General features: G+C 39.7%; 5 protein-coding genes and 1 long non-coding RNA gene across 14 annotated transcripts; 3 read left to right on the top strand and 3 right to left on the bottom strand.

Moving 5' to 3' along the window:
* Positions 1–9891: 9891 nt before the first annotated feature.
* FBXO43 (F-box protein 43) lies at positions 9892–14350 on the bottom strand. The gene is made up of 4 exons (XM_056484589.1): positions 12744–14350; positions 11800–11902; positions 10818–11003; positions 9892–10727 (listed from the first exon to the last, which is right to left on the bottom strand). The coding sequence occupies exons 1-4, from the start codon at positions 14285–14287 to the stop codon at positions 10479–10481; spliced, it is 2082 nt and encodes a 693-aa protein (XP_056340564.1). The 5' UTR covers positions 14288–14350; the 3' UTR covers positions 9892–10478.
* A 9139-nt stretch (positions 14351–23489) lies between these two features.
* On the top strand, positions 23490–27851 carry POLR2K (RNA polymerase II, I and III subunit K). Of its 3 annotated transcripts, none has more exons than XM_056484586.1 (4): positions 23490–23648; positions 25760–25823; positions 26527–26619; positions 27045–27851. In XM_056484586.1, exons 2-4 carry the CDS (start codon positions 25763–25765, stop codon positions 27065–27067), a joined length of 177 nt encoding a protein of 58 aa, XP_056340561.1. In that variant the 5' UTR covers positions 23490–23648; positions 25760–25762; the 3' UTR covers positions 27068–27851. The 3 variants fall into 3 exon arrangements, with proteins under 3 accessions (XP_056340561.1, XP_056340563.1, XP_056340562.1); XM_056484588.1 differs by having other exon boundaries at positions 23490–23657; XM_056484587.1 differs by having other exon boundaries at positions 23491–23583.
* A 649-nt stretch (positions 27852–28500) lies between these two features.
* On the top strand, positions 28501–66293 carry SPAG1 (sperm associated antigen 1). 2 transcript variants are annotated; one of them, XM_056484585.1, is made up of 19 exons: positions 28501–28570; positions 30489–30630; positions 31153–31312; positions 31635–31760; positions 36294–36361; positions 38203–38321; positions 38782–38887; positions 40644–40774; positions 41395–41501; positions 43887–44049; positions 47903–48316; positions 48687–48786; positions 50928–51080; positions 55147–55316; positions 58270–58411; positions 59343–59469; positions 62575–62739; positions 64592–64960; positions 65120–66293. In XM_056484585.1, exons 2-19 carry the CDS (start codon positions 30491–30493, stop codon positions 65249–65251), a joined length of 2892 nt encoding a protein of 963 aa, XP_056340560.1. In that variant the 5' UTR covers positions 28501–28570; positions 30489–30490; the 3' UTR covers positions 65252–66293. The 2 variants fall into 2 exon arrangements, with proteins under 2 accessions (XP_056340560.1, XP_056340559.1); XM_056484584.1 differs by lacking the exon at positions 28501–28570 and adding an exon at positions 29274–29346.
* A 4315-nt stretch (positions 66294–70608) lies between these two features.
* RNF19A (ring finger protein 19A, RBR E3 ubiquitin protein ligase) lies at positions 70609–127332 on the bottom strand. Of its 3 annotated transcripts, none has more exons than XM_056484751.1 (12): positions 127157–127332; positions 126353–126466; positions 124203–124359; positions 91040–91790; positions 84824–85032; positions 82771–82915; positions 82051–82213; positions 77500–77614; positions 75327–75488; positions 74458–74671; positions 73195–73338; positions 70609–72832 (listed from the first exon to the last, which is right to left on the bottom strand). In XM_056484751.1, exons 4-12 carry the CDS (start codon positions 91654–91656, stop codon positions 72139–72141), a joined length of 2463 nt encoding a protein of 820 aa, XP_056340726.1. In that variant the 5' UTR covers positions 91657–91790; positions 124203–124359; positions 126353–126466; positions 127157–127332; the 3' UTR covers positions 70609–72138. The 3 variants fall into 3 exon arrangements, with proteins under 3 accessions (XP_056340726.1, XP_056340727.1, XP_056340725.1); XM_056484752.1 differs by lacking the exon at positions 126353–126466 and adding an exon at positions 114285–114367; XM_056484750.1 differs by lacking the exon at positions 126353–126466.
* Positions 127333–129173: 1841 nt separating this feature from the next.
* LOC130249281 (uncharacterized) lies at positions 129174–181542 on the top strand. 3 transcript variants are annotated; one of them, XR_008839771.1, is made up of 4 exons: positions 129174–129286; positions 133216–134292; positions 179897–180020; positions 180344–181542. It is a non-coding gene; the product is annotated as an uncharacterized LOC130249281 (long non-coding RNA). The 3 variants fall into 3 exon arrangements; XR_008839770.1 differs by having other exon boundaries at positions 179897–181542; XR_008839769.1 differs by lacking the exons at positions 179897–180020; positions 180344–181542 and having other exon boundaries at positions 133216–133421; positions 134205–136456.
* A 6652-nt stretch (positions 181543–188194) lies between these two features.
* On the bottom strand, positions 188195–207444 carry ANKRD46 (ankyrin repeat domain 46). Of its 2 annotated transcripts, none has more exons than XM_056483910.1 (4): positions 207368–207444; positions 195726–196068; positions 194292–194450; positions 188195–190234 (listed from the first exon to the last, which is right to left on the bottom strand). In XM_056483910.1, exons 2-4 carry the CDS (start codon positions 196034–196036, stop codon positions 190018–190020), a joined length of 687 nt encoding a protein of 228 aa, XP_056339885.1. In that variant the 5' UTR covers positions 196037–196068; positions 207368–207444; the 3' UTR covers positions 188195–190017. The 2 variants fall into 2 exon arrangements, with proteins under 2 accessions (XP_056339885.1, XP_056339884.1); XM_056483909.1 differs by lacking the exon at positions 207368–207444 and adding an exon at positions 207102–207286.
* Between the last annotated feature and the right edge of the window lie 28212 nt (positions 207445–235656).

Raw genomic sequence — 235656 nt, 5'->3', positions numbered from 1 at the left:
TGTTTCAATGTGCTCCATTTAGGATTAAGCTCATCAGAAATACACATTTACTCTCTCTCACTTTACACATGTATTCTCTCATGGAGAATGTATTAGCAGTCATCATGACTTTTTCATTATCTTAGTTAACAACACACATTTAGGTCAAATACCTTGTGTGTGTGCATTTCAGCCCTGATTTTATATTGCCAGTTAAAAGTTCATCAGCTAGTGAAGCTGAGATATAAAGATCAAACTCATTTTCCTCCTTTTTCACGTTTCTCTTTTTCCCTGCTCTTATTTTATTTTAACTTTTTATTATTATTTAGCTTAGCAGACCTGCAGGCCTACAAGATGTTTCATAAATATAGTTATAGTGATCTATCTCAAAAAGCATCTTACCCTGTAGTAAAGATGAACAGCTAGACAGGGGAATAAGTTCTAAAAAAGGATATATCCATAAAATATTAGACAAAAGAAAGAAAAAACACTAAAAGTAGGCTTAAAATTGTTAGAAATTTTAGAAAATGGTAATCATAATGGTAATCTATCAGAAGGCCATCATAGAAAGAGGCTGCACTGCAAGACAAATGGAAGGAAAACATTGATTGGTCCACTTCATACCTGCTGGCATTTCCCTCCTCTGCTTACTTATGAAGAACTATTTGCAGAGGTGAACTTCCAGTCAAGACTTTAATCTGTCCTCCACAAATCTCTGGAATTTATGCTTTCAGCCATTTGTCAGGGTAAGGATTTCAAAGTATTACCCAGGCAAAGCAGATCAAAACTGCTGAGACAACTTTGCCCACAAGAACCACACATATAAGCTATTCCAGCTTGCTGGATGAACAAGTTTCCTTGGGACTCAGGTACAGACAAAACATAAACTGGATTGCTTTACTAAATCCAAATGCACACTTGTGTTTGTAGGTGCTAACCTGTGCTTGATTCCTGGCAATGGTCATAGTGATGTCATGAATTTTCACATAATTAATTACGTGTTCAAAAGATAGCAAATACTCATAACAAAAATGCAGGTACAGCTCTAGAGAGATACTCAGGAACACCTATTGATTTTCCATAGAAACATCTCATCTCAGGAATAAGTGGGCATTTCTTGCTGTGATACCTTTAATACCTAAATATTTTTACAGAAATCTGACTTCAGTTGAGTATAACTACAGTTTCTTTTTCAGATGATTACCACAGAGATTTTAGTTTTGCATCTGGTAGCTGCAATCACATACACTGAAAACAGGTGCTAGGAAACCTATTTAAATATTGACTGCAGAAGTGCCAAAGTGGGAGTCAGATTGCAAGAGGGAAGCACAAGTCCAGTGTCAGATAGCTGGCCCTTAAATGTCTTAAATTATTCTGTTGGCAAAAACACAAAGGCTGCCTGTGGTGATGGTGTGGCCTCTGTGTTGAATCTGATAGTCCCAGTTTATAGGCACAGTTTAATGCAATTCTGTGGCTGTCAGAAAAAAAATAGTGCAAACACCTGAGGAAACTGTTATTGGGAATATGAGCAGTCAAAATAGTTTGAAAAGGAGAGAAATAATATTCCTGAAGATAGTCTGGGTTAAAAGCAAAAAAGTAAATGTTTAAAAATAAAATAAGAGAGGCCAATAGCATCTTGGCCTGTATCAGTAATAGTGTGGCCAGCAGGAGCAGGGCAGTGGTTGTCCCACTGTACTTGGCTCTGGTGAGGCCACACCTCAAGTGCTGTGTCCAGTCTGGGCCCCTCAGTACAAGGACACTGAACTGCTGGAAAGTGTTCAGGGAAGGGCAGTGGAGGGAATGGTTTAGAGCACATACCCTGTGAGGAGCAGCTGAGGGTGCTGGAGTTGTTTAGCCTGGAGCAAAGCAGGCTCAGGGGAAACCTTATCACTCTCTACAGCTCCCTGAAAGGAGGCTGTATGTAGTGAGTTGGGGTTTGGTCTCTTCTCGCAGGTATCAGGCAATAGGGCAAGAGGAAATGGCCTTAAGTTGTGCCAGAGGAGTTTTAGATTGGCTATTAGAAAAAAATTCTTCATCAAAAGGATTGCCGAGCACTACAACAGGCCACACAGAGAAGTAGTTGAGTCACTATCCCTGAAGGTATTTAAGGGACTTGTGGATGTGGCACTTAGGGACATGGTTTAGTGGTGGACTTTGCAGTGCCAGGTTAATGGCTGGACTCAATGATCTTAGTGGGCTTTTTCAACCTAAACAATTCTATGATTCCAGAAACAGTAAAGGAAGAAATGGGACTTAGCTTTGGGCTATCAACGTTAGAAACCTTTAACTGCAGGAAACTTTCAGAGGGAAGTCCAAAGAGCTTTACCTCTACAGAAGTCTTTATTCGGATAGTCACTGGAGAATACTTCTTGACTTGTCCATGTTGCCAATGGCCCTAGGATTCCTATAACAATCTTGTTCTATCAGGACAGTGTAGAGGTGTCTTATCAAATTTAAAGGCTTTAAGTAAGGTTTTTTTTCCATGTGTTTAATATGGATCTTGAAAAACATTAGGGAAATACAGAGACATACCTGGAAGATGAAGCAGAATTTGGAAGGACCACTGAGCAATTTAAGGTATACATTTGTACTCTTACTACTTCCTACATGCCAAGCAGTGTGTATGCCTCCTGCATACACACCTGCAGCCATCTGTTTCCTTCATAAATTTCTGTTAGTGTCTTCAGGCATTACTCCTAGAGCTTTAGGAGAATTTCACACTACCTTTGCTTATTTTGGAAAGGAGCAGTAATGCTTAATTGAAAAACTATTTAGCAAGATTATGAAATAAAATTATTAGAAATAATAATAGAGAAATTATTTAGAAATTATTATTAGAAATAAAGTAATTCTGCAAAGACAGAATGAAACAGCTATCAAACCACCGTACAAGATAAAAATATTGGCACAATGCATAAGTCTACAGCAAGGCAGAGAACTTTTTGCTAGAGGCCCTACTACAGTTAATGTAGCATACCTTTCAGCTAAAACATAGATACAGATCAGAAGAAGCTGTGACAGTTATTTCTCGCAGAGATTTGTCACGGGATGTATCCGAAGTTTTGGCACTACCTACAAAAGATTGCATTGTTTTTGTCTATTATCTATTTTCCATGTAGATAAACTGGAGTCATGGTTTGTAATACATTTTGACTGTCCTAATTTAAGCTTTTCAAATATAGTGCCACTTCCTACTTCTAGTTGTGCAGTAGATTTCATTACTTTTTTTTCTGGGGTTACTCACAGCTTGGTTTATGTGAGGTCATTTTCTTGATCATGGCCTAATAACTGTTCCAGACCACCAAAGGTCCGATGCAAGAGGCGTAATGAAGAAGCTCCAGCAGATAGCAATAGCATATGCCAATAATACCAAATGTCCTTTAGCAGATCATCTCATGGCAGTAGGTGTCAAATACCAGCAGGAAACACTAAACACATGCATGCCTTCCCTTTCTTGCTATCAAGCAGCTGTCAAGAGCAGACCCCAAACCCAGGATTCCCCAGCTGAGTTATCCAAGTAAAATATCACTGATGCATCAAATCTGCATAGCAGCAATGCTGTTTGAGACAAAACATCTCACTGACCACATTTTTGTTACACTGCTGTGGCTGCTGTAGAGTTCTATAATGAAATAGGTTGGGAGAGTGATCAAGAAGAAAAAAATAAATCAAGAGGAAAAAAAAACCTTCATGTTCCTCCACTGCAAGAACACAGTAGTGTATACTCAACAAGTGCTGAGAATTGTATGAGAATCCATAATTAAAAGGTGGTCCTTAAGATTCCAATAATGCTTCAGAAAAGCATCCAAAAATTACAGCCATCTTATTGTGTAGGTATTTTACTTTCATAACTACCTACTTTTTTCCTAGACTCCAGGAGTATCTTGTTAAAAAATAAAGAACGCTTTAAGTCACCAAATCCTCATCTAGTCTTCATTAAACATACAAAAAAAAAAAGTTGTCATTCTGACATTGTTTCAAATATGTTGTGTGGGAATACTTAGACTTTTCCAATCTGAGTTTTAAAAAGTTAATATTTTCCCTTTCTTGTTTACTAAAGCTTTCAGAGCATCAATTAAATATTAATAAAATGCATACAATGTTTTTTATTTGGTCATTTTAAAATCATGATAGAGGAGAGGAGGCACTTGCACAGTATTCATACTTCATAAAACCATATTGGATTTTATTATCAAATATATTTTCTGTACTTGGGGAATAAAGTCCAGAGCTTGCAGCTTCTGAAACTACAAATTCTCAAATGCTTTAACAGCAACTTGTGTGAAAGAGTTATGTATTGTACTCTAGACTGGCATGGAGACTGCTGGATAATCCAAGTCTGTGGCTGCGAGAGGAACGGAGCCAGGAGGCACTGTTCAGGCCAGTCTATAATTCTACAATCTTGCTGGGTTGCTGTAGGACCTGGCTGTGGACCACACAGCTTCACCTTGTAAAGGAGGCCCCAGAGAGGTAATACCATTGGAATTGCTTCCCAGGATGCCCACTCCTCTTGTAGGCTTCAGTATGCAGCTCCCAGGGGCAGGAATTATGGCCACCACTGCTTTAAGCCACTCTAAATATTTTGTATTTGTAACATTGAGTTAATGTGTATTGATTAAAAAGGGAAGAAATCTAGAGTTCTCTTCTGTAAGAAAAACCTTTGGTGCCCCCTTGTGATATTTTATTTTCAGCATTTGAAATTAAGGGCTATTTTCAGGGAGGAAAGCAGTTCAACATTAAGACAGTTTCATATTTAAGTAAGTTAATTGAGCAAAGCATTTTAAGAATTAGTTTGTTTTATTAGTAACCATTCTGTGTTGTATGACATTCTCCCCAGACTACTTTGAGAACTATTTAAGCCAAGGAAAAAGTCCAGAACAGGAATTTAAACAGTGTCCCAGTGAGCATTTCTGTTTGGAGCAGAAAATGGGACCCATTATGCCTATTTGAGATACAGAGTCTCGAACATTTTCTTAAGTGAAATACTTCCAGCAGAAATGCTGAAAAGTAACTGCATCCCAGTAATAGTTTTTGTACATCACAACAGAGTACACAAGGGCAAAAGGATAAGAAAAATGAAGACTAAAACTGCAGTATTCATAGGGGTGCTGTTTTTGTGCATGTTTTCAAAGGAGGAGTGAATATTTGCAACACAAGCAGAACTCATTTTTAATAGCCAAAAATGTTGCTGTGGCCACCATCCCCAGTGCATCTAATCTACTAAAATGTGCACCAGGAACATGTGATATATTCAAACTAGAGGAAAATTTCATTTTGTAGCCCAGTGGTCTAAATATAGGCTGGGTACTGTGGTATTGAATCCTGGCAGAACAAAGCACTTGGAGAAGTTGTGTTCTTCAGGCCTCAATAATGTATCACACCAGTTCAGGAATTTAGGAACTTTAGTGTCTGCTCAGTGAACATGAGATAGGACTCCTCCATTTAGGCACCAGCAGCACTTCAGGATGATAATATTTTTGCTAAGGTGCAAGACTACTGCACAACTGCTGAGTAATTCAGCAATAATCTTGCAGCTTCAACAACTTCTACCAAACATCACTATGTTTATCTTCTGCTTCCCAACTAGCTGTCCCTCTTTTCCCAGTTACCATCCTTCTACCACTTCAGCTGGTTCTAGTCATGACACAGTATCTAAGTTTAAGTAGTTTATAGAAACAGGTTTTTCACTATGAGTCCAGAGTGAAAAGCAGCAGCTGAATTACATGCACAGTTTCCACATCCCATTTGCCTACAGAGATTAAATGTGCCTACAGAATTAAGACATAAGCACTGTTACAGAATTGCTTTCACAATGAGTGTTAAAGCACAGAGGGGGAAAATTAGAGGGGCTTTTAACACTTGAACTCCAGTCTTCAAGTTAGAAGTCTACTTTTATATGAAACTCTGAGTGTTTGACAGTGCTTATAAGTTCATTAAAAATGTCATGCCATCAATATTTCCTGCTGAAGAGTTGGTTTCATTACTACTCATCCATTAGCACCCAGCGCAATAAGGTCTGACAAGTTTGGGTAAGTTCTAACACTCTCCAGAAGCTTGTCAAAGAGAAAAAATGTGTTAAGTCTTTTTGTAATGGATATTTCAACTAATCAGAGCTCAGAAAGTAAGAAAGTGAAAACAAACTTTATTTCTGTTTAACTAAAAATAAACACATCATTCCCAAAAAGCCGTCAGGTTCTGCTGTGGCATCTGACAAGTGATAACAGAACCTGCTAGATATTTTGCACCAAAATATCCCATAAGATTCAGTACATACAAAAGAATTTGCACCTGTAAAAATATAATATAATCACATAAAATACTAAATCATCACAAAACTCAAGCAGAGAAACAAAGCCTGAAGCTTAGGAGAACAAAGTGTGATATTACACACTTAAAGTTCAGTAGAAATGAATGGAAAAAATTTGGACATTTTCAAAATTTTTGAGAAGAATGTGGGAATACTAGTCACCAAGTGACTGAACTGTGACTGTGCAGAAGACCTATACAAGAAATTCTGATCTTAGTATGCATTGATCAAAGTATTTCTTGCAGAGAAAAGAAAGCCATAATGTTATTCTAGTCCTTGAGGAGGTTTCACTTGGACAATTGGCTTGTTGAATTGAATCAAATAATAGATTCTGGTGGAAACAGTGAGGAGTTGTTAGACACAATATCTGTTTTTGGATTGTCTTAAGAGATGAGACTAAATTCAGAGGATTTTTGTCAGGGAAAGAACAATCATAATACTGGGGAAGAAAAGTCTAAGGGAAGGATCAGATATACAGAATAGCTATTTTAGTAGCAATGCTAAAAAAAAGGTAACAGGTTAAGTGACTACTAGAGCAATCTGGAGTAGGTCACCAACATGGTAATGGGACAGTATTCTAACCAGTTTTAAGACAGAACTCAATTAGTTGACCTAAGAGCTTGGCTTTTCTAAGAGGTTTCTAATCTGGCTCTGCTATATTTCCTCATGTTCCTATGAAAATAGAAATAAAAGAAATTGCTTCTTGTATTAAAATTAATCAGAATGGCCTCAATTGCCTAAGGTATTTCAAAGAGTAACCAATATATGGAATAAGAAAATGATCTGACATATGGTGTTGAGCTACTTAATTTAATGACCAAGATTTTTTATCATTTTTGGCTAGTTCATGATAAAACATACTAACATTCCCTAGCCTATAAACAATTCCAAAGGTTTATAACCATATTTTTGACTAAGCTCTTCCGTACTTGTCACCAAGGAAAGAATGATCAGAGACTTAAGTAATTTCAATTTCCTTCTCATAAACCACTTGAGGTTTATGGTTGCTGCTCAAAAAAAATAAAATATTTATGAAGCAAAATTCTTGCAGCAATATCTGTCAGCAGAAAAAGGTTACTTCTAATAATTCTATTTTAGAATTTAAACCCACAACTCTGGCTCAAACCATCATGGTCAGAAAACTAAATTAATTCCCTGGGCATTTGTAGGCAACGTCACTCCTCCCACTATAGATCATGTCTGTCTGAAGGAAAATGAGGATTACAAAAATAAGATTTTCAGCAGCCTAATACTAACCCAAATATTATCTTGAACATTATCCCCATGTTCCAGAGGGAAAGACAATTCACTCCTCCCTTTCCAACAATCTGTTGTCAGTTGTAAAAAGAAACATTGAGCTGGAGAATAACTGTGGGCAGAACATTTTAGAATATACTTGATCATTGTCATTTCTACTCTACTCTAGTATTTTTGCATCCTTCTCATGTGTGTTAGCACCTAACCTCAGGTCTCCAAGAATTAATTCAGACCAGCAGAAAAAGAAACATGAATCTCTAGATCCGCATATACTTGTAAACTGTTTTCTGTTTGTTTTTTGTTTTGTTGGAAGAGAGGTGGGGGGGGGGGGGGGGGTCATTTGGGGGGTTTAGGGGTGGTGTTTTTGTGCTGAGGTGGGTTGCTCATTTTTTTTTATGAAGAAATTAGGTTCTCTTTGCTGTTTTATTGAAGTCCAGACTCCTGGCTTTGTGATATGTGATGGAGACTAATTGAGAGATACAGTGTAGAGAAAGAAAGCATACTAACATGGATTATTTACTGCCACTCTCCTACCCCAAATACTTAATTTCTGTCAATAAAGTAATCATACAATGAAGATGTTTTCATTTCTTTCACTCAAATTATTAGAGACTATTAGATGGCTGTCATATACCTTGTGTTCTATAAATGTGTAGGTAAACAGATTAATGACTTTATTTATCCCTTGTGTCAAGGAATAAAGCTAATTTTATTTTAAAAGAATTTTTTAAAAAAATTATCACTGTCATAGAGAATATATTTACCCAGAGATGAGGAGTCTGGTGTTGGAGACAGTGAGGTGGGGGGTCTCTCTGAATTATTAAGAGAAAAATCAAAGCACAGGGACTAAATTAAAGCCTTTAGATGGATTGAAGTATATTAAGCTGCTCACTCATAAGGTAGAGGTGTAAGTTTAAGTTTTAGGAAAGTGAGGTAGCAAATAAATTTTAGTATGAGCTCTAGCACTTTTAGTACATGAAAGGTTTTAAATGCTTGAGTAGCACTACGAGTTTTAGTGAAGGTGAAAAAACATACTAGTGTTTTTAGTGGAAGCTTCATGAATGTAGTTTTAAACATTGTAGAGCTACAGTAAGAATATTGCTTACATTTTTCAGATAAAACAAAATAGACTATATGCATAGTTCATATGTTACTTGGTGTGTTAAGAAACTAGAATTCTAATAAGTTAAAGAGTAGTAGTCCAAGTTTGTGTCTTAACTTGTTAAGAAAATTCTATATAAAAGCATGCATTGGGGAGAAATGGTGCTTTTTTACCATGGCTTTTTACTATTGCTTTTACCACCACTTTTTGCTATTGTTTTGCCTTACTCTCTCACTGCCATCATCACCACCACCACCCCCCCCGCAAAAAAAAAAAAAAAAGAGCTGCCACAGCAACATCAGCTTCCCAGGACCTTAACAAGAACAGCTTCTGCTTCTATCTAAAACTTTATACCAAAATGAAGCATGAATTTTAATGTCTGTGACTGTTCCTTTTAAGACTGATATGCTTCTACAATAAACAATCTTTTAGCAACTATTAGCTGCTTTGCTCATTTTAAAACATAACCCAACAAAGTTGGTGCCTAAAACACCAGAGCTCTAACCTCACACTTGGTACCCCATGTTTATAAGAGCATGAAAAAAAATCCAGAATTTATAATAACTTATTTAAGGTAACTAAGTGTTAAGGTAAATTCATAGAGATGGGGGAAATATCTATTATATATATATTATATCTATAAAGAGTAGTATATTTAATATATCTATAGAGAGTAGTGGTCCAAGTTTGTGTCTTAACTTGTTAGGAAAATTCTGCATAAAAGCATGCATTGGGGAGAGCTGGTGTTTTTTTGCCATTGCTTTTTACCATTGGTTTTTGCTATTGCTTTGCTTTACTCTCTCACCACCATCATCAACATCCAAAAAGATAAATATCTTCATGGAAGTACTGTGTCCATTTCTGTCACCTGCATTTCAAGGTGTTTGTAATTGCTAGGATACAAACCAAAACCATACAAAAATTATTTGAGGTCCAAGAGGCAGATTGAATTAGTTTTCTAGAAGGGATCAGCATATTTAGTTCAAAAGTAAAATACATTAATTTCCTTTATTAAATCTAGAGATAAAGAGTAATTTCCTGCTGTATATAATCAAGTAGAAGTGTGAAGGTGACCTGGTATCTGGGAACTGATGTCAAGTCAGATTAAGCATAAAGGTAAGTTCACAATAGCAAAGGTGATGCCACACCATTTTTAGATACCTGAATATATATGGCATCACCTGAAGTTTTCAGGACAAAAATTTTGTAAAATTCAGTGCAACAGAATATGCACACAGCATCAGTTCAGTTTATAAATTACTATTCTATTGACTTCCATTACAGAGGCTAAGAGAACAACAAATTAATTATTCCAATAAAAAATTCAGACAAGTAATATATTGGTTTTGACATATGACCGTTCATATTAATAGAAGCATTTTTGCACATGTACACAGTGCCCCACTTTGAGAAATTTTTAAAACAGTTGCAGTAATTTAAAGAAAATCAATAAATAAATCTGATTTCAAAGACTTTAAGAAATAATTCTTTAATTTGTCTTTAAGACAACAATAACATTTTTAAACATCTATGAGGTGCTGTAAGCTAAATATTGAAGACTACATTTAAGACACTTTATTTAAAAATGAAGATGTAAGTTCCTACCTACTACACAACAGGTAAAATAAGACAAAATATTTTTAAATGTTCATTTTTTAAAACACAAAAATATACTACGTTAATTAAGATATATACATGAGAGGTTATCTTGGGTAAATCAGCAAGAACAAATGGGATAATACTTCAAAATGCATCCTTTTAGGAAGAACAGGAACAAGATCAGGAATTAAGGGGGAGGGTAAAAGGAATTAAATGTAAGAATGCCTTAAAAATTTAGAGTCTTTTTAAATTTCTTTTGCTTTGGGCACTTCCTGGTGGAGCATCTTTTTTATTCTTCCGTTTTGCAGATAAACTATTACATTCTTTTGACCCATGGAATGCATGCAGACATAAAATACAGAACTCAAATGCACATGCTTCCCTGCTACATAGTCCTCGTTTCTTTACCAATTGATATTTAGCAGGATATTGACATCTTGGACAAGGTTTTAGAGCTTCATCAGTGAACAGAGTTTTAGCAACCTGTAGCAAGAGGAAAGAGAAAAGAGCTATTTAGTCTTGTAAATTAAAATGTTCTAAAAACTGAAAATGAAGCATTTCTTAGATACCTACTTTCATGTATTCTTCCTGCCTACTAGATGAGTGGGGAAGAGAACTGCATCTCCTAGGTGTAAGTTCACTGTGTGAAGGTGGTGTCTGTAAAACAGGAGTTCTGGCTTGAGCTTGAACAGGCCTTAGAGCAGATCTATTGAGAATGTTAAGTCTTGTAGCAGCATCTTCAGTTTTCAATAAATATTCCTGTTAGTTTATTAAAAAAAAAAAAAAAAAAAAAAAAAAGGAGAAAAAATGAAGATTCTATTTAATCTGGGATTTGCAGCTGGATTTTTACTTGTTTGGGTTTTTTCCCTCTGCAACAACACAAGAAAAATCACAGGTATATTGCAAGTATTTACCATTAAATGTTTATATTTAGCAAGGGATCAAGAGAGAGATCATCAAAAACCAAGTCTCATGAGCAGAGTAAAAAGCCAACTGTCTTTTAGCACACTCGACTTGTGGTCATGTTTATGAATTAGGACATCTCAATAGCAGGTGTGCATGTATCATGTTGAAGAGCTATAAAAATATACTATCAATTTGCTTACTTCTCTAGATGCCCCTTAAAAACCTTCTACATATCCTTCTGATGTTCACAAATACACTGTGACACAAGCAGTCCTGAAAATAATCAGGAAGCAATCTAGAGTGGGTCCTGCACCAGACTAGAGTGAAATGGACAATGAGGAACAGCATGACACAATTGTATGAGCAGAGTTTAAAATATAAAGCTAGAATTAGCCAAGGAAGAGATCCTACAGGATTCTCAAGAAAAAGCAGAAGGGGTGAATAAGAGTCTTACATGGCTGACCAGTACTCAAACTGCAGACTACTGAAAAGCAGTGAGGGCCATTACAATTTCCTGTTAGAATCCATCACCTACTCATTTTGGAACTGCCTCTATCAGTTGCCTTTCTGTAGCTTTACAAGATGCTTCCTCTTTCCTTACATCTTTTTTTCATACTTGGAAACAAATTACCTTTGAGAACTATCTTACCCGAGCTGCTTCTTTCAGCTGTTTTGTGTACAACTTTCTCCTCTTATCTGCACTTCTGTCTTGTACAATGATTTCACGCCAGCTTTTGCTTACTTTCCAAATGCTGGAACAAATAAAAAATTTATTCAAATTTTTTCAAGTAGTGCAGAAGTCATGATAGTAAGACTACCTAGCAAAGATTTTTGCATGGTTTTATATATTCTTGGTCATTTTACAGACTGCTGCTATAGACTAGTTAATTATTTTGTTATGAAACACAGGTCTCATACTTTACATATCACTGTATAACAGAAGAGTCTAGAGAACAACAGTAACATTAATAGCATAGCATGTCTTTGACTTAAAAAATAAATTAATTTCTTCCTCCATATAAGCCACTTACCAAGAGTGTTTCTAGTCAAAATTGTGTTAAGAGTTCTGAAAACATCTGTGCCCTTATACAGTTTCATCTATTTGCCCATTCCCTTTGTTACTAACAACAAAGAAATGAAGAGCATTGTGTGAAATATAATAGTTCCAATTGATTAGAAATTAATCTAGATTACTCATGAATTAAAATTCTTTGAGCATCTTTGTGCTTAGGAATAATTCAGGAAACAAAATACACAAGAAAAATTATAGAAAATGTGGTTTTGAGTGCTATGCACTACTGGGAACTTGTAATGACAAGTTACTTTCTAGGCTTAAAGGAATTTTTAATATATTTTAAAAATTTACAAGTATTGTGATTTATTTTCACGTTTACTAATTTTCCATATTTGTTTAGCTTTTAAATGCCCCTATTTATTTTCAACACAGATCTACTTAATTAATGGTGAGAACTTTTCATTTTTTTCAGAAACAAATTTTATTGACAACATCTAGTATTCCAGAAATTATTGTAGTATTTGCAGAAGCACATCTTTTTCCCTTTTTTTTTTTGTGTGTGAAGCAATAGTACTTACCTGCATAGACTTTCCACTGTCAAAGCATCTAAAACTATAGCAAGAACATGTTTTAAATTTCTATCTTTCAATTCTGTTAAAATATCTAATTTTTCAAGGCCCATTTTCTTGCCAATAAGTCCAGGAAGAACATGATCTAATGCAAATATTTCTTTTCCATCAATATTCTCTGAGATTTGTTTTTGCTGTGATCTTTGTCTTTGCAAGCAAATTTCATGAACTATTTTCAGAGCTGGAGTTCTTGAGAGATCTCTATGACTTACAACCAGGTCTCCAGCAGGCTGTTCTTTTAGAACTAAATCATGATCTTCACTGACAAAGTTTCTTTCTTTTGTTAATATATGCATTGAAGTAGGACTGCCATGATTATCTTCTGTCTCTGACTGGGAGCCTAGTTCCCGAAGAGTAGATAACCTTCTGACTCGCTCAAGTTTTCTTGTCTTTCTTTTACTGTCTGAAGTTTTGGAATCCTCTTTGTGCTTTTGGAAGAGCTCTTGGAAAGATCCCTCATAATCAGACAGTGAGTCTCCTGATTTGTCCAAAGGAAGTGAATTATATCCGCTGTCCTCAGGCGTTGAGAGATCTGGGTAATTTGCTACCTTAACAGGGGAAGAGTTTATATCACACAGTCCAAAGTTCAAGTTCTCTACAGGACTGGCGATAGAAGTCAGGAATTTACCCTCACTGGCTTCAGGTAACACATTGTATGTAGGAGTCCTAAGCACCCTGTATCTAACACTCACAAGAACATTTGCATTACATTCGTTACTAGCAGTACTACTGTTACTAGCAGTGACATCCTTCCACTGAATTGGAGACAAATTTTCTGATTCTAACAATAAGGGGTCCTTACACTGGGACTCATCTAGAGTAGAAGTCCTTTGTTGTGAAAAGGAAAGCCTCCGTCTTGGAGAATCAGGATTAGAGTCCTCAGGTTCTGAAGTGTTAGCTGTCAGAGGTTTATAACTTTTATCTTTTGGAGAATCAGATTCTGAAGTGCTAGTTGTCAGAAGTTTGTAACCTTTATCTTTTGGAGAATCTGCAGCAGTTTGTGAAAGCTTTTCATCAGAGCTCAGAACACAAGAGAATATTTTTTTCCTGATGCTTCCTGAAGAACTAGGTTGTCTTTCACAGCATCCTACAGTTGTGCCAGCTTCACCACTCTTGGGTAAAAGAAGCCTCCTGCGCAGTGAGGAGCCTTTTCTACTTGATTTAGGAGTTTCAAAAAAATCTGCACTTCTATTTGCTTCTCTTTCTTCTGATAAGGAGATAGAATTGAATTCTTTTTCAATAGATGGTGACCTTGGAAAGAAGGCACGTGGATGGATGTGCTCAGAATGCTCCTGTAGCAATGATACACCTGTTACACTCGGTACGTCTTCATGTCCTGCATCAGGATCTTTTACCAACTCATTGCATCTCCTGTCCAAAAATGCTGAACTGCAACATGTGTCTTTAAAATTAGAGCATTTAAAGTTGCCCCTGGAAGGTGTTAATCTATTTATTTTAAGACTATTGAACCTCACTGGATTACTGTCTGACATCTTCTGCTTGACACTTCGACTTTGTAAATGAAGATACCACTGTTGTTTCTGAAACAAACAATAAAAGCAGTCACCAAAATGCCCTCAAATTAGAGAGAAAGCCTTGTGTAAGTATATCAAGATAACGGTCATAAAAGTACTGTCATTAGTCTCAGTAGAAACAAGGCTTATACATAAACACAAAAGTAGATGGTTAGAATGAGGGATTAAAATGCATATTATACTGTAAAAAAAAATAAACATATATCCAGTTAGCTAATTGAGCTGGCAATCCTCATCTGTGGAAAAGTACTTCAAATAAGCAACACAGCAATTAGAGGCTCATTGGTGCTAAAATTTGCAACAAAACTCTCCATTATTTCAGTAGAGCCAAGGTTTTTACTAGCACTGTTACTGGTTCATCCAGCAACTAACAGTTCAGTACTCAAGAGTAAGCAGAAGCTCTGGTAATAGGTGAGTTTAGACAAAAGGTTTTTTTTTTTCTCCTCAAGTAAAATAAGGGGATTAATCATGAAGTTACAAGTCTACAAGCCTCCCTATTATTTAGATCCCTAGAGTCCCCAGACAGAAAGAATTTGACTTTTAGTTACAAAGTGAAAAGTGCTTTTTATCTGCCTTAATGTTTATATATTATTTTGTAAAGAAGCTCTCTGCTTTTAGTGATCTCTGAAGGCTTACATTTTAAAGAAAATTACTGACTATACACACACTCACCAAGTACATAGAACTTAAGAGATACTATATATTTTCCTAGAAAGGTTAGAAGGGGCTGATGCACACACCTAAATAAAAGATGTGTGGAAACAGGCTTACTTTTTCCATTCACACATTGCAGAGTTTCCCCACCCTAATCCTAGTGGCACTAGGTCACTGCTTTCTATGCTCAATAACTGTACAAAAGGTGTTATGACTAATTCAGCAAAAGGCTGTTCTCAGAGACATAGTTCATATCTGTGTTTCAAGACTCAAGAGTTTGAACCAGCACCTTTTATTGTGCTGTTACTGACCTCTAGAACTGATATTCTGGAACATAAAGCCTAGAATTAGCAACTGAACTTTCAAAGTAGCAATCTTTAAAGGTGGCTTCAACACCAAATACTAAGCCATTGCTAATATCTCAACAGTCCTGTCTTAGTCTAGCCCTAAGCCACCAAATACAAGCAGTGAGAATCCAAATTGCCTGAGAGAGGTGAGGCAGAACTATTCTTTGATGATCTTGGGTCATTAATTAGCATTTTTTGACCCATATGGATAGCACTTTTTAAAATTACTGCAATATAAACAAAATGTTTAGTTTTGTTTTCTATTGTAAGATAGCAACAGTAGAAGTTCAAAAGAAAAAGGATGTTAAACAGCAGAATGACACCTTGGCATAAAGACATACACAATCTTGCTAATATCAGTATGAAATCAAACAGACTTACACAAACAAAATCCACATTCATAACTGAGAAAAACTCCTTCATCAAAGACAAGTATATGAAAATAATTCCAAGACAACAACAAACAGAAGTATGGCTTGCTTCCTTCCTTCTCTTCTCGCATTTACCTCTATAGATACCTTACCTTCCTGTTTGTTTCCTGTCTCTACATTTACCTTGTTCCCTGTTTTACACAATGAAATAAGCAGCAGGACAAATAGGAAACACAAGGGCATAGTTTTAAGCTAGTGTTTAGTGAATTAGGGATTACTTCTTTGCTACTGCAGAACCAGCTCCAAATAGCATTTCATGTTTCATCTGCAATCATTTCTCCATGTTTTAGTAGATTTGTAAGTACTGGTGTCCTACATACTCCATTTCAAAGGAGAGAATTTCCCTAGCAGACACCTTTCTTTCAAACCAAGACACACCCAACATTAATCCTGGGCCCAGTATAGTTAAAATTACCCATCAGTGACTTGGATGAAGGGGCAGATCCTCCTCAGCAAGTTCACTGGTGGCACAAAGCTGGGAGGAGCAGCTGTTACCCCAGAGGGCTGTGCAGCCCTTCAGAAGGACCTCAGCAGGCTGGAGACATGGGCAGAGCAGAACCATCTGAAACCCAAAGGCGAATGCAGGTCCTGCACCTGGGGAGGAACAGCCCCAGGGACCAGTACAGGATGGGGATGACCTGCTGGAAGCAGCTCTGCAGAGAAGGTCCTGCTGGACAACAAAATGTCCATGAGCCAGCAGTGTGCCCTTGTGGGCAAAGGTACCCTGTGTTGCATTAAGAAAAGCACTGCCAGCTGGTCAAGGGAAGTGATCCTGACCCTCTGCTCAGCCCTGTTGAGGCCTCACCTGGAGTGCTGTGTCCAGTTCTGAGCTTTCCAGTTCAAGAAAGACAAAGAAATACTGGAGAGAGTCCAGTAGAACTATGGAGAAAATTAGGGGAGTGGAACACCTCAGTTATGAGGAAAGGCTGAGGGAGCTGGGCCTGCACAGCCTGGAGAAAAGAAGACTGAGAAGGGACCTTATCATTGTCTGTGAGTATCTGAAGGGAAGGTATCAAAAGGATGCAGCCAGGCTCTTCCAGGGGGTGCCAAGTGATAGCACAAGAGGCAATGGGCAGAAACTGGTACATAGAAAGTTCCACCTTAACATAAGGAAAAAGTTCTTTACTGTGAGGATGACAAAACACTAGAAGAGAACCTGCCCAGAGAGTCCATGGGGTCTCTTTCTCTGGAGATATTCAAAAGCCATTTGGACACAATCCTGAGTAATGTGCTCTGAGGATCTTGCTCAAGCAGGAAAGCTGGACTCCAGTGGTGGCTTCCAATCTTACATGTTGTGATTCCATGGTTTTAGGCAATAGGCTGAAAAGGCTTTGTCATGAGCTAGAAAAAGAAGTTTTTCCTATATTTTTAAAGGTATGAAATCTCTGTGTAGCACACTGCTGCACTTCAGTCAGTTACTCATGCTATGAGCTAAGGACCACATAAGCAAATCTCTTCTTTTCGTAAGAAAACAAAGACCTGTAAGAAATCTGTCATAACAAGAGGGTATTATCTTTGCTAGTCAACAAGAAGACTAGAGGCTTCATTGTATGCTGAATTTTGGAAAACTACAGTTAGTAAATGTTGCCAGTAGATATTATTTCAAAAAATGTTGCTAGACGGAGATTTAAACTGAATTCTAGAGATAGCTGTTTGAAATCTCAATTACCCCCCCACAAAAATCCAAAAAACCCTCATACCCAACACTTATCTTTCAAAATATTAACATTTCCCTCAAATACAAGCAAACTAACCACACATTTAACAAAATCCAAAGGCTTCCAGGCTAAGAAAATTTATTTTCAGACAACATGCTGAAGAAACAACAAAAGGAAAGCCTCATGTTTTGCAGTTTCATTCTCAGGCATTCTGTGGGACAACTGAGAATAGAAAAAAATGTGAAATATTACAGTATAAAAGAAGTTGAGCAAACTTGTGCTTCAAGTAACAAAAATCACAGCAAAACAAGATTTTGCAGTTATAAGGGAGGTCAAAATAGCCGAGTTAAAGAAATGTTGGTAACTCAAGCAGCCGAATGTAACCCTGCAGGGAAGACAGCGTCCGGCAGGGGGAGCTCGTGAGCTCACTGCATTGATCCGTATAGGCTAGAAAACCTTACAGGATAATATAAATAAAATTGCCAATTAACACTGAGTGAACAATGGCCGTCCATTAAGCTTCATTTCACTTCTTTTCTATACTCCATTCTATACCTCTCCATTCATTCATACATTTTAATACTTATTTTTACTTCTCTACCCATGAGTCCACAACTTTGAGACCTTTCATGGAGTATTGCCTTCAGTCCTGAGGCCCCGCAAAATATGAAAGACATGGACATGTTGGAGCAAGTCCAGAAGAATACGAAATTAATCAGAGGGCTGGAGCACCTCTGCTCTGAAGACAGTCTGAGACAGTGGGGTTTGGAGAAGAGAAGCCTTCAGGGAAAAATAATTGGTAGCCTTTCAGTACCCAATGGAGCCATCAAGAAAGCCACAGAAGGACATTTAAACAGCGATTTGGTGATAAAACAAGGCAGTAAGGGCTCTAAACTGAAAGAAGGAAAGTTAGGTTGGATGTTAGGAAGAAATTCTTCACTATGAAGGCAACAAGACAGTGGAACAGGTTGCCCAGAGAAATCGTGGATGCTCCATCACTATCAGTGTTCAAGGTCATGTTGGATGTGGCTCAGAACAACCTGATACGGTAGAAGGTGCCCTTGCCCATGGAAGGGGCTCAGAACTCGATTATTTTTAACACCCCTTACAAATTGAACCATTTTATCATTTACAGCAAACACCTCAAGCTTGTAGATGACTTCTTTCCAAAATGGATTACCAGTACAAATTAAGCTTTAACACAAGGCTTCATTTTACAAATACAGAAGGAAAAGCCTTTCAGAGGTGCTGAACATTTCTCAGATTCTATTTCTATTCATGAGACATCTAATAAAACCTCTTACAACACTACTTTTTATAAGCATTTCTTTTTTATCATGAGAATTTAATCTACTAAACTTGAGCCATAACACTAAACCTTTTTCATTCGGGGATCTTTAACCACTTCCTGAAAGTTTTCTTAACCTTATCTTAGATGTCATCAAACAGACGTGCAGGGAAGAAAAGGCTGGTCACACCGTTAGTTACAGAGAAAGTAACAAAATCCATATCTACTAAGGATAGATTCATGTGTTCTGTGCATTTCTCATATCTATTATTAATTTTGCAGTTCTCAAATCAATTTACAAATCAACTGCAAACTTTCTGGGAGTTTATTGGACAAAAAAAATTCATAATCAGAGACCCAAACTAAACTTAGGTCAGTATTCACAGATTTAGACAAGGAATAATTTCTAACAAGTTTAGTCTTACCAAGCACCTTAAAGAGGTAAGAATGTTAGTTACTAGAAGGCAATGTAAATAGTGCCTCCAACTTATCTCTAAGTTCTAGGATGGAGTCACACCTGCCCCTAGCAATTTGTATTTCTCAGTAATACACACAGAATACTTATGCATTGAACAAGACATTTTCTGCCTTTTTTTAAAAAATCACTGTTCACCACTGCTAACAAAACAGATAAAGACAAAGTCTTGGTGATACAGAAATATTTTCTCTGTTTTTTAAACTGATATGGTATCTGCAGTAAAACATTCTGCTCTTTGACCCCAGAGTCACTGATTTCTTCAAAGGTAATAATATTGAAGATGACGCAGCCAAGTCCTATCTGCATGATGTGGGTCACTTACCCTATAATTCGTGAAGCAAATCAAGATCTTCCAATGCAAAGTGCTGTATTCAAAGTATTGCTTACCCCTAGTGATAACCTGAAGTGAGAAAGATGTAGACAGAAAAGAGAGAGGTGCAAGAGAAACATTACCCAGCTGAGACAATTTTCAGCCCACATATATATGTGTAAACTGCAATGCCTAATTACCCAGCGATGGCGAGAACTGAGTTTAGCTGAGGACCAGCACCCGGAGGTGCCTCAGACACCTGGGATGCCGGACACGAGCAACGCAACCGCTTCGCCCTCTCGTCTGGCAAACCGGCGGGCGCAGAGCGGAGCCTGGAGGCCGCCCTGGCACGGGTGCGGCTGAGGCGGCGGCGGGCACCCCGAGCGGGGCTGAGGGCGAGGAGCAGCAGTGAAGGCGGGCTGGAGGAGCTCCAGCGGCTCTGGCCGCCCGTCCCCAGGCCCGTTGCCCTTGGCGAGGAGCCGCTTCTCTGTCCCCACCCACACCGGCCCCTCGCGTGCGGCCGCCGCCGCTTTCCCTCGCTCGGGTTTGAACTACCCGCCCTCACCAACCGCTGCCTCCCCGCCCCCTCCGCGCTCGGCCCCGGCCGGGAGCCTGAGGGGACCGGGAGCGCCCTGCCAGCTCCTCGGGGACGTGAGGGAGCACCGGCGAGGCTTGCCCCGCTCCTCACGCTTTGTACTTCAGCCCCGCGGCCCCCGCCGCACCCAGCCCGCTGTTAAAGCGCCCCTGAATCGTTCCTGCCCCTGCCCTGCTCCTCCTCAGGCGCCCGGCGAGGTGAGGCGTTCCCGCCTCTGGCGGAGCCGCTCCGCTCCCCGCGGCGGAGGGAACGGGGGCGGACGCGCAGGGGCGCCGGCGCTGAGGGGCGGCTCAGGGGTGCCTGAGGCATTCACAGCTAACGATCCTTATCTGCAACACAGCCTTTAAACTTGGGTTATAAAGGTGCTGGTTAATTTGAGTTAATTAGCACCTCTTTACCCCACAGCCTAGGACTAAAACAGTCACAGACCGTCTGTCAAGTACATTGCCTTCAAAGCAGTCGGGTGGCGGATCCCCGATTCCAGCACCGCATAGGTTGTCCTCGAGTCTCCTCAGATACTTTTTGCCAGAGATTCCAGGAAGGACCATTCTCCCTGGCTACAGTGTAGAGCATATTTTTCATACTTTGTCTTGTTGTGATTGGCCAAAGGGCTACTCCTGTTTAATTTGTTGAAAAGCTTGTAGTTACTCAGAACCTGGCGTCTGCGTTTTGCTGTGGTTTTAGTTTTTCTGCATACACACAAAAAGCAAACAAACAAACAAAAAAACAAAAAAACAAACAAACAAAAAAAAAAAACCAAAAAAACGAAAACAAAAAAACACCCAAAACAAAACAAAAAAATCCACAAACCAAACAAACAAACCCGCCAAAAACTACGGCTACGTGGATGCCTGTTTTTCCTGGGCTCGGTAAGGATAACGTGAGGCTTCACACTGGCGGGATGGGGAATGTCAGACCTGAACTAGAGACCTAAAACCAACTCTAAAAGCAACACCTACATTTTAATAAGCAAACTCCCGGCTGAAGTAATGTAACCCCTGTTCGTGGGGTCCGGCAATTTCTCAGCTTCCCCTTTGGCAACTTCGCTCCTCCAGCCCCTCGCATCCCTCCTGAGACGAGGATGAGGAAACAAGGGTTTAAAAGTTCCCGACCCCGAGCAGGCGGAAACTGACATTTACAGGGAAAGAATATCGATTTGTTCGACAACAAGGTAACAGTTATAGCTAAAAAGGGAAAGGCTCTTGGAGTATCTCTCCCTTCGTTTTTAAAAGGAGGAAACATAAGAACATTTCTTTAAGGTAATAGAAGTTTTCTGAAAGTGCTTTCTCTAGTACAGTCTATTTCGCAAGAGCTGAGTAAAATTGTTTTTCAAATATTTTTATTTATAAAATACCTTCTCAGTAAAATTGGAAGCTTACTAGTGGGACACAGCAATTGCAAGCTCCGTCTTCGTCACTCAAAGCTGGATTTATGCGAGCTGGATCAAAACTATCCATGAAATTTAACAAGTCGTAATTGCGACATTTTATGTGACACGTAAAACGTGTCACACTAGAACGTGTGTTTTACCAAATAAAAATTCCCTCTCCCAAAAACCCACCCCAACAAAAATCAAGCAAGCAAGTAAACAAACAAATAAACAAACAAAAAAAATTAAAAAAATTTAAAAAAGAAGAAGAAAAAGAAACCAAATCAAACCAAAACCTGAGAACGCAACTTCTAAAAAGTGAAACGAAGTAAGATATTCTGCAACACTCGCACTGCTCCCCGTTAGGGCTGCATTTCCTTCTCCTGTCAAAAGTACCTGTACCCCTGTGCCTTCTCGACACACAAGCCTTTCCTCTCGTTTGCCTACCAATTCCTCAAGAACTGTTCCATTTTACGGGACAGTGGGAGTTTCCCACACAATCTCAACACTCTCTGCTTCTCTAAATTCAAAGGAGCATCTTTAGAACTAGAATTTACCAGCATGGGAATGGGACTTTCCAAAGCGCTCCTCTCGTAAGGGGAGGAGCCTATTTTTCTAAGGGAATGTCTAAAGGATGCCAATAATCAAACAATTACAGGATTGCTTTATTAATAATGGAGACATTGTTTTCACAGGATTAGCTAAATTTTTCAAGGAGATATTTTTAGTAAGTCCTTTTGTCGGCTTTGGTAGGGGGTTGTATTTGCTTTTTTAGGGGTTGGTAATTTCTTACCATGCCAGAAAAATAAGAGCTCAGGCTGTTTTTCACCTCTGTTTCAACCTCTTGACACCCACCCATACCCGCGGCTCCGTAGTGGAGGAGAGGAAGCAAATAGTAATCTATTACCTAAAAACCTCTGCCTTTTGCAAACCATTTTTCTTGCCCCTGCTTTATTCTGGCGCTCCAAAAGTTATGTTTAGTTTTATTCTTACAAAGCAGTGTGAAGAAGCAAGTCATTACTGTGATTTCATTACGTTTAATTTACACAGAAAATTAGGAAAACTATAACTATTTATTATTACCCGAGTTCATTTTAGGTAAGTTACAAGTCATATATCAAGGTGATTTGCTGGTAGGAGAACATCAATGAATTACAACTGATGAAACCTCGTCCGTATTAATTTGGATACTTAGGAAACAATTTTTATTCAGTATTCAGAAACACAAAGAGACCTTTCCTTAAAGTAGAGGACCTTGGAATGATCTAGTAGTTTAAATTGACATATTCACAATACATAGTATTCGTTAAACATTGGGGGGAAGGGGGGGGGGGGGGCGAAATAAAGCAAAGATACCTAATTCTACAAACTGTGAGCCGAAGATTCAAAATTCCTACCGCCAGCGAGGTGGAGCAAGTGACAAAGAGCAACCGGTGTCGTTTCAAATTCGCCTGCACTGTTTTAGTTCAGTGCATCGAGACAGGATTTCTTTCATAATAGAACCTTACATTTAAAATGTGCAATATATATGTTTGTAGTACGTGAGTTTGGCTTCATGTGGGTACAAATGATACCGACCACGGCATCAAAATACCAAGATGCCGGGTTTATTCACGAATTTCAGGTAAAACGCTTCTGAAAACAGAGAGAACTTGAGCTAGAACACCTCGGTGGTTTAAAACTCTGCAAAAACTCTGCAGCTTTATGACTAGACCTGGCGCGGGTCAGTGTCTATCCCCAGAATGCCGGGTACAGATAAATAAAAGAATGAAAACACCGGGTACCTTGAGGCTGATTTTACCTAACCGTGCAGATCCCTACATTCATCATTGATAACTGGCACTGCCATTCATATGGAAGCTTGCGTCTTAAAATAATCCGTGTGCCTTTTTTTTTTTTTTTTTTTTTTTTTTTTTCCCCCAGGTGGTTAACACCCAGAACTGAATATTTATGAGTTTCTCATTGCTATTCACGGCGCGGAGGCCGGAGCGGGCGAAGCGCGGCCCGCCCCCGCCGGGCGCCTGGCGCTCGTCATCAGCGTGCGCCGGGGAGGCGGCGGCGGCGCGGGGCTGTCCGGGCCTGTGCGTGCTCCCTTCGCTGCTGGGCGCTGCTGCTGTGGCCGTGGTGGGCAGGGACCGGCCGGGACCAGCCTCGTGGGCTTCGCTCCTGCGTGCCGGACCCGCGGGACGGTGCGGGCGGTCGGAATTGGGGCGGGATGGGGAGCATGGGGCCCGTGGGCTGTGAGAAGGGCTGCCTGCCCTTCTCCTTCGTGGGCTCTGCGGGACGTGCAGGAGAGGGTTGGCCTCTCCTACGGGTGCATAAGGGATGCTCGGAGAGGGGGCATCATTAATATGTAAAAATATCTGAAGCGGGGGTGCCAGGAAGATGAAGCCAGGCTCCTCTTGGTGGTGCCAAGCACTAGGACAATAGGCAGCACGCAGAAATAGAGGCACTGGAAGTTCCACCTGAATAGGAGGAAGAATTTTACTGTGCCCTCACTGGAGATACTCAGGAACCTTCTGTGTGCACTCCTGTGCCATGTGCTCTGGGATGATTAAGCAGAGAGGTTGGACCAGATGACCTGCTGTGGTCCCTTCCAGCCTTTTCCATTCTGTGATTTCGTGAGGTGCTCTGGGCACATGGTACCCCCACGTCTCTCGTGGATTCTGGCAGCACCCTAGCACGTGTTGCTCCATCACTGGGCCTCTTGGCTCTGTCAGCTTGCTGGCTCTTAGGGCTGCAGGGTATGTGAATGCCAGCTGAACTATAGCATCTCCCTGCAAAGCACAGAACTGTAGTTAACTGCTGCCTTTAGCAGAAGTATAATTTTGCTGCACAAACAGCACTAACCCAAGTTGTTTAGCTACAACTGTGATCCAGCTTAGTTTAGCTCTGTGTTTTAAAACAGTGCTGTTTTCCAGTCCTAATGCATGACTACTCATAACTTACTGCAATGTGCTGACAAAAAGAGACAATAGGATGTGTGAGTTAAGATGTCACTATGATTATGGTGTGGCATACTTGAAAGCTGTACAGTTTAATGGATTCTTTCTAGTTCTCTTAAATTGAGTGACATAGTGGGAGTTTTAACAAGATAGTTTGTCTAGTGTTGGTCAGACTCTTAAAGTATGAAATGTCGCTGTCTGGTTTTCAGGATCATAGTTTTCCCAGCTGAATTTATGCTGAAACAGATTCTGAAGATGAGGGAAACAATCTTTGCTGTAATATTAAGCAAAAGCATCTGAAAGCCATTCTCATAAGGAATCATCAAGAAGGCTATTTACTGGCATGAGGGCTTGGAATTCTTGTCTTCTGTGTCAGACAGAGCAGCAATACAGAAAACAGAGCCTCAAAAAACCTTATAGGAAATACTCATGTTCCTGTTTTGAATTGCATTGAGTGGAAAAATTAGTGTTTCATGTGCAGTAACCACCTTAAAATTCATGGTTAAAAGTACATTTATATGTTAGGATAGAGTTACTTAAAGCTTGGTAGAGTGTCTGTGGAGTATATGTAACTATTTAGTCTGAGGCCATAAAGAAATACTTCAAATAAGTCTGAACAATCAAAACCATTACAGGGCATTAAGAGGTGTTTGAAGAATAGCATTGAGTTGTCACTCTTGATTTGGTAGGATTTGAAGGGTCGAATTTAATCTCTATGGTCCCTCATTGTTTGGGGTTTTATTTTTTTTGTTTTGTTTTGCTTTGCTTTTTAATTCCTGCTACTCTTCTACCCACAATCCATTCTCAGTATTTCTAATATCTTAGAACAACGAAAAGTGTTGTATTGGGTGAGCTAGTGTGTCAGAGGGGGAGGAAAGATGACAAGGCTTACCTTCTTTGCTAGCACAATTGCTACATGAGTGATAGATAAGAAATTATTGAATTTTATATTTCCAGCAGGTAAATTCTAAAGATTGGCAGAAAGGAGGAAGAAAAATAATGCTCATTGGTCTTTCATTTTAAAAATACTGATCAATTGAAAATGTCATGCTGTCCTCATCATTGAGGTTTTCTATACCAGAATGGTAAAGCTCTGTGAAACCTGATGTTACTTGCTTTTAAGAAGTTGAACTAAGTGACTTTCTGAAGTCTCTTTTAACGTGAATTAACCCATGTCCTGTGTATCAAGTATAAATGGAATTTGTTTGTATTTACTTTTAAGGAAGTGATTTCATCTCCCTGAGATATTAAAATGATTGTGTATGCCTTGGGGGTGAAAAAAAAAACCAAAAACCAAAATAAACAAAAAACCCCAAACCCAAGCTCATGTGCATGTTGTGTATTTTTGGTTTTAGAACATGGATTCACAGAAGGACGTTCAGCCTCCAAAGCAGCAGCCAATGATTTACATCTGTGGAGGTAAAGAAAAGACATTAGTGATTTTTTTGTTACTTGCTACTGGAGATTTGGTGTTTTAATAATGAATAGTGCTTAATCGTTATACTGAAGGGTACATAGATACAAATAGTTGCAGTGTATATCCTGATGATGTTTAAAGCTTTATCTATTGATGGTAACACATATATGGGGTACATATGCAGTGTTATGCAGGTAATTCCCTAGAGCTTCTGTTGCTGTGTGGAACTCCTTGATCTTTATGTGTTTTATTGACAGTGCTGTAAGGGCACTCAGCTTTCCCACTAGTACAGCAGTCAAATTCTCTCTTATCTATAGGTAAATCAACAACTTAAAATTTTTTCAGGAATCCCTGAAATATTTTGTCTTTTAAGAAAACAGACTCTGGGCTCTGGAGGGATGAGCTGAAATTTTCATTAGTAGATGGTCTAGTATCAAATGTGGAATGTGTTCTGTGCAGTAATATTTGGGTGATAATTAGCAAGATTCTCTTTTATCTTAATATAAGTAAAGTTTGCTTTTTATTTCCTCTTTTTTGTGTTTTTCACAGTATCTTGTTATTGAGTTCTTGATACAGGTTTATTATACTTGCTATATTTGTTTGCCACAAATAGGAATTTGACTATCACAGCTTTTCAAAGTTATCTGTGCATTAACAATGCTGTTTTTCTTTGCCCGCTTCCTTTTTCTTCCTCCATAACACCAGAATGTCATACAGAAAATGAAATAAAGGCAAGAGATCCTATCAGGTGCAGAGAATGTGGCTACAGAATAATGTACAAGAAAAGGACAAAAAGATGTATCCTTTTACAAGTGCACTTGAATGCATTTAGGAAGCTGTGGATGGAGACAAAGGGAAACAGAATGTAAGGGAAACAGAATAGAAAATTCAAATAATTATATAACAAGTCTTCAGGGTCAAAAATCATATAGTAGAGCAAACTACTATAGCACAATCTCTGCAGTGTGATTTGGCACCTTGATTTTTTTTCTGGCATGTTCTCTTTTTTTTTTTTTCTGTTTTCTATGCACAATATATTAAGTTATGATAGTCTGCTGGGTAACATACTGTGAATTGTTGAAATTATTCAGCCAGCTTCTTATTTAAGATGGCTTTTGAAATATTTTATGTAGATAGTTGTGACTAGATTTAGACAGTCTCTTTTCCTCTCCTCCATCTTTTTTTCAACCACAACATATTTTTTCCTTAATGCATTACTCCAGTGGTAGTTTTTGATGCTCGATGATGTCTGCTGAAGATAGTGACTTCATGATGTAATCTTTCTGATAACTTTGTTCTGTAAAACTATCTGTGTGTAAATGCACTCTCTAACTTGTGTTTTAAGAGAATGAAATATTAAAGTTTACTGTAATACTAAATTTTGTCTATATTGTCTTCCAGCAATAGATTTCTAAAGCTGTTGTGTAAAGTGTAGTCAAAATATGCAGTATTTTTAAAGTTCAGTGATAGTTGTATGCTTTTTGAGTTAACTTTGTTTTTATTAGTCTTATCTAAACTTTATTTGCATTTTAACTTTGCTGAATGTTCTTTGGACTCCTCTGAACTCTATAAAATAACTGTGTTTTGAATAAATTCCACTGACCATAAATAGAAGGCTACAGAAGGCTGGGTTTGAAACAAATTTGGATTTCAAAAAAGAAAATCTTAAAGGACTTCAGGCCACCCAGTTCTGGCACCCAGTTGTGGACATGTCAAAAGTATGGATGTTTGGAAGTGTGAAAAAGAATCTCTCCTGAAAGAAGAGAGAGGGAGGCAAGTTAAACATTAAGAAGCAATGTGGAAACAGAAATTTCTTAAGTGCTGTTTGACTTTAGGGAAAGAATTAGATCTGTGTTGCAAAGATTATTTGGGTAGCACCCCGAAATTCAAGTGGGATCTTGTTTTGCTTTTCAGATGACTTTTCAGGGGTCTGTAATAAGTGGTGGGTTTGGGATGATGAGCCCAAACTTCTTGCATCTATCCATTTGGAATGGGTGTTATGTAATCCCACTAAAGGGTACTACACCATACTGCTGGATTGTGTGTGTCTGATCTGTTTTGATGGTTCTAATGGTGTTGATAACATGCTTAACTCATCACTGTAATAGTATTTTTAAAGTCTGTATGACTGTGTGCTGGCTTATAAGTGAACTGCAGTGGCTTGTTACAGGGGATAGAAAAAGCACTCTGGGATGCTGTTTTGGGGCTGATTGGTTAAGATTTTATTGATCTATGCTATTAAGACTAGATTTTTTCCTGGAAACCAGGTACACTCGGGTATAAATTATAACCATATTTACTACACGGTCACCTTTTGCCTGCACAGCAGAACGAAGGGGTCGGCTACTGACTCGGCTGCTCGAAGGGTGACGAGGGGGGGCAGGAGCAGCGCTGCCGAAGGTCGCGGCAAGCGGGGGCGGCCTTGGCCCCTCTGCGGGCGCGCCGGGGGCGTGGGGAAGAGCCCCCGGTGCCCTCGGGAAGGAGCACGGAGCTGCTTTGGAGCGCAGGGCTGGCGGGGAACACTGCTGTGGGGCCTGGGGAGACGGGAGAGGGCCCGCTTGCTCTTCGCGGAGAGAAATACTACGCTGACAGCACAAAAGCGATACGTACTAGAGCTGCACCCCCGGGCGCTGTGTTTCTGCCCGCCCTCGGCAGGCGCTGCCCTCAGACCCGAGCCCCGAGCCCGCGCCTGCGCGGCCGGAGCGAGGGACGGGCGGTCCCGGCCACGGAGAAGCGCGGGACGGGGCAGGTGGGTGCCGAAGGACGATGGGCCATGCCGGTGTCGCTGCTGGAGCCTGGGGGCTCTGAGAGAGCCGCGGCAGGGCATGCCTGGGGCGGCGAGACTCCCTGGGCCGGCAGGGCTCCCTGGGGCGGCGAGACTCCCTGGGGCGGCAGGGCATGCCTGGAGCGGCAGGGCTCCCTAGGGCGGCAGGGCTCCCTGGGGCGGCAGGGCTCCCTAGGGCGGCAGGGCATGCCTGGGGCGGCGAGGCTTCCTGGGCCGGCAGGGCTCCCAGGGCCGGCAGGGCATGCCTGGGGCGGCAGGGCATGCCTGGGGCGGCGAGGCTCCCTAGGGCGGCAGGGCATGCCTAGGGCGGCAGGGCATGCCTGGGGCGGCAGAGCATGCCTGGGGCGGCGAGGCTCCCAGGGCAGGCAGGGCTTCCAGGGCCGGCAGGGCTCCTTAGGACGGCAGGGCATGCCTGGGGCGGCAGGGCTCCTTGGGGCGGCGAGGCTCCCTGGGGCGGCAGGGCATGCCTGGGCAGGGGTCCCAGGGCCGGCGAGGCTCCCTGGGGCGGCAGGACTCCCTGGGGCGGCAGGGGTCCCAGGGCCGGCAGGGGTCCCAGGGCCGGCAGGGCTCCCAGGGCCGGCAGGGCTCCCTGGGGCGGCAGGGCTCCCTGGGGCGGCAGGGCTCCCTGGGGCGGCACGCCGCGTCTGCCGCCATGTTGTACATAGCAACAGTTGCCAGCCGCGGGCCGACCGCGCTGCCCGGTCCGGCGCTGCGTGAGGGGAGCTGGGGTCGGCTGGAAGGTGAATCCCTGATCCGGGCCGGGGGATGTAACACAATCCCAGGGAAGCTTTAAGGGAGAGGGGCGCCAGGGCTGTGCCCCCGGGCAGCCGCCGAGCCGTGTCACCGCTGTGCCCGAGAGCCCCACTGGGCACTTCCCTCACGCCATGGGAATAAACGGGAGAAACCGCCGGCGGTGATGAGCTTTTAATTCTTTAATTATTTCCTGCATTTGTCCCTCTTTCCTTGCCTTTTCTTCCTTTTCCAGTACTAAAACCGTGAAGTCTTGGGGCAGAATCTCTATGCAACACCTAATTATGACCAGTTATTAGTTAAGTGGTACTGTATTGTAAACATTTTTGTGTAAATACAAATTAATATGTGTAATTGTGCGAGACGTTAGAACACAATTATTTTAATTTAATTTATAACTACACATGTTTGTTTTCACGTACTAGCTAGTTGCCCTTATTTTATTTCTTAAAAATTAACTGATTGCTTTATGCACTACATAAAAGGAGTGGGGAAGAATTTCAGCTCCATAGAGCTTGTCATCAAAACAGAAGAATATGCAGATGAGCAAATCAAACGTACAGGGAGACAGAAATGTCCCATTTGAATCCCTCATTTCATCAATTACAGACTTACTGGAAAAGATTCAGATTAGTGCTGATTATATAATCACAGACCTGGAAAATGAAACTAATGAGGAAAGAAAATTGAATTTATTTTGTCACAGAGAAGCCAAAGATTTTCATTCCTTTAGATACATTGCATTGGTTAATGTCTTCCCTCTGAAAAAAGGAGTGTCCTTCACTATCTTCTCCTCTGTGCTTATCCCACTTGGTTAAAACAGATAGGTGTTAAAATAAAACAGAGAATGTGGCAGACAAAAATTGGCAATTCTTCTTTAAGCAGTCTTTCTGAATTGTTCTGACTTGCAAAAGCAGTAGAGTTGCATACTCTTGCAATTCTCATACTTCTGTCAGTAAGCCTCTTGTCAAGGACAGTTCATGTGATCAGGCCTTCAAATCTGATATTTTTTTCTATTACAGGTCTGCTTGCATTAGAGTGGAGTGTGAAGAGGTTTATTCCTTAAATGGATATTACTTCAAAATTTAACTAGAAGCTTACAGAATCATTTTTTTTTTCTTTTAATATTTAGCTATGGGTGATGAATCAGTACCATATTTACTGGGTGAAGGAACCACTAAAACATATCAAATACCTATTAGTCACCTGGACTACAAATTCATTGAAAAATGCACAGATGTTAAGCACCTGGAAAAGATTCTCAGGGTATTAAGGTAAATTGATTTTTTAACTTCATTTTATTACCTTTATTTTTTACTGTTCTGTAAAATTTGGGGAAACCCTTTTCTATTTGTCTGAATCTGTCTGTGACTTTCTTATTTAAAATTCAAATATGAAGTTAAAGTGATCATGCTAAAAGTGTCCCAGTGATAACACTAGAAATCTGAGTCATTTTTTAACCATCCAAAAGGTTAGGTCTTTTTGGAAGGCTGCCACTCTGTTTTGCCTGACTAGCAATTTCAGATATCACATCTGTTTAACTTTGGCTGTAAGTGATACAAGTTTCTTTTTTATGAGCACCGTGGTGATATTTTTGAACTGTGTATGTGGGCACAAAAAGTTGAAGATTAACTGGAATTTTCTAATAAAAATATTATTAGATGGTAGTAAAATCGGATTGTAACAGGAAAATAGTCCTCTGCAGTCACTGTACTGACTGCACATGGAGGGAAACATGGAGGATGTGGTGCAGTTTAGTTATTTTTTTTTAACATTTTAATCTTTGCATTTTAAAGGTCTGGTGAGGAGGGGTGTTACCCTGAACTTACGTTGGCTTGTGAAAAGCGCATTGAGTGTTTGGATCCAAGGAGCAGAGCTTTGAGAAAAGAGAAGCCTGCAGCCACAGCTTCTGATTTCACAGCTGAAGAATGGGAAGAAATTAATAGTGAACTGATGGTAGAAGATCTAATTTATAATGGTCCATAATATAATCACTGTGATGGATCACTCTTCTTGTGACTAAGTAGAATGTAATTATTTGATTGAAGAGGAAATGATCAAAAGATTATGTTTTAAAATTTATTTTCTTGCTTAACGTCACTGAACCTTAACTGCCCATTTTAACTCCACAGAGTTTTGGTTTTTTGTAGATCACTTTTTATTCAAAAAAGCACTATTGCTCTTTGTCTTAATTGCGTTTTCTCATTAAGAGCAGTGCTTTTTAAGGATAATTGCTCTACTGCCTTAAGGTAAAAATATATTATTTATTTATTTTCAGAGCTGGCTGACAGAAATGAATGAAGATGATAAGAAATCACAGCTCCTGAGAACAGACACACTGAATGAAAGACAAGATAACTTGCCTCCCATTCGTTGTTCCAGCAGCTGCCTTCCTACTAGTCAGGTATCTCCAGCTTTTTGTGTTAATTATAAGTGTTAATTAAAAGTTTTTCTAAAACTGGGAGATTTTATATGTATGAACTTCTAGTCATTGTGCCATTCTTACTAGATTTATTTTGTTAACCAGAAAATAAAAACCTGTAAGCTCCCTTGCAAGCAACCAGTGCTTAAAAAAATGCTTTCTTTGTACTAGCATGTGTATTGTAATAATATTTTAATTCTGATCAAGAATTCACTGCCAAAGCAGATCTGCCTTAACAACCTTTTATGTTCTTTGATTCATATTTCAAAGTACTGTTTAAGCATGTGAACTAGGCTCCTTTTGGATGAAATTATGCCACATTTTCTCCAGCTGCCAGCAGGCTTTTGTTCCGTGGGGCCAGTCAGAAGCCAGTCCAAAATAAACACCCTGGAACTCATACACTGTGGATGTTAGAGCCTCTGCAGCAATTCTTTTACTCTATAGCCACTCCTGTATTGGGTAGTGCTGGTGTATATATCACCTTTGATTGTGTTTATTTTATACCTTGTGTTGGTATTCCCACTGCACTTGTACAGCACACTTCCTAATTTAGCCTTTAAGCAGATTTAACAAATCTTCATGACTACAGAACAAATGCTTATATTTTTTCCAAGGTATTTGTTTCCTTACATTTTGGTGGATTTTTCTTTTTTTCATTTATTTATCTGCCTGAAATCAGGTTTTTTTTCTGGCCAGCTTTTCTTGCTAATACTAAATGCAGTGCTACTGAAGGGGTTGGCAGACAAGTAGGTGTGGATGGGATTTTTCTGAATTGTCAGGTATTGTCATATATGAGTTCAGTCTGATTATCAAAATTTGCTTTAAAATTCTGGGATGCTACTATAGGAAATTCATTAAGCATTGCTCTTTTTGGAGGTTTATGAGTCAGAAATGTTATGAAGGGATCCTTATAGGTCATGTGACCTTTCTTACTAATTCCTATTTTTCTTGAATAACAGTGTATTAAGAAATGCCTGATTTTTGTTCTTATGTTGTCAGCAACTACTTCTTACTGTCAGCTGGTACATAGATGTTGGACCAAGACATTTAAGATAGCTAGGCAGTCTCTGATGTGTGGTATACAAAGAAACTGGGGATTGCAGTGAATGTTTTATGAGTGGTTAGTATTGAGACTAAAGCGTGCTTTTGTTTGATTTGGTTTGTGGTTTGTTTTTTTTTAAACTCTTTCATATTTTGCAATGTATATTCCTTTTGACTGTCCTATTTTGCTGAGATGGATTGTGCCACTATAGCTTTATCCTTGATTCATGTCCTGTATAACTGCTAGAACAGAAAATGGTTTAATACCATGTGAACTCAGTGAATCCAGTTTAGAATATAAGCATAAAATGATGGAAAGTGTCTTGAAATCTAGGATGCACCATGTTACTAAAGAGGATGTTTTCCTCCATTCAAAGACAAAATATTTGCCTTTTTTCTTCTTCTTCTTTAAACCATGCAGCAGTATTCAGATAAAATTTTCTGCTTTTGTTCTTCAGCTTTGTTCTTCCTACAAGGTTTCGGTGTTAGTATTATTATCCATGAAAGCCAGATACAGCTTTATGCTTTGCCTGCGATATGTGATTTCCATTCCTTTTGTCTAAGCAGACGGCCTCTGAAGGAATTGTTACCTGTCCTGGAAGGGAGAAGGGGAGCCTGAAACATTTTATGCAGCAGTACAGTTATATCACTACTAGATCCCTACTGAATAAAAAGAAGCTGTTTCTATAGCATACACTAAATTTATACCTGTAACATGGAATCTCAAAAAAATTGAATAATGTACATAATCCGCTTTTCTTTTTTTTCTTTCTTTCTGATAAAGATATGCGTCATCTTACAGTTTTAAAAAAAGTTTGGCTAATCACTTGGGACTATAATTATTTTTCAGACTGGCATCATATAATTTTGTAAGTGGGATCAAATTTAGATTCATTGTGATAAATTTATCCTCTCTGCTAGAAAGAAATGCACAAGGCCTTCCATAATTTTATGTTATTACTTGGTTGGAGACTGTTCATCTGATCTGATGCATAAAAGTTCAGCATTTTCAAAGAATCCAGTTCTGGAAATTATTTTTGACCCTAAACCATGGGATTGCACTAATGTGTACAAATTTGGTAAATGAAAGCATCTTGTTTTGTCTGTATACAGATTTTCTTGCTGATACTATATGTAGGTGTAATTTCAATTCATTACTGATAGTTTATAACTTTATATAGTGTTTTCTTTTTATTGGTGTGAATCCATGGGGGGGATTTTCCAAAAATGGACTGAAAAAGAGTAAAATGTATGCAATATCTCCCTGTATAACACAATGTGGAAGTTTCTGTCTTACACCCCTGTTTTGCTATCACACTGCCCAGAACTGTCTTATCTGTCCACAATTATTTTTGTTGCCTCATTTTTTCCAGGAGAGAGCTAAAGCATGTGTTTAAAGATACTCATATTCAAAACACTCTATTGATGGGATTTTAGCTTAGACTCCTTTGGCAAACGTGGTTTTCTAACACATTTGCATCCTCAGATACCTCCTCATGCTACAGCCCAGGGCATGCAAAATGCATACAAGTTTTATGTTACAAACATCCACTGTGATAGGATCTAATAGCCTTTGTGTTTTGGATATTCTGAATTAAAAACTTAACACTGGTTAGCTGCCATAGAATAGTAATGTTTTAGGCCAGTATACAGGGCCCACAAGAGAGCCAAGGCCAAGTTGTCACCTGTACTGAAACCGATTTGTGTGTTCATCTTTGGTCCAGAAAATGTTCAGTGGGCTTCAAACCTGTGGGATTCATACATTATGAATTATGACAGGAAACATGACAAGCACAGAGATTTTTTTTTTTTTTTTAGTTCCATGGCATGCAAGTGTTCGTTTTCAATCAAAGCCTCTTGGATGAGATCCTCTGAAATATTACTGGTCAAGAAATTCTTGACTCTGTTGGAACCACGACTTGATTACAATTATTTCAAAAATATGAGACTTAGAATTTTTGGATTTTTGAGTCAATATTTCTTCCTCATTCCTTAAGTGTACATGCTATAGTTCTCTCCCTAAGCTGGAGTTGCATTAGTGTAAGTACATTGTGAGAGTTTCTTCTGAGAGTTGTGGTATTTTTGCTCATTTAAAAAAAAACAAAAAACAAACAACTTGATATTCATTAAATTAATGCATTTGTAATATACACTGGAATGGTTATATAATGATAACTCATATTTCAGGAAGGCATATTTAGGAGTTCCCTCCTCTAAACATGTACTGATCACTAAACATACCTGTCATTTTGTCTTGTTTCCTGAAAGACATAACATTAGTAGTAGTTCTGGAGTTATATACTACAAAAATGTGTAACCTAACATTATAGATAGTAAGAAGTGTTTACAGGAAGAGTCACATTTGCATTATGTAAATTGAGGTGTTTACATCCAGCTGCAGAAGTATGTCCTTGTTACAGTGTCACCACTGGTAAAGCAAGTCTAGGAAGCTTCTTGTCATTTCTTTGGTCCAGTTTATCACATGCTGAATTGAACTGCTACAGATATTTGGGGATTGTACTGTGATCTCTATGAGATTGCTTGTTTAAACACAGAAAATTGTACATACACAACTCTACAAAGAATTACACTGGTCTAACTCAGTGAATGCAGGATTGCAAGGTAACAGGACTGAATGGGCAGGACAGGGTAGCTGGGAATATTTTGAACAGGCTGTTCCACTGTGAAATACCCATTTGAAACCACACCTTGCTATTAAGTATTTCAAAGTCATCAAGCAGGGAGGAGCATAGAAGAAGTATAGTCTCATGACAGAGGTAGGAGAGATGCCAAAGGTGACACCTAGGCAAATAAACTCCATTAGTGTAGGAGATGGGTTGAGATACAAGGCAGTCAAATCTTGTTGTCAGAAGTTATTGTTGCAGGAAGGTCCTCAAGATAAATTTTAGGTAAGGCAAGCTTCAACGATGGAGCTTGTCTAAAATATCAAATGAATGTAAATAATCTTGGAGCTGGCTTTAGTGAAGTGAAAAGAAGTCCAGACACTACTTTGAAGTAATTCATTTGCAAATTTGTTGTGAGTGTTCTAGGGACTGCCCAAATCTGTGCATTGAATTCTCTTGGGAAAGGGAAGCCTAAAACCAGGTTACTGATTCAATCTCAGGGCCATCACAAAGCTGGGTTTTCCGAAGACTCCCTTGCTCTGTTGAAAGGGTGGTTGGGAAGATGGCATGACAAGGTACAAATTAGAAAGTTTCACTCAGTGCCTCTGTGATGTGACAGGACTGTGGACAAAAAGTGTGAGACCCAGGAGCTCCTCAAATTGAAGTGATGTATGAAATGCATCAAGATTTTCTTCAAACCAAGATTAATTAAATTTTTCAAGACTGAGCTTTGTCATGAGTAGTGTTGGTTGCTAAGAAAATATGTACTGCAGGAACAAAACAAAAAAACTCCACTGTGAATTTCACTGCAACAAATTGTCTTACAATTGGCTGTTTGTTTCTCTTTCAGAACAAAAAATTGCAAAACAAAGAAAGAAGCAAGAAAAACATACCACGGGATTACAGTGAATGGGACAAGTATGTTAAATCCCTTATACTTCAGTTTTTAATAAATCTTATTTGTTTAACTAGGGAATACAGTAGATATATTTTGCAGAAACATAGCATTAAGGTTGGCATTTTAGGGAACTATAACACTGATGAAACTTTGTTTTTTTCTTAATATTCTGTTAAAATGCAAATGACACATTATATTGCTAACAGCTGAGAACAAGTTAGTCTATACTTTTGAATAAACTGTGTGAAATATAGTATATCAGCAGAAAAAAAAATAAAAAATTGATTACTTAATTGCTGAGGTTTTTGAAAACAAATTTAGGGTTATTTAATATGGACTTATAAACATGGACTTCTCTATCTAAAGCCACAGTTCTGCATTGAAAACAAAACTGATGAATATTTACTCCTGCACTGAACCCCACTAACCTCAAAGAATGAGCTTCAGGCTCATTCACTTCAGGCAGTGCATCATTTTACTCAGATGCAATTACACTTAATAGAGGTTTAGACAATAACTATTTTAGACTAGATGGTGCTCTGATACAAAGACACTTCACATCATGTAATGGTGGCACATCACCCTCCCAAGTTACGTGACAGGTTGATGCCCAAATTTTTGAACACAGAAATCAAAAAGCACATACTTGTGTTGTACATAGTAGAAGCTTTTTTGTAGTTCCTGAAATCTGGAATATAATGCTGTAGAATCAGAGTGAGGAGGCAGAAGTTTCCAGTCAGTAGATGGGGATATTGTGGGGTTTGGGTAATGAAACTATACATCAAAGCTCCTACAAAAACCCTGTTTTGCAAATCAGTAATTTTCATGCATATATCTTTCAGAAATGGGTGCCTTCCTGCTCAAATGTGGACAAAGAAAATAGGTTCTGGAACAATTTATTCTTTCATTCATTTATTCTTTACTTTTGCAACTGTATCATTCCAAGTAATTGTATAGATTTTGTTTACATGTTTATGTGCACAATCTTTAAGTGCTTTAGCATGTTGATAATAGTACAGGTTGTGAATTTTCCCACAGAGTGTATTTATTTTGGATTATGAGTACACTGAAACAGAATTGTTTGAAAGACATTTTCCAATTTAAAGCATATCATGGTTTTAAAATGTTTTGAGGATAATTTCAAAACTTTCAAATAATTGTTTAGGCAATTTCTAAACAAAATGTTTCGCTTCTTATTTTAAAAACATTTATTTGAATGTGGTTAATTTATAATAAATAGGTAAAAGTAAACTAGCAAAAGATCAGATTCAAAATAGAGAACAATTAGCCTTACGTGAAAAGGTTTAAGTTGGATAAATTTTCAAAATAATATCTTGATTTCAGAAAGAATGAAGTTATATCATCAAGATTATTGTGAAAAGGCTGTCTTTCATTCCACCGTACACAGAAAAGCAGCAAGAATAATGTTTCTGTATAATGTAGGAATTGATTATTACTATATTTATTTTACAGTACTATGGCAGCAATATTTCTTTGATATACATTCCAATGCTGTTTTCAAAAGCTGCTTCAGAGTAGCTTTCAAAGTGTCTGAGACCACTTATCTCAAGTTTACTGTATAAATTGCTTAGAAGCTGCTTCTTAGTTATTTTGGCAGAGGTTAATAGAGATGTTTGATAGTGCTGGGATAGAGCCTGATGATACTGTTTCTTAAATTTTACCTGTCTGTTTTGGAGAAGATGGTGAGGAGGGGAGGCAGAGATTTTTCTTGGTCGCCGATAATCAAACACAGCCTGTATCTCTTTTCCTTTGATTTATAATGAAAATACAGTATGCCTTTTTATCAGCTGAGGAGTCTTGCTATGCAACATTACTAAATTTATCATTTTATTAATTAAAGGTTTGATGTGGAAAAAGAATGTTCTAAAATTGATGAAGACGGTGAAGAAAGTAACTCAAAAGCAAGATTCTTCAGTAAGACAAGTCTACCTATGATTGAAAAGAAAATTGACACAACTGGTAAGGTCTTAGAAACATAATTTTTCTTCATTTGTATTACTGTGTTGTAGAGTATGAATACGAATTAAAGAAGTGTATCAAATGCCTTTTTCAGCCCCTAGAGATGCTAAAAGTTGTTACATCATCAAGTAAGCTTGAAGCCATGTTTGAAAAAAATCTAGTCTTAATAAACAGTAAGAATGTTTTGTTTAGTTGGAGCACTAGGTAAAGAAGTAAAGCATACTTCTGGTATATAAATTAATGGTAGAGGTTATCCAACTGCTTTTTTCTTGCACATTGAATTGTATGCCTATCAGAAGAATTTAGTGTTTTATTACAGAAAATAAAATACAAATTTGTCTTGTAGTAAGCCATGTACTTTTAAAAAAATGCAGACTATGAGATTCAAAGTATTTTATCTGACTGTTTTGGCTATATCTGTGCAAGTTGCTAGTAGTTGTGTAGAAATATTTTTTGCCAGGAATGACAAAGAGAGAGAAAATTTTTATTGCTACTCGTGAAAAAGAAAAGGGCAATGAAGCCTTTGCCACTGGCGATTATGTGGAAGCAGTGACATATTACACTCGGTGAGTAAATACTACTGGGTTCTTTTATTTTAATGACTCTTACTTGTGAATATTGTTTTTAGACCAATGTAATTGAAACAGCTTCTTGCTGAAGTAACTAGTGACAATTAGATTATTTTCAGAAGTACAGAAAGATTTGACAGAAGAATATTTTAAGCACTGATCCATCCTGATATTATTTTTTATTTATCAGAAGAGAACGGACTAGATAGTGATGGAATGCAATCTGCAGGTGTCAGAAACTTCGTCAGATTTTTTAAACCATTGAAATTCAAGGGAAAGTTTATAAAAATAAAAGGATAATCACAGTATTGAGAAACTAAATAATTACAAACGCAGTTTAACTCTGTGCTTTGAAATGGTGAAAACTTAAATAAAAAGAGAAATCAGAAGTGTCAGTTATTGTTTAGAAATTTAGAGTACATGGGAATCTTGAGGTATTAATTACCAGTGTAAATGGAGGGTAATGATATGACACTACTGTGAGATGAAACATGAAGATATTTAATGAGCTATGACTTTGTAGTGGGATAACCTTGAAAAAAAAATGAGAATGTTAATACATTTGTGGTCAGTGCACATAAGTGTGGAGAAAATAATGAACAGAAATAGTATGGAACAGCAATAAAATAAATATTTAACAGATTTATGTTTAGGAAGTATCATTCACATTGTCACTGAAGGAGGCAGGCAGGTTTTTGTAGAACAGCTTATGAAAATTTATCTGGAGGTTGCTGATACAAAAAGATATGTATGTATGTATATATGTGTGTGCATACTTGTAATGATATTCATAGAGCACAAGCTGCTTAAGTGAGGCATTTCATGTGTGATGGGTTTGGTTTTTTCTGTTCTTGACTTGAAGCTTTAAGATCTTTCTTGTTTTGTTTGGGTTTTTCACACATACATAAAAAAGTCTATAGCTGTATTTCATATACAATAAATAAAATACAAATATATAATATAAAAATAAGTAAAAATATCTGCTTTTGGAACATAAATAAGGTACTAATTTGTAAGGATAGGCAGAATCCTTTCTAATGGGTTTTCCATTTTTGACCCTCTTGGGGCATTGGATGCCTTCTGAAATGTATGTTAGTGACACCATGCTGTTGTAACTGCTCAGTTTTCTAATCCTGTCTGTGATCTATTTTCTTAGAGTTACAAATATTTAAGTAAAATATTTTGAAGAGAATTATGGAATGGAAACTGTAGAGTCTGACCTTTTATTCTTACCCACTGTCTTTCTTGACTGTCACTTTCTTGCCTGTTCCTCTTGTGTGGAGACAAACCTTCACACATTGAATCACTGCTTAGACTAGAATGCATCTCCTCTTCTTCCTTACCCTCCTACCCTTTCTAAAGAGCATGCACAGATTATCCTACTGGGATCATAGCTGCATAGAGCTTTTATTCTTTTTTTGTTTCCCATGCATTGAGCATTTGTGGACAAGCATTTGAGATTGTTCTTCAACCATGTTTTTTTTCACAAGGAAAGTGACAGATGAGCCACGGTAACTCGTCTGCAACATTTCAGGTCTAAGTCCTGGCCAGCAAGAGGCCTCTGAAGACAATAAATCTAGTTGGTGGATGGTTGCCTGTGGTCTCACAGGAGGGGCTCTCTAATCACTACTGTGGTTAGAATACCAGTATTAATATTGCTGTAGTACTGTTTTCAGCTTCCAGTAGTGAAATGTTTGTAGATTCAGATTTTCTGACTATGACTCTAACATGATCAATATTCCCTTTCTTTTAGGAGTATATCAGTAATACCAACAGCAGCTGTGTATAATAACAAAGCTCTAGCAGAAATCAAACTTCAGGACTGGGACAGTGCTTTGCAGGATTGTGAGAAGGTACTAGATATGGAACCTGGCAACATAAAAGGTAAAGTAGAAAATAAAATTTCAATGTGTTATTTTACCTCTAGCAAATAAAATGGTACATGTTGTTAGTTGATTTAATTGAGCTTTAGATTAGGTCTAAGTAGAAAAAAAAGGAACAGTGTAGCTCCCCAAAGCAATTTTAATGGTACTGTGGGGGTTAGTAAAGTTTTATGCAGTTCATCCTGTTGATCTGTAATGGGAATTCTTACATGGCAGCATGTTTTTCATATGATAGCTATAAGCCCTCTTGTATTCCTGTAGTGTTTCCTTAATACCCACACTGAATTATAAATTAATTTAAAAGTGACATGAAAACAATCAAAGTTGTTTGTTTATTCCTTCTGAAGTCAAGGACTTGAATGGAGCTAACTGTATTTGCATGGGTGGAGGGGGAAAATTTGAAAACTATGGAAAAGTGCTTCACAAATCATGATTGCTGCCTCAAAAGATGTAATATGAAATTGCATCATTAAAAACCATCAAGAAAATAGTTGTTACTAATATAGAAGTAAGTGCAGAATTTTAAAAACTGTATAACTGCAATATGTCTAGAAAAAAATCGTGTATTTCTATTAACTTTATACTGTAAATACACAAATAATACACTTTGTTCTTTTGTAGCTTTGATGCGTCGTGCCACTGTACACAGTCATCTGCAGAATTACCAGGCAGCTATAGAGGATCTGAATAATGTGTTGTCTGTTGAACCAGAAAACTCTAGGGCTAAGGTAAAGATTAGTGGGTTGAATATGGCTAGAAGGAGGTTGTATGCACTTGAAGTAAGTTCACATTGTCTCATGTAACTATGAGTTTTGAGGACACACTCGATCTGCTGTGCTGTTGATCAGCTTCCCAAGCCACATGTGGTGGAAGTTAAATGTGGTCAGATCTTCTGTTCAGGACTTGATTGTGAGAAAAAGTCTTCTCTGTTAATGTAATTTTGGTGCCTAAAACATTTTCTGCTGAACACGCTTGCAGTACTAGTGTCTTGCTGATCAAAGCTATTTGGAAATTTCTCTTGAAAAGATCCATTGAACTAGGTACATTTAAGTATGAATACATAAAAAAAAGAAAAATTCAACAGAGATGCCCAGCTTTTGTTGTTACAGTGGTAAAGTTAATAACCCAAAAGGAGAAGACCTGGATTCTGTCCTTGCTTCAGTGTGGTGTTATAAATCCTAATTTCTCATTTCCAGGGTAGAATGAAAAACCTTTCATACCTTCTGATAAATCTGGACCCTTCATAAACAATTTTGGATCAAAGAAAGACAGATGCTTTCTTTGAAAATCTAGCTCAGGATAGGGTTCTTGTACCACCGTTACTTTGGCTATTTTAGGAGAGGATTGGTTTGTGTCCCTTTCTTGGTATCTTAGGGATGTTTTGCAGGTTAGAACAGTCTTTGCATTTGGACTCTACGTGTCCTGAGAATCTTCAATAATGAGCAATTCTGATAGTAAAATGCTTGTTGTATGTTAATTATGAGTCCATCATACCACTATCCTTCTAATGTTTTTACATAGAACTTCTAGATGCTGTGCAATTATCTCAACTTCTGACTTCTGTCCAGCTCTTGTTGGTGGCATATCATAAGCTGCTAGCATCTTGTTCATTGCTGCTCCTTTCCATGGAATTATTTATTACTATTGCTTGAACCAGAGAAAATGGTACAAGCTACTTGTGTCAAATTCACCACATACAGCATTTGTCCCTTTTAGGATGTTCCTGGAGCTAAGTTCCTGTCCAGAAGAGTTCCTGAGTTTCATATCAGCTAAGGAATTACATGTCTCTAGATTTGAGTTCTAGAAGAGACTTTGGTCTTTAGTGTTTCCAAGACTGAATAACTAAATAGCTTGTGAGTCTGTGATGACAAACTCTACAACAGTCCTTGTGAAAAGATGTGTCGAATAGGCTGTGCTGAGACTTCTCATAATACCAGACATAGGTAGTCACTCATTTTGAAGACACTATTCCATTACTTGCTTGGCTGAGCAGTGCTTTTGTAGCTGAAAGCAGATGTCTGTACTTTGTCCTTATCCATGCCAGCTATTATGCCTTGGCTCGCATATCTAGAAATGACAAGTGCTTGGCAGGGCATTTTTTCAAGTTTCTTATTTCTTGGAGGAGCCTCAAAACCCTACTGAGCTAAATATGATCGTATGGAACATAGGCAGAGTGCATTTTCATATCCAGAATCACTAATACAGAAGTGGATGGTTGTCAGTAACTGGAATTCTTCAAGATAGTTTGCCCATGTGGATTTTGCTTGATCTTGTTCTTACCTTTTTCTTGAGATAGGAAGTACAGAGAGCATTTTCTGGCCCAGCATTGAATTACATTCAGAATACTACATAATGCTGGGTGTGTCTTACTCTGCTCTGACAGTGTAAAGTGATTTAGAGGTTTATGGGTTACAGTGATAGTGGTTAACAGTTGGACTTGATCCTAAAGGTCTTTTCCAACCCTGATGATTCCAAGTGTGGTTAAAGGAGTTATTTTGCATAATAGAAAAATGTTATGGAATGAGAAGCTGTTTGATCTAATTGCAGTTCTTACAAGAGGAGCAAACTTTATCGTTATTCAACAGTGTTTTGCTGCACTGTTAGGACACTGTCGTCTCTGGGTTCTAGTTCTCTCAGTTGTATTTCTCCATCAGATATCCATCTGACATCAGATTCTCCATAGCATAAATTTTGATTCTGATTTTAGGCTCTTTTAGAGAGTCTCTGGAGAACCTGTTTTCCACATCTCTTCTTAGTATACCATGCCAGATCTCACAATCATAAATCTACTTTTTTCCTTTGAATTTAGGGTGTTTTTTTTAAATAAGCAGTGCACTTAAGAAAAGTATGTATTTATTTATGTGATATTATCTTCACACAAGGATGTGAAGATATCTTGTGTCTATCTTTTGTGAGAGAGACAGAAATTGACTATGATCTTGGTTTGATGCTGACTTATGGAAAATTCACATTTATTTACTGTCTTTTTATATTGGTAATTCTTCAGGATCTTATATGGATTATTTAGCAGAATGTATTTTCTGTACAGAAATTGTAATTTATATACATAATAAAAAAGACTTCTGCTATTGCTGGTTTTTTCTCTATTGTAGAAAAGTCTGCTAGAGATTGAAGAGAAACTGAAAGGTTTAAAGCCTATATCTGAGCCTCAAGGCAAAGGAAAAAAAATACTTATTGAAGAGATAGAGGATGCAAAAAGTGGTGAAGAAAGAGGGGAAGATACAGAAGAATGTGAAAGACATGGTGGAGATAAAAGTAATGTATTATAATTTCTTCTTTTATTTTAACCCAAGGAAAAAAATCATTGTCTTTAACATTGTAATGTTTATTCACACCATTCATCCATATTTTCTTGCAAAGATTTCTGCCTGTTCGAAGACTAAACTTATATTGACTACTTAAAGTAGATCTGAGTGTGAAATTTAGAATCCAGTTTTATTACACATTTTTGTAATTATTTCTAGAATGGGCATAACAGAGGCAAATGAGAAATGTTGCTATAAATCACCTACTTCCCTGTGCCCTTTGTAATTTTACACCTGTCCTTTGATGTGGACCCAGTTAAAAATTTTTTCTGGTGAGAGAACATTTTGTGTTCCTGAGATCTTTCTCTCACACAGCTTTCCTGCCTTCCTACCAGCACATTTTTCTTCTGCATTTTTTTTCCCTGCTTGCATCAAAGGGTGTTAAAATGAACAGGTAATCAAGATCAATTTTTGTTGTTGTTTGTTTTAGAAACTATCTTTTTTTTAATTGTAAGAGCTCATCTCTGCGCTGTGGAAGTTTATATTAGAGGTACACAGCATGTAGTTTACAAGCAGTTGAAGTGTATCTCCTGTTCCTGGGTTAGTGTGTTATTAACTGCAAGGCTCTTGGGATGAGGCCACTGGCATAATCAGAATCCATGGCTTGCAGGAGGAGCTGAGGCAGCAGGGGCTAGGAAGGCTTGCATTGGCAGTTGCTTTTAGATTCAGCTGCACGGCTGGCCTCCAGCCTGCAATAGAATAACATCCCTAGGCTGATTTCACCCTTCTCCTTTCTGTTAGTTGTGTTGGTTCTTTAAGGTATTGTGGCATGACAGCTGTGATTTCTATGTTTTCTGTGTTTTATCTTGAAACTACAGTCTGTGGGTTTTGCAGCTTAATCATGAATGTTGGACTGTACGTGTGATATAATAACATATTATTGGCACACAAGATTAGGGAAAATACATTTTTCCACATCAGTTGATGTCTACCAAATCTCCTGGGCTAAAACCTTGGAAGAAAGGGCACATCATGTCCCTGGCCTTAAATGTCTGTTCGTGTGGGGTTGTTTTCTACTGTGAGCATTGAGATGACTGTGTGCCTTCTAGCTCCATAGGAAGAGTTCCATTCTGTTGATGAAAGGTTAGGCCTTTAAACATAGGGAAGATTGTCAGCTGACGCCAATGGCATATGTGTTCCTGTGATATACATAAGTATTTCTGAGATTTAAGTGGCAAGCATTTTCATAGATTACTCTGTGTTTTCTTGTACAACTGGAAACAAATATGAACTCAGTTCAGTTAATGAAAAAAAATGTTCTGTGAACCTAACAGCAATAAGTAGGCTAAACATCTAGTCCTGTCATTATAGGCAGTCTTGTAGTCACATTTATTTCACATTCTAGTTGGTAAGCCTAATGCATTCCTACTAAACTTACAATTTAGAGACTGGGGAAAAAAATAAAAATATTTTTTGTTTTCTTTAGGGCTGAAGAGTTGCTTTCTGAACTTTGAACAAAACAGTCTAAATAGAGTGCAGTCTCTCTTCATCCTCTGCTTAACTGAAAGCAAAAGTAAATAGAGCCCTTTCTGTACAATGGAAATGGAAAATTGCTTGCAACCTAGAGACTATAAAAACAGTATTCAGGCACTGCAAAACCTAAAAATCATGTATGTGCTTGACAAAGCATCTGGTATTTTGACATGTTTCTAGAAGTTAAAACCTCAAGTGATAAATACAGTTTAAAGATAAATTTATATATTTTAAATAGCCCCTTTTAATTATGACAAATTTGTTGAGCTGTGTGATATTTACTTGGACTATTACAATATTAAAGAATATTATATATATTATATTATTATATATTATATAATATTAAACATTGCCCAAACTTCAAATATTCCTGTTAAAGTATTCAGTGGGATTTTTTTTTTGTTTGTTTTATGATGGTCCTTCCATTTTAAGTTTGTTGTTTTAGTAATAGCATAAATTAAAATTCTTTCTAGTGTGTATTTGTTGTCATTCTGGTCAAAATTCTGTCCAGACTTTTCAGTACCTTTCTTCAAATTCTCCTTGGAATTTATAATGTGTCTTGAACTTTTTTCCTTAAGAAAAGTTCAGAAGTAGTAGTATTTTTTTTTTAGCCCAGAATACTGCTTTCATGAATACATTTCTCGGTAGAGACCAGTCAGGAACATTGTTTTTAAAGACTGAAAGGAAAAGACAATGAGAATTATATTTGAGAAGTATAGCTATGCATTTTTTGCATGCTGTTTACTCAGACCTGAAATATTTAACCAATTAGTGTTACCCAGCAGCTGAACAAGGTAGCTATCAGCATTCCTATTGTCAGGGGGACTCCAGACTCCAGATGCTGTAAATGCTTCCTGTTTAATCCAGGACTGGTTCTGTGCACTTCATATTTAGGAAGTTTCCTCCTGTGTTCAGGAATTATACATTATTCACATTAATAACATGCACATCACATATTATGTGCCTGTCTTGGTTTTTCTTTGTCTCTAGAAGTTGGGATGGTCTTCAGCAGTGTTTAGCTGTGTTTTGTAAAAGCTCGTCCTGTCACCTGCTTGTCTGTGACATTTAATTTTTTCCTGCTTTGGTGTATGTAAAAAGTATTTTAGCATGTATGTTAAGGAAGTTGTTAAAACACTGGTGTCTTCATTCATCTGTCCAGCATGCCTTTTAGCACCATTCTCCCTAGCAAACAGACTTTAAACCTTTTTGGTATATTTGGCACCACCAGTTGGATGGATGGGTGGATGTCTCAAATACAACTAACTTAAGTTTTACAAAAATGTCTGTGTGGGTAGATTTAGCCTATCATTGTTCCCACTGTGGAGTATGAACTTATTATTAAACATGGTTTTTCAAAACAGGGAGCTCAACTAGGTAGGAGGAACTGGAGGATCTATTGTTTCTACAAATCTGGTGCTTTGCCATCCTGTTCAGTTTGATTTCAGTAACATTTGTGTGTTTAAAAAAGATTATTGCTTTCATTTTGGACTATCTGGAGTTAATCTCTATTGAGTCAGTGTCAGATGTTTTGTTAAAGTCAATTGAAAGTATTATTCCAATATGTGAAAAAATTCTGTTGGACAGGCAAATACATCAGGTTAAGGGAGGGGGAAGATAGCATCTTAATAGTACCAAAAGGCAGAGTTGTTCTGTGCTCAGTAGTATCGAGAGTCAGGCTCTGCAGAAATCTGTCTTTGAATACTGCAGTGGTAATCTGGTAGGCATTCAGCTCAACGTGGAAGATAGAGGTTTTATGATCTAATACCCTTATTCTGTGATGTTTCCTAAATAAATTTGTAATAAATAACAGTGAAAGTGTAATGATCACAAGTATGCATGAAAGAGTTTTTGTCATGTTTAAATGAAATCCTCTTGAGAAGGATTTATAAGCTTTTATCTTGCCTATTCTATGTTATATTTGAGGAGAGTTTTGTATAACGTTACTGCTTTGACAGCATGTGATCTAATTTTAATATGCAAGCATTTGATTTAGTCGTGGAAGATCAAAGCGTCCGTGTTGTAATAGGCGATATTTAAAGAGTTAATTTCAAGGTGAGCCCTGTACCATTGTGACACCTCAGGACAGGGGTTCCCTTGCACCCAGCAAGGAGAAATGAGGCTTCGTGGTAATCCCCTCTCGATAACACTGCAGGTTACTTGTGAGCAGGAGTTTGTGTGTGTCCCGGGCGGTGTTTCCGAGGCAGATAAGCCCCCCTAGCGTCGGGCTGCTGCGGGCTGTGCGCGGTGCGGCTGTGCACACCCCCGCGGCGGCGGGCCGATAGTTCGCGCTGATGATGCGGCTCTAACGCGGCTCATTAACGCCCTTGCAGCCTCCGCCGCGCCAGCGGCAGCGCGGGCGGCAGCCGGGGAGCCCGCGATGGGCAACGCGCACAGAAAGAGCCACGGCAAAGGCAAGGCGCACGACAGGGACACGCACAAACACAAGGACTGCGCTGAGAGCGGAGCCAAGAAAGGCGCGCCGGAGAAGAAGGCAGAAAAGCATCTGTCAGACCATGAAGAAGTTAATGGCTATTTACGCAGCGATGAGAACAGTGAAAGCGCCGAAGCTGAGGAGATCAAATCGCATAGAGAAGGGTCTGGGTCGGCTGCTGGTGACAGTTCCACTTCACTTCCTCCTACTGCAGCAAAACTGAAAAGTGAAGGAAACGAGTTATTTAAGAGTGGACAGTTTGGAGAAGCTGTGATCAAATACTCGGAAGCGATTGAATATGTCACTGGTCTAGGTGAGTTAATACCTTATGCTTTAAATCTAAAACTATTTAGACGATTTAAAGGAACTACAAATGAATTAATTTAGCCTGTCCCTGGATTTTTGATAAGGAGTTACCTGCATTAAATCTTTCTTCATTTCAGTAGACAGCAATTCACGTGACAAAAATATAGGAAGATTAGTGAAATAATGTTTTAATTTCCTTGGGGTAGAGCTGTTGGCATTTATTTATGTTTGAATACTTACATATTCTAGGAGACATGATAAAAGAAAGCTCTTTAATGTTTTGCGATGTCAGCAAACTGCATCACTGCAGTGCAGCTTGGAGTATGCAAATTTTTAATTTTTTAATACTATTTGATTTTAATTGTAACTTCTTTTAGGAGAACAAAATCCAGACGATTTAAGTATCTTGTACTCAAACAGAGCAGCATGTTACCTCAAAGAAGGGAACTGCAGTGACTGCATTCAGGATTGTAACAGGTAAATTGAAACCTCCCATGTAGGACAGCAACATTCCTGGTGATGATTAAACATTTTAACTGATATATTGCTAGTGCTGTTTGACTCAGAGCAGTATCAATAAAGTCTGAGTCTTTGTCTGAATGACAAATAACTTTGTTATGTAAACAATGACATGGAAACTAGGGAAGGAATAACTTCTAACTTACTGTCCTACTGTGTAAGGGCAATTTTTAAGCTTGTTGTGTTCACAGAAATGTGTAGCAGGATTAAAATTTTTAATAGAAAAGCAGGTTTACAGTGGAGTTCTGCAGTAACTTGAATGTTAAAGTTTTGTTAAGCCAGATGCTTATCACAGTATTGGAAATTGCTTTTGAGCACATGTATGGTGTGTGTGTGTGTGTGTGTGTGTGTGTGTTCTCTGTTGGTTTGTTGTTTTGGTTTGGGGTTTTTTAATATATACTTGACATAGTTATAAACAGTAATTACAGCTGTTAAGGAATTGAGCTTAAATCCTTTCTGCTTATTGTGGCTTTTAAGGATACAGGAGTTAGAGAAGATCAGGCACATTCAATAACTTGCAAACATTGTGTCCCACTAAATTCTTACTGTATATTTGATGTTTTGGGGGTTTTTAATATTTCCATAGTTTGAGTTTATAATGCTGAGGCTTAAGGTTAAAAGAATTAGAAATCATATTAATTAATCAGTGGAGTTTTTTGTACAGCAGAAATCTACTGTTAAAACCCTCCAAAATAAAAATAAAATATGCATGTACCTTTGTAGTACATAGGTACAAAACATTTAACTTACTGTATACGTTCTACCTAACAGAATAAATTCTCTGAAAAAAATTACTCACTAGCAGTATTTTGTTAAAATAGCTGCAGCATCACAGACAGCTGGCCAAGATGGTGTATTTAAGAACCATCACATTTTTCTATTCAGGAAGTTTGAAGTATGTAAGTCTTTAGCTGGCATCAGTAATACAGAGGTTTTGGTTTTGTCTTCTTACCAATTAGAAGCTTTTTATTCTTACTAGCTAATGATAGTGTCCTTAATGTCATGCATATTTCCTGGATGCACAAGGACTCATGATGCTTAGGGGTAGAAATAATACAGAGGTAGAAATAATTTAGAGACTGGGAAGCAGAACTGCAAACCTGCACACACATGTAAATTAGGCAGTGTCAAATAAATCTTCAGAAAGCTGCACAATACAATAGATGATCTACAAATAGGTTATTTGATTTCAAAGTAAAATACTGTGTAGGGTTATTTTAGGAGAAACCTTCTCCCCATGAAGTGTGCTTGGCATTGCAGCAGGTTGCCCAGAGATGCTGGGCAGAGATTCCCTTGGAGGGTTTTCAGGCCCAGCTGTATCAAGCCCTGAGCAGCCTGGTCTGATCTTGGAGCTGACTGTATCTGTAGCAGAAAGCTGGGATATCTCAGTCTGGATTGCTTTATGACTTCATGAAGTCAAATTGTCTAGACTCATCGTAATTTCACTATTTCAAAAGTTTATCTCTCTTTAGCAAGAATCATTGGAAAGAAGGTAGTCTTTGAGAAATAGAGCCTTTGTGGACCGCTTCATGTTGCTGGAAAATGTATGGTGTTGGGAAGGAGTTCTAATTGCACAATGTTGAACTTGGTGTTGACCAGGCAGACAATCACAAATGTAAGCAGGCAAAAGACAGGCAAAAACCTAAAGTCCAGAGAAAGACAGGTGTATATTCCTGTCCTAGTAAATGTGTTTTTTAAGTGCATACTTTCATTTAAAGAAGAAGAACTGAAATTCATGTAAGCAAAAGCACCATATATATGAAATCCTTGTAGATCTAGGCATGACTTAAGAAAAATAGCTTTTGCTCTTAAGCAGGTGCCATTACATTAATCATATCTTGGTGATGAGAGCAGTTTTCCAGATGGAAGATAGAGCTTTGACTAGAGTAAGCTGTAGTAAAAACACAAGCAATTTCAAAGCTGGGTGTAATTTAGCGTGTTGATATGAACCACTCAATCCCTTTTTCCTTACTTATTTTATTCTAATTGCCATCTAAAATCACAGAGTTACATATAGTTGTGTGTATCATGAAACAGTTTGATTATTCTGATTTCGGTTACTCTTTTTCAATCCTGCATTTTTCTTTTTGCTTTTCCAGAGCTCTGGAGCTTCAGCCATTTTCCCTTAAGCCTCTCCTACGGCGAGCAATGGCAAATGAGTCAATGGAGAGGTATCGACAGGCATACATTGATTATAAAACAGTCCTGCAGATAGACAGCAGCATCCAAGCAGCAAATGACAGTGCTAACAGGTAACTCCATATGGAAATTCTCTGATAACAGTCAAAACAGACAAACAGAATTCAGATTTGTCTTACATGCTCCCTCTATTCTGTACCTTCAGAGTTGTTGCACAGCTAGTTCATTATGGAGGATTGGCAGTTCTTTTAGTTGTTTTCCCATAATTTCTGCTTTCCTCTCCTAGCAGTAGCTCCCTTTCCCGTTTTTCAGATATGTAATGTTTTAAATATTTTAAGGCTGGTGTTTTTCAGTAGTGCTTCCACTTGTTTTCTGCCCTAACTTCTATTTTCTACTATATAAAATTATACTTAAGGTCCATGCCATTTCTCTGACATGCTGTTTCCTCTACATATTAACAGTCTTTATGTGGCAGTTGGAGATTTATTTTAAGTGTGAATCCTTCTGTATGCTGCAGCTGTGGAAATACTGAAGTAGCTTGATAAAGTGGTTGGCTACAAAGCTTAGAGGTGTAAAAAATATAATTGAATATTATTTTTAAGTATTAATACTTTCAACAATAATTCTTGTTGCCAAGAGAGAGGTATGAATTTCTCTAATTACACTTTAATACTATAAAGCTGGAAACAGAACAGCCATTAATCACTGAGCAGGAACCCACATGCATGTGACTTTTACAGTGGAATCTAGTATGGTTTTCTTTCTTCCTAAGGCAAGGCCATGAGCACTTGCACTATTAATTAAAAAGTCCATAGTATCTTACTTTAAATTCTCTTTATTTGACCAGAGGAAATGGTGATACTTCATAATCTCTTAGAAGTCCTATTTTTTTAATAACACAAAAATTGTTAGTGATCTTCTGTATGTGTGGGGATAATAGAGCACTTGGATTGGTGGAATAACTGCTTATCCTCATGTAATTGCTTATGTAATTATTACACTTTTAAAAAATCTTGTTGGCTTATTTTATCTGCAGATGGTCTTTTCATATTTCTCCTTGACTTGGAACTTGCTTAGTAATAAGCTTATTTCCCTTTTCCCCTTAACACTCTTCCTTTTCTCCTCTCTAGGCCTTATGTTTTTAGCTTCACTGCTCATTACTCTTTTCCTCCCTGGCAACCCATCACCTTATTTCAGCTGCTTCTTCCTTCTTCTCTTCTGCTGGTAATTCATTTTTGCTTGCGAATTATTAGTTTCTAAACCACAGAGACCTCTTGTGTTACTGAACTTTAACTATATTTTAAAAAAATTATCTTATCACTTGAAACTTCAACTGAAACTGTACTAAAGCTTTCGTTTTCATTTTCAAAGAGACCTTTCTAAAGAAATTATAAAAACATTACTCTGCTGCCTTTTAACTTAAAGAAACTACTCCAAATGTAATATTTTTTGAGTTTGTTAAATTAGGATCTTAACCTTCTTTTATTTGAGGATTTGTTGGTTTTTAATTTTTTGTGGGAGATTGGAGAGTTATACTGTAGGATCCTGACAGGAAAAATCCATCATTTTTCTTGTGTCCAAGGGTGGGTTTGATAAACCGTGTTGAAGCTTGTCTTTCTGTGCTTACATAGCTAAACAGATTTTCTGAAAACCTTGGAATCAATTGCATATTTTTAATACTCACATAAAAGACAAGGGTTTTTAATATCAAGCCTTTACCTGATCATGTTGCAATCAAATGGAAATAAGAGTTAAGGTATATAATGGAAACAAGGATAAACAGTTATTTTACTATTTATTAATTGATTAGATGATGTTAAATTGTGTCTTTTATTGGTTCCTGAGGTGATTTTTTTTTTTTAGAGAAACTAGAAGGACTAGCTCTTTTAATGGTGTGTGTCAAATAACTGGAAATTGCATTTCAAGCATGCTTTTAATTAGTGGCATTTTCCTAGCTTTGTGAACATCAGTGGATTTCCTACTTCGTGTATTTTCATTTCCTCTTGAGTGTTTCATTATTTGCTCTTCTCTGTTAGAAATACAGAAGCTCTAATGTGTGGGAATATATTTATGCATTTACTCCTACTAAATTGAAGTTTCATTCCTGTTGTCTCCATTCATTTAATATTAGTGAGCACGTTGCACGCAATAACTGGGAAGCTGTCTTTACAAAGTCCCATTTGACTACTATACTGCAGAAAGAAAATTGTGATCTCCTCCAGAACTGCAGGATTGTTAAGTCAAGTCAGGGTATTGGTGGTGGGAAATGAGTGTATTTGTCCCAGCTTTTTCCTGAGACGCCTGTGCTTTTTAAACTAAGCATGGCACACAGTTATGCATTTTTGCAAAAGACTCTGCTTTCATTATGATATTACAAGAAATCAGTTGATCATCAGATATTTTCCTCCATCTTTTAAAGTCCATTATGATAAATGGAAAAACAAATTAAATTGGAAGTCAGTATGACTCTGGTTTCCTGTAGAATTCCTCCATTACTTTGTGTGGGAAATACCTAAATTAATTGACATGTTAATATGGAGTGTACTGTTTTGCTGAGTAAATCTTGGGGTTGTTCAATTTAGGATAGTGTGCCACATTTTTTTCTTGGCAATTGAGTTCAGGCTATCATTAAAATCCAGAAGTTTTACTAAAATTAGGGGAAAGCAGTACTTTGACAAGCCACATTGGTGGTGTCTCTAAGATACTTAGGAATGGTACAGGCATGTGCAGTTAACACATATTGAAATAGTCTTTTTGATCACTTAGAAAACAGATAAAGCAACTACATTACACTGTGGAATGTGATTATGTGAATGAAGAAATTTACTTTCAAGTCAAGAACAGCAGCATAGTATAAGACATAAACTTGCTTATTATATAGCTCTACAAACAGACTTTAGTTTCTATCATTTTTTTAAATATTTTGGTAATGTCTGTTTTACATAAAGGAGATTAGAACTGGTGCTCCTTCTTGTATTAGTTTTTTGTCAGATCACAATGGGAAAAGAGTATGGTCTTGAGTGCTCTGATTTTATTGCCAAAATATTACACTGACACTTTTTTTTTTTAAATAACTCTTATTCAGATACATTAAAAGAACAAAAGTAAATAAGAAAACTCCATTGGGTAATTTATGTCCCTTCTGTGTTGTTCTTCATGTCACTTTCAAGGTTCTTAATTTTAGTTTTGGATGTGTGTTCAAGTAGTATGTTTTTCACTCCTGTATTAGATAGAGGTGCACCTTTAGTTCTGTTTCCTGTAATATCATGTGACTTGCTTTGCTACTCAAATCAGAATTTTCCTTTGTTCAGTTACAAGTTAGACTTTTTACCAGTTGAACTGGATTCTTAAGCCCTTTTAGAGATTAGGAGATGTTTATCACACTGTTGTTCTCATAATTGACTTTTTTTTTTCTAACACTACAAAATTTCCAATGGAGCCATGAATACTTAAATGGCTTCACTTACTATGTCTTCTTATGCCTTTCTCCAGAAGAGAAAAAGGCAATGGGAAAATCCCAGTTAAATAGTTTTTGGATTGAACCACACATATGTGGAAATAGTTGACATACAGATACGTGTTGATTTAAGAAAGACTAAACAGTTTTTATATGCAATTAAAATAGGGATTGAGCAATACATTTCTGACTATAGAACTATAAAATGCAACTTAATGCAGACTAATTTGTGATATGCATTAATTTTTAGACAGTTGCTGTGGAAGAGGTTTCATTTGACAATTACAAATCTAAGTATCACATTTTACCTGAGAATATTGTAATCTACAATTACCACAAATAACACCTATATGCAGCTGAGAACAGTAACCAAAATAAATACATAGTTTGGATTTTTGTTTTGTATTTCTTTACTGGATGTGGTAGGGAGTATTTAGAGCTTAATTGCAGAATCAGTCATTGGCTTAAATATTTACAGGTCATGCTGAAGTCAGCTTGTCTTCTAAATGCCAGCATAATACTCTAAAGTGGAAAAAGTCTAAATCTTAAATGAATGTGATACTGTTGACTGCTGTGATAATATTTTTCAAATTAACCTTAAAGATAATTGTTCAGGTTTTTTTTTTTTATAAATGGAACACTGCAGTATTGAATCGGTTTTAAGTTATTATGGTGTGAGTTAAATATATGAGAAATCATATTGGTGGTGTTGTTCTTTTCAGAATAACAAAGATACTAATGGATCAGGATGGTCCCAGTTGGAGGGAGAAGCTGCCACCAATTCCAGTTGTTCCAGTTGCTGCTCAGATTCACAGATGGGATGGAGGAGCCCTCACTTCAGAGAAGCCAAGTACTATAGACATCAGCAGAGAAGAACAACTGCAGATGAATCGTATGTATAGCTAATGCAAATACACATTCAGAAAATAAACCAGAAAATTGAATATATTTTAACAATGTCAAAGAAACTGCTTTAGAAAATACTAGTCAAGAGACCTTTGTGAAAAGCTAAAGTAAACTAGTGTTATTTACATGATGAAGTTTAATGTGCTTTGAGGAGCAGTTATGGCAGTTTTTTAAAATCAAGTGATGTAGTTTTCAGCATGTAATTTCTGAAATTATATAAAATCAGCAGAAATACTCATCAGGAAAATATCAGCATCACTAAAGCCCAACTGCTGGCCCTGCACAGGACACCCCAAAAGTCAGACCATGTGCCTGAGAGCATTGTCCAAGCCCTTCTTGAACTCTGTCAGCCTTGGTGCTGTGACCACTTCCCTGGGGAGCCTCTTCCCGTGCCCAACCACCCTCTGGGTGAAAACCTTTTTGTGTTATCCGACCTAAACCTCCCCTAGCTCTGCTTCTTTGAGTCTTGTCACTGGTCACAAGAGTGAAGAGATCAGTGCCTGCCATGATACCTGGAAAGGCTGACCTGGAGCAGAGACTAGACAGAGCAAAAGGGATAAAATAGTTATTTATTGAAAAGGATGCATTTTGGGCAAGAGCCCAGCTGGGGATACACCCAGATCAAATCCAAGACAGCTCCCAGTCACCAGTCTTGACACTTTTATAAGTTTAGGTTCATCTACATATTGGGGTCAATAGTCCCAGGCTATGAAGTATCAGACCCCTGGCTTGCCCCTTTCCCTTGCCATTGTTTGTGCTTTTTGGGTACCAGTTGCCCTTGATTCTCTAGCTGGGAAGGGATTGTTTTGTCTAAGTATCCTGTGAAGAGAACTTACTAACACCTAATATGAAGTTTCAGAGTCACACGCTAAGCAGCAGAGATTCTGAAAAATATAAAAGCTAAAACCCAAAGCATAATCTCCCTCTGCTTCCCCTTGAGGGGATGTTGAAGACCTCAGTGAGGTCTCCCCTCAGTTTCCTCCAGGCTGAACAGACCAAATGACCTCAGCCTCTCCTCATACAGCTTCTCCTCCAGACCCTTCACCATGCTCGTGGCCCTCCTTTGGGTGCTGTCTAAAGGTTTAGTATCTTTCTTACATTGTGGTGCCCAAAACTGCCCCCAGCACTTGAGGTGAGCCCACCCCAGTGCAGAGCAGAGCAGGACAATCTCCTCCCTTGCCTGGCTGGCAGTGCTGTGCCTGATGTCCCCCAGGACATGAACATCAGTGGTTTCCCTGACATCATTAATGCAGTTAAAATGCAGTTCTGCCTCAGAAGAACCACCACTCGAACAAATACCCAACTTTGGCAGAAGACATTTAGGTGACACCTTTCAAAGATGTCCTGGACTTGTCCATACATACACTGAGTACTGAACTCTAGGAAGCTAACTTCCTTCCTGACTTTTTTTCCCCTTCATTGCAAGTTCCACTTTTCTCCTTCAGTAAATAAGGTGAAGGAAGCTCTCTGATTCAGTTGTTACTGACATTACACTCCCTTTGCATTGGGTTAAAACCCTATGATTCCTTATTGAAGTATTAAGTTTGAGTTTATTTCAGTATAAAGTAGTATTGAAGATAATCTCCCCTTGATTAACAACAGGGGTGACTGCAATTTGTAACTGTGCTGTTGACCAAATATGTACCAGTGATGGGGTTGTCTGTGTCTAATGCATTACTGCAATACTGAGTGTCCTCCAAGTGCTCGGCAGCATTTTGATGCAAAACATGTCTTAGTCTATTTCAAGCAGAGCAAATAGGCTTTGTTTTTAGAAATATTAAACATTGATTGTGTAACTGTTCTCTTCACTGAAGGCTGACTCTTAATGTTCTAGTTGCCTTCTCAGGCCTCTGCTGCATCAGAGAGACCTGACTGATAGCTAGTACTGAAAGGCTGCCAGCAATAATGTTCAGTCAGTAGTTAAAACTTACTGTTGGCTGACACTTTTTTGCAAAAATTGTATGTTTTTCTTTGTGTCTTACAACTTGAGTTATAATTTAGTTGTGTGTTTCATGTAGTTTATTTTTTCCCCAAGTCCACATGTAGTTTTCTGGCATAGGAAACTGCCTGATTTTTATAAAAGATCTCAGTGAGTTCAATTATTGGTTAAAACTGTTGGTTCTATACAGTGTTGAAAACCTGAAGCTTGGCAGGGGGCTCATATTCTTTAGCATGGTGCAAAAAGTAGATTATTTCATTATGAATAAGTCAGAGCTATGTTGCTAATTACTGTTTGCTCACAACAGAGTCATGAAGCTGCAGTCGGGATCAATTTTTCATTACAAACACAGCTAAACACTGTAGCCTAAACTGTAGCCAAAATACTGTAGCCAAAAGTGTCTGCAGCAAATTATGTGGAATTAAGAAGGAAAGGCAATTATGGAATACCACATTATTAATTTTTTTTTAAAGTGTAGTTAGGTGTTTCCAGGTTCTTCACTGCATCTTTTAGAAATAGTTCTTAATAGAATATTACCGATGTATCCCTAACTCCATCTCATGTGATGATTTGTTTGTTATTGTCAGTTTAGCATAGTAATTGTAGTTGATTGCAGAGAGCATTTGATCAAACTATGGCCACCTTGGTGTGATGGTGCAGATCTGGAAGGCCTTTAATCCTGCTGATTAAATCTCCACCATTGTAAGTAAAAGCAGGGTCTCAGTGGACACAGTGGACACAAAGAAACTGGGGAAGCTTAGAGCTGTCTATTCCTTTCCCATTGTTTTCAGCAGAGCAGGTGGATGGGAAATACTTGTTGAGCCAATGTAGGTCTGGCCATGCCTTCGTTGGAGCAGCAGGGGAGGCTGGGGACAGGAATGGCCGAGTGCAGGGTGACGGAGGGACTCATTGCCAGGCGTTAATCCTTAGTCTGCACAGATCATTCAGCCACCCTTAATGAGCTGACCTTACGTGACGCTGTGATCCTTTCGTGCTGTAGGTGAGGAAGCTATGGAGAAGTTCAAGAGGTTGAAAAATGAAGGCAATGATCTTGTAAAAATGGGGGAATATGAAGAAGCTGCAAATAAATACAGTGAATGCATGAAGTTAAATACTGAGGAATATACTGTCTACACTAACAGGTAAAGATCCAAAAGCTAATGCTGCTTTATGGGATAACAGTAGTTATATTTTCTAATTTCAAATAAAGATTTTTGGATCCCTTCACTCGTTGTGAAAAGGGGTTTTTTTCCTACTTGGTGAATGTTTATAACAAAACAGATTTCTTGAAAAACGTTTTTCAAGGGGAACAAGTATTAATGTCACTGATATATATCTTAAAATATTCTATATAAATAGAGTAAGCAATAATAAATATATATAATTATAATTAGCATAGAATTTTTGAGATATTTTTAAGAATACTGGTATGAATTGAATTAAAAACTTAACATGCAGTAGCAATATCTCAGATATGAAGAGTAATAATTCAGAGAAAATGTACGTTCTGAGAAAACAAAAGTAAGAACACAGTATTAAATAGAAGTAAATAGTATAAAAGTAAGAACATCAGCATTATTTTAAAGGTTGACCTAATTCAGCAGTATAATTCTTTATGCTGTAATCTTATCAGCTTCTACAACCTAAGAAGGATTTGATTAGACCAGTACTTGAGTAGGAGAGTTCCAAGTAATAATTAGGCACAGAGAGCAGTGTTGTTTATTTAATCCAGAGCACTTTTTTACCCAGAATGGCTGTATAAAATCCTTATTACGTTAACCACTGTACTATTATATTGTACTAACATAGGCTCTGCTTTTAAAATACTTGCATACTTGCTTAACTTCAAGCATTAGTCGTACTTGAATTTTGACTTCTATTGCAGGAATTGGCCTTCTCCAAATCCATCCTGTGATGTTCTTGATAGTTAATGGTTTTATGTACTTAAAGAAAATCACATTGAGACTGAATTATTTGAAGTATTGTAACTAACATTTGTGACTCAGAAGATGTTGGTGCTACAGCACTGTAGAATTTGCTTAAATTGCAGTATATTCTGTTTTTCTGTGTTAGAGCTCTGTGTTACTTGAAACTGTATAAATATGAAGAGGCTAAGCGGGATTGCGATCATGTTCTTCAGATAGAAGATTCTAATATTAAAGCTTTTTATAGAAGAGCACTAGCGTACAAAGGATTACAGGTGAGGAAAAAGAACATGGCAGGTATTCTTAAGCACATCTAAACTTGCTTATCCTCTTCAAAGGCAATAAGGTAGTTGCTGTCAATGAGTGAATGCAAACTCAGTGTGATGATTTATTACTTGGTAGAGCATTAGGCATGTACATAAAATATGTACATTATATAAATATCCTTGCCACATAAAAACCTGCATATTGATGTAATAATTCGAATATTACAATAAGTAAGATTTGACTGGAGATTGGACAAACAAGTTTCAGGTCTGTTCTAATGTTCTAGTATTCTTCTTCTGGGTATCCCAGTCTGTTTTATCTGTCAAGGAGTTTACCATAACTTTGCTGATCACAAATGGATTCTCTCCAAGTCTGTCTTCATCTGTCCAAACTAAAGTCTCAAGCTGTCTTGGCATCTGCTCATGTTTAAGTGTCATATTAAACTGGGGTTTTAATTATCATTGTTTTATCTTTCTTCCCCCAAATTCATTACAACTCTTTGTCAGTACTGTACTTTGTTACTCTGCAGCAGTGTCAGTACTCAGCCTTTTCCTTTCCATCTGCATGGTGGTGGTGTCTCTACAGTGCTCATCTTATGTACAGTTTTTAGAGTATCCTTTTACCTGATCATCATAAGTGCAGACACATTGTCCATGTCCATCCTGAATGGGACTTAAAATCTCATGTTCATCACTTAAACTATGTCGTTCTGTTGGTCTCTCTCTCTGCTGGTTCCCCATCTTCAGTTATGTTGAATTAGCCTTTACACTCCATAATTCTCCCACAGCGATCCTTGCTCTACCCATCAGCTCTTACTTGGTAGTGAATGATCAGTTTCTTGATTTTGTGGGCTTGTGATGGCAGCTCTCATCACCTGCTTTTTATTAAATGTACAAGTGTCTTTAAACAAGCATCTGACGTGTTGTCTTCCCTGTTGTAGGAGTGGACTGGAGGTCCACCGAGTTTCATCATTGTCCTTCAAAGGAATGGACACTTACTCAGACCTCCATTATGTTTGATGCCTTAACACAAAATTACTGAATTATGTCTCAGCTTGCAAATCACCTGAGAACCTTAAGAAGCATACCAGCCTATGCCCATTCCATGTTATAATTCCAAATGCAAGTCCAAGGAACGTGATACATTCGTTCCTCTGTTGCAGTAGCTCTGAAATTTTAAAAGTGTGAAAAGTCCTAATTTTGTGTAACGTTTTTCTGTAACTCTGCTAAACTACCTGGTATTAATCATCTCTAACCTTATGTTGTTAAACTTGCTAAAACATCACTATAAATATGAGCACATGGTGATTCTACCAGACAGAAAAAAAGGATATTACACATCCATGAAGAAGGTGGAGAATTGGAGAAAAGACTTCTTTTTTGCATATCCTAGAAAAAAAGTGGTATTTTTGTATTGTTGAAGACAACCTGAAACAGTGTTGCTGAACTCCAGAATAGTTTCAGCTGGGGAATCCCAAAATGTATTGTTATTGTTAGATTTAATGCCTTCATTATTGCTAATTTAACTGTGATTTAACTTTAAGTGATGAAAGTGATAGGTAAAATGAGAGAAAATGATAAAATTGATCCAAAATTGACAAATAACTCTGTAACTCTGTCTTGGCAAAGACCTAGCTAAGGTGGGAAGTGTTATTAGTATGCAATTAGACACACATCTAACTACAAAAGCTGCAGTGGAATTTAATGTAGTAAATGAGGGCTTTTTTTACAGATTTACTGGGATGTAATTAAGGGAAGATCAGGAAAAACTGTTAGTGAGATGGGTTAGGTCTGTGACACAGGACACAAGACCCCAGACAGCATCTCCTGCAGCTTCTTGTACACTCCCTTGCTTTGGGTACAGTCATCTTGTAGGATTTTTGTTGGGCAGTTTTAAATTCAGTAGAGCTGTTGCTGACCCTTGTTACTGTTTCCAGAATCTCATTTCTCTATAGTTAGGAATCCTTACATCTGTAATTAAAATGCTTAATTAGTAGTGGATTTCTGATGAAGGCAGCCTGACCCCTTTGTGCATTCCTTTGTTGGGGTACATAATTCTCATTTTCTCACTCTTCTTCATGGCCTGGCAGGCTTCAGTTCATTACTGATATGGCCTGCAGCCTTCTCTGCACCTTGAATACTGGCCACCAGTATGGAACAAAATGGGGGAAAGAGTTTGAGTGACTTGGACACTGGTTCCTCTGATACAGTTGAGGTGCTGAGGATTTACCTCAGGTAGTACATGAGGATTTTTTTTTCCATGATAATACAGATGATTTAATAGTAACCTTATGATGCTGCTTGGGAACAGTGGAAATACTAGACCACTCACACAAGAAATTAGTTGATCTTTTACTGTCTGCATTGTCTTCTACTGTTTACTGCTGCATTTCATCTTTGTTTTTGATAGTCCAGCCCTTGAGATGTCTTGATTTTTCTATGTGATAGTTCTAGTCTTCCTCAATTGATGCTATTAACTTTGTCTCTCCAGAAAGTTTAGTCTAAAAAATAGTAATTATGCAGAAAAAATTTGAAATAATAACATTAAACAAATTACAACACTGGTTATTGAGGAACTGTGTCCTAATGCCACTCTGTCACTATGTTTGTCCTAATCTTGTTTAGCCCACAGGTCATAACATAATCCCAGTCCTCTCAAGTATTAGCAAAATTTCACTATAAGAGATGGTCTATTGGATTGAAGCCCAGGAAGATTAGATACATCTTCAATCAAAGCTCAGTTTAACTCTCTTACTGGCAAAGCAAGTATGCAAACTTGCTGGACTCATTTATATTAATTGCGAGGCAATGTTACACTGTAAGAAATTATGCTTAAAAGCTACAAACTTCAATAGTCTGCTCTCTTACACAGGGAATAGGTTTCTGAGAATAAATTATTTCATATTTAATTGGAAGTATTTAGTCATAGAGTATTAACTCATTTCTTTTTTCTCCTCTAATGAAATCACGCTATTAGTATTTAGATTATTTTTGTCTACTTCATGCCTAGATCCCACTATTTTGACCTTTCTTACTTGTAAAGGACAGTATGATACTTCAGATTTATTTTTCTAGTGATGTGCTTACGAGAAAAATATTTTCTTCTGCTTGCAGAATTATCAAGCCAGTGTTGACGATTTCAACAAGGTACTTGTAATAGATCCAAATGTTCTTGAAGCACAGAAGGAATTAGAGGAGGTAACCCAACTGCTTCACCTTGATAGCAGTGCTGGAGATGGCAGTCAACAAATGCAAGGGAAGAAAATAACCATACAAGAGGTGGTATACCTGTTCATTTTTTTAAAGCAAACACAACAGAACCACACATATGAAGAGACAATATTAAAGCTTTGTTTGCCTATCTTGAATCTATATCGTTGGGGGAATGGTGTTGCATCTTTCACATCATGTTGAGGGCATATTGGAGGATTTTTACATATGATAAAGCTTGGACTGCTCACAAGTATGTTCAGAACTACAGCAGGAAGGAAAATAGTCCATTTAGATGGCACTAAACTTGAAGATATGCTCCTTGTAAACAAAAGCTGCCTAAACTTAGAAATACATGTTTCACAGTGAAATAGCAGTTTTGTTTTTGAAGTCTGTGCTCCTTGGGCAGCCTTTGGGGCTGTGCTGGCAGAGGTCTGTGGTCAGCAGATGTGCTGGCTGCTTTTGTGCTGACCATAAAATTACAAGTCTGAAAAGTTAAATCCTACCGTAAAGAGCAAGAGTAAAACATCTGTATGATCTTACAAAAGAAACATGGGATGTAATGTTATGTACAGGATCAAAACGTTAGCTTGAACAGTTCTGAGTGGAATTAGGTGATGAAAGGATTTTCTCAGTCATCTGATATTTTTGGATTGTAGCTTTGGCTGGTCGTTTAAGAATTCTTTTTCCTCTTTTCATGTTAACAATCTGCATAGGGATACTGTAATTTGATACTGTAATTTCAGAATGTGGTATAATAGAAGCTGCAGTTATTAATATAGGAAAAAAAGTGTTCTTGAAGTACTTCAGGTTGTCACGAGCTCATGGGATTTTATGTAACCAGCATAAGCTGGTATAGTGTTAGTTAAGCTCTGAGCTGTGACAAAGAGACCTGGAAGGTGTTTAGAGGAGGTTTGGGAAGTGACCACATTGCTCAGAGACCAGCTAACTATGTTGCTGGCATTGGTAATTTTTCTAGGGGTGAAACAGGAAGCATTTACGTTTGCTCTCATAATTACAACTGCCCCTGTGGAGTGGCCCCCCTCTTCTACCTGCTGTAGTATAAGGTAGTTCCATGAAAACAGACTGCAAAGAAAAATGTTCTAAAAAATTTTTCATTATTCCATGCTATTCAAGCTATAATTATATAAAAGACAGTCAAGATTTCTCTCTTGATTGTAAGGATTGTTGAAAAATAGAAAAAAATGTCTATTAATCAAATGCAGTATTTTCCAAAAATTACTAATCCTCTATTCTGTGCAATACAGTATCTTCATACTTTTCAAAATACTTGGCATTGAGAGGCCCTGTTTAGTAAGTTTTAGGTTATACTAATTTCACAACTCTTGATGGCTTGAAAGAGATTTTAGCAAATGCAGTTGGCCCCATAGTTCCATAGTTAATTTTTAATGATTGATTCATGAAACTCGTTGGAGGCTGCAGTCTCAGGAGAAGTGAGTGGATAGTGAGGCAGTTTATCCATGCTGAGCTTTCTCTTTCCAAAGCAAGACTCCAAACAACAACCTGATCCATCTGCCGTGTGCCTGTGCTGCCCTGGGGGTACAGCAGAGAAGTGGAACAGTGTCTGCTGCCTTGACTCCAGTTGTCCCTGTCTTCTGGAACTTCACATATAATGTGTGTGTAGAGTCCTCCTTCCTGCCAGTGCTCTCCAGGGGTGATTCCACAGTGCAGTGCCAAGCAGCGAAAAGGAGCTGTAGAAAACACACTTTTGACTGTGAGCCTTTAAAGGGAAATTACAGAGCTCCTGTGTTGGGGCCAGTGTAAGAACATGGATCCCTTTCTTGTATGAAGAGCAGACTGCAGCTTTAATCCAGTGATGTGATGGATAAATGCAGTTTATGAATCTTCAGGTTTTCTCTGTGTCCAGGTTAAGTGATGTGTTGCCACTTTGTTTGTGAAGGTGACTGAGCCTGATGGGCAGGAAGAGAGGACACCAGAAGATGCTGAGACTCCCCAGGTTGCTGCTGAGGAGGCTGTTCCAAAGCGGGAGCCGTGGAGATGCCCCGAGAAGCTCCGTGTTTCTGCACCATCCAACGCGTACGACTTCGGTCAGATCGTAAACGCAGTGAATGCCACTAAGGATAAAGCTGCTTGTGCAGACCTTCTAACAATTACTGAGCCAAAAAGACTGCCAGTGCTGCTAAGTAACAAACTTGAAGGAGAAATCCTTCTGGTGTTTATCCAGTCTTTGGAACATTATGTAGCTGGAAAAGACCCTGGCCTTGCATATCAGCACCTTTTCTACTTAAGCAAAGCAGAAAGATTTAAGGTAAGAACGTAGACTGATTGTATCCTTAAATTGCACAGAAATCTAAAGGAAATTTTCATATCTTAAAAGGAAAAAACACACTGACTTTTGTATCTCTGTTAGATATGGTTTTCAGTCAGCCTGTGCTGTTTATGAAATTTGTTGGATTTTTTTTTTCAGGTGGTGGTGGCCCTTCTTAGCAAAAATGAAAAAGAAGAGGTACAGCAACTGTTTGATTTACTTTCAGAAAGCCAGAGTGATCAGTACTCACTGGAAGATCTTGAGAGCCTTAAAAAGGTTTATGAACTTTAGGAAGTTGAAGTTCATTGGCTGCATGCATATAGTTCATGTTAGAAGCTGAATGAATGAACTCTGCAGACTTGCCTGGATTCAAGTGGGTCTTTACCTGGACTGCTGGAATTCTACTTTGTTTTGACAGCATATACACATTTAAAACTTGCTGCTCTTTTTTTCTTGTAGTTGTATACATCTCCAGAATTTAATGCCTGTCTGTGTTCAGTAATAGAGTTCATTTCATTTGGCATACTGATTTTATTTAGACTCAGAAAAATATATTTTACATTATATATGCAATGGGAAATACCTTGATGGTACAATAGGTAAATACACTCTTAGTCATCACTTGTTACATCATTTTGTGAGTTCTGTGTTCAGGAAGTAAAGAAGTGTCTTCAAGATAAATGGGTCAGTTAGCAGTACCTTTGCTAAAATGAGTTTACAAAAGGTATTAACATTTTTCAGAGAACACCTGTGGGCCATCTGTTCACTATTCCTGGTCTGTACAAAACAGTTTTCAGTATTTTGGCTCAATAAATCTCAACAAAAAAGGTGAATGATTGATATATTAGCTTGTCATGGAAACAATTATTAAATGGTTGGGTGTGTTTCTAACAAGTGAGTAATCTTTAGTGCACAGAGAACTTTTTTCCTCTGTGTGCAGGAAGATGGCTGGTGTTCTGACTCTTTTTGGGCAGTAACAGAAGAAAAAGTGGCTGCACTTCACAGTAGAAATATTTAACTGTGAGTTTTGTATTAAGATTGTTTAAACTTCCAGCTGTTTCTATTTACAGATACATTTATAAAACTAAAAACAATTTTTTGGACCAGTATGATTATTTTTTTTAATTTCAGGCATTACTTATGTTTTATATCGGATACTGACAAAGTTCCTTTGAAGGTGAATTTTTAAATTTTTCAGATACCCTGATGCCTTCTTTGCACAGGTGATATAAATGTGTATCAGACTCACTTAGCACTGCAGAAGTATCATTAAGAATGTTGTCCTAATGAAAATTTTTCTCAGGTGTATATTAATAAAGTTTTTTTCTTGAAAAGTATAATTATGGCTTCTGTTCAGTACACTTTAGGCTTATAGTTCTGACATGTGGATTATTAGTTTCAGCTTGAAGTGCCAGGAATGAGCATTTTAATTCCTAAAGCATCATCAGTACAACTGATACTTAGCAATTAACGGGTTTTCACTTTGTGTGTGTGACCTCCTCAGATTAAGGCAGACCCTAAACTTTGCTGGTTGAGGATGTAAAACACCAGCATTGCCTGCAGTCATTTTGGTGATGGTCCTGCCTCATTGAGGTTTCACTGATTTTAGCCAGCATTTAGGAGGGCTCGACAGGCAGAACTTGTAAAAAAATTGACTCAAACACGTGTGGGACTGTACTGGCGCTTTGGTCTGAACCGCTCGAGACAAGGGCAGCATCAGAGCACTGGAAGGCAGAGTGGAGTATCTGGATGTGGATTTCACCATTTGTTTGACAGGTAAGGGCTGCCTAAGTCTGTTCCTCTTGCCTTTGTCTGGGAAACTGTGGGAGCAATCTCTGCAGCCCCCAAAAGCTGCAGCTGAACAGCAAATGTGTCAAAGACAAGGTCCTTGGCCAGGTGAGGCCGAGCGGCCTCTGCACAGAGGCAGCCACAGCATCCCAGGTGTGGCACTGGAGCAGCTGCAGAGCAAAAGTAGCTCCTTGCTCACCATGGGACCTGCTGCAAAACGCATTTTCTGACCCATCTGTGTAATGGTCAGCAGAGAAGCCAGAGCTGAATTACTGCTTTCCTCACTGCTGGGCCAGGAGCTCATCTCTCCCTGGGCAGTCCCCCTCCCTGACACTCCTGGTCTAACATTCCCCTCCTATTTTTGAACACGCCTGTATTTTAAATCTTGGTTCTGCTTTGTGCTTGGCCTTTATTTATGCTGCTTTTTTGTTTCCCTCTGCCCTCCGTAATCACAATGTGTTCTGCAGTTTGGCTGCTCTGCCAGGCACAGGTAGGGCTGTAGCTGCCACCTCAGCACTGCAGTGGGGACACAGCACCCAGAAATAACAGAGTGGGCAAAAGTGGGGAGGGAGCAAGAGAACCCCAAATATCTTACCTGGCTTTGTGGCAGGGACACCCCAATCCCAGTATGGTGTTATGTGACTGGCTTGTCACTCCCTCCCCCAGTGTCAACATCCACCTCTGTAAAAACAAACCAACCAAACCCAACAGCAGGACTAAAGGAGGAGAGCTGGTTCTGCAGACAATGAGCAGGGCAGTGAATATGACCCTGCAGTGGCAATGATGCAGCCAGACCCGGCCTGCAGAGACCCAGCTGCTCCTGGACACACATCCCTGCTTTTCACACAAAAGATGATAGATTCTTTTTACAGCCACTAAAAATATAGCCAGTGGCCAGGGAATAGCACAGGAACAGGGGGGTGGGTCACACTGTTGCTATTTTGATCCTTTCAAAGTATTTTTGAGGGCTGAGTGTCAGCATGGCAAGGTTGCTTCCCTGGCCAAAAAGTCAATGCACCACAGGGCCACCACTCTTCCCCCTCTCCCTGCGTAGTGGTGCCAGCAGTGGTGACAGCCTCAGTGGCAAACCACCCCCCCTAGCCCTTATGTGGGATGTATTTCCACTCATCAGAACCTGCTCTGCTTCACAGAATCCAGTTGCACAATACAGGGCTATTCCTGTGGCTGCCACAGAAGACTTAGACTTGTTCATTACAATAAACAAAATAACAGTTTTGAACAGCAGGGAGCAAAGCTTCTTCCCCGCTGTAAACGAGGATTTATGACCCAAGTCAGTGTAACTGCTCAGCAGAGCTGCAGCTCCCCGAGGGACAGAGGCCGGTGGCTGAGCAGGGGCTCACCCCGCTGGCCCAGGGGGATGAATTATCACCGAGCCCAGCCCCTGCTCCTCCCTGGGACTCGGGGATGGGACACATTTCAGTGCAGACCCAGCCTCCCGCTGGGGCTGTGCCATCTTCTCGCAACTTCTCGGTTGCTCCTTGCTAAATGCCACCCTCGTTAACACATTGACATGAGAGTGCTTTTCCTTGTAAGCAAGAGGATTACAAGGGGATGAAGTGCCCCTCACACAGAATGCTGTGCTCAGAAATGTCTTGAGAATGCAGCCTGTGAGTCAAGGGAAGCTCAAGCCCACGCAACCCCATCAGCACAGGTCTAAACACAACCACACCAGTTTAGGCTGTTGGGAACTTATGCCCTTACTGTTGAGATGGAATCAAAACCAGTCCTTTCATAAAGCCAGCTCACCAGGATTTGGTGCAAGGAGATCTGTACCTGGCAGCTTGCTGGGTTTGTTCCCCAAACGCTTCCTGCTGCTCCCTGCGTGCAGGCTGGAGCTGAGACTGTCACATCTCACAGACACTCAGTGACCTGGCCTGGCACACGAGGTGCCAGATTCATCTCCAGAGCCATGTGCCAACACTTGGGTTGTGTTCAGCACAGAAGTTCAGAGTCACCCATGAGGCTGGGATCAACTCCTCCTTTTCCTCCAGACCAGCTTTGATTACCAAGTACCTCACAGCCACTTTTCTCTCTTTCTTCTACTCTTTGAGACCAAAGGAAACAAAAACATTGCCACCATCTGGGATTGTGCTTCTCACCACGACCAGGCCTGGGGATTCTCCAATCCTCACAAGGAAACCATTTTGCTCCCACAGCAACACCAGATTATTCCACCTGGGAACACCATGTGTCACCTTTGGGACTGGCAGGAGCAGCCAAGTGGTAACTGTGCTCTTCAGATCTTTGCCATTTCAGAACGCAATTCTAAATAAATCTCAACATCATTCTAAAGCTTCTATTTAAGACTGCCACAATTTCACCTGAATTAGAATATTAATGGGTTTTAAGTTCATTAATTCCAGAATTTTTCAACCTTCTGCTTGATTATCCTTAAAATGCATTATTATCCATGAGAGTGGTGGTATTACTAAGTAGGCAACTATTTAAAAATCAATGTGAATGACTGGAAGAGATGTCAGTCAGTCAAAAAAATCTTTATGCAACAGTAAAAAGTAGTTAGCTCACACATGCAAAACTTTGTGACACTGAATGAAAGGATGGATGTACAAGCCTGGATGCTTCACTACAAAAAAGATGTGCAAACATCATGAGAAAAGCTTTTATGATGGCTTTTACCTAATGTTGTAACTATCTCAAATAGTCTCAGATACAGCAGATACTACAATAAATTTCCTCAAGATCCACAACCCAACATGAATTAGTCAAATTAGCCAGGAATCATGAAAAAAATTCTGAAAAAGAACCACCATACTGGGAGATCAGATGTAAGCTTGATCATTCCTGTAATTTATTTCAGTGAAAAAAAAATTATTGAATTCTTACAGTAGATTTTTAAGTAAGAGAAGCATCTTCTACATTAGTGTATTAATGGAAGTATATATTTTACTTTTTTATAGACTCAAAATTCTGCATTAAATTTATTGGTGCTGTTAAGACTACCCCACTTGTGAAATATTACTTGTAAATTAAAAAATGTTACAAAATTAATTAGCAAATCAGTTCTCTGCTAAAAACTTACCTGCATTTAACATTACCTCTTAAAGTGATGTAAAAAACGATCAGATTATTTCAGAGTGACTGAAAATAATGATATTATTTGATAATATTTATTTACAAGAGTAAACCATATTTCCAATTACCTGCACGGCAAAACTGAGGTCCTGAGAAATTAAGAGGTAGGCTGAAACCTGCTGAAATAGCTCTTCCATCTGACAGAAGTGTAACTTGCTTATGGGTTTGGGATGAGGCAATCCAGCTTGGGCTTCTGCAATGCATCCCCGTCGGTTTTAGTTTCTCACTTCCTTGGCCTCTCATGATGCAGGTGAGACAATGAGCCTGAGGAACAGGCAGGCAGCTCAGCTGAGCAAAAACCACCAGGTATTACCCAGAAAATCTGGCCAGTCTGTGGTGTTTCAGAAAGAACTCTGTGCAGGCCATGTGAGAACAGCACTGTTTTAGACAGAGAAAACAGAGTTTGAGTCGAGTCAGTGATCTGACATGCACCAAGTGGTGCAGTTTTGCTTAAAGAGCTCAGGCCAGAACTGCATCCCTCTCACAAAACATTTACTGTCTTCCGTGCCAGACAGGCAGCTCAGGTTTCTTTTCATCTTAGAGAAGGCTGAAATCTTGTACAAAATGCAACTGACTTTAGATCTTACATCTCCAAGAATCAGAACATTCAACCTCCAAAACACAGCTAATCAAATAAAAATATTTAAACACAGAAAGAGGTAAGAGCAGTCTGGAAAAAAGGCTCCCTGGGAACATACCCATTTTCATAAGGCTGATCAGCACATGAAACAACAGGCCACTAGAAGTCAGTATTTAGACATTTATTTCAGATATGCAGTTTACACGCGTATTATTGAGCAAAACCGAATTGCAAATATACAAATACTGTAACAAGCATTACCAAATAACGTAACTGGCACTAGTGTTATAAGCTATTACTGGAACTGGTGAGGATAAGTCATGGAAGGACTGTAGCTCATGGCATTCTCTTCATCCAATCAAACTTCCAGTAGCACCATAATGGCAATACATGAAACACAAGACAGAACATTGGTAACTGTTATTCTGAGATTCACGACTTTTTTTTCATTTTAGTGAATTACTTAGCAAAAAAATGTTAACAGTGCAGGCGCTTTGGCCAACTTCAGCTTGTGTGCAGCTGTACATCTTCCATAAGCAGAAGAAAAAGAAAAAAGCCAGCATATTTGGAACCCATCTTTGCACTTGGGCAGGCATTGCACTGCACTTAAGATTCTGGGACTGAAGACAGGCATGTCTTGCAAAGAGATGTCATGTCCACTAAAGCCTGAGTGAGTCTTTGGTAGGCCAATACCTCATTACTATATCTATGACAGTCGTTTTTTTCACTAGGATTTTCTTTTGTGAGCCAAGGTGGCCAAAGAGGACATTCTGGAAAACATTACAGTAAAATCCTCAAACGACCAGGCACTTCAAACCCAGTCTTTTCCAAAGGCACCAAGAATGGACGGGGCACCAATTTTCCCCCTAATGGAAGGTGACTGCATCTGCTTTCCTACAATGCTTAGAAATCACTGTATTGTTACTTTACAGTTTTTATACACTATATAGTAGCCTTATCTGCTGCATGATTGGTTGCATGAATAAATAGGTAACCCCACTGTTCTACACAGGTGATGTCTCCATTCCACCATATATTAAGTACCAACTTCTTATGTTTTGAAATTATGTAAAAGCCATAACCCTGCTCAAAGTGTACACACATACAAACACTTCTGACACAGGCTACATCCATCTGAAGATATGCAGTTCATTCTACATGCATTCTAAATACAGTGTGTGTCCAGTTATGAAATAAAATTATCATTCTGAATATTCACTGTTGAAGTATGTTTGTATAGGTCTCTGCAGGTCTCTACTTCCCTTAGATTTAAGAGTTCACACAAGAATGGTTTTAAGTCACTAATACTCAGCTAACACCCTTTATTCCAAACCCCATATTTTCCAAGTGAACAGTGCAGGACATATTATTCATTTCAGCATTTAACATATTAAGAATTTACCAATTTTTATCTAAATACACCAAGTATACGCTTTCAAGCAAAGTTGTGGCAAAAATACAAAACATGGACGTATTTGTACTGCTGTAATGCACTTGGTTAAAGCCTTCATGTCTCTTCACACAGGTGGGAGATCCATAGGAAGTATTTTGCCTTATCAGACAAGTATATAGAAAATGTAGTTCTATCAAAACCTTGCTTCTGCTGGTCACCTGAAACTTATGGAAGTCGCATGTGATTCAATCAGCTGAGACAGGGTTCTTTAGTGGCAAATATATTTTTGCAGCACTTACAGATTTACATTTCAGTCTGAACAGCAGTGCTTAATTCCACAGCCTGTTGTGAATGGTTGTTGTTTGTTTCTTTCAGTGTTTCACCAACACCCAAATCTACATCTGTCAAAGATCCATTATTAATGCTTTCCTCAGCAATGTAACTCAGCTGTGGAACATCAGCGCTCGGGGCTGTTGGAACAGGCACAGGGATTCCACTCGGCTGTGGAGAGTTTTCCAAGCGATCATTTTCCACCTCTGGGAGAACACTGACTGTGGTAAAGCGAGTGTGATAGTCGCTGGAACCATGGCTACAGGAAGTTTTCATACTTTCCATATCTGAGCAACTGAACTCAGAGAAATGGCTGGAGTGCGAATCTGCTACAGATGGAATACTATCGCTCAGAGAGGGAGAGTCAAATTCACTGGAGTTTGTGCTTTGCTGTTCCAACAGCTGAGCATCCATGTCCTCTCTGGTCTCATTAATCTTCATGCTGCTCTTCTTTCTCAGCTTACCTTTGCACTTCTTGCCCGCCGTGCTGTCCTTGGCCCACTTGGCGGCGCCGGCTCTGCCCTCGGGCGGGCCGGAGCCGCTGCCGCTGCCGCCGGAGCCGCGCCCCGCAGCGCCGCCCTCCTCCACGCTGCTGCTGCCGCTGTGGTGCCGGAACTTGGCCGGCTTGGACTCGATATCCACCTGCACCTCCAGGCTGGTGCCTTCCCTGCAACGGGGGAGAGAGAATCCGTGAGTGTGAGCGGCCATCGGAGGGTGGAACTAACTCCTGCTGCTCTCATCCCTCTCACTTTCACTGTGGATCTTGCAAGGAGACATGTTTAACCAAATAAACAGCCCCAAGGAAAACACAAAGTCTGAACGACCAAACACTTTACTGAGCTACAGCAGTGGTGCTCCTCTTTGGAAATAACCCTGGAAAATGCACTAAGCAGTCACATGCAATTCCATTAGTAACAAAATCTACAGTTTCAAAGTGTAATCTTGCATGTAGAACAGCTGAGGCATGCTTAAAATATCCTTTAATAAGCAAGGCTTATAAATACTCTATTTTCACCACATTTCTCTTACCTGTCCAAAGGGATGTAGGAGTTCAGAATGGATCCTGCCATTGCTTTGGTACTGGCATTGTCACTGACTGTTCCCAAGCTAACTGTGCCAGATTCTCCACTCAGACTGTATCGTTCTTTCTGCACATCTGCTTGTACTTCCAGCCTTTGAGAGAAAGAGAGAGTTGCATATACTACCACAGCAGTTAAAGCACACTAGCTGAAAATTAGTGTCACTTTGTAGAGGGCAGCAAGTCAGTCAGTAATGAACAGAGTTCCTGAGTCACTCCAGGACAGATGGGCTTATTTACACTACTGTCACATGTTCTCCACTCCCATTATCAAAAATTACTATTTCTTGATTAAAACCAAGCAAACAAAAACACCTCAAAGCAAAAACAGATTAATTTCCTAAAGGTGCTAACCAAAAATTCTGGATTCTTTCCCTCCTGAGATTTACAACCAGGACAACTTCCCGGTTCAGCTACAGTTCTTCTGCATATAGTACTCTAAAAACAATCAGAAGGGTACATAAATTCAAGACATGATGGTTCCCATGTATTGCCTGCTGCAGATTACTACTGATCAAATAAGAGGCAGAGAACTGTGTTCAGTATTCTGCTTTACATTGTATTGCTATCAACTGCAACAGGAATAATAGAAACCTAACCAGTCTTAAACTGGGCTCAGCAGATAAGCCAGAAATCAAATTACAAGCTTTTTTCCAAATGTCTTGTTTATCTTTGTTCTGAAGTGAAATTGAAATATTTTTTCTGTTTTAAGAAACAGCTCTTTAAGAAGAGGGTATGCATACTTCATTCAGCAGTCACAGCCTGGTACACCTGTCCCAGCAGAGGGGAATTCTTGATACTATCCCACTCTCTTTATTCTATATAGCTTGGACTGCCAAATCATTCAAAATGAGCAGGGTTGGCAGCTGATTTAAGGAGGAAATTCCACCCCAAACCCCATATGCTCCCTTTCTCTTCAGGGTGCAGGAGAGCCAACTACCAGAAAGATCAAAATTCACAGAAAGCATTGGGCATGTGACAAGAAGCTGCCACCTTGGCAAGGCCAGGTGTTCATCTACCTCCCCTCCTTCCTGAAGTCCATTTGGAGCCCACACTCCACCCAGGTGCTCTGAAGGCACAGCTTGGTGCCTGCTGACTGAAGGCTTTTGGGTGAGGTGCACCAGAGAACAAAAACTGTTAGAGATGAGCTGACTCCCTCTGAGCCCCGCCTGCAGGCCCTGTCCTGGGAAGCAGCACAAGAGGCAGCTGCCCACCTGTTGAAGCAGCTGCCCACGGCGCTCCCCGAGAGGCTGCCGGTGATGCTGGCCCCCGCCAGGGCCATGGTGCTGGCGGTCTCGCTCAGGTTGTCGCGGATGGCGCCGATGCGCTCCATGTGGCTGCCGCTGGCGCTCAGGCTGCCCGTCAGCCCGCCCACGCTGCCCTCCCCGATGCTGGGGTTGTGCCGCGCCTCCGCCACCGACGTGGTGTCTGCAACACACACACAGCCCTCGCACAGGGAGCAGCACCCAGCTGCCTCTACACTGTGACCATCACCCTGAAACTATGCTGAGAAGGAGGATTTATAAAACGTGTGGTCACAGAGAGAGAACTTTGTCAAAAAAACCCAAAAAACTACAAACAACAAGAAATAATTTAAATACACCTTTCTTGGAGCTGCTGTAACGGCTATGCCTCACATCCCAAATTTAAGATAGCAAAAAATGAATCATGGATAGGACAGGAAACATGGATAAAAGGAATGCAGACAGACCCCATCACACAGGACAGTGCCATGTAATCAAAAAATTGAAGCATCAGACCAGTCTTTAGTTGGCCCTTTTAAAAATAAAAACTCTAACCTGATTCCACAAACCAGGATTCTGAAGGAGCAACATTTAATGCTATGTTAAAACTTTTAGCTATGGAGAAGACTTGAGTTTGGCTTTGATTAAAATGGGCAAGAAAAGCTTTAATACTTGTAATATAGCCCAGCACAAAATGACACAGAGAAACAATTATCATCTGAGAGGTGCAATTTCAGCAGTGAGCAGAAGCAGCCCCAAATGCAAATAGCTACTTTAGTATATAAGATAGAAAATACAAGTCACAAAGCCCATATTTATAGAAAATTGAATTTTCTTACCTACAGCTGCATTTGTTCCACCAACGTTTATATCATTTTCATCATCAAATTCTATCCTGACACCTTTTCCATTGCCAGCTGACACACCACAGCCTCCACTTCGGCAGAGGGAAATTGGAACAACTCCATACACATAAGCCAGCATAATAGGAACACCAATACCTACAGGGGGAAGTAGAGTCTTTCATTAAAGTGACTTCTATTTTAGAGCCTTTCATAAAGGCAATTTCATTTTCCAAGATTATTTAATATTTGATTAATATTACACTAGAAAGAGATCGGGAGGGAGCAAAATTAAGAAATATTGGTAAATCATTAAGGTGAAGTGACAGGAAAGTGCTTTCAGCAGGAAGAATGTCCTCTGTCAGCACTGGTAAAAAAAAAAGCTTAATGACTGATGAATTAATACTTTCTGCATGTCCATAGCATACTTTACAAAAGAAATTAAAGTACTTTAAGAATTCACAAAAGTTCCACTGTGGACTCCACTGTTCCACCTGAGAGGCAGAAATAGCAGAGACCTATTTCAAAAGTTACTCAACTAAAAATGTTAGTACCTCTACTACTTTAATATGGGACTTCAATTTACATCCACTGAAGAGAGATGTGGCCTTGCTATCAATTTAATAGGACTTAACACTATTATTATTCTGGGATTTTTCAGTACAAGTTTTCCTTAGAGGTAAACAATTCTGCGGAGTATGGTGGCAGGAATTAAGGGAAACCAGCTAAAGGAACTGTAGACTGAAGCACACAGATACACACACATCCATCCCAGGACCCTGAGTGGATGACAGAAGTTAGTCCTTTGGCATATGAATTAAATTATCTTATGGCTTTGCTGATGAAATATATAGAAAGTACAAAAACCCTTGAAAAATGTCAAGTTGGCACATTCTGAAAATGTCAGGAGAGAAGCAGACCTAATAGAAAGGCTACTCAGTCTAATCTAAAAGAAGGGTTCCAATTATACAAAGTCTCCTTCACTAGAACTACTCACATTCAAGGAGGAACTCCATATTCTTATGGTCATTATTCTGGAAACCTCACAATGCCTTAAGACTGGAGGCCATATGTCAATGGCAATGGGGCAAGAGCAAAACTCCATAAAATAAAACCCAACTACTTTCCCTGTAAAGCCATGTTTCATCTCTGTGCAGGAATAAGAAACAGCTTGAGAGAAATGAAGTAAGGCAGAACTATAAATATAGCTATGAGACTGTGTCCCCTACCACCTGTTCAGCAGGGATCTGACACCACAGCCACACGAGAACAATGCAATGCAGACTGACACCATGGCTGGCATATCCTCATTTGCACAGTGGTCCCCCATTGATAACAAGCAGTTTAAAGCCACAGCTTCCTGGCCAGTCTGAACCACCACTGCCTGAAAGTGGCCTTGTCTTCCAGAGGTTACTTATTACTAAGTATTGCTTCTGGCACAAAGGGGAACACTGCAGACAAAACTGTGTGTACAGGGGGCTGAGCCAGCTTAAACTGGTGAGCCTTAGTGTGAGTCAGCTATCCACAGCAGCTTACTGTCCAACTGTGAAGATGCCTGTGCTGCAACAGAGGCAAGGCAGTGTCAGGCAAGTCCCTCCTTTCAAAACAAAGCTGGGTTTACAATTATCTTGAAATTACCTGGGCAGATGAGACAACTATTTTGTAAGGAACAGCAAGATTCTCGTTAAATGCTATCCTCAACAATCACCATGGTAAAGAGTGTGATACACTTTGTACTGACTCCCAGGGCAAAACAAGTGGTTTGTCAGCTACTGCAATGTTAAGTGTAAGAGACCATTTTTTCTCTACATGAAGAAAAGTTTGATATGAAGTTATTAAAATATGAATACACCTTGAGGCAACATTTTTTTTCTTGGTCATCTAAAAATCCTTTAAATACTTCAATCTTAAAAGCCAGATGTGACAATGTGGAAACTTCAGTTTTCAAGATAAAAATTAGTTTTTTATTCTTTGGGAAATGCTACATTAAAATCAAGTACTGTATTCTTGATTCTGCTCCAATAAATGTATAACCTCAGACTCCTCCTTGTCTTGGTTCCTTCACCTATAAAAGGAAACTACAGCACTTAGCTGTGTTATTCATGAATGTTTATAGAGTTCTGGTTGCTACCAGGTGCTACCAAGACACAAAATAGTAGTATTTACTTACCTACAGTTACTGCAGCTACAACTGGAGAAACAATTACAGATAAGGTTACACCACCTGCTATAGCCAAGTTTCGCTTGTGCTTTGAAATGTCTTTGCCTTCGTATCGATTGTGAATCTTGAAAGAAGAAAAGAAAGGGGGTTTAGAGTATTATCAACATCAATAATACACTTCTGCAATGATGGAATATGTGACAGATCGAAGCTATACACTGTTGTCTTCCAGAGAGACCGTATTATATGCAATGATTTATTTCTTATCTTAAAGAAAATAAAATTCATACATCCTAATTTTAGGCAATCTCTTACAAGCAAGAAGTCCTCCTATCCAGCATTAAGTATTTATTCTCAGCCTCAAGTTTGAAGAGCTAAGTAATTCAAGAGCTTTGTTTAATCATTACTCCAGCTTAGATGGCTGGGAAAAGTAGACAAAACTTTCAGGATAAAAACATTTCCACATATGATCAAAATGACACATCTTATTCCCAGTTGTCTTTTCCCTGAACAGTATGGAGTTAAAACTTTCACACATTACTGGATCTATAGAAACAGGCTGACAGCAGAGCCACAAGAGAGTCTTCACCAAACACAGACTGGAAGGAGGGGAAACAAGAACTCCATTGCTCCAGCATTCCCTCATGACAAGCTGTTGAGACAGGAAATGTTTTTGCAAACCTGAGTCTTAGCTGTGCTTCTGTTTACTGAGGAATCTGTTACCCAAACCTCTTACTGATGGTTCAAGTCTGCAGTAACTCTGAAATGTGACTACCTTAAACTTATCTGCCACAAACCCCCCATGAACCTGAAAGGCCTTTAAAGACTACTGTTCTAAAGAGATTTCCCACATCTGTGTGTTTCATTTACTCTCTCTAGGAACATGGTTTCTCAGAGGTATGCACTATACCTGTCATCATTCTTAGCTAAGATATGATTACAAAGGAACAACAGCTCTCTCAATGGCCGTCACAAAGCCAAGTTAATCCTCACTCCATCTACAGAAGAATACAAAAGATGAGTACATAAGAAGATAATGACAAAAGATGAATTGCAGGTCATGCTTCCTAAATTATCATGTTATTGAATGCAGTGCTTTCTAAAATATAATTTCAGTTAGAGATCTGGTAGGGTTGTTCTCATTTTGGAATAAACAAAGCCTTTGTATTTGTTCAGGCAAGGAAAGGGCAGAGAAGGCACTCTACTTTGTGCAAAGAGAATGCATTTACTTGCTCTGAAGTACATTATACAGAGAGGAAGCACTTGAATATTGAACATACTATGGATTAAAAAGGAAAAACTGAACATGAACACTCACAGTGTGAGTGTGTAAGAACTATAAACCCAGAAACATTAGGTTTCATGGGGCTCTGAGCAATTAGCAGGATCACCTAAGGCACTGAATTTTACTGTTATGGACAATATAACCCCTGAAACAAAAAATATAACACAACAGACATCCATAAAGGTTACTGGATTCCTTAAACACAAAGAAAGAACAAAAAAAAAAAAAAAAAAAAGGAATGGAAGGAAGAGGTTACAGAGCAGAAATTTATTTAAAACATCAAGACAGAAGGTTACACTGGCAGAAACTATTATGAAATAAGAAACTTCTGGATATTGACTAAATAAAGAATAACCAAACAAAAATACTAGGCCACATGAGAGATTTCAATAAACACAGAAACCTATTAGGTTGCAAGACTTATTTCTACAAAACCAGAACAGTAGCACTTCCTCAAGGAAACTATCAAAGCACAAGCACAAACTCTTCCAATGCAAAGGACAGACGGAATGTTGAAAAAGAACAATGAAGCTTCCTTTACCAAAGCAAGAGCAGCATTAAGGAAATAGAAAGTAGGTCAGATTACTATGAATGGGTATAAAGAACAGCATGAGGGTGTTAGGCCAAAATCAGAAAGGTTAAACTAGAGGAGACAAAAAGCAAGAGATATCAAAGTCAAGGAAAAATTATTCTACAAGTACAGTGCTAGTAAGAGGAAGACCAAATTGGATCAATTTGCTGTTTAACAAAAATGAAAGACAGCCAGCAGATGAAACTGGAGACCTGATCCTATTCTTTTCTCCCTTCAGTTGTCACTGAAGGTCAACTGTGAGCCAGACAACTGGTGACAAAGAAGTAAGATCTGTACAAATCCAGCAGATTGGAGCATACTTACATGAGCTGATCTGCAAAATATCTCAGCAGGCTAAATTTCAGAGTCACTAATAGTAATTTTTAAAAATTATTATTAGTTTGAAAAAAAAAAAAATCCAAGAAAACTGGAAATAGTTAAATGGCAATGATAATCTTAAAAAGGGTACAAACCAAGGAGCTGAGGAAGTAAAAGACCACTAAACTGAACTTTAATTTCCTGAAAATTGGGACCTTGTAAACATCAAAGCAAAGGTAGGAAAAAAAAAGGTCACACTGATTTTTTTTTTTTTCAAGTAGAAATCATGTCAATTTAATTTTTTCCTGTAACAAGATAACTCAGCCTTGAGGATGGGGAGAAACAGATGTCACACACTCACTAATTAAATTCTTACATTCTTGTATGACACTCAAGCAATTATAATGGTCCAGATTGGAAAAAAAAAAAAAAAGGATGAGAGGAATCTACTAAGTTTCATGTGAAACTACAGAAAACATGTGAATAGTCCTTTTCTGTAACTGTCCAAACTCTTCACTCAATACTTCTTCCAAGAGATGTGCCTTGGATCCAAGAGTATTGAACAATTTCATTAATGTGGAAGATGGAAGGAGAAGAATGCGTGTGTTGAAATTCAGGCCAATAAAATCTGGCATGGCTGCAAGAATGCCAGATTTCACTCCAGTCCTGAGAAGCTGAAAAATGGCCTGAAATGGCCAAGATGGAGCTGAAATGGCCATGAGGTCAAGACTACATGTAGGAAGAAGCCAATTGCCTGAATTACCAGTACATGGGAAAGGGTTTGTGTTTTAGAGTACACAAAATGAAAATAACACATTGTCAAGAAGAGGTAACTGGTAGTTACTGGCACAGAATCACCCTTTCATTTAACTCAGCAGTAGTAATGCTTCACTGCTGGATTCAAACTGGACAAAAAAGTGGCATGAAAAACTACAAGGAAATTCAGAAGAGGAGAATCAGACACCTAAACTAGAGTTTTCTCGACAGTTCATCAAGAAAAGCTGGAAGTTCTAGGTTTGTTAAGAACGGATCTAAATATCACAGAATCTGTTATGGCATACTGCAAAACAAAAGGATTCTCTGCATCAGCTGAAGAACAGGGCAGTAGGAATCAAATGTAAGTTCTCTCCCTATACCTATGTTAAAAACACTAAGTTTTTCTAAGAAAACCAAGCTTGCAGGGCCTGTGGGATCTCCACAGTCAGATGTTTTGAAGTGCAAATAATTGACAGGGGTCACAGAGAAAGGACCACTAAGCACTGGGGTACAACAGAAATTCTCATGAGGCTGCCTGCACAGACTAATGCTCTGAGAATTTAACACATGAAAGGTGCTGTGATGGGGTCCTATTCCAAAACATAATGAGAAAAGCTAATCATGCAAATGTAATTTGAAACAGGTAACTGCTGCCTTCTTCCTCTCCTCACTTAGAAGGTCCCAATGTCTGTATGGGACTAAGCAATAACAGAATAAAAGGGTCAAAACCCAACTGTAGCAGAAAATAGAGTACTTGCTATGAAGAAAAATATTAAATAACTACAGTGGAAAAGCTGCACCCCTGAATATTTTGTCTAGCAGACACACTCCTCCTCCCTCCCCGATAAATGCAAAATTGAGTCTGTGCCAGTCACTGCGAGAATCGACGCTGATAAAACCAGAAAAACAAATCTTCCAAGCCATCATTTCAAAAAGCCCATTTCCAAAAGATCTAGATAACTTATTACTACATCTTAAATTACATATAGGAGTTTGTTGATTACTATATTTTTTAAGAGGAAATATATCAACTGTCTTCTGATTAACGTGATCCTTTCTAGCTCCTTCCCAGAAGAAGTAAAATGAAGACAGACTAGCTAGCAATGAAGACTGCTCCACATTGGTGGATTGGCCCAAGACAATTAACAAGCTGCTGAGTATAAATGCTTAAATATGTGTATGCACAAACCTGAACTAGAAAAACTTTATACTACAATTATGGTAACTATCTGCTTTTAAGAAAAAAAAAATTTCTTTTTGTCTTCCTTGTGCTCTAGAGATTGTTTAATTCTAAGGGACAGAAGGGGAACCAGAAATTAAAATCAGATGCAGGAGCTTTCATGGCAGGATTTAGAAACTGGAGATTGTCCAGTGCTTTGCTCTGCATGTTTTAAGAGAATCTAAATTCTTAAAAACACTGCTTTTAGTTCCTGTACAACCGACACAAATATTCTTAATCAAAGCAAGGGTTGGTTGATTTGGTTTTTTGGTGATTGTTTGTTTTTGTTTTTTTTTTGTTTTGGGGTTTTTTTTAGAGGCCAGTTAAGATACCCAACTGAACATAGTATCACCCAAGCCATAAGACAGAAGGTAAAGCCTGAAGCATGTTGAGAGATGAAGCACTTTTTACCTTACGTCCCACATACACAGGAATTCCAATAATCATAGCAGGAATAGCAATGCCAGCTATTAAGGCAATTCCTACAGGAGCTCCAACAAGTGTCCCTAGTTGCCACAGGATTTTCTTCTTACGGCTCCATGGTTTCTTTCCCCAAAATGTGCAACCTGATGGGCTAATAGAGAGAAACAAGAAAGCTGTAAAGAAACTGTAAATCAAGCAAGGCAGCTATACACTACTGAACATTTCTCTAGTTACGAAATTATTGTCCTTAAGTTCAAGTTACAGATGTAACACATCATCAGTTATTTCTTCATTTTTTTTTTGCCTTAAGAGCATATTTTGCAATGTAACAAGAAGCATATTGTATATTGCTACACACCAATCTATGGTTCACAGTGATGTGTATAATCAGAAATTCTGTATTGCCTAATACAAAGACAATACAGCTGTATTAAGACATCACTAAAAAGAGGGTGTGTTAATCCAAAATATTTGATTTGTACTTAGAATATGTTGCATGCACAAATTTTACAAAATATTTTAAAATAAAAATAAAACACTAATTTAAATACATGTATTGAAGACTAACTTAATTCTCTGGTATGAATGCTTCAACTGTGATTCTCTACTCCAAGAGGAAGAAAGCCAGACTTACAGTACTTGGGAATCTCCTAAATACTTTAGAAAACAAATTACAAACCACATAAATTTTTTTTTTCTTAAACATACCTTAAATAATGTAAATCTGATATCTCTTTCATACAGAGCCAACAGAATTCACAGCCACAGACAGCACAAGTCATATGATTGCAGCTTCCATCATTCATTTTTATTATATAAGCAGCACAGCGTGGGCATGGCTTTATGTCATCAGCTGTAAAAAATGAATATGAAAATTCTATCAGTTCCTTAGACAAACAAATATAATCACAATACAGACATATACTTGGGAAAACTGGTTGAACCATTATCTGAAAAACTGAAGAAGTTTTTAATATGGTTGTTTTACAGATCTTCATTTGGCCATGACTTGGTATCAAATACATTTTTACAAACCTTAGACCAAGCAAAACTGATGAAAACAAGGTGTATTAGACCCCATTCAAGTAATTGAATAGTTAATGCACAGTCTGTTCAAGGATTTTCTAAGCTTAATGAAATACATATTAGAGTCTGACATTAAATATGTATGCTAACACAGGACTGGTCTCTTTAAATATAATCCTCTTTTACATTTCATGCTGTTGTGAATCTTACACAAGAATACTCAGTCTCCACTCTGTTAACATATCTTAAATCCATCTCCCCATTCACATTAATGTACTACTTTGGTATTGCTAACCTCCTCTTGACTCCTTTTCACAGCCATACTTTAGACTTACTTACTCCCTAAGAAAATATAGTATAGCAGAAGAAAACTCTGGAGAATCTCCATGCTCCCAAGACAAATGTGGAAAAATAAGGTTAAGTGACCAGCTCTGTCAACAAGGGGTCATTGAGCAATGATGAAATACATACACACCACAGTTGTGATCTTCACTCCTGTTTAGCACCTGCACTTTAGGACAAGCTATTTATTCACAGCAGCAGAAATACCTTGCAGCTCCTAGGGCAGAACTCCAAGTTTACTACCTCAGCGCTACTAGGTAGGACAAAGGGAAAGGAGAGCTCATACTTGATAGAAAGAATACCTAAAGAGGCACAGAACCAGCAGAAAACAATACCTCTACCAAACCCAGTGCACAAGAAGTAAGCAGTTGAAAGGATTAATTAGCTATTCCCATTTGGGAGCACATGCACAGCCTACAGGGCAGAAAGTAAACAGAGCAAGTTCTTCAGAACAGGAAAGGCAGGGCTACTGCTCTTCAGGCTCAGAGAAATTGAAAGGGTAAGGAAAAGAGCTGTTGTGCTAATTTATTTAGCTTACTTCCAAATTTATTTGAAAGCTAGAGCAAGATGCCAATTTTTAGGTCAAGACATGATGCATGGTTAAAATAAGCCAGTGCAAACTACAAATTAGAGACTCTCCAGTCTGGGGCTGGATTGGAGAAAAACAGCTCTAACTACAAGGTGCAAGTGAGACTCTTTACCCCAAATATCGACCTTGCTTGTTCAGGAAGAGACAAAAGCTGCCAAATGAATCAGAGCTTGGTGTAATTCAGAGCCAGCTCTTAACAACAGCAAACTGGAATCTTGATGTGCTAAACATTACTCTGAATAGTTTATCCTTTTTTCTTTGGGAGTTACAAACAAGCTCAGCTTTAAGAGAGGGAATTGTTTGCCTTCTGGTAGACAAAACAGATGAGCATTTCCTAGAAAACCAAAAATTTGTAGTAACAAAGATGCAAAACATCAGAGCTGGCATCAAGAGTAACAGTCTTTTTGGAAACAAAATCAGTGGTTATGAGTTTTAATTTTAACAGCTGGGGAATTTCACCTACAGTGGAGTAAACAAGTGTACTAAATGATACAACTAAGAAAGTCAACATGCTAAACATGGGATGCCTTGCAGCAAGTTCATTTGATTTCATGTTTTTCAACTACAAAGAACATAAAATGATGACAAGCTTTTAAGACTAAGTCAGATGTTCTGGTCAGAGTACTTCAAAGCATAAATTTAAATTTTTAATTCAAGTTTAGAATTGTTATTTTATGTTTCTGAAAGACAAAGCATCCAGTTTCTAGCTGCCATATCACTATTCCGATCTTTCTTTATCTAAGGTTAATTGTGCAAATGTGCAGAAGAGATGTTTCACAGACACAGCACCCTAATCATAAATACCTGCTGCTCCAGACTCCTGGCTGTAGCTGATAGACGAAGAACGGATTGTTCTCAGGCGCAGGCTCTGAGCTCTCTCCTGGCGAGCAGCATCGCAGGTCTGGTTGGGATGCCAGATTTGCTTACAGTGGTAGCAGAACTCAGTCCCACAGCCCTCTCGCCCACACGTCAGTTTGGGGCAGCTGGCACATCCAAATGCAATCACAGCGTATCTTTAACAATCAAGAGGGGAAACACAGAATTTTGTTAATAAAAGCAGTTCCAAGTATAGAACAAAGCTGAGCAGACAGCTGTCAGAGCAGCTGAAGCAGGTACCAAGGCAGTGGACACGAGGAGCTGACCACTTCCTTCAGGAGGTGGCCAGCACCAGTTCCATAACACCTCTTTCCACAGCTCTATGGCCATTGCATTAGATTAAGACAGTACAGAAATACTACAATCACTGCAACACTCACTCACCTTTACTCCACACAATATAGTGTATTTAAAGCTGAATGCACTATTACAGTCACCAGAAACTGCCGTTTAGAAGAGTGGGACAATAAACTCAAAAAAGGTGTTTAAGCAATTAGGTGTTGTAATTCGGTATGTGAGGTATAAGAACTGAAATCAGGATACCCTGTAACGTCCTTCCTGCAAACCCCAGTTCATGTCTTCCTTTCCGGTCCTGTGACCTTCCCCTGTGTCCTTGTACCCACCGCGGGGGTCAGGCATGCTGATCCTAGTCCCCTCTGTGTCCTCATCCCATTGGCAGCCAGCCAAAAGCCGCTCCCATTCCCTTCTCCTGAATACCTGGTGCGGGGAGAGGCTCGCCCTCTTTCCGGCCACGCCATCGCCCTGAAATAAACTGAGACTGAAAGAGCCTCTTTGTATCCTTCTCCATCCATGCTGCGATACTTTGTCTGATCTTAAGTAATTAAGAAAAGACACAGTGTAATCGCATCAATTAGGAAAAGTTAAAGTGTCCCAGTCTCTATGGGCACGTCTTAGGTTGACCCTGTCCATGAGAGAGGATCCCTGCAGTGGAACCTACAGCTCTAACAACATCTGGATTGGCACTGCAAGATATTTTAGGATTTTACTAGTTGCCTTTTATCATGAATACCACTTCTTACTTTAAACAGATGTTTGTTAACTCTTTGAATTTTAAAATATCAAAACAACAAACCAAATATTTTATAAATAGGATTTTGGTTTCTCAATAATTTAGGCATTTCAATTTACATTTCAAAGGTAAATGCAAAAATTGAAGAGTTTGGGCCTCAATGCCACCTTTACTCTGAAAAACCTCCAAGAATGTTGAGACTTACAAAACTGTTACACTACTTTGTAATCAGACACTACATGAACAGTTCCATGCAATGAGAGTTGAAGTGACAAAACTATTCCTTCATTAGACCTGCATTTCAAAGTTCACACAATAAAAATAATGCTCATATTAACCGTAAATATAAACATATGTAAGTATATATTTATTAATTCATACCCATTATAGCTTTTTTCAGTGATTTTTATGCAATAGCTTTATTTTAAATGTATACTATTAAGTCCACTGGTATGAACATTTAAAACAGATGTATGGTTTTATTCACATGAATCAGGTCCCTGAGTAGACTTCAACAGATTTTTAAATGCAACAAGACTGAGTTGCTGTCTGTTCAAATGAAGGTAATTTTGTTTTAAAAGACTGTATATAAAAAAATTTAAAATATTAAAAAACATCACTTGCCTATCTTAAAATTTAGCTATTTTATATAAGTAGCTAGATCTGAAACTCTGCAAAGTTAATGCAAATCCTATCCCTTCCATTATTGTTTTAAAACAGCATATGTGATGTTCCTCCCTAGGAAATCTTGCAAACAAATAGGACTTTCAACGTTTAACTTACAGATGATGCAGTTACAAATGAGATACATGTTTGTCTGTTTACAAATATTTCTTGCTTTCCAAGTAGAGATTTATTTCAGTAATTGCTAGACTCTTCTATATTGCTGCCAAGTTAATCAGCTTCATTTTCCCCACTTTCTGCAAACTGAAGAGATAATTGCTTTGCATGTACACAAAGAGACACTGATCCAAACACTTTTTCAACATACAGGGATACATACAAGGCTTGCTAATGTTAAGCCAAAAAAATCTCAAATCTAAGACACAGAATAAAGTATCAATTTATATTCTGCTGCCTTCCTATCACTAATAAAACACAGGCACATCCCTCAAAGCACTCCCTAATTGGGACTGATGCATTTGGCACATCTTTAGAAAGTAACTTTTTAGACCAGAGCAAATCTCAGTTCAAACTATACAGGATTATAGGTTTAATTTTAGCATTTGCATTCTTTTTAAAGGAGATGTAAAAGCCTGAAGTCCTTGTTTAGGCTGAGAGAAGGGACAACCAACCAAACTCAAAGTACTACCCAGTAAAACAAAAACCAGAGGCAGTGAGTGGTTAATTGAAGGCTGCACAGTGAAAAGATGGATGAAGAATCTGTACTCTTTTGCTTTTTGCCTGATAAAGGTATGAAGATTCAAGAATCGCTGCTCTCTTCTAATGATGTCAGCAATACAATCTCAGAGCAAAAACCATTAAATAATTCAAACAGAAGATAAGACAGAACACATTTGGAATACTGATTCAGTAATGCTTGTTAAAACTACACTGGAGAACTAGTATGAGAAACAGAATATAGGTGTAGGAGAAGGCTCATGAGGTTTCCCCAGGGAAGGATCACCCGTGTGACAGTGTCTCCTATCAGGCCACTGCTGGTAGGTTACAGCTGGCCCAGACTTTTACACTGCTTCAGGTAACAGCCACGATCAGGGCGCATTTCAGCTTGCCACAGAAGCTGCAGATGAAGCAGCCCAGGGTCAGAAGTCTGTGGTGCCAGTGGTATGGACCACTCTGGCACTGCTGTAGTGCAGGAGCCCATCCAGGGCAGGGCTGCTGTGGCAGAGGTTCTCCTCCAAACTCATCTGCAGCCCTGTTGGGAGGAGTAGTTCTCCACTGGGACAGAAGTAAGAGCAATACACTTGGTACTGTAGATAACTTTGTTTCAACATCTGTCTAGTTCATGTTTTGCTGTCCCTAGGACTTGTTTTTACCCAGAGTTGAAACAGAGAGGAAAAATAATTATTTACTTCTTAACTATTAACTGTAGTTTCCTCAGAACCCAGGAGACCATTTATGTAAAAAAATCCAAACCAAACATTTTAACAAACCGATCTAGTTTTACTCCATTTTTTCATTTCAGTTTTTATAATTATTTGCTCTTTATCTGGTCCAGATTTTTGACTTAATGTGATGCCCAAACCCTGAAACAATACTATATGGGATGTTTGATCAATGCTGAGAAAAGCTGAAGCACTGCGGTGCACCATCCAATTTTACCTATTTGTGCAGTAATTTTTGACTACCAAAATGCTCTATTTCACATCAATTTCCTATTTATTACAATACTTGTTTCTAATTTTAAAGTCAACTTCAGGAAATCATACTACCCTCTGTAGTTATTGCATCTCTCCTACTTTGGGGTTAATTGCAAATTTAGTAAATGCATTCCATCCAGCTCCTTCATGAAATATTTGATCCAAGCTAAAAGGTCATAAGCCTACTGTATTTCACCAGTACTACATTTCAAAAACTGTTCAGAAAAAGAAAACCCCCCCTCAGCTTTAACTGCATATTGTACAACTGGATTAGCTGCCAAAGCAGTTAGAAACGATGACTACTGTTGCACCACATAATTACTTAAGCAAATGTCCACTGATCTGAAGTTTGTGTGAAATGAACGTCAAAAATCATCTCTGAACAGTGTTTGCTAGCAAAGGCTCTTCTGTGGAAGTCTGAGTAGTGTTTGCTTCCCTAAACCTTACACCTGTACAGCTCCTTCCTTGATCCTCCTGTTAAGCTCCACCACAAGATCAAATCCCCATTATCACTTTCCACACCACTCCCACTTCTCCCTCCCACCTCCCTCTGTGTGGCTTCCCTCAGCTGGGCACATAGAGACTTGTCAGACAGTGCTGTGGCAGCTGCCTGAAAGCTAAACTCATATTTTTAACTGGAGGATTCATACACAGGTATTAGTCTTGCTGGAGGCATTACTGATGATCTTTCTGTTGTTCAAGTAGTATGCCCTTTCCCCTGAACTACTCAGCTTAACTTCTGCTGAACTCTCAGTCTCTGCTGCCCAACATAAAGAGTTCTGAAGGTTTCAAAACAATCCAAGAAGGATGAGAAAGATGGGGAAAAGATAAAACATGATTGCAGGAGCTCTCGTTTGTTTAGGATGACAACCAGAAACAGTGATCCTCCTGAGAAGTACCCAAGTAGCCAACTTTATACCACTTTAAACTAGTAATGAGAATTCAGTGCATTAAAAGCAGAATTCATCTATCACTGTGAAGCATTTCCCTGCCACTTTTAAGTATATTAGGGAAAAAATCATGGTATCAAAAGTACAACAAAGTTGCCCATGCAGTACTAGTTTTTTCCCTTCACTCAGACATTGGCAGAGTTTATCTGCCTGGCAACACACTGTATTTTCCACAGGACTCCTCTCCCAGAGTATGGCGCATGCAATCAGCAGTTCTGGAGCAAAGATTTAAATACTTGCTGCACAGTAAGGCATTGCTGTGGTCTCTCATGACCGCATGGAATTTTAACTTTGCTCTGAAGACCCACTTTTTATTTTTATAATGGTGTTATCCATAGCAATTATGATCAGTTTCTGACCTCTGAAAGATACTTAAGAGGTTTTTTTTTAACAGATAAAATTGAAGCATAAAAACCAAAACAGCTTAAACAAACCTGCCTTAGTCTACTTAACTAAGTGCTAAAAAAGTATCTGAACCACTGAAACATCTTTTAATAGAAAACAGTTTAACAGGTCTTAAATGCTTCTCCTCAGCTTGAATAATAACTGTTTGCAACACAGAAACTCAGGGCAAAGCATACTTCTCTCTATCAAATAATACCTTCCAGTGGTTGTTTTATTTTGCAGTATAATCATATTAAAAGTAAACTGTACTGGCTTTGTCCATGTGACTTTGTTACAAGTTCATGCAACCAAAACATCCCTCAAGTTATTTCTTCTTCTGTCCCCAAACTATGCCACAGCAATGCCATCCACGTTGGACCAGATATGAAACTATCACCTTTTCAGTCCCTGCTTTTGACTTGCATTAGCAAATTTTTTCTTTCAAAATATGAAAGCAAAATTGTATTTTAAATAAATCCTAAACATTAAGCACCCGGTTATTAATACTGGAGTATTTAATCTACCTAACAGTCAGTTCTGTCTTGCTTGTTCTCCTACAACATTCTTCCTTTACTTCATTCTACTTACTGCTTGTCTGTGAGGCTTTGAAACACAGCTGTCAGTCTCCGAATTTTTAGTGTGCACTGCACATCTGGATTGTAGTCATGTCTGTATTCTTTAAGCAGTATGATAACATAATCTCTAAAAAAGCAGCTTGCTGAAAAATGGCATTATGAGACACCAGCAGCACAAAGCATGATGAGCTACTGCTCAGTAGTATTCAGCCTACTTAGAATTCAGCATGGTTTCAGAACTGTTTAAAGTATTAAAGCAAAATTAAAACATTATGTTCCCCAGATAATAAGCAGGAACAAGCTGATTATCTTACATCAGAATCCTGCTGACAGGCAACAAGTGCTGTCTCAACCAGCCCCAAGATGGAAGATATGTGAAGCAGGAGAGGCCTTTTAATTCAAAGAAAAGCTTAAATAATGTGTCACAGTTAAAAAGCCAAATCACCCACTCTTCTTTAACAAATTAAGTTAAATTACAGTCACCAAATTTTCAATTCTCTTTAGTTTGAGCTCTGTACTATTGCCTTGGCAGTGCAACATCCAAATTTCTTTTGCTTGCTGTAAATAAATGGCAGTCATCAACCAATACAAGTTGCTTGACATTGCTAAAATCCCCTCTGAGCAGAAAAAAAAGAAAAACCTATTCAAGAAAGCATTTTATTTTGGAAGAGGGTTGTGACTTGGGGTAGTTCTTATTCTTGTTTTCATTATCATTCGTTTTGATTTCTTGTCTTTTTTTTAATTAAAGAGAATTCTGCCTGCTACCTACTTGTACAACTGTAAGAATACCCTAAGTAAAGCAAGTAACTTTTCAAAAATCATAATTCTATGCAAATTATGTATTTACACTGTCACTTTTTTGCAAATATAGGAAAAATACATACCCACAATCTGGAGCTGGGCACCACCTACAATCAGGATCCGCAACCAGCCACCGCCTAAGCATAAACTCTTCATATTTTTCCATCAAGATGTCATCATTTAATATCAAACGAATATCATGAGGATTAAAGCGTTCTGAGCATTCTGGGCAGCTAATATTAACTCTGCTCTCAGAGATTTCTATCCGGAGATACTGACGCAAGCAATCCACACAAGATCTATGGTGACAAGTCATTATCTCCGGGAACCTGTCCTTGGAGTGCCGCAGAAGGCACAAGGGGCATTCCATGAAGTCTCCACTTGGTTTGCTGCTAGAGGTTGTTCCGTTATCAGAAGAGGTACACGTGGAGAAAATAGAGTTCTTGTCTGTACACATTTCTGAATGAATACTTTCAATGCTTGCAATTCCATCAACACCTCCATTTAAATCCCTAGACTTGCGTTTTGTGTCTTTTTTTCTCCGAAAAAGTGAGCCCAATGAAATTCTTCTCTTCTTTGGTGCTTTTTTAACTGATGGCAAGCTCACAGAGGAGGCAGAAGACTGGAGGTCCCGATCCGAGCCCATTTGCCGATGTAAACTCATGTCTAGGTCACTCATCAGAAAGGGGTTAAATTTCATATGCAATCCTAATCATTTTTAAGGATCAAATAGAGGCAGAGGATACAGGCATACTGTAATGTAATCCAGTTTGAGAGTCCTCATGCAGAAAATTCACATATATCTGCTTCCAGCAAATTCTTCAGAAGAATTCCCTGTATTAGGAGAGATGAAAAAAAAGCAGATTAGAATCACAACTCTCACTATTGGTTCTGAAAGGTCACAGCACTCTAGTGATCTGTTATTCCTATTACTACCATTTTTTCCTCACCATCTTCACCCAATACCTCTTTCTGTCAGCTTTTTCTAGCCTTTACATCCTTCTTATCTTAACAAGCCTGGAATTTCCTTCTGGTCAAGGACTGTCTTTGTTACACTTAATCAGTGCAAAGAACAGCCCCTGCACTGCTCTGCTCCCCCAAGGGAAGTAGGGTATGCGCATGTATCTATGCCTGTGTAGAAACTACCAAAACTCAAGGTGACAACTAAGTAAATATGCAAGTTCTTCTATAAAGCTTAGCAACAGGCTTAGAACATTGGAAACTTTTCTGTTTTCTCTACTTTACATTTTCTGCACATGTGATAAGGTCAAGTAAAATCCAATACAGTTAATTAAAAGAAAGATTTCTCAGTGTTTTCTGAACCATTCAGACTGACAGTAGAAATTAAATCACTGTAGCTAAACAACTCAAGATATTCTCAAAATCTGAGGGTTCTCAGAGAAGTATGCATATTTATAGTATAAGGCATCTGAATATTTCAGGGAGCAGAGCTGCAGAGTGAGTGACAGCCAACACTGATTATATAGAAGTTGAAGGGCATGGCAAAGACTGCAGTTAAGGTGACAACATTTGAATTTTTTATCAGATGTATTTTTGTAAGCCAAAAAAAAAAAAAAAAAAAACCAAAAAAAACTCCAAACCAGATTCCCATCACATATCAAGCTTCAGTTATTACCTATGTACAAGAAGACACCAAGGATTTCCTTCTGTTCTCTGCTGCTTAAGTGACTGTGCAGTGAGAAGAGAAAGAACTTCCTATTTTCCTCTGGAAAAAGCAGCAGATCGTCTCCAATCAAAACCACTTAGTTCTCCCCAAACATGCAACTATTCCCACTTCTTGGAAGTTTGACTGTAAAAGAGGAATTTTTTTTAACTTTTGGTGAACTGCGCCTTTATCAGAAAAATGAGAAGGCACTTTTTATGTGACACCAGTGTTGCAAATCTGCATGGAAAACTACTGCCAGCACCCTTTCTTTCCTCAGTGTTCCTCAACTGGCCCCCCAGAAAGGAGAATAGGTTTCTATGACCTTACCAAAAGATAAAATCAGAAACTGGATACTAAAACTAAGTCCAAAGGTAGAAACAAAGGCATGTAGAGATTACTGCCTGTGTTTGCAAGAGCTAAGCAGTCTGCACGCCCTTAGAGACTGGCACAAATCCAAACACGTGCTGTAGTCTCCGGAAGGGGATCACTGGGCTGCTTGGGAAGTGTCAGGGGACTGAGCAGCAGCGGAAACAGGAATCCCTCTCCAAAGGGGAAGCACAGAAATAGGCACAGGCTGTCCATGGCACCAGAGCAGTGCATGCAGCAGTCCCACTGCTGGGCCCCTGCACACCACCACAGGGAGCTGTTACCCATGCACTACCAGGCAGCCAAGACAACACCATCAGTTTGGACAGTATTCACCCAGTATGGCAGTACTCCACAAGAATACACTTCTTCAAGTGTAAAAATTAATGACAAGAGAAAAAAAGGAAAAAAACCCCCAACCAATAAACATGTACATCTTCTAGTTTTGATAAAAAGAGGTCTTATATTTTGTGCCCCTAGAGTTTTTTAAGAATTAAAAAGTTACCATATTCTGTTTTTCAAATGCTGAATTACTGCTTTTTTCTTTCTTCTTTTTGTTCCTAATAAAGGAAAATCTTACCACTGTGAACATATTAAAAAAAATCTTAGCTTATTCTCAGAGTCTAAAATAAAGAGTCTAAATGCTTCAAGAACATAACATACTCTTCCTTCCCTCCTAAGGGAACATTTTTAGTAAAAAAAAAAAAAAAAAAAAAAAAAAACCAAAAACCAAAAAACAAAAAAACCTCACCAAAACCACTATCTTGGATGCTTTACCTGCTTCTGTTCCCAAAAATTTAATAATTTTGCATCCACTGTTTCTCATTAAATGAACCAAAACATTTCCTGTTTTTATTTTAAAAATTCCCTATTTTTTATTAAAAAAATAAAAAAGGTGAAACTGAAAAAAACTTCCATAATTTTGACAGAAGAAGACATCCTCCCCTCCAGGATCTTGGTATTATGTTATATCATAGATAGACAAAACTGGTAGACCATGTCTGAAAGATACCACAGATACAGTCCATTGTTGACAATACAGAAGTGCAAGAATAACTTTAAAAGCATTTTTATAATAGGATAATTACTAACATTAGTATATTCACACAGATACTACCAGGACAGTGGCAAGTGTCAAATCTCCTAAATCAGGAGAGTTAATGAACAAATGAACAAAATGAGCAGCAAGCAAAGCATTAATTTCAGGCAAAAGGTCTGTTGTTGCTTGTTTTGGTGGGGGAAGCTGTGTTTTTGTTTTTAAAAATAAAACAGAAAAAGGTAGGAAGTAAACACAGTAACACAGCCAAGTCTATGACTACAAGCCTTCCCCTCCTCCCTTTCTCTGGAGAGGAAAGAATGTGTTATTACAGCATTTCTGCCAGTTCCAACAGATGTACAAAATCAAGAAATAGCAGTTCTGGTGATGAACCAGTTGTACTTTTTTTCTTTTTTAAATAAACAAAAGATTCTCCCATGCTTTAAAAAAAGAGACCAGTACATCCCATAGTTCTCTCTGCATAATAGGATCTGATAAGCAGTCTCTCTAAAATAGCAGATTGCTCTTCTAAGGAAAATAGTTAAACTTTGATAGGATTTTTGAAAATGTAAGTTGCCAGTTATTTCAGACAATCGTCACTTACGCTTTTTAGATTTAAACTCATAAAACTAGTTTTTAAAGCCTTTATATAGTAATTCTGGGCTGACATTCTAGCAACGTTTCAAGATGATTTTGCTGAAGTGAAAAGATTCAGCAGATGATTAGAGGAAAAAATGAAGAAAAATGTTAAAGTGCTAATAATGACTGGAGCTGTACAAAACCATAAAAGCTTTACTAGTGCAATCTGGAGCACTGGCCAGTTCTCATGTTGCCCAACCCAAGACAGTATCTGCATGTTTCTGCTGACAAAATGAAGTAAAAAATACTTGATCCTGTACAGCCAGAGAAGAGAATGCCCATATTATTCCAGTAACAACGAGTCCACATGAAGGGGATATGCTGTGTGCAAACTGAAGCTCTGAAATCCAGCTGCTTGAAATGAGCTGAGACACACAAACATGGTAATAAAAACAATCAGATTTTGAGGCAACATACATTGCAAGTTTACATTACTCTCACTGACCAGTATAAACTCTGTCAACACTCATAAGAAACTAATATGGGCACAGCAAATGGACAGGAAAAACAGAGTGCAAATCCTAAAACTTTGAAGTTCACCACTGTTCTCAACATTTCCTCAAAAGCACTTACCGACGAGAGAAAAAACGTATTTCTGGCTTCCCGCCATGCCCAAAGCTCTACCACAAATCCGAATTCCAGCCGTGCTTTGCATTCTGCTCGTGCCACAGACTCACCACAAAACACCAGTTGCCACAGCACAAACACACCTTGTCATCTGAAGATGTATAAACGACATTTACAGTTGCAACACACCTAAAGCTCAGTATTAAGCTGGTATCTGTTCCTTCTGCAACCCTGCCTAAACTATTGGCTATATCTTCTAATATGGCTCTCCATGGCACAATCTTTGCTTTTCTCATCAATTTCAAAACACTTTGAAAATGCCCTAAAGTGCAGCTGAGAATAACCCTGCTGATTTTGCAAGAAAAGAGTGACAAACGCCTACCTCCACAAGCCAGCTGCTGGGGGAGATTAGCTCCCTCATGCTCCTAATTTCCTCCAAACACATCAGAGGCACATGCTCAGCATGCTGCCCGCTCTTCCATTACATACTCAATCTGGTGTACAGGGGAAAAAAAATCAGTCTGCCATCAGGACAAACAGCTTTACACACATTTGCAAAACAAAGGCAGGCTGAAACATCAATGTAGGAAAGGAGAAAACCCACCATAAACATAGATATAACTACATCCTCACTAAAACACCTTAAATATTCCCTTGTGTAATTAAATGCAAATCTGGAACTTCTGTTCCAAACAAACTCTCCTCATCCTAGGCATTTGCTCCTCCAACGATTTAAACAAGTGCCAACTCTGTTAGCATACAGAAAGCTACTCCTTGATTAAAACTGACTCTTAATAGCTTCCTTTCTGACATCTGCAATTCCCAACATCTATACTCTCTAGCTGCTTTCTGAAATGCACTCATCCATCTTAAAGAGAGCTGTAAGAAAATTCAAAAAACCTTCAGAGCTTGAATTTCAACCACCATCTCAGGTAATTTCTGCTTTCTTCTTCCAATGAGCATCTCCTGTCAATCACACAGCACCCTAAAATTTCTAAGCTGTGATGCTCTTAACAGAAATGTATCTCTAATCATCTAAAAGAGGCAACGAATTTTTCCTTTTCATTTAATGCACGGCCTAAGAACTATAAACACAGTGGAATAAAATGTCAAAAATTATGCCAAAGCTACTAAATGAATTTTGAAATGGGAAACAAGTACCTCATTTCAATGGCCATTCTTTAAATGTCAGATCATTCCACAGCAGTTTTTAAAACTGGGGGGAAAAATACAAATGCTTTTGCCTGAGGATTTCTAAAAGAATATACCCCTACTTCCTTTACACATGCCTCAGGTTCAAGTATACATCTGGCATTTGAATTTTGACATCTATGTGCTTCTGCAACACTCTGTGCCATTAAAAACATCTCACCATAGTCATGTCAATGCACATGGTGTCAGGGCATGTTAGGACTGTTACTTGGTTTTATTACAGATGATTTAGTACAAGCAGAACCAACACTTTGCAACTTGGAAGAAAACAGATGGAAATTATGTTGAAACCACAAAGGTACTGGCAGAACCTTTATATGCACTAAGATGAAAAATAAAATCCTTTAATAGTAACATAATGCAGCATATTATGTTAGGCAAATGCATATTGTGCAGGTGAAATGCTTAACTGCAACAATTAGCAGAATACCTTTATGACTCCTTCAGTATATTTCCCTTCATAATCTAAGATCAAGAATAGCAACATTTTCCATGTAGTTTCAAAGACTGTAAAGACACTTCAACTTAATTTATGTGGCATTTTTGACTGCCTTCTAACTTTGATTTCTAATAAGAGGTAAAATAAAGGGTTGACAGTATTTGGATTAAACTGAACAGTTAATTCTACAAATGAAAATTAACAAATTTGTATCAGAAGATTTCTCAAGCTTTTAACACAAACTCAGACATACAGATACTTATTAAATACTTGCAGTGATTTCTTACAGTAAGATGTACAGGATGCAAAAAAAAGTCACCAAAGCCTCTTAAATAATTCACTTAAACTGAACTGTGTAAAACTACTTTAAGTATATACTCACATAAATTTTACTTCATTATGACTTTTTTCCTTCGGAAAAGGGCACCAATGGGTAATCTACATGTTATGGAAGTAAGTCTTACCTTACAGACACTTTTGCAGGAAAGTATCTTTTACTTTTTATCCTGCTTTAGTCTAAGAGCCACATGTGCGAATGTTTTTCTTAAAGCATGAAGAACATTTATTACAAAAGTTACTGGATTGCTTCTACTAGTAGTATATCCTTTCCAGAGTGAAAATCACTTGATCATTTAATTAATTACATCTCATTTCTTTATGCTTATAATGGACTATTGACAGCTGCAGAGGCCATTATTCCAAAAGCAGAATTTTCAAATCCACAACTAACTCAAGTTTTTCAAAACCTTCAGAAATCTGCTATGTCAAGACTTCAACTTCACATATCTTTACATGACAGAAAAACAGCTGCAGTGAAACAATATCACTTCTTTAATTTATGTAAATCCAAAAGACTGGGAGCAGAGTTCCCAGCAAGTACCATACCAAGCATTCACTCACTAATTTCACACTGGAGCTCACAGTGGGCTCAGTGAAAGTGCTGACAAGATCTGGGATGTGCCCATATCTGCACAGTAAGCAGAACAGGGTAGGGCCCTTATCCCCAATTTGAGAGGAAGTCAAACCCTCTGGAATAAGCCAGTTTGGCACGTGTAGACCATTAGACCAGTGCCAAATGAGGAACAAGGGGTCTTTCAGGAGCAACAGGAGCTGTTTTAACATAGGGAAGTTCCTACAATGCAGTTAGTTTACTTTAGGGAAAGTCTTCTAATAATTAGTCTCTCCTGCCTTTTTATGGGTAGATTTAGGTTAGATGTTAGGAAGAAATTCTTTACTCAGAGCATACTGAGGCACTGGCACAGGTTGCCCAGAGAAGCCATGGATGCCCCACTCCTGCAAGTGCTCCAGGCCAGGTTGGACAGGACCCTGATCAGCCTCATCTAGTGGGTGGTATCCCTGTCCATGCAGGGCAGGGGGGCTGGAAAAAGATTATCTTTAATGTCCCTTTCAGCCCACACAATTCTATGATTCAATTTATTAGAAAACCCTTATATTCATGGATACTATTATACAAGAATTAAGAGAAAAGCATTTGTGAGGCAGAGATTAAATTATCTCTACTGCATTGTTACCATGTCTCAGTTTGCTCTGACTGCGCTTTCTTTTTCCTTAAGGTCCTGTGTCAATTATCTGGAAATTCTATTTTCACTTACAGAACAAAGCAATATTGTTTGTAAAACAATGACACAAACAGACTGACTATGAACCCACTTGGGCTCAAGGACTGAGAGAGAAAGACTGACTGGGCATGAAAATCTGAAAATTGACAGAATTTAAAATACAGAGAAGCCTACAGAACTGTCAAAAGTGAACTGATATACAGTGTTCTGTTTTAAAATTCACAATGGTATGTAGCACATGACAAACCAATCCTGACAGCTAGAAAAATCTTCAACAGCTTATTAAAAAAAAAAAAAAAAAGTTATGCTTCTTCCTTAGAAATGTATGAGCAATACATCCTGTATCATGTGTCCATGACAGCTGCTATTAGGAAAGGAAGTCTAGCAAGCTGCTCAACTCATTCTGAAAGTTTCTGAGCAAATGATTGGCAAAACTGTTTCTCTTGCAGATAATGCCTGTAAAGAAGAGAATATACTCATAATGCCTCCCTCGCTATGGTGGCAAAAGGGAAAGAATTCCTTAAAATCTAAAAACATTAATTTTCCAAACCAGCAGCATTAAATCTGGGTGTATTGTGTCCAGTGGTCGACCAAAGCTAAGAACTCAGTGGAGAGATGCTTTCTATTTGTGTATCTGCAGGCCTGTGTCTGTTGCAAATAAGACTATTTGCAATTTTCCCTTATCTAACTCAGCAGAGCAATCTTAGTTCAACTATACACTCGCTTGCGTGTCAAAAGCTTCTCCTGTGCTCTGTAGTGCCTTCTGCAAACAAATGTACACCAAACACTGCCAAGAGGAAACCAAAGTCTTGGAAACACTAAAGGGGAAAAAAAAACCCACAACAAAACCAAGAAGGAAGCAAAACAAAAAACGTTTAACTATTTTAATCTTTTAATCATTAAAGTCCTCACACTAGGACAATGCTTTTCTTGCAGAGGTAACTGGAATGTATTCTCTTAGTGCAATGATGGGCATGTATTTTCACTCCTGAATATTGTGGAGAGATTTATTTTTATGTATCCGTATCTATATATAGATATTTAAGTAATGTTCTAAAATATTTAACTAGCTAGTGGTCTGGAAAGTGAAAGCAACACTAAGGGATTTAAAAACTGCACAAGCTGCCTCTGCTATGTATCAAAAAGATTTAATCTAACTGTATTAATACTTTCATTCCTGTAGTTGCTTTTTATTCTACACTATACATTGCAAAATAATCAGAGTAAAGACATACACCAGTGAAATAACAAAAGACAGTTTTTGTTTCCTTCAGTGTCACCAATCCTGCAAGTGGAAAACATTGCAACACTCCTGAATGCTGAGATCATTCCTACAGAAAATTGTTCCAAAATGAAAATAACCAGTACCAACAGATTTCCAGAATAAGCAGATTTAATTTCAGGTCTGTAATTCTGCCTGGTCGAACAGTAATGGCTACATACTGAATTCAGACAAGCTTTTGTTTTCAAGTAGCCTTACGAGTTTGCCCCACTATAAAAAAAATAAAAATAAAGTGTACCAAGATATAAGGCTCCGGATCTGGAACCATGAGCAGGACTTCCAGAGAGAGCACATAGAATTTGAACACCATACCAGAGACAGCAGCTTGAGGGACATGTAAGAGGTTACAGATTGCAGTTCCTGGCTCCTAATGATTTTTAAATTCAGCAAGAACCAGAGCTTCTGTCTTGTGCAGAGGAAAGATATTATTGACTGTCTGACTGGCAGCATCTTCCAGCTCTGTTTTATCTCTGGCATAATCAAACTCTATTTTGGAGGCAGGAGAGACAAAGAAAAAATACAGAAAAACAATCCACAAATACCAATATCCCCCCACCCACTGATCTTGAAATAGCTTTGCCTCTAACTAAGAAATGCTGGAAGCTATTAATGGATTACTTTTTGAAACATTTGGTGCCATATTAACATTTTAAAAAACTCCATATTTACCGACATAGCTTGCATAAAGCTTTTATAGCAAACTAATTGAAAGGGAGTTAGAGTTACTAAAAAGTTAGCAAGAGTTTTAAATTCTTCCAGCAACATCAGGTTAGGCTGACTAATGAGACCTTACCATGGGATAAGAACTTGGTCACCAAAAGTCACTTGGTTTCTGAAAGTCACTGTGACAACTCACAGTAACTCACTTTGCCAGTATCTCAAGCCCTTGAGAACTGAACAATTGCCCTGCATTGGTCTCCTTTGATATCTCTTTATAGAGAACTAATAATTTTGGTAAATATAATTCAATATATAACTTTCAGAAAAGCTTGGATGATGACTGAGTGAATAATCCATGCCCGCCTATTCTAGCAGCAGCAAGTCAAAGATACAGACAGAAACTATGACAGAGTTTTCTGAACTCTGTTATGGCTAATGCCACAACTTCTGAAACTGCCCTCAGGTCAGGTACAAAGTTGCACCAGCCTAACCAACTGCTCCTGTTCACTCAAGAGGTAAGATTAGGTCAAAATCTAGCAAAACACATTCAATTCTCCTGCAGCCTGACCTATTAATTTATTCTGTCAAGTATGTTAACTGAAAAATCCTGCATGGATATATTTCATATCACCTAATCAGTTTTTTAAAATGATAGTTCTAAACTCACTACTGCAATATCAATTACAGCCCAAGATTAAAAAAAAAAAAAAAAAATAGAGAGAGAGAGAACAACTGAGAGAAAAAGAGACAAAAACAAAGACAGGGAAAGGTCTAGCCAGGGAAACAAAAATACTCCATCCTGCCAGAAACACTGCCTGTAACTTCCAGGCAGGAAACTCACTGCCTCCAGAAAAGCCATTGGCGTCAGGAAATGGCAGGAGTACCATGAAACTTATCTCACAGCTGAACTTAATGTAAAATGAATGGAGAACATTAGAAAAGGAAGGCAAAGACAAACGGACTAGCCACAGATCTTTGCGTATGAATACACTTGGTGAAAATTTAAATCTTACTGATGTGTCGTTGAAAGAAAGAATTAATGGAAAAGATTATTCTAGTCCTGCTGAAAATAAATAAATAAAAAACATCATGTTGAAAAGATAGAGCCCATTCAGCAAAAGAGGTGGGGAATGATCCAGCAGCACTTACAGGCAGACTGCACTAGCACTGTAAATAGTGTAAACACTAGTTAAAAAGCACAAAGCAAAAAAAGCGGAATGCCAGTCATTTAAAGTACATCTGATGGTGTACCTATGCTGGAAATACACGTCAACAGGATGAGTTATTATGCCAGCACAATTATCCCACCTACAACACCACCATACTATGCCAAAAAATATGCTATGTCAGCACATAGCAGGGTTTAGCCAGGTTGATGAGAGTTTTTCCAAACATTTTTCACTGACATCAACACAGACTGAGTAGTAAGCACAGTTTCTCTAGGCAAAACAACTGCTGCATAAAACAGGTAAAAAAGTCATTGCAAACACACCCACTCATGGCTTTAAAGACTTCATCTTGTGAAACTTTCTTAGGTTTTATTGCCTTGTTGATGGTGTCCAAGCATGAATCAACACAGGGGAGCTTGTGAATCCCCTGCAAGCCACCGCATTAGCCAGAGGCCTCGTGTCAGGTGACACACTGGGTCACAAAGTGCTGACCAGACCCTGGCAGTGCTGCCACATTCTGGATGGCCAGAAAGCTTCACACCAAATTTTAAAAAATAAATACTCAAAGGTTTCCTGCTATGTTTCACATATATACCAAAAGAATACAAAGTAAAAAAAATACCTGCCAATGATCTATGGTGATGTTCCTCTGCCAGCTGAGGATGCAATTCTTAGTGCTTAGTGACCCAAGTAAGTGTGTGTCAATATGTGCACTATTCCACTTATTCTGTGACTTTTAAATTAGTGGATTACACCTCCAGGTGTATTGCCAGGCCTCACAACCGCAGTAAGTACTTCTGAAATACAGCTCCTTGCCCTCATGCTTTTGAGGAGGCATTGCCAAGCTTTTTCCCCTCCACTCACCCCTCACATTCAAACTCACATATCCTTTCTGTGCTGGATGGTTTTTTTTCCCCCAAAGCATCATCTTAAACAGCTCTTTCTACATGATTATAGAAACAGCATTAGTTGGGCCCCTTTGTGCAACAGACTGTGACACATCATCTATTTCCAACAATTGCAGGTAGAAAATACGAAGCAAGCATAATGCAATTCCTAGAAAAGCTACTGTGCTTATTCTCTCCATTATTTAGAACAGCTAAACACATCCTAATGGTAGTCTCCAAACAAGCCTGTATTATTTCAGGTTCTGAGGTAAAACCATACTTTGTGGTTTTTAAATCATAACACTGATAATAGGCCTTCAACTGTACCCTTTTTAGTAAATCTTTTAAAAAACCCCAACATCTTAAGTCAGATTTTAAAGTGTCCTAGACCACAGAAACATCAGATTTGATAAGATGAATGAGTACAGATGTTTCCTCTAGTCATGAGTACCTGTTAGCCTAAACCTGAAATCTAGCCCTCAAGTGTTGAAATGATTTTTTCCTTTAAAAAGCAGAACAAACAATTTGCAAATACAAAAGCTTCTTGATTATTTTTAAAATCAGCTGCAACCCTACAGCTTGACTGAATTCCGTCAGAGTGGCATCCACGGTTCTGCTCTCATGGCCTTAAATATAGCTTTCCTGAGCTATCTGCATCCAGATAAATTTTAGATGAAACAAGACCTTAAACTGAATATAACACACAGGCTTTCATATTTATTTTCAAGTCATAGATATTTGTTTCATCAGCAATAACAGAAGTTACATATCTGTTCATCTTAAATCTAAAATACCAGTTTCTCTAGTGGCTTATAAATTCAGTGTCTCTGAATCCTTGCTTTCTTTCTACTTGCAAGTTAACCATTAAGAATTTCAAATTGTAGTAAACGATTACTGATTTATTTTCTTTTTGCTTATCTAAACCTGGTGTTAACACCGGGTGGGAAAAGTCCTTGAGCAATACATTTAGTTTGCCTCTAAAAAATATCTTCACTTGAAACACCAGCAAAGAACTCTTACTGTAACCACAGTTTAAAGAGCTAATAGCAATATCCTGCCAGCCAATAATGTCAGGCACAAATATTTACAGAATATTCTGAAATGCCTGTAATAAACAAACGGGACAAAACATAGTTTATCAAGCACATTTTCTACCCACAAAAAACATGCAGCGAGTTGCAGGCTCCAAGGACACCTGGCAGTGACAGCCCCCACCAGTGTTTCCATTCCAGCATGCCATTATTGCAGAGCAGAGCCGCGGAATGTGCGCAAAGCAAAACCTCACCCTGACTCCTGACGTCAGAGTATCGCTGCCAGCAGACGCTTTAGAAATAGTTACATTAAGTCTCCATTGTGCTGTGCAACTCTGAGCTTGCATTCCTCAATGGAAAACGAATGCAAAAGAGCAGGAAGAGGGGGAGGACAAATTCAATTTTTCAGCCCGAGATTACAGCTGTATCTGGCACAGTCTGTCCATGTGACTGGCTCGCTTTGCAGGCTTCAGGTAAATTCCCTGTGTCGAGCAGCGGCAGGAAGGGAACAAAGCAGCGGCAGGAAGGGCAGGAGAGGTCAGCGGCGGCCGCAGAGCCGGAGGGCAGGGCAGGGGCGCAGCCCGGCCCCGGGGAGCGCTCCCGGCCCGGCGGGGCACCGGGCACACCGAGGGCAGACGGACCGAGGGCACACCGGGCACACCGAGGGCACACCTGGACACACACTGTCCGTTCGGGCCACACCGAGGGCAGACGGCACAGCATCTGCCGCCTCTTCCACCTTCTGAAAACAAACCGGATGCCTCGAATAAGAAACATTTCAATTATTCTAGAAGCAGAAACCAGAGCCAAAGCTAACAGTCTGTACACTCTGTGGATTGCTGAAATTGCCTGCAGACACTGGTCCGTGGTGGTGGCAGAATACCTCACACTGGCTGCCTGGGGCATAAACAATAATACTAATAAGATATCTAAAAATAACTCAGATCTCCCCATTCACTCTTTTTTTTTTTTTTTTCTTCAGTGACCAGGGCTCACCTTTGCACCAGTTCAACACCAGTAACATTCTGAATTTTAACTCAGAAACGCATCATTCACTCTCAGCAAGTTACACAAAAACAGGAAGGCATATTCACAAGTGTGACGGATCATGTCACAGATCCTCACACTCAAGTCTGTAAGCAAAATGATCCTGCAACCATCTTCATGCCTTACTCCCAGCTACCCCATACATTTATAATAAAAGGCTCCCCACTTCAGCCAGAGCTTCTACCTGACATCCAGCAAGTACCAGGTGAAACAGAAGAACCCTCACAAACGACAGCATTCTGAAACAGATTTTATAAACCTGCATTGAACACTCAAAGACAATGACATTTAGCTTTCACAGCTCCTGACATGAGTCTGTTAATGAAAATCATCTTGGGGAGAAAACTGAGCATATGACAGAGACACCAGACAAACCAGAGATGATGCTGACATTTAAACGAAAACCAAACACAAAGTGCTTCAAGTTTCATATTCATAAAGGGCCACAACTGTCTCTAGATAACCTGGTGACATTATTAAACACTGCTGAGTTAACTGTAGCTTATTATCCCATTCCAACTCAATGCACTGTGATCTGGACAAACCTGTATTTGTATTTGCTATCTCACAGCAAGACCAGATCAGTACAAAATACCTGGATATGATGCCAGCTGCTCTGTAGAAAATCTGCATATCACAGCTTTCTTCCCTCAATTGTAAGGATTACTAGACAGGTGTAACTCTTAAGCTCTAGTCTGAACCCAAATCTTTCTTTAAATTTTAAAAGTGTGGTATGCTTTCTCAGAGTGGGTGGGAAGGAACAAACAGCCAGAATAAACAAACTCTGAAAGTATTTAGCATTTCAGAATGGAGTGTTGCCACGAGCTCCATTCTTCAGGCAGCAATAGAAGTGCCCACAGCAAACATGAAACACATCTGTGCAAGAGTTTGGTTTTTTTTTCTGCAAGTCTGCTTTATAATGCAGAATGAATAAACATTCTTGATGATTGTTTCATATTTAGTCTGAAATGTACTTCTCTGGCCTTGTTACATTGCAATGCGTGTGTGGTTTCCTTGCTAAAGCTAGCATGAGACAAAAATGAATCATACACTGTACCAGTGCCAGAACAGAGAATAAAACAAGCACAATCACTGTTACTGCAGAATGAAAGTTCTCTACAAAAATGCTGGTTGCACATCTGTTTCCACTGTTGGATTAACTTTTTCAGTGACTTTACCTGAGAAATAAGGCATATAAAATGTAAAAAGAGTTCTAGTTGTCTACAAGTGAGACATTTTAATCAGATCATTTTAGCATAAGTAAGTTGATAAAACAGGACCTTTAATGATTTAGGAGTTAATTAGAAGCTTCAAAGTCTATGACTGAAAAGAGTAAATAAATTCTATTCTAAAAAAATGCAGTTTCTGTAACATTTCTGGCATATCATCTGTTTTCAGTAAGGGGAGCTTATTCAATTTTCTAAATGACTACTCAACACTGCACTAAAAAAAAAAACAAACTATAACAGAAAAGCTATTCAGAAATTAATTCTGAAGTTCTTTTAGCAGTTCCTTCACTCACTTCTTTCATGCTCACATCTTTTAGGATTATGAACAAAGGTATTTGTAAGAATTCACTTTCTGTCCTTATCTCTGACCTTTCTGATTTGCAATCCCACTGTTCACCACTCATCCTCAAATAATTCCAGGAACAGAAAATTATCAAATACTGTATGAAAGAACATAAATTATTCCTCACTCTCTTCAAGTTGTGTGCAACTGCAGCAGTACTCTGCTGCAGTTTTAGCCAGCATTGTTAAAGAACCCTCCTCTGAAGAACAAATCTGTTGTCACCTTGCAGTTACCACAGTGGTACAACTGTGAGAGTCGTGTGATGAACTTAAGGAAACTGAAAGGCCAAGGCACATTTGAAAGGATTCAAACATCAGAACAGGTAAAGATTATGAATGTTCTTCTAGTTTACTTGCATTTATCAATCTGCCAGGTCAACTCACATGGTACAACACTATGTCTGAAAATGGATTGCTACAGCTCACAAGACTTATATTACTTACTTACACTAGCAAGCCTTAACCTAAAATTAAATGTATTCTGAGTGCAGCCTTTTTAAATACCTGCTGGTCAGGTTGACTATTCCTTTCTTGGAAGATAACAGCTACACTAAAAAACATAACGTTTTGTATAACTTTTAGTTTTGATATAATTGAGGTAGTTTATATCTGTCCACACTTCCCCATTAGAGAACTTAAAACACCTTCAGCTGCATTTGCAGCTTCTCAATGGAAGAACAAAGTACTACTAAAATTTAACAGGTTTCCCTGTCTTTGTACAGGGAAAGAGAGAAATCCCTCTCCTTTCTCTCCAAATGTCCAGTCACATAGCAACCTCAGAAGCCACAATCCTAGGAGACTGTTTTGCTGAGAAAGAAGGGGAGAGAAGAAAAATGAGAAAGAGAAAAGAAATATGAAATGTGTGGAGTGAAAGTTAACCTACCATAGAAGGCACAGTTCTGTACAATTTACACATGGATGCAGTATTGTTTGTTCACTAATCTGACCTCACCATTATGGCATACAAATTTCTGAGAGAAGGAAAAGAGGGGGAGAATGTGACACAAATTGTTCTCAGGACAGTAAGAGAAAGCCCCACAAGTATCTAGAAACTGCCCTCTCCTTATTAGGTACTCACTGGTGTAGAGTAATTGTGTGACATCTACTCCTTCCTTAAATTTGGCCTGACAACAAAGAAGGAAATTAATATAAAAGTTCGGATCAGCATTTCTGACAACTCTGGTTTCTACTTTGACTTTCTACCTTATAAAAACACTTTTTCTAATCCTTTTATGTTTTCTACAGTATCAAGAGCCACCAAAAAACCTGAGCTACCAAGTCTTTTTCTAGCAACAACGACAATAAAACCACTGTAAAACAACTTTTTCATATAGAACTGTTTCCTATAGTGTACTTAATTCTAGTGCATAGAAGTTCTACACAGCCATGCCATACCTGGCAAAACCAAGTGAAAGTGATTGTCATCACACCACTGCTAATGTGATTACAGAAGACAAAAATCTTACCCTCCTTCTCCCTCCAAAAAGTCCTTTCCCCAATAAATAAATTATCTGCTTGTGACATACATTATCACATACTCTTCAGATAATAGAGGCACACAAAGCTACACTAAGGACTATGAGGAAATTTACTATTGCACATTTGACTGCTCAAAAATTAAGGATTCCAGAAAGCAAGCTGTCCATAAAAACTAAATTCAGCATCCCCCATCCAGCCAATTGACAGCATAGCTGGTGCATTGGAGCACAATGGAAATTTTGGTCCAGTTTCAGCATCTATGATGGCTGGCTGTGATATCTGATCCTTGTCACTGTTTTCAGGGACAGCAGGACATCTCTTCCCCTATCCATAACAAAGATCCAACAACCAGGACAGGCAGATCCAGATTAAGTGGGGCCAGTTTCTTTCCACCCAAGCAGTGGTGAGTATAGCATCAGGTAGGTGAGCTGTAGTAAGAGAAGCTGGAAGACCTCTGCTGGATGCCACTTAGTGCTCTAGCAGTCATTTCCAGGCCTTGGGGAAATCCCAAGGGCTGTGTCCAGCTTCTGAACTTCCTGTAGAATCATACAGACATATTGATTTTTCTGGAGTGGCCTCATTCCAGCAACAGCTTTTTCTCATTTCCATACTAAATCAGGCTCCATTTCTACGTGTTGTATATTTTTTGCTTTGTAACAACATTATACAACACTGAATTCACAAATACCCCACAAATCCTTAAGATATTTTTAGCAGACTAAAGGCTTCAAAATCATTAGCAAATCAATCTTCAAAGGAGTGCTGTGAAATCTTCATAGAAATTCTGCAATAGAAGATTATTTTCCAAATTTGCAAAATGGGAAACAGACACCAAAGCTAATGCTGTCACCTGAACAGAGATTATGATACTGTGGGCTGCCAAAGTTCTAAGGCTGGTTTGCATCAATGTAGGGCTGTATAGGTTCAAAATTTAGGCTGAGCACTGACAGCACTGACCTGTCGATCATCACCTTAGAGTCTATTCAGAATAGCTATTCTGTAAGGGCCTTGCTCAACACTACAAACACTGTACAAATGAGGTGCCACAGACTCCTTGTTCTAGCATTCCCTATCTTAAGATTATATCCCAGCACACTCCAAATAATGTGGCTGTTGTCCAGTGATTTAAATTCCAATACTACTTTTTCAGTTGTCAGAGCATGAGAATGTTCTCTTACACAAATTTTCTGCAATTTAATAATTTGCAGACACCAAGTGACAAGACTTAGCTAGAATTAACTAGAATTAGTTTCTCTTTGAAACTTCTATCCCCGTGACAGATTTGATTAACACTGGCCAATGGGTTTCTAAAGAGGACAACAAACCTAGAAGAATGCCTTCTCTCAAGGACAGTACAGTCTGCTACAAGCATATTTTGAACTAGGGGTTGTGGAATACATCACAAAGAAGGAGTCTTGTGAAATAAACCCATACTCCTGCAACAGCAGACACAGGTGGTAGCTGAGAAGGCCATGCATGGCAAAGCTTTGTTTAAACCTTTCCATCCCTCCTCTCCAGATGTTGTTCAATAATGAGAAGGGGTTAAGGACCTGTGAACAGTCTCTTCTTTATTTTTATAATTTTCTATTGCAGGTGCTCTAGTTTGAGAGCAAAAATGTGAAATAGGGAAAGCTGTCATAAAAAGGGAAATTTGGTTCAAAACCAGCCATTTCAGTCTACATCACCCTCAGTTCCTTCATGCAACCTTTTCTTCCTGTTCTTACTCACTTATCCCTTTTCCTTCTACCTCTTCTATTGCCTCTACCATCACGTTTTCCTATACCTCCTTTGAAATGAAGGTAGACAGCTCCCACTTTGTCTCAAGCCTCTCATCCTAACATAGATTCAAGAGCAGAAGGAAGCATTCCCCCTTCTCACTTGGGTCTCGTATCACTGACTTGATGCCCAGCAGCCATGACACAAAATTTAAGGACCTCACCACTTGCTACAGTGGCTGAAAAAGTGTAGCTGTACATGAAGTGTTCAGAATTTAGTTGCCACAGCAATCAGTCTTTAAAGAAAATGCTCAAAACCACTTTCTAAAAATTTGCCATTCCTTGCAAGTTTTCACAGAGATAGAATAAAGATGGAGCAAGGCTTCTCTAAGAAAATAAAAGCAAAAGAAAATGAAAAAACCCTGACCTCTGATCCAAAACACAGACATTATAACATTCTCAGAGCAGTTGCACTGTACTATATTTTTAAACATTGAGAAACCTTTTCTCTGCATTCTTAGAAACAATATTTGGTGGGGTTTTTTTTCACTTCAGACCAACTACCTTTTGAATGAAATATAACCAAAAATATGAATGCCTTGTTTCACAACATGAAGTATTAATCCTACTTATATAAAATACTGTCAGTTTTAAGTATTGTATACACAGTTGTATACACAATACTTGTAGCTCCTAATAAACTCCTAAAAAGAGGAATTCTTTAATGCTTACTTGATGTAGCACCCTTAGTCCAAATGAATACCTACAAGACCACTTCCATTGTATCATACACTTATAGCACATGTGTAAGTGCATTTTTTCATATCTAGTATAAATTCTAAAAACAAAACATGAAGAGAAAGGACACATCACTCATTTCACAGACAGGTGTTTGAAGCAGCCAGATAATGTGACAATGCAAAGAACAGCTGACAGCGGACAGAGAAGGTGTTTTAACCTCACAGCCAGACTGGGATGGCAGCAATGATCAGCCTCCTTTGTCTGAGCTGCTAAGCATTAAGCCACAATGACTCCACAACTTGATCTCATTTCTTTGTAATATATAATATATGTAGCACACCAGTCCACTCATCACCATGGGCTGTCCTCAAAAACATTTAAAAATCCCACCACCATTTGGAACAGAAATAAAGAATGCTTTTTACTCCTTCATGTATGACTCCATAGTCCATCCCAAATATCCACAGACCATGTACAAGAAACTGTTTCTCCCTTATATCTCCTGCTCATTCTACAGTATAATATCCTCCACAGAATTGATATCACTGGAGGAAGACCCCTTACATTTTCTTTTTTTTGGCAAAATATACCGTCTGAAATGGCAGCCTAAAGGTATTTGATACCACTCAACAGTACACCTTTCTCATTCTTGAAGGAAAGACACATATCTAAAAGGAAAGACAAACACTTGATAAAATCCAGACAAAAACAATTTCAAAGAATTTAATGTACTGACTCTGTAAATTATAACAGAAAAGTGTTGATAACTTCAGAACGAAAGGCCATGATAAAATGATTTGAAAAGCTTGAAGGCCTGGGTTTGTTTCTCCCAAAAGAAGCAATCCTCCCTAACCAAGAAATAAATATGTAAAAGGCCAAGCCAGCTATATTATCACTCAAACTAATTCAGAAATATAAGTTCTAAAAGGATTTCAATAATATACTGTAATCTCCAATTTTACTTTTAAAAAACTATTTAAGCAATTACTTAATTTGATTATGTTTAATGTAAAAGAAACTGCAAACTTCCAACTGTCTACTAACTCATCAATTTGCATATTACAGCATAAACTACAACCTCCTGCCAAAAAAACCCTGTTGGAAGTGCTCAGGCACTTGATTGAAAACAAGGGGATGTAGCTTTTGTGCAAGATATATTCTTGCAATACATCCTTAAAGGCCAATCTATATTTTACTCAAATATAAATCATACAAGAATGTATTAAAACATTACAATTTTAATACATTTCAAGGTATCAGTAGCCATGAGAAAACACATGCTGTTATTTAAACAAAGCAATGTTCCTGACTACCCTCCAAGTTCACCAAAATGCAACAAGTCACTATCCATTTTATGAGTTCAGGATCCTGCCTGAAGCCTATGTAAGACTCCATTGTGCAAGTGACAGGTGCAACAAATTTTCTATTGGTTCTGGGCCCTAAACATGAACTTTTAACTTGTCAGAGTGGTTTCAGATTCAAAAAGTACATTCATCTCCCAGCCAGTATATTCCAGTACCTTCTATACTGCTGTCCATATAAATAACAAATCTCTCTCTCAGCACTGTGAATACTCAAGAGAATCTAAGGCAATGAGCCCAACAGCCTAACAAAACACAGCTCAAAAAACTGCTCCCAAAAATCAGTATTTAATTTGCCACTAATCCAACTGAATATATTCTGGTTCTCACACCATAATCTGAGGACAGAAGTTCTAACTTATCCTCATCTTTCTCATATCAGAACTGAATTTCCACCTAGAAAGATGTGAAGCCTTGGAACAGCAGTGTTAGCCAGGGAAGCAAGTGCATGACCAGAAGCTGACAGAGGGAAGCACTGCATAAATCTCTGCATCATTTACAGCCACACACAGTAATACAGTGAATTATATATTTTCTAGATTTACAAACAAACAGTTTGAGAATACTTATTTCTCCTTCTGTCAGTGGTTAGCAGAAAAACAGGAAATGAATCAGGCTGAAATAACAAATCTTGAGCAGAAATTTTTTGATCTTACATAAGATTTGTTATTTTTTAAAGTGACAGGAATGTCAACAGACAAATTGACCTAAAAATCATAGTTTTAACAGACAGTAGAGTAACTATGGATTGTTCAGAAAAGGAAAATATTTGGGTCTTCTTTTTCTTTATATTATGTCATATCATAGGTGCCTTTCTGATGCATCATGATCCATATACAAGTTCACTGACTGATGGAACACCAGCCAAGACAGGAAAGATGGGAGGGCTGCCAAAGAAACATGAGTGCCAAATTAAAGTGAAGCCTTCGTTTTCTTTCCAGCTTTGCCACACAAGAGGCTTTATTTCCAACAACTCCAGGCCTCCATTTTACAGATATGCTGTTGATAATGCATTTACATTTCACTAGGACATCCTTCAATGAACTGTGAGAAGAAACATAAAATGACACCAACAAGCTCTGAAATCACTTTCCCACGCAAGTGCAAAATTCTGTCATCTTTAAGCACCATTTCTTCTGGTCTGTCCCATCTGTTATTGAAGAAGATGTGAAAAATAACCATGCTTAAAAAAAAATATAAGAGAAGCTAGCTATTCAAGAGAAAGCCTTTTCTCAAAAAAATTAAAATGGCAGTCAATAGCCAGATTATTTTGATTCATGATGTCACATGACATTTTAAGACAGCTGTATAATTGCATATACAAAAGAACGGAACAAGGCTATAACCCCAACTAGAGACCACACTAATCACTTCAATTTCAACTTTGCACCAAAATGTTCTCCTCACACCCCCAATCAAAACTAACCTATGGGGGAAGGAAATTAACAAAATTGAATCCTGAGCAGGCACAGTTTTTGTCTTAATAATAAATTTTATGGTGAATTGACAGCACATTCTTTTTTCATTTGTGAAGCATTATTAAAGGTGGGACAGAATTGTCCTGGAGCACGATGGATGTCTTTCAGCCAACACTGATTTAATCCCAGGCTGCCAAGTTTTCACCAGCCACCCAGAGGGGTCAGAAATAAACTTGTCTCTCCAAACCAACATATAATTTATGTCCTTACCCAGTTTGAGCTGAGGAAGGAACTTGGATTGAGACTGGTTTAATTTTAAAAGTGGAGAGGAAATTGAACTCCTGACAATCACTGCATCAGCTATCGAAATAAAGGGAATATAACAGGAGCATTCTGATCCTCTGCATATCACTAAACTTTGTTTTTCCTCTACAGAACAGGGTGAAATAACTCCCTCCCATTTCCACATTCCTTTCTCATTACATATAACATCTACTATAGTCCACATATTTTATCAAATTAATTGAATTTTTTTAAAAATCTAATATTGTAACACCAATCCAGTTACTCAAAAGAATTATTTTTAGTCCAAATCTTACTTTTCCTCACTATTTTAAATGCCTTAGAAATATAATAATTAGCTATAGAATAGTCTACAATCACAACTGGCAAGAAGGAGAATTTTTAAACTGATGCCTTGGATTTCAGATGTTCTAGTAACTAAAAAAATTCTGCCTTTTAAAAAGAGTATTAGCACACAATTTTTGCTAAGGAACAAGAAAGTTGGAAGTGTTAAACCACACAGATAACCTTGAAGTTAAAATTTTATGGTCATATAAATGTGCATCAATACAGCAGTTTTCCAACAAATGTGTTGGTTTTTACTTTTAATGTTTCCCAAAATACAAAATACATGATGGAAATCAATATACTATATTACAATGTAAGTGTACTAACTTATTCTAACCAATAAACAAGCTTGTGAAGGAAAACCTTCCTTAAAGAAAAATAAAGTAACTTCATTCTAAGAATCAAAGTGCAATCTCATCTAGCTGTGACAAAGATTCCTTATGCCAAATAATTTCACAATTTTGATACAAATCTTTAGCATTATGCCCTGAATAAAGGTAATAGGAAGTCAGCTTAATTACTGAGCCAGGGAAAACATCAGGTTTACAAAACATAGTCCGTGTGTTAGTATGTAGTTCACACCTGGTCCGACTTGTCAACAAGAATAAAATACTTCACCAATCATGGACTTGATAAATGTTTCTCTAAAGCTACCAAAAAGTTGCTGTGAAATAGAGCTGAACTAGTAAAAATCTTGGAAATTAGGTTATTTTCAAGAGATTGCTGAAAGCATTTCACTACAGAGCATAATATAAAAGGAGCAAACTTTAACAAAAAGTTTTGGTAACAGACCAAAGCAAACAAAAAGCATCATGTCTTTTAAAATGCTAACCATACACTTATGCAGACACAGCAAGAATATTAAACAGATGACATCCCAAGAGAATGTGGGGAAGCAGTCCTCACAGGTCAGATCTGCAGAAGAAATGAACTGGCAGTGAAATCTAAACATGACAGAATTTTAGGAGCATTCAATACTGTAGCTGTAGTAAGAAAAACTAAAACAAAAGGGTGTCCAACAATTTTGTGTATTTGCGTGCATGTATCAGCTTATTTGAAAATCAACTGTCTGCAGACATCCTAATTAAGAAACCTTAGGCAGTAAAAACTATTATATTTTAATTATATTCCTTAAGTAATCTCCTAGTTAAGCAAAGCATGAGATAGATGCTATCTAGTTTGTTTTTGGGATACTCTAGGTAAGGAGTCACTGAAGAAGAAAAGACACTACAAAAATTTATCTGTATTGCCTCTTTCAACTAGGGAACTCATCTCCATGGAAAACTTTTCTTTTTACACCACTATAATAAAGACATGCAAAATTAGAGTAAGTCCAGGAAACCTTTTCCAACATAAATTCACAGAATCGGTTATGTTGGAAAAGATACCCAAAATCATTGGGTCCAAGTGTTAACCTAACACCACTAAACCATGTCTCTAATATAATCTGAGTTGTTCAATAGTAATAGTTCTTTTGGTATGGAAGACTTAAGATGAAAATCTCTTCAGATTTATACATACGAATTCAAAAATGTAAGATGGGAAGGTATGTGTGGTTCTTATTTATTTAAGAAAGGAAAGTTGTTTCACTTTTGAAAGAAGTATTTTGAAGTCAGGAGCTTCACTGTTTGCTTGAAACCATTTATTTCCTCCTGCAGTTCCAAAGAAAACCATTGCACAAATACATTAGAGGAAGCAGGTGTAAAATTTCATTGAAAAGCTATTTAAACTTCTGAAAAACAAACTTTATGTCAGCCCAGGAGATCTTTCAAGGATTTCCTTATGTTACCTGCTAGAACATATAATTTAATATTTATCTTGCTACTTTATTAAAAGAAAGCAACCACAGGGTATTATTTCACAGTACTAGCAAGCCATGCATGCTCTGTGGCCCTAAGCACAAAATAAAACGATCACAGTGACAAGAAAACAAAAGTCACTTCAAGCTGTAAATACATGAAGAAAATCCTCAGCATCACCAAAATAATGTAGTAAAATACCTAGGGACATGACAGTTAAAATAAACAAACAACACAAACCCTCCCTTCAAGCTAGATTGCATCATTCCATGAGATACTACATCACTTGTTTTCAATGTGCCCTCAGTTTTACTTCAAACATACTTCTTGTTTATAAATCAGTTATCACTGAAGTTACAGTAAAATCTGGACTTGTTTAAGACTAATTAAGCTAAATATAGCTTTAAGAAATTTATTTCAGCAGGAAAAAAATACACTTACAAAATTATATTAATGTGCAATTAGGCAACTTGCAGGTTTTTTGTATTTTAATATAATTGCTTCCAACAATGCACAAATGCTTCCAAAATGCAACAATGCTCAGTGAGGACAGACATGGCAGATCTGCATGAATGTAGGTAGATAAATATGGATGCATTGTAAAATATTAAAATATTTAAATACTAAAGAGTACAACTTTTCCAAGGTACAGAGCAACTTTGTGCTCAGTAAGCTTCACTACATATTTTCAGAAACCTACTGAAGCAGCCCCCATTTCAGAGGGTTAAATTTGTACAAGCAGTGGCCCATGCTATCTCTTGTTGCAGGTTAACCCACCCTGAAGCACAAATTCAGAACAGGACCACGTCTCACTCTTCAAAGTGAGGTCAGGTATTTGGTTTAAACTGCCTGTAATAGAGGTTTAAGCTAAATCTTTGGATCTGAATAGGAGCAGAAACACTCACTGCATTACATGATTTGCTGTAGGTTAGCAAATTCCAAGAGAAAAGCATTAAAAAATAGAAGGTGGTAAGAAGTATAACATTTTAAATCATGTAGCTATTTAGCAAACAATTTCCTTCTGCTAGCAGCCAAGTTTCCAAACTAGCTTGTACACTATTCTGTGGGACTAACTCCCCAAAGGCAATCATTTACCAGAACTCACTCTAATAGATGCAGGATATCAGCAGCACACAAAAGAGTACAGCAGTCCTACAAAAAGCAGAAGCAGGCTTTCAAAGCAAGGATGGATATAGCACCTCATGGTTAAACAGCAGATGTTATGGGGGAGGAGAATGTAAGCACACAGTCAGATTAAGTCCAATTGGAAAAATATAACCATGCTATTGAAAACAGAAAATAAAGTAGTAAGTTAAATGCACTGTGACTCACCTCATTTTTACAGTTTAGCAAGTAATTTACTTCAAAAGACAGTATCTTCTTGTTAAAATAAAGGCTAGTTATTATTATGACTGCCTGACACTTCCCACTCTAATATCCTATTTTCCAACCTGCTTAGAATCTTCTCAAGCAAACTGGGCTGAAAGTTATACACTAGAGTCTTCTTCAGAGCTCTTATTTCAACCAAAGTACTTAAGACAATAACAAAAAACCACCACAGCTCAAAAAACCACAACAATCTAATGGAGAAAGTTATCCTAGAAGAGAAAATAAATAAAAACTTGCAGTATTTTCTCTGGAAATGTTTAGCACTAGCACACTTTGAAGCTGGAATTTGAATTCTGGCCTGTGTAACTTGGATATACATTTTATCACCTTTCCAGTAATGTGAATATATCCATGCTTGCAACTTTTTGGGAATGCCAGAAAAAGATATCCAGTCTTCAGCAAAGAGCATGTATTTTATCTGTTAATATCTCTACTAAACTTGATCCAGCCTGGAACTGAATAGAATCTTCCTTTCACTTCCAGGTGAACAATATGCCTCGATCAAAGTACCAGAAAATAAGGGTAGGAAGCTGACTTATCCTTTCCAACATCCAACTAATAAGTGGCAGCAATCCAAAAGAAACTTCAACTAAATGCAGAGGGGGTGAGATTTCAATCTAAACTGTGTTGCAATTCTAACAACAGTCAAAGGGATGGCTGCCTGAAAGGTAAGTGAAACCTGCACTGAAACTGGATGGTTGAACAGCAACTCCATCAGAGCATGTTAAAGAGATAAATATAAGAAAAAAGTGGGGATTGCAGAGTGAGGAAACCACGAGGTTTGTTGCTTGTGGAAGTAATCTGTGAACTTTAGCAAAAGTAATAAGACATTATATATAGAGAGACAAAATGGACTGGCTGATTACCAACACTAGAGTAAAGCAAGCCAACAAAGGCAAGAAAAATTCTACAGAATAGTTGAACAGGAAACTGAGAAGGAAAGTATCTCCAAGTCACAGGAGAGAAAAAGTAAAGACACCAGATTAGGTATTGAAAATGATATGATTTTAGATCAGCTAAGGTATCATCCTAACAAAAATCTTAACTGGCTAAATATGAACAGGATTTGCATAAAAAATGGTTAATGATGCAGAAAGTAAAAGTTACATTGCCAGTGACAAAAAAAAAAAAAAAAAAAAAAAAAAAAAAAAAAAAAAAAAAAAAAAAAGGCAGCTTCTACTGTCAAAGCAAGCCTTCCTATACTGCCCATCCTCTACAGTCCAAAGACAGACATAAAACACTCCACACAAACACATGGATCACAATCCCTCAGGTCAATCCCTATAAAGCATGACACTACTAGATACTACTAGCTCAAACAGCAGCAGTCTGCCTAGTGAGTGACTTCCAAGCCTCCCGATATGACTGCAATTATTATTTTTAATGGATAGAAAACAACACATAATAGAAATACTTCACTTGATGAGGCTACATTTGGAAATGATTGTTGAAGTACATTATGACAGTTTCACTTCATGGCTTTTATCCCTTCCCCCCAATATAATCTTTGCCTGGTACACATCAGGTCATTGGTCAGGATTTCATTCTTACTCCCTGTGCCCCCCATATAAACAAATAAATAACTACTGCATAATGCTACTCTGAAAGCAGAAATTGATTTCTTCATAAGTCATTGCAGAGCACCAATATGTTAGATTAATATTGCTGAAATAGTCAAAACCATACTCATTTCACTGAAGTAGCATGGTTATTATCCCTGTTAACAGATACCATATTAGAACGTGATTAATGATTAATTTATTTACCACCTCAGGTGCCTGACCTGCGATAGCCTAAATGAAACTACGTTCTTGGGCATGTTACACAGTAAATATGTTCAAAGATAGATGCAGTATCAATAGTGCCCATGCATCCCCATCCCCACCAAACACAGCCAAGATTCAGACAAGATAAAAATCTTTTTTTTTTTTACTCTATTTGCATTATATCTCTTATTCAATGGAAATAACTGCCACAGAAACTAGGTTTATTTCTGCCCAAAGTAAATGGACAACGCAGTAGAGAGAGCAACTGTGTTCTGAATAATGCTTCTGCAGGGGAAAAAAACCAAAAACCACAGCTGTATAATTAAGATCAGGAAGTTAATAAAGGTAGGCACAAATGATAATCCAGTTATGGTTGTTTCTTCAACTTTAATTCTGGCCTTTACTAACATTTGAGAATTTTACCTGAAACCTTAAAATTACAATTAATTGCATGCAGTGGCAGAATCAGTTTCACTTTTTATTTACACATGCAATCCTTCACATTTTAAAGTCTGGGCAAACCAGTCATGTAATTGCTTCAGAAGCCATACCTTTGTAGTATTTCTGGTGCATCCATTATCATGGTTTCTGAGAAACAGTTAAACTACCAGCATCCTAGAGCTATTTTCCCTGTCTTAACAATAGACAGAGTTCTTGCATTCTATACACCATGAAAACCTGAGCCATTCTTCATGAGCCTACAAAATGCACTGTTTTGCAGAATGCACATTAGGTAAGTTAAAGTTACTGCAATTGGGTACTGACTTCAATAACACATACTCAAAGCCACACTCCAGTCAACTGTTTTTATGACACATGTGATAATGAAGTTAAATCTAATAAACCCTCTTTTCTGAAGGAAAATCAGACCTCCAAAACAAGACTTCATCACCTAATACTCCAAAATCACCCATATCCAGGTACTAATCTATAGTAACACCATACAAAGCACTCTATTTCAGGGATGAACTTTAAAAGTGAATAGTTCTAAGTTCAAAAGGACTGTATTTTACAGACAGCTTCATCACCCACACTATGTTCTTATAGATAAAAGCATCAATCTGCCCAAGGTTTCCCATGAAGTATTGCATTTCTGTTCACTGTACTGCCCACTGGAAGCTCCTTCCTTTCAGGATTCTAATCTCTCACTGATTTTTAGCACAATAAAACTATTCATCTGAATACTTAAGAGGTGCATTTTCACCATTTCATGAGAAATGCCAACCATATCAAATGTTCCTTATTACCAATTTTTTGTTATTTTTATTTTTATCTACCAGAAAGAAACAAAATCAAACTTACAGATAGTTTAAGAGAATTCATCCCACAAATGCAGCATATTGTGGCTTTACATTAATTGTGCATATGCAGTTTTCCATAAAGTGGATTTAAAAAGCATACAGTGCAGATCCCCACAGCTTATGAAAGATAATTTAGGTTGCAACTGTGACTTACAAATTATTTGTTACCCTCAAAACAGAAAGGTAATATTGTATGACCTTAGAGATAAGAAAAAGGATATGACTGTATAGCCCTAATAAGAAACCAGCAATATTTCACACCTCAGAAACAAAACAGAAAAAAGGAACAATGAAAACAAAACCATGTCACTGCCTCTGTATTTCATCCAATCAACAGCTCTTGGTCTAGATCCAGCCAAGATATTATGCTGATTAGGAGAGGGTGTAGGAGGTAGGAAGAAGCTGTTTTCACTGCTTACTGTTTTAAAGAAAAAGCTGTAGCACTGCTGGGCAGGACTAAACAGGATGCTTCTATTTCTTAACCCATTCCCCAGTAAAAACCCCTCCTGCAAAGCTTAAACTTATCTTTTGCTGTTGAATTAATCTGGAACATCATATACCTTATCTACTAACTAAATTAAACACTGAAAACAGGAAAGTTTGTTCTTCCTTTCCCAGACATGCAGGCAGCATATAATTCTAATAATCTAAATTCTTGCAAAGCAGGATATTTCTCTTTGTTTATCCTTGTTCTCTTTTCATGAGTTAGTTAATCCATTACCTAATTTATCTTGGAATCATCTTTAATTGTTAATAATGGAAAGACTCAGGACTCCTGTGCTGAGTTTACAGGCTCTCTTCTATTCTTGCCCTGGCTAAATTTCTGCCTGGTATCAGGTCACAGAAGGCGAAGTCTACTTTTCTGCAGCTTTGCACAACCACCACAGACAAAGTCCAAACAAAGCATACTGGCACGTAAAGGGAAGAAAATGCAATAGCAAATAGGAACAGGAAGGTGAAGAAGAGAGCAGATATAAAAAAAAAACAAAAAAAAAAAAAAAAAAAACCAAAAACAAAAAAAAAAAAAAAAAACCAAAAAAAAAACCACCTAGTTACACAGAAACTTTATGAAGAAAATACTTCTGGTCATTAGGTACTAAAACCTCTCAATCAAAATCCAGATGGGTTAAAACCATGGCAGTGGGAAATGAAGAGAAGCGTGCACAACAGCTTTTTAGGTTTCTCCTCTATGTCATCCCACAGATAAAACTTACACTGACTGTAAAATCTTACACTTCAGTAAAGCAATAGCCTGCCTTCACAGCCTATAGCTACTATTCCCTTTGCTTAAAAAAGAACTAGAAGTTTGATACCTCCATCTCTGACCCTGGGTAAAAGGGCTCCCAAAATGTTTTTAGCAGTATCATGTAAGGGAAAGCTTAACTTCTTCTTTTGAAGAAATCAACATCAAACAAAAAGTAAGTATGAGACACAGCTTCACAGGTAAAATAGAAGTGAAAAGGTAGCTGCTTGTCTCAGTAAACTGAAGCAGGATCTTCAACTCAGGAAAAAAAAAAGGTAATGTAAAGGGCTCTATTCTGTTTATATTTGACTTAATGGTACTTAATGGTATAGTAGAACACAAAATCGGAGCACCTCCATCAGGACACACAGTGGAGAACACTTTGATTAAAGTTATTTTTCCAGTACACAGTCTAAAAATAAAGTAACCTTGAACATACTTTCTACCTTCCAGACACATTTCTTTGCATTGATCAATGTATTAGATTGCCTATTACGGAAACACGAAAGGCAGACTCAGAGTAAGATACTTCCCAATGGCTGACCAGAAGACAATGTTTTGTATCAGGCTTCATCTTTCCCAGTAGGATGATGTTACTACAATCACCATTTATTCCCATCCAAATGTTCTTCCACTATCAAAAGTCTGAGGGACACCTGGAAGTTCCTTACATAATGCATTTTGATATGAAGGAGAAAAGCCAAACAGTATGTTGCAACAACCACTGTACAGTTTCTGTACAGATGTTAATTAATACTTACTAAAATATTTACTGGGAAAGTGCTATCAGATCTTGATACAAGGAAGAGCTGCAACATTGAATATGGGCCTGGCATATGGCCTTAATTTTCAGGTCATAAAAAGCCTAAAGCACTCCTCAACTATCTAATTTACACAAAATAAAAGCTTTCTATTTCCTAAAAGAAAGTATAAATGTTTCTTCCTGAGACTGAGTTCTGAATGACGATACTGCAGAAGATCTGCCAAAACATCCCCCCATTGTCCAGTTTCACAGAAATATACAGTAAGTTCTGAGCACCATGTACTTTTAGCAAAGGAAACAGATAAATGACATATTTAGGCATGGCAACACCTCTTTTCCTCCAGAATGCAACTGTTACAGTGCTAAGAAAGATTCTTATTTGTCTAAAAGCAGTTAACAAGGTTATTTTGTTTAAATACTTAAAAATAAAAACAAGGGACAGCAGCACTAGTGCTGTGGCACCATCATATTCAGAACACTAGCCAGGCAGCACTGCCAAAGTCCCATGCCTCAACTAAAACCTTCAGTCCCACCTGAACCTCCACTGCTCAGAAGATCCCCTGAGATGCAAGACCACTTTGCACTCCCTAAATAACATTTCTTGAAAATTCGTGCAAGGTAAATTTGTCTCACCAGAAGTCATACACAATGCACTAAACACTACAGCTAGAATGCTCTGACAAATTAAGTATTTTAGGATAAAAATAGAACTTGATTACTTGATGTGGCTCACAGAGCTTGGATTTATGTGAAAAATCTGATCATTAACAAAGAAACTTAAAAGTGGTGATTTTATTTATTAAGGATATGCAGCATCAGTGAAACAATGAGAACAAAACAACATGATTCTTACTGCATGCCATTTCCCCAGAGTTTTTTCCCCTTTTGCTGAAGCAGTTCTTCATCCACTAATGGAACAACAGAAGGGGACAGCCAGGGGCTCCAATTTAGAGTAAGCTCTAATCTGCCTTATGGGAGCAACTAAAGGACCTATGGAAAAATGTTTGTTTAACAGTAATTTGTCTCAACTATAAATGGAAGCAGAACAGAACTGACATAGCCCCACAATGACAGTTTGTGCTGAACAATAACAGGATACTTGCATTAACAGAGTTGTGCTCTATTTAGGAAGCAAAAACAAGTGACTACACCAATCTCAATTGGTACAAACATTTATTTCTGCAAGATGCCGTTTAAATGTCTTGCTGAAGACATCATTAGGGGATATGCTGGCCTCTAAAGAGAGGAAGTTTTAATGCCTGAGGAAACACCTGTATATATGAAACTTTAAGCTCATTTCATTAAGTCATTTTGCTAAGTTGATTTAGGTTAAAATAACTCTTCTATCAGTTTTCCACACTGGTGTAGTACAGATGCAAAGCGAATCTTTAGAAACTCGCCCTTCAAAAAAAAATTAAAAAAAGGCAACAACTATTCTCATCTTGTAAATTACAGTGTTTGACTACACATCCAACAGGAGGCTACCAGTTGCCCAGCAGATAACCAACTTCAATCCACAGTTTAAGAGTTCTACTTTGAAGAACTCAAAGACCATTCTAAAGCTGGGACAAGACATGCTCACAACAGATAGAAAACTTCTTGTAGAGCCCTGTTATATTCTAGTCTCACACAACATTTATGGCTCTTTCTAGATACCCACTGCTTTGGTTTGGACTCTTGAATCAGTACTTGCACTAAGAGGAAGAAAAACAGAAAAAACAAGCAACCCATGCCAGAGAAGGACCAGCAAGCAAAACCGAGGTAAAACACAGTTATTAACTGCTTGAGAACTACCAGAAATGTACATGAAACAATCAAGATCACTGAAGAAAAGACTAAGCCATCTTGTGACTCAGATGATTGAAACCTCTTCCACAAAGTCTCTTTCCATCAACTAAAAAATAAACTTACAAACAGGTGAACATTAGTTTACAGAAGTTTGGAAGAAATCTGTCAATCCATAAATATAAGTAATAGACTAAATACCTATTTATTATTACAATGCACCAAGAAATAAAATAAATTTTAAAAAGTGCCTGAAAAAAGCTGCTGAAGTAAATACTTCAAGTGAATACTTAAGGGAGAAGAGTGTTATTCTGCTTTGAATTATACTTGTATGTTTCTTTCTGGGTTAAAGTAGAGCAGAACAGTATCCAAAGTGTAATCTATACATAGCATACAAAGGTATACGTTTTTCCCTAAAGATTATTTTGTTGATAATCTAAAATACAAACTACTTGAAACTAACTAAAATTAGAATAAAACATTAATAAAACTTCCCTCAGAAGTGGAAGAGACTCAGAAATAAAAAAAAAAAAGAAAAATATTTTTCCTCTTGTGAAAAATAGAAGCTTTAAAAAAAAACCCAAACAACTGTTTCAAGAGGTACTGATACAGCCTCTTCCACATTCTTCCTGCTGGGGAAAAAATGGTACATTGCAACACTAATAAAAACAATCAGTTCTCTAAGACTCAATGTAATCTTTTACCTTCTTGGTAGAAGCCTCCCTCCAGGTGCAATTAATTGATATGGTTTTAGCAGTAAGATCCAACACCAGTCCCAGAGTCTTGAGCTGTATTAGGTACACCGACTCATTCAGCTACACATCTTCCATCAGTTAACACAGAAGGCACAATGGAAACAGGCTAAGATAAACAGAAAACAAAAATCTGAAATCAACTTCTTTATGGATAAGCCAGTGTAAGAATTAGTATTTTTATTATTAATTCAAACAGTTTTTGCTGACCCTCAGAAAGAATCAGACTGACTCACATCTCAGCAACAAACCAGAAATCACTCTAGCAAGTAGAACTCAAAACATGTACCCATCAACTCACTTAATTCAGGTATTAAAATTTATTTTGCTAGGCCAGTACATAATGTTTACAATTCAGAAAACAAATCACAAAGCTAATATGGATGTCTGCCCATGGGCCAGAGCAAACTGACCCCATAATGGAGACCACAAGCTTGGCTGAAGTCCATCAGGGGACAGTGGTCCAGAGCACTGTAGGTGTACTTCAGAGCTCAAAGACCTTTCTTAGTGCTTCCAAACCAGGATTCAGAAGTTCTGTTAAAAGATTTGGCATCCTATATTGCCATCCTGGAAGGAACAGGGGCGGTGTGTGTGTTGTAGGGAGTACTTTTATAAGACTAAGCATGGACCAAAGAGGCCCAGTAAATGGGGGAAAACCCAACATACTGCACATAGTTAGGAAGAATCAGCTACTAACTGAACAAATCCAACCTGAAGTTTTTCTCATGGGGAACAGAAGCTAAATGCTGTTAATTAAGAATATGGGAGGAAAAGGCATATACCATATATTTTCCACCACAAAAGTCTCTACCAAACTGCCCAAAATATTCAAGGGCTTGTGTTCTTTCACAGGTTGATAATATTTACATAAAGTAAGTTTTCCTAATGCATTTATTAATGTTAACTGGGAATCACAGAGCTAAGGGAGTTTTAATGATCCTAATGGAGAAATCAGAATTTGTACACACTACAAAGGTAAACAAATACATCTGTCAAGCATCTTCTCTCCTCCTGAGCCTCAGCTAGTATACAATTAATAAAAATCTGATGACTGCTCTGCACAAGGAATGTGTCATTTGTCTTACAGATTTAAGTTGAAGAAAACCACACTTAAACATTTCAACTCCTTCTTTTAAAAATGATGATCTGATGTCCACAAACTCAAAAACAGCTGACAACATAAACATAACATCTTGAATTCAGCATTTAATAAATACTGAATTGTATAAAATACAGTTGAAACTGAATACTTGAAGAAATATGTACACAGAAGAGGTGCACACATGTAAGCCTTCTACTGAAGTCATTTTTAAGATCAGCATTATTATCATTGTGCAAAAGTGAAACTTTCATTTTCTGGACAAACAGGCTGAGTTCACATGCAATTAAAAATAAAAAAAGTGCTCTCTCAGCTTTCTGAAAGCTTGAAGTACAAGTATTTATATGTTTACAGTTAAATAAGTACCAGATTTTGTAAACTGCTAAGTAATGCTACACAGCTATCATTTCTAAGCATTCAAGTGAATTCTGCTAGGTGGGCAACTCAGAATCCAGTCTGACCTGGATATTATACCAGAAAATTTCTTTTCCAATGACTTTAATAAGAAACATTTAAACAGATACTGAAATACGGTTCTTTGACTGACAAAAAGATTGATTATTAAAAAAACACTGAGGGGGGAAATTAAATTTTAAAATAAATTTATGTTTAGTTTTGTCTCCAGAATTAAACCCTGCAAGACGTGTTTCCCCAAACTGCGCTTAATGAAATAATGCTGTCCCTGATGAAAGTTGAGATAAAGCACTAATCAGTACCAATGCCAACTACAGTATTTTAACAGAAATAAGATTTGTCGTGCTCCTCATGGAGAAACACAGTCACATATCCAATAAGCAACCACAAGGGCATGAAGGCTTCAAATTTTGATTTCTCTGCTCAGCACTAACAGCATTCTACTACTGTCCCTCTGGCATATCCCCATAACTCCATTCCACTACCACCCCTCTGGCAAAGCCCCATTTTCTTCTGTCAAGAGGCAGTACTGGAAGGACGCAGAAGGACGCCTTCCCTTTGCCAGCCATCACCTCTTCAGCTCACTTACATGCACGCTGGCTTTCACACAGTTTGTTACCAATTCTTTCCTATCTTTCGAACGTAGCTGCAGCGTGTGTATACCAAACTGCCAGGTGGAAAACTCCCAGCTTTGCAGAAGGACCTGTGCAAGGAAAACACTGGGCAGGACGTGGGCTATTCCCTCACAGCCGAGATGCAGTATCCCTGCAAACTCCTCCGCCCCACGGATCCGGGGTGGGCAACAGCCACACGGAGGTCAGCTGGAACCTCAGGGGGAGGGTGCGAACGGTGCCTGCGGGGTGCGCTGGAGGCCCAGGAGCTGCTCGCGCTGCTCTCCCCAAGCCAGGTGTCCCGGAGCCCCGCAAGTTCCAGGGCCGGAGCTCCAGGCCCCCGGCCCGATCCGCTGCCGGGAGCGCGGCGCCGGCCGAGGGGCCCCGCGGCCCACCCAGGCCGGCGGAGGAGGCAGCGCCTCCCCGCACACGACGCCGGGGCCGAGCGGGACCCACCCGGGGCTCCCCGAGCCCTGGGGCCGCCCGTGCCCCCCTCGCTCCGCCCGGGGGGGAGACAATGGGCACGATGACTTCACCCTCCGGCAATGCGAGGAACAGCGGAGGACGCCGCCGACTTCCCCCCGGCCCCCAGGACGCTCCCGGGCCCTCTCCCCCCCGGGCTGGGGCTCCCGCCCAGAGGCGGCTCCGGCTCGGAGGTTCCGCTCCTCCCTCACCCGCCGCCACGCTCAGGGCGGCGGCCGCCGGCGGAGGCCCGAGCCGGGGGAGCCGCCACCGCCGGGCCCCTGGGCGCCCCCGCCCCGCCGCGGACCCAGCCCCGGTACCTGTGAGTCGGCAGGAGCAAGCGCCGCTGCTCCGCTCGCCCAGCCCGGCGCCGCGCAGGAAGAGCCTCCGTGTGTGTGTGTGTATATGTGTGTGTGTGTGTGTGAGTGAGTGAGTGAGGAGCGGAGGGGGCGGCACCGCCCGGCCGGGCCGGGGCGGGGCGACGCGGGGCCGGGGCCGGGGCCGGGGCCGGGGCTGCCCGGCAGGGAGGCGGCGCCCGGGCCGGCGGTTTCCGCGACGCGCTGAGCTCAACGCGCACGGCGGTGCCGCCCCTCGCCCGCCCCCGGCAGGGCGGCCCGGGCGGCGGCAGCGCTGCGGACCCCGCGGTGGGCCGGGGATCTGCCGCTGGCCCCGCTCGCTGCGCCCCCACAGCCGGCGGGGCGCGTGCGGTGTCTCTGCCCCCGTGGCGAGGGCGCCGCGGCACTGCCGGCTGCAGCAGCAGCGCACGGTACAACGTGATATGCGTGTACGATTCCGTGGGCTTCACACCCGTGGAAATGGAAAGGTGCGAGGCGAAGAATGAATTATTGGGGCGTTTCAATAGAGTCGTGCTGCTGAGCGCTGATTCACTTGCCAAAATGACAAAACCCTGTTTCTGTGCTGTAAGATATAGATTTGCCTTCTTTTCGCCCCCCCTTGCCATTTGAAACAGAAGCCGCCTCAGAATTTGCCCGCAAGCCCCCGGCTTTTCCTTCGTGGCGTGGCCCTGTTCTGCGTTTAGCTGCGGTCGGCCCCGGGTTCTTGGGTGTCCAGCAGCCCCTCCCTGGGCTGCCTGCGGCCGGCTTGTATCGCCCACCCATCCCTGAGTTCGGCTTCTCCGTCTCCTTTCACCACCGACCTTCATGCCATCTTCTAGGGGATTCCCTCCCTCTGCAGCCCTATCGTAGCTGCCCCTCTCCCACAGCCTGCTTGCTGCTCCTGACCTCCACTTCTGGCTCAGTTCTGAATCTACACTGGCATGTTTCAGAATTCTCTGCCTACCTTGGGTTTAAATCGTCTGCTTTTTTTTTTTTCTTTTTTTTCCTAGTTAATCATTCATACCGTCTCATATCATCTCAGAATTCTGTAGAGCTGGAGCTAATCCTGTGTTTATGACTAGTGGATCTTCCATTAAGCTGGTATGAAACCTGAAAAGTTACTCTCGAAAAAGTTATTAATCACTCAGCCTGCCTTTAGCATGTGCAAAGGTAGTAACATGGATAAAATGTACCATGCTTTTCCTGTGGGATTTGCAATGTACCGTCAGTTAAAGGCTTACACGTATACTTACCTTTATTTATGTGCATAGTTCCATTTAAGTCAATAGGACTACTTCCAGTACATCAAATTAAAAGTAAATACAAGTCATCCATGGTGAGATACTTAATCTGAAATGACAGAATAGACAATTACAACAAACAGGGAGGGGAAGTGGAAAATAAGGGTAACACCAATGAGATTATACTGGAATTTTGGCATGTTGTGTACAAACCACAGCAGTTCCCTCTTTGTTTGTAAAAGCCAGTGGCTAGGTGAGTTGTTCAGGCTCCAGTACTGCAAACATGTACATGTCACTTAGGGCGTGTAAGTGGTGCCATTGTGTTCAGCTGGATAAGATATGCAGAAGTTTATTGCATCTAACAACTTGCAGAGTAAAATCTTGTACACTTCGTTATCTATGGGGTTTGATACAAGAAAAGGGGATTAGAGAAAGGGAATTAGCTCATAAAATGAGAAAAAGACGAGTGGAGGCGTGTGAGGGAAAAAAATGAAGAGAGAAACAAAAATATTTGCATATAGAATAGCATGGTAAGATAGTGAACAAATTTTGGAATAGCAACAGCAAGCCATTTTACCAGCTCAAATGTGCAGATACCAATAAAACAAAAACCAGCCAGCAAAGCAGTGCAGTAATGTATTACTTTCTAAATGTCCAGAGGGATTCAGCAAATCAGTACAAATGTTCTGAAATCTCTTGGCTAATGCTGGAGAATAGGAGGGGAACAGAGCCCAGGTGTTTTAAAATTCTGCACTGGGACATTGAGCAGTCACTGTGGTTGTGAGATGGTTTCTCCTTGAAGCTGATGAGGGACAAAGCAAACCTCCAGCCAGCCACCTTCCTGAGAGCTTGGCAGTAGAGAGCCTGCAGCCAAGTAGGTGCCTTTCATCAGAAGTATTCAAAATAGTCAATTAACAAAATGCATTAAGCATAGGGAAGAAAACTCTTTTCTGCACAACCTGTACACCAAAACTGGCAGTTGTTTATTTTGGTATGTAAGGAAGATACTTTTGTTTGCTTGCTTGCTAGTTTATTATTATAGAACAGGATGACAAAGAGGAATTAAGGAAAAGTAGGGGCTGCTCAAACTCTTGAGCACAGAGGAAATACCTTATGCACACTGCATTTGGTGAGGCATACAAGATTAAAGAATGCAAACTAGCCTGTCTTTCCAAAACACTTTCTGAAGAACATCTAGGATTTAACCTTTGTGGGTATTTAATTCAGTTGCTGGCAGAAAAGTACAAAAAATACTGCCCTCCTAGCAAAGCATCTGGTGTGTTCTAAGGAGGCATAAGCACACACAACATGCTGTCAAACATGGAAGGGTAAAAATTGTATCAACATGAAGAAAGAGAGGTGAGCAGAGAGGGCTGGGGAAGGAAAGGGGGTTTTATTCTTGGTATTAAGGAATGGAGAAAAGGATATGAGATTGACAATTTCATCTCAATTTTCTATATCCCTCTTGTAATCTCTGCTTATCTGGACTGCTGGCCTCAGCGTAATTTCAATATTTACATATGAAACACTGTTCTCTCATATGGTAGTGTGAAATCAGCACCCTGGGCCAGAATTTCATGTGTTGGTGGTCTTTTCTTTAAACTCATATTGGAAGAGTATCAAATATGATGGGTAAATGTTTCCATGTCTCTGATCCCACATCTGAGTCTCCCTTTGAAATCTTTTATCTGAATATTCAACCACCATCTTCAACATAAATTTGACAAAGTCAAACTTGATTTTTGTATAGGTAATTTCATGTTTCCTGCAGGCTCTGTCATCATCTGGTCTCCAGCCCACCATTTCTAGGGAAAAACCTGTCCTCAACCCTTCCCCTTTTGACACACGCATTTGTGTCCTTGATCTTTCTTTCATCTTATTCTGAACAATCTTTTCTTTGTTGGAAAATTCACCACTCTCCTATGTTTTCCTGCTCAACTGTCTTGCCAATTTATTTTTTTTCCTGGAGACTTTATTTTTAGCACCCCTGATTTTACTGATCTGTCTTACAGTGTTGCCCCACAGATGGCTGCATTTGCACAAAAAGCATTGCAGAAGATTGATGTGGCAGTAGGAACAAGTGACATAGGGAAGGAAGAGACCTGTCTAGATCAATTTTGCCTCTGGAAAAAATGTAGTATGGAAATGCATTCTGACTTGCAACTAAAGAAGAAAGGATAAAAGCCTTTGAAGAATTAAAAAATCTGCAATACTCATGGATAACAAAGCAGAAATCAGGCATGCAAAAATAGGAAATATATAAATACCACTATACAACTGATAAATATTATATAAATACAGCTAAGAGGAAAAAAAGCCTTGAATACCATCAGGTTTCTGTTTGTCCATTGTGAAAGATTATTTGCCATGCACTGATTGTCATAATTTGTATTGAGTGCCATAGATTTTTTTTAAAAAATTAATACCTGTGTACCATGATGACAAGGCTAGGATAATGGATTAGTGACAAATAGAGCTATCTAATATAAATGCAATCTCACTGATCCAAGTTACCAAGTGGCAATATACCAGTAAATAATGTGCAAGCTGAGAACCTTCCAAATTTTTTAGCATGTCATAAAACATTAAAGATGAAGGCTTCCATTGCCATTTCAGACATCTCAGTTATCTTAGAATTACATCTTCTGATCTAATCAGTTTCTGTAGTAGCCAATAAAGAAAAAGTGAAAGTAGAAAGTTTATAATATATAGAACTGCAGTCCCTAGAACATGCCTATTGCAACAAAGAAAGTCTGTTTAAATAAATAAAATTTATTTAGGTTTATTTCCAGCCACTATGACAGAGAATAAAAATAGGTTGAGAAATCTGAGTGCCTTAATCCAAAAAGTGCTCCTAAACACATATAAGATGTCATTAAATTTAAAATTTCTAAAATGTGTAAAACTCTGCTCCTAGATGTAGTATTTAAGCTCTGGAGGTAAGGAGTTGCAAGATGCAAAAGTGATACCTGTGCATTTTCTTGGAGTAAGCTATTTTTAAAGACCAGTTTGCTATCACTGTCAGTATCCTCAGGGATCTTCAATTTGTTAGAAAAATAAATGAAAGTCAAGTAAGAGCTATACTGCAACAAAGCAGCAGACTGTAATTTCTGTTGCACAACACTATTTCCATTCTAGTCTCCTGAGCTTTCCTCCTCTTTCAGTCAGAACAGCCTGAAATTTCTGTTTTTCTGGGTTCAGAAGTTACGTGCTTATTCTCTGCCCAAAGGTGAAATTGTTTCTGGAAAGCTTGAGCAAGAATGTTTTTGCTGGTTTAAGTGCAAGAACAGTGGGATAAGGGGGGAAATGTTGCATAAAGGTAAAAATGCTTTAGGGTTTTCTAAATAACTTTTTCATCGCAATGAAGAGATGTGAAGAGATGTGAAGAGATGAAAGTAGTGGTGGAAATGACCCTGCTCAGGGAAGACCTATACTTTTTCTAAAATTGATCTCAAATGGGTCCTTCAAAGCAGCATGTACACTCCATCTTTGTCAGAGCCAGGGAGCATTTGCACTTGTTCTTCCCCAAGAGGAAGGGCAAGTATCTGCTCAGATTTAGCTGTCCTTTGAGTCACAAACAGCTCCTCCACATTTTCATGGTGACACACTGACTGTACCTCAAAGTCCTGCCCTGTTACTGCCTAGTTCTTCTTGGGGTGGCTCATCTGCAGTGTATCTACAGGTTTCTTCACAAATAAACTGGGTTTGGGGAGGCTGGTGAGGGAGGGCTCGATGCCCACGGGGGCCCCACTTCAGTGCTCACCACGGCCATGCTCTGCTCTTTGTGTTATGGGATCTCCAAATGTGTCAAGCTAGCTTTTGTGGCCTTCCCTCTCTGCATATCCTCATGCCACAGTTAAGTATCACAGGATTTAAAAATATCAACCACATCTATGGGCCAATGAAGGGCCTCTGTCAACTGCAGGATGTGCAGAAGCAGAGCGTTTCTCCTCAAGAGCACCTTCCAATGTCTGCTGACCTGCCTTGAGTCCATGGCCAGGAGGTCTGTGGACCTGAAGACAGCATTTGTTTGCAGCCAGGGTACCAGCTGCTAGCCTGGACTGCAGAAGGAGGGGATTCTGGCCAGGCATGACACGATACAGCCCACAGTCACGTGCTGTCACGTGTGATCATGCCAGGTGTTGTGTGTTCTGCATGAGCACACATTGGACAAAGACAGCAAGGTGTCCTTCCCAGCTGCATAGGGAGTGCTGACAGAAGCAGAGCTCTGTCCAGGAGAATTTGCTGTGTGCATTGGATTGGTGGATGAAAAGGTGGTTGCCTTTAGCACCTCTTAGGGAACACATTTTCTTATACAATAGCTGTGAGAGCCAGCAGCAAGCAGCAGTAGGACACAGGACCTCTGTGCAGAGAGCTTTTCAGAAGTGTGTCCCCTCCTGGGCTCACCAGGGCAGATGAGCCTTAGGAGAGAGTCACTTACTCAACATGGGGAGCTGCAAACACAACTCTGCCAGATTGTCTGGCAATTCCCACTTATGGTAAAACATTCTGCAGCCCCAACCACTGCCAAGGGCAGGGGACACGAGCAGAGCATTGATGCAGCCTGGTTCTCCCCAGCATCAGCAGCTGAATCCTACAACCACAGTGCTCTCCTCTATGCACTGAGGCAGGCACTGGGATGGCCATTTCATCACGAGCATTGTGACCATGCCTTTCTTCCTGCCAACATCACTGGCAAGTTTGCTGTTTACTGTGACTGCTCTCAGCATGACCCTCATAAAGCAGCAATTCTGGCCTTTACCTCTTGCCCAGAAGTCTCTTCTGTCATCTCTGTTTCCTCAGGCTAGCCAGAACCAGGCCTTTGAGAAGTGTGGAACTCTTGCTTCCTTGCATGAAACTGACCCCGGACACAAGTTAATAACAACAATCTCCTGTGGCCAGGAGCACCCAATTCCAATACTCTCTCCAACAGTTTCTAAGACTTCAAGCCTCTTTTGCATCACACAGAGGGGGCAGTGACTGCAATGCTGTGAGTTTACCCGGGAATAGTACGTCATTAAATCTTTGACAGAGAGCTCTAAATACTGTTTTTGATTCATGGTAGGCAGCATACCAGGACATGCCTATTTTGATCATGATGCAACGTGACCAGAAGAGAACTGCTGCTCACAAATGTCCTTTTCTCATGCAAGAGAAGCTCCTGAAGCATCCAAAGAAGAGTCCATGTGCCCAAGGGTATTGTCCAAACACTTCTTGAACTCTGTCAGCCTTGGTGCAGTGACCATTTCCCTGGGGAGCTGTTCCAGTGCCCAACCACCCTCTGGGTGAAGAACCTTTTTATAATATCCAACCTAAACCTCCCCTGACACAATTTCAGGCCATTCTCTTGAGTCTTGTCACTGAGACCACAAAGCAGGGATCAGTGTCTGCCCCTTCTCTTCCTCTCATGAGGAAGCTGAAACTGTAATGAGGTCCCCCCTCAGTGTCCTCTTCTCCAGCCTGGACAGAACAAGTGACCTCAGCTGCTCCTTGTATGGTTTCCCCTCAAGCCCTACATGGGGGTCTTTATGTGCATTTTCATTTATGTCAAAGTGAGGAAAATGCTGTGATGTGTTTTCCCTGCTGTCCAACAAGGTCCCCAGGGGCTGGTAGTCCATCCAGCTTCACCTCTCCCATGTTACAAGTGGAGTGCTACAGCTTTTGGGTGGTGTGCCGACTCTGCCTCTCCTCAAAGAGAAAATACAATTTATTTAAAATATATATAACATATGTTTGAGGCCATACTTGTTTAATTTCTGGAACCAGAACTAGCCTTTTTATTTTCATTCTAGAATTTGCCTACTGTCCCAAAGTAATCAAGTCAGGAATCAGAGGATTTGGCTTCTCTGAGGACTGTGCCTGCCTCAAATTCTACAGAAGGTACTGTGTGTGTTGGTGGTGCTTCCTTTTTTCCCGTTTTCTTCCCCTTGGTTTGTCTTCACAGGGTTCTTTTCCTTTATTCCTTTCTATTTTTGCATTAGATTAACTAAACACATGACACCTAAGACTACACTCACTGTGCCCCCTGCTCCACCCCCTGCACTCAGTTCTGGCCAAGATACACGGACAGAGATTTCCTCTCACCCAAGGGTAATGAGTCACAAAGTCTGGATGATTAGAAGTAAGGGTTAGGGTTTCACCTGCCTTTTGGGAGATCATTTTCTCCTTCAGATACCATTCCTAATCCTACACTTACTGCAGATGGACTCTACTACAAGACCTGCAAAAGCAAGTCCTCCCTGGAGACTGCAATGCTATTCATCATTTTATGGAAGGTGTTTCTGCCCCATTTATCCCTAAAGGGTTAGAATTGGCATTTGGTACTGAAACCGTTATGTGTTTTTGTGGTTGTTGTTGTTGTTTTTGTTCGTTTGCTTGTTTCAAGTTTTGATAAAATTTAACCACTGAGATTGTCCAGGTTTCTGCTTGAAGCAACAAGAGGGCAGCCCTAATGCTCAGTGGGCAGTCTCTCTGATGCTGCTGGGGGGTTTATCTATAATGCAGGGGGTGTAGATGCATTTGAGCCAGTCCTACTCGTGTTCAGCTGACTGTGCAAGCATGGAGCTCGGTGAACAGCAATAGCTCACTAGCCTTCCAGGCTGTGAAGTGCTCTGTGTTGTTGCAGCATTAGCGCTGGCGCTGACATTGAGTTGGTCAAGATCTTGTGATCGTAGTCTTTCCACTGCTGCTTGATTTTTTTTTCCCCTTTGCTTCCCTAGGGAATACTGAGGTTATGAGTTTCTGTACAAAATTATTTTCTGCAACAGTAACTGGCAACACACATCTCTGCTTATGTGGAGGTCTCTCTGCAATGCCCAGGCTGTGTGTTTTAGGCTGAGGTCATCCCAGTTCACCACTTACTTATCTGTCAGGTCTGGGCCATGAAATATAGAAGCTGAAGTTATTGGTGACTGGAATTTATTACACCCAGATACTTAGCTGACATACCCAAGAGGTTGGTTAAGTTTATAATCAATAACAAATCCATGTAACTACAGAGCTGAAGAAGGCAACAAGCAAATTATGCAATCCACTAACCACTGACCAGGGAAGACTGTGCACCTCCACGGGTGTATTCAGTCTTCATAGGAGAGTGGTTCCTCTGATGCCTCTGGTATTGCCTGCTACTGGAGACAGCGCTCAGTGGAGTAACTACTTCAGTCATAACGACAGATACTCCAGTGACATCAGTGGAAATCCTTTTCATGGTGCTGAATTACAGCTTGACAGCAGCAATCTCACGACACACTCCTGATTCTGCACCTGCACCGTGACAACTGTATTGCTTGGTTACATGAAAACAATATCACTGCCTAAGGGGAAGACAAAATGACAATAAATTTATTTTTATGAGATCTTTGGTCTCTTTGACATCTCCTGTTTGCTTTCTGTATTATTTTGATTTTCCTTTTTGCAGGATTCTGCATTTATTTGGAAAATCTTTTCACTGCTTGTAATTTTCCAATTGCTCTGATGCAATTGCTTTCCCATTTATAATTTCTTTCTGTGTGCTGCTGGAATTTAGAAACTAGTGTCACCATCATATTTTTCTAGGTTGCAATTGACAGCAGTGAAATACCTCCTCATCCCAAAAGTGAGTTTCATGTAGTTATCAAAGATTTGGAAGGATGGTGCTTATTTAAGCTTTACTGACAAAAAAGGACAAAGATATCTCACAAACTGGGTTCATATAATTTTTTATGTGTGAAGACTAATTTTTAAATTTTTTTTTACTTACCATGGTAAGACAAAACTTGGAGCCTGACCACCTGCAATTAGGACATGAAGGATGTATCATAGTGTTCTGGAGATCCTTAAAAGGTTTATAATCTGACACTGAAGAGATAGGTTAGTGTAAACATTTTAGGCAGGTCATTTTTGTGTGACATACTGTAGCCTCATGTGAGCTAGTCTCTGAAGAAGTTGTATGAATCACCTTCTGGCTTCATCTGCCTTTCTTTTTTCAGTGTAGAGAAAGCACAGATGATCTTAGCTTCAACCTTTCCATTTGAATAGTTAAGGTTCGGTAAGTTAAATTCTGTCCTCAAATTACCCAAATATCAAAAAATATATTAATTGTTCCTTTTTTCCTTCCTCCATAGCATTGCTAAAAATCTAGGCAGTGATTCTTGCAGAATTATTTGATATAATAAATGCTCATACTTTTAAAAGCAAGGTGTTATGATTAATCAGTGATGATAGTTTACATAGTTTAATTTGCAAATAGACTCTTATCCCATTTCTCAGACCCTTAAACCAGTTTTTCCACAGCTGGAGGATTCTGCCAAATTACAGCAGACAAGTGGAGGGAAGCTCTTTGCAAGGATTTTTTTTTGCTGTTTTTTTGCTGTGCAGAGATGTCAGCTAGCTGGTTGGTGTTTTTTTATTCCTCTTTATTCCATATGAAACCTTGATATAGTACTTCTGCAGTACCAGAGATGTGTAAGGGTCAAGCCACAGGACCTGTACAGCCAGGTCCCTCAGCCATTGAGAGTGCCCCATGTGGGCCTAAAGTATGTCAGGACTAAGGGAGGGTTGGAATAAGTAGAATGAGAAAGTACAAGATCACAGGTTTTTGCGCCATACTGAACTGTCATTTTCATGCTTTTCATAGAATCACCCTCAATACTGACAGGTTAGGGAGAATCCAGAGGGGAGAGAGTTAACATCCTCTCAATGCTGTGCCCATGATGGCCTGCTTTTCTTTTTGTCTAAGCAAAATACAAGTTGCATAAATAGAAACACTGAATATAGACTGCAGGAGATTATTTTAGCACCGTATGAAGACATGATGCCAGTGAATCTGTAATTTGAATATATATTTTTGTTGCAAGATCTAGTCTTCTCTTTTACACATAGACACATAACAAGAGCAGTGGGGTTGTCAGTTCTGGCCATCTCAATAGTGTTACAGAATTCTGAAGAGGATGGCAAAACACTGCATTCAGTTGAGAAATCAATTTAAGCAGAGCGCTTAGAGAAAATAGATTGTTATCTATAGAAAAGGGAAGTTAAGGGCAACTGGAACTTCACTGAAGTGTGCTCTATGTTGGAGAAAATAGAGAAGTACTATGCCACAAATGGAGTTGAGCTTAATCAAGATAAGCAATTAAACTTGTTGAGCTAGTTTAATTGCAAGAAAAATAATTAAATATATCTAAATATTGTTTCCTGAAACTGAAATGGATACTGGCAGAATACAAGGTAGTTACCAATGTCAAAGAAATAATCACAGTAGTTTGCATTTAGAATTAAGTAGCAGGGCAATAAGGAAACCATGTGGAATGTTTTAACAGGAATTAGGCAAATCTTTGTGTGTCCAAACTGACTAATGCTCATATTACTAAAGAAAAGCACCTTGAGATATCTTCTGGGCATTTTCCATATCTTCATCCTTATTGTCTATGGATATCTTCACATTGTAATGTTTCGATTGGCAAATTTTTTGATCAATAAATAGAACTGGTCATTGGTATATATCTAATCTTAGTGCCATTCTCTATAGCCAGGTAAATGAAAGGCAGTTTAAAAATATTTACATGGAAGAAAACTCTTTCCTTCTATCATATGCAGATAGGCTTGGAGGAGAGTGTTGATGACTTTTACTTCCCTTTGGGAAATATGGCGAGTTTTTCCAGCTGACTTGGCCAGAGTTTGCTGGAGCACAGCCTTGCCATGCACTCCTAGTTCTCTGCAGCTTGCTCACTTCCCCAGCTCTTATGTACCTTCCAATTTAATGAGATTATTTTCCCTTGGTGTTTTGCAGGTTTTTCCTGTCTCTTCTTGTTTTTCAGTGGAGTAATCATGCTTACTAATATCTTCTCCAAAAGGCCAAGACTTCAGTACAGCTTTGGAAATAATGCATGCTGTTGACTTTCATTTGCCTCTTGTTTGTACCTGCCTTTAAAATATTAATAGGAGAAATTCAGAAGAAACCTATCATAACTTAGCATATACAATACTTTACTAAATATTTTTCCTGCCAAAACTAAAGGTGATGTCTCAGTGTCCATGCTCAGAGCAATAGTGAGACCAATTCTTTTCAAACTTCTAGAAATTTTCTACTGTGATCTGTGGAGAGCTGCCTGGTGGTCCCCATAGACTTGTGTTGCTGCCTTATCTTTTCCAGCTGCTGGCTTCTAGTAAAAGCAGGGGGGAATGGTATTCCACAGAAGTAATGAATACAGATGCCCCAGGAGCATTATGTGAATGTGTACCACAGATGATCTCCACAATCCTGAAAGCAGGGGAGACAGAATTTGCAAGACTTTGCAAGACTCTCTGTTGACCTCTGTGATCTACCATATAGAAAGTCGGACATTTGAGTGGACTTTTATTTCCCAGCTTGATTAACCTCTTTCTAGTCATACTTTACTGTCATCTTCCTCCCTACAGTTACAATACACTATCCTAAAGTACTTCTCCAAATCCAGATCCCTGGAATGTACATGTAGGATAAGAGCCTTAGCTCCTGAGGCTAAGGATCTTATCCCATTGCTCTGCCAATGCAGGCTTTTTTTAATAGTCCTACTCTTAATCGAATTACTTCTCCAGTCCAGTTTGAAATTTTCTCAGTCATTGTAGAATTCAAACAGAACTGTAGGCTGTATGAATAAGCCTAGCCAAATGGGGATTTGTTCTGACTAAAGGTCAGGTTTGGCCTCTGAAGAACTGTGTAATAATGAGTGTTTGGTTCCCTTGAAAATTACAGTTGTATGGAAATGTCACAAGAATATATGTATCTGTATTTAAAGAACTGGGGGTTTTTTCCCCTCTGGATTGTCTAAAGCCATGTGACTAAGGTATTTTACAGTGCAGCTGTTACAGATGACTCTGACATAATCTCCTTTACAATGAAAAGAAGACACGGAAAATAAGAGATCTTCAGGTAAGAGAAAGATCTGTTGAAACTGTGCTTAGGGCTTGTCATTTACTTTTTCCAGAAGAAGGCTTTGGTCAAGCCTGCCTTAGCACCCAAGTGACTTTGCTGCAGGCTGGAGAGCTGAGAGGTTCAACCTGCCTCTACACACAGACCTTTGAGGGGCTGCCTTGGGCTCTGCCTCCTGATACTCCCCTCACCTCTGAGCACTGAAAAAAGGGAGAGCCCCTTTTATACTACAGCCTCTTTCCTGCTGCTCAGTTGGTGTCCTATACAAACCCAATGCCCTATTTAATGAAATTCTCTCTGTATCTGTCTTCCTCTCTAGAACAAATAGTGACCCTGGTATGTACTTATGGTTACAAGAGATTTATTTGAGCTAAAATAAAAGAGAAGGGAGATTCAAATACATACTACTGGTAAGCAAATAGCTTTTATTCCAAAAGAAAACATGATGTAAAAAGTATTCTTCAGACAGAGGATTGTGGAAGTGTACCAGTAGATGTTCACACTCAGCATGGCATTTACTGTACCCTTTTGACAATTACCACCTCTGGTGTGACCCAGGGCTGCTAAGCTGACACAGAGCTGGCTTCTCCACCTCAGAGGATGCCAGTGAGGTTAAATGTGCCACTGAAGGGGCAACATCCTTCTGCTGCATCACTGGAGCAGTGCTGTGGGCAGCCTCAGCCTCCTCTCAGCCCTGCTCTTCCCTCTCAGCCCAGCACCATTCTCTCTCCAGAGCACAAGCCCAGCTTCTCACTGTTCCTGAGCAGCAGGTGCTCATGATGCCAGTCCAAATGCTTGCTAACAGCATGAGCAGGTCCTATGAAACAGTCCTAGATGCAGTGAAGGACACAAAGGGCACCTCACTGCAGTTAAAACTTCCCCTTGTAAATGGCTGAGTAAAGAGGAACCATTTGGAAAGGAAATGAAAGCAGCAGGCGGATTGCCAGGGAGAGATGTGGGGTCAGAGAGGGAGAGGTGGTGGTATATTATATCCTAGACAGAATGCAATTGAAACTGCTGGGAGGGAGCATGCTTCTGGCACATTGCTCTCTTCCTCCAAAGCGTGGTTGTGTGGGTGCAGCAGGAGTCAGTGAACAGCTCTGCTTATTGTGCTACTATTTGTTATTTCAGCCCACTGCAGACTCAGGGTAGAATTACCTAAACACTCCATACTCACATTTTGAAATATTCCTTTAATTCCAGCATCATGAAGACTAGAGATCTTATAGTTTTGAAAATGAAAGAGAGCCATACAATAACTTGCAGACACACATAACAGCTTTTTACAAGAGGTTATAGTCAATTTTCTGACTGCAGTTAATCAGTAATGAATGTAGAAAAATCTCACACCAACAAGCAAGAAAGGGAGAAGGAAGACAAAATAAAACATATTTACTTTTAAAGGCCTATTGGCAGCTAATACATGATGAAAATGTAGTTTTTGTAAAACAGTACATTATACCAGGCAAAATCTAATGAAGCTGATTTTTAAACAACTTAGCACAATTACATTGATTGCAAGAGCAATTTGGGTAATTACTTGTGGAAATGACCATAATTAGCCAGAAATGAGCAAGAAGCTTGCAAATGTTGCCATATTCAAGATTTTCATCTTTCTATGAGATGTTCTGTGCTCAGTACAATCTCCTTTCTTTAAGCAAATTAAAAGATATGGTGCTGTATGTTCATAAATGATGTGTCATAACCAAACCCCAAACCCCCTAAACTTTGGGGAGTTCTGAATTGTTACACGTGAGGATTGGGATTTTTTGGGAAAGACTGGTGTCCATTGTTACAGTAGCACTGCCCAATGACACATGCAACTGCATTTTATTATGCAAATGTGGAGGGGGAGGAATCGTGCCTTTTCTATAGAAGTTCTGCCAGGGATTGTGTCAAAAAGTTAATTTCAGTATGGTAAGAAGAACAAAGAACAATTTTAAGAAGACTTTGATATTTTATTCATATTTAGATTAGGTCCAGAAAGATGATGAGAATGTTAATTGGTCTCCTTGAAGAGACAGACATTCCCACCAAGCAGAAAAATCATCTTGAGCAATTGGGTCTTTTTTCTTCATTATTCTTTTTTTGCCTTTTACTCTCCACTATGCAAAACTAAAGGGCAGTTGAAGAAAGCCAGGACAAATGGCAAGAAAATGAGCACATGAACATAAGAGATTTCAACTGATGAAGGGATTTATGAATAGCAGGGACAATAGTCAAAGCAGGTCCTATCCTTCTGAATAGAAATGAGTTTGCTAGGACCTTTCATAATTGTTTATGACCTATTATTGTTGTTATCATCATGGATCTATGGCGAAAGAGGAAACTAGCTGATGGAAATTTATGGCAACTTTCAAGATAAAATGGTGACCCTGTAGAAACTTTTGCTGTTAAAAAGCAACATTGAATAGTTGTAAGGATCTTCTCTGTTTAACCAAGTGGTCCTGATGATAAAGATTTCCCAGCAGAATGCTCACAATAACACTCTGAAGTGACTGTCAACACAAAACTTAACATTCTGCCAGAAGAGTTGTGTTTTCAATAAAACTCACCTCATTGTTGACCAACACAGTGAACTTTCTCTATAAAACTCCATCCACTGGACAAGGTACGTAAAACTAGTAAAACAAAATAGATTATCTCTAAAGCTCAAGTCAAGAGGTGGCAAACCCAGTGCCAAAGCCCTGTTTTTCAGCTCTGACAGGCTATCTCCTGGACTGATAGCAGTTTTCCAACATTCAGTGTTATTTCAGTTGGCTACATTTCTCTTGTTTCCTCATGTTGTTCCATTTCTGTTAATGTTTATATCTGTCTTTGGATGGTTTTTTCCACTGAGCTCTCCTGCTTCATTAGCACTGCTGCTGAGCATGATGCAGGAGCCTAACCTTTTGGGGATTGCTGACTTTGCCAGGACCTGATGCCCAGCTCTGTCCCACCACGTCTGACTTTTCCTAGTCCTGCTGGTGCGAGGAAGAAGAGGAGCCATGTCATAACCTGATGTGAAATACACCCATTTGTTATGATACCAGGGAGCAAACCAACCCTACAGGAGTAGGTTTGCTTTTTTAATTTTGAGGTAAAGAAATTATGGACAAAGGAAGGGACCAAGCAGGGGACTTGCTGCCCTCCCTGCTCACTTCTGAGCTGGTGCAGAAAGGCATCAGTCAAACAGAGCAGTTTGCAGGGGCTAAGGAGGTGGGCAGCTCTGGTTAGCCCACCCTAAGGTGGGTAGTGACTATCTGGGCAAACAGGCCTCCACCAAGAGACAAGCTCTTGTTCATCTGGGGCTGTGGAAGGACTGCTTGTCTTCTGGGAGCTTTTTCTGCTCAATTTTCCTGCCCAATAAATTCCTGTCTGGTCAACGCCATCTGTTTGATTTTCTTTGAAGATAGGACATGCTGGACATTTGGGTGGGAAGAGGATGGTTTCCCTCAGAGGCTGGCTGGAGGCTTGAGCTGATGTTTCCTTGATCATTCCAGAGAGTGAGCCTGGCAGATGGATAGCATGATGGTAGTCTCTGAAATGGAAACATTTCCAAAAGAATTGTGTGTGGGAGAAGACTGAGTCTGATAGCAGTACAAGCTCAAGCCAGTAATATCTCCTTGTCCTGTTCTGTCCTCTCCTTTCCTATCCCACCCTGCTTCTTAAGATGTAGCTAACAGTACAGTTTCTGAAGAGGCAGAAAATTGTTGCTAGTGAGGAAGCAGTAAATTCCCTTGTGAATGTCTTGGGCTGTGATGATCCACAGACCAGCGTAAATTTGGACTTAATTTGGTTCTGGCTTTTGCTCTCAGAGGAGTGAGTTCAATTAAATTTTTCCACCTCAGCGGGATATGATACCAGTTGAAAATTTTCTGACTGTGGATACTACTTTAATGTATAGTAAGCTGCAACATAATAGTCTGATCTAAGTTTTTAAAAAATGTTAATTTAAAAGACAATGCTTAGTCTGTAATTTCAGGGAGTGGATCAGAGCTTCACCTGGCCCATGACTGCATGACTCCCATCAAAGAGGTATTATGGTACATACCAGCAGAGGGGCTGGCTTCAGGGCTGTGATTACTTTGGGCCCATATTATCTATTCTTACTTTGCAAATGAAATGAACGTGCTTGTAAAGTAAACATCCATCATGCTCCATGAAAGACTTGGGAAGCAATGATTCCTATCTGAAGGGAGCTCCCATGTAGCTCAGTTTCATACCTAGCTGTCAATAGCTCTTTTATGGGCTGCTTGGGATACAGCAGATGTATATCAGATACTATTATCCTCTTTTGTGTGTGCCACTGAATCTGGCTCAGCTCTTTAAAACTCAGCCCCTGCTCAGTCTACAGTGATCCTTTTCATCACTTGCTTTAGCAAACTTTCATAACCTGGAGAGGTTCAACTGCAGTTAGCAGCAGTAGTGTAAAATTACTTTTGTATATTCCTGTGCTGTAAGCACTGGGTGCAGCTACTGTGCAGTAATATTAGATTAAACTGAGTACATTATTAGCTTTATCAATGATTCATTACAATCTTAATGTCAGCTAAAAGGACACAGAGTACCCGTTTACCACTGTGCCTCTAGCAAACACTGCAACACGTACAGGCGCTTTTTTTGGAAGAGCCTTTATCGAGGAATATAAAGTAGCAGAAATTTCCTGAATTCAGTACATGTGTTTCAAGTGCATTAATCAGAAATAGGAAAAAAAAAAGCCCCCTGATTTTAACTTCAGACTTAAGGCAAGTTACTCAAGATGAGACTCTGAGCCATGTGTTCCAGAGGCAGCCAGGATTAATACAAAATCTGTGTGATAGCAGATGACTACAGAGTAAGAGCTGGACCATTTGTAACACTGATGGACAATTTTGCTCGTGTCAGTCTGTGCAAAGGCTGGAGCTGCTGAATGCAGCTGTGAAATAAGATTGCATGAAGAAAAGAGACTTACAAAGGTTCTCAGAGGCATGTGGCATGTGAGTGATTGCCTCCTCTCAGCCATCCCTTCTCGTCTTTCCCCATGTTTTGGAAGGTGTTGTCTCCTTAATTCATTGGTCCATTCGTTTCCTCCACTGAAAAGTCATTCCTCTTACACTCTTCCCCTCATAGCAGGCCCCAAAGGAAGGGTGAGCTTTTGGAGTGCTATTAGTATGTAGAAAATGCTAACTAAGAATAAGGAGAACAAGGGAATTTTTCTTTTTCTCTTCCTTTACCTTTTGGGCCAGGATGAGAAGGGTCATTCCAAAGAATAGACTTCAGCTGGTACAGATGTAATACACAATGTCAAGGCTTCCCAGTCTTTTTGAAAGTGGTTGGCCTGTGATATGCATGCTTGTCAACAACTGTATATTCACCACCATGGGCTTGAACCAAATCTTTCTACTCCCCAGTTAGCCACTGGTATAACCACTGATTTCAGTTAAATTAGTCTTTATTTACACTGGTGAGAATGAAGAAAGGCAGGTTTGCTAAGTGCAGCAGATCACATAAACCAGTCTTTTTCTTCAAGGGAAGCATTAGTCACCACTGCAGGCACTTTGATTTGTCAGTCTGTACACTGCACAAGCAGGTTTTCAAGAAGGCAAAAGAGTATTTGTGTGGATTTCCTGGGATGTTTGGCGCTCTTGTAAGAGGTGTGTTCATTTTGGTAAGGTTGATTAAAATAGGTAATTGCCTGCTTCAAAACTGAATCAATGGGACTCCAGAAACAGACCCTACCAGGGGTTAGAAGCCAGGATTGATATGGGTGAGACTGACAGGTATTTGCTTTACCTGTGTCCCAAGAGCAGCCCACAGATGTTTACTGGGCATCTCTATTAGTACCTGAAGGATGGAGCAGTGCCATGTGTCTCAATCCACATGTGTGATCACTATTACTCACTGGTAGGTATTTGAATGTGCCTTATAGAGCTCAAAGTCCTTCCAAGAAAATAAATAGTTATTAATGATAGCAATTAGATTACTGGAGCCGTTGGAGCCCTGCTGGGATTCTCTGACCCAGGACCAGGAGACTCAGTAAACCATGAGTAAGAAAATTAAACTCCCAATGATTAGGTTTCATTTTACTGGAAATAAATCTGTATTTCTACTGGAAAGCATTTAGGGTTTAGTGATTCAAAAATAACTGAAAACTACTGAGTACCACTTTAGCCATTTGCAGATAGATGACAGCAAATAACATTGTATAAATGAAAAATCTAAATCATCAGATTCATGTATTTTGTCCAAATGAACAGAATCACAGAGTGCTGAGGCTCTCTGGGATCTCTGTTGCAGAGACCTCTGGAGGCTGCCTGGTCCAACCCACTGCTCAGGCTCACTTTGAGCTGGTTGCCCAGGACTGTGCCCAGATGGCTTTTGAATGTCTGCAAGGATGGGACTCTACAACATCCCTGCAGCAATACCCAGTCACCCTCACAGTGAGAAAGAGTTTTCTTGTGTTAAAACTCATACATTAAATCTCAATTTTCATGTGATGCACATAAAAATAATTTTGGAAAGTAAAAATATGAGGTTTTGCTCTCTCTCCTTCAAACCGAGTAAGCAAAATGGGCAATGTCTACAAAAGACAAGCAAACAGAAGAAACTGAAAAATAATTTCCCATTAAAATGCTTCTTCTTTCAGCCAAATCTAATTGGAAATGTAATTTCCTAGAAGCTTTCAAAATTTTTCCCATTCCTCTCACAAACATTTTTGCAGTATCACTGCATGTTATGCATGGAGCATGTCCCTGAAGAAATCTGGAAGGCCTTGTTGTAGATATGCCTCTCACAGCTTGCTGATGCTATGGTACCAGCTGGAAAACCAGCCAATGTGTGGGGTCTAGGCTACAAGGCAGCTGGAAAGGCAGTGCTCTCTTACATACACAAGATATATAAAAAAATATATATATATATGTGTGCATATATAAATAAATAAATATGTATATATGTGGACATGCATGTATTACAAATGCTGAGTATTTAAATTTATGTTACATAGGTGACATAAATATAGAGATGCACTCTTGTGTATGTGTGCATGCATATACACACACACACACACATATATACACACAACCATACATGTTTAAGCTTTATTTCTCCTTTATTCCATTCCTCCTATACCAGTTTCCCTGCATTATAATTTTGTGTATTAGGTGCTATGCCTGTACTGGTGCATCTTGTCTTGAGGGGAAAATGAGGGTAATCCTGTAATTTAAACCACAGAATCACACACAAATATTAATCTATAACTCAAAATCTGTGTTCAAAGAACATTAGGGCTGCAAACTCAAGCAGACAGAGATTAGAAAGACCAGGATCAGGGAGTCTTTTGCCACTTTAATTCAGTCCCTTTGCATACTGCTAATTACCTGATCATATATTCTGTTTTAGCTTTTTCATCACCTCATTCAGTGTTTGAAATATGTGTTTCTAACTTACTGAGCAGTGATGCAAAATTGGTTTTCCCCTGACTGTTCCATTGGTGAATTTACACCCTAATTGCTGCATGCTGTTCAAACACTGCTACTGGAAACAAATGGTTGTTTCTACTCTTCTCTGGAGATGATGTCCAGAGCTAATGGCAAACTGAGTTAGACTAAGGCAGCGTAGTTTTGATAAGGCAAAACTGAGATAGATAAAGGTGAAAAATTAAAAAATTTGGGGGATACAATTTAAGATATACCTAATTTTTCACAGTATCCATCACCAAATAATAGTTATCAGTTCAAAGCTTAGCTCCTGAAGCTGTGTTTGATGCTCAAAAGTTCTGAAAAATGAGCCCAGGGAGCAGCAAGCCACCTTTAACTGTGGATCACAGCCCAAGCCACTGAGCCATCTGAATCCATATATGAACCTCTGTAGTTGTGTTCAAGACACTCAAGAAGTAGAAGAGAGCTCTCCAAGATGTAGTGTGGGTCCCCATACATTCCGTGATGAGAAACAGTGATTCTGTGCTGCTTCAGGCCAGCACACATCAACAGGATCCACAAATGGAGTTTTGGAATGAATTAAATATGAAAATGAATAATGCACCTTGTGCACCACTCACGAGGAGACCTAGTTTGAGGCCACATTTAATTGCAAATGCCTCTTAAATATTACATTGTCATTGCACTAGAGAATGATAAAACAAAAATCCCAGGCTGTATCCTGAGACAAGCAATGGAGGTTTTGGTAGCCAGGCAGGGAGAATCAGGAGCCCAGGCTTTTGGATGGTAGCAGGAGCACTGAGAGTTACAGAACAGGTGAGATGGCTGGGTATTTCATGAAAGTCATCCCCTTTGACACCAGTCCTTACCATCATTAAGTTTCAAAGTCAGTCTTGGGTGTATTTCCTTGGGGCTGCCATTTCCCATTAAGATTTTCCAGTTTTTCACAGCTTCTGACATACTTGCATCTGTTTGTATTCACTTTGGGTTTTCTCAAGAGAAGGAGCAAGTCAGGTGAATTTTTCTAAAAGAAGAGGTATATTTCTTGAGGACAATTTGTTGGCATTGCAGGAAAAGTATGGTTTGTAAGAAATTTGTCTCCTTTCAAGCCTTTGGGCTGATTTTTTTCCACAGGCTGTGTGACTCTGGTGTCTGCTCTCTGCAAGGTATTCCCAGCTCATCTGGCACAGCCAGCCTTTGTGTGTGATTCCAAGAGCCTCTGCATTTCTTGTGACCTTTGAATTCATGGCCATGCACAGAGCAGTCCCCAAGCTGCTGTGTGCTGCCTCAGCTCCAGCCTGACAGTGCCAGGCTGTTTTTGGGAACTGCCTACAGCCACCCCAGAAGTTTTCCTGCTTGTAATTCACAGAAGAGATGTGAGCTGTATCTGGGTGATGCTTGCACCTTTCTGGTACCTTTGAGTCCCGTTTGACAGTAAAAGCAAAGAGAGAGGAGTGTAGGTATCAGTATCACAGGTTATGTGACATAACCTCTTGCCTGTTTTGGATCACCTGTGGGCCATTTGGCTGCAGCCAAATGCTCATCAGGGATGGGGAAGGCAGGAGTCTGAAAGTGCAGAACATTTCTGGGGAAGCAGTGTGCAGGTGACCCCGTGAGCGACCAGGGATGCGAAGGACCGAACGGCTCGGTTGGATGTGTGGCAGAGAGGAGATGAGGGAGGCCAGAGCCCTTGGCATGGGGCAGGCTGTGGGGGACGTGAAGTGGGGGGTCTACTCTAGAAAAATGGCAACTGAGATGTTTTGGAATGGGTCAGAGGGCAGACCAAGACAAACAGATGTAGCGGCAGGAGAAATAAGTGTACGGCCTTCTTGCATTGTATAGCTCAGTGCTTAAGGGTGGGGAACCAGACTGCCAGGCCATTCAAAGGCTTTTCAGGGACACATGATAACCTCAGGGGCTCTGACAAGCAGATGCAGAGTGAGGAAGCAGCTCTCACACACGGGCAGGAGGGCTGAAGAGCCTGCCTGCATGTGGTATGCACTGTCATGGGGCTGGGGTGCAAGGGGAAGGTGAGAACATCTTGTCCTGTCTGAAAATTCATACTGGGAATTAAGATGCAGTGTTTATGGCAGTTAAGAGCTCAGTTTGATGATCCCAGGAGCCTATTCTAGCCCCTTTTCTGTACCCTGGGCATACATATTGTTGTACAACACACCATCTGAGGGCATTTGGTTCATACAGCAAGCACAGCATCCCTGCCAAACCCAGACACAGGACTGCCCTCTAAATATGCCCTTTCTGTGCCTTTTGCTAAAGCACATGTGTGGAGGGAGATACACAGCTTTCCCATGTACATGCCTTCACCCTTGTGATGTCTGTACACAGTTCTCATGACCAGGATCTGCACTGGAGCTAGTTCTCCTGACTATAACAAAACTTCTGTTGGCTTTAAGAAGAGCAGGAGGGGATGGAAGAATCTGTAAGACTGATTTCAGTTAAGAGGGATTTATATAGCATACCACCGATTAGAAATAATTCAGCTGAATGTGAAAATTAAATTAATTATAGGAGAGAAGCAACTGACTTAAAATTGGACTTTTATTCTATACTTTTCATTTGTCTATGGTTTAGAGAAAACAAGCCCTCTTATTGGAGTTATCTGGCTCCACAGCCACTGCAGTACATAACTGCACATTTTTTTCTACCATGTCTGGCAAGGAACTGGAAATCTGTTACCTGGGTTTCAGGGACAAGCCAGAAACATGACATTTAGTCATCTGCTCCTCCTGTTTGTGTGTTAGATCAATGGTGTGGACCACTGTGAATTAATTGCTATTCCCTTTTATGTACTCTAGCTGGCTACAGCTGCTCAAGACACTTTTAAATATCCCAACAACTCTAGTATTGTTTGCTGACACTTTCTAAATTCTCTGCTTGGCATCTGGTTGTCATGATAGCCTCCAATGCCCTGTGTCACTTGGAGGCAGCCAGAGGCTCTGGTTCAGGGCAGGTGCAGGTGCTGCGGAAACAATCCAGGGCAATTTGAGTAGCATCTAAAAGCCATGCTGTTTATTCTTCTGTTCACATGGGCTGCTTATCACAACCACCTGGAAAATTCCATACATGCAGTTACCCCAAAATGGGGCTTTGTGACCGTGCAAGAAAAATGGTTATTTCCTCTGATTCCCTAGCAGTAAATCACCAGTAGGTAAATCATGTTTGGTGTAGGGTAGGAAGGCAGGAAGATGAGTGGGAGTTTTAAATGTCAAGGGAAGATTTGTTGATATGACAGATTTACCCAAATTTCTGCTGCTGGTGGCTAGAAACCTGCTCTCTTGCCATGGCCTCAGCTCCCACCATCAGCTTAGGTTTGTCTGGAGTTCTGTTGTGTGAGGGTTATGGCTGGGTGCTTTTGTGCCAGGGCTGTGTGTCAGTACTAGCTGGTACACTGGTTACACAGAAACACCCTCTCAGGGGGCAGAGCATTTGCTTTCTCTGCTGCATTTCCTTCAGCTTGGCCAAGGTCTGGCTCGGTGGAGAGCCATGGGTGTGCTGGACAAGGAGGGTGCCTGTGGCTGGGAAGGGAGAGGCAGAGGTGCCAAGAGAGTGCCCCAGGGCACAGTGAGCCTGTGGCCAGCCAAGGATCCAAGGGGCCCAAGGGTGTGCCAGGCTGAGTGCCACGGGCTGCCTGCTCCAGCTTTTCCTAATAACACACTGGAACACAACTCAATAAATGAGACTGAGATTAGGGTTAAGTGGCCTGAAGCTTCCCGTGGGGTCACTACCTCAGAACCAGAGCCACGAGAATAAGAGCTCTTCCCTGTGCCTTGCTTTCTTCTGAGCTACAGGCAGGGTCCTCTTCACCTGTAGCACATCACCTCTGGTTCTGCTGAGGTGCTTTGGAGTGCCTGAAAGGGCACCTGTCCTGCCTTCATCACCTCTCTACCCAGCTTTCTGCTTCCTGCTCCACCTCAGTCCCCAGCCTTTTCTTGTGCAAATATGTGTATGGTTGTAATCTGAGTGGCAGGAGTTGTATGGCCATTCCTGTGACCTGGAGCATATATGCCACAGCAGCTGATGTAATAATAGGAATAGGGAAGTGTGTGTGGGGAGCTCCTCTCCTTGCTATAGCCCTGGTGCTGCACAGGCAGTGTTAAATAACTAATTTCTTTAAGGACACACACCACCACCACCCAGAGACAGTTCAGCTAGATAGATGCCCAGGATGAAAAATCAATGTACCAGGGAATCTAATGCAATATGTTAATGTAGTGAAATCACAGGTATCTCTGCAAGTTATCCCCAAACCTTTTGGATGTAATAAGATGATTTCCCTGAAAATATTCCAAACCTCCCATAGTGACTGTTGTTCTCATAATAAAGCTTCCTGCACTAACACCCAGATTTTACTTTTGCTGTGCAGTATAAACATTTTCACTCTGCTTGGGCTCTGCTACTTCCTTTAACATATTGTCCATTTTTACAACTGGTCCAATAGTCTCCTCTCCATGAGCTATCACATCACTATTATCTTCCTTTTTAATCCTATCTGACATTCAGTTGGCATATTTTACAATCTTATTGATGAGATTTATGTTCTCATTTGACCTCAGTCTGTCAGAGATTGGAGGGCAGGGAATCCTTGAAAGAGCCTTGGCCCTAATGATAAATACTGAAGAGGAGAAGCACCTTTCTTTGTGACCTCTTGCTGTGCTCTGTAAGAAGCAATGGCCCAGCCTACTACAGGCTGAGTGTCTGTGCCCAGTGCCACAGAGCCCTTTGCCTTCACTGGGTTCAGAACACACACAGTGCTACACCTGTTTCAATGCAAGAACTCAGATGCCTGTTCTTTCCCGCTCTCTCTCAATTTTCCTGGTAGGGCTGACAAATGTACCCTGGTCAGCACCTGCCATAATGTTATGAACAAGCAAAAACTCCTCTGAAGCTGCCCAGCTACTGCTCTTGTCAAGTCTCACTGGAAAACATGCAAGAGTGGTCTGCTGCCTTAGGTTTCTAAAGGGATTCACAACAGTGCAGTTGTTTGTTTGTTTGCTTGTTTCAAATATAGCAAAAATCTGAAAAACCTAAAGGTTAATGGAGGCTAATCCACTATAAGACTGACAGACTGTCCATCCTCACACTGACATCTCCTGTGCTGTGGGTTCCTCAGGGCAGAGAATCCCTTTTCTGTGCTTTGGAAAGCAAAGCAGGCTTTTGTGGTGCTAGATATCTGCTGAGGAAAAGCAGGGCTCCTGGTCTCAAAGCATTTAGCCAGGTAAGGCTTCTGCACAACCTCCACAAAAGCTTTTTAATTCCAGAAAAATACTGAGCAAGGCCTTCAGGATTTAGCCTATGAATTGTGATTCTTGTAGCACACATGGTTCCTGAGATGATCTGGACTAAAATTGTGTCAAGGAGGTCCCTCCTCCTGCTTATATTCCTGGTGGAGCAATAGTTTTAATATCTGTAGCTCTCTTATGATTGCAGCTTGTTGCACAAGAAGCAATTACAGATGAAGTCTGAGCTGCCTGGCTTGTGGCTGCCTTCCTTGCTAGGCTTCTGTGGATAACTGGATGGATGGAATGTGCCAACAAACATTCCCCCACACCAGGCTCGTCCTGCTGCTTGCTTACATCAGTCACATGGAGAGATTTGCCCTTACTCTGGGGTAAGAGCAGATCAGGTGAGTCAGATAAAGGTCTCAAGTGTGGGATTGTCCCCAAACAGCAAATGCTGAGGTGCATCTGTACCTCACCCCTGCACAGAAGAACTTGGGAAGGGAGGGAGGGCTGGAATATAAAGAGTTTTTCCATAGCTGTCCTGTGCAAGGCTGCCCTGCTAGGGAAGCTTCTGGAAAGCTGAAACAATATCTCCTTACATTTTCCCAAATCACCATGAAACACAAGAGAAGATGCAAGACAGGTCAAAATTGCCCAGGTGCCCTGGAAGGGGAGAGCAGGCTGAAGTGGCTGCACTGTGGTGTAGCCTACAAACCCAGCCCATGAGCTTGTCCTTGGTCTGGGGCTGCTGTACCCTTTTCTCAAGCCCACTGGCAGTTTTCCAGGATGGCTGTGAGGGTGTCACGGTGTGACTTGGGTTTGCCAGCTTTAATATATTTAATTTCTTTTAGAGACGGGACCCAGGAGTAGAGACAAGGCAGGCTTAAAACTTAGAAAGGTACAAGAAGAAATTTATTAATAACACAAAAAATAAAATATTCAGAATAAGACCCCTAGATTGTTTCCTCCTCCCCTTCATTCAGCATTTCTTACCAACAAACATACAGAGAGCACTTCAGTCAGTGATACATTCAAATAATCAGTTCAGTTTACTTAAGAGAGAAAAGTCCCTTTTTGGTTATGGCTTAGGGGGCGTCTTTTACCTTCACAATCCACATCCGCCCGGGAAAAAATATTGCAGATTATGATTTTTCCTCCCATTCTGTCACAGTCCTTTCAGAGCTGTGCAATGGGTTATGTTACACACATGGGGTAGTACTTTTAAAGGCAGGCTGCTGAAAAACAAGATTCTCTTCATCTTCTTCACTATCAAATGTCTCTGTCTCTATTACAGTCCCAAGACAGAGAGAGTTTCATTCACCGAGGCACAAAAGTCATCTCTTTCTCTATTAAAAGTCTCCGTTCACTTTTCAGTCCCAGAACAGAGAGCTCTTATTTCTCCAAGGCAAAAATAAGGTTCTTCTTTTCAAGCATCCAAACCTCCCCAAGTATATTTCACAGTTTAAAGGAATTTTAGTAAAGTCACCATCCTCTTAGCCCACAAAAAGGTTTTCAGCTACTTATCAGTTCGCATCTTTTCAATCTCTTCCCACCAGGAACTTTATCTTCATTGCGCTGACTTCTGAAGTCTCCAGGCTTTATTCCTTCCCATTCAGGAGAGCTTAGAAAAAATCGAGGATCTTATCCAGGCATGAAGAAGTTACAATTGTATCCAGATCGTGAAGAAACAGCAGGGGCAGCTGGAGGCCTCTTCTCTCAGAACGAGGAGGGAAGGGGGAAGGGAGAGCCTTTGCCGGCTCCCCGATCCCCCCTGCTCGGCCATGCCACGTGGAGAGGGGAGCTCCGGCCGCGCGGGGCCATGCGGTCAGGGAGGGGGGGCCGGGACCATGCGGCCGGGCCGGGCCCCCCGCAGAGCCGGGGTGCAGAGCTGGGCTCCCCCCGCGGAGCCGGGGCACCGGGCCGGACTCCAGGCCGAGCCCAGAGCCGGGCCGCAGCCCCCGGCCCGGGGACCAGCACCCCCAGAGACCGGAAGCCGAAAGGGATAGCAAACTTGATCTGCTGTGATTTGTGAAAGCGAAATAACTTTTGATTGGTTTCCCGAGCTGTCCATCACCAAATCAGCTCTCTGATTGGTGGTAGCAGCTCACAGGGGAAGCTCCCAGAGACGGGAGAGCCCCTCCCACTCCAGTCTCCTCGGGGGCCTGCTCGGAGGTGAATCCACCCCTCCCCCCAAGCGCGTGAAACCAACACAGAGGGTTACACAAATCTCACACAAGGTGTTTGTACCAGGTAGGCACTACTAGGCTGTCCTGGAAGAGGTTGCCATTAATTTTTTTCCCTCTCTCTGATGACACGTTTTCTAAACCACAAAGCTGCTTTGATCTGGACAACATCAGGAGTCCTGCTGTGCTGTGGCTTTTCCCTTCAAACCTCTTGGCAATTATGCACACTGGCAGCTATGCCTCCCCTGGGGGCCACTGCCCAGAGGTCCTCCAAATGGGCCATGACCCTTCCTACAGCTCTGGACAATTTTTCTTCCTGTGACCTTCACACACAGAGGTTTTGCTTGCTGGTGAGCCTTGGCTGCCTTGAGTGGCTGCAGCTGGTAACATGCTTGAGTTTAAACCCTCCATATATACAGGAACTTGACCTGACAAGAGCCTTGCACTGCTGACTTTGTCCTCACGTTCCTCCTCTGCAGCCAGCCCAGCACACTGATTTTGCAATCTCATGCTACTGTTTTATGACCCATGTGGACTAATTGTGAAGACTTGGCTCTCACTTGGAGTTCAGGCCAGGAAAAAGCCTAATTTCATCTTATGTGTGATGATCCAGCATGGTGCTACTGTGTGCATCAGAGAAGTTATACCTGGAGGTCTGCTTATTCAAATGGAGAATTTGGTTTCAGCTGTCCTGGGTACAGTCATGTTGCTGCCTGAAGGACTGGATTGGGGTTGGATTCCAGTTTTTAGAGCACGTGGCATATGGGAGGTTGTGGGCTAGCTTCCTGCCTGCTTCTGCCTGCAGCTGGATGTGCTCCTGAAATACACTTCTGTTAACAACAATGTGACAGCAGTAAAGCCAAACCATTCTGCCTGGCAGCCTGTCTGGAAGTTTGTCCCTTCTGTCCAGCAAGGAATTTGGAGCATTTATGTAAAGACAGCAGAAGTAATCTCTTCCAGGGTGCCTATGGGACAGCATGAAGGAGACAAAATGGTTTTCAGATATAGAAAACACAACTTTTATGGCTTTGATCTAGAACTCACTGGAAAGGAGGCAAAGCTTTCAGCTGCCACTAGCTGTCAAGTGCTCTGCAGAAGTGTAATTGGTGGAGTCCATCCATTTCCCCACAGGCAGTCCTCCATACAAAAGCTGTTATCAATCACCTCCACAACCAGGCTACATGACAGCAGTGCTGGGATTCCTGATGGCAGGAGACTGCCTGGCCACCACAGGGTGTGGTGTGCCTCACCACCTCTTTTAGGGGAGTGCCCAAGCCTTTGTGCCTTATTAGACATCTCAGAGCCAGGAAGCAGCTCCTTGCCTGGGTTAGTGGCCAAGAAACCTGCCTGACCCCTTACCTTTAGCACATGCCATCAAGTGCCAGTCCCACTAACAAGGACTTCAGCTCATTCTCTGAAGCATGCTGGTGCTCCATGCATTGCTAATTCTCTCCACTCATGCCCCTCCTCACTTCAACTGCTCTTTGCTGCACCTCTGGATAGAGACAAATTGAGAAAGTTTTCTTTCTTTCTCCCATCCACTGAGTGTCTGCTCACAGTGCAAAACGTACTTACTCTTCCCTTTTATCTGATTTCTAAGGAGCTCCAGTTTCTCTGAGCTCAGGTGCTTTTCTACCCTCTCTGCCCCTGCCTTTCTGGGCCACAAGTGTGAGCTGTGCAAACTGCTTGTCTCCCATCAGGTGTAACAGATATTCCCATTTCTGTTCAACTCCACTGCCAGTAATAAGGATGTAAATAATGCATGAACTGATGCTAGATGGGGATCAAATATGTACAGCTGTGAGTTATTATGCAGTACCCTGCAAAGAACCACTTTCAGCTACTTAAGATTTTTGTATTCGCTTCCCAGGAACTTTCATCTGAATGTTAACTTAGCTTGTTAGGACAAGTTAATGTCTTGATTAGTCACAGTCCTTGTTTCAGTTTATGCTTTTCTTGACTTTGTTGATTAAATACCTGAGCTTCTCAGACCAGGGTCATAGGAAAGCTCACGGGAAGTGGAGATTTTTCACTGTAGGAGGACAAGCAGAAAGGTAAAAGGGGAGGATTGTTCTCATATCCTCGTCTTTCCCATCACTTAGAGTAGCTCTAAATAACATAGCCTAAATCATCCCCATCTGGAGGCCTATGGACACCTCCCACCTTTGACTTTAGAATGGAGAAAGTTCACCTGAGGCAGGATGTCAGCCTAGGAAATGAAGCAGCTATTATCTCTGCAGAACATTTTGACTGTGTCTTATTTTCAAGTTTTTGTATTACGTGAAATGACAGCAAAGCAGGCACAACACAAGGCAAATTGTCTCTGAAGCTATCAAAATTGTTACTTTTGGACAGTTTTGTGTTCAGCTATTACAAGTATGCTTTTCTAAATCTTTTCCTGTCTTTGTTGGTGTTGCTGCTTGCTCACTGAGACACATCAAAAGACTTGCCGAGTTCCTTTTCTCTCCTGCTCAAAAGGCACCTGTGCCTCTCTCTGCCTCACACTGATCCATTTCTAGCACACTTGACACATAAAGGTCAAACACTTTTTCTGATGCTTCTGAGCCTGTGCATTGTGAACCAGCTGATACTGTGAGTGCTCCTTTCACAGCCCTGGCAGGACAGGCAGCTTGGCAAGGCAGCACCCAGAGCTCAGTGAGCTCAGGTCAGGAAGGTTTTGCTTTGCAAATCATCTCACCAGGGATGACTCAACCCCAAGGTAGGCACCTGCTTAAAATGGAGGGGGACTACCATGAAATTTCCATCCTTCCCAGGCTGGAAAGTGCAGGCAGCCAGAGTAGACGTCAGAGGATCAAAGACAGTGGAGGTGCCAAGTGTCCAGGCTGTTTAAGGTTATAAATAAGGTATTTTAGGAACAGAGAAGGGTGGAAGGCCCATCCTTCTGGCTGGTCCTCATTCTCCCAGAACTGGGTTGCCATAAGGGGAACAAAGCAGGGGTCTTTGCCTCAGTGCACTGCTTCTCACATGGGATCAGACAGTGAGGCTGGGGCCGCCCTTGGGCAGGAAACCAGGTCTTGAACAATGGGGTAAAGCTTGGGCACAGCACCTGTGTCATTCTTGGCCCAACATAGTGTACCTGGCCTTGGTGAAGGCACCATGTGCAATGATGTGGAAAGACTATTGCAGTACACACTATTAAGCTGATGCTGTTCAACACTCACTTTAAAGTTTTAGGTTATGTCACTTTGCAGTTTGTAACAAGCTTCATGTCATCTTCTTGTATGTGGAACTTTTGTCCCCCACTAAGTCATTGCTTAGTGGTAGCTGTAGGGTGTTGTCTCTCAAGAGCTGTAAATACAGTGTCTCCCTTTAAGTTAACATTCCTTTTTGGTGAGCCATTTTTGGTGAATGAGGTGACTCTTCACTCTTTGAACTCATTCTTGTGCTCTTGGTGAGTACTGAGTGCAGGCTGACACAGACATCAGCTCAGGGCCCGGAGAAGGAGAAGGAGAAGGAGAAGGAGAAGGAGAAGGAGAAGGAGAAGGAGAAGGAGAAGGAGAAGGAGAAGGAGAAGGAGAAGGAGAAGGAGAAGGAGGAATCTCTTCCATGGAGGGCAGAGGGAACAGCCCAGCTGTGCCTCCCTCCCCAAGCACGGGCACCACTGCTCGCCAAGGTGAGGACAGCAGTGTGCAGAGGGGAACTGTGTGTCTCTTGTGATGAGTCTGCCAAGGAATCTACATTTTCTTACCCTTTGTGAGGGGGAGAGGCTTCTGGCCTGAACATCTGCATCCAGGCTGCCTCTCAACACTTTGGAGGGCACTGTCTGGGGAGAAAAAAAATCAAAATCCAGATCAATGAAAGAAAAACGGTTGGAAAGTTTATGATTTGTCAGTGTCCAAAGCCCAGGCAGGAGCAGAGCACAGCAGCAAGCAGAACTCTGCTAGTCACTGAGGGAGGCAAAATCCCTCAAGGAGATGCCCCTGTGGCTCAGAGCTGGGCATATGAGAGCAAGAGAGGGATTTCAGATAGAAATACCTAAGAGCTACAAGGTCTGCTGCTGGCCATTTTTCCTCTGTGTCTCAGGAAATACCTTGTTAGGACATCTCAGCAGCAAGAGGCATTACCTGCATGCTATTTATCTGTTGTCATTAAAATCCCTTTTTAACTTTGTTGAAAAAACAATCCAGCACCCTGCAGTTGTGCTTCACTTAGTGTCATGCCTCCTTTGGCTGAAGGATTTTCAGAGGTGCTCAAAACTGTCATACACCCAGCACCCACACAGATTTCCTGGATGATGTGCAGCAGAATATTACATTGGGAATAGCTGGAAATGCTGGCCAGGATCCTTTCCAGTTTCCTCTGCTCTGTGGTGCTGCAGTAAACATTCCCAGCTGCAGCCCTGGATGTGGTCACACACATCCCTCTCCTGTTTGCTGACATATGGAATGGATAGCTAACAGCTCTATTGATATTTCTGTACAGGGTGCAACTGTCATAACAAAAAGATACCCACACATCCAATTCAGCTACAAATTTACCTCTGTCATACTGACCCTAGACCTGCAATTCTGAAATGTCCTGCCATAATCAATACCAGATTTTTCCAGTATGGATATTAACAACTTCACATATTCCCACACACTTCTTTGTCATCCTTTTTGGATCTTCCTTTCTGGTATAGCACATTTTGACTATGAAGTGGTACAGCAAATCATACAATTAAAATGCATATAATAAAGCACTTGGATGGGTTCTGTATCAGTGATAAAGAAAACAGTGTCAGAACTGGGGAATAAGGAGGGGAGCTGAAAGAGAGGAGGCTTTAAATTTCATTTAATGGTGTCTACTAATACATTGTCAGAAAATGAAGCAACATCATCTGCATCTGGATGAGAAAAGGAAATTGTCACAGTTCCATTTTCACATCCAAAAGCTTATGAAGTGACAAATGGTGTTTATCCTATCTGGAAAAAATGTTATTCCTAATTGTAATACTGTCACTGCTGCCAGCTCTTACAGATTCAGTGTGTGGCTCATGACAAATGGAGCCTCTTCAAGCCCTGGTTTGATTATACAGGAATCTCAACAATGCTTTTCTTTTAAGCTTGAAAGTATGTCCTAGAGCAGAACCTGAAGACTGAAGACTGAAAGGCAGAGAATTCACTACATATTGATATTTTAAAATCTCATCATTTTTAAGGAAGTGTGATCTTTTCTTCTTATTTTTCAGTTTTCCAAGTTAGTAATGCCACAGTCTGGAAAAGGAAGGCATGATATACACAGGTAGACATAAACATATTTGTTGCCACAGTGTCTCTCTGCAGAGAATCACATTTATCAATGCAAGCCTTGTATTTTTATACACACATCAAATGCTTACATATATAGAAGGTGCAGGAATATGTAATTATACCTCTGTTTGTTCACTTGATTACATTTCCTAGACTCATCTGGGAAGATACATGCCATAATACCCTGAAGATTATCCACACCATAAGACCACAAGGAGAAACTTTCTGGGAGAAATCTAATAATGTGGTTAAAAAACCCAAAAACCACACCAAGCCAAAACTGAAAAAAAAAAACCAGCTCATACATCATTAGACACTAGATTTTTCACATTAAAAAACAGTGAAACTAGAAATTAAGTAAATTTCCATGAGATAATTTTCTGCAGTTAAAGATTGGTGGGAATATGAAGGTAAATCCACTGCTTAACTGAAGGCAGGCAGTTGGTGCACAAATTTTGACATATATATTTTTATTGACATCAAAGAGCATTAAAAGGGGAACTGCTCATCTCACAGTTTCCTGAAAGTGCTAGGCACTCATTCACATGCAGAGCAGCTTCTTATCTAGTGAGCCATCACTTACTGTGCAGCACTTTGCAGAAACAAAGGGACAATGCATGAGCAGGAGAGAATCTCTCCCAGACAGGAACAGGCAGCTTTGCCCTGTCACAGTCAGCTTGAGGGAATGCTGTTGTAGAATGCAGGAATGTCTGACCATGGGGTTTTGACTCGAAATAGATCTTGGTCCAGTCTGAATAAACATTTTAATGCTTAACCACAGAAAGATGTTGTCAAGAGGATGGTTTCACACACCAGAATTAGAATATTTCTTGTAAACATTAGCAGAGCTTAGTTAATTTGAACCTGGAGGTGCCTGGCCACGGGAACACAGAGTTTATGGTCATGCTGGCATTCATCCTCTGGCAAACAGAACACCCAAAGGAATAAACATGGGAAGATGAAGCAAGGCAGTGGGGAGGTAAGCTATGGGAGCAGCTGGGGCTGGGAAGGTCACTGATGAGATGGTGCTAATTTCCATCCATACAGAGCTTTGAGAGCTTTGAGATCCCTGCTTGGACCATGCTGTGGAAGCATGACACCTTGTACATAACAGTGCTCCGGGTGGAAATTGGGCAGGAGCCTGGTCAGAGGAAGCCTTTGGAGTCCCCCAAAGGTGCTGCCAGGTGCTCAGCAGCAGGGAGTGTGTGAGTGAGCACTCAATGCGAGTGAGCACTCACTGGCTCAGCCCCTGTGTGCTGGCAGACTGCCAGGGCACGTATTCATTCCTGCCATCCCAAATCTTCTGGGGTTAAAAGCACCCCAATTATCAAGGTGACAGATTCTTTAAAATGAGTCATTTCACCCAGCTGATTCCACCAGTGCTGTCTCCACCAGAGATGAGCAGCAGGAACTATTATTTGGTTTGAGAATAGCAGGGTGCCACACACACACCTTTCTAGAAACAACCAAGGGATATGCAGAGGACAGGACAACTAATTTCCTTCAAGGATTTCAAGCAAAGGCTTGGTGGTGGCTATATTTAGCAAGCAGATATTTACTGTGAAGTAGACAACACAGTTTTACAAAGGCTGTGGGCTACTGTTGAAATGTGAAGGTGCTGAGACACTGCTTTGTGGGATCCAGACCAACACCCTTTGTGGCTTTGCCAATCCCCCAATCCCCGAAGAAAAAGAAAAAAATCCATGATCCACCCATCAAGACAACTAGCTCCTGCTAGTCCCCTTTCCTGGCAGCTGTGGGAGGTGCAGTGGGTGAATGCACAACTGGTCAGACAGGGTGTGGAAGGAAGGCTGTGCTGCTGGCAATGTGAGGGCAAGGAATGGCTCTGTTATGGGAGGCACAGTGCTCCTGGCCTCTGCCCAAAATGTGTAGATCCTTTTCTTTACACTTTTGGGATATCACACTGGAAGAAGCTGAGCCAATGGTCCTGTAATGTCTCTGGGTACATTTTTGTCCCTGCTCAGCCCTGGGCCTTTGTTCTGGAGTGATAAGTTCCCACTTACCTTGATCTGCAGCAGATGAAAAACAGCTGAATTGGACAGAATGGGTGTAAGAACTTGGGCTGTAACTCTTGTTTCCAGCAGAATCATCCTTATCCAGAGCAATTAATAGAAAATTGTAGATTCCCTTTGGATTTACACCAGAATAGAAAAGCAGAAGCTCCTGGGAAGTTCATGTTCCCAGAGGAGCTGTGCACTTCAGTACAAAGCACACCCACCCTTTTCTCTGGCCTCTTCTTTAGGATGACTCATGCAGATTTCTGGTCGCTGCTGCCTTGGATCACTGCAGTGAGTCTGCTGTGATTCAGCTGTTCTCATTTTGAACTCCCTCAGAGCATTTGGTCAATCCCAGCTTACCAAGATTGGAAAGTAATGAAAACAACATGATACAATTTCCAGAGATGCCTGGTATGCTTGATGCTCAGCCACCTTTCTCTGCTGAACTGTCACACAGCTTCTCTGCAGGAGCACCATCAGCTTTAACTCCAGCTGGGACAGCAGGCATGGGGATGTTTGCCACCATCTCCACTGAACAGTTCACATTCCAACCAAGTATTTTTTATCACATGTTATGAAGAAAACATGATGTTATACACACTAGAAATAGCTGGGAATAGTATTTTTACAGGGGCAGATGGTATAGGGCTGTCACTGTGGGCCTCAAGAGTCATGTCTTTCCTCTAAGTAGAGGATGTCCTGTCTGAAACAGAAAGATGCAAAATTAGGAAGGGTTCATCTCCAAGGATGTGCAGCATGTGGAGCAGATGAGTTGGAAATTTCTCTGGAAGGTTGAGAGGGGGTCACGTCTATGAGCTCAAGTACATGTTTGACTGGGAAAATAGATACAAAAGGGATCATGAAATAAACAGCTGATAGGAGAACCAGAGAAATGTGTCCACAGATCAGCCTGGCTTTTTGCAGTAAATAATATAAACAGATACTTGAACAGGACAACAAGCTGCTTTAAGTGGAAAGAGATGAAGGAAAAGAAAAAACACAGCCTTGTTGATTAGAAAGTTCCATTACATTTAGCAAAGGCCTGAAGGAACTATGGGATGAGGAAAGAGTTGTTTTGGGGAAGGCTGCCAGCTGAGCTGTGATGTTATTGTGAAAAAAACTATTTTGGTTCTTGCACAAGTCTTGGGAGACAGTTTTTTAAAATTCCAGGGAAAAGAGAAACCAAAGCAGCCAGATCAAGTGGAATCTCTTTGCTGTCTTCTTTTGTGAGCAATAACAGCTCAAGTTAAAAATGAAGATTATTTGTGTTCAGGATTCAGAATGCTACCTTTTAATTTCCAGTGCACATCTGTGAACCATCTAAGAAGTTCTACAGCAAAAACAGGAAAGATAAATGATGGCATTGCCCAGTGAAGCAAACTAAGGCAAAAAAATCCCAAGACAACCAAAAAAATCCTGTTTGGAAGGAAACTAAAAACAAAGAGTTTCCCCCCCCTTTTTAAATATACTATAAAGAGCATAAAGGGCATACATGTAATTTCTTTTCCTTTGGGACACAAGTGCAAACCACATAATGGAAAAAGACACTCAAAACAAGTTGGCCAGAAGAATGGAGCAAATGTGTGGCTCATGTGGAAATACCTCAGCCCTGAATTCAGGCTGCTGATCTCAGGACCTCTGCTTCTTCTCAAGTAAAAGCTCCAGCAGCACTGCACACCCACAGATTGGGTCAGCCTTTGGCTCATGAGTGACAGAGCAGAAGTTTGACTTCTGTAGAACACAGGCCATTGCCTAGCCATCTGCAGAGCCTCCTGGGCACAGGGCATGAGGAGATCAGAGGAACAATCCTCTGCTTTGGGGTGCTGCCAACACCATCCACAAGGCCTTTGGTTTTCTGGAAACAAATTATTTTCTTTTAAGCAAGTTACTCCCTCGCTTCCAGGTGACCAGATTTCACACCCACCTCTGTTCTTTGAAAGACAAATTCATTAAAAAGTGATCACACCACACCCATCTCCTCTCTAATGTGAACAATCCTGGCTTTCCTCTTGAGGAAGCTGATGCCTTTGTCCTTTATGGTTCCATTTCTAACCCACTCTGTTCTAGAGATGCAGAGACCAGAACCACACACACACCACCCCAAATGTGGGTGCACCATGCTGGAGGAGCTTCCCTGAGGATGCTCACCATTTTCCTGGATTTCTGGCTGCCATGGCACACTGAGCTGAGGTTTTAAGAGAACAGCCCATGGTTACTCCAACAGCATTTTCCTTGAGTGGTGGCTGCCAGCTCTGAGTTCACAACCATGTAAACATGATTCAGATTATTCTACAGATTATTCCACCCAAGACATCACCTTGGTGAGCACTGAAGCTCATGTGTCACCCTTCTGCCCCCTCCCTTGGCTTTGTTAAGTACTTCTGGAGCTCTTCACCTACAGCTCAGCACTTCACCAGACAAATGAGCTTGCCATTGACAGCAAACCTGGCCATGCCAGACACACACAGTTACTGCAGGCTGCTGGTGGGGATGTTAAATAACACCAGAGTGACTTCTAGGGGTTCTGTTGCTGCTGCTTTTCCATCCTAAAAAAAGTCACAGCTGAGCCCTTAACTTTCCATTTTCAAATCACAAAAGGACTTTTCATTCAGTCCATGATGACTTAGTATCTTCACAGCCTTTGTTGAGAAATTGTCAAAAGCTACCTGAAAATCTAAATACAATATGTCCACTATCTCTAGTCTTTTAACCACACCTATGGACTTCAGCAGACTGGTTGCAAGGTTGTCCCTTACAGAAACCATGTTGACTGCTTCCCTTGACATCACATCTCCCTGTGTGTACATGTTTGTTTGGCTCTGCTGTTGCAGGAGGGATGGAAGTCAAACTCCCTGGCCTGTGGTTTCCCAAGATCCCTCTAGCTGGGGGGCTACAGTGGCAATTCTGCCCTCCTCCTTCTCTGGCACAGAGACCACCTGTAATGGCACTTTACACACCTTGGGCCACCAGTTCTGCAGCTTCACACGTGAAATATTCTGCAAATGGTGCCTGGTCCTACTGGTCTACTGACCTCCAGCTTATCTGTTTGCTCTGTTATTTCCTGTGAATTCAATTCAGGTTGCACTAACTCCTCTGAAGATTTGCTATCAAGAATATTCTGGGTTTGGGGCTCTCTCTCATGTTTTCAGCAGGAAAGACTGCAACATTAAACCCAGTGAGCATTTCTGCTCTTTTCTTGTCTTCCCCAAGTGCCCTTTTACATGTTTGTCCTCAAACTAGTTGGCTTCCTGCCTTTGCTATATAAAGAACTATTTACTACCAGTCTCTGCAAGGCTCAAATCACCTTATTTTTTTAGCCCTTTTAATTTCTGTTATATGGTTGACTTGCCTTATTTTATGGGCTTTCCTGTTCTCCTAATTTGGGTAAGCTTCCAATTTTTTAAACATTAACTTATTGCTTGTGATAGCATCCTTAATGTACCTATTGAGCTGTGAAATGGCCTTTCTGGATCACATTGTTTTCTTTCCAAATTATGTCAAAACTTTTACCTGAGATTCTAATATAGTATTTTTTAACAGCACCCAGGCTGCCTGTTGCCTTCTGGCTTTTGCACTGCTCTGTTTAAGACTTGCTTTCTTTATTTTCTTTTCTCTCTCTCTTTTTTTTTTTTTTTTTTTTTTTTTTTAAATCTCATTTTTATAAACCTTTCTTGAAAATGAATGTCCATATACTGAATCTGCTTGGATTGTTCTGTCCTGCAACACTGCCCTCACTTTACTGTGATTATTGACACAGAATTGCTCTCCCAGTACCATCTGAAGCAGGTTCTGTGTGCCACCCAACACCTACTCGAGAATAACATCTTTTTGTGGGTTCTGTGGCTAGATTTGTTTGTTTTCTTTTTTTAAACAACCTTTTATTTGTGTCTCTGCATCTCATATTGATAAAGATTCAAATGTGAATCATCCTAGGACCTGCCTTAAACATGTAGCTTTAATCTCACTTAACAGTTCACAGAATCAGAGAATAGTTCAGGATGGAAGACACCCCATCAACCCACCCCTGCTCAAAGGAAGATCAGTCACAGCAGGTTGCTCAGGGCTGTGTTCAGTTGTGTTTTGGGTATCTCCAAGCATGGAAGCTCAACAACCTCTCTAGCAAACTGTTCCAGTGTTAGACCACATTCACAGTGAGAGATTTTTTTTCTTACATTTAAATGGAATTTCTTGTGTTTCAGTTTCTGCCCATTGTCTCTTGTTCTTTCTTTAAATATCTTTGAGAAACCTCCTTTAAGTAATTGCACTGACAGAGTTCTGAGAGATCTCAGCACGGCCTGGCCAGGTTTTTATTCCTGACAGTCTCTTTCTTTGTTAGGATCCATATAAAATTTAGTACTCATGAGATTGCATTTGGACTACTGTGTCCAGTTGGGAGCTCCTAGGAGAACAGTGACAAACTGGAGAGGGTCCAGCAGAGGGCCACCAAGATGGTCATGCTGGTGCAGCACTCACTGTGGGAGCAGGGACTGAGAAAACTGCATTTGTCCTGGAAAGAGAAGGTCGAGGGAAGGTCTTCATGGTGCATACATCTTCCTTGTGGGGAGTCACAGGAAAGACTGAGTTATGTGCTTATTGGATGTGCATAGCAAAAGGAGAGAAATTCCAGCTGGACATATGGAAAAAAATTCATGGGAGTACTTAGCCAGGGGAACAGGTTGCTCAGAAAGGTGGTGGGATTTTCATACCTAGAGACACTCAACACCTGGCTGAACTAAACCCTGAGAAACATTAAATAACTCAGAAATTAGTTATGCTTTGAGCAGTAGTTCTTCTTCCACCCTTGCTTTTGGCATCCCTTTTCCTTAAAGCTCACCTATAACTCATGGCAAGGTAATTGCCTTCTCTGGGCATAAGCATTTGTGAGTGCCAGGCTCCATTCCCAGGCAGAGCAGAGAGCACACTTAATGGCACAGCTCTGGTAACAGAACACGTTTGGCATCTCCCAGTGCCTCCCAGTGCCTGCAAGCACAAAGCTGAGTGCCCTCCAGGGCAACAAGAGCAAGCCCAAGATGAATAACTCTTCCACTACAAGGCAAGATGAAAAAGACCCAGAACAGTCATGAAAATATTGCTCCTTTGCAGGCAGACTTATCCCTGCTTTTCCATCCTTTCATGTAATCCACCCACCACAGAAAGTTGCTAACTAGGACTTGGAAAGTAAAATGTGCATTAAATGAATGGGTTTGGCAAAGGGAACATCTGTTTATGAGTAACTTCTTGTTCTCTACATATGATAATGGTTATGGATTAGTGTGCAGAATACTGAACTTGTTTACAGCTCCTAGGAACTGTATGTTTTGAATCATTAATAAGGAGCGTTTTCAAATGCAGAATTTCTCATCAACTCAAGTGTTGCTGCTTTTCCCCTCCCTTAATAAGTGCAATTCAATTTGCAAATTAAATATTGGTGAGAGTCACTTAATGTCACTCTTTCAGCAGCCACAGAGATCAACATTTTTATTGTCACAGTCTGTTCTATTTAGTATATTGATATTCATGACACTTACCCAGCAAAAATAGAACCATTTTCACATGGTCTCTGAAAGATATTCCAGTTTTAATCTGTCATGACACGAAAAAAAGTAGGAAATATTTATGGGGGCGGGGAGGGGGGAGGAGGAGGGGAGGGTGTCTGTTTGTTTAAAATAAATCTGGGAAACAGAGAATCTAAAATGAAATTATCTCCAGCTCAGACTAAATATATTTTCATTTCTTTCTCCTTATGGAAGGGTAGTCCCTTCAAGGGGAGATAGGCTAATCACAAGATTAATGAGGAGGACTCTGCATCTAGTGCTTGTCTTTAAAGAGTTTTCCCTGATCTGACTCTCACCTTTTTCAGATCAGATGCTTCCCTCTCCTCTTGCTTTTCACTCTACTCTTTAGGCAGCTCATTCTCTTGTGGAGACACTCCTTTAAAAGCAATAAAATGACTTTTTAGTAGAAGTACATGTGTGTAAATCCCAGCTGGTTACACTGACTGAAGCTCTGTCCAGGGTTAAACTCAGGTTTGGAGGGCTGGGACCTGCTGAGCTCCTGCAGACAGCAAATGCTTCTTCTTCTTCTTCCCTGTCATTTCCATGTGGCATTGCCTCTGCCTCGACGCTTATTTTCTCTCCCGATTGGCAGCACTGTGTGTGGCTGGGAGGTCTGCATTCCAGCTCCCATCTGAGCTGGGAGCACAGAATAATCCGTGACATATCCCGGCAGGAATGCCTTTTCAAAAAGAGCTTTTTGGCAGCGCTCCAAACACAGCAAGTGCGGGATGAGGATCTGATTTCACCTCTAATGCAAGAAATATTCATGGGAAAACTTCTCTTCCACAGAGGAGATTTCGACAGCAGCTAAAAGTTGTAATTAGTTTCCCGTGGTTATCTGATTTTGATGAGCGTGCACCGCGCCCTGCACAGCCGCGCTCACGCCCTCTCTGAAGGGAATCGCTTGTCTGTTTTTTCCTGTGTCCAGAGAGATACACAAAATTACTTGGGGATGGCTGGACAATTTTATCAGACAAGACAACAGGAAAAAAGTATTAAATCATAAGAAAATTCACTTGACTCTGTTTTGGACTTGTATTACTGCTTTGCCCAGTGCAGAACCTGAGGGAGACTCGAGCTGGGATGGGCAGTGGTGTCTCAGCAGGCCAGCCCACAATCAATGCCCAGATAACCTTTTACCAGCTATCCACAGAGAGCATTTTTCATAAAACAACTAACCTGTTCTCCACTCAGCAGTTCTCAAGAAGGACTTACCAAAAGTAAGCCTAGGGAACAGTATTCACCTCTACTGAGGTGAATAAAAGAACCAGGAGATCAGCAGAGATGTTTGCATCATGTCATCCTGCACTGTTTCACACATCCTTCACCTGCTAATCCCTCACAGTCTCAGTATTTCCTATCTTGCTGGACATCACCTCTCCCCTTGCCAGACCCTCTGTAGGCCATGGGTGTCTTACCTTAGGCTATTAAAATTACTGCATGAAAAATAAACTGATTTCAAAGCAACTGTTCCTAAGCAGTACCATGAAAATTGCAGCTTGTCTCAGACCTGGAATACAAGCTCAGATTCACAAAGGTTCATGTGTAGTTTTTGAGTGCATAGGTAGGTGGGTCTCATGCAAATTCACCTGTGTCCTGTCCTCATTTGTGTCCTTCAGAGCTATTAGGATGATGTGTAATGTCAGGGGCTGGACACAGACACTTCCCACAATTACAGGGAGGCTTAGGCTCCCTTCTGGAACCAAATCACTCAAACAACAAGGATTGGACTCACAGCAAAGGCAGAGTGGCTCCTTTGTTATCTCTGATGGTTTCTGTGAATGTTTAACACATGCAGACACAACAGAGAAAAAAAAAGTTAGCAACTATATGCAGACAAACATAGAAGTCTTCACAGCAGGAAAAATCCCCCACCCTTGTAGAGACTTCTGGCTGAAAGATAATGTCTTTGTTCCCAGCTCCAAGAGGCTGTAGCTCCTATTTGATTTCTTCTGCTTTGAAAGAAACAGACTTCTGCACATGCTTTGTAAATGAAAGGGATTGCATTGAAAAAATGTTTACTGTTATCTTTTTCTTCTTAACAAAAAGTGGCTGTGGGGTACCTCCTTTCAATCAAGGCTTGTCAGAAAGCATCAAGAGTGACACTGAAGGAGTTTGATGTGTTCCTTTCATCCCTATTAGCTATTATTGATCCAGGGGAAGTTGCATTGGATGGATGCTGGAGTCCCTGAGCACAGACTGCCTGTACTGGCATTGATCCGGTATTTGAGCTTTGATAACTTTGTTCATAAATGCTCCAACACCCTGTTAAAGACAGGATACAGCCTGTGGCAGACCTGAGAGTTCCTCTTGAAAAGATTAAATCTACCATCTCTTCTAGGAAGATTTGCACGGTAAGGAAAATTACAAACTTAAAAACATTCCAACTGATCTTCCAAAAACAGGACCACATATCAAAATGTTATAATCTACTCATTTTTATATTTAAAAGTACAAGTATTTTTAAAAGCTCAAGATTATTTCCATCCAAAAGCTTGAGAAGAGTAAACCGTCCATCTAAGTCTTGAATTGTTATATAGGTATATCTTCTTAGAGGTACAAAATTTATGATAATAATATAACAGGGTGTTTTGCAAGTCTGAAACTTCCAAAGTTAAACATCTTTAATAAACCATCTTCTCCAGGGCTAAAAATACAGTTAAGAAACCCAAATATCTTGAACTCTGCCTTACTCCTCACTGTATCACATTGATTTTTTTTCCTCCTGTGAAGTCCCCAGCATAACAGAGATGTGAAAAGAGGACATGGGGACAGCTGTGTGGGACATTAGCTCCTGATGACAATTACCATAGTGGCAGAGCTGACTGTGGAAATGTAAGGTGCAGTGGCAGCTGGGTGCCTGACCCTTTCCCTTGTCTCTGAGCTGTAAAAAATCCCTTTACTTAATTCTGGGGATCAGACTTCTTAGGTCTGTTGTCACAAGCTATCAGAAATACTGGTCTTATTACCACGACAGAAAACTATTTATTAAGGCTAATAGTCTAACAACTAGCAGCCCCCTGCCAAATTGTGCATAACCTCTCACACAATGTCTTTCTAAATCTGAAGATTTATTAACAGAAAAAGTGAAAATATCAGAGTGGTGGAAAAAACCTGAAACTCCTGACTCAGTCACCCCTCTGAACATGTCAGGCAGTGCATTTACTGTCTCCAGCCATAGCAGGCAGATCTGGGCAGGCTTTTTTGTGACCATGAGCTGCACTCTGAGAGTATAAACAAGATAAGAACCTCTCCAGACCCGGAGGGCTGCAGCATCTTTCACTTCCAGCAGGCAGAGGAGAGCAGAGGGGTGAAGGATGGGAGCCTGCTGGAAGCAGGACTGTGCAGCTGGGACAGGGCCTGTGTTGAACTCTTGAGGACAAAAGGCTCTCCTGTGCATGAAGAGCATTTTAAAAGCCTCCTCTCATGGTCTGAGAGTTCACAGGCTTGGTAGACAGACTCTGCTAAAGCTATTTAAAAACTCTTCTTGCCTGACTCGAACACAGTGGCTCAGTTGAGGAAAGTGACTTTTTTCTCTGGAGATACATCCTAGTTAGGATGTGGTAAAGCACTTTTTAAATAACACTTTGTTAGCTGTCTAGAAGGGACATGCTCCCCTTCCACACCCCCAGAAAGAGGAGTGGGACTGGCACTGGGCCAGTGCAAATGGCTGGGGCAGGAGATGAAGAAACAGGAAGGGGAGTGGGATACAGGGATCAAAGCAAGGATCCAGGATCAATATTTGAGCAGAACCAGAATCAAACCAGCAAATATGTTGTACAAAACACTCCCTGGGATTCCCTGGGTGTCTGTGGGAAGCCAAGTTCTTTTAGGTTCCTTGAGAATTCCCAAATGGATCTGTAGTGTCCAAAGGCAGTTTTAAGCATCCTTGAGCCTCACCCAAGTACAAGCCAGTTGCAAGTCAGAATGGTCAATTTTTGACCATCAAATCCATCAAGCATAATCTTCCCTGTATTCACCAACCAATTTGGGAACTGGATAAAGAGTCTCCATAACATTCAAGACAATGTAATTTAACACTAATAGCTAACACACAGATGGCAGCATGGCTTCTGCTGCTCCACATGCTCTCCCCAAATGCCCTGTAGCTACCTACAGCATAAAAATAAATTCCTCCTGCTTCTCATTTTGCCATCACCATCATCACAGTACGAGTGTGGCCACATCTGGATGGCTGGGGATGGGTATCACTCCACTGCAGCACTGAGAAGGGGCCAGGAACTTGCTATGGTAGGCACTGGTTACCCAGGCAGAGGCAATGCCCACTTGGAAGAACTCACAACTGCAGTGGAAGATGAAAATGGAAAGAGGAAATATTGAATGTTTGTCTGGATGCAGTCTGCAGAATGATCAGGGCCAACTTTCCCCTAAATTCACCTCTTCAGACTTGGCTGACAGGATGATGTCTAGGACACTGTCAGGCAGATGGGGGTATTTTCCATCCATAATTAACCATCTCTGGCAAAAGAAGTGATGAAGAAGCAGGCAACAAAGATTTTATGTGATACTTAGGACAGATTTACATCTCTTTGTGCTGTCTGATGCAAGGGAGATAAAGGCCACTATCACTGAAAGCATTTTAATCTTGTAGTTGGTCATGAAATCTGCTCCTCAACTGGTTACCACCACCCCTCTTGCCATACAAAAAAGCATCACAGTCACAAGACACTGACAACCACATGAGCTCAAAGCCTGAAGTCTCATTCTTGCCTTTTTTTTTTTTTTTTTTTCTGTGGGAAATTCCTGTTTAGATCAAATGCATCATTACTGTGGGAAACACATAAGCAGAGCTCTATCATTTATGATTATAATCTATTTTGGGACATACTTTGCATTTCAGAGGTGTTAATCTCAAAATACTGGCCGAGTTCTTTGTGTTCACAATGTCTTTCTATTTCAGAAATTACAGTGGTTGCCGTGTGAGGAAGCTCTTCCTTTACTTTTTGTTTTAAGTTGCTGGATGCTCCTGCCCTGTGGGGGCCACGTAGACCTGGTCAAAAATTTCTGACTGAATTGTTTTCCCTGTAAAAATGCCTCACTTACCCTTTCCAGAGTTACTTTTCCAGACAGCGTAAATGCTGTGCCAGGGAAAGAGGAGGGAGGCCAACACTTTCTTCCTTAGGGTCAGGGCACCCTTTCCTGATGAAAGAGCTTGAGGCTTAGTTACTATTTGATTACCTGAGAAACATCTAGTCTTTTCTCATGTCCTTCTAGAGAAACAAAAAACAACACAAAACTTTAAAAAGACCTTGGTGTTAGCCAACAAAAATACTTGGAAAATTCTAAAATCTAAACTGTTCTTGTGGGATGGCATGAGCTTTTCATTTCACATTCCCCTCAACCAGTAAGTTTCATAACTTCTTTGCATGGAAGCAATAGATTTTAGTGGGACTGGACTTCTCCTCAGCAGCTCTTCCCTCTAGAATTGGGGTCATTTAGATGGGAAGAGACTTCAGAAGTCATCTTGTCCCTCCTCCTATTAAACATTAGTCCAGCAAGATCAGATGGCCCACTGCTGTGTAAGTCAAGTTTTGAAGGTCTGGAAATGACACAGATTCTCTGGGCAGCCTGTTCTGGAAGGAAATCCCTTCATGGTGAACATGATCTTCCTAACACCTCAATGAATTTCCTGTGCTGCAGCTGGTGCCCATTGCCTTTATCCTGTGCACACACAGAAGAGTCTGACTGTGGTTACTGAGCTGGAGAGAGCAGAACCATCTCCCTTGGCCTCTCCCTTGGCCTTCTCTTCATGGGGCTGGACAAAACCAGCTCTGACTTGCTCTTCAATCACTACATGCTCCTGCCCCCTCGCTGTCCTGGTGACTCTCTGCTGGTCTTGCTCCAGTTTTTCAGTGAACTTCTTGAACTGGGGAACTTCCAGAGCAGACACAGTACCCCAGCTGTGGAATTCACAAGTATGGAATATGAGAGAGGAACAACTACTCTTGACCTGCTGGCGATATTCCTGCTAACAGCCCAACATATGGCTGGTCTTTGCCAGCATATTACAGATCACAGAATATTCTGAGCTGGAAGGGACCCAGCAGGATCAGCAAGTCGAGGTCTTGAATGAATGGCCCACACAGGGATTGAGCCACAGCCTTGGTGTTATTGGCACCATGCTCTGACCAGCTGAGCTCATCTCACATCCTGCTTGAGGCACACAGGGACACCCAACCCCTTTCTATAAAGCTGCTCCATGGACAATTGGCCAGACTGAGGTGTTGCACAAACTGATTCCATCCCATGAACAGCACTTGGCACTTGCCTTTGCTGATTGTCATGAGGCTCCTGTCAGTCCATTCCTCCCACTGCCAGGGTCCCTGTAAATAGCAGCCTTGCCCTCCAGAATTTTAACCACATCCCTGCAATTTGGTGCTACCCACAGGTTCCAGTTGTTAATACACACATTAAAAAGTTTTGGCCCTGTACCAGTCCCAGGGGAACACCACCAATAATAATCTGCCAGCAGATGGATGTTGTACTGCTGATCCCAACCTTTTGAGTCAGGCAGTCCAGTCAATTTTCTATCCACCTAATTGTCACTTATACACTCCATATCTGACCTTACAGATACACAGTGAGGATTTTTGGATGTCTGTAAGATGTTTTGAGAGCTGCAGCCTCTGTGTGAAAGAAAATCACAATAAATTTGGATTAAAATATATTTGTTACATTTTCTGAGTGCATGACTTTGCAAATAAACTGAATTTTTGTTTATACATTTATATTTATATTTATATTTATATTTATATTTATATTTATATTTATATTTATATTTATATTTATATTTATACCAAGTGGGAAGTGCTAATAGGGGCTCAAATCCTTTCTAATGTATGGGGATATATGTGCTTGTGGATATGCTAGTGTGTTGCTTTTTGGTTTGGTTTTATTTTTTTTTCTGGCAGATGCTTTGAAATCCTGTGGGTGAAAGATGCAGTAGGAACAACTGAGTGATTTTTTCTGATGAATCTCACTCCCTGCAGCTACAGTGACCAATACCACTAATGTTCTACTTTTCCACAAATCTTCTGCCTGCAGTCATGGATTATGTGGTTATTCAGGTTTCTCTCTGTTTGCCTGTTGTTCCTCCCTGTGCTTCCTGAGATTCATGAAGCATCCCTCCCAGCTGCAGCAGCCACTCCCTTCCCATGGCACTGGCAATGGCAGAAGTACCTCTGACTTCAGGACCACCCCAATATTTCCCTCTGTCCCTTCCCTTCTCACATTAGAGCAGGCCATCCTTGCAACAGCAAAAAATCAGTTTCACTTAGAGTGCTGAGAAACTTTGAACTCCATATGAACAGAATTTACCTCACAACCAACACTAAATGGGACAGCAGGGGGTGAGGGAGGGGGATGGAAAGATTGAGAAGGGAAGGGTTTTATGCAAAGAAACTGCAGGAAACTTATTGAGAAAGCTCAGGCCTCTTTACTGTACCAAAAGGCAGACAGAGCTTTTGGTGACAATGTGAGTTGCCTTCCTCAGATTAAAGATCCTCTTCTGAAGAAGAGATTTTTATGCAAGTGGACTAGCTGCAGGCACTGTGGATGGTGGAAAGCCCTGCATGTCACACAGACACACATAAATAAGTTAATTGCTGAATGGGTCACACATTCAGAGGGGTGGGTGCAGCCTGGGCACTGTCACTGCCCACCAGAACGAGTGTCCCTGTCAGAGCAGCCATCCCAGAATCGTGTGCTGTGGCAGGCATGGCTGGGAGATGGTCATGCACACTCGAATTTCTGGTTTGCTTCTGCTCAGGCAATGAGAAGAGCATAGTGACAGCTTTCCAACAACCAAAATTGAGGAACAGTTATAAGTTTTAGAAAGAGGGAAAAGGAAATAGTACACAAGTTCATAAAAGAGCTATTTTGAGAAAAAAAAGTCCCTGTCTTCCCAAGCAACTGCAACTGCTGAAGCTATTCATTAGCCTGCAGAGTTGTTTTGGATATCTGGATGAAGATGGGTGTTATCTGAGGAAGGGAAGCTTGACCAAAAATAGGAGGAATGAAAGGGAAGCAGAGCCTAGAGAGACTGATGCCTTCTTGTTGAAAAGTTCAACTGGAAAGCACGAACACAAGGCGACAGTGAGAGAAAAACCCCACTGGGCACGTGCTGGGCACAGTGCTTAAGGCAGTATGGAATGCTCTCAGAGATGATGGGGATGTGGCTAGTCATAAGAGCCAATGTAGAATGAAAGCTTTGTAAAATTTGGCATTGCTCTAAGTTCAAATGGTTGCATCTCAGGGTGGAAGATTGTTTCTTGCTTTTGTCATTGAGTTTTCAGCATACATTGGGACACAGAGAGCAATAGCTTACCATGTTCTTACTCTGTGAGGACTGTCCTCACAGCAAGCCAGGTACCTGATAGCTGGACAGTATGAGTGATGGGTACTATTTAATGCTAATGCAAATATTTTGGTGATATTTAAAAAAAATAAATTTAAAAGTAATGGTATGCTTTAGAAGAAATCCCAAAGCTGATTGCAAATCAATGTCATAGACACAAAACAGAATGAAGGAACTTTTGGGGTGGAAAATGACAATTTTTCTCAGTAGCATAATGATGCTCAGTCTTGTCAGAGAATGAGGAATACTAAAGTCAGCTCAAATGGTCTGTGCTTTTCATTCTGTTTAGCATGAAAAGTGACAACTCTGCTCAGAAACACTCCTGTCTACAGAAACTATTTTGCTGACTTCTGCAGGCTATGGCTCAAACTCTTGTAATGTCAGCTGGTATCTCCCTAGAAGTAATTTATTTATTGAAGTAGCCCTGAAGATATAAAAACTCCATGATTATTACCAAGCTTTGCCATCAGCAGTCTCAGCTTAAGGGTACTGTGGTGATTAATACTTGGGGAATGTCTGAAGAGGGTTTGAATGCTGTGGAGGAACAGGATGCTTGTGCCATGCCTGACACAAACTGCTCTGGCTCTGAGCTGCAGAACACAAGGTTAGACATGGTAAAGAACAAGAATACTCCTGGCAAAATGGTGAATCATGCTATACTGGCAGAAAGAGGTTATTTCAGGGCAAGAACTAGAGGGCTGTGGAGGAGCACGAAGTCAATGCTTAAGGCCAGATCCAGCTTTCAGGTATTTACCTGAGTAACTCCATCAAGACAGAATCTACTTACTTCACATTTGCCTAATTAGTTTGGTAGAATTGGTCCCTGGTTTTCCATGCTGTAGTGTCTTTTTCTTTTTTTCACTGCTTTCTTTTTTTCATCCTTTCTCACCACCAACTACCAGGCTCCCACTGGTTTATTCCATTCCATTCCATTCCATTCCATTCCATTCCATTCCATTCCATTCCATTCCATTCCATTCCATTCCATTCCATTCCATTCCATTCCATTCCCACCCATCTTTACACTCTTTCTCTCCTTGCCCTGTTTTACTTAAACATACTTATGAACATTGTAAAGTTTCATGCACACCTGCAACATCTTTGTTCCCAAAGTAACTATGATGGTCAAAAAAAAAAAAAAAAAAAAAAAAGAGAGGCATGCCATTTCAAACAAACGACACAAAGAATTGCTGGGCTGAATCTATTGCCCTTCAAGTCATCAATAGACTATCTGATAAATGCCAGCTCCTCTCAAGGACCCAGTACTTGTAAGAACTCTGGAAATCTTTCATGATGGTAATCTTACACACATCAGCCTTTTTAGAACTACACTGCCTATGACTTACAAAGGCTGTGCTGGACCCTGTCTCTCATTGTTAGTACAGGGAGAAAAGATACTGGGTACATAAATTTAAAAAATTTATCATTTCCATTTTTAATACTCATGGCAAGAAAATACTGCTTTGTCACAAAAAGGCCTTCAGTGCAATGTAAATGATGAACAAACATGGAAAGTAAAGACAAAGCCACTGAAAACTCATGAGGCAGGGTGCCATTTCAATGCAGTGAGTGAACCACAGAACTGAATCCTAATTTTATTTTTAAAATAATTATATCACATTATTTCCAGTGAGAGAGTAGTTTGCCTTGCCTGAATCACACAGCCTTTATTTGGTTTAAGTCACTCTCTATGCAGAAAGACAATTCTAGTCCCATTCATTTTGTCTTTTCTACTTGGCTGAGATGTCTAACCAACTCTCCCTTCCCTATGGAGTGCTGGCTTTATCTCCATTTGCTTTCCAATATGCTATTCAGAATAATTTTCTTGCTTTCAGAACTTGGTCTCTAAGCACCTCATTATTAAAACTCCAAGATATCTATTTTTATTGTTTTTTTCCTAATACAAGGAAAATGCATTCAGAGTTTTAAGCTAAAGATGTTGCAAGCAGAGCCTAAGCATCTTAATCAATATTTAATTTAGCTAGATTTGCTACTTAAGTCTGTGTAGCCAAGTTCCATGCATTAATAATTACACCTCTTGGTTTTACAAGCAATCTATACCAATACAAACATTGCTGCATCTGTAAGGACTGAGAGAACAAGCCAGAGGTTCACACTTGCACTTATTATAGCTATTTATCTTAATATTCCTTAGGAAATTATTTGAGATCACTTGGCTGTAAAACTACCTTGTCCAAGCCTTAAGATTATTTTGGTGCCACAGAAAGCTGGACCTAAACTGAAAGAACTTTCAGAAAGCCTCAGATATCTGCACAGTGCAAACAAAGGATTGACTCTGTCATCTACACTCCCCAAAGCAGGCAAACATCTCATCTTAGAGCTGGCTCATTAAAAAAATCCAACAAAACAACCATCTGCTCAGCCTGTGATTTGTGATAGCTAAGATATTTGTTTACAAATTGTAACAACTCCTTGAAGAGTATTTGGCAATATAAAACAGTTTATCTTGTCTTTAGAAGTTAATCTTGTCTTTAGAAGAGGAATCTACACTTTGCACAGGGTTTTATTGGTGCTTAGAATCTGTCAGTTCAGCATTCAAGCAATGTCACTCCCCTTACCCATCTCATTCCCCATTCCTAGAGCAGCTGTCAATCAATATTCCCAGCCTTTTGTGCTTCTAATATAAACTATTATCAGATATTTACATACCACTGAACTGCTAAGACAAAGTCCACTGCACAGCTACTTGTCCTAAGTTAGCTGCCCTGCTGAGGCTACCAGTGTCTCTGGTAAATGGATATATCCATTCCCATTTCCAAGAAGAAGTTTCTGGGCTTTGAATGGTTGGAAATTTGCCTGCAATTCACACAGCTGGAAAGAGACATTGTTTTTTAGACATCTTTGTCAATCTCTACTGGATACCTCTATGTACAATGAGCTTCAAGACAATAAGACAGGCAATTCCACAGTGGAAAGCTGGAGCAATACCATTGCTTCAGTGGAGTTACTCTGGATTTACAGTGTGGAAAGTCACATTGGAATCTGGACAACTAATAATGGGTCAGTAAATCTTTTTCTCATCTTTTTTTTTTCCCTCCCCAAGAAAGACAGTGAAGCTAACAAAAATGAAACTGGACCAAAAATAAAGTGAAGTGGCTGTTGCCACAGTTAATGCTGCACCCAGTGTTCTCATAAAGAACAGGGAGTTTCCACATGGGAAATTCCCTTAAACTGTGTGTTTATCCTCATGGGCGATGAGCAAGCAGCCAAGTAAGAGAATGCAAAGGATTTAGCTGCTCCAAAGGAAGATTGGTTTTAGATTGCAGAGGGAGAATCAGAATTGCTATTTTTCTTCAATTTAACAATCACTGTAAGCAACAGATCTCCTAGTGGTCAATGAGGCCAACACAGGCTTCAACACGAACATCTAATGGGAGAGTTTCACTCACACTTGATCTTGCCTCAGCCTGCTGTAATGAAATGTGTGGTAAAGGACATTTTCTGAAGTACAACACAACAGAAAATAGAAACAGCACAGCTTACACAGGAAGTCTAAGACTGCTTAACTCATACATCTTGCAGCACAAAGAATATTTTTAAGTCTGTTTTCATCCCAGACAAGTGTCTCTGATGTTGCACTAAAGTCAGGGTGACAGCTCAAGGCAGCTTTTCACAATGCAGCACCTGAACACTGGTGGTGTGCTCCCACAGTCCAACACTGTGCACAGAGGTGGTGAAAGCAATGAGTTTCACAGTCAAAATAAAGCCTCACAAGCCTGCTATCTGTACCTTGAGCTCCCTTTGCTCTTCCCCCTCCTGTCTCTCAGTGGATTCTTGATTGCATTTGCTTTTCTTTTTCCCTTGGAATTTCCCAAACCTTTTCTTTCTGGATAGCAGAAGGCACGTTGGGCTCCAGCTCTGAGAACAAGCTGCTTGTTTCCTCTAATGCTGTGGGGAGTTTTGGCCCTGACCTCCACTGCACAGGACCAGGTGCTGCCAAGGGCTGTATGAGAACTGAGTAAGACCTTGAAGATACAGTCCTGTGTGACTGCTTGGACTGGAAACCCGTGAGCAGAATGGAGGAGACTTGGAAATGTTACAGGAAATAAAGCAGCTCATTTTTGCAAACTCATCTGCACCCTGTGGGACTGGAGCAGTCTGAGCAAAGTAGCTCCACAGCTAGTCCATGACATGGCTGGAGAGCACTCCTCAGCTTCTTGCACTCACACATGCAGTCTGGCCTGACTTCTGAGCCTGGATGCTAGATTTAGGACCTGGCCATCAAGTGCTGTCATTAAATGATGTGCTAAGAATGGAGAAATGTCACTGAAGACCTTCCAAAGCTCTGATTCCATAGTTCATACATACTCTTGCTGCCAAACTTGTTTCCAGAATGAAAACTGATCCCCTGCTCAAGAGTGAAATGTGAGACCCCCTACATTCACCAGAAAGAAGAAAGGGAAGTGTCTTGTTCACAATCCTTCCTTCTCTGCTTACACTGAACCTCAGCCAGAGGCAGTGACACAGGGAGTGAATTTCTTAGGAACTGTAGGAAATGGCAAACACCTGGCTCAGCTTCCCTCTTTTAATCTTTCCATTTCCATTATATCTAGCTGAAAACAGGCAGATCTTCCATCCTTGGCCATGGTTCTGGACACCAATTATTTTTGCCCACAGTCACTGAAGTCAATGGGTCTTCACACACTGGTGCAGAAGTCTCAGCTGGAGAGTGATGATGTAAGATCAGAGCTTTTGTCTGCAATTCATGTGCCTAAGAGTGCTAAAGAAATAAGTTAACAGTGAGATTTTTAATTGACATATCAAGGAATTTGTATTCCTTTGTCATTAATATATTGGGTAAAGTGAATATATATATGTTGAGTAAAAAACCCTACAGGCTATCAGTACCAATAGTTAATTTTAAAGACTTTTAATGCATGTTAATGACAACATCCCTCTAAGATTAAGGTATTCTGGTTTTACTGGCAGGGAAGCAGAGGTTAAGTAAGCCACACAGCAAGTCCTTGGATTTATAACTCCCAAATCTGCCTTCTGCTCAGTCCAGCAGGTCATGCTGACTAACTGTGGAATGCATGTTTCCAAAGAACTCTTAAGGGACAAGAGGAATCAGAAGGAACAAAAGGTACAGATAAAGTAAGCATTAATTCTAAAAAAAAAATGTTTTCCACCATTCAAAAAACACAAGTCAACTTCTGTTTAAGTTGTCATACCTCACCATTGCATTAGCCAGGAACAGGAGCACTGGAAGAACACGAGGGAAATTGTCCTGACAGCATTTTTAACAAAGCTGAAATAGACACAACAGCTTTATGTCATGAGATTTCCAATACAAACAAAATCTGTGCCTAAGATTTCAAATAAAGTTTATGGAAGTTCATCCCAATGTAGCTGCAAAGTTCAGAGAAGCCAGAACTGCTCCCTTCCATGCAGATCTTGGCAGCCATGAGACTGTAGAAAACAAGCAGTGATGCTGTTATTTCAGCTTCTTAAAGACTATTTCTATGCTACTGCTCTCTATTATATAAGTCTGCTCGTCAGAGTTGGACCAATCTGTATGTACTGGAATACTAATAAAAACAAAACCTGTTTTAAGCCAATTAGGAATTTAAATATTAATTTACTCATGTTAAAGATTGAACATTTACAGAAAACTAAGAAAATTAAATGGAACTGACCCTGCAATTTCAAAGACCTTTTGTCAGACATGAACCAAGACAAGTGTGAAAGGAAGTGCTGATTATGTGACAACACTATAACCAGACCATCTGGAATCTGACTTTGGAGCAGGAATAAAGAATTCATTTCCATTCCATCAAGAGTCTCCATCCATAAAAAGTTAATTTCCTTTTACAGGTAAACAAAAGGGGCTTGCTCAACCTGACCCAGCTTACAGAGGTACACAGAGGTTCAGGTTGCAAACTGCCTTTTTCTCCCTCTACCCTTTTTTGACTGCACCTCATTTATTCTTGCACACCTTATGACATGGGACAAATCCCAACCTGTTGCTGGCAGATTAAAATTAAGTATCTGCAACAATCTTTCTCACTAACTGAAAGAGAAGTAGGTACTTCGAGTCAAGTGACAAAGTATCAACAAAAAAACCTCTCAGAGATTAAAGAACTGAATGGCCCTGTTTGAACTTGGCTTTGGTTAAAGTCAAGCAGCTGGAAAAGCTCCTGATCCCATATTCACATGTAAAAAATAGATGGAGAAATTACATATTCTGATACTTAATTTAGAACCTGACATTCTAAACTTACTCTGTGGGTAGTTAAGTCAGAACCAGACACTACTCCTACTACACATTACCTTTTCAGAAACAGACTTCTGAGACCTCATACACAGAAACATCTTAAATAATATTACAAATAAAATTCACATTAAGAATCTTATTAGTTTTAGTCTAGAGGAAAACTCCAATTTTGCTAATAATTTTTGTTACAAAACTAGGAATATTTTGCTCACTCTGAGAGCTCTGGTAAAATTACTTACGTATCCGTACCTGGAAGAATGAAAAGATTTCTCCCACTCTTCTTTTTGCCAAGAGCATGGGAGCATGTCTGTGTCTGCCCAGTCTTCCTCAGAAACATCTGCAGTTTCTAAGGAAGTTGCTAATCTCTCTCTGAATCTTTCTCCTTACTCCTTTTGATCCATTACTTTCAGCATTCTTCCTTCATGCACCAAGAAGTCACACTGAAACTCAGATCCTAATACTTACCTACCTAAACCAGGGGAAATTACTGACACGAAGTATTTTTATAAAGAAAATCTGATGTGTGCTGTGGGCCAGTGGCTCTCACACATGGTTTGTGGCTTCCAAGCTGGCCATGCAGAGAGAGGAGGCTACACAGCACTGACTCCACTTCCTCTCCTCCCCACCTGGCACTGGGTGCACATCCTTGTCTCATCTGTGAAGCGACAGGGCACAGCCAAAATGCCATGGTATGTTCACAAAGCAGGGTAGATGTGCAGCTCACAGACACTGGATGTTCCCACATGTTCCCAGCTCTTAACATCTGGTTTGGCCTCAACAGGCTGTGTCCTGGGCCACTTGCAGCAGAAGGGGAATCCTGCAGTGCTGCGTGTCCACTCCAGAGGCTGTTTCAGCATCCTCCATCAGGCTATTATGAAGCCATAGCCAAAAGATTGGTGGTAAACCTGGGCCACCCCAGTATGCTGATCTGTGCTGCTGCTGCAAATGTCCAGAGCCTACAACACCCTGTTCCATGGAGCAGAGTGGTCTCCATCCAGTCCCACCATCCCACCTCACAAGCAGGGCAAAGACTCCTTACCTCCACTCTGACCTAAACCAAGTTCAGCTTGTTCACAGGTCACATTTTGGATGTTTTCTGTTGACAGCTGAAGCAATCCACACAGTCAGTTTGATTTAATAAAAGTAACAAAAGAATTAACTACAGAATTGAAGAAGGGAAGTAAAACTGAAAACAAGGCTCACACAAGGTTAGCTTATTGTATCTTTATTACAGGAAAGTCTAAATTAAAAAGATGATTACTACTGACAGCAGTGAACTAGTGAACTGAAGGCAACTGATAACCCTCTCTGCAAACATGGTCTCTTCCATCCCATAAAGGGCTTTCACTCCAGACAAAGCTAGACAAACTAAGATACCTTGGAAATGACAATGTCACAAGTAAGATAGGGGATAGTGTGCTGTAAGCAATAAAGATGAAAAAAATGGAAAGAAGTTCTGGGGAAGAAGTGTGTTTTATGAGCAGAATCCTCAGTGCATATGAAATGGGGTAAATCTCAAGCCTAGGTGGAATGTAACAGAGCCATAGAGTAGAGGGCACAAGATGAAATGACAAGGAGGGGCAGAGTTAGGAACAATGCAGTGGGAGTGAGAGTAAATTTCTGTTGGTGCTTCCTGGCACAGCTTCCCAGTTCAGGCCCTTGGGGTCAGATGCAAGCACTAGTGCCAGGGCAGGGCAAGGAAGCACATTGGAAATAAAGCAACAAGTGCCTGGCTGCCCACAGGAGGTGAAGTTTGTGGCCTCATATCCTTATGTTACTTAAGATTTAAAAACTGATTTGCAGTTAAGATTACTTTCTTGGCTTAAAAATATATATATAAAGTATTCCTAATTGCTCTACTGGAGCATAGCTTGTTTCTTGGAGGAAGACACAAGTTTTCAAAATATACCTTTGAATTTCAGAACATACATAACGGCCTGAAGTTTCTGCAAACCTATTGTCCTTTGGGTAGAATGACTCAGAATGGCCAATATGAAATCCCCAGGGTTCTGGAAAGCCTGAAAATGCCATGAGTAGACATCTCCTCAGTTTTATTGCCAGACCATCTTTTAACTCTCCCAGGCATTTTTTCCATCTCCAGAAGCTTTCTGGGGGACCAAGTTAAGCCAAGGCCAATAGTTCCTCTAATTAGTGTTAAATTTCAAACAAAAAATTGGACAAAATGACAAAGTTTTTAACTAAACAAACTGTTCTACACTAGAAATTGAGCTTCTCACTTTGCAAAACAGAGAGCATAACTCTAAAAACCAAAGAGAATTGACATTTTTAAACTGACAAATTCACTTACTATCAAAGTAATGGTGCTCAGTGGGGAAGCACACCTCTGAGAGACAGGTAATGTGATCTACCCTTCTTCTACCACCAGGACCAAGCAAACATGTCACTAAGTCAGTGCAACAAATAAAAACAGAACTGCTGGTATATTAAATACCAATCTGATGACAAATGACAAACACCAGAATTCCTTAAATCAGACTTATTTCAAACTGATCTCACTGGAGGCCTTGCTTCCTAAACATCCTTTTGGCACAGGAGTGCATAGAGTAAGGACACCCACATACTCATTATCTGTGCACATTTGCAGGCTGTAGTTCTAGTAAACATTAGACTGAAAAAAAAAAAAAGTTCCTTGAACTTTGAAATAAAGAATAAAGCTTTGACTTCTGTAATAATTAAAAACTTGGAGAATGGCCTTCAGTTCAAGTCCTGTGTTCACCACTGGTGTTCACTGACTGACACAAGGGTTCAAGCCAATACCATAAATGGGAAAACCACCAGTTCTGCAAGGAATACATCTGGCAGGACTGTACAGTCCACACACAAGCTGTCATAACTTTCAGTAGGATACTTCATTATTCTTCACGTCCTCTACAGAAACTGGTCTTGCCAGCTGAAACCTATTGATATCTACACACTTCATTTTTGTCTGAAAATATCTGCAGCCAAGCAAACCAAGCCAGATGTTCAACTTGCAATGAGACAACAATATGAGGATGAACATATGGCATTTCAATCTTACATCCTAGCAAAAATTACTCTATTACCTAGTTTGCAGCATGCACACTTCATTAAGCCAGACAGCCTTTAAACATTACTATTTCACACCCCTGCAAGGCTATGTCAGCTTTTCTTTTAGAAAACTTACCTGCCAGAGTACTTCTTTGAAAAACCACTCATACTAAGAAACTTGGCTCATTAAGGAATTCATATTTTACAGATCAAAACAAATTTACTGTGATCTTCTTCTTGCTTTGCATTAAGAGAATGTTATCTGTTCTTTATTTTTTGGCAAAGGAAAATGAGACATTATTGCATATACTTGATCCTTCATCTGGATTCCTGCCTTCTGATATTTAGATAAACATAACTTAATACACCAGAAATATTTAATGTTTTACAAAGAGCTTCTGTTCATATTTGGTAAAATTTCTTTTGCTAACCTATGTGCAGAGGGATCCTTGTATAAGAGGAACCAGTTCAGCTTCCACACGAGCAGCTGGTAATGCAGGCACACATTCAAACACGCAGTTGTCTGAAATAGCAGCGCTGTAGACATTGAAAGTCAAGAAGGGCCAGCTCAGGTTGCAGGGCTGCATGGCCACCCCTGTGGCATGGTGTAATCACAAGCCAGTGAAATCATTCCCCTGCTAGGCAGCTATTACTGGTCACTCCTTGCACTGCTTACAAGCATTGGGATTGGCCTTTAAGCAGTGATTCATGAAGGTATCACACTGCTCTGCCTGCCGTGCTGCTGTCTTGGCTCACTGCAGTCACTTCCCTCCTAGTTTCTGCAAACCATACATAGCACACAATAAATTCTGTTCCAAATGTCTCTCTCCCCATTTTTTCCTTATCCAGAAGGTAGTTTAAAATCACAAATGGAAAGAATGTGTCTACTTGAAGCCATGGTTATAACCAGTTCACACTTTGGCTTGTAAGATATTCTAATTTGTTGCTTTTTAGTTATGGCAATTTCCAGTAGATTCTCCGTTCCTTTGGCATTAATGAAGAACAACAGTTTTGTCTCATCCCAGTCATTAGGAAATACTAGTTGCTCAATGCTTAGTTACAAGAGTGAACTGCAAACTACAAATGCCTACAGCAGAGACACATTTTTCAGGGTTCTGCACACGCAGACTGCTCAGCTGCAACACCAGAGCACTCCTGCTTTGCGTAAGAGCACAGACACATCTGATCACTGTCAGTCGGGGACTTCTGTGTTCATCTCAGATTTCTCTGGCAGCATGACCCTGGGAACACTTCACTTCCCAGAAATAAATAGCAAAGAACTACCCATTAGTTGCATTTGTTTCCTAATACTGTATGCTTTAAAAGCGTTGTCTCCTCGAAGCGTTTGTTAAGTGCAGTACAAAAATGCCAGGCAACACAGAATTCAGCTGAAGTACTTAAATATGATTAAGATAACAGGCACACCATAATACTCTGCAAGTGCACGTCCAGAATTATCTCTGTTGTCACCAGAAATGAATTTAATAATAATACAGATTCAGAATTCATGATTCAACAGTATTTCACCACTCAGAGTTCAGAGAGAAGTGCAGGTTATGAAACTGTGCAATGACACTTGAATTCTGCAGAAATCTGCAACACCATAGATAAAAAGTGCAGGAACAACCAGCAATGTTTTTTGTAACACTTTGGATCAGAGGAAATTTTACAAAGTGTATCACAAGTAACCAATCTACAATGATTAACATTGAAATGTAAAAAAAAAAGAACAATGAGGGAAGGGAAAGCATTCGGGCCTAATTCTTCATCATTGAAGACTTATTTTAACCACCAATTCCAATATGAATTTAATAGAGCTAACTTCAGAAAGAGGAACAACTTCAGAAACCAGTCAATTTGTGTGTCAGCTGAGGAAGCTATCAGTTCTGTTAAACATTAGCTTGGAGTAACATTTAAATATGTGCTAGGCTTTTGAAAATCCTGAATCTGACACTAGCCAATATTAGCCTTTTTCTGAGTTTTCAGGGAAGTCATCCTTTGCAATTTGTACTTCTGAATAAATTACTTAATTCGCATTTCTCTAAGCAATTATGACCAAATATATTTTGACTGGAAAAAGAACTACCTAGCTGACTAGCCAGAGCTGATGATTTTTACTTATTTAAGTTATTAAAAACAGCCTTAGGTATCCACTGATTCATGATAAAATCCAACTCCCAATCAGCTGCAGACCCAGAAACTACCAAGATCTTATGTTTCAATATTTCAAAGAGAAACCACGTTCTTTCTCTCACATGAAAAGCCTCACAGTGCCAGATCACATCTGGTAATTAATTACCTGTTGTACCGTGGCAGCCAGAAACAATATCTGCTCATGACAGTCACCCAACAGAACATCCCCTTCTACAAAGCAAATTACCAAAATGAGTGAAAACAGAGCCCTTGAAGACAGAGATAATGGTTTGTGAATAAGTTACTGTGAGGTGAGATAGGTGTGATCTTGCCATGGGATAGATGTGAGCACCAGGACAGCCCACTGCAGAGGAGCCTGTGTCTATCCTCTGTACACTCCGGTTTACCTTGCACTATCTTGTCCACCAACTTGTTTCCTGTCACTGGAAAAAGAAATCTCTTCATAGCTGTTTGTTTTCCCTCTCAATTCCTTATTCCATTTGAGCTCATTAGCCTAAGAACAGCTTGAGACAACAATCTGTTTTGGATTTGAAGAGTGACTAATCTTGAATCTGTATTAACATTATGAAATTAATTTCTGGTGACGGCAGGGATAATTCTGTACCTGCACTTGCAGGATAGCATGATGCACTTGTTATCTTAATCATATTTAAGCACTTCAGCTGAATTTTGTGTTGCCTGGCACAAAAGTGAGTACCTGGATCAAGGTACCGAGACACCATTGCAATAATAAAGAAATCTTATTTACCTACAGACAATCTAAGATCTATAAAAGCCTTTATATTGATATAGTAAAAACCCCTGTGACAAGTAAGCTAGAGTTACAGAGGTAAATTCATTCTTTAGAAGCTGCCTTTGAAAAGGTAAACATTAGTGTTTGTAGATACATTGAAAGACACAGCAGGCCTTTTTCTGTAACAGAGGTATATGCAGAAAAAACTCCAATTTTATCAGACATTTATCATGTCCCTGTTTCAAGGAGCAGTACTCATTATACAGCTTTGGATTTGGATTTTTCTGGTTTAAAACATGAAGTATCTTAATTACAAACACAGTTTTTCAAACCTTTTCAATGTGTGGTTCCTGCACGTCTGCTTATGCATGCAGTGAAATAGGAAAGGCTACTTAAGGCTCAAGCTTTGTTTTCTTGGTTATGTTTTGTACCCCTTCATAGGTCATCTCAAATTTTGAGAGGCCTCCAGACCACATGGTCAATACCTGAAGTCTCAGAGAAGAGAGACAGCCAGACAGCAATTTTAATTCAGCAACACTACTGAAAACAAAGCAGGCAAATCTGAAGAACCTGTGCTCTAAAATCTTGTTTATAGCAGCTGCATGGTTGCCATATTTGTGTAGGGAAGTTCCTCACCTCTGAAATATTCAACACATAGCAAACTTAGTAAAATGGGGTAGCATCCTTACTGCTGCACTAATGTAATAATAAACCAAAACATATTTACTACATGTATTTATTTGTGGCATTCACACATACTGAGAATACAATTACAAATTATGCAGATAATACATACTGAAAGACAACGTTGTTAATCAAGATGCATGTTATTATTAAGAGAAATGTACTTATTTAGACAAGTAAATGTAATTTAGGCATATGATGAGTTTATATTTATCTGTTCATGAACAATGGTACCATAAGTGAAATACACAGAAGAGGAATATGTTCTCATTTTTGGGTTTTTTAGGATGTTTTCTTTTGTGCAGCATTGTGCTGGTAAAAAACTATTGTGTCATTAAAGTCTAACTTAAGAATTGAGATCAAGATTTATTCAGATGCAATTTAGAATGGGGCCCAGCTCCAGCAAAACTCATGTCACACATCAAACCAAAGACAACAATCCCCTTCATTCAAACCAATAAACCAGAAATAAAAATATACAGGGTACGAGAACCGAACCATGTAGGTTACTTTTAAATGTACAAAAAATGTTATATGTTATTTAGCAACAACTGAGGAATGGCTAATTTAAAAAATAAAATATTGATTCCTTAGGCTCACAGAATTAATTTTGTTTGGGATTTTCAAGGTAATGACAAACGAGAATTAGATATCTAATAAGCATGGGAAGAGAGAATCCACTTTCTTTGAAAACCTCCAACATACTATGCAATACCTTTCTAGCCTTCATAAAGGAATATCTAATGGATTCGTACCCCTGGGTGATTTACAACAAAGGGTTTCACAGCAAAGTACAGAATGGATCAAGATTTAATTTCATACAATCTTGCTAAATATCAGTATTTTAAATACCTTTATTCTGCATACTCAGGAAATAATTCATAAGCCTGTAGGTTCTGTCTGAAAGCAAGTGAAATGGAAAACAATTCTAGAAAGAAATTCTATTCAATCAAGTTCTCTCCACAAACATGAAAATGCAATTACATGGTTCAGTCTGATCCTTATGGGAGGAAGAAAAAGCTATCCTTCATGATATATTTTACAATGACCTTACAGAATTATTACATACATGGCAGAACACTTAAATCACTTTTTAATTACCCTTACAAAGAAAGGTTTGCTTAGCAACATTTCAACAAAAATGCAAAATTTTCAGCCCAAGGCTTCTTCCAAAGCACAACAAATAGTTTTATTCTACAAAATTTACTTCAGGCAAGTATTAACAACATTAAATTCATCTGGGAAAGACACACTACATTAACCTAATAAATAAAGGAGTTATCAATACATCAGAGACACAGTAAAACTTGAACTCTTTCTCATTCTTTAGATAAACAAGTAGATAGGAAACTATGGAGAAGCATTAAAATAACTATGGAGTTGCAGCTTATCACCATCTATATATCAGAATGTGTTATTACATTATTGAGATTTCTTGACGAGGACTTTTAAGAGTATTTTTCTTTCAACTGAAGCATTTATAAAAAAATCCAACAATAGATTTACTTCCCTTCATCGGAAAAAGAAACCAAATTTGGTTCTGTACTAGAATATATTTTTCATGTGCAGGAATTTAATATTCATAATGAAAGACTTTTCTAATCACAATATTTTATCAGAGAGGACTATCTTCATGCCTTTCTTGCAAGTCAAGGTAAGTCAGAGGTAGCTTAGGAATGCTTTAGAATTTAGTGTTTTACTTGAAATTAATTAATTCCTCTTTCAAAGGGGTTAATAGTAAGTACAAAAGGCAAACAGTATATACAGCTGCCACTGTCTGCACCAAGAGAATAATTCCACGCTCAAAATAAGATTAGATTAGAACAGGAAAAAGGACATTGTACTTCTTTGCATGTGCTTCAGTGCACCAGCTCAGGCTGGTTTTCTACAAAAGGGAGCACCCCACTAACATAATATGCTATTCCAAGGGACAGAAGAGCAATGACAATGATGAGGAGCAGCACCCTCCAGAAGCCCAGGTCTTCCACAAACTCTTGCCACGTTGTGCGGAAACTGGAAAGAACTCCTTCACCTTGCTGTAGGTTTGGATTAAGAAGGGAATGGCTTTCCATTGCACTACAGAGGATTAAAGTTAAAAATACATCAGAGAAAAAAGTACACACCTGTAAGTATGACAGTAATCCTACTAAGGGCATCTGAAACACTCCAGATTAAAAATTAAACTCCCCTACTGATTTATAGTACAGCATTGCTTCTGTTAAATCAAGACAAATCAGATCAGGAAAACAACTCCTAATTATAAACTCATTTTAGCTGAAACTCATTTTATCAACCTGTGCAAAGATAATGATATTTGTGTATGTATAACTGCACTGAATTTTCAGGCCTGCTACCCAGGAGCCACCAAAGGCCAGTCCCCATAATTCCTACTAAATATGGCTTAGTAAAATACAATGAAGCATAAGTTAAGACCTCAAGAGGCACACATTATTTGTTAATAAAACAAATCATGACTAAAAATAAACTGATTAATAAAGTGGAAACTTTAACCAATATTAATTGAAATGCTGAATTCTGAAGTGACCTGTACTACTCTCCTGGATGTCTTTGTTACATGCCTCTTCTCTAGCATAAAAAAAATTACAGAAAACAATAACTTTGGATAAAAAGAAGTTCAGAAACTTTCTGAACAAGCTGGCATTTCTGTGTTTTCTGCCATATGGTGTTCAGTTACTGCTTTGATGTTTTAGCATTCCACTACCAATCCATCAGGCCCCCTAAATTGTCAGACTATAAACAAGGGAGTGGAATTCTCACTTTTAATGAAAAACAAATATAAAAATCTGAGAGAGGCACTCTTCTTGACAACTGATCATCTTTAGAAAAAGATATAAATTGTCTCAAAATCCAGCATGGCTTCTTGTGGAATTCACCCAGTTTTGCTGGTTTCACAATTGTAACAGGAAACTATCTGTTGCTTATGAAAAACCTCATGAAGAATAGTAAAGCTTTTGCATAAATTGACTTCACTTAAAATTTTGGCCATTTGCACAGTTTTACTACTTCTCACTTGAGTGAAATTACATACATGGGTGTTTTCAGGATCAGGCCCTGACAACCACAGACAGGAAATGGTGGAATCAACCACATACTTGATGTCAATAGCAGAATGCAAGCAAGAAAACCCTATTTTTTTTCTCCCTTTTAAATGTTTTCTGTTACCATATTCCTATATAGGTCTTACAGGGCTAGTAATAATTTTTCTTAAAAATCAAGGAAAAGCAACTTCCAAGTCAAAACTAATTGTACAAATGTCGCTGTTCTTCATGACAGAAATAAATTGATGTTATCAGAAAAAAGTCTCATTCGGGAAGCTCTCTTGTAAGATTACACCATGGGAAACCTTCACACTATTCATATGGTATTTTTTCTCAGGAAGTACAACCACTGAAGAACAATTAGCCTAAACTCCCACAGCTTGCTCAAGTATTGCAGCATCACATGCACAAGATTTCAGGAATTGCCTATTAAACAGCCTGTATTTTGGTTTTTTAAATATTTACCATGCTATAAAGCTATTTTAGCTAACCCATAGCTGCAGGATTTAGTCATCTTCCTTGCTTATTATGATTTCCCAAGCAAAACAAAGGGTTTAGTAAAAGACAGCCCTTTGTGCAGAACAGAACTTCTTACTCAGTAAGTTAGTAAGTACTAACTAGTTAATACATAACCATAGAGAGGTTAAATAAAGGTGCAATGCAATTTAAGTGGAAAGGTCACATGCTCACTCATTAAAAAAGGGTACATAGAAAACATTTTTACTATTTTATATTACGACCCAATTAAAATCAATGTTATTTAAGATTTTTTTTTCTTATTACAAATTACACCTGCATAAAAACTGGCAATGTAGCAACATGTCCTCAGAAGAGTTAGTGCCACACAGCCCAGACAGATGATGTGTGTCCAGCAGCAGCTGGGAGCTCACATTTGGACAGGCTTGTGGCACAGCCACAGGTCCAGCTGGGCTGTGCAGAAGGACAGATGTCTGTGTGAGGCAGGGACAGAGGCAGCTCTGCCTCCTGGCAGCAGGGCTGCTCCTCACCCGCAGCAGGGCAAAGCAAGCTAAACCAAACTTGACTTGGGAGCAGAGCTCTGGCCTCTGCCTCCTAAGCAGCAGCAGCTGTGTGTAACAAGGAGCAGAAAAATGAACTCGGAGACTGTTTTTAGAGACAGTGTTATTTCTGCATAGGTCCATATGCAATGTAAAAGTTCAGAGGGCAGGGGACAGAAGACATTAATTTATGTGTCTCTAAAATGTGAAAATAATACAAAGAGGGATAAGTGAAACTGTGGAGGTCTGAAAAGCCAATTGGTAAAGATATTATTTCTTTACAAAGCAAACGGCATACAAGCTCATTTGCTTTGGCTCCTGTAGGCATCTGCTATTTGTTACTTTAAAAATAATGTATTTCAGACACTTTAAATACGTTCCCAAACAAGCTGGGTAATGCACTGCTTATGTCTCTGTGCCTGTCCCCAAGGAGAGTTGCTGACTTCCTCGCCAAAGCAAACAATATAACATTTATGAAGGTCAAATAACAGAAAGGGAGCTAAGTTTGTTAAAGGGACACCATCAAATCAAAAATCAAAATTTAAATGGGGATGAGCTGTTCATCCACATGTTTAAACAAAATCAGCCTAAGTGCCTTTCTGTGTGTCAAGAAACTTTCAATAAAAGATACTGAAGTCAGAAAGGTAATATGCATTAATTCTTACAATGTATAACCACACAATTTTGAAAATAAAATTAATCTTTTGTTTCAGGGCTTAAAACAGCCTCTCTGACAGGTGAGGTCACCCGAGGTACAAGAAAAAACTTCATGTCTGCTCACTGGAAGTACTGGATATTATTTCTATAGTTTTGTTGGTTTCACCTTTTCTGTTTACTCTGCTTAGATCTAATTCCATCTATACAGCTTCTTTTCTGTTTACAGTACAGCCTGTCTGTATTTTCACATAAACCAAGCCACAGTTTTATGACAAAACTCCCTGTCTTTTGTGCTATAATGTTCCAGTAGTCATAGTTCATATGGTCATCATAAGACAAAATAAAAAAGCCACATAATTTTTGAATGGGGGTATAGAGCATAGTAAGATATACTAGAAAGAAGTCACCATTGCTTTATACAACAGGACTGATAGTTTTCTTTGTGTAGTGAAAATATCTTGTTTTGTGCTTTGTAGGACTTTGCTACATTTTTCAGGAACAGCAGTAACTCCTGGAACTGACTAATGCAGCAAGCCTGTTCTCCTTATATGTTTGTTTTCCACTGAGAAACTTTAATTTTATGGCATACAGCTTTCAGTAATTACAGTTGCATTTGTGCTACAGAATCACAATTTATTACTACTGATTTCCTCTCCCTTGTAACCCCAGGTTTTTATCTGTGTCATCCCAATTTTCCTTAAGCTTGCCTGTATCTCACTTTTTGGTACCACTAACATGCTTCTTCTTCTTCTCCTCATGCTTTTGCTTTTTTATTTAAGAAAATTCTAAGTAAGCACAGTCCCAGAAAGGGGCTTTCAGGAATTTGTTAGTAACTTCCCTCTAACATAGCACTTTCCCTGAAATGGTCAGCAGTTTTCTCAACATCTTCAGTTCTGCATTAACTTTCTCTTAAGCCACCATAAAATTCTTATTCTCCATCTTTTCCAGGACTACTAACAATAGACATTTTAGGTACGACACCATATAAAATCCTTTATTCAAGTTCAGATTAATGAAAAGTCTGTTATCCTTTTTTTGCACAGAAAATCATCAAAAGGATGTCAAGTTAGACAGTGATACTGGCACTTTGCATTTCACACTATTTCCTGCTTAGGTGGTAGAGTATTTATGTTTGGGACTCTGTAGTGGAAAATTAGAAATTATTTTTAAAAATTTCTACCATAAAATTAAAATCTCAATAGAAGTTCTTTTTTTCTTTCTTACATTGGATCTGTTTAAAGAGATTTTTCCAAAATCTAACACTCAATTTTGATTTTGTCTGATAATGTCAGGCCAAATTTGATATTATCTCTTTTGAGGAATAAACAATCAAGTCAATCCCAAAAATCTAAAAGCCATGGACATTATTTCTCTTGGTAAGTATTTTTGTTTGGTAAATACCTTTCACTTTCAGCCGTTTGCATTGTCTCCAGCTTTGAGTGAGCTCCTCTGTTAAATCCTTTCACCTCTTGCTCCTCTAAAGATTCCAGCAGCCTAATCACATCTTTATTCACACCCCTTCTTTTGGCAAGAACAAGTGGTGTTGCTCCTTGGTGGTTGCTAAAACAAGCCCATAAAAAGACACAAGAAAATTTTAACATAGAAATTTTGTAACAAGTCAACTCTGCATAACATATTACAATTTCTTAAGTCCTCAGAACTATTTTCTGTTTTATCAGACTAATAAATTCCAATCTATCCAAGTTATAGCACAATTAGCTATAGACGAAAATCAGTATATTTAGGTTTGAAATTGCACAACTCTTTTCCCCCTCTAATAAAATCAAAATTCCTAGGACTCTAATCTAACTGGAATCTCTGGGTGTTACAGCAAAATAAAAAAAACACAGTAGATTTATGGCAATGTTCAAGTTTAAGCTTAATTTCAAGAAAGAATTGTGCAATCTGGCTCCTAATACTTTCTTTTCCATGAGGGTATTAGGACATGAGGCAGAAATGAAATAAAATACAGATGGTCCCTCTGCTGCTATTAAAATAACACTGAATAGGTCCAGAGCTGCCTTTCGACCAGGAATTTCCACCAGAGCTGTTTGAAACGAGGGGAAAAAATCCCAACCCACAACTCATAAATAATCTGGTCTACCAATAACTAGTTTTGCTGAGCTGAAAACATTAATGAGGGACAGGTGAAAAAGGGACAGACTTAAAAACTCAAAGGTTTTGACGTTACTCCTGGATTTTGCACACGTTGTGAATATGCAGAAAGTTCCACAAACAAAGTAATTCAGCACAGGAATGAAACAGCTAGTTATTTTGCAGCTTAAGAGCTTCCATCTGAGCACTGGCATCTGACAGCTGCTGGAAGCCAGAAGGAAAGAATATACAATATTCTGAGTCACAGACTTTGAGGGAGGGCAAAAACACTGAAAGGAAGCATTGTTACCAGAGGAGTACGGGAATGAACTGACACACACATATGCTGTATTTTCTTTGTCTCATATAGTACAACAATAGAAAATGGGGTGGAGAAATTCTTTTAAAGTAGTCAATGTGATTTTTTTTTTGGTGCCAGCCACCCACACCTGGTTGTCTGGCCAAACCAGGGCAGCAATGCCATCAATGAGGCAGAATTAGACACAGCAGCTAGACACACCAGCAGCAGATAGTTTCATTTGCTTTGCTTGTTGCACAGACTAGCAGAAGTGGCCTCTTACTGTTTTCCTGCCTTTTTCTTTTGTTTTTTTAATTAAGTGGTATCTTTGTAAAGTAGAAGTACACCAAATACAGCATTTCAGCAACAGCAGATTTATATGCAAGGCTCTGGTGACAAAAGATTAATGTATTATAAAATATGTACTGTATAAAGTGACTTACCAAATATCAATTTTAAGTCCATTAGAAACTAGGAACTGGATGGTATCAACATGCCCACACAGGTGAAGGGCTGTGTTACCCTGGTAATCAGTGGCTAGGAGGTCAGCACCAAATTTATGCAGGAGTTGACAGATGTCTACATTTCCTCTGGCTGCAGCCAGGTGAAGGCCAGTTCGGCCTCGGCTGTCACGAATGTTCGGGTCGAAACCACTCTCTAAGAGTCGTTTGGAATAGTTAAAATCTCCATCAATACAAGCCTGCAGCAGAGGCACATTTGTCTGGGAGGAGTCGTTCACAAAAACGTAGGACATTGCTCTGATTCTCTCAGGAGAAGGTGACCAACCTGCAAGTAAAAGGGTGAAGAAATGATGGTGAAACCAGGCAAAATAAACACAATGCTAATATTCACTAGACTGCCCAGGTTCCCAAACAAGAAAGCAAACGAGGTTATAGGTCAACTCTGAAATCTTCCTCATATATGATATAATTTCATATCCTGAAATCTTTGCAATATATGTTAGCTTTGTGTGCTGCATTCCCTTCTGGTAAAAAGCAAAGAGCTCACACCTCTGGAAAGAGCAGCAAAGCTTTGTTATGAGAGAAAACTATAATATGTCTGCCACAGATGCCAGACAGGTGATCAGTTTTCAACCTAATAAGGAATCACAAGTAGTAGTATTGATATTGAAGGGCAAAGTACCACAGATTGGGACAGAAATGAAGAACCTTTCATAAATAGGGAAACTCTAAACAATTCAGGCCACTGGTACAGTCACACTAACTGCAATTTTTACCAGCTATAAGAAAAGCTGCTTCAACGGATTTTCACCCTCTGAATTTGAACTTCAATGCACAAACTACTGTACAGCTGAAAATGCTTGATTAATAAAAATATTAATTTCTTCATTCTGCAAGAAACATATTTTTCAATAGTCTTTGCAGAACATTTTTGCAGTGCCAGAGATACACAAACTACTGAACAAACAAGAAGAGCAACACAGAAAACTGAATGTATTAGGTGAAATTGCCCACCAAAGACTGGAACTAGGTGCAAGGAAGACAATCGTAAAATCAAGCACAGAGCTATTGTGGGTTTCACTGGAGCCTCAACATGGAGAAACACAAATGTAGTTTTCTCTGGCTTAATATTAAATAGAGGATTAAGTCCTGTTCTGACATAAAAGAGGAAGATAAATGTTTCACCATAGATTACTTGGTATAGAATATTTGATGAACTATGATTTCAGTTTTGCAGAAGAATATTTTAAGTGTGAGGCAAATCATGAGGGTATGATGACACTGTGTGCTTACGGGACACAGAAAAGATTACTTGAAAACAATAAGGGAAAAGAGAATGATTTAGCAAGAGAATGGTATAATGCTCATGATGCAATTTTAAGAAGCAATGAAAACATCTAGAGGACTGGACAACAGTCCTCTTTTTGTACTCTCTCAGAGAAGAGGTAAAAAAGAAAAAAAAAATCACACAGACAAGTAAAACTCCTCTAGAAAAAAATCTCAACAGACACACGACAACGTTCAAGTGACAGGAGGGAAAAGTGATTTTATGAAATAAGCTTTGAATAGAAAGTGAACTGAAACATCACTTGAAACAGTATTTTTCACTTGCCCAGGGTTTCTCTTCTGGGCTTATGGTGTAGCAATGTTCTGATTCACTATCTGAACCACTTATTAAAACTGCTATACACAGATTTAAATTTTCTCATCTATATAAGGTATCCTTCCACACCAGGGCACTCATTCAGCCAGGAGAATGGAAACATGGCCAGTAGCCAAAGAATTCAGTGTAAAACCTCTACTTTCTTGAGAGCTCATAATATCTATATCTTATAGCTCTTCCCCCATGTTTTAGATCAAATTCAAGATCAAAGTACCTACAGATTACAGAAGTAATTTCAAAATGTTTGCACTGGTCTGAATAATAGTTCTAGCACTGGTGGCTGTTGAGGTTAATAAATCATATTTAAACTTCACTAGGCTGTGTTTCCCATCTGGACAAATTCTGCTACATATATCAACACTGTCTGGTTTTTCAGTGCAGAAATGCACGATCTTTTTTTCTTTATTGGATGCTGAAGAGAAAGAGATAGAAATAAGTTCTATGTCTTGGTATCTGTATAAGGAATGATTTTAAGCAGACTACATTCCTCTAGGCTGCAAGTATGTTTTTAAGCACGTGATAGTACATCACTGGCTCAAGAACTCTTTTCCATAACCATCCCCAATAGCAAGTGGCCAGTTCACTGATACACCATAAAACTTAATGTCATGTAGGGCACTGACTACTTCCTTATAACCTTACACAAAAGGAAAGGAAAATGTAATTACTCGAATTTTCAATTAATATGTTACAACCCCCTGCATGCTACAAAGGTATGATTCCCAGCTGACAGCAATTTCAATTTTTTTGCCCATTTTCCAAATCATGAATGATATCAAGAATTATTCTTCCACTCAGCTTGTCCAGTCTTCACTGAGAAAAATAATGGGCCCAGTTTCTCTGTGATGTGATTGCAACCTCTATATTCTACACTAAATCTTCCCTAAAGCAAGATCATAAATAATTTTAAAACCTCCAATTATCAGCCATAGTAGCAGCATATCAATACCACAAACCCCTACTTGCACTTGACAAAAAGATCGTGGTTTGCTTGTAAAATAATGCTCCAGTGTTTAAACCTGCTTAATAAAACAAGACCTAACATAAATCAACATTAGAATATTACACTGGAAGAAATTTAGGCTATTTGAGAAACAGCATGGCATGCTCTGTTAAATGTAAGCTGTGTATTTTCATACCAGACATGTACGTCTGGTAAAGCCTTGCAGAATTCCCCAACTGTGATGAAACATTAGCTAATACTAAGAAAAAAAAAAGTCACCTCCTTATCTTATCAGAAAAGGAAAACAAAGACTAGCAGTTAACAGGTAGTGTAACTGGAAGTCATTCTCATTCAGAATTTAGTATGACTAGAACCTTCTAGAACTGATCATTGATGTGTAGAAGACTAAATTAAAACCTTAGTATTTCACAGTAAGAAAGACAAAGATGAAGCAAATCCTTCTTCCCAATACTTGAAGATTGTGGACTAAGCAAATGCTTTCACAAAAAAAAATAAATATCTGGACCATCTGGTATGATTTATCTTTGTGATTAGAAATATTTTTTTCTACTAACACAATTCTATTTCACATATGGCTAGCTAACCTATGCCAAATACAAGCTGCATACAAAGCTGAACTATGCACCATCTTTAAAATGTCAGTGCCCAAATGACATGTTCTTGCCTCAAAATTAACCCAACCTAGCAAAACTTCCTGTGTAAGAAAACTCATTTAAAAATCACAAGTCAACTAATTAGGTATTTCTGATTAAACAAATGGTGGTTACATTTCTGCCCACTGTATCAAAAAGCTTATTATTGCAATGACTATCTAATACAACAGATGTAGGAGCAAAATTTAGAAACAAAACAGCATTAGCCATTCAATTTAAATGGCTTCTGAAAGGTGAATCAGGTAATGACTGAAGCAGTCCATAAGCTGATATACTACCAGTAAGGACTGATTTCATAGCCACCAATTAGGACAAACGGACTTGCATTTGTAACTAGACACAAAATATTGCAAAATGACCATCCTGAATACCCCCAAAAATTACTACTACTAGTCAAATAAATCTAATTTTTTTAAGACAGAAGTGACTACTTGTAAAAATGTATCACTATCTACTGAAAATGTATCTGTTATATAATATTTTTGTTACAAAAAAAATAGGTTGCTTTTAATAACTTGGTACTTTGACATAAAATTCAAATACATCCTTCCAAGCTCGAAGGATTCCCATTAAAAAGGCATAATATAAGAATACATTTTCCCTAGATTTATACATTTATTTAGCCTCAACATAGTGTACTTTTTAATTAATTACTTTTGAAATTATGCTGTAAGCCTCTTCAATGACACATGTGGGCTAGTGTACGATAAGAAAATTTAACCGAGCTGTTTTTTTTTTTTTTCCAAAAGGAATGCTTATATTAAATAATTCTGTAAAAACAATTTATTTAATAGGAGTCAATTGTCTCTCACTATACTGTGTATAAGGTAACTCATTATCACACCCTGATCTGTTGCAGGACACGTTCTCACCTGTAAAAGCAAAGAGTGATCTTAAAAAATTCGAATAACAGAGCTAAATGCAAGTTCTGTCATTTCTTAAACTAGTCCTAAAATTTGTGTTAATTGTGCACAATTTCATTTTACAGTAAACATATGCTGTTGTCTCTGCTTTCTCATTAAGTTCAACAGCTACCAAATAGCCCTAGGAACAGGAGAGAATGGCTCCACATGAGAGAGAGAATCACTCATGGGACCCATCCCTCCACTACAAAAGTAACAATGAACCTTCCAAATTAGGATTAATCACCCAGTCACTGCTCCACAGGATATACCAGTCCTGCAAAACAACAGTATTTCCCACTACATTCAGGAAAACTGAACTAATTGCCCCTATTTTAAAAAAACACATCAGTACCACAGAACAATATCAGATTGCTCCATCCTGGAGACTTCTCAATATTAATACACACCCTGACATCTAGAACCTAGGCATCAGTAAGATTACCACTAGAGAAACTGCCACCACCAAAAAGGGGAAACTCCAACAAATCCAGGAAAAAGTAACCTCCTATGCCAGCAAACACACGATACGCATTGCTTGCAAAATTTGCAATTGTCAAGTCCCTTGTGGCAAACAGCATCCTCTTTCTGAAATGCACTTTGAGAGCACTTCAGTGGCAGTGGCTTGCACAGCTCTTCATCTTCATTATTTAAGTAAATGAAAAACATTCCAGTACCTTGCTTAAAATGCTGAGGGAGAAATTCCTTGCTAAGTTTTCATGCACACACTTATTTATGTGTAAGTTACTGAGAAGTAATTTCACTGAATAAACATGATATTTAGTAAAAAATTATGTGATCAACCCATTTCCATTTAGGAAAGAAACCCAGTATGTACATCAAAATCCACTTAAGCTCTGTATTTTCTATTAGAAACCTTTATCTTTTCAGTACAACTGGAACAGGTTTATGGCTCCACTAACATGAACTGCTGCTAAAAGCAGCATCTCAGATTAAGCACAGCATGATGCCTATTTTATATACTGCTCTATTTTGCAGATCTTCTCTTTCTAACTTTAGCTATTTTTTCAACAGTTCCTGGATTTGAGCTATCCCAGCAGGTTCATAACACCTACATCCCCTTTCATGTCCCAAGTCAGCCACATGGGTAGGTGGAATAGCAGAATAAAATTATTTATGCCATTTGTTTCCAATCATTTCCATTCCCTTATGCAGACATGAGACATACAGGTAATGATTTCAGGACCACCCTGTAAGTAGAAACTCTGGTGCACTGCATATACAAAGGACTTTACAAGTACAGATTACGAAGTGCTTTATGAAAAAGTTTTAACAACTATGGCTGCTCTTATGAATCAGCAGATGATGGCATTGGGAAACAGGGAGCTTTGTTCATTATTGCCCAGTATGTCAACACCACAAGATAAAAAATATACAAGACCTCAAATGCCAGTCCAGGGTTGCAGAATGCTTTCTCAAATAAAATAGTACAAGCTTTGTGTATTTAGGTACACAAAACAAGGGAAAAATAAGAAAGAGATTGTTCTTTTAAAATGCCTTTATCAACAAGCAGAGCCACAAACATTTTGTCCTTGCTAAACTTAACTGGTAATTCAGTTGCATTACAAGTTTCAGTTGCATTACAAGTTTAACTTCTATCAAATATACAGCTAAGTATTTTTGAATACTGCTCATCTTTCATCTTCTGCACAAGAACTATTTAGGAAAAAAGGCAATTTACAGATTTCTTCAAATAACCTCTAACTTTAATTCCCCACAGTTGGCTCAATTAAACCAGTATACAGCTGCAGTACTTCTCCAATCATTGTGGCCAGTATGAAAACACCTGTTTTTATATAAACTTATCAAATCATATCAGTCATAATTTTTAACCATTTCACAAAGCTTTACCCAATTTTTTTTTTTGTTTCTGCTGGGAACATGTAGGGTGTGTGCTGCTGAAGAAAATATTGAAGGTTACTACATACTGTTTTGTTGTTGGTTTAGTTGTCTGGTTTTTAAGAGAGTAGAGAGAATTTGTCCCACCCCTAATTAAGCGTTTGTGTTTAAATTTGCTGCAGGCTCGGATCAGTGCCCTGGAAAAGCCACTGAGAGAGGAAGGAGGGGATATCTATGGCTGGCTGCAGGCTGCCGAGGCAGGACCAGCGCTGGAGTCTGGATGGACACTGCCACCACGTGGACTGAAGAACTCCTGTCCCACTGCAGGCACAATCACAATCACAGATTGGTCTGAGGTGCGAGGGACCTTAAAAGCTCAGCTGGTCCAACCTCCTTGCCATGGACAGGGACATCTTATACACCACTAGCCCAGGCTGCTCAAAGCTCCATCCAGCTTGGCCTTGAACACTTCTAGAGATGGGGCATCCACAGCTCCTCTGGGCAACTTGTTCCGGTTCTTCTTCACCCTCACAGGAAAGAATTTCATCCTTTTATCCAATCTAAACCTTCCCTTTGTCAGTTTAAAGCCATTCCCACTTGTCCTATCATTTCATGTTCTTGCAAAAAGCTCCTCTCCAGCTTTCTTGTAGGTACCCTTTAGGTACTGGTGTGGTGTGTAAGACTGGACACAAACAGATCCCTTTTTCAGCATTTATGGTGTTTTCTATTTTCCTAGGAAGGGAATTATGAAAGGCCTGAAAATAAGATTTCATAAAACTTTATTAAAAGGATTCTGAAATCCAAACTGCTACTTCCTTGCAGTATAAACAGCATTCTCATTTAAGTTTTGATCCTCTTTTAGTGAAATGAGGCCTTAGGTATGTTGCTTGAGTCCTGAAATCAAAGGTATTTAATTTTAGAAAATATGCATTTATGCCTGTTTCTTAAAAAACACCCAAAACTAAATACGAAACACCCCACACACAAAAAGTCCAGTCCTTAAGTAGACAAACAGTAAGTCTGAGATGACACATTTACTAAAACAGGGAAAAACTTTCTGTGTCCAGCAGGAATCATCAGAAATAAGAAGTTATAAGCAATAAAGCAAAGTAAGAACCTGTCACCACATGATTTGTTATATAGTTCGTATTTTCTTACTTTCCCCCCTATAATATATGTAATAGCTTATATGTCTTTAGTCATACATAACCTTGATGTCTTAGTGTGCAACACCAAATCTGGCTTAGTCACTTTTAAAAGCAGTTGTCTCTTAAATTTGTGACTCATTTATATATAACTGTATGCTTGACTTTACCTTTGAAAAAAATATCTTGCTGTGCTTGTTCATTGAAGTTCATTGTTTTATATCAACGATGCATTTCTATTAATATACCAATAATGAGACAGTTAACTGTCAAACATGCATCTCTTATTAAAATTGCTGGATACACATATTTCTGCTCAGAATTTTCATGTTCACACAGTAAATCACTAAACCAGTTCATTAAAGACAAATACTAAATTGATATATGTACTCTTTCAAATATTCTAAATATCTATCAACATAGCATGACTTTAGAAACTTAACTGTATCATGGTGGATTATCTTATGTAAGATGAAATGGTTACACTATTAAGGTTGTATGTCTAAGTAGTGTATACATAGTGATACTACTTATGCATAAATAGTTGCTTCACCATGCTTAGGCTCAAAAAATTTCTCCATGCAGGCAAACATGTAGTGCTAGTGTCTGCCCAATTTCAGTCTTAAGGGACTAAAGGGAGTAAACCAGCAGCCTAAGCATTCGCAGGGCAACAGACAAGCCCTGGGATTAATTAACATGAGGGTAATTAGGGAGGCCAATCTCAAGCTCCTGATCTGCACAGGGGCTGGAATTGACCAAATAAAAGATGATTGAAAAGAACCTGAGAGTAAAGTAGAGGAATTGATGTTTACCAATTGCATGGATTTATACTGCTGGGCCTGAAAACAAAAGACATCACATACACAGGGGAAACCTCTACCTTTAGATAACTTAGCAAATACTAGTAACTAATCTGTAAAAGACTCAATACTCATCATGAAACCCAATGTCTAGTCAATGAACAGCAATACTCATGTTTATTTAAAGCGGTTTCACAAGTTCTATTCGAGGAAGGATGAAGAGAAACTGTGAAAAAAGTCCGTGTAAATTATTACTTTTGTGAATAAAGAGACAACATGAAAGCAGCCACAGAGGATCACAACAAAGGTCCATTTAGGCCTAGTATAATTTTTCAAATGGTGGCAAAAAGCAAAGGCCAGAAAGAACATAGACTAGGACAAGCACATATAATATTGCTTTTTCTATTCAAAATGGATAGGGTTTCTACATATTTGGCTCTGCCTCCACCTCTAAATCTGCTCTTTCTCCTCTTCAACATAAATACTTTGAATACCCACAACATACTCTGGTAAGTTCTCCAAGTCAGTTACCTATGAAGAAAACATATTTTAATCTTGCTGAAACAGGGGCTTCCCTTGAGGACCCCCAGCTCTCCTGCAGGAAGAACAGACTGTGCACCTCTGCCTGTTCTTTTCCTGCCACTCATGATTCTACAGGCCTTCATCACAGCCCCCTCAGGCATCCCTTTCCAGGATGAATTATGCAGTCCAGCTTTCTTGGTCATTCCTCATTTGGAAGGGGGTTGGTATCTATGACCATTCTTGTTTTGTTTCTCCGAATTTCACTCTTTTTTACTCTGTTTGGAGCCGGGAGACAGAGCAGGGGTGACTCAAGCAGGATGTTCAGGGTGAACCATGGATTAACAAGTGTCATGACAAAATTCTTCACTTTGTTCTTTACTTGTTTCTCTGTAATATTCACTGTTTGTTTTACCTTTTTCACAACTGCTTAATACTGTTGTTACATTTTCATGGAACCATTCACCAAAACTACAAGATACTGCTCATTACTGAGAGCCCAGTATTTCATATGGGAAGTCAGGATTCTCTTTATGCTATCTGAATCCCTCTACTTACACTGAACTCATGTGCCAGGACATTGCATTATCCAGTCACTCAGTTTTACAGGGCTCTTCTGCAGCTTTTCATAGCTGACCCCATCTTTACAACCCATGTCCTGGCAAACAATATCACCTTGTTGCTCACTGCCTTTTCTAATCTGGCCATGCAAATTCTAACAGTTCAGAAGTCAGAACTGAACCATGCAGAACTAGAATTCCTCCAGTCTTACTGATCATAAGACTAAGACTGGTGTCCTGGATCAGACTGATCCCGCTCACCCAGTGCTCTGCTTTCAACAGCAGCTGTCAGAGATCCTCCTTTGGGAGAGCACACGAGCCTGGCTGCTTCCTGCAGTCCATTCTCCACACACACCCACCAGCCACTATAGTACATTGTGGACCTCCCTGAGTAGCTCTTTTAGCAGCCCTTCCACAGACTTTTTGTCTACTTTCCACCCCCTTCCTGAACTTGCTCACACTGCCACCACAGTGCTCCTGTCACCCTTCCCTGTATCCATCTGAAACCATCTCCCAACAGGCCCAGGATGCAACTCTCATTTCAGTGCCTCAACACTGGATGAGTAACTCACACTTCACTCACTGCCTTCACTGCATAACTCTTGGTCATGCCCCAGCAATAACCTCTGTGAACAATACTGACTTTTCAGTCTCTTAAGGATGCTGATTCCCTTGTCCCTTTTGGTCGTCCTTCCCTATCCCACTGTATCCTTCTTCCAATGCAGAGACTGGAACAACACACACTTCCCCAGATGCAGGTGCACCAGCTGCACCAGCAAAATGGTGCCCTCTATCCTCTTCTCAGTCGCTCTCTGAGGACAGTCACCACTTTCCTGGCTCTCTGGCTGCCACACCACAATGAGCTTAGGTTTCCAGGGAACACTCAATGGCAACTCCAAGAACTTTGACGTGATTGGTGGCTGCCAGTTGTGAGTTCACCACCATGTGAGCACGGTTTAGATTAGTCTACCCAAGACATCATCTTACTTTGTGTACACAGAAGTTCATGTGCCACCTTTCTGCCTCCTTCCCTTTTTTGGCAATTTCTTTTTACCTTCTTTATAATAATTTTTCAACCCAACCACTTGTGCACATAAGAAAAGTCTTTGATCCATTCTCCTCAAAAGCCTCTGGTACGGTATTTTGCTTTAATGCTTCCTGAAGATCCACATCACCTGTATCTACAATCCTACTCAGTAAACTTGAGTAAAAGCTGATGAGCCCTTGAAGATGTACCCAATCTCAGAGACAACCAGCTCCTAAGGTACTAACACGTAATAGGGATCGGCATATTCTGCAGATTCTTTTGTGGCTACAAAACTCTGAGGTGAAGACAGAAAAGCATTTTACACTACCTATGGGAAGCCCACACACCCCAAGCCTTTCCTGAAATGTGCTGCTGCCCTTTTTCTGTCACCATCTACTAATCTAAGAGGTCTTGAGCGTGCTGAAAAATATCATCAATAAGCATTACAGGATTCATGCCTTTGAGTTTATATTATAAAAATTCAGCTGATGTAGCTGCATTACTTGGATTTCAGAAATTTGCTGACTGACAAAACTGGTGCTTAAGCAGTTCTGTTCCACTCAGCCAATTGAAATTTTATTGATAAAGTAAAAGAAAAAATGCCACTTGGAAAAGTCATGTTGATACATGAAAGAAAGCCAGAATCTAAGTTCTGTAAGTACAGACAAGGCTGCAGTGGGGGACTGCACAAGATAAAGCCTTTTTTCAACATATTTAGTAAGTATCATCTTTAAATACAAAGCAAACCACAACAAAACTGACTGTTTCAGTATCTGTGCTCTTGACTTACAAACACAATAAACACCCACGATAGAAATTTGGTGGAACAAGCCCATGCACCCAAGACAGGCCTATTGCCTGCTCTAACAGCATTCTATGGATGGTCTCTCCAGAAAGCTCAATGCTCAAGGATCATGTATTTCACAAAACATGTATAAACCAATGCCTTGTAAAATATCTTATGTGCTTATTAACAGCTCTATCTGGAAGTGGAACATCCACAACTTGTGATCATGTGGGGAAATAATAACTGACAGACTTCCCCATTCTGTCTACAATTCAGGTGTTTTCCCTACCTTTTCACCACAATAACAACGTGTAGCAGCTTTAGTGTGGTCTAGAAAATAAAAAAAGGGAACTACCCCATTTCCTTTAATAACCGTAATTGCTTCACCAAAGACAGTTATGACAGCACGTAAAAATACGCATTTCGGTTTCACTTATCTTTTTTCTCCTAGAAAGCACGTTCAAAGCCGCACACTTACCAATGCCCCGTCAGCAGGGCGGCCGCGTTCCCGTCCCGTTTCCCCCCTCCCCTCCCGGGAAGGCTGGCACCGCTCCCGCTGTTCTCCCACCACAGCGCTCCACCCCCGTGCTCCAGGGCCGGGCTCTGCCCAGGGCCCGTCCCCGGGTCCCTCCCGGGCCTGGCACAGGGCTGCGGGGGGTGACAGCTCCTGCCGTGCCCTGCCGTGCCCTGCCGTGCCCTCCCGGCCTCCCGCTCCGCCCGGCCCCGGCCCCGCTCCCGCCCTACCTGCGCGGGGCTCGCGGTGGGCTCGCGGGGCGGGCGGAGCGCGCGGGCGAGCGCCGGGCGGGCGCGCGCGCCCCCTGCTGGGCGGAGGCCGCGGGGCGCTCCGTGCACCTCCGGCGCTCACGGAGCCTTGGCTGGGCGCCGGGACGGGCAGAGCCGCGGGGCGCTCCGTGCACCTCCGGCCCTCACGGAGCCTTGGCTGGGCGCCGGGACGGGCAGAGCCGCGGGGCTCAGTGCCCATCCAGCCCTCACGGAGCCTTGCCTGGCTCCGGGACGGGCAGAGCCGCGGGGCTCAGTGCCCATCCGGCCCTCACGGAGCCTTGCCTGGCTCCGGGACGGGCAGAGCCGCGGGGCTCAGTGCCCATCCGGCCCTCACGGAGCCTTGCCGGGCTCCGGGACGGGCAGAGCCGCGGGGCTCAGTGCGCCCGGCAGGGCCAGAGGAGGGGTTGTCCTCCCGTACTCGGCTCTAGTGACGCCACCCCTCGAGTGCTGGGCTCAGTTCTGGCCCCTCAGCCCAGGACGGACAGTGAGGGGCTGGAGCGTATCCAGAGAAGGACAGGGAGCTGGGAAGGGTCCGGAGCACAGGGGCTGTGGGTGCAGCTGAGGGAGCTGGGGGTGCTCAGCCTGGAGCCAAGGAGGCTCGGGGTGACCTGATCGCTCCGTGCAGCGCTGAGAGGAGCCGAGCCCTGCTGCGGGCCGGGCTCTGCTCACAGCAAACAGGGGACAGCAGAACAAGGCATCGCCCCAAGCTGTGCCAGGGGAGGTTGGGATTGGACATTAGGAGGAATTTCTTCACAGAAAGGGTGATCAAGACACTGCCCAGGGAGGTGGGAGAGTCTCCAGCCCTGGCGGTGGCTGAAGACTTGAAGAAGAGACTGTGGTGTGGTTGATGGGTTGGTGTTCCGGCAGAGGTTGGACTCCTCAGTCTTTTCCATCCTAACTGAATCTGTGATTCTGCGATTTTGACGCTGCTCTGTGTGCTATCCCTGTAAAACCACAACAACCAGCAAGCTACGAATTCAGGCCAAAGTACAATGCTTCTGTCTCCACCTCGCATCAGAACCAAGGTTCTCTTGAGTATAAGTGAATGGGAGCGGGAGTGAATGGCTGGAAAGGGCGAGGGCTGGAGTTATTTAACTTCACCCAAAATACTACAGTAGCTTCTTTTTATGGGTGATACCTCAGCGGCTCAGTAAGCCAGCCAAAACAGTGTGGTCTGCTTGGAAGGATCAGAGGAAATGCATGCCTTTCCCAGACAATGCCTAGGTGGCAATAGCCTTCTCAACCATCAGACACTCACAGAAACATTACAAACTGGTGTGTAAGCTTTCCTTGCTGATAGAGTAGCACCGTTCCCGTTAACCCTCCCCTTTCTGCTCGAACAGCATCTGAGGAAAGGGAAAACAAAACAAAAAAGCAGAGTCTCAGTATCTGTTTTCACTAGTAACTAGATTTGTAAAAAGTCTAAAGAGCAGTGGGACAGGCAAGGAATTACAGAGACGATTTTTGGGGTTTTTTTTTTGTTTGTTTGTTTTTGTTTTTGTTTTTTTGTTTTTTGTTTTTTGTTTTTGTTTTTGTTGGTTTTAGTTGGGTTTTTTTGTTTTTTGGTTTTTTTTGGGGGGGGTTTTGGTGGGGTTGGTTTTTTGTTTTGTTTTGTTTTCTGCTTTATAATTCAAGACTTCAACAGTGGGTTTGTTATTTTTAGACAATTCATTTTGAAAGACAGTATCTAGAATAAATTATTAAGCCCCTCCTCTTATTTTCTCAAATACACAGTCATCTTCATTTCACCTAACTAAAAATCTTTTACTTGAGATACAACCCAAATGAATTACATGCAGAGAAACAAAAGAAGGGCATCTCAATAATTATAGGTAGATACAAACATGCTAGAAAATCTCACATAATACAGTTCAGGTTGATCTCTTCGGGATGTTTCAGAGAGAACAGATTTTTTTTTTTTTTTTTCCTGCAGGAATAGAACACAAGAACAATTGTTTCTGCTCTAAGACTTATTACACTGGCTTATTACAATGTACTGTATGTGTGGATTGAACAGCAGTTCCAAAAGTGCCAATATCGATGTTATTTGGCTTTCTAGTAGCCACAAGGACATATATGCAGGTGCTTTAACTGCCTAATAGGCCTTCTGAATTAGATTGACTTAATCACACATTCTTTAACCATAACAACTGCATAAATGCTATCTTTCAAATCCACTTTTCCTAAAGGGTACCAAGTACTGTGTGAAGCTTCTGAATACCATATCTGGCAGGTATAATAAGCAGGTGAATTATACTATTCCATTGCCTGTATCTGCAGTTTTCTGTTGTATTAGGAAAATTTATGGCACTGATTTATCTTCTTGATATATCTTTGGAAAGTAAATGTCCTGAAAATCTAGTAAGTGTCCATCATGAAGCTATGTTAACCATGCTGCAATAACTAATATCAAGGCATTAGGAAGCTGGAACCAGGTTTTACATACGTTATCTCTGTAGAACTTATTTCATGCCTGTTTCAAGATTTCTAAAAGACATAACAGCAGAATTGCCTAGGTGCAGGCACTTCTACATCACAGCCTCACTATCTGCAGAGTCTACCTATGCTTCTTCATTTTCCTGCTAAATCTTCTGCTGCACTAGACTGCATTCAGACAAGACTTTCCAAGCTGTTTTGCTAAGCTAGTAGTATCATGAACCCTACAGGATTAGAAACAAAATATAAATGATATTTCTCTTCTCATGATTTAGCAGTAAGTTTTCACGGTTTTTTGACAGCATCAGTTAAATTTTCTCCAACTCAGAGCAAAGATTTATAAGACTCTTGGGGATGTTAATGCCAAAATTATAAAGTCCCAACTCAATCAACACTTTTTCAAATGAGAATGTACAAAAGATAAACTTTTACCTACATCTTTCAAGCATCTTGCAAAAAAAAAAAAAAAAAAAAAAAAAAAAAAAAAGAGAAATAGCAGAGGAAATCCTTAAGACCGTTGTTACACAGCATTTAGAAGTTAGCTAAGCATGGTTTAAGATTTGATATTAATGTTTTGAAAACAGAGCTTGGTGTGTGAAGATGTAAACCACTTCAAGTTTGCTGTATAAAATAACAGATACCATTCCATATACCATATATCACTGTTTAACGCAAGAGCATATTGTGACTTGCTTTAACAGATCTATTCTAATTATCAGCTTTAATTTTTTTAGCTCACTGAGTTTTGTGTCAGCAGCCAGACACAGCTGATAAGCTCAGTGATTTTCTGTTGCCCCATCCAAGGCTGCTCTTCTCACAAAAATATATTTTAAATATGTTCAGGTCAGACCAGTGGCCTCAAGCCCAGAGTGCCACAGAACTTAGTCCTTGCTAAAGCTTTGCCACAGCAAAGCCATTAAACCACATCCTTTGGTCTCCAGCATAGATGCAATTCTAGTCAGAAAATGTTGTCTCTCTTAATGTCAAGTGTAAGTTATTTATGAATGCTGAAGGCCACACCTAACCTAGAATCTCATGTCCAGCAGTAACAAGTACAGAGCACTTCAAAGAAAGGGGCAAGAGAACCCACTACACAGTTTAATCAATTTGCTTATTGAAGAGCAGTTAGTGATTGGTTTTTATGGTTTCTGAAGGTACAGCAACATCACTTTTTTTTCTGAATTCAGATTGAGTTTTTAGAAATATTTTTTCTTCAGCCAATCACACACTGTAATAGAGGTATTTATTTTAATTCACTTTATGTTCATTCAACAAATGACTTGAAAGAGCAACATCATTTAGCTGTTCAGGAACTATCAGCAATGGATACCAATTCCTGCAGATGAACTTAGAATTGCATTTTTTATGAGATGGGAATGTCCTGTGTATGGTATGTATTGTGTCAGATTTTCCAAAGGGGTATGATTCCCAACCAGAGGGAAAAAGAAATGCACAAACAATCCTAGTGTGGAATCTAAGTACAACTCTGTAAAAGATATCAGCATGTGCATGCAGATAAATACCTGACCTCCATATACATTCTGTCTCTCTGTAAATTTCAGATGTGCCATTCAGAAGCACTTGCAATAAGCAAATAAAATGAAGCAAGTTGTTGAACCATCAAGCTAAAATAAATTTTTTTATTCAGACATGTTTTTTGCCTTCTTCATCCTCCCAAAAATTCAGGTTTTCCTTCTTTTCCTACCCAAAGAAATCCTTACTAAATTTTTTAGAAGTTTACCTAGCCAGTAAACAGAGGTTGGGCTAAAAAACACAAGCAAGAACACACTGTCTTTACATTTTGGACACAATTTCTCACTCACTAACCTGTTTTTGTTGGTTGCTGGATTTCTTACTATTTTTCATATATTTAGGCATCTTGATCTCCAGAATGGATTGACAAATGTAAATTCAGAATAAGCTGAAATGCTCTTCTAATTACAGTAGCAAAATATGCTGAGAAAATCAGCATTCAGTTACTCCCAGCAGCAAGAGTGTAAGAAATGAACTGCAGACTGGCCTTTCTCTCATAACTCTGTTTTAGTACAAGCTACTATCCACAGCTGATTAGTTACATAGTGAATGCTAACCTTCATAATTAAAAGTTTACTTCCATTAGAAATAAATTTAGAAATAAAGAGATCCAATCTTTCCCAAGATTAAAATTGGTCTTTTCTTCTGAATCAGTTACAGTTTAAATCTGTGAAGTAACATGTTGTTCATTTCCTCACTGCTAATTCTAATCAGCTTGGGCCTAGAAGATTACACGTGGTCCTTCCTTTTTTCCTCTTCAGACATTTCATCTGGCAGACAAAGTCTTTAGATGTCACAAGGTTAAATAAAGACATTAATAATGCTGGAAATTATTTTTTAAAAATATCAAATATCTAAACATCCTTCCATCCTGAAAGGCCTATATAAAAGATAGAAGTATTTTAGCTACAAATCAGACTTTTAGTTGATTAACACTTCTATTTAAAATAAAAATTTTTCTCTGTGTGAATGTCACAGATCTCAATTTGGTCTAGCATTGCAGCAGATGGAGAAAGCAAGTGAAGTGGGGAAAAATTTAAAGCCAGAAATGGATAGAACAGGGTAGTGCAGAACGTACAAAAATTATACCATCTATATCCTTTATCATACACAGAAAAATCAAAGTCAAGGAGAGAGAATGTAAAGCATACTATTAAAGCTGTGATGATAAACCTTCTAACATTCAGAAAATTATTTCAGCAAAACTGACCAAAGATGTGCTTTATAGTCAATTAATTCTGGACTGAAATTTTGGAATGTGCAAGATACTTTTCCTCAATGGTAGTTCTCTCAGCATGCTTGTAAGAGTGATAGAGTAGCAGCCATATCTCGTATTAAATACAAATTCCTGTACCAACACACACACTCACCATTTCTTGGCCTTTGGCTGCCTTCATTATCTGTCTTGATACCATTTTCTTCAAGCAGCTACTGAACACAAAGGTCTAAAGAGAATAAACCAGAGAGCTTTCTGATTTTTTCAAAATTACACACTTGACTCTTCCATTCCTTCTCCAGGAGGAAATTACAGTCCCTAACTACTGAAATATCATTTTCCTGACTCAGTTAATTTTACCCTGTTCTTAAGTAACAAACGAGCTGCAGTTCCTTATGGCCCAGCCTCAGCATGACTAACCCTGTAAGATTACATTTTACCCTGATCTTTTCCTAAAAGCATTGAGAAATAACCTGTTTTGTGTACAAAATTATCCAGTTTCATGTGCCTGAGTCATTGTACTCAAATCAGAGCTCCAGTGTGTCTTCTTTGGCTTCCTTTTTATACCCTGGAAAAGCAAACAAACAGAAAAATGAAACAAAAACCCTCCAGCCAATGAACAAGGGGAACAGCTAAAAACAGCATTAATGTGTTCAGCCTTCTATCAGAATCAGTCAATTAGGTTCATTTTACACAGTATACAAATAAAACAGCTGAAATCTCTACCAGAACACTTTCCTTGTGGGAGGGAGCAAGTGGGAGGTAGGAAGGGGGAGTCTTTGCAACCATAAAGCTGTCTAAAGCAGTTATTTTGCTCCCACATGAAACTCTGACAACTCTGCTTCCAGAAGGAAAGGAAAGGAAAGGGGCAGGTAAAGCATGACATGGAATGCTAGGAAAGAAAGGAAACAGAGTAAAGCGAGATGTTTCACTGCTGTAAAGGCTGCCAAGGGAATGTGTTTCAGAATAGGTTTGGAGGGGAATGTGGGCAAGTGGAAGATAATTAAAACACATCACCACCTTCTCCCCAGACATTCCAACCTTATTTTTCATGGAGATGAAGTGAATGCAGATACAAAGTTGTTGAGTTATTCACGGGTCTGGGTCTTCAAAGAGACAAGAGCAATTGTTTGTTGCTGTAAAGTTGTTTGTTGCAGAAGTACATCAGTCTCGAAGGCAAAGAGTTCAGAATATTAAAGTCCATGCTAAGATTTTTTGGCATAGAGTCCCAAGCAGAAGAATCAGCAGCAGCTACCTGGCATTTCCTCTTTGGCCTCTGGGTGGTGATGATGGTGATGATGGTGGTAGTGATGGTGTTCTCTCACCCCAATATAGGAGGTTTTATTGATAAATCATTCAATGAACTAAAAACAGAAACCTAAAACATTCCTTCTACAGTGACTAGAATCTTAATTTTAGAGTATGAAAGCAGTATCATAATTTACACACATAGCTCTATCTATTCACGTAAATGGTCCTATCTGTTCTAACTAGAAAGTGTAAGCAATGTTCTTACTATGTTTTCATTATGTCTGGGGCTAAGTTTCTGAACTTTTAACTGCTTGAACTTTATCTAGATTTTAGGGCTTTTTACTCTCTTGAGACACTTATAGTATATTCTTACTTAAAACTAAAACTTTTACTTCATATCTGTGTGACTTAATAATATTTCTACTAACTTAAAACTAAACTTTACTACTCCTGGACTCCTACTTCATGTATGGGCTTAATATATTTTAATTTCTCTAAAGGCTTTAATTCAATCCCTGCATTCTTCTCTTTCTCTCTGAGGGACTCAGAGAGGCTTCTATTTGCAAACTCCAACACAAAGTCAGCAAAGTACTTACAAGAAAAGTAACCTGTCAAATTCTTAACCTGTTGATTTTAAAGCTGACCTCTAATTTGGTTAGTAGGCAGCATCATGCAGCAGCTAATCTCATCATTGCCAACACGGATGTCAGCTGAGTAGCTTTCTTCTAGATAGTCACAAATAAAAGGATCAAACATCAAGCTGTATGTGCCATAAAACTGTATTTCTCAAATCTGCATTGAGAAATGCACCAAAAAGATGGAACTAATACTCTTTCCTCCAGAAAGTATTCCTAATGCTCTTTCTTCCAGAAGGACACGGATTCACAAAATAGGTCTGTATTTGATTCAGAGAATAATACTCATAGTCCAGAGTAAGAAACTTGATTTTTAATTTTTTTTTTTAACGGGATATGATGAGATGGATCTTTTGAATGATTGGCATATATGATAATAGTAAGAGGTAAAACTAATATAAGAAATACTGTGAACAACAACCCAGCAGTCTGAATTTTCATCTGGTTGCCTAAACTGAATGACAAACTTTTGCACCTGAGTTTTGCAGAGAAGAATAGCATTCAATCAAATACTTCTTGCTATCTCTTGAGATCCAGCTCATTCTGTTGGGAATTTTATAAAGTATTAGCAAGATGGGAATCTCCTTTTCTATTTGGTGGTTCAGTATCTGACCAGGAGATGAGAGACCTGGATCTCTAGTTCAAACGACTCCACAAAACCATGCTCTCTTTTTGAAGTCACAGCCCCTAGTACTATTTCTTTAAAAAACGCACTTCTTTGATATTTTTTGATTGTTCTTTTAAAATACTGTTTTACCTTTGCTTTGTTTACATTTTTTGTAGAAATTGAAGTTCCTGCATCTGCTCATCTGTTGGTTTAACCCAATTCCTCTTAACTTTCTGGACTGCCTTAAAAGAATTTTTAAAAATAGCAGAAAAAGTCAGCAAAAACATATTTCCTTTCACGTAAACATTCAGAAATGCATAGAAATAGAAATAGAAGGCTTGCAGTTTATTTTGGTTTTCAAACAAGGCCTTTTATTTTAGGACAAGTTCATTCTACACTCTTCTTTCCTCATTAATTAATAGCTTCCAAAGCTGTGTGTAGGTATACAACTCAACAAACCTACAGTTCACCTACATGCTCTCGTAACATGGCAGTGTGCCTACGTATCAGGAACAATAGGATACATATATCACCAGAAAATACAGTGGGTAGATACTGAAATATGTCCTTTTGAGCAATATTTTTGCCATGCATAAGCCATAGATGAGTTAGAATCTCTAATACAAAGGTTTGAAGGAGAAAAAACTCCAAAACACCAACATGCCCCCTATCAACAACAGCTATATCCAGCACTGAGAAAAGTGACACAAATCCGTGCCAACAATAACCATTTATAAATATGTCAAGAATTTGTATAAAAGATTAAATTAATCTGGGAAAGGTAATATTTAAGATTACAAAGCCATTTCTTTTTACCTTCATATGTAGCAAGTTCAGTGAAATTCTACAATCCATCAGCAGTGTATTGAGAGAAGGATCCATACAACCTTCCCAACCAAAGGATAAGTAAAATAAGTAATAAAACATGAAGAAATTCTTCTGTTGAACAGTTGTTTGAATTTTTCAGCGAAATAAAATGGAAGTGCAATCCAGAAAGATTTCATTACTTACCAGATTAAAAAACACCAAACCAAACAACAGACGTGATCTTGAAGTGTGTCCCGTACTCATTCTTTACACATTGTAGCAGAATGGAAATAAACTGGGGTCAGGTTATCCAATCTCTCCACTGATTTTAGTGGTACCGAACATGTAAGTTACAATATAGAACTAACACCTTTTCCTCCTTTTCTCAAACAGCTCTGGGTTTCTTTACACCGTAGATGGTAAGGCTCCTAGAGCAGCCACTGCCATGCTGCAGTACTGGCATACAGGACCTAGCCTGAAGCCAGAGAGGTGCAGCACCAAGCGCTGTGGAGCTGCGGCAGGCGGAGCTCAGTGCAGCAGCAAAGCAAATTGAACTCTCAGTTGTCCACGTGCCGGGGGCACAGGTGGCCTGAGCCCTTTGATTTAAAGCAAGCTGGGTAAATCTCCACAACCATACAACTGGAGCAGCACAGGCTCCACGGCCATTCATTCATTCACGGACATTTCATTTGCACTATGCTGGCTCTTGCAGCCCAGACAGCCCCATTTCCTATCCTGGGCTTGGAGCAGTGCTGGATGGAGAAGGATCTGCTCAGACAGAGTTTGCCATAGCTGAGAACCACGCAGTTCTTTCACTGGACTGCTAGTTCTGCAGTTCATAAGGCATATATAGGGAAGCAGAGAAAGATTGGTAGAGCTCGAGCTCTAACGCAGTAGATTTAAACCAGACAAGTTACCAGTATCAAACAACAGGTTTCTGTGTCCCTTTCCTTGCTGCCACCAAAAGACATGGTCTGTTCTTCCTCTTCCACTCCATCCATTCTTCTGCTGCAATCAATACAACTCACTAAGCAAGGAAACATAGATTTTTGTTGTTATTGTTGTAGGGAGAAGTAGACCTGAGCACAACTGCAGCAGGGAGTCATTAGACTGGCCCTGCTCTGCTGCCTAACTGCCCCCTCAGGGCACTCTGACAAATGGGACCTTGGCACCAGGCTCCCCATCCCCAGGGTTTATCCTCACCCACAAGTCAGCATTACCATTTGCTGCACAACAAACAGAGCCAGGGGACTGACTCAGGCCACAAACAGGCTGTCAAAACCAAACCAAAAATAAAGAGCCAGTATTTTTAGACCAAGTTAGCTCCCCAATCCAGTTCACCACTGTTTGCCCACACAATCCCACCAGCATAATGGAGGAGTAGCCCAAGGAACAAGCAAATGAAAGGGGAAGAGTACTCTGCTGTTTAAGCCAGGCCACTTACTAAAAGAAATTCTCAAGCTATGGCCTCAGGTATTATGGATATGAGTGTATAGAAATGAGCACCACAGATAAAAAGTAATCCACCTCTGCCCAGAGGGGCAGCTTGCAACTCAGAACTCAAAGTTCTCTTCTGTATAGTTTATGGGTGTATTTTTATTTGTGGTAATTGCATTGTGCAAGTATAAATATCAGGAGGCAAGGAGCCACAAAGCACCTCTCTATAGATTCTGAGAGAGGGAATAAATAGCTAGCTACAATAAAGGATCCTTCAGGAATACTACAGTGCTAAAATTTAAACATGCAACACCACAGAAAACACTCAATTAGAAATTGGCCTCAGAAAAAGAGAAAAACAACAGTCAAGCTGCTGAAGCTTGAAGGCTTCATAACTAAGTTATTCAAGGGATTTCTTCCTCTGCTCGTATAGTTGTCATGCATCTTACTAGTTTCACTTAAGCTTCTTGCTCACCACTTTCTGGTCCCAAGCTTACAGTGCAACTCCTTCATGCTCTGAAGTCTCACATAAGGAAGTTCAAGTTCTGCCACTTTTTCCACCACTGGGAAAAGAAAAAAACCACGGAGATATTTGGTGAAGTCTAGTGAGATAGCTCAACTACTTTAATGTATCAGTTATTGCTGGCTAGCACTGTGCTTTTAGAGAAGGAAAACAGTACAGATTCTGGGGTAAAGTAAGGTGACAAGCTAGTTATCTTCCTCACTTCTCTGAGTCTTATCTTACAGAAAAGTCTGGGCTCTACTACTTACAGAATATGTCTGCTCTCTGAGACTATGGACTTATAGGATAGTCTTCACTCAAAACACAACTAAGCATGATATATGTTAAAGGACACATGGATGGAAACTTCCAGAACTGGTGCTTTCTGAAAGAGATCACCAGACAAGGTGTATAAAATGTCAAAGTACAGCAAGAAAAGCATGTTACTTTTCAGAGATCACTAATTTTCTGCTTACTATTTTAAAAAATGTAAGTCTAAAGGCCTAAATCTGTAAACATTTAATTCCAAGCCGATAGCATGATTCAGCAGAACACTTAAACGTACCTTTTTAAGCCTGTGAGCATCTAAACATTTTTTGGAAGTGGAATGTGGGTTACATTTGGGCTTGATGTATTTGTGAGGATTATCAAGGATACATAGAAATGTAATCAAATGAAAAATTTTCCTATTCTCCTTTGTATCTGACCATATCACAATACTAGGCAACAATAATTCCATCTGGAACTGCACTGGAAGATACATTTGAGATGTAGTAACTGCCAACTGTGTACTCAGAGATATCTTTCACAGCAGAATGAAGAGGGCAAGGGAATAATAAATAAAATAGACACAAGCTGTAAAGGTCCTACGTTACTAAGTAAGCCTGAGCTCCTTAATGAATTCAGTAGTAATTGGTCCTTCATTTTAAAACATTCAGAAGAGCACTTACATCTCTATGACAATGAAAATACTGAAAAAAGCTAAATAACTGCAATACCTAATATAACTCCAGTCAACAGCAGAGACTGTTCACTGTCCTGATGTGGCTTGAGCCTGTCCCAGTCACAGGTCTGGATCCTGCCTCATCCATTTACCCACCCACATGGGAAACAGGACATCAGCAGACCAATGAAGATGCAAAAGCCTCTTCACATTTTATGATCATAAAGGCATTCAAAATCCTGATTTACAGCTTACTTAATAACACTGGCCAAACTTCAGTTACTGGCAGTTAAGAAAAGAAACATGTAATGATATAAAGGAAAGTAGAGACATTGTTTATAAGGATAACAAGAGAGCTTCTTTTCCTATTGTTAAACTCAGCATGTGATCTGTAAATTAAGAACTGTTTCATGTAGATATGGCCATCCCATTAAATGCCTACCTAGAATACACACTCAATAGCTCCCATGTGGTAAAGCTGCTACGTGACTTGTAAACTCAAAGGGATGATACTCATACATGAAAGTCTTACCCCTACACCACCCTCTCTCTTGCCATACTTTGTTCCCCACTAGCAGACTTTCCAAGAAGTAAGGGGAGAGAACTTGAGGGAATTTATCAGACCAGATGGGTCTTTTAACCTTAGCAGGATCATGCAAGCCTTGTTCAGATTTCAGTCAGTCACTGCAGCCAAGAGCAACAACAACAAAAATCCAAGGGAGGGCCAAGTTAAGTGCCATGTAAAACCATCAGAGAGAGCTTCATGACTACAATTTTGAAAGAAAAATAGGCTAGAATATTTTATGGATTCTCTCAACAGACCCACCTCACACAATGTAACCTTCAAAAAAAAAAAAGGTCAGAAGTTTCACTATACATTAGCATGATTAAGGAAGAGGTGTTCAACATCTATTATTGTAACTTAACTGCTTTTAAGTTTTCCCTTATGTCCCATTGAACTGCTCACTTGAAAGTAAATATAACCACTCCCATATTCCAGCATTTTCCAGTGAATTTGTGATGAGTTTCCAAAGTTTTAAAGCAATGTAAAAAAGTAATAAAATAGAGTGTTTACTACAGTCATGCATTTATTTTCTAATGCAAGGCATTTTTGTTATTCCAGATCTTTACTACTAAATCCTCAGATCCCGTTGTACAGTGAGCACTGTGTGCCCTGAGTTGACATTACTCTTGAGCATCACAAATATGTCTTTTTACAGGATTTGGCTGATAGAGTTCTCTTGTTTTTCTAGGAAATATCTAAATGTCCTACCCCTTTAGTGAAAACACCAGTCTTGTAGGGTTCTCTTTGAAGGTTTCTGACAAGAGCAGACTTGAGCTCTGTTGAACTTTCATTATCAACAGTGCATAAGGAGGAAAAACCCTATCTGGCTTGACATTTGGGCTGCTTTTAGTTTGCTGTGGCCTCTCTACATCTTCTCTGAAAGAAGGCAAAAGTAGCACCAACAGAAAATGCAGACAATATTTGCAGGACCAGCTGCACAATGGGATGATGGGGACAGAAAAGTCAGGCAGACGTGAGCCCACTAACTACTGAATCTGATTGACATAGTTGTCTTATTCTGGTTTAGGTTCTGGAAAACCAAAGCAGAAGTTTAAACAGCCATGACCTAAAAGAATGTGGTACCATTGAAGCATTTCTAAATTCCACAGTGACCATAACCTCCTGAGTTTGCTGAGGAAAGTGGTGTGGCAATTATAAGAAATCACTTCAGTCCTGAGAATACTACTGTAATAGCTGCTCTGGCAGAATGTGCAGCCTCACGCTTTGGTCAGAGAGAATCGACTTTCTTTGTCTGAAGCGTGGAAGGTGGAAGTGTCAGGTTTCTCTTTTTCAAAAGCATGCCAATCCCAAAACACTTCAAACTATGTCACAGTGACAGCATTGTAAAGTCATCTTCATAGTTCAGAGGAGTTTTGTCCAGCTGTTTCAATGGGTTCAAAAAGCAGATGTAGGAATGGCAAACAAATCTCAGATTTAGTAGGATTTTGTCTGGTTTTATTTCTTGGATCAAAGCACAAACTGGTATGCTGCCTGAGAACCAGAACATGAGGGAGTGAGGACTGTAAAATCTACCACCATCACAAAATAACAGTGAATGCAGTAGCAATTTACAGTGATAAAAGAAAAATAATTCCCAAAAGTCCTATTTTACAACCACAAAAGAAGAAATGGTGTCTGCAGTGTTTTAACAAGGGACATTGCTTCTTTACAGTGTCACATAAACGTTAAACAGATATAAAAGTAACATACAAAGCAATATGCAACACCACTGTCTGGCTTGGAAATTACCCATTGCAAAATGACAAATTTATCAAGCACAAATTACTTATGTTTTTTAAAGTATATTAGAAAATCCTTTCCTTTTTCAAGGCCCTTTGGACAAGTATTTTGTCCAAGAATGTCTCCTTACTTCTTCCACCCTATTAGCACCTACTTCTCTCTCCCCAAATCAGAATTCCTATCTCCCTGCCACCCCCAACGTTTTTGCCTTCGGCATCTCCCACCTCACGAGTCTCCTGTTGCAAGGTCTCAGGCAGACTCTGACACTTATGTTCCCCTGGAAGAACTGGTCCCAGCATTGCCATGGCAGAACAAAGACAGCAACGGGCAACCTTGTGTTACCCAGTTTATGGTTCCTATGCACAGACAGTGTAAATTCTGAGGCTGGACTAACACACATCAACTCAACAGAGTACAGCAAACACGTGTTCAGCTCCCTTATACCCATGGCCAGTTGAGAACCTCCTTCACAAACTCAGATTGCAAAGGCACAGCAGAAATACGGTGCACACTATTCTGTATGGTGAGAGGAGATTTCAGAATCTCATGACAAAGAGCAGCACCCATCAGACAGATGTATGCTTTGTTATTGCTGTTAGGATTAGGAAATGAGGGCAACCGAAGAAGCCTTGCTTGTGCATACATAAACGCGTGAATACACAAAATAGGCAGAGCCACTGCTGCTCCTCCTCTTCTGGCACGAGAAGAGAACTCCAGCTGAAAGTTTCAAACACAAAACAGCCAGTTGTGTAAACAATATTTGGTTGCTACTGGTTACAAATTGTAACTAGCAATTGTTTACTGTGTGTATTGCAACAGCTGCTACAGATATCCCAGAGCCAATGCTATAACGGCACCAGCACTGCAAACACACAGAAAGCACCAAAGGAAAACAAAACAAATAAGGAGAAGCATGCAGAAAAAAGAGATGCATCAGTTGTGCACTCAGTTTTAACAGCGGCTGCCAACCAAGACACGGGTGAAGACGTGATCATTTCTGACTTGAGTGTTCAAGAACTTTCACCCACACTATGCCAAACCAAAGGCAGCTTAATTATGAATGCATCCCTATGTATTTTCTGATTCTATCACATGTGAAGGAAACCTGCATTTGAGAGCTAAATGCCATAGAAGTAGAAGTCATGTAACATTAAGAAGTTAATTGTGGACAATTCTAAGGACCCAAATTCTCATCTGCAAAACCAGCAATGCCCCCCAGCCCTCTGATACAATAAACTCCTCAAAGCCCACAGAAAATACTCTTATATGTCTTCATATAAAGAGGTTTATTCTTTCCTAATTGAAATTAAATCAATTTTTGTCCACTTCTCACAAATGGAAACTTTCAACAGAATTCCAAAAAGCCATTACCTGTAATATTCTTTCTGCAGTGTCTGATGACTGGATATACCATTACTGCCATCAGAGAGATAAACATCCAAAAAGGCTCTCTGGGTTTGGATCTTAAACATATCCTGTTAGGTAGAAATGCAACCCTGTTTTACAGTTTTCCATATTGCTGAAATTCTTCTCAAGATGCTGATGCTCCATTCCCTATTTATTAATATAAAATAAACAATTGAGATTACCATTTGAAACACATAAAGTTACTAAAACTACTATTAAAACTTGCAGATGACAAAAAGTAAATATGCAGAACAGCAAATGGGAAGATACTGAAGAACCAGAGGAGAGTCTTTTTGGTGTTAAGTGCCATAGGCTTCCTGGTGTTTTAGTGTTTGTAGGCATGATGCAGTCGCCTCCAAGGAAGTAGAGACTCCATAAAGAGGAGGTAGATGCACAACTGCAGGTGAATGTTTAAAGCCACAATCTTGCCAAAAGGAAAAAGTGCATCCCTGTACCTACACCTGGGAAAATGTCTGGTGAAATAATAAGGCTACAGTACCTGAATAAACCAGGCCACTGCTACAGGAATACTGTGCAGTGCCGGTGCCCAAAGGTCCAAACTGCTGCACAGTAGGAGGGGGTGTCAAAAAGAAACCTGAAAGCATTTAGGACATGAGAAAACAGGTCTCAAATAAGTGACCTCAGAGAACTGACTTATATGTAGGCATAATAAATGGGTGATTTGCAATCTGGAAAACTAAAGCACAGAAGCCAGATCCATTTGGTGTCAGTTGATGACAGAGTCATACTAGAGGCAAAGCTCACATTTCTAACAGTGAGGTAGTGCACAGGAATGGGGTATTCTCCACTGGTTTTATATTAAGACTTTATATGTCCCTAAATTAATTTCCTGAGCTCATATTTAGAAAGTGCATGAAAAATCAGTTACTCATTACAGGAAGATGGGGTCTAGTTTGAGAATACCCTTGGGATTCCGTCTGGATCAGGTGGCAGAAACTCATCACTGCAGCTCCTCCTCCTGTTGACTGCCCTGTATCAGAAGACAGCAGTGGTCCTTCTGGCATTGGTGTTAACTGAGAAGAGGAACTTCCCTTGACAATCACAGCAGAAAAAAAATGCTGGAATTGTACTAACTGCATGCAACATTAAATTTTAGTTTCTTGTATCCACCTTTGCTAGCCTGGCAGAAAACATGGGAGGGTTCCTGGAAACTCTTAGGTTTCAAGTACTCTTGGCGTCTTTCTGCAGAGTCTTCACAATGTCTATATACAGACCATCTCCCAACTCCTGCAAGGTCAGCAAGAGGGTGGTGGCAGAGCTGACATTACACTGTGTGCTCTATTACCCCTCTTTGGATACCCTGGAGAACATCCTAGGATGCATGACTCCAATTAACTGATTCAGTTCAGATTGGTAACTTATTTTTCCAGTCAGAAAGTCTATACAGGTATAAACAACAAGTGTTAGTTTGGGGTTTTTCCCAATGAGAACTGAAAATTAAGAACCTGTTATATAAGTCTGTAGAATGATATGTGAGGAAAAAAATTCAGGAAAGCCAAAATAAAACAATCTTTCCCATTTAAACAGATTTTCCTGACACCCAGTATTTCACCAATCTACATACCCATACACCTTTCGTGCATGTATTAACAGATAAAAGAACCCCTTCTCAAGGCATTGAGTCCTTCTAGGGATTTAATCTTTATTCCTAAATCTATTTATTTATTATCCAGGAGACAGGTCTAGTTGTTCCTTTTAATTAAAATAAGTACTACTTTTGTTCTGTGAAGATGCAAAAGCCCCTCTGTCTTTTACACAGAGGATAATTTGCTGTGCTTTTTTGACTACTTTACAATTTTCCTCACACGGGAAGGAGCAGATGCTTTCTCATAAATACCGTGGTGCACATATTTTGGTATGAAACATTTCAAGTGTGATAAAAATGTATGTGAAGTGTGGAACAAACATGGCATGCAAACATCTGGATGAGATAAAGACCCACCCCTCATTATCAACTCTCAACGAGGAGCAAGCAGGTCATTACAGAGCCAGTTTACTACCTGGGGCTCAGCAGTGCTGGGTGCTTAAAAAGGCTCAAGTACCAGAGTAAGGGCTGCTGCGTGTGTGCTGGTCATGATGAAACCTCCACAGGGAAAGTATACGGAGGACTTTATGCATCTACTCTTCCCAGATCCTCAGTGCCACCCCTGTAGCTTTTACAACCTGGAAACAGGGCACCTCATCCACTGTAGCAGCCCAGGGCTGGCAGCACAGAGGTCACGTTAACCTTCTGCCATCCCAAGGGCATCCCATCTGGCAGCACACCACCCTCTTTGCCACCTCTCTACTCAGCAATCATGAGGGGGAAAGGACAAGCATGATTCAAGGTTTCAAGCTACTTCCAAGTAGTTTGAGTTCTCCAAGAACACTGTGAAGCACATTAGTAGGCAGATTAATTTGAGGATCTTCAAAAAAGGACATAAGAGGAAATAAAATCTCAGTTCCATCTGGAATAAGTATGACTGTTTATACTTAAACCAGTGGTTTCTGCAGCTGTCTTTCAAAAATGGCATTATTTTATCTTATTTGATTCTACCAAACTACAAGCACAGCTTCCCATCATGGTACTGGGGACAAATTCATTATTTACCTCCAAATTTTGATAACTTTTTATTTTTAAAAGGGCATGTAGTAATAGAACAAGGGAGAATGGATTTAAACTGAGGGTGGGTTTAGACTAGATATTAGGCTGAAAATCTTTACTGTGGGGTTGTTGAGACATTGGAACAGATTGCCCAGAGAAGCTGTAGATGCCCCATTCCTGGAAGTGTTTAAGAACAGGGTGGGCAGGGCTCTCAGCAATCTGGTCTAGCAGAAAGTGTCCCCACTCATGGCAGGGGCATGGGAACTAGAAGATCTTTAAGGTCCCTTCCAACCCAAACCATTCTATAATTCTGTGATTCCCTTAGTAAGGTTATGACACAGCAAACAAAAAATAAGGATCATCTTAAATTGTTGTGTTTGGGAGTTCTCCTCCCCCACTTCCTTTTATCACCTGCTTTTAACCCAGAAGGCAGAAGTGTCCATGCCAGAAACTCCACACATTGTTCAGTGTTACAAATATTTGTGTTTAGCCTCTTATCAGTGAAGTATTGTTGAGACCAAAGAAAATTACTTACATAAAACAAAAGGAGGAAACAGTGCAGTCTGTAAGGCTGAAGAAGACAAGAGTTAAGTGAAGAAATACAAATACAGACATGTCCCTAAAATAACACAACAGAATCCAGCACAAGTTTAATACAAATACAATAGAAAAAACATTTACCAGTGTTAGCAATGATCCATTCAGTAAGTGCACATGGCAGTCCTAACCACTTCCAAATAGGATGGAAATTTATTTTTAAATAAATTTGCAGAAAAAACTCAGATTTTGTCCCAAGCAAGCATTTTAGTTTTGGAAATAGCACTAGAGTCTTATCTACTCAAAATAGGCACCAACATAAAAAAAATGTGTGTTTTGGCAACAGTAGATGTCCACTAGAACTATTCATGTTTGTTACACTTTTTCTCCTGAAATTCAGGAAACACGCTATGTAACTTTCTTGAATCCCTTAATATTGTTTGAATATCCCCTTAACAGTGTTACTATTACCTATAGTAAAATCTCCTGGAACACCTAAAGCTGCTGTCTACTACCCCCTATTCTGTCCCAGTAGCTTGAAGCACAGCTCAATCATTAACATAGGAATACAGAATAATACAGAGCTGGTAAGGCATTTTCTTTGGATTTCAGTTTTGATGAAAAAAGAAAAGTTTTCATAAAGAAAGAAAACCAGAAACAAACAATAAAACAACAAAAAATGGAAAGGAATGGAAACAAACAAATATCTCATATACATATATATATGTGTTTATAGCAAAGAAAGATATCTAGATATCTTTTTATTCCTCCCATTTTTCCTTTAGAGAACTTAAAGTTAAGTGATTTTGTTTTCGGAGTCAACCAACCTGAATCCTCAGGAAGCTCTCTGTGGATCTGTTGCTCAGCTAAGAAGCATGGACCACAAAAGGAGAAAGGATGAGAATGAGGTCCTTATCACAACATATTTGAAAAGAGCAGCAGGTCAGAAAGACTGAACTGTATCTTAACATTGAAACAAAAACAAAACAGACATCCTTGAGTTAAAATACTTCAGAGCTTTCTATGCCAGAAACCTTCCCCCTTGGCCAGCACACAATATAAGTCTGAAAGTAAAAGGAATTTCCCATATGAAATTCAGATGAAATTCAGTTCTGTGTCCAGCTGCACTTTTGAAATAGAAGTTAAATAAATAAGAAGCACAACCTGTTTGATATGAACAAACAGCATTTTTAGAGCAGTGCTGAAATCCAAGATACTCAGTCTTCTGTTTGTGTACACATACATCCAAACATATTTGTGAATTACTGAGTAAGAATTCCAAACATGCATTCCTCCATTGCTTGCACAAATGGTGTGTTGCAAGGTCAGGGGAGCAGAGATAGCATGGTCAGAGATAGGGGCTCTAGCAAAGAAAATGCAGCCTGTGATCAGAACAGATTTGATTCTGGTTACACCTGCAGATTTCTGGGTTACATTTTACTTATATTTCCAATACCATATATACCACAACTCTCTTATGGTATTCAATCCTTTTCCTCATGCTTGCTTTTCAAAAAGAAAACCACCTTATATCAGAGTCCTTTGGTGAAGAACCACATAAGAATGCTACTTTTTGCCTGTTATCAGGCTCTGCTCTGTTCTATTTGCTCAAGTACACAACTTTTCATCTGTCCTTTCATCAACACCTAAATCCTTTTCCTCATGTTAGAGGCTGCTGCTCAATACAGACTGGAAAAGGTCAGCCTCCTAGATTCCCAACTCCAAACCTCTGCCACTTCAAGGAAATGTGTCTCAATTCTATTCATAAGTGCATAATGACTGGCTGTCCTCACAGCTGCATCCTGAATACACCACATTATTGCATGGATTCCCAACACAGACAGACCATAATCTCAGGTTACATTCAAGGATATAGATGAGCTGCATGAAAATGAGACTGATAGGGATATATGTACCTGCTCATACTGCCTTTCTCCTGATGAAAAAGGGCAAGACACAGCACAGTCACAAGGTTTCCTCTTGTTAGTGGCTTCTTGGAAGAGCCACAGCATTTGTGTTTAGGAGCTGGAGGTAGTAAGGGGTATCCTGAATCAGTCTCTCCAACTTGGTCATTGTTCAATTTTGTGGAATCTGAAAGAGTGGAAGGGGCAGGGGTGTTAGGGGTTAGGTTGTTCAACTCTACTACGTGATAGTTTTGGTAAATAATTTAGCAGTGTTTGTTTTGAGCAAAACACCCACTCTATTAAGCTGTCTCTCATTGTGTTGGGTGCCCTGCTGTCCCCTGACAGCAACTCCTCCCATGAGATAAGTTACTGGGGCAACAGCCAGAGTATGCCCGCTGTAACCTCTGCCGCAGGAAAAGATGGTGTCAGGCAAAAAAAGGCACCTGGAAAGCTGTGTTAGCCTGCATGGACTTGTTCCAAACTTGGAAAGATGGCCCTGTTAGATATGGTTGGGGATTCAGCTGGTTGGTGTGATGCTGAGTGCAGACACACAAGTCATGTTAAATAGCTGCAGTAAAGCCATGGTCCTTGCACAGCACTCCCACTGCAGCACACACTTCACAATCCACTTCAGAAGAAACACAAGACAAGGACCAAAAAAAATCTTAAATTGAGTTTGATTTTTCCCTTTGCATATTGTATTTTAGTCAGTGACACATACAAATCCCTTCACATAGAAGCTCATATACTGCTGTTTAAGGCAAACCAAGAAAATTAAGTAAGTACTAACTTACTCTCTCTTAAGTAAGTACTAACTTCTCTCTCATAATGAAAGGGAGACATGAAGGTGAAAAATAGTAACCAATAGAATTTTTAGGGGAAAAAAAGCATCCCAACCCTAGTAAGCTCATTCACCTGCTTTCCCATATTTTCATTCTATTAAAAAGGAAGGTTTCTATTATAAAAGCTACACTGGCTACACTGGTTTGACCTGCAGACATACGTGTGCTCAATAAATTGCTGTGGTGGCAGAAAAGTGACTGCTTTCTGTTCATCAACACCTGCAGTGCAGTCTCTCTGCCTCTTCTCCCACATCAGCTTCCAAGTTGCTTGCACAGGTGTGTGCTAACTTGTTTCAGGTTGCCAAGACTGACTACTCAAGGCCAGTCCATGCCATTGACAGAAAAGGAACATTATATATATATTTTTTTTAATATTTTTTCATGTTTTAATGATTTTTTTATTCACTAGTCATCCCTCTTGTAATATGAGATGAGCAAGTTTGGAATAATGCTTGATTTTAACACTAAGTATCAGTAACACAGAAACATTCACTGTTTTCCCTCCTGACAGACAGGTAGGATGCTAAGTGCTGTTTACACATCTTCAACAATGGGGAAGAAAAGAACATCACAGAGGTGCTTTAAGAATGAACTTCACTCTGTGTCTTTCAATGCTGTTGGAGAAATTTTGTTACTCTGGCATAAAACATCTCTCAAGTCACAGTATGCTAATAAATACTAGAACATGCACATCTGTGCTGGGTGAGATTCTTTAATAGCCAAAATGAATATTTATTCAACTGTCAGTCGCACCAATAAAAGGCACTGTGCACAGGTAATGACAATTAATGCACTCTTGTCTTTCACAGAGTTATTTGATCTCTATTTGGAGATTGTTCTTTACCATAATGAAAGAACACACAAAGCACTACCGCTGTTTGCATTATGAATCAGCATATGTAAGCACAACCATTTTAAGTTTTAATTGTAAGCAAATAAAGCTGTAGAACTACTGTCTTTGCCAACCAGGACACCTAAACATAGCTTATTAAAATCCATTGTATTGTGGAACAGAAATTCGGGTTCATTTTAAGTCTTGGGAACATACTGACCTTGCACCAACATTTAAAGAATAATTCTATGCCTATCTTGACCTCTACAAAATAATTGACTGCTTTTGGTCAATATAAACCTACATAGGTGTACATAACTATTTCTGCTGGTGCACTAAGAGAAATCCACAATGTCATGTCAAAAGACATCTTTAAACTCTGGAAACTGATATTTTGAAGAATTATTTTCTGACAGAACTTTGTAGAAGAAAAGTCAGTTGGCAGTGTTTGACAACATATTGCAAGCATTCCTGACAGATTTAACTTTCTTTAGCAGCCCTGTTATCAGTCTCATCAAGACTAGTTAAGGCTCAGCAGTAATTACTGGGAGTCATCTGTAGGGCTATAGCAGGCATTGGATCAGAACTAAAGAGATTGCTTCTCACAACAGAAATCAGAAGTCATTCACTATCTTTAGCACTCCAGTAGGTCTGAATTTAAGAGACTGTAATTGAACAGTATATTTTTATTTACAAAGTATACAGGAAAACCTTTCTAGAATTTGTTAGAAATACTTATTCATACAATTTTCTATAGCCCTCCTGAACTCCCCTTACATACCTTAGTCACACATAGCAAGTGAAGAGCTCTTGAGACACAAACCTCTTATTTGGTCTTTCAAAACACGCCCACTTCAAGCGTGAGCTGTTCACTTCAAGCAAGGTTACCACAGAACACCAAGCACTTCCCAGCAAACCAAACCACAGCATCCCCTCCCTAAAAATTCTGTGGAGTCATACTGCACCCACCTACTCCAAAACACCACCATTCTCATTAGAACCACAGCAATGGGAAAGGAGGAATGGAAAAGGGACGTATACAAGCACAAGTTATCAAGGCTCCAAGCCTGGCAAAGAAAGATCACACATGCCATGGACCACATTTAAATGGATTTGAAATGTCATCTAGGCTATAACAACCCAAATATAAGCCAGATTCTGCTCATTGCTACAACTGCAAGATAAGAGAACACATTTTCCCAGCAGTCATCAATACACTCATCAGTGCAAACCACTGACACTATCAAAAAGCATTTACAATTGCAAAATCCAAGAATGTGTGTAATCCTTCTATTGAGTTCTCACAAAGACTTCCCTGTGAACTGTTTAGAGGCAAAAGATTCATCAGATATGCCACAGAATATAAAAACAAAGCATGCAGTTCTTTCCATGTGAGAAACAAGTTTGTACATGGAGAAAAAAACAAAAGCAATATTATTATTATTGCCACCCAGGCTTCACAGAGAGCACTCTGTCGTTGGAACTCACTGCTTTATGAGGCAGAGAACACAATGCTAAGAACACAAGGAAATGAAGATAGCAAAGGAAGTCTTGAACCTGGGAGGTAGGATAATATTTCAACTCTTTCATATAACAAACTATTTGGCTGAAAGATTCAAAATTTACCTGCTGTAGATTTCAAAGAGAATTATGAAGACATCACTATTTGTAATATTTGAATCCAAAGTAACTGAAAAACAAGTAGAAAATGGGGAGGGAGGAAACCAAATGTAGCCAGCAGATGAAAAATACGGCCAGTGTCTCAAAACATGACAATTGATTAGTCAGTGTTACTTTACTCATCCCTTGGTTTCTGCCCAACTGCCTTTATCAGTCTGTTAAATTACTGAAGCTATGAACAGGGCAAAATACATGGAATGCTGCTCTTCTCCCAAAGGAAGAATTCAGTAAAGTTCTTGGCCATGTAACTTTGTGGTCACTCAAGGCTGGTAACTTCAAAAGAAATGAATACTCAAGTGAAAAAAAATAGAATAACCACTAAGTAAAACTTTAAAGACTAACTGTGAGTTTCTGTTTTGTAAGTCTTGGCACAAAATATCTGAGACCAGAGGCTACAAAACCTCTTTAAGCTCATCCCCCTGCACACCCATCCTTTTGGGTAGTTGAAATGGATTTTTCTTTTTTTCTTGGCTTATATGAAACTCACAAGACTTCTTCTAGGGATCCTGCAGACCTGTCCTACAACACAGCACACAGCACTGGGATTTAATTCTTCTATAAACTCTTCCTGTAATTCTCACAAGTCTTCTTGGAAACTCTTGGAGAGAGGAGGTTTATGCTACGCTTCTATGTGCCCAAGTCTGTTTTTTTGCCTCTGTCTTCTACCCACTGGGTCCCACATCAGCTCTAGTACTTATGGAGCAGCAGGGGTAGGTGGCTTCACTCACTGATCCAGAGGGATGGAGAATGGACAGACTACAGTATGAAACTGCACTCTCATATTTTGGGAAACCTGTAGAAAAGCAGCTGCTTCAGAAATTAGAGAAATACGACACCCTGGTGAACCAACAGCCAGCACAGGGCTGCAATGTTTAGCCCCAGCATTTTAGATACACCCTAACTCATCTCAGTAAGGAAGGCTGCAGCCACAGTTGTAGACGTATCCTTGAAGGTTTAAGCCCTACATATGGAAGCTGATGAGGTTGTTATAGCCAGGCTTACCATTCTGAAGATACTGGTCCAGCTGTGACTGCCTCTCTCTCATCTGCCATTGGTTTGGTCATTGTCAGGCAAAACTTTGGATGGAAAGCAGGCACAGATCTCCCAAAATGCTCCTCAGCTGCAAGACAGACAAGGAAGGCTAAACAAAAACAGGGAAGTATTCATAGTTTCCAAGGAGCTTTCAGTGCTCTCTTGTTTTGACAGCAAGACCTGATGTCCTGCAAAAGGAACTTAGAAGCTCCCTGATAGACCTCAGGGTCCACAGCAAGGGCAGAGCCTTTTTCAGGGCAGCCACCAGAACACAGCCCAAGTGAGTAGCCTCTTTTGATATAGGGTCCCCATTTTTCACTATCTCACCACTTGTGAGCTCCTGCTCCAAGCCACAAAAGTTAACATTATATTAACCTTATCAGCTAGGTCTTATACACAAACAAATTCTGATTACAGATGTCTTCTCTTTCCAGTATGTCCATACAGGATTTCTTTGTTCCATACCCACAGAACTACTTTTTTTATGAGCTGCTAACTTCTGTCCTTGACTTGTGCTACTTCAGAGGCTTTTACTGTTTTGTCTGTGAGAGGTGATAAAAGTAATTGGATCATCTAATAGGGAAGAAAAACCACAAAGCCCAACCAAACCAAACCAACAACAAAAAACCAAAACCAAAAAACCCAAACCCAAAATTCTTTAATGAACACAAAATATCTGAAAGTTTTGTTGTTCCTCCAGCTATTACAGCTGGCTAATATGGGCATAATGCCTCTGTACAAACCCTACATCATTTACTAACAGACCTGGAAATCCTAGAAAACCACAATTACACTATTCTACAATTGACGTAAGATGGCTCCAATAGGTTTGGACAGTGTTTGGTCACATGAAAGGATAAAAACTCTCTACTATATGCAAACACTCTCAAGAGAAGGATAAAATATGTTTACTTTCTCAAAATGCACATTACTAAACACAGCAAAATACAGCAAGTTTGCCTAGGAACATCTTTTAACCTAAATCAAAACAGTGTGTCATCTGATCAGTAAAATGAGACTCCCTACAGAATGTGGAGACATTACTACTAATTAAATTTATGCACCAGTATTCAATTCAGCAATTAGTGTCATTAAATCATGTGAAAGATGACATTTTCCCCTCTGGCCTTTGCTGCTTAAGTCTTTCACATGACTCCAGCAACTGAAGTATGAAGGAAAAAAGTTTATTACTGCAAGAATTAGCAATACCTATCCTTTTTGTTGGCTAAAACCAGGACTGAAGCATAGAATCACAAATCTATGCTGTTTTCTCTATGCTGGCAACACATCAGCATTTCCAAGGTCTTGATTTTTAGATATGATGTGTGAATTGCTCAGAGACACAGCATAAAAGAGTTAGATAACACACATGCTTTGGTTTAATGTAAATCTAACTGCCATAGAGAGTGTAGAGTGGTTTTTATCTTCAAAGCTCTTCACATACATGATTTTCCTCCAGGGAAAATTTATCTCTGCTCTACAGGCAGGCAAACTGAGGAGATAGAGCAAGAAAATCTGCCAGGAGTCTGACAACCAGGTGGTTCTCTCTCTTCCCTCTGTGTTCAGGCCGTGTCTCACCTACAGAAAGTGGTGCTGTCTGTTATCATCACTTCACACAAACTGAGACTCTGGCCTACTTTAAAAAATAATTAATTAATCTCAGCACCAGCTGCTGAGTAAGTTTCTTGAAATGCAATCGTGTCCTCAGAGCTGGGCTACAGAGAGGAGAAACTTCTTGAAACCAATTACATTTTTTCACATCCCAAAGAATTAAAGGAAAAAGTCCATAAATTTTAAGTGTGTATTTGTGTATGGTGCTGAAAACCCAGATACGATGTTCCAGCCTGGTGGAAGAGGTACTTAGTCTTCATCCAAGATTGCCACCTTAAATATATCGAGTAGCTTCCCTAAATATGACAGTGTTAAGCTCTAAGAGCTACAGTCTTCAAAAAGAGGAGTAAAGACACAGGCCATAGTTGGTACTGTTTCTTTTTCATCTTTCTGCAATGAACATTCTCCTCCTCAGCAGGAGATAACATCAATTTCAATGTGTATTGACCAAAATGAATTATCTCCTACTTAGTCTAGTCCCATAGGTTTGGATTTTGGTATTAGTCCTGCCTATGCTGTCTAAACCAGCTGTTTCACCCAGGGCCATGCTGGAGATGTGCAGATCAGATGAGATGTCAGACAGAATAACAGAAACAAAAGTGCTAAATTGTTAAGCAGCTGCAAAACTGAAAAGCCAAATGCAAACATCACAACATTACAAAAGCAGAAACCAAGAAGGGCCTGGATCTTCAGCAACTGTTTTCGAGAAAATCCAGTGACATTTTTAAAGAACAAACCATTGTCCAGATGATCTCAATCCCACTCTAGAAGCTTCTGTAACTTAGTTATGCAAGAGAACCTTGCCTCTCCATAAGCAGAATAAATACCCAGAGCTCTGTTAAGGGTGCTCTGGTCAGTGTGCAATCCCCAGAGAACTCTCAGGAGAGAGCATGCCTACAGCACAGGACACTGCCTGGCTGTCCTTGGGTAAATCTAGGGCAAAAGCTTAGATCCTTCTAATGCATGTCCATCTGCCATCGACACTCCAGCTGGAGGTGTTCACAGTCATTTGCGGACAACGGCTGCACAAATCTCAGTTCAGCAAGTGCAAACAGCCCAATGTGTGTGGGATTCATCCCAAGAAAAGGGAGACTGCTCCTTCAGTTCTCCTTCCTACTGCTAATACTTAATAAAATATCAAGACAGAAGAGGAAAAGAAAACTGGATTGCTAGAGCAATCGAATGCTTTAGCTCCTAAAAGAAGAGGCAAAGGGAGAATACAGAGCCACCTCTGGACAAAGCCCCATCTCCCAGAGGAAGGTGAAGGCTGTAAATCCTCATACCAAGACAGGCACCTTCTGTCAATCCATAGCCAAGCGCCTGAGGAAGACGAGAAGGGCTGAAGTTGCACCACCCTCCTCAGCATTTCTGCCAGCCCTACCTAAGCAACTCACTTTAAGCGAAATCTCTTCTAATATATCATTATTGGTTGATCACACTTCCCTCTATATGATTTTCCTTGGGTCCTCAACTTAAAGCTGAGAAATCCCTTAGGAGCTGAGGCACCAAAGGGTTGCTCATAGTCAGTGTATCTGCACCTCCCCATCCAACAGTGTGTCCAAACCATTGTGTGCTCCATCACCACACAGTGCCTCTGAACAGCTGCTCCCTTCAGACTGCCTTTTTTAAGAGAACAACTGCTCTGGGAGACAGTAAGGAAGCAGAGTCTGGGAGTGTCAAACAACAGAAGCACTCTCAGACTAAAAGGTGATGGGAAGCAGGAAAATGCATAGCAAAAGAAAGGGGGCAGATAAGACACAGCCACAAACAAGAATTATGTGTCCTTTGCATCACAAGCTATGAGAGGAGCATGTGGAGGTGGAATAGGAGAGCTTTGAAACTTGCTACCCTGAAAAGGGCACATCCAACACAGCAGCTCATCCAACAGATGCCAGAGACAGACCCTCCAGAGTAGTACTCAAGAAATACCCTCAAGTATAGCAGTGCAGAAATCTATCCACGAGGGAAGTTTATTTCTAATTTATATCTTTTGCATCACAGAATTGCTGCATCTGTGGGACATTGTGGTCACAATGTGATCTGGTCACATGTGGTGAAAATTACTTTATCCTGGAGTAAGACTTTGCATACATGTGCATTTTTCTACATTAACAGAGTATTTCAAGCA

This window comes from Oenanthe melanoleuca, chromosome 2 (genome assembly GCF_029582105.1).
Source record: "Oenanthe melanoleuca isolate GR-GAL-2019-014 chromosome 2, OMel1.0, whole genome shotgun sequence".
In the NCBI taxonomy this organism is placed as follows: Eukaryota; Metazoa; Chordata; class Aves; order Passeriformes; family Muscicapidae; genus Oenanthe; species Oenanthe melanoleuca.
This window is presented reverse-complemented; position numbering and strand designations above follow the sequence as displayed.

Bases quoted from the DNA above. Each gene is read 5' to 3' on its own strand.
- ANKRD46 (XM_056483910.1), bottom strand. From the start codon at position 196,036: ATGTCCTACGTTTTTGTGAACGACTCCTCCCAGACAAATGTGCCTCTG. The intron at 194,451-195,725 runs GTAAGTCACTTT...GGCTTGTTTTAG, and splicing joins GGACTTAAAATTGATATTTG to CAACCACCAAGGAGCAACAC. The intron at 190,235-194,291 runs GTATTTACCAAA...AATCCTCTGTAG, and splicing joins CAAACGGCTGAAAGTGAAAG to TGCAATGGAAAGCCATTCCC.
- FBXO43 (XM_056484589.1), bottom strand. From the start codon at position 14,287: ATGTCAGACAGTAATCCAGTGAGGTTCAATAGTCTTAAAATAAATAGA. The intron at 11,004-11,799 runs GTAAGATAGTTC...ATAAACTAACAG, and splicing joins AGCTGAAAGAAGCAGCTCGG to GAATATTTATTGAAAACTGA. The intron at 10,728-10,817 runs GTAGGTATCTAA...CTCTTGCTACAG, and splicing joins GGCAGGAAGAATACATGAAA to GTTGCTAAAACTCTGTTCAC.
- POLR2K (XM_056484586.1), top strand. From the start codon at position 25,763: ATGGATTCACAGAAGGACGTTCAGCCTCCAAAGCAGCAGCCAATGATT. The intron at 25,824-26,526 runs GTAAAGAAAAGA...CCATAACACCAG, and splicing joins AATGATTTACATCTGTGGAG to AATGTCATACAGAAAATGAA. The intron at 26,620-27,044 runs GTATCCTTTTAC...GCATTACTCCAG, and splicing joins CAAGAAAAGGACAAAAAGAT to TGGTAGTTTTTGATGCTCGA.
- SPAG1 (XM_056484585.1), top strand. From the start codon at position 30,491: ATGGGTGATGAATCAGTACCATATTTACTGGGTGAAGGAACCACTAAA. The intron at 31,313-31,634 runs GTAGAAGATCTA...ATTTATTTTCAG, and splicing joins AAATTAATAGTGAACTGATG to AGCTGGCTGACAGAAATGAA. The intron at 48,787-50,927 runs GTAAATTGAAAC...TTGCTTTTCCAG, and splicing joins TGCATTCAGGATTGTAACAG to AGCTCTGGAGCTTCAGCCAT.
- RNF19A (XM_056484751.1), bottom strand. From the start codon at position 91,656: ATGAAATTTAACCCCTTTCTGATGAGTGACCTAGACATGAGTTTACAT. The intron at 82,214-82,770 runs GTATGTTTAAGA...TCTCTCTATTAG, and splicing joins TCAGATTTACATTATTTAAG to CCCATCAGGTTGCACATTTT. The intron at 72,833-73,194 runs GTAAGAGAAATG...CCCCCGTTGCAG, and splicing joins TCCTACATCCCTTTGGACAG to GGAAGGCACCAGCCTGGAGG.